Source organism: Dryobates pubescens, chromosome Z (genome assembly GCF_014839835.1).
Source record: "Dryobates pubescens isolate bDryPub1 chromosome Z, bDryPub1.pri, whole genome shotgun sequence".
NCBI classification, from domain to species: domain Eukaryota; kingdom Metazoa; phylum Chordata; class Aves; order Piciformes; family Picidae; genus Dryobates; species Dryobates pubescens.
Genome location: NC_071657.1, coordinates 65,226,117 through 65,466,980, shown reverse-complemented (window position 1 = coordinate 65,466,980; position 240,864 = coordinate 65,226,117). Strand labels below are relative to the sequence as shown.

General features: G+C 45.6%; 1 protein-coding gene across 1 annotated transcript; it reads left to right on the top strand.

Annotated features, from left to right (window-relative positions):
* The first annotated feature begins 37,998 nt into the window (after positions 1-37,998).
* Positions 37,999-234,359, top strand: LOXHD1 (lipoxygenase homology PLAT domains 1). Its single transcript, XM_054177788.1, has 40 exons — positions 37,999-38,020; positions 38,468-38,582; positions 50,127-50,207; positions 51,285-51,469; positions 77,806-77,904; positions 79,777-79,925; positions 85,208-85,331; positions 88,767-89,017; positions 96,351-96,486; positions 100,906-101,066; positions 101,523-101,609; positions 104,774-104,909; positions 107,888-108,042; positions 112,278-112,438; positions 120,516-120,592; positions 121,419-121,615; positions 121,960-122,152; positions 123,993-124,153; positions 127,491-127,782; positions 128,306-128,460; positions 129,604-129,737; positions 130,645-130,793; positions 133,371-133,475; positions 134,192-134,320; positions 138,529-138,710; positions 143,062-143,178; positions 148,870-149,032; positions 152,435-152,589; positions 153,446-153,655; positions 155,616-155,739; positions 162,139-162,347; positions 168,717-168,902; positions 172,942-173,069; positions 179,488-179,605; positions 194,014-194,191; positions 204,359-204,544; positions 223,787-223,957; positions 225,913-226,051; positions 227,472-227,633; positions 233,859-234,359. Exons 1-40 carry the CDS (start codon positions 37,999-38,001, stop codon positions 234,337-234,339), a joined length of 6,363 nt encoding a protein of 2,120 aa, XP_054033763.1. The 3' UTR covers positions 234,340-234,359.
* Positions 234,360-240,864: the final 6,505 nt, after the last annotated feature.

The window sequence follows — 240,864 nt, the reverse complement described above, 5'->3', positions numbered from 1 at the left end:
GGTAAGGGTTGAGAGGGAGCTCCAGAGAGCATCCAGCCCAGCCTCCCCGGCCAGAGCAGGCTCAGCCACGGCAGGGCACACAGGAACACATCCAGGCGGGGCCGGAAGCTCTCCGCAGAAGGAGCCTGCACAACCTCCCTGGGCAGCCGGCCCCAGGCCTCCAGCCCCCTCACCGCAAAGAAGTTTCTCCTCATGTCCCCATGGAACCAGCTCTGCTGCAGCTGGCACCGTTGCCCCTTGTCCTGTTCCCTGCACATCCCTGAGCAGAGCCTGACTCCATCCCTGCACATCTTTATCACCAGGCCTGAGGCCACTCCTCAGGCTCATCTCCAGCTGCTGTCGCTCAGCACCCCCTGGGCCTTTCCTGCTGGGCACTTCCCAGCCTCTCTGCCCACAGCCTGCAGCCTTCAGGGGGTGGCTGTGAGCCAAAGGCAGAAGCCAGCCCTTGGCCTTGTTCAACCTCATCCCACTGACCTCTTCCCAGGGATAAAGCCTGGCTAGGTGCCTCTGGTAAAAGGAGGGGCAAGGACAACCTCCACTCCTCACTGGACATGGGAGGGACTAGAACACGGAAGAGGAGGAAAATGCCTCCTTTGCCTCAATCTTCTGTAACAGTAGCACAGGTTGTCTTCAGGACGGTTGGCCTCCAGAGCTGGCAGGTGGAGTCAGGGAGCAGTGTAGTAACACTGTCAGGCAGGAGGAAGCAGGTAGAGACCTGCTGAGCCACCTGGATCCCCGCTAGCCTATGGGATTGGATGGGCCAGACCTTGAGGCCTGTGTCCAGTTCTGGGGCCCCTCAATTCCAGAAAGATGTTGAGTTGCTGGAACATGCCCAGAGAAGGGCAACAAAGCTGGGGAGGGGTTGTTGTTGTGGTTGTTGTGGCATTCACAGAACCATGGAGATGCTCTGTTTGGAAGAAGCCTTTAAAATCATTCAGTCCAATCACTGACCCAGCACAGCAGGGACTTTGTCTTAGCTGGCAACTGTGATGTCACCACACAGCACTCATGAAATGACAACTAAAAGCAGCTTTCCCCTCTCTTATCTGGGAACAGAGTATGCAGAGGGTCTGTGTGAAGTCTGTAGCACTGCTGACATTAAATAGCTGGAAGGAGTGTTTGAAGAGTTGAGACCCGTAACTGATGAGTTCTCATAGCGTTCATACTCCTAGCATTAAATATTAGATGTACTCAGAGTAGCCTGTGCAGAGGTTTAAGTAAAAAATGAAAATTTTCTTCTTTAATTGTACAGCTTTTAAGTAAACAGAGCTGTACAAACATGTTAGTTTTGATTTTGATTTACTGTATAATAGCTTACATCATAATAAATGATGTTGTGTGATTTGTGTGTAATTTTGAATTTGTTAGGAAGCTTGAAGCCCAATCACTGAAGTTAATGGTAGTTCTGCAATCAGCTTCACCATGCCAAATCAGAGGAACCGTTACTGAATTTTAACAGCTGATCTACTGCATTGCTTATATTCAATTGTAATGCTGTTTGGTTAACAGTAATGTTTTCCCATGGAGGTATGTACTGGATAGGGTATCAGTGAAATTGCTTGAATTCCAGTTTTAGAAGGGCTCGGTATATCCAAAAGTAATTTCAAACATCTCCTAAATTAATGTATTTCCCTGCTTAGATGTAATGTTATAGTGCAGTCCTTTCTATGGATTAGTGTAACTTAATGGCACACTACAGTGACATTAATTACAAAAAGTAATGTAATGGCATGGCTGACCTTTGTGGGAGAAAGGTAGTGGTGGGAAAGTGTTTACGTTTCTCTAGGGATGGAAGAGGAATGGGAACTGCCCTGTACTTGCTTGTTCTGAGAGAGTCTCTCCTCCACTGACCAGTACAAGATGTGTTGCAAGAACCATGACAGCATCATTCTGGACTCCTCAGGATAAGCTGTGAACTAGTAGACAGATACATGTACACCTTTAGTAGGCCTTCTGAAATGGAGAGGTGTGTGGGGGTTCTGTTCTTCTCCTCCAGAGCCCCAAGTCTTTTTAAAGAATTGGGTTATCTTAGACTGGCTGTGCTGGCAGCCTTCAGGATTTCTCTTTTAATAGAGTCATAAAATGAATTGACTTGGAAGGGATCTTAAAAATCATCTAGTTTCAACTCTCCTGCCAGTGCCAGGAACACCTTCCACTAGACCAGGTTACTCAAAGGCCCATCCAACTTGGCCTTGAACATTTCCAGAGAGAGAGCAACCAGAGTTCTCTGGGTAATACATGCCAGTGTCTCACCAGCCTCACACTAATGCATTTGTTCCTAATGTGCAATCTAAATATGCCCTCTTTCAGTTTAAAACTGTTACTCTTCATTCTATCACTACAGCCTCTCAAGAAGAGTCCCTCCTTATCTTTCCTGTAGGCTATCTTTAAATACTGAAAAGCTGCAATAAGGTCTTCCTGGAGCCTTCTCTAGGCTGAACAACCCCAACTCTCTCAGCCTGTCATCACAGGATAGATGTTCCAGCTTCTTGATCATTTTTGTAGCCTCTTCTGGACCTGCTCCGACAGGTCCATTGCCTTCCATGACAGAATTGCCTCCCTCAGTCTGCTGGCCATGCTACTTGTGATACAGCACAGGATATGACTGGCCTTCTGGGCTGCCAGCACACATTGTTGGCTCGTGTTTATTTCTTGTTATGTAACACCCTCAAGTCCTTTTCCATGGGGCTACCTTCAGTCACTCATTGCCCAGCCTGTATTTATGCTTTATTTTAAAATAAATACAATCTTCTTAAAAAGCACTTTTGGAACTGAGACAATACCTTGCTAAGTTGAAACAAGTCTCACAGCTCTGGCCAGGTGCCTCCCTATGTTAACTCTGGTGCTTTGATGTTAGCTGCCTGGTCTGTGTAAACGAAAGGCAGAAAGTCAGCCTAAGGTGTAAATGCTTAGCTCTTGCAAAGTAAGGGAGTGAGATAAGAGTCCTTTGCTCATGTTTCTGTGGGTTTTGTCAAATCATCTCTGGAAAGTGCTGCAGCAAATCCATTATCTCCCAAAGACTTATCTAACTGTTCAGATAGAGTCAAAGATACTTGGTTTGACTGCTGTAAGGATTGACTTGTGTTCAAGCTCTATTCTGTATTTGGAAGAAAACCAGAGATGCACAGCAAAACGATTAAACTTGATTGTTTCTATCGCTCTTTATGTAGATGATGGCAAGAAAGTAAACTGGCCTGGTTTGTACACTGTTTCCCCAAACATCATCCAGATCAGGCATCTCATGGCAGGGACAACCAGCATAGCTTCCATGTCCATTTAATGTTGCAAACCAGTCTGGGGATCTAAAATGTTCATAGCTTTTTGGTTAAATCAGCATTTCATGAGCATCAACATATTTTAAAGGTATGTTATTTGAATATTTATTTGTTCACAGTTTCCCATGGCAAATTGCTGGCTGGTTTTCCATTCTCTCTAGAATGATTGACTTGCTCTGTGTGGTGTCTAAGCCAGCAAAGCCTGTCACCTGCAGGAGACCACTGGCCTGTGGCATCACTGGCAAGCTAGGAGAGCGTTCCTGTCTCTCCTGGGTAGCACATGACAGCAATAGATATAATGGACTAATTTAGATAATTTATTACTTGCTCAGTGTATCTAGTTTCTTTAGAGATGCTCTGACGTTCTTGCTTGACTTCCCTCCCTCTCGAATAATAAATGAAAGAGGTTTCACCTTGTTGGCAGCACTGGCTATTGGCCCATTGTCTTTCCGGACATTTTATACTTGGTAAATTAAATTACCTACTTTCCTGGCTTGCTCTCTAATGAATGCCGTTAATTAATATGTTTTTCAAAGGAGGAGGTGTTTTTAATTCACAAGAGATTCTCTTTCCTTGGGCACCTGTGAGCAGGGCATTTGCACACATGGGAGCAGGTGGGTCCCTATGCAGCTGACTCTGTTCCATGATGTCCTGTAGTCTTGTGCACGTGGCTCTGCCTCTCAGGGAAATGCTAACTTGTGTATGTGAAAGTGAGACATACTCAGAGAAGTATGGGTGGAAAGCTGCAGCTGATTCACCATCTCTTCCTCCTCTTCTGCCTCTGTCTCTAGTCCACTATGAGAAACTTCTACCCTAGCAGGGACAGCTAAGAGTTAATGTTTCTGCCCTCTTGACCTTATTGTTTCTTATAACTAACTTAAAATCCTCTTTTTGTGCATCTTAGGCTAATGCTAATACACAGTACAGTCACTCTTTGCTCTTAATTCTTTCTCAAGCCTCTAAAACAATACGCAGGTTCAGATGAAACCATTTTCAGAAGACACATCCACCTCAGTGCTCCTTATATATACCCTTTGGCTTGCAATTTGCTATATATCTCTTTTCAGGGGAAGATCTGGTCTCAGGAGCAGCCAGGTTAATGAAAAAGATTATCATCTCTCCAGGTGATGGAATAATGTAACACAGACATGCTGCTCACAGTGTAGCTGGAAGACAGGTGAAAATGCACCCTGGTTCCTGGGTACGAATTGGCAGGAGAGTGTGGATCTAATTCCCTCCCGCTATGTTTTTCTTTTTCCCTTTAAATCTCCTCACCCCAGTGGAAGTTGCAGCCCTGTGTACAGAAGGATATAGGGTTGTAAACCCAAGCTGGGGAGAAATATGAAATGTATACTATCAAATGGTTTTGATAGTTCTTCCAGATGGAGAAAAAGGCACTCAATTAGAATCATAAAATCACAGAATGGTCCAGACTGGAAGGGACCTCCAAAGGTCATCTAGTCCTCATCAAGCTTCACCTTGAATATCTCCAGGGAAGGAGCCTCTACCACCTCCCTGAGCAACCGCTTTTAGTGTTTCACCATGCTCATAGTGATGAACTTCTTCCTGATATCCAACCTAAATCTGCCCTTCTCTAGTTTGAAGCCTTTGCCCCTCATCCTGTCACCACAGGCCCTTGTAAACAGTCTCTCTCCATCCTTCCTGTAGGCCTCTTTCAGGTACTGGAAAGCTGCTCTCTGGTATCCCGGGAGCCTTCTCTTCTCCAGACTGAACACCCCCAGCCCCCTCAGCCTGTCCTCCCAGCAGAGGTATCCCAAACCCCTTATCATCTTTGTGGCCCTCCTCTGGACCTGCTCCATCAGGTCTATGTCCTTCCTGTACTGAGGGCTCTAGAGCTGGACACAGTAGCCCAAGTGAGGTCTCACCAGAGCAAAGTGGCAGAATCATCTCATAAACCTTTTCATAGAATCATAGAATCAATAAGGTTGGAAAAGACCACAAAGATCATCAAGTCCAACCTGTCACCCAACACCTCATGACCACTAAACCATGGCTCCAAGTGTCACATCCAATCCCCTCTTGAACACCTCCAGGGACAGTGACTCCACCACCTCCCTGGGCAGCACAATCCAATGGCAAATTACTCTTTATGGGAAGAACTTTCTCCTCACCTCCAGCCTAAACTTCCCCTGGCACAGCTTGAGACTGTGTCCTCTTGTTCTGGTGCTGGTTGCCTGCGAGAAGAGACAACCCCCACCTGCCTACAACCTCCCTTCAGGTAGTTGTAGACAGCAATGAGGTCTCCCCTGAGCCTCCTCTTCTCCAGGCTAAGCAACCCCAGCTCCCTCAGCCTCTCCTCACAGGGCTCTGCTTGATGCCTCTCCCCAGCCTCGTTGCCCTTCTCTGGACACATTCAAGAGTCTCGATGTCCTTCTTAAATTGAGAAGCCCAGAACTGGACACAGGACTCAAGGTGTGGCCTAACCAGTGCTGAGCACAGGGCACAATGACTTCCTTACTTCTGCTGGCCACACTATTCCTGATCCAGGACAGGATGGCACTGGCATTCTTAGAGACCTGGACACACTGCTGGCTCATGTTCAGCCTACTCTCAACCAGTACCCCCAGGTCCCTTTCTGCCTGGCTGCTCTCCAGCCACTCTGACCCAGCCTGTAGCTCTGCATGGGGTTGTTGTGGCCAAAGTGCAGCACCTGGCACTTGGACTTGTTGAATGCCATCCTGTTGGACTCTGCCCATCTGTCCAGCCTGTCAAGGTCCCTCTGCAGAGCTCTCCTACCCTCTAACAGAACAACTCCTGCCCCCAGCTTGCTGTCATCTGCAAATTTACTGATGATGGACTCAATCCCCTCATCCAGATCATCAATAAAGATATTGAGCTGCCCGCAGTAAAACCATGCTTGCTATAGGAGGGTCTGTTCCATGATCTTCCCAGGTACAGAGGGGAGGCTGACCGTTCAGTAGGTCCCAGGGTGCTCCTTTCTACCCTTTTTAAAAATGGATGTGATGTTTCCTTTCTTCCAGTCCCCAGGGACCTCACCTGACTGCCAAGACTTCTCAAATATAATGGATAGTGGCTTGGCAACTACAGCGACTAATTTCCTCGGGACTCTGGGGTGGATTTCATCAGGTGCCATGGACTTGTATATCTTCAGGTTCCTTAGATGATGATGCACCCTGTCTTCACTCACAGTGGGAGGAACCATGTCACCCTGGTCTCCAAATGGTGGTCCAACAACCTGAGAGCAATGAGGAGAGGGATTGCCTGTGAAGACTGAGGCAAAAAAGTTGCTGAGAATCTCAGCCTTCTCCTTGTCCATTGATACAAGTTCCCCACCATTGCTCATCAGGGGAGAAGCTTTCTTTAACCCTGCTTTTCTGGTTAATGTACCTGTAGAAGCTTTTCTTGTTTTTCTTTACACCCCCTGCCAAGTTCAATTCCATCTGTGCCTTGGCCTTCCTGACCTTGTCCCTACACAAATGAGCAACCTCCCTATACTCTTCCCAGTACACCTGTCCCTTCTTTCATTTCCTGTGTTGTTAGCCTCAACTTGCCCTTTAGTTTGACCAGCAGGTCACAGTTCAACCATGATGGTCTCTTGCCCTCCTTGCCCAATTTCTTACATGTGGGGATTGATATCTTTTGTGGTCTAGAGAGAGCATCCTTAAAGATCCAGCTCTGTTCTGCTCCCTTGCCCTGAGGGCCATTTCCCATGGAGTCCTATTTACTAACTCCTTGAACAGCTTGGAGTTTGCTTTCCTAAAATTTAGAGTTCTAACTATGCTGCTTCATACTCCTCAGGACAGTGAACTGCATTAGTGCATGATCACTGCAGCCCAGGCTGCCTCTGACTTTGATGTCCCTGATGATTTTGCTTGCATTTGTGACCAACAGGTCCAACAACACATCTCTTTGAGCAGGGCTGTTCACTTCTTGTCTTAAGAAATTATCATCTAGGCACTCTAGGAGCCTCACAGATTGCCTACAGCCAGCCATGCTGCTTTTCCAACACGTTGGAGTGGTTAAAATTCCCCAGCAGCAGGATGAGAGCCTGTGATCATGATGTCTCCTTGAGCTGGAGTAACAAAGCTTCATCAAGTGGCTCTGCTTGGTTGGGCAGCTTGTAGTAGACTCCTACCACAAGGCTCCCTTTGATGTCCCAATCCCTAATACCTACCCATAAGCTTTCAACCTGCTCATGCCTATTCTGTAGTGACAACTCTTTGCACTCTATCCATGGCTTTATATAGAGGGCAACACCTCCACTCCTTCTTCCTCTCCTGTTCTGTCTGAACAGCTAGTAGCCATTGATAGCTACACTCCAGGTATGAAGATGATCAAGACTGGGGCAGTGGGCACTAGGGTAGTTGCAGTGTCTATATGTCCTTGATAAAGATGGTATTGGAGTCAGAAAAGGGAAGCTTGGGATGTTAGGGAAGTTAGGCTGGGATGGTTCCTAGCCTCCTCCTCCTTCAACAGCAAGGTATAGAATGACTTGACTCAGATTCTCCCTGAACTGAACACTTTTGGTTCTTTACACCTGCTATAGTGCCTGAAGATAAATGTTTTTCTCCTTGTATCCCTTCCACTTAGTAATTTCTGCTGCTGCCTTTCATTGTGATCTGTGGTGTTCATGGGAGGAAAGAACAGTGTCCTTTGAAATGCTTAAAGCTGATGTGAGTCAGTCTCTTGAAATGTTGGATTTTATAGCCTCTGGCAGAAAAGAGATGTCAGAAAGTTTTAGCATGCAAGGAGGTAGGTTGATCCCTCCTGGGGTAAACTTAAAATAACTCTTGCACAAGATGATGAAGGAGCTTCCCCATCTGTGGGGATACTCAGTGCTGGGTACAGAAGAGACCGGTGCTCCGAATCCATCCTCCTGCTTTTGCTGTTTGGTCTAATACATACAATGATCAAAAGGAATATAAGAATTACAGTCTCGTGGCTGAATCTCCCATTCTCTTAGAATCAGCAGGACTTGAACTGTTAGTCTTTAAGGAAAAAGCTTCTTCAGTAGGTAGTGCCTTAGTTAGGGCTGGCTGCAGACCTAGTTTAAATAGAAATAATGTCCTTTTAAGTTGTACAGATGATAGTCTAGTCCCTTAAGTGTTGGAATGTGTATATGTACCCTTGAAATTCCTTGTGTCAGTTTGTCTTATTTTGTTACCACTTTGCTAAAAGGCAGTTAGAGAAGCAGGTGAAAATGGTCCTGTCCTGTTTTCTCATGTTGCAAAACTCCCTTGAACAAGAAGGCCTGGATGACATCCTTCCAAAACTCATCTTGTGTGTCTCCTTTGGTGACAGTTCTAATTCTCAGCTTTGAGACCCCTGTGTTCACGCAAAAAAAAGCTGCAGAGGTTTCTTTTGAGTTTGTATTTGCTGAGTATGTGTAGGTTCATCTTGACTTTCTAAGGACATAAAATCACAGTTCAATCTATTTTTACTTATCACTAATTAATTCTTAACAGTGCTTAAACCTTGTGAATTAAATTGATAAAAAAGATGAGCACCTCTTTCACCACTTACACATTTGTTCTTTCAAGGGCTGTGTCTTACACCAGCAACATTATTCCCAGGACTATGGCTTTTAAAGTCACTCATGACTGTCAATAAGCCTGAATAGATTACTGCACATAGAACTTATCAGCTGTGGACATTGGAGCAGATCCTGCATAATGATCAGACACCTTCAAATCAGAAGTACCACAGGCTCAGAGAAGAGTAGATGACAACATCACACTCTCCCAGCACCTCCTTATTTAAATCAGAAGTGTCACCCGGGTAAAAAAAGTCTCTGGGAAACTCTAGGGTATTGAACCTTGATTGAGCTTTGTGCTCCTGCAGCTCATCTGGCACCTGAAGCTGGAGAGATGTTTAATGCCTGCTTGGTTGTGTCCAAGGAGGTGCAGGTGATCTCCAAGAAGTTCCAGGCATACTGGTGGGGTCTGTGCTCTGGTGCCTGCTTGTTTTGGAAGTGAGAGAGCCTCTATTCTTGTGGAAGTGTCACACAAATCCCTATCTTGACATGGACTTATGAGCTTCAGCTTGAACCATCTGTTCTTGAAAGAGCTGGTATGTACAACCTTGAGCAAAGCAGATTCTATTCTATTCTATTCTATTCTATTCTATTCTATTCTATTCTATTCTATTCTATTCTATTCTATGCTATTCTATTCTATCCTATTCTATTCTATTCTATTCTATTCTATTCTATTCTATTCTATCCTATCCTATCCTATCCTATCCTATCCTATCCTATCCTATCCTATCCTATCCTATCCTATCCTATTTCTATTCTCCAGTCCTGAGTCTGAGGTGGCTGCATGAGCTGCTAGTTTGTGGGCTTTTGAGGACTCAGGCTCTATAACATGCCCCTGCTGATGCATGCTTGCAGTTCCCAGGGACAGTGGACTGCTGCCCTTGTCTTTGCAGGACACTCCACATCTCTCACTGTATTTTGCTAGGGGGATGTTTCTCTTGACTGAACTCCATTTTACCAGCAGAGGCCGTTATGCTCATACTCTTGAAGGCAGATAGCTCCCACTGAAGCCTACAGACAAGTTAAAACCTTCCCAGTCTTTCTGATACGGTTTGGACTCTTGTACCCCAGTATCCCAAACCACCTCTTACTGAGATGTTATGCTGAGGGGATTGCAATGCACATATGAATTTTATTTGAGTTAAAGAAAGAAAATAAAAGTAGTGAGTAGCCAGCTGGGGCTGGTAGAAAGAGCAAAGCTCTTAGGCACCATGAGGTCTGATTGAATCTGTAATGACTGGTGCTGCATGCTGACTAGTGGCTCCCCAGCACCTCCTCAGCTCAGCCTGGTGTACCCCTGTGCATTATTCATGTATATGGAAGAGAAATGAAATGGTCCTTTGGTATTTACTTATTTTGTGACATTAAGCACATATATCTTCTGAAGGTTGTGGACTGTGTATATATACTTTAGATATATGATGTGCTGGGCTGCAGGGAGTGTTTTCAAGAAGCCATCCAGCAACTGCCTTGCATCTTAATATACAAACATGAAAACCTGCAGCACAGCTGAGGCTGTGCTCCTCTCATTGTCAGCTTCCTTAGGGAAAGCATCAGATGCTTCAGTTCCTGAAGGTAACTTCACTGGAGTTCAAGGATGCTCTTTTTTTCTGGGTTATACCCCAACCTGAACCCCACAGGAGTGGTAACAGAGGCAAGCTTAGAAACATAGAATCATAGAATCAATAAGGTTGGAAAAGACCTCATAGATCATTAAGTCCAATCTGTCACCCAACACCTCATGACTAACCAAACCATAGCAAAGTGCCACATCCAATCCCCTCTTGAACACCTCTAGGGAAGGTGACTCCACCACCTCCCTGGGCAGCACATTCCAATGGCTAACAACTCTCTCTGGGAAGAACTTTCTCCTCACCTCCAGCCTAAACCTCCCCTGGTGCAGCTTGAGACTGTGTCCTCTTGTTCTGGTGCTGGTTGCCTGGGAGAAGAGACCAACCCCCACCTGGCTACAATCTCCCTTCAGGGAGTTGGAGACAGCAAGAAGGTCTCCCCTGAGCTTCCTCTTCTCCAGGCTAAGCAACCCCAGCTCCCTCAGCCTCTCCTCACAGGGCTGTGCTCCAGACCCCTCCCCAGCTTTGTTGCCCTTCTCTGGACACCTTCCAGCATCTCATCTTTCCTAAATTGAGGGGGCCTGAACTGGACACAGGACTCAGGGTGTGGCCTAACCAGTGCTGAGCACAGGGCAGAATGACCTCCCTGCTCCTGCTGGCCACACTGTTCCTGATGCAGGCCAGGATGCCATTAGCCTGCTTGGCCACCTGGGCACACTGCTGGCTCATGTTCAGCTGCTGACAACCAGTACCCCCAGGTCCCTTTCTGCCTGGCTACTCTCCAGCCACTCTGACCCCAGCCTGTAGCTCTGCATGGGGTTGTTGTGGCCAATGTGTAGAACCTGGCACTTGGATGTGTTCAATCTCATGCCCTTGGACTCTGCCCATCTGTCCAGCCTGGCAAGGTCCCTCTGCAGAGCTCTCCTACCCTCAACTCCTGCCCTCAGCTTGGGGTCATCTGCAAATTTACTGATGACGGACTCAATCCCCTCATCCAGAACATCAATAAAGATATTGAACAGGATGGGGCCCAGCACTGATCCCTGGGGGACACTGCTAGTGCCTGGTTGCCAGCAGGATGTGGCACCATTCACCACCACTCTTTGGGTTCAGCCTCCAGCCACTTCCTAACCCAGCTCAGAGTGCTGCTGGCCAAGCCAGGGGCTGACAGCTTGGTCAGGAGTTTGCTGGGGTGGACAGTGTCAAAGGCCTTGCTGAAGTCCAGGCAGACTACATCCAGCTTGTTCATAAAACACTTGGAGCAAGTTCCTTTACCCTCACCTCCATGGAGTATTTGTCACCTTAAGAGCATCCAAGTAGAGACTATGCATGTGGACATCAACTTTTTCTTTACATTGCCCCCAGACTGTGCAATGAGGATGACAGACTTCTCTAATCATAAGTGCAGAGCATCAAGTATTGAAAAATAACTTCTCCTGAAACAAGAGTGTCACAGAGGACTGATACAGGCTTCCCAGAGAGGTTGGAGAGTCTCCTTCTCTGGGGACTTTCAAGACCCATATGGATGCATTCCTCTGTGACCTGTGCTAGCTTCTATGGTCCTGCTCTGGCAGGGGACTTGGACTTGATGGTCTTTGGAGCTCCCTTCCAACCTCTACCATCCTATGATCCTGTGAAGAGACTGGAATGCATTTGCATTGGGAAAGAGACTACAGCAAACACCAGCTCTGGTGCATGGTGCTTGGGTACAGGACATCTGGATTTTATGGTAATAGGTGCAAAACAGGAATCATGTAGAAGATAATGAACTACAAAAGAGGTGTCTTTATGCCTTACCCAGTGTCATAGGATGGCTTAGATTGGAAGGGACCTTAGAGATCATCTACTTCAACCTCCCTGTCATAGACTGGAATGCCTCACAACTAGATTTGGCTGCTCAAGGCCTCATCTAACCTGGCCTTGAGCACCCCCAGGGTGGAGGCATCTACAACCTTCCTGGGTAACCCATTGCAGAGTCTCACCACCCTTGTATTGGAGAACTTCTTCTTAATATCCAGTTCAAATCTACTCTCCCTCAGCTTAAAACCACTCCCTCTTGTCCTGTGATAGACACCTCTCCAGCCTCCCTGCACGTTCCCTGGAGTCTTCTCTGGGCTGATCAACCCCAGCTCCCTCAGCCTCAGCAGAGATGCTCCACCCTTTGTGGCCCTACTCCAGGCTTGCTCCAACTGCTCTGTGCCCTATTTTGTGATGGGGTGCTATAAAATATTCCTGTAGGGAATGAGTGGCAGAGATATTAATAAAATTTTTAAATAATTACAAACTATGCCACAGACATTATTCACAGTCAGTATTGACCAGCATTCAGCTGGAAGAACACTCTCTACAGCATGTGTATATATATACACCTGGGGTTGCTTAGCCTGGAGAAGGCTCAAAGGAGACCTTCTTGCTGTCTACAACTCCCTGAAAGGAGGTTGTAGCCAGGTGGGGGTCGGTCTCTTCTCCCAGGCAACCGCACCAGAACAAGAGGACAGAGTCTCAAGCTGTGCCAGGGGAGGTTTAGGATGGATGTTAGGAAGAAATTCTTCATAGACAGAGTGATTGCCCATTGGAATGGGCTGCCCGGGGAGGTGGTGGAGTCACCATCACTGGAGGTGTTTAGGAGGTGACTTGATGGGGTGCTTGGTGCCATGGTTTAGTTGATTAGATGGTGTTGGGTGATGGGTTGGATGCAATGATCTTGAAGGTCTTTTCCAGCCTGTCTATTCTATTCTATTCTATTCTGGCACTCTGAACAATTCAAATGGATTAGAGAATTTAGAAATCTAGAAACGAAACTTAATTGGAATAAGACCTGGGGCGCGGGGGGAGATTGGGGGGGGGGGGGGGAAGTTGCTGGGGGGGAATGGGTGGTGGTGTCGGGTCCGGCATAGAACAGAACGGTTTGGCACAAAGCTCAATAGAAACCTTATAACGAAGCACTTGGCTTACTCACGGGCGGAGGCTTGCGGAACCCTTCCCTGCCGCCGCGTTGACAGAGCAGCGACTGCGGCACGGGTGTGCCGTTGCAAGGAAATCCGAAACGGCGCCGACCGCGTGGCTGCCGGTGCCCCGCGGCTCAGGCTCTTCCGGGAGCTCTTCCGGCAGCCCTCCGGGGAACTTGGGAGGCGCGGCCCGGGGAGCGCCGTGCGTGAGCAGGGCTTTGCGCTCCGGGCCGTGTCGCCGGGGTTGGCAGGGCAGGGCCGGGCCAAGCGGCTTCTCTGCGAGGGAAGACGGCTGGCGGGGCTCGGCCGGCGCCGCTGCGGGTCCGGACGGGTGGTGCACACAGGGCCGCCTCGGTGCCCTCGCTCGGCGGAGGGTAAGGAAACGGCCGGCTCCGTGCGCGGGACCGGCTGGCGGTGCGGTGCTGCCCGTAGCCAGGCAACGGTGGCGGTCCGCCACAAAGGCTTGGAATCATAGAGTCATAGAATCATAGAATCAGTCAGGGTTGGAAGGGACCACAAGGATCATCTAGTTCCAAACCCCTGCCACAGGCAGGGACACCCCACACTACATCAGGCTGGCCAGAGCCTCATCCAGCCTGGGCTTAAACACCTCCAGGGACGGGGCCCCAACCACCTCCCTGGACAACCCATTCCAGGGCTTCACCACTCTCATGGGGAAGAACTTCCTCCTCACCTCCAGTCTCAAATCTCCCCACCTCCAGCTTCATTCCCCCTAGTTCTAGAGCCTGAGAAGTCCCTCCCCAGCCTTCTTGTAGCCCCCTTCAGATACTGGAAGGCCACAATGAGGTCACCTGGGAGCCTTCTCCAGACTGAACAGCCCCAACTCCTTCAGTCTGTCCTCACAGGAGAGGTGCTCCAGCCCTCTGATCATCCTTGTGCCCCTTCTCTGGACACCTTCCAGCACCTCCAGATCCCTCTTGTAATAGGGGCTCCAGAACTGGAGGCAGTACTCCAGGTGGGGTCTCAGCAGAGCTGAGTAGAGGGGGAGAATCCCCTCCCTTGCCCTGCTGGCCACACTTCTCTTGCTGCAGCCCAGGATCTGATTGGCTTTCCAGGCTGCAAGTGCACACTGAGAGCTCCTGTTGAGCTTCTCCTCCACCAGCACCCCCAAGTCTCTCTCCTCAGGGCTGCTTTCCAGCCAGTCACTGCCCAGCCTGGATTTGTGCCTGGCATTGCCTCGACCCAGCTGCAGGACCCTGCACTTGGTCTTGTTGAACCTCATGAGGTCGGCTTGTGCCCACCACTCCAGCCTGTCGAGGTCCCTCTGGATGGATCCCTTCCCTCCAGCCTGTCTGCTGCACCACACAGCTTGGTGTCATCAGCAAACTTGCTGAGGGTGCACTCAATGCCACTGTCCATGGCACTGACATGGGGGCTTGGGGTCCCCGGTCTGAGTTGCGGGTGAAGCAGACCCTGTGGCAATGCAGGGCGTGAGGCAAACATGGGCATGGGGCACTTGTTTACCAAAGCAACCCCTGTTTAACATTTCCCCAATGAATACTAGTCCAGTGAACATCCTTTGCAAACACAGCACATTTACAGGATGGCCAAGGGATCAGGCCCAGCCAGCATGGTTTCAGGAAGGGCAGGTCCTGCCTGACCAACCTGATCTCCTTCTATGATCAGGTGACTGCCTGGTGGATGTGGGGCAGGCTGTGGATGTAGTCTGCCTGGAGTTCAGCAAGGCCTTTGACACCATCCCCCACAGCAAACTCCTGGCCAAGCTGTCAGCCCCTGGCTTGGCCAGCAGCACTCTGAGCTGGATTAGGAAGTGGCTGGAGGCTGAGCCCAGAGAGTGGTGGTGAATGGTGCCACAGCCAGCTGGCAACCAGTCACCAGTGCTGTCCCCCAGGGATCAGTGCTGGACCCCATCCTGTTCAATATCTTTATTGATCTGCATGAGGGGATTGAGTCCGTCACCAGTAAATTTTCAGACAACACCAAGCTGGGGGCAGAAATTGATCTGTTAGAGGGTAGGAGAGCTCTGCAGAGGGACCTCAACAGACTGGACAGATAGGCAGAATGCAAGGGCATGAGATTTAACACATCCAAGTGCCGGGTTCTGCACATTGGCCACAGCAACCCCATGCAGTGCTACAGGCTGGGGTCGGAGTGACTGGAGAGCCTCATCCAGCCTGGTCTTAAACACCTCCAGGGACGGGGCCCCAACCACTGTCTAAACTTTGTTTACCACAGAGGTGGAAAACACGCCCAGGCAGGTTGTTTATCATGTCCTGGCAATATTTGGGACATAATTTTGGACATAAGCATCATTCACCACATGGGGACACCAGAACTGGACACAGTATTTGACATGGGGTCTCACAGTAGCAGTGTGAAGTGGAAGAATTACCTCTCTTGACCTGCTGGCTACATTCCTCTGGATGTAGCCAGGGATATGACTTGCCTTTTAATTGTTCTTGTTAATAGTAATCTCATTACCTAATAATGGAACAAGTCTAGGTTAAGCACTGTAGAAGTTTTAACATCTCCAGGGGTAAAAAAGGGTTACAAGCAAGTTAGGATCTTGAAGAGACAAATTCTGACCTCTTTTACTCCTCCAAATCTGTTATAATCAGGAAGTCACCCTGGGCTCCGGGCACTCTGGTGGGTGCTGGCCTGAGTCTTTTTGGGAGGGAGCATTTTCAGGAATCTCTTGCTGAATGAAAGGTAAGAATGTAAAGCCATATAAATACTGTTGACAGTTTTAACTAATGGTTCTCACCAATAGCTTGGTTGCCTTCCCAGTACTTCTTTATGCACCAATAAGCCTCATTGTTCTTCTCCCAGCTGTTATTCACCAGTAGAACAAAAGCAAGCTGGAAGGTTCTCATTTAATTAGAACAAGAGATGAAGGAAGGGTATGGAGCAAAGTTTGAATGAGACATAGCCAGTATCTCTTCTTTCCCCTTATTTTTGACCACTTGGTTGCTAGAAGTGGTTTGTTTCTGGCTTAGATTTGAGGTCCTGCTCTGCTGCACCAGAAGCAAAAAGAAAAGAAAAAAAGCCAAGGCTAGAAGCAGCTCAGAAAGATCTCACTGGGGCAACTACTGTGGTGTCCCACTGGTGTTTTTAAGTGTCTCAGATCTTTCTTCCTGACATATAAGTCATTAACTGCAAATGGAGCATGGCCTCAGCCCTTGCTGGGACTGCCTCAGCCTGAGGCTTATGCCAGAGGTGCCCTGAGCATCCTAAAACTGAATCTTCCAGTACAGGAGGGGAAAAAAACCCCAACATATTTTCAACAGCTCTGCTGTCAAAGGCAGGTAAATTACTCTGGGAATGGGGCTAAGAAGATATTAAGCAAGGTATTTCAGGGCTAGAAGGGACCAGTCTTCTGGTCCCTGGATGACTTGTCCTGAGTATTCTTAGTGCTACCTTTTGGCCTTACACATAGATGTGTCAGCATTTTGCTGCATAGAGCTGGAGCTGTTGGGAGCAGCAGCACTCAAGGAATCTTTGTGATCAAGTGTTGACCTTGTGAAACCATAACAAAGGCAGGAGCTTTGCTTTTCTGAGAGATCCTATGGTTTTTATGTTTCTGAAGGTGTGTTTCTGTGGCTGTGTTGTTTTGTGGGACACTTTTGGTGTAAAGGGGCTGGGTTTCCTGCAGCTTGCAATATCTGCTGTGGGGAGGTGGCTGTGGGGAGGTGACTGTTGTAGAGAAGGGAAAGGTAGCACTTATGAATGTAGTGCAGTGCAAAGAAGTGTCTAGGAAAATGTGCTGCATCATCAAATATCTCTGCAGGATCCCTGAGCTCCTCAGGGCTGGCAGCAGCCACATACCTTCAGAGCAGCATGCCCTTGGTGCCTGCTGAGCCAACCATCCTGCACTCTCTCTCAGAAGCGCTGTGCAGAGATGCATTATGTACGTCGTTGCTGCTGCTTTCCAGAAAATAAAGACCTGAAAGTAAATAGGGGATGTCAGGCACAGTGCAGGTTCTGCCATGATGTCTCAGAAGCTTAACAAGTGAGAGCTATACTGTGAGGAAGGGCAATGATTTATCTTTTCTCTATGATTTTAAGACCTTGGAAGAGTCATTCTTATGTTTCATTCCAAACCTGTGCTTTAACCTGCTTGGAAACCATTCCTGAATAATTTACTTTATGATGTTTAATTCAGCAACAGGGACCAGGAAAAATACAGTGCTTTTTAAAAATTATTATTCTTATGAATTGGTGGAGACTGGTGCCAACACCTGCTAAGAAGAGTGGGACAGACTCCCCCCAGGCTTGGATCCTCTGATCCTGATTCTCCCCATGCACTCTTGCCTGGGACAATGCCTCTGCTATCCTACTCGGGGTGCATATTTTGCTATCAAAACATCTGTTCCTCATGTACCTGCTAACCCAGCCCAATGCTGCCCCTCCCTCCCAGACTGGCTCCTGCAAACACCCAGATTTATCTAGGCTGAGATTTAAACCATGGGCATTAAAGACTTAGAATGACTTACTGCTCTTATTTACCAATATATGTGGCATTGTTAACTTGAGCAGCATACCATCAAGCAAATCACAAATTACCATTCAAGGGAGCAGTGGCCTGAGTTATCCCAAAGGCAGGATGGGTGGTAACAGGAGGCTCTGCATCATCATCCTACCGCCCTGGCATAAATTCATCTCTCTCTTGTTCCATAAGTGTGATTTAGTGCCAGGCTGTCTGCCCTGCTTGGTATGTACACTTGGGCTACACCAGGGAAATTCAGCATGGTTTTCTTTATCACAGCTTTTAATTAAAAACCATTTTCTAAGACAAAACCTGTCACAGCACCTTTAAGAAGAAGAATTTGTTTTCTTTTATCTTTAACTTCTTAGACTTTAAAACATCTGCTAGTCACTGAAGCTGGGATCAACCTGGTCTCAAGATGTGTGTCCTTTCCTTCCTGCCATGAGCTCCTGCTAGAGCCTCCAACCCAAGCTGAACAGTTAGGCATGTACATTTACACCATTGTGGGGCTTACACCATGGCTGCGCTGGTGGCTCAGGTGGGAAACACAGAGTCCCTTCCGGTGGTCACAGGAATTGCACCTCTGTCACATGTACTAGATGTTAGATGAGCTTCATGTTGACATTCCTGGACACAAGCAAGGTGCTGGGCATGCTTCATGCTGTGGTGCCCTTCCAACCATGAAATTGCAACATTTTTCCTATCCTCACCTATCCTAGTCATCATATAGTATACTTTTGTGTGTGCTTGCTTATTAATCTAAGTTTTACTTCTCTATGGTTGGCCAAGATGGGCTATTTTAAGAGCACCTCATGCAAAGTGTGTTCAGTATCTTCTGATTGTCATATTTATTTATTAAGCATCGATCCATTGGTCTTTCATTTGGTTGGAAATCCAGCACAGTTACTGGAGGATGGAGGATCTGGATACAGGAGTGCATTGCTGATGCTCTGAAGGTTTAGTTGATTAGATGGTGTTGGATGATAGGTTGGACTTGATGATCTCGAAGGTCTTTTCCAACCTGGTTAATTCTATTCTATTCTATCTCCAGACAGAAATTCTGGAGGTGTTTGTTTTTTTCTGGTCACTGACCAGGGGTGGGTTAAAAAAAAAATCCAAGTAAAGTTGAGACCTTGGTTATCAGTAAGATGATCCTGACACCATTAATAATGAAGAGGAAATGTAGACCAGTGTGATATGGTTGCTTGGTGGGTCTCCTTTTTCACCTGCCCATCTGTCTCATAACCATATGACTGTACAGCACTAAGTAATTTTTCATGATGTTTCTGAAGTTGCTACAGGGGAGAAAGGCCCCTGTTTTCTCCCATCCTGAGCTGGCATGTGAAGGACAAGAAGTGACTTGACCATGTGCCCTCATCTGACTGATTTTTCCAGCGAGCTGCAACCTTGATTGGCACATCCTGCTACCATAGACCCAGATTGTCAGCTGACCCTGTGTGGAGCCTGAGGTGACTCAGATAAAAAGGAGCAAGTTCTCAGCACAGATCAATGAATAAATAATAATAACGAAGAGGAGAAAACCCAAAGACCTGGAGATACGAGAGAGAGAGAGGAAGGTCCTTCAGTGAGGTAAACAGGAAGAGTCAGAAGGAGGTGAGCTCTCAGCACCTGTGGGTTGGGAAGGATGAGAAACGCCAGAACACGTCTATGCTGAGTTGGTGGGGAGGAAAGACATTGCAAGACAAGGGCAACTTAGCTCTTTGGCACAGAGAGAGGAGGTCTTCAGCAACTGATAAAGGAGCCAGAGAGTGTTGTTAAAAGTGTAGGGGTGAAAAACAATGACATGAAAGAAAAGACTGAAAAGAACAAAGTAGAAGAGGAGGAGGAGGAGGAAGAAGAAGAAGAGGTAGCAGAAGAGGTAGGCGAGGATGCAGTTGGGGAAGATGGGGAAGAAGAAAGTCAGGAGAAAAGCAAAAAGAAATCCAAGTCTGAGAACTCAGAGATTGATGGGGAGGTGAGGAAAAAGAAAAAGAAGAAAACAAAGCAAAGAGATTACAGCAGCGAGGACGAGGATGACTATGAACACAGGAAGAAAAAGAAGAAGAAGAAAGGGAAAAAAAGCAAAGATAAGAAAAAGAAAGGTGACAAGTCCAAGAAAGGAAAGACAGATGATAACTTTTTGGAGATGTATGAGCAGGAGCTCCGGGACTATCACTCGGATGCCTCTAATGCGACAGAAGATGAGTACAACAAAAAAAAAGGTCAGCCCCATCGTTTCTCATCTCTGCTCATGCCCTGTGCAGACACTTGCACTGTGGCCCTGGTGATTCCTATCTTCAGATCCTCCGTGGGGGTGCAGGGTCTGTCTGTCTGGGGACTATTTCTAACTAAATAAGTATTTTTACTGTGTGAGGTGGCACTGACAGGTTGTGCCTGTATTAGCTTTTCAGTTTTTGAAGTCACGTTGCCCAGTCCTTTGTACTGCTGTAATTTCATTGTTCTAATTAATATTTTCATTGTGGTGCCATTCAGGAGCTGCAGTCATCAGGTGATGACAGGCTGGAGAGGGCCCAGAGAAGGACCATAATGACAATCCAAAAACTGATAAACTGGCATATGAGGAAAGACTGAGAGAGCTGAGTTTGTTCAGTCTTGAAAGACAAATTAGAAACAAAAAGTCTGAGTGGGGATTTTATCATGATGATGAGGTGATTAGTGGCTACTATGAAGATAAAGACTCCCTTTTTACGAGGGAGATCCTTGTGATCTTTTCCAGCCTGGTCTTCTGTGATGACTCTTTTTGTGTAATCAAGATACATAGCAAAGATGCAGTCTTGCTCAAGTGTATGTAGCAGGAATGTGCAATCAAATGAGCATGCAGTAGATTGATTTAGAAGCAGGTGGTCCAGCACACTGTCTCTGACTGTTGTAAGTAATCAAATAGGCTGGAGAAATATTGCTGCTCATCTCTAAACCTTAATACTCTGTCAGTACAGTAAATGGCCCACTCATTTTATGTGCTCAGGGTACTTTGGGTCAGTGCATGATGAGCTGTGCAGTGACTTAAAGTTTAGATGATGTACTTTGTTTCTGTAGAAGAGCATGGGCTGGAGAGAGATTGCAGCCCTTGTCCTGACAACATCCAGACAGCTTGTGGAAAAATGCTACACTCAGCATTTTGGCTACTGGGTAGCAGCTTGTAATTCCCTCCTCCCCAGCAAACCTGCAGTGCTGCAGCAGAGGTGAGGGAACTACAAGGCAAATAGCAAAGACCCATGGTGTAGCTCCATGATCAACAGAAAAAGTCCTTGATAGGTAGGAGGATGCTCCCAAGCACATGGAAGTTATCTCCTTATCAGAGAGGTGGGCAGCAAAGAGGCAATGGGCTGCTGGCGAGTGACACGAGCTGCCAGTTACCTGTGCAATTGGATTGTGGCATGACACTTAACCTATCAGCACTATGGTTTCCCCATCATTAATTACAGTAATAACATATCTCATACGTGGCAGTTTGGAGAACTGAGTGTGCATGAGGAATCTTGTGAAGTATTTCATGCTGGCAGTGTGGTTATAGGTTAACTATAACTGATAACTTCTGTAATACCAATTTATGGCTCTACTGTGAAAAGAAATATGTCTCAGAGGTAGAAGCAAAAGGCCTTCCCATATACACTGTAGACAGTGCATAACCTACTAATTTGTGGTGGCTCTTTTGGGGGGGTGAGGATGTGTCCCCTCATGTCACATCCATTTTATAGTAATGGAATGTGCTGCCCAGGGAGGTGGTGGAGTCACCATCACTGGAGGTGTTTAGGAGGAGACTGGATGAGGCACTTGGTGCCATGCTTTAGTTGATCAGATGGTGTTGGCTGAGAGGCTGGTCTTGATGATCTCAAAGGTCTTTTCCAACCTGGTTAATTCTATATTCTGTGTTCTGAATAATAACTGTTGTACTTCTCAAAGAAAGAAGTTCCATCAGATGTTTGTAGTAATTTCTCTGTGGTCTTCTGCTTTGTTTCTCAACATTTTCTGCTAGGAAGGTAACAGCTTGTGGTTGAAATACTGGGGAATGAATTAAGCAGGTACTTTATAGTTACAGTCCCTATCAGATATTTAAAAACCTTCTTCCCAAACCTGCAACACTTGCTATCATGACAGGCCCAGAACCTCCAAGAAACTTGCCATGTGTCCAAAAGTCCCAGGGGTCCCAAGGGTGAGCCACAGGCTGCTCCCTTGGACCATGGACTCTCCTCCTTGAGCTGTCTGTCAATATTTTGCACCCTAAATTTCCAGGTATGGAAGTGAGGGTAAACCTATCCAAAGGAAGCAATGGAGGGCAAGGGACAGGAGAATAATTTTGGGTAGAGCATACACAAGCAATGAGCCACTGACGTTTTCCACCAGCAAAAACTAGCTACTGGGCCATTTTGCACGAAACAGCAAAAGCTCAGGAGCAAATTCTGTCTGCCCTATTCTCTTGCTTGAGGTTCAGCTACTACTCTCTGCAACTCTCTACAGCAGCTATTACTCTCTACAACTCCCTGAAGGGAGGTTGTAGACAGGCAGAGGTTGGTCTCTTCTCCCAGGCAGCCAGCACCAGAACAAAGATGACACAGTCTCAGGCTGCACCAGGGGAGGTTTAGGTTGGATGTTAGGAAGAAGTTCTACACAGAGAGAGTGATTGCCCATTGGAATGGGCTGCCTGGGGAGGTGGTGGAGTCACCATCACTGGAGGTGTTCAGGAGGAGACTTGATGGCATGCTTGGTGCCATGGGTTAGTTGTTTAGGTGGGTTGGATTGGTTGATAGGTTGGACATGATGATCTTGAAGGTCTCTTCCAACCTGGTTTATTCTATGTATTCTATGTATTCTATTCCCTCTGCCACACACTGTGGTGCTGCTCTTCCTGTATTGACTCAAAACTGGAGATTTTTGGTGTGATTTAGAGCTGCTTGTCTTCCACAGGACCATTGAGTGGATTGGTTGTTGGTCAGGCTTTTCAGAAACAAGTAACCTCTCCAAAAAAATCCTCTCAGAAGCTTTGGGGGTGTTCTCTGCCTCTGGGACTGGTGAATATTCTGTAGAAATACATTTCAGACCACAATCTGTGATTCCTTTTGCTGTAGAAAGAAGAGAGAGATGCTGTAAATGTTTTATAAGCTGGGAGTCAATGGTGCCTGTGTCATCTGATGTTGTCTTTGTCATACTGTATTAGCAAACAGAAGGAGGGATCCCCTCATCACATCCAATCGATGACTGAAGGACAAGGTAAATCCAGCTCCTGGGGACAGGAAAACAAAAGATATCAAGTGACTGGGTGATAGTGTTTCTGAGAAAATTATAACAGAGGGAGCAGGCATTTTTAACTAAATTGCAGCTGTTGTCTGTTCCTGTGATCCTGGTGTTAATGAGATTATTTATTTATTAATAAGTATCTGAAAAGTCCTTTCTACAGTACGGAGGGCTCTGGGGAGAGCTCATTTCAACACTTGCAGGGGACTCCCAAGAGAGACTGACAGATTTCTTACCAAGACTCTCAGTGACATGATAGGGGACAATGGTTTTAAAGAAGGACAGTAGGTTTAGGTTGCACATAAGGAAGAAATTTTTCATGATGAGAGTGGTGAGGCAGTGGAGCTGGTTGCCCAGGGAGGTTGTGAATGTCCCATCACTGGAAGTGCTCAAGGCCAGGCTGGATGAGGCTTTGAGCAGCCTGGCCTGCTGGGGGATGTCTGTGACCACAGTAAGGGTGTTGGAACTTCCAGCCCAAACCTTTCTGTGGTTCTGTGATTCTTGACTTGTCCAAACAGTGCACACTGTTTAGTGTAGACTTAATCAGTAGGTTAAAAGTTCAATAGGTATCCAGATACAGTTCATATAGCACCCTAGCTGCCTTCTCTGTAATAGGGAAGAGTGAGACCTGCTTGGTTATTTATCCTCCTTCTTAGGTTTGGGGTCAGAGAGCTATGAATGAGGGGATCAAGTGTTGCTGTGCTTTCTGAGTCACTTCTGCCAAAGCCATGGATATCTATGGGTTGGCAGGAAGAAAGAAAATGTTTCCTTCTTCAGACTTACTTTTATGGCATTAACTGTGTCTTCTCTCAGGCTGAGCTTGCAGCTTCTCTCTTGGTGACTCCAGCCTTGAGAGATCCATCCATGGGCTGTGGTAGATAGTGGAAAGCTCCCTCCTGTACAGTGTCATAGCAGAGTGCTGCTGACTCAGGATATTCTGGGGCTTTGCTCAGCGAGAGAGGAAAACATTTCAGAGGGAAACAATCTTTTTTGGGGTACTATTGGTGATAAAATTATCTTTTCTTTGCTTTCCTTTTTCCCCTGTCACTTTCTCCTCTCTTTTTTTTTTCTTTTCTTATTTTTTCCTCCTGACAGGTTTCATATCTGAGTATTGAGATGTTGATTTACTTCTCTTTAAAGGAAAGATACCTTTCAGTGGGTTTTCCTTGTCAGGGTAGGGATGCTGAGCACTTTGTGTGAAACACTGCTGGTGTGAAAGGGTGAGGCTGGACTTCAGTGTTCATGGCAGTGCTAATAACTATAAAATTGAGAAAGCTCCTCAAGAAAAGCATGCTTTTGTTCAGACTGAGTCTCCCTTCTGGAGATAATCAAAACCTGCCTGGATGCATTCCTTTGGCCACAACAACCCCATGCAGAGCTACAGTCTGGGGTCAGAGTGGCTGGAGAGCAGCCAGGCAGAAAGGGACCTGGGGGCACTGGTTGAGAGTAGGGTGGACATGAGCCAGCAGTGTGCCCAGGTGGCCAAGAAGGCCAATGGCATCCTGGCCTGCATCAGGAACAGTGTGGCCAGCAGGAGCAGGGAGGTCATTCTGCCCCTGTACACTGCACTGGTTAGGCCACACCTTGAGTCCTGTGTCCAGTTCTGCGCTCCTCAGTTTAGGAAGGATGTTGAGTTGCTGGAAGGTGTCCAGAGAAGGGCAACAAAGCTGGGGAGGGGTCTGGAGCACAGCCCTGTGAGGAGAGGCTGAGGGAGCTGAGATTGCTTAGCCTGGAGGAGGCTCAGAGGAGACCTTCTGGCTCTCTACAACTCCCTGAAGGGAGGTTGTAGGCAGGAGGGGGTTGGTCTCTTCTCCCAGGCAACCAGCACCAGAACAAGAGGACACAGTCTCATGCTGCACCAGGGGAGGTTTAGGCTGGATGTGAGGAGAAAGTTCTTCCCAGCAAGAGAGATTGGCTATTGGAATGTGCTGCCCGGGGAGATGGTCACCATCACTGGAGGTGTCTAAGAAGAGACTGGCTGAGGCACTTGGTGCCATGGTTTAGTTGATTAGAAGGTGTTGGGTGAGAGGCTGGTCTTGATGATCTCAAAGGTCTTTTCCAACATAGTTAATTCTGTATTCTGTATCATCAGCTGCAAAGTCACCTCATGTGTGCCCTGCACCCACTGATCTTCCTGAAGTGGGGCTCAGATTAATGTTCCAGATCAGAAGGTAAAAGGACCTCTCTTTGCAAGAAAGAGTTATTTATTTCTTTATTTCCTTTTCCTTAACACTAAAGTGAGCTTTGTTTTTAGGCATATAATGTTCAGAAAAGAGTTCTACACCAGCAACCTGCTGTAGTGAACATACTTTGGCACCAAGGTTGGACTAGAGGATCCCGAGAGCTGCCTTCCAACTCCTGCTATTCCGTGTTTCTATGATATAAACCTATCAGAGCAAGCCCTTGATGGTATGTAAAGGTTTAGGCCCTTGCAGAAATCTCCTTTCATTTAAGGGTGTGGGCTCAGCAAGTGCAGGCACAAGGCTGGTAGGAGTGAATGCTTGTGCACCCATCACCTCTCCCCTGGCAGGACCCATCAGCCCTAAGCAGAAGCCATTCTTGTTAGACACACATGATGCATTTGGGATGGCTGGGCTCAGCTGGCAGCACCCAAAACAGCATCGAGGAGCAGCTGTAGATGCCAGGCTGCCAAACACATGGCACAGCTGATGTGCCAGCTGATGCCTGTGAAACCCACGCACTCGATGGCTGCAGTTTTCCAGCACTGCTGCTCTTCTCACACCCAAAGTACTCAAATCTGAGCGTAATGGCAAGCTTGGTTTTATAACCCTGATTGTCTGTGGCTACTTTTTTTTTTTTTGTCTAAAATGTTTGGCTTTTGAACTTTACAAGAAAATACCTGAGAGTTTCTCAAGAGAAACTGAACAAGATTTTCCTGAGAAGCAGATGCTCAATGCGAGTTAATGTATTCAGTTCTTGGTGTGTTCCTACCAACCCATGTGTCCAATCAGCCTGGATGTAATGATCTGTAACAGCTCAGGTGTAAGGCAAGGTGACCTCTGAGGAAGGTGACCTCTAGAGGATGTAGGATTGGAATAATGCAATAAAATATGTAAGTCAGTTTCTTTCTTTCTTTCTTTCTTTCTTTCTTTCTCTCTTTCTTTCTCTCTTTATTTTTCTTTCTCTCTTTCTCTCTTTCTTTCTTTCTTTCTTTCTTTCTTTCTTTCTTTCTTTCTTTCTTTCTTTCTCTTTCTTTCTTTCTTTCTTTCTTTCTTTCTTTCTCTCTTTCTTTCTCTCTTTCTTTCTCTCTTTATCTCTTTCTTTCTTTCTTCCTTTCTCTCTTTCTGCATCAGTATTTTAAGGATCATGAGTTTCATCCCCACTTATACTTTGAAAAATATTATCTTCCAGGCTCTCTGTGAAGCTGTTTACCATCACCTTCCTGGCTATTTGGACAAATATCTGAATACTGTTCCATTAAAATCACAGAATTTTCTCCATCCGGATGGAAAGTATAGGCAAAAAATACCAGGCACTAAGCACAGACAGATTGAGTTAACCCTCAGGTGTGGTTTTTGTCCATCTGAGGCCCAGAAAAACAGAGCCTGGAGGGAGCATCTGACTACTGCTGACAAGCTGTGGTTTACTGGAGGTTGCTGTGTCTGCTGTTAAGCATACAGCTGGTATGTAACTTCCAGATTCTCAACATACTGTTTTTTCTGGTTAAGGCCTCCTTTTGGCTGAGTATTGGTAGTCCAACAAATACCTGTTTATTCTCACTATTTTGTGAGCACAGATACTTTCCCAAGCATTGTCAGGAAAGTTTTTCTTCTGCCTTTTTAGTTTATTTGCTTGCTAGCTGCTGCTGTCTAACATGAGGTCACAAATACCTGAATGGCAGCCCTTAAAAATTCTGGCTTTTGTTGATGAATTTATATGACTTGCAAAATCCACTGGGCACAGAGAGTCATAGAATGCATTGGCTTTGAAAGGACCTTTACAGGTCATCTAGCCCAATGGCCCTGCCAATACATCCCCTGATAGATCAGGTTGCTTAGAGTCCCAACAATTCTGACTTTGAATTAAGGGATTGGACTTCCACCGATTCCAGTGTTCCACTGCCCTTATAGTAAAGAACTTCTTCTAATCCACAATCTAAATCTACCCTGTTCTAGCCTAGAAACATTTCCCTTCATCCTAGTGCTACATGCCCTTGCAAACAGTTCCTACCCAGATTTCTCCTAGGCCCTCCTCAGGTACTGGAAGGCCTCTATGAGGTCTCTTCGGAGCCTTCTCTTCTCCAGGCTGACCAACCCCCAGTCTCTCAGCCTGTCTTCGTAGGAGAGGTGCACTTTTGAGGCCCTACTGTGGACACGATGCATCAACTCCATGACACAAAGTAGTTGTTCATTGCTGGTGTTAGGAAACTCTTGGTATTTTTGGCACTTCACCCATGATGTTCAGATCATGTTCAGAGATGATGGTCTCTTCTCCCAGACAACCAGCACCACAACAAGAGGACACAGTCTCAAGCTGTACCAGGGGAAGTTTGGGCTGGAGGTGAGGAGAAAGTTCTTCCCAGAAAGAGTAATTGGCCATTGGAATGTGCTGCCCAGGGAGGTGGTGGAGTTGCCATCCCTGGAGGTGTTAAAAAAAGCATTGGATGTGGCACTTGGTGCCATGGTTTAGTAGTTATGAGGTGTTGGGTGACAGGTTGGACTTGATGATCTCTGAGGTCTTTTCCAACCTTATTGATTCTGTGATTCTATGATCCACTGGATTTGTCCACATCTGTTTGGTGCCCTCCATTTTTTATAGATGTCTGTATCATAGTATTATTTTTGTCAGACTTGCTGTGTGAGCTGTAAGTGTTAATCAGAAGATTAACAAAGAAGATAGAGGTAGGAGATGGGAAGGTCATAGTTTGCTTCCATTCATATTGGTTTGCATTGGTGTTTTGGTTTTGTAAAATATTTTCTAAGGTGTTAGTTCAATAGTAGAAGCTGTCTTTAATAATAAGTCATAGAATTATGATTAGTTTATAATAACATCTAACAATATGCATGTGAATATAGGTAGCACACATAACTTCTATTTGTAGCAAGATTCTGAGAGGTGTTGATCCCTGGTTTTGCTGCCTATCAGCTAGAAATGCAGCTGGAAATTTTGTCTCAGGAGTGAAGGGTGCTGGTTCATCATCTGAGAGCTGAGAGTGGGGCAGTGTCACCCTCTGATGGTGTGTCAAACATCTTTTTAGTGCATAGAATCAACAAGTTTGGGAAAGACCTCAAAGATCATCAAGTCCAACCTTGGCCTTCTTGGCTATCTGGGCACACTGCTGGCTCATGTTCAGCTGCTGTCAACCAGTACCCCCAGGTCCCTTTCTGCCTGGCTGCTCTCCAGCCACTCTGACCTCAGCCTGTATCATTGAATGGGGTTCTTGTGGCCAAAGTGCAGCACCAGGCACTTGGTCTTGTTGAATGCCATCCTGTTGGACTCTGCCCATCTGTCCCACCGGTCAAGATCCCTCTGCAGAGCTCTCCTACCCTCTAACAGATCAACTCCTGCCTCCAGCTTGCTGTCATCCTCAAATTTACTGATGACTGACTCAACCCCCCTCATCTAGATCATCAATGAAGATATTAAATAGGATGGGGCCCAGCACTGATCCCTGGGTCAGTTTTGTTCCTTGCATGTAGGTGAAATTGCCTTTCTTCCTACCTGAGTATTGGTGGCCAGTGCTGGCAGCAAGGAGAGCTTCTCTCTTCAGCCTCAATTGTCCTGATGTCTAGAAATGTGCAAGAAAGTGAAACTGGAATAAAGTGGAACTCCTCTTTGAACCTGGTGATGTGATAAACAGTAGGGAATTACTTCCACTTGTGATCTGCAGGTGCATTGCTCTACCACAGGGTTTGCTCAGTGCTGCAGGTGAAATCAGTATCATATTTTACCCAGGTTGCATTATACGCTTTTCATCGGACAGCAATGTCTAGTGTTCTCATCCACAGTTGTGATTCAGGCACACCCCATGCCATGGAACATCCTTCTTGTCTCTAAAAGATAATGGAAAAATGGAACAAGTTTATCTCAAAAATGCTGCTCTCCCCTGAGGCACAGTGTTTTCCTCCAGTGTAATTTTAACTTGAATAGCAAAATTACATTGATTACTAAGCTCAATCTACTTTGCTCTTCCAGTAAAGAGCTGAGGTGTGATGCTGAGACAGAAGCTCTTTTAAGTGATAGCTGAAGTACCAGATGAATCGAGTTTGGCTTCCTGCTGTGCATGACAATTAAATGTGAATTTTGCAATAGCTGTTGAAATAAAATGAGCTCCAAACCACAAATACTTTTGCCTGTGGGAACAGGCGGGACAGTATTCAGCTTTGGATTGTATTTTCAGAGATAAATGATGTTTCTGAGCTCAAGATAACACAATTTCCCTCTACTAGTGGTAAGTTTGCAGGAAACTTCTCTAATTCATGTCTATGAAATGCCTCAAAATGCAAGATATTATTAATTCTGGAATTCTTTGTATAATCTGTGAACAGCAAAATGTGTAACAGTGCACAACTGGTCCTGATATTCCTGGGAAAAAAATCCCTGTCTTTTGCTTTGAATAATTAATTTGGCACCAAGCTAGCCTCAAAAGCTGCTTTTGCTAAAGCATATTAAAAGCAAGCAATGTCTCATAGTGTGTGAGGCCCAAATCCATCCACAGTTTTGCAGTATGAATCCAAAGTCATTGTGCTCAAGTAAATGGAGTTAGTTGGGATTTTCCCCAGAGTGAAAGAGAGAAGAATTTGACTAATTTTGTGTATAACAAAAGATTGTTGCCCAAACCATGGCCTGATAAAAGCAAACAAGCACTGATTTCAAAAGCTCTTCTTCACAGTAGAGGATGGTCTTGATAAAGCTGTAGCTCTACTAAGTGTTTAACTGGTGTGTTCATATGCACAGGGCACCGTTTTGGCAAACATTATCTGTAAGTCTACAGACACCCTTGAAAACTTACAAGTATTTTGCCTAAGCATCAAGGTGCTCTTCAGGTGCAAGCATCCACTGAAGTGCTTCAGTAGAGGCCAGAGTGATTAGTGCTTTGCATGAATCTACATTAAGTGTATATTGAGAATTATCAGTGAATTTCCAACTGGAAATACATAGAAATGCAAAGCATTACTGCTGCTGAAGGTAAATGCGTTCTACTAAGTGGGTGCATCTGAAGATAGCTCTTCACCTTTGAAAACAGACAAAAAACCCAAAGCAGTTTGTCTTGGTTTGACTTTATGTTCAAGGTGAAGGCAGCATCTTGCTGGTTTCTTCCATTGCTTTGGTGTAGGAGGGCATAGTTCTTGCTCACCTTGTGCATGCAACCTGGAGGTATGAGTTTTCAGATCCTTGAGGAAGAAGATCATGATCAGGATGCTGAGGTTTACTATGAGTGTGCTGTATGACGGTATATAATACACCAGCTCAGAGAGGGCTAAAAGGCTGAGATGCTGGAGGGTGGCAGCCTGCCTCCAGGACATTGGTGTTTTCTGCACACTGGAGTGTTTCGTGTCTGCAGCCACCTTGGATCTTTCACCCTGACCCTTGCTCACTGCATGGGTCATCTCTTGATTCTGCTTTCCCTCTTAACTACCCAAACCTGCTGCTGATTCCACATCAGCTTGGCGGTCTTACTCCACTTGTTCAATCATTTCTGTGGCATAAGCGTTATTTTTTTTCTACCAAGGGCCACTCTTTCTAGATAACAGCACTGTCATCAACTCCAGCTCAGTTCTTCATCTTCATGTGACAATGAGACCTGAAGGGATCTGCAGTCACTGCCCTAATTGGTGCTAAGCAGTTCCACTTTGTTGGAGTTATAAAAACCTGAATTTATCAGCCAAAGCATTCTTCTGCCCTGAAGACATTCTTTCTTTGTGGAGCTATGGGAATTTTCATGCTCTCAGCTAGAGGATCTCAGTCTGCTCTTGTCAGTCTTTACAACTGTACAATAATTTTAGCAACCATTTTCAAACAAGTGCTCCTTCACTCTGACCATTGAATGGATGGGTTTATAGTATCAGCTCTTTCTGCAAGACAGGGAGATGAATGTAGGTTCTTCCAGCAATGCTGCAATGTAACTTGATACTCATTTTATGCTGTTTGTATCTTGTGCTTGAAATGGCAATTTTTGAATGCTTATTTTCTGCAAAGAAGCTAGTGTTGTCTGTTACCTCTTTTATTGAGCTTGTGTATGCCCATGAAAAGCAGTAATAGCTTTGCAGTCCATAGCAAATCAGTTCTGTTTAGCTTACTGAAACTTCCTCCAGTTTCTAGAGTCTTTAGGTTGGATAGCTAAGCAGTGGATTCAGCTGGGGATTCCAGGTCACTGAAATAATATTTGGAAGAAAAGAATCTGTATTAAAAGCTTTGTATTGACTGCCTAGCCCCTCAGGAGAAAAGCAAGATTTGGAGACTACCCTGAAAGCCAAACATTCCTTTGGTAGCACTGTAGATTACTGTAGGTTGCCCATGTTCTGGGCACTTGGCATAGGCTTACCTTCTCCTTGGGAATGAGGTTGTTTGCAAGTGAAAAGCACCTAAATGTAGGTGTCTTGCCTGTAAGCAGTGGCTCCTGAAAGCAGGAGGATGTTCAAACTGGGCTCTAGCACTCTCCCTTTTGTTTTTGCATCCTCTTTTTGGGGTCCTCTACCCAAGTATAGATGTCATGATTTTCACCTTATTGTTTGATCAAGAAGGAAATAGGTGGCTGCAAAGCTATCCATCCATAGATAAGCTAAGAGGTCACTGCTGAAGTCACCTCAGTGTGCAAGGCCAGCAGGAATACATGTAAGGAATTTTTATTATTTTTTTCCCCACATTGTGCAAGCCTAAAGTTGCTGCAAAACTCTGAAGAGAATTCATGTTTGAAGTCCTACTGATACAGGAAAACAAGAAAATCTTCAGGTGTGCAAAAAGTAGAACATTGCAGTGCCTGCTTAGGACAGGTATCTCAGCTGACTCCAGCAGAGATGTCAATTGGGGTGAGCTAAGCCTCCCAAACTCCACTTTGACCATAGGTCACATTAAGGAGCTTAAAAATTCCCCATTTTAACTCTCAGCTAAAAGTGAAGCTGCTACATAAGTTAGCAAGGGAAGGAGGGAGACTTTGTGGATGCACTTGGAAATTTCAAGGATAAGTGTAAAATCCTTGAGGATGCTCTCTCTGTTTGCATTTAGTGATTGCTTCCATTGAGGAGTCTGAAGAGCAGGATACAGACAGATCTGGAGCAATATACCCAAACTTCATTCTATCCTGAAAAGCTTTGCTATAATTTGACTTTTATGAGTTGGACTAAGCAAAAGCCTCAAAGGACATCTTGAATTAACTATCTGCACCACTGTGAAAGGATGGAGAAACATCAGCTTTTGTTTTCCATTGTTTTGCAATGAAATATTGTAGTTTTGCTGTGGGTTGGTTGTTGTTGTGTTTGTTTTTCTCTTCCATTTAACAACAAAAACTGGATTAATTATATTTTACAACCTTTGTCTAGTAATAAATATATGTTCCATGTGAAAATGATGCATGTGGAAAACAAAAAAGTGAAAAAACAGGCAGCAGAACTTACTTACACAGTGCCCCTGTCAAAAACCAATTGGGAGCTTCTGGAGAATTTAGGTAGATATTTTCACAGAATTGTTAGGGTTGGAAGGGACCTCAAGGATCCTCCAGCTCCAACCCCCCTGCCATGGGCAGGGACACCTCACACTACAGCAGGTTGCTCACAGCCACATCCAGCCTGGTCTTAAAAACCTCCAGGCATGAGGCTTCTACCACCTCCCTGGGCAACCTGTGCCAGTCTCTCACCACCCTAACATCTGATCTAAATCTACCCTCCTCTAGCTTGGATCCGCTCCCCCCCAGTCCTATCACTCCCTGACACCCTAAAAAGTCCCTCCCCAGCTCTCTTGTAGCCCCCTTCAGATACTGGAAGGCCACAATTAGGTCTCCTCACAGCCTTCTTTTCTCTAAATGAACAACCCCAACTCCCTCAGCCTGCCCTTATAGCAGAGGAGCTCCAGCCCTCTAATCATCCTCGTGGCCCTTCTCTGGACATGTTCCAGCACATCCATGGCATTCTTATAATAGAGGCTCCAGAACTGGATGCAGTACTCCAGGTGTGGTCTCACCAGATGTAGAGGAGAATCACCTCCCTCAACCTGCTGGCTATGCTTCTCTTGATGCAGCCCAGGATGTGATTTGCTCTCTGGGCTGCAACTACTCACTGCTGGCTCCTGTTGAGCTTCTCCTCCACCAGCACCTGCAGGTCCTTTTCTTCAGGGCTGCTCTCAAGTCAGTTCCTGCCCAGCCTATAGCAGTGCCTGGGATTGCCCCTACCCAGCTGCAGGACCTTGCACTTGGTCTTGTTGAACCTCATGATGTTGTCATGGGCTCACTTTTCCAGCCTGTCAAGGTCCCTCTTGATGGCCTACCTTCTATCATTCAAGGGGTTTTACTGGCTGGTATCTTTGCTCCATAGAAGGACACCCTTGGCGAGCACTAATGGCCATTGTCCTGAGAACATTTACAGCAGTGATGGAGGGGAATCCTCATCAGGAAATTGAGATGCCTTGAATGGTGGAGATGAGTTTGAAAAATCAGAAATCAGAATGGGGGAAATATTGGAAATACCAGGGGACCATCCAAAAGAAAATAAAGAAGTTGGTGGGTAGGAGAGACCTAGCTTGCATGATGAAACAATACCTGAGATATTTAACTTCTGTATTTTTTTGTCTTTCACAGCCGAGGCAGTGAAGTAGCAAAATCAATCTTGCTAGCCTGGATTCCACCACTGATTAGAACTGTGACTTCAACAGAAATCCAATTTCAAGCTTTTCAGCTAATTAGGCTTTATTGTCTCGAATGATAAAGTACAAGATGTTTATGCTTGGGATTTGTTAAGGCTGGGAACATGTTCTCTCTAAGCTAGAATATCCAATTATTCACAAGCAAACTCCTAGAATGGTTGAGAAATGTAGCTACTCAACATTTCTTGTAGTCTTATGTCATGGATGCAGTTCACAGAGTCACAGAATCACAGATAGGCAGGGGATGGAAGAGACCTCTGGATATCATCTAGTCCAACACTCCTGCTAAAGCAGGTTCACCTAGACCAGGTTTCACAGGATTGTGTTCAGGCAGTTTTGAGTCTCTCCAGAGAAGGAGACTCCATAACCACTCTGGGCAGCCTGCTTCAGTGTGCTGTCAACCTGACAGTAAAAACTTTTTCTTCGTGTTCCTGGGTTTGTGCCCATTGCCCCTTGTACTGTTGCTAGGCACCACTGAAAATGGACTGACCCCATCCTCTACACACCTGCCTGTTAGTCATTGATAAGCATTGATAACATTCCCTCTCAGTCTTTTCCAGGCTAAACAGCTCCAGGTCTCAGTTTTTGCTCATCAGAGAAATGCTCCATCTCCCTCATTATCTGTTCCTAACAGAGGGGCTTGGGGTACAAAATGCTGCCTGACCCCTGTCCTGCCACCATCCCAGGACTATAGCCTTTCTTCCTGCTAGGCTCTCAAGCTGCAGAGAGTCTCCCAGCAAAAATGACATCTATCAGCTCTCAGTGACTGACAAAAAGTAGATAAGGGATCTACATCCTGGATGCAGGACTTTTCTTAGAGGCCACAGTCTCAAGCTGTACCAGGGGAGGTTCAGGCTGGATGTTAGGAAGAAATTCTTCCCAGCAAGAGAGATTGGCCATTGGAATGTGCTGCCCAGGGAAGTGGTGGAGTCACTGTCCCTGGAGGTGCTTAGGAAGAGCCTGGATGAGGCACTAGCTGCCATGGTTTAGTTGATCAGATGGTGCTGGGTGATAGGTTGGACTGGATGATCTCCTACAATCTGGTTCTGTTCTATTCTATTCTATTCTATTCTATTCTATTCTATTCTATTCTATTCTTGTGTCTTCAAAGGAAGCAGCTAAGTAAGTTGTGCTTGTCTCCAGGTTTCTTTCACAGAAAGAGGTAGTGTCAATATTAGTATTAAAGTTTTATTTTCCTCCTGCAAAGAATGTCATGGCCCCTGTGTCCATGACACCACCAGAAAGCTGTGACATCGCTTAGTTGTGTAGCTGTACTGCTAGACAAGGGGTGGCAGAGCTCTCTTCCCCTTCCAGGGCTGCACTATGGCACTTGTCAAATGCAGTAACACACTGGTGTCACTAACCCAGCCACTCCTTCTGTCCCTCTGTGCAAAATTTATTGAAATGGTGCTAACCACAGCATCTGCTCAGTAATGACAGGTGCTACTTGGGCAAGGCTCAGGACATCTCTCTCAGTTAAATCTGCTCATCTAGTGTGCTGTGTTCTCAATGAAGTGTGTGGAGGCTGAGTTTAGGTTTGTGAATCTAAAGCACAAATTTGTACATACTTGTGGCTTGTGATTTCTTGCAACTGTGAGATTTCCATTGTGGAATTAGAGAAGGGTTTTGATTTTCAAGGGGGTAATATGGTGGCTTGGTAGTGGTGTTGTCTTAAACACTTATATTTTTGTATTCAATCATCTCTATTTTTATTTAGGAATTGAAAAGTGGAAGTGGATCAGTCTGACTTACATCTTATGTTAGGAAATTAAGATTAGAAGTATAGAAGAGGTGACATCAGTACCTGTAATGGTGCAGCAGATCAGTTCAGGAATGGGTTTCACTTGATGTAACATGGGTAGATGTAGCATGGCAGACATTGCCTGCACACAACTCAGCAGTCCTAGCACTTCTCTAGCAGCAGGGAAGGCAGGGGGGGAATAAGAAAAAAAACTACTAGCAAACCTGCCTGAGCTTTTGAAAGGTCTCTGGGAACTTAAAAGGTTATGATGACTTCTTTTCCTCCTTTTTCATAGGAAATTGCCTTCAGCCATGTTCCCACTGTCATGAAAGTGGGCACAACTTGACCTCACTCCCTGGAAACAGGGCTAGATTTTGCTGAGCCTCCATAGAGAGAGAGGGAATGATGTGTCAAAGGCCCTCTTCCCCAGTGAAAACTTGCAAAGGGAAGCTCAGCTGAAACTGCCACTTTGGTGATGCCTACAGGATGCTCTGACAGTGATAAGCACTCTCTTTGTACAGATAAATTGCAATATGCTTTGAGATGGACAAATGTAAAAGGCTGCTATGAAAAAGTGAAGCAGTATTGAAACTGAATGACATAGCATGCTGCTTCCACAGCAGAATTGATACAGCACTGAAAACCATGAAGTGATCAGTGGTGAATCACTGGGGCAGGGCAGATTACGAGTCTTCCTCCTGTTAATGGCTAATACGAGGATATCGTCTGTCTCCCTGCACTATGCCAAGCATCTCCCATTGGCATGTGTGAATGCTAAAAGGAGGAAGGTGAAATGAAAACATGGTTCTTACATATTACTCATATGCAAGCTGTGGATTTCATATTCTTCTTTAAATGATTTTTTCCCAAAGGAATCTTCTCTCCCTTTCAAGTACACCAAGTCAAGGGATTCTTAAATTTTAGCCAGTCACACTTCAGAATTTACTGTATTTGTTATTATAAGATCCCTTTTCTGTCCTATTTACATTCATGTAAAGGTGGGTTAGGAAAGTATGATTTTTCTTTTCAATGTCTCAATGCAAGAGACCTGGTGGAAATGAGGTTATAGCCAGGTGAGGGTGGGTCTGTTCTCCCAGGCAACCAGCACCAGAACAAGAGGACACAGTCTCAAGCTGTGCCAGGGGAGGTTCAGGCTGAATGTTAGGAAGATGTTCTTCCCAGCAAGAGAATGTGCTGCCCAGGGAGGTGGTGGAGTCACCATCCCTGGAGGTGTTTAAGAAGAGCCTGGATGAGGCACTTGGTGCCATGGTGTAGTTGATTAGATGGTGTTGGGTGATAGGATGGACTCAATGATCTGGAAGGTCTTTTCCAACCTGGTTAATTCTATTCTATTCTATTCTATTCTATTCTATTCTATTCTATTCTATTCTATTCTATTCTATTCTGTTCTACTGTATTCTAAACAGTTTTCCATGAGAGCTTTGTGTTTTGCTCTAACACACTGCCTTCATTCTTTTCAGTTAAAATGGTGATTTAATTTCTTCTCCTTGATGCTTTGAGGGGTGACTGTCAGTGGGGAACATGCCTGATGCTCAGAGTAGAGTGCTAGTATTTTTTTTTTGTCTTTTTAAAACATGTGTGTGATGTACTGAGGAAAAAAATGGGCACTGACAAAATACATAACAGTTCTGAGGCACTCATGAAGAAGAACATTTTTACAGCATTAGTTATGAGAAATCACATACTAAGCAGTTAGGATGTGGAAGAAGAAATGGTAAAAGTTCACTCCAGTTTATTGGACTGAGCCTGAAATATCATTATTAGCTAATGACCTGCATGTGGTCTAAAGCCAAAGAGGGCCCTTAGTATGCTTGGTCTGCCCATATGTAGTGGTTTAGACGGTTTAATCCACCTGCACCAACAATAAAGCACAGCTTACCAGCCAGAGAATGGAAAGCTGTATTTTACAAGCAATAATGAAATGCAATGAATAGAATAGAATAGAATAGAATAGAATAGAATAGAATAGAATAGAATAGAATAGAATAGAATAGAATAGGTTGGACGTGATGATCTTGAAGGTCTCTTCCAACCTGGTTTATTCTATTCTATTCTACTCTACTGGTCTTTGCATCTTGTCATGCCTTTCTCCACTTGAGCAAAAGGCTGTTTTTGACTTGTGTTCTTCCCAAGAGGATACCAATGTGTGTTAATAAAGTTGCCACTCAATCTACTGCTGTGAAAGATAAATTGACAGAACTTTGAGACTCTAATTTAAACATCTTCCTACCTTATTCTCATCATGATTTGCTGTTTGGTCTCTGGTAAAGTCTCCACAACAACTGAAATGCAAACTTTCTGGTTTCAGTGATTTCTCAGCTTCATACAAGTATATTATCAGAGCAAACAGGAAAGTAAGCATTGTGTTGATATGCATATCCATGAAAAATGCTTTACCCTAATGCATCACGTAAGTTCAGGTCATATGTAATATGTGCACATGGATTATTGTAGGGGAGGTGCTGTGTTCACAGAGAAGTGTTTTATTTTTGACAGTGCCTCTCTGAACTCAATCCCTCTACCCATACAAATTGTCCACCTTTTTTAATTTGTTGTGATGATTGTCACTAATTGCACTCATCCTCAGCAGAGGCTGTCCTGTCCAAGAGATGAGTTTGTATTACAGAATACAGAATTAACCAGGTTGGAAAAGACCTTTGAGATCATCGAGTCCAACCCATCACCCCACACCATCTAATCAACTAAACCATGGCACCAAGTGCGTCATCCAGGCTCTGATGCAGAGATCTGTCTCTGAGATCTATATTTCAGCTCAGGTTTGGGGATGGCTTGGATCTGTAATATTTAGGCTGAGGGATTTTGCTCTTGTCCTGATCTTACTTCTCTTCTTCCACAGTTTATGAGGTGGTAACAGTGACAGGAGATGTCCGGGGAGCAGGAACTGACGCCAACGTCTTTGTTACTCTCTTTGGAGAGTTTGGGATTACTCCCAAGACTCACCTCACAAGCAAGTGAGTATCTGAAGGAAATTGGTATCTTTGAGTCCTGTTCTTCAGTAACTTTTACTGCATTTTGATAGGACATGATATTGTGCAGGTAGATGTGGAGGGAATAAATCTAAAAGGTGTTTGAAGAACACCAGGGAAATCTGAAGTTTTGCCATTGCATATTTCTTACCAAATCCCTTGCAAATCTGCATTTCTTTCTGTAGGTGGAAATGTGTGTTCAGATTCATATTATATAAGGCTTACACTTGCAAGGTGTGGGGATATTTGCTTTTCTTATAGCTTAAATTAGGAGCTCCCAGTTTAGGAGCTGAGAATATTCATCACTTGTTGAAGTAGGCATGATGGGCTATGTTCACATGCCTGAATCCCACTGAGGTCTCCATGCTAAGCCAGTTACAGAGAGAAGTATCCTTAAATCTTTCTGTAGAGTAGCTTAGTGGGCTTGAAGTAATGTTGATGGGTAGCCACCCACAGCCAGCCACAGGAAATCTGAGGCAAGCAGAAATTGAAGAATTTAAACTGATTCCTTATTTAGACTGTTTCCATCCTATCTGCTGTGTGCCTTACTGCACACCAACGTGGCTGCACATCACTGCGGTGACGCTGTTCTATTTTCCTCCAGCTGATGCCAGTGCCACCCTCTGGATGCAATTTCTCCGTTATCATTCAGTTGAACTATATTTTACAACTTAAAAACCTACTACAAGGCTTTTCACTCTCCCAATAGCATTACTTTTTTGTATAGAAAGCAAGCATCAGGACCAGCAGGTGCTCAGCTCCCTTGAAAGCAAGGTGACTTTTATCAAGTCCCAGCTCTGCACATACTAAAACTTCCCCTTAGCCAGACCACTGCACTGAGATAAGCAGGAATCTCTTCTCTAGGGTCTAGGAGAGGCTGTTAGTCTCTGGTTTTTCAGTGTTATTGTTGCTTTGGTTTTCTGGAAAATGTGCTTCAGAATTATGACTCCTGTGCTAATGTCACACGGTAACTTCACATTTTCTCCGTTTCTACAGCACCGACAAGAGGTACCTGCAGCTATTTTAAATTTTACCCTCAAAAGAGCTTCTCTTCCCAGTGAAGCAACTCAAACATGAGAGTCTGTAAAGAAAATGATATGGGAATGGTAAAGAAAATACATGAAATTTCAGCCCTGTTTGCCATATTTGAAATCCAGAAATCAGAGCTAGGCACGGGAGTTGTATTATCCAGGCAATCCTGGGCATGCTAGGAAGAACTTGCTGTTTGTGTATTTTATATCTATGCAAAATGCTTTGTCTCTGTTCTGTGATTTTCATCCAGACATCACAAAGAACTTAAAAAGTGGAATGCTGTTTCTCTTGATTGAACAGAGAAGGAAAGCAGGATGAGGAGGTGAAGGATGACATGGTCCTGTAGCAGGTGACTGACACAACTGGAAGCAGAGGTAGCTTTGCTGGGGTTGGAGCTTCGAGCACCCAAACCTGCCTCACAGTATTTGGCAAATCCCTTAAAGAAGCAAAAGAAGCATCTGCATTCCAGAGAGTTTTCTTGTGGTCAGAGTTTGCATGGAACTATTTAATTGTGACAGTATTCTGCATGTGGCTATAGAAGGAATCTGAATGCTATCTGAAATAAAAATAGACTACTTTAGTCCCTTAAAAAAAAAGAAGAAGTCAGGAGATCTCCATAATAGATTTCTTAATCAGCTATGGCCTTAGATGAGCTACTTATTGTACAAGTCATCTTTTCTGGCACTTTGGTTAATGCTTGCTCTTTCCACATGGACTCACTATTTCTATGTTGTGAAAGAGGGGACAGACAGAGATTATTTTAGGTTGTAGCAGCAGCGATCTGAGTTTGCTGAGACCTAGATTTGGGCTTGATCCTCGCTGCTGCAGAGAGCAGATGGCTGAGATGTTGGTAAGCAAGAATGAAATGCATGGGAAGCCAACCTTCTGTAGTTCATCTCTCTTAAAGCTGGTCCCATAGGAGGCAACCGCTAGAACTGCAGCTTTTCACTAGAGGTTTCCCAAACGTTAGGGAAATTTTTGCATCTCTAAGCAGTGTCTGGCATGTTACAGTGCTTTATCGAGGAACAGCAAGGAAAAAGCTAGTCTGAGTGTAGGAGTGTCTGCAGATCTAGTTAATTGATGGTCTTGTCTCCTAAAGCAAGCCGTGAAATAGTCAGTTTACCCCAAAATTTATTATGCAGCTTTGTGAATATGGCAAAAGGATGGAATCTCATGCATCTTTCAACTAAATGTTTACAAGAGTTCACTTATGACTGCAAATGCATGACATTTTATAAGTGCTTACATTTCTCTGTACATGACAGAAAGCTAAAATATCATGCATTGCCTAAAGATGGTACTACCATTTCAGCTTCTGGTTAGAATAGGTCTCTCTTATTTCTTTCATGATTGTGTGCTGGTAGTGAAATACATGACATTTCAGATCTTCTTGTTATGTGTGGTAAAGGGAAGACATGGAAAGCTAATGAAATATCCTGTGTTTTTATCGCTGGCCAACAATAAGGTAACTGCAAAAAAAAAAAAAAAAGAAATCTTCATCATGACTTGAGAGGAGGAACATCAGTTCTGCAAGTGGAAGCACTCTTCCAAAAGGTGCATTTATTTAGGCAGGGAGGCTTAGCCAAGTGGTGTTTGGGTCTGGGAGGGACTGGTATGAATCCTCCTTTGCAGTTGCTGCCTGTCAGTCTAGGGGAATGGTAACATCTCACTGGAGTTGTTGGATGGGTGCTGGCAAAGTGCTCCTTGGCTCCAGTTCCTCTTGGCATAATCCCACCTGAAAACCTAGCAACAACTCTCCAGATCCCCACCTGCCATCCTGCCTCAGCTGTAGCTCAGCCAGAAGCTAAAAGCACTAACACAAATAGGTTTGTTTCTGTGGTCTCTGTCATGGTCACATTGGGTGGACATGAAGGAATTGTTTGGTGCACTTTGGCCATTGCTGATACCTACCCTACAGGTATAAGCTGCTTCTTCATGAGTCAGCACTGATCAAGCAGTGCAAAACCTCCACAGTGTTTTGCTTCTCCATGCTCAAGTGTTTTCCATCATGCTAAGGTTGAGGACTGATCACAAAACTCAGCTGGGAACGCCGCTGCTGGCTCATGCATGGTATTTAGTAGCAAATACACTTATTTATTGATCATGTAAATGAATCCACTTTTCAGTGTCAAGGTTACATGGTCCAGCTAGTGACAACTGTAATAAATACTCATAGGCAGATTGTAATGGGTTGGGGCAGATCGCCTCCCCACCACAGGCAGAAATAACGACTCAGACAAATGGATTGCAAAAGTGATGGAAAGTTTAAATAGGAAAACAATAAAAACAACAATGAAAGTTTTACAGAGACCCACAAGCACCATGACAAAGAGAGAGATCCCAGAACATACCCAAGAACATCCCATTCCCACCTGGGGGTACACCCAAATACCCCCCAGGGCTCTTTTCTCCCCCACCCCTCCCCCAACCCAGCCTTGGGCCTGGGCATGCCCAAGGGAGGCAGCTCAGCCATTTTACCTAGGCAGCAGGAGGGGACAAAAGAGGAAGTGAAGACCCCGCATGGACCTTTTATAGGGGAGCAGGGCACTATGGGAATGGAATACCTGGTTCCCATGACCACCCCCTGGGCTGGGCCCACCCCTTGGGACCTCCCAGGTGTGGCCTGCGCAGTGGCATCCGGGCCAGCACCCAGCCTAAACCACCACACAGATTTTACCTTTTTATTTTTTTAATAATAAGGATTTAAAAAAGAAAAATATTGAGCACATACAGCAGTCTGAAAGAAAGATTAAATAATTCCTGAATTTGAGGACTATGCACTGGATTTGAAATTTTATTTTAAATTTCCTATGTGAATACCTCCCACTGGCAGCCCCTTCTCCTTAGTATTGATTCACTACACAGAGATTTTCCTGCTCCTGCATCCTTAGGCTGGATGTTAGGAAGAAGTTCTTCCCAGCAAGAGAGATTGGCCATTGGAATGTGCTGCCCAGGGAGGTGGTGGAGTCACCATCCCTGGAGGTGTTTAGGAAGAGACTGGATGAGGCACTTGGTGCCATGGTTTAGTTGATTAGGTGCTGCTGGGTGATAGGTTGGACTGGATGACCTCAAAGGTCTTTTCCAGCCTGGTTAATTCTATTCTATTCTATTCTATTCTATTCTATTCTATTCTATTCTATTCTATTCTATTCTATTCTATTCTATTCTATTCTATTCTATCATGGAACAGATAATGTCAGCAAATGCATACAAATTGCAGAGTATGTATGTGATGGTCTTTCAAGGGGGTTAATGTTTGAAGCCATACTGAATTACAGGAGATCTGGTATTGCTGATTAACTGCTCTGGAATAAACAAACAAATACAGGAAGGAAAGGTTATTTACTCTGAATAGTTGATACAGTAAAAAGTACTAGGAAGTTGGTCCAGAAGGGGCTGTTCAGGCTAGGAAGCACAGGAACCCAAAGCACAGCACATTGCTGCTGAAGCACTTCTTCAGAGATGGGTTGCAATACCTTTCCTTTAATGACAAAGGATGTTTCCTATTTTAAAGCTGCTTACATGTGTGACTGTACTCTGATTTATGCCTGATTTATGTACTCTGATTTGCAGCACCTACACCATGCTTTGAAAACTTAACAATCTGGAGCAGTGTTAAGTGACAGCACTCTTTGGAGTCTACATTCCCTTCAGAAAGAGAAACAAAGTGTACAGTTTGTCTTGCTCTTCCTCAAGCTTACTGATTGTCCTGTGTCTAGAAATTCAGGAACCAAACCACCTGGAAGGATGCTTAGACAGTGGTACTGAAGAAATAGGAACCAGTAGAATTGACATATGTGTGAGTTACAATCTACCTGCAGCTGTGCACATACAACTACAGTTGGTGGTACAACTACAAGGAAAGCCAAGCCTTAGAGGGAGAAACAGGAATTTACTGAAAACATGCAGGCTTAACAGAATTTAGTTGCTGGACCAGGTCTGTGCTGCTCAGTGCTAGCAGCATTTTTCAGACCGGCCAGTTTTCCCCCCTGGATGAGTAAAAAATACCTTCCTGGAACAAACGCAACCATTCTGCCTTAATCAAAATCCTACCCCTATTCTATATCATTAATCTCAGTCTTTAAAATGTTTGAGTTCATTCTCATTAAAAGTCTCACAAATTTTTCTCCAAGGGAATGGGACAGACATTTGGTTGGGCTCAATGGTCTCAAAGGTCTTTTCCAACCTGGTTAATTCTGTATTCTGTATTTTTTGAAGAGTAAAATTTGCCCCTAAATTGGGCACAATACATGCAATTCAAAATGTAATTTAATATTGGGAAATCACAGAATCATTTGTTGGAAAAGACCCTCAAGAACATAGAGTCCAACTGTTAGCCCAGTGCTACCAAGTCGACTACTAAACCACATCCTTCAGCAATGCAACTGGAGGTCTTTTAAAGACCTCCAGGGATGGTGTCTCCACCACTTCCCTGGGTAGCCTGTTACAGGGCTTGACAATCCTTTTGGTGAAGAGCCTTTTTTGAATGTCCAACCCGAACCTCTCCTGGTGCAACTTGAGGCCGTTTCCTGTTGTCTTATCACTTGCTATTAGAGAGAAGAGACCAACCCCTAATCTCACTACAACCTCTTTACAGGTACTTGTAGGGTGCAAGAAGGCCTACCCTCGGCCTCCTTTCCTCTAGACTGAACAATACGTGTTGCCTCAGCCACTCTTCATAAGATTTGTACTCTAGAACCTTCACCAGCTTCATTGCCCTTCTCTGGGCACACTCCAGAGCCTCAATATCCTTCTTGTAGTGGGGGCCCCAATACTGAACAAGGTGAGGCCAATGTTAAATCTTTACACCATTACTGACAGCACTCTCTGCTTTGTGTTCAGTTTCTCCAGGTAATAATAACCACAGTGCAGATAACAAAGAGTAGTGAAGATTATCTCAATTAAATGCCAGTGGTTTATTTTCTTCATGCAGATCATGCAAGTACAGGTGAAAGGCTGGCATTAAGGCATTGATGCTCCATGCAGTACAAAGTGAAGCAGCACACATCCAGCATATGCCATTAAGACTATCAGAATCTATAACTGAATAGGACTGAGGCTATTTCAAGCTCTTGGATATGACATAGGTTATTTCAGTGTGCCTATGGCACTGTGTAAAATTTCAGGGTAACTTTGGAGATAGGCTTTCATGGTTTTGGGATGGTGTTTGGCTCTTGGGTGTTACCCTTCTGCTACACCCCTGAGCAATTTATCCTTTCCAATTAAATCCTTTCTAGTGGGACCGTTTTCTCACTAGTTCTTCTGTGTTTGTTTAAGTAGGATTCCTTCTGCTGCTGAGGATTTTTGCAGAATAGCAAAACAATGTCCTTGGTATAGAGACATTTGCAGTCACTGTGCTTTTTCAGCTGGTTTCTTTTCCATCTGGAGTGTTTTTAGATGTATGTTGCTTTATGCAGTATTTCCAGCCACCTGCTGACTGATGTTGTCAGCTTCATGACAACAATCCTGGCAAAATATTTGCACACCAAAATCCTTAGAGTATTTGTTGCTCCAAGAAGGTGCATGATGTTGTTATTTGAGCTCTGTGTTAAGAGTAAACGTAGTTTGAACACACTGGGGTTTTTTAGCAGTTAAGCTGTTCATAAGTCCAACCAGGCCAGTGCCCTCTCTCCAGGGGTGACTGATAGTGGATATGTAGGGAAAAACAGGATTGAGGCTGACACATCGTAATGTTTTTATAATACCTTTTGTCATCTGCCTTTACTGGTTGATAGCAGGCTGAACATGAGCCATCAGTGTGCCCAGGTGGCCAAGAAGCCCAATGGCATCCTGGCCTGCATTAGGAATAGTGTGGCCAGCAGGAGCAGGGAGGTCATTCTACCCTGTATTCAGCACTGGTTAGGCCGCATCTTGAGTCCTGTGTCCAGTTCTGGGCCCCTCAGTTTCAGAAAGATATTGAGCTGCTGGAAGGTGTCCAGAGAAGGGCAACAAAGCTGGGGAGGGGTCTGGAGCACAGCCCTGTGAGGAGAGGCTGAGGGAGCTGGGGTTGCTTAGCCTGGAGAAGAGGAGGCTCAGGGGAGACCTTCTTGCTGTCTACAAGTCCCTGAAGGGAGGTTGTAGCCAGGTGGGGGTTGGTCTCTTCTCCCAGGCACCCAGCACCAGAACAAGAGGACACAGTCTGAAGCTGTGCCAGGGGAGGTTCAGGCTGGATGTTAGGAAGTTCTTCACAGAGAGAGAGATTGGCCATTGGAATGTGCTGCCCAGGGAGGTGGTGGAGTCACCATCACTGGAGGTGTTTAGGAAGAGACTGGATGAGGCACTTGGTGCCATGGTTTAGTTGATTAGGTGGTGTTGGGTAGTAGATTGGACTGGATGACCTCAAAGGTCTTTTCCAACCTGGTTAATTCTATTCTATTCTATTCTATTCTATTCTATTCTATTCTATTCTATTCTATTCTATTCTAGTTGCAAGGTGTCATCCAAGCCAGAGGCCTGATAACACAGATTCACCCAGCCTATAATGTATATTAGATAATCTGAGGATGAACAAAGATGTCTGTAGACAGGAAAAACCAACCAACCATTGAGTGCCAATTCCTGTCACTTAGTATGTTCAAACTACATTGCCCACCCGCAGTCCATAAGAAACTCACCTCCTGTGAAACAGCAGATGAACTCCATGGCATTTATTTTTCCCTGGAGAGCCACCGACTATAGGATCCCTTTTGCTGAGCAACCTTCTAGAAATTGGTACCCAGCTCCCTCCTGCTGCTGCTAATAATCAGTGGCAGGAGCAGGTGGACCTGCCAGCAAGGTTGCAGAGCGATGCCACCAAGAGCTGACTCTTTCTGATGATTTAATAGGGCATCTTTTAAATTCTGTTTTAACTGACATGCACAGCAACACTGTGCTTCTGCACAGCCTTTTTCATCCACAGTGTTTTTGTAGGCAGACCTAAGTGTGAGGAGCTTTTGCAAATAAAACACCTAATAGGAAGTCAATTTACAACAATCATTAATGCAGTGATTCAAAGCTAAATTTGTTCAGGTTACTCCATCAGTGCTAAATATTATTTTTATGAGGCTGCTGTGATCAGCACCTAGATTTTGCCTTGTTCCTAGGAGCTCAGCTCTGGAAAGAGTGCCATTAGCTGACAGAAGTGAATCACAGAATCACCAAGGTTGGAAGAGACCTCAAAGATCATCACGTCCAACCTGTCACCACAGACCTCATGACTAAACCATGGCACCAAGTGCCACATCCAATCCCCTCTTGAACACCTCCAGGGACGGTGACTCCACCACCTCCCTGGGCAGTACATTCCAATAGTGAACGACTCGCTCAGTGAAGAACTTTCTCTTCACCTACAGCCTAAACCTCCCCTGGCACAGCTTGAGAATGTGTCCTCTTGTTCTGGTGCTGGTTGTCTGGGAGAAGAGACCAACCCCCACCTGGCTACAACCTGCCTTCAGGCAGTTGTAAAGAGCAAGAAGGTCTGCCCTGAGCCTTCTCTTCTCCAGGCTAAGCACCCCCAACTCCCTCAGCCTCTCCTCTAGTGGTCTGAATCATTGCATGTTTGCAGTACCACGTGCAGTGAAACCTGCAGTCAGTCATTCAAACAAAAGAATCTGAAAACAGCTTCAGATGTGAAAAGTATTTGAGAATTCCACATACCAGTCTTCAGTGAAGTTTTGTAAATGTTTCTTACAAAGCAATTAGACAAAATAATACAACAAAATATAAAAAGTATAACAAAACATAACAAAACACAACAAAATATAACTAAATATGAAAAATAGAGCCACTAAAGCCAATTAAATATGTGAAATAAAATAACCTGAATGAAACATATTATCTGAAGTTCCCTAACCTGATACTGTAGATGAATGATAGGGCTCCAAGTGAAATCCTGTTGATTTTTAAGGGCCTTTAACAGGCCATGCCCAGTCAGTGAGTCTGAATCCAGTCAAGCCTGAACATTAGAAATGTAGTGCTGCAATTTCCAAGTCAGATTTTTTTCCTGCTTTGCGTCACCGGAGCTGTGCAAGGAAGTGTGCTGCGTTGTTTGGTGTAACAAATCCCTCTTGGTAATCAGGCTGTGAATGTTTTTACCCTAGCCTGGATCAGGCTCTGGTACAGCCCAGCTGTAATTTCTCCATCTCTCTTTCTTTTTATTAAAAATTTTTGTTCTTTTTTTTGTTTTTCTGCGGGAGGGAGAAGGTAGAGGGTGGTGGAATAAACTTCAGTATAGCCTTTCAACATAGGATATTCCCTCACTCTTCACACTGAACTTGCAATGCTAGAAGAATGCTGGAAGGAAGGATTGGATTTTCCCTTAAATTTTTCTTTCTTCATTTTCTGTGCTGTTGATGCTGCATATCCATTTCCAGGGAAGAGATGTGTCAAATTCTCCCTACCTTTCAACAGCGAGGCTTCCCAGGAGTTTAACTCATGCATCGCAGTCGTGCTTCTCCAAGCTCTTTCAAGATGAGGCATCTGCTCGATGGGCACTTTCAGATGCTCACCTGCTGCCTCTTCAAACACCGGGTTTCCTCCCCACCACTATCCCACTGTCCCAGCAAGAGAGCGAGACCCACACACTGCTGGGATTGCTGTAAGCCAGCAGCCACTGGGACCAGTGTGCTGAAAGCTTTGGGGCAATTAGTCTCACTTAATACTTCTGTGCCATCTCAGTAGCAGCCTGCAGCACCGCATTGATCTCTTGAAGCCGATGTGGGGAGAAGCTGCTGTCATTATGATGCTCGCTCAAGCCTGACAAACTAATTGCCTCGCACTTGCTGACTGTTTTCTCTCTGACAGCCAGGTTGATGGAGGCTGGGCTGGATTTAATTGTCTCTTGTCTTCGCGGCAAGGTTAACTGTTTTAGCCTTTTCATGAAGTGGTGGTGGTCCTGGTGAGAGATCTGAAACAGCAGAATGGAGGAGGAGGAGAGCTTCCTGTGCACTTGGAGAAAGCACAAATAACCTTTAAAGGAAGGTGCATGCAGATCCTTCAATGATGTGGAGAAGAGAGCTGAGCAAAACCAAACCCCTTTGCTTGGATTATTAATATTCATTAACTTTCTGAGTACAAGCTGCTTTTCACTGAGGCTTTATGCTGCTGAAGTGCTGTGGCTTCATGTTCATCTCAATATGTCTTCTGGGTTTTGTTATGTTTAATCATCTGTAACAATGCTTAGTGGCCCGGGTGAAATGGGGGTCCATCACAGTGAGCAGGTGAGAGAGGCTGTGTCTTCAGAGGAAGGGTGGGTTTTACCTTGATGTTATTCATAACACTTTCATGAAAAAAGAAACACCAGCACAAAGTGAGTTGCTTGCCAAAGATCACACTGCAAGCTAAAGGCAGAAATGGAAATTAAATTCTACATCCCCTGACCTGGGCCAATGTATTTTATATTGCCTTTACTTGCACCTGTGAAATACTAATCACACATTTAACACTTCACCAAAACCAATCAAAATAGTTCCTGTTCCGTGGTCCTTTTGCTCTGAATGAGATACAAATCACAGGAGAAAGCTGCAAAGGAGGTTTTCAGTGGTTGTTACAGAACTGTCAGAAGATGGACATGGAAAGAACTCTTTGGTGCAGCTGGATGCTTTTATTTCTGGCTGAGCTCTGGGCAGATCTGTGGCTCCCTAGGCAACTCAAAAGACACTGTGGAGCCCCCTTGCTCCATTGCAAGAGTGGAGGCTAGGATGGCAGGAGAGGACACCTCTTGGAGTGGGAAATGGAGATGAAAGGCGTATTGACATCCTGTAAAGCAACTGAGGCGGATGTGCAGTTATGTTATGCAGACTCACCAGCATCTTCCATGTTGGTTGACAACCAAAGGCTGTTTGATAAGGGTTGAATGAAGCTCTGGCTTGACCATTCTGAATATTTTCCAGCCACCCTGGAAGGAAGCAGCTGAAAATATCCACTTTTCTTTCTTTCTTTTTTTTTTCCTGTTACCTCTGCTTTAGCAGCCAATAGGTGGGCTAGCAGAGGTGAGAAACCACAGATGAGGTGTTACCAAAGAGTTGGGAGTTTTTACAATGTAATTTTTGCTGCATTGGCACTGCTTTGAAATATTTTCACCCAAGATGATTTTCAGACACCTCTGAAAGCCATTTGCTGATGGAAAGTCTTACAGACCTTCCCAGGCAATTTAGTTGAGGATTTTGAAGACCCTTTGTCATGTTTTATTCTTGGAGGTGATATGGAATGTGATCCAAGGTTTGCATCTGCTTGGGCCAGCATTGCATTCCCCCCCAAAAGATTCCATCTCAGCTCCTGGGAGGATTCTTAGGGCTCAAGAAGGAAGAGAAAGTCTGTTAAATATCTGTACTTAGCAGCATCTGAGACTTGTTGCAGGGAAGAGGACATTGGAAAGTAGATCTTTAGAGTCCTAGGAATGACTTTTCTTCATCCTTAAACACTAGCAGTCTGTCAGGCCACCACATGTGATTGCTGACAAAGTTACTGCTTGTTGGTGGTTTTCATTTTACCATAGCTTTTGATGCATGTATATTACAGGAGCAGCACGGCCTTTGAGAGGAGCAAAACAGATGTGTTCAGAGTGAAAACCAACAACGTTGGACAAATAAAGAAAATAAGGTACCCTCACTCCATGGCTGCCACTGCACCTGCTCTGCTAGGTACTAATTGAATGACAGGGTGCAGAGGTATTAGTGTTGCCATGTTTTATTCATTATTTGTTAATTTGCTCCTATGAAGGTGAAGTTCAGGAATGGTAAAAGCTTGTTTACTGCCTAAGATTTGAACTGAAGCGTGAAATCACCTACAGTATTGCTTATAACTATCCATGCTTCCCACCAAGAATTGTATTTCTGTCACAGGCAATCTGGAGGAAGGTGTTTAGAACTATTTTTATGTTCCAGTGGAAGTAAATGGGGTTTGCTATCCTCTTTAGCTAAATTAGTGTAATGTAAATGATAGTGATTACCTTGAATCACCACCTGACTGTCATTTATAAGAATAAAAACTAGAAAGTAGTATGAAGAAAGCTGGGAAAATGGGAAAGGTGGTGGTGATGGGGAATGAACAAAGTAAGAAGAGAAAAGAGCAGGAGGGATACAGAGTGGGAGGAGACTCACTTATGCTTTAGATATGCAGTGTAAGTTGAATGAAAGCATATGTTGAATGAACATGACAGTGTGTGTGTGTTTGTGTGCATCCCCTTGCAGACAATAGCACATGTATGCCCCTGTGATGTCTTCACAGACACACACACACACACACACACATTTATATATATATATGAATATTATTATTTACCAAATACATTATAAAAGCCCCTAAGTCCCATGAAACACTTTGGATAGCAGGGCATGAGTAGCAATTTTTGTATAGTGGCTCTAGCCTTGCCCCTCAGTTTAGGAAGGATGCTGACTCACTGGGACGTGTCCAGAGAAGGGCAATGAGGCTGGGGAGGGGTTTGGAGCACAGCCTGTGAGAAGAGGCTGAGGGAGCTGGGGTTGCTTAGCCTGAAGAAGAGGAGGCTCAGGGGAGACCTTCTTGCTGTCTCCAACTCCCTGAAGGGAGGTTGTAGCCAGGTGGGGGTTGGTCTCTTCCCATGGGCAACCAGCACCAGAACAGGACACAGTTTCAATTTGCAGTGGAGGTGGCCAGGCTTAATCAAAGTGTCAAACCCAGGGTTGTTCCTTCCGCTAGGATTGAGCATGACAACACTGGACTGAACGCCGGCTGGTTCCTCGACCGTGTGATTGTGACTGACATGAACAGACCTCACCTCCGCTTTTACTTCCCCTGCAACAACTGGCTGAGCAAGGAGGATGGGGATGGACTCTACGTCAGAGACCTCATTGGCAGCCTGAATCCCATGGATGTGCCTAAAAGTAAGGGTTTTCCAAAAAGCTTGGCTTCCTGATGCCTTGTTGGGAAGCACAAGATTGCTTTCAGAGGACTTCAGCCATGTAAAAAGTACTCATGGAATGGTCTGGGTTGGCAGGGACCTCCAAAGGTCATGCAGTCCAACCCCCTCTGCAGTAAGCAGGGGCATCCTCAAGTAGACCAGGCTGCCCAGAGTCCTGTCAAGCCATGCTTTGAATATCTCCAGGGATGGGGCCCTAACCACCTCCCTGGGCAACCTCTTCCAGTGTTACACCACCCTCATGGTAAAGAGCCTGTTCCTAACATCCAGCCCAGTTCATGGGCTGCTCTACAAGACTCCAGGCCTGCTGACTGTAGAAAAAACCTGCTTGTCTCTGAGAGGTAAAGGAGTCCTGGGACAAGAACTGGCAGGGCTGATTGATAGGCCTTTAATTTTGAAGGGGGAAGAGGGAAAAATGAGTCTCACTGAGGATATTCCTGGGACAATTGTGAGGCAGGGTACCAGCTCCACTGCTATCCCAGGGGCTGTAGGGGATGGTGGATTATGCAACACCCACAATGGTAACAGATACTCCTCTGCTAAGTCTCTGAAGTGTCTGCATACCAACACAAGCAGCATGGGAAATAAGCAGGCAACTGCAGACCAGTCAGCCTCGCCTCCATCCCTGGAAAGATGATGGAGCAGCTCATCCTAGAGGTCATCTCTAGCCACATGGAAGACAAGAAGGTTATCAAGAGTAGCCAACATGGATTTATCATGGAGAGATCCTGCCTGACTAACCTGATAGCCTTCTGTGAAACCATGACCAAATGGGTAGAAGAGGGAAGAGTAGTGGATGTCTTCTACCTTGACTTCAGTAAGGCTTTTGATACTGCCTCCCTTAACACCCTCACAGAAAAGCTCAGGAGATATAGCCTAGGCAATTGGTCAGTGAGGTGGATTGCAAACTGGCTCAACAGCTGCGTTCAGAGGGGTGTCAGCAGTGGCACAGAGTCAACCTGGAGGCCTGTGGCCAGTGATGTTCCCCAGGGATCAGTACTGGGTCCAGTTTTGTTCAGTGTCTTCATCAATGATCTGGGTGAGGGGATTGAGAGTACCCTCAGCAAGTTCCCTGATGATACAAAACTGGGGGGTGGCTGACACCCCTCAGGCTGTGCTGATATCCAGTGGGGTCTGGACAGGCTGAGAGGTGGCTGCAAGCAAACCTCATGGAGTTATTAATAAGGACAAGTGCAGGGTCCTGCATCTGGGGAGGTATAACAGCAGGCACCAGGACAGGTTAGAGGCTGCCCTGCTGGAAAGCAGCTCCACAGAGAAAGACCTTGGAGTGCTGGTGGGCAGCAAGTTTTGCATGGGACAGCAATGTGCCCTTGTGGCCAAGAGAGCCAATGGCATCCTGGGGTGCAGCAAGAGAAGTGTCCAGCAGGTCTAGGGAGGTTCTTCTCCCCCTTCACTCTGGCCTGTTGAAACCACACCTGGAATCCTGTGTCCAGTTTTGGGCTCCCCAGTTCCAGAGAGACAGAAATCTGCTGGAACGAGTCCAAGGGAGAGCCATGAGGATAGTTTGGGGACTTGAGCATCTCCCCTGTGAAGAGAGACTGAGAGCCCTGGGGCTGTTTAGTCTGGAGAAGAGAAGGCTGACAGGGGATCTGATCAATGTGTATAAATATCACAGACTCACAGAATCACCAAGGTTGGAAGAGACCTCAAAGATCATCAAGTCCAACCTGTCACCCAGTACCTCATGACTAAACCACGGCACCAAGTGCTACGTCCAATCCCCTCTTGAACCCTTCCAATGATGGTGGCTCCACCACCTCCCTGGGCAGCACATTCCAATGGCCAACAACTCTCTCAGTGAAGAACTTTCTCCTCACCTCGAGCCTAAACTTCCCCTAGCACAGCTTGAGACTGTGTCCTCTTGTTCTGGTGCTGGTTGCTTGAGAGAGGAGACCAACCCCCTGCTGGCTACAACCTCCCTTCAGGTAGTTGTAGACAGCAAGAAGGTCTCCCCTGAGCCTCCTCTTCTGCAGGCTAAACAACCCCAGCTCCCTCAACCTCTCCTCACAGGGCTGTGCTCAAGGCCTCTCCCCTGCCTCGTTGCCCTTCTCTGGACACGTTCAAGTGTCTCAATGTCCTTAAACTGAGGGGCCCAGAACTGGACACAGGACTCAAGGTGTGGCCTAACCAATGCAGTGTACAGGGGCACAATGACCTCCCTGCTCCTGCTGGCCACACTATTCCTAATAGAGGCCAGGATGCCATTGGCCCTCTTGGCCACCTGGGCACACTGCTGGCTCATGTTTAGGCGGGTGTCAATCAGCACCTCCAGGTCTCTCTCTGTTTGGGAGCTCTCCAGCCACTCTGACCCCAGCCTGTAGCTCTGCCTGGGGTTGCCGTGGCCAAAGTGCAACACCTGGCACTTGGACTTGTTGAATGCCATCCTGTTGGACTCTGCCCTTCCGTCCAGTCGGTTGAGGTCCCTCTGCAGAGCTCGCCTATCCTCTAACAGATCAACTCCTGCCCCCAGCTTGGTGTCATCTGCAAACTTGCTGATGACTGACTCAATCCCCTCATCCAGATCATCAATGAAGATGTTAAAGAGGATGGGGCCCAGCACTGATCCCTGGGAGACGCCACTGGTGACTGGCTGCCAGCTGGATGTGGCACCATTCATATCTGAGGGGTGGGTGTCATGTGGAGGGGGCCAAGCTCCTTTCAGTGGTGTGGTCTAGTGAGACAAGGAACAACAGGTTCAAGATTGAACATAGAAGGTTCCAGCTCAACAAAGGAGAAACTTCTTTACAGTGAGGGTGACAGAACACTGCAGCAGGCTGCCCAGAGAGGTTGTGGAGTCTCCTCCTCTGGAGATTTTCAAATCCCACCTGGATGCATTCCTGTGTGGACTACCCTAAGAGATCCTGCTTTGGCAGGGGGGTTGGACTGGATGATCTCTGGAGGTCCCTTCCAACCTCTGATATACCATGATACTGTGATCCTGTGATCTAAGTCTGCTCTTTTCCAGTTTGAAGCCAGTGCCCCTCATCCTATTGCTACAGGTCTTTGTAGCAGTCTCTCCATCCTTATTATAGGCCTCCTTTAGGTACTTGAAGGCTGCTACTAGGTCTCCTCAGAGCCTTCTCTTCTCCAGGCTCACACAGACTAAGCTAATTTGCAAAGATTCAAGATGCTTCCAGAAAGTAACTCCTTCTTCCAGAGTTAGACCTGGCAGCTTAGACTGGGATAAATCACTATTTGCAGAAGCTCCACTCACTTACTGAAGTATGTGTGATGACTGCTTGAACTAAATGGCTACATGTAGATGAGAGGCATCCTACTCCAGAAGATGTAGCCAGTATCACTGTGTGCCGTCAGGAGGCAGTGTGACTGCAGTCCTGTGTGTATATAAAACTAAGTGTTTCCAGGGTCTGGCCATGACCTGCAGGAAATTTCCACCAACAAGCTCAGCCTCTTGCTTAATTCCACACTGCTTTACTGTGTATGTATCATATCCATATTGAACTGGTGACTATTTTTCAGAGTGGTTTTAAGCTAATGATGATGAAACAAAGCCAGAAGAGCTTGTAAACCAGACACATCCTCCCAAGCTGGTGTCAGCCTGTAGGCCACGTGGTGGTGTATAGTGCATGTAATGTGAGCGAGAAGATGATCGAGATGTGAAAGTGGAGCCAGCAGCCAGCCTCAGGTGGTATTCAGCAGTTTAGCTGTGAGTGTTAATGAGGAAACCAAGTTGTCTTTTCCCTGATGACCTCCACAGTGACACTGCTCCTTTCTGTCAGCTTTATTTGGGGCATTGAAAGCCAAGTCTGCCTGACACTAGCCACGAACATGAGGGGAAGGAAAAGTGTAGTTTAATGCCAAAGAGGCAAAATGTGATTTTTGCTAGTAGCACGTCTGCCTGAGAATAAGTAGCAGATTTCTTGCAGTAATATTGTTGACTTGGTTGCTTAGGAGTGACTTTTTGGTAAAAACTGTCTATGGGCAGCCCTTGCACAGCGCTTTGAGCGTAGATAGATGATCTAGAAAGGCAAATTGTTCTTACTCTTCTTGAGATCCTGTTTGAAGTTAACGGTGTAATGAATGCACCATGATACTGTTTGCCCCTGACCCATTAGGTAATTTTGCCCTTTTGAGACACAAGCCCCTAAGCCAGTGTCAGTGTATTGAAGATGACAGATTTTGGGCTTCTCACTACAAGAACAGAACGGAACGGAACGGAATGGAATGGAATGGAATGGAATGGAACGGAATAGAATAGAATAGACCGGGTTGGAAGAGACCTTCAAGATCATTGCGTCCAACCCCTCAACCAATCCAACACCACCTAAACAACTAACCCATGGCACCAAGCACCCCATCAAGTCTCCTCCTGAACACCTCCAATGGTGGTGACTCCACCACCTCTCCAGGCAGCCCATTCCAATGGGCAATCACTCTCTCTGTATAGAACTTCTTCCTCACATCCAACCTAAACCTCCCCTGGCACAGCCTGAGATTGTGTCCTCTTGTTCTGGTACTGGCTGCCTGGGAGAAGAGACCATGGATATTTGGGTCCTGGAACAGGTCTGAGGAAGGGCAATGAAAAGCTGGTGAAGGGTCTAGAGCACAGGTCTTGCAAAGAGTGGCTGAGGGAACTGAGGTTTAGCCTGGAGAAAAGAAGGCTGACAGAAGACTTTACAGCTCTCTACAACTACCTGAAAGAAAGTTGTAGAGGGGTGGAAGTCATAGAATCAGAATTTAGAATCACAGAATTGTTAGGGCTGGAAGGGACCTCAAGGATCCTCCAGTTCCAACCCCCCTGCCATGGGCAGAGACACCTCACGCTAGATCAGGTTTCTCAGAGCCACATCCAGCCTGGCCTTAAAAGCCTCCAGGAATGAGTCTTCTACCACCTCCCTGGGAAACCTGTGCCATTGTCTCACCAGCTTAACATCTTACCTAAATCTACCTCCTCTAGCTTGCATCCACTCCCTCTAGTCCTATCACTCCCTGACACCCTAAAAAGTCCCTCCCCAGCTCTCTTGTAGCCCCCTTCAGATACTGGAAGGTCACAATAAGGTTTCCTCACAGCCTTCTCTTCTCCAAATGAACAGCCCCAACTCCCTCAGCCTGTCCTCATAGCAGAGGAGCTGCAGCCCCCTAATCATCCTCGTGGCCCTTCTCTGGACATGTTCCAGCACATCCATGGCCTTCTTGTAATAGCAGCTCCAGAACTGGATGCCTTCTCTTCTCCAGACTGAACAGCCCCAACTCCCTCAGTTCCCTCAACTTCCCTCAACTTCCAACAGTTTATTCTCCCAAGGGACGAATGATAGGACACGAGAAAATGTCCTCAGATTGCACCAGGGAAGGCTGAGGTTGGACATTCAGAACAGCTTATTCACCAAAAAAGGTTATCAAGCCCTGGAAAAGGCTGCCCAGACAAGTGGTGGAGTTTCCATCTCAGGAGACTTTCAGGTACTGCTTGGATGTGTCCCTGTGAGATCTGCTTTAGGTGATCCTGCTCTGGCAGTGGGGTTGGACTCAATGACCTTCAGAGGTCTCTTCCAACCCCTACCAACTACCTGAAGGGAGGTTGTAGCCAGGTGGGGGTTGGCCTCTTCTCCCAGGCAACCAGCACCAGAACAAGAGGACACAGTCTCAAGCTGTGCCTGGAGAGGTTCAGGCTGGATGTTAGGAAGAACTTCTTCCCAGAAAGAGAGACTGGCCATTGGAATGTCCTGCCCAGGGAGGTGGTGGAGTCACCATCACTGGAGGTGTTTAGGAAGAGCCTGGATGAGGCACTTGGTGCCATGGTTTAGTTGATTAGATGGTGTTGGGTGATAGCTTGGACTGGAAGATCTCAAAGGTCTTTTCCAACCTGTTCTGTTCTATTCTATTCTATTCTATTCTATTCTATTCTATTCTATTCTATTCTATTCTATTCTATTCTATTCTATGTCCTACTGGATTAATGGCAGGACTTGGTGATCTTAAAGTTCTCTTCTAACAAAAACTGTTTTATGTTTCTATGATTAAAGAATCACATGAGTAAATGTGCATGAATAATATCATTGATAAGAAGTGCATGTGGGAGTATTTTGTGAACTCAGACCCTCTCCAGGGTGGCTGCCACAGGGGAATGAGATAATGTCTGGAGATGCTCTGCCAAAACCCCACACAGTTACTGCTACGGCTGTGTGTGTCAGAGCCCTTTGTTGCTCTGTTATCTGTTCTGTTTGTGATCTGAAGGAGCAAGAGGGGTCTGGAGAAGGTAATGGGTGAGTCAAAGCAGTACACAATTAAAAAGAAATTCCCTGCAGGAAGAAGTCAGCCATTCAATCTTACTAGATCTTTAAATGACACAACACTTTATCTCAATTTATTACAGCTCCTGCCTGGGAGAGTTGATTCAGAGGAATACATATGATTGCATCCATCCTGTTCAACACCTGCCTCTCAGCAGGAAAAGATTTGTGGGCTAAGCCCTCAGCTGGTAGAAATCAGTGCATTTCCAGTGGAATTGCTGGAGCAGCTTTGCATTTCACCAGATTAAAATCTAGTCCTGAATATTTGCTTTTCTGGAGAAGTGGTCTTGAGCTACAGATCACCTGCGTAGTCCAGAACAAATAGGAATAAGATCATTGCCTGCCTTAAGAGTATGAAAGAAGAGATCTAACCAGAAAATCATCTGTTCTCATCACTCTTAACAGATAGGAAAGATCACTTCTGAGTGACACAGGCTGAATGCTCCTGTGGCTATCCAAGCTGGGCAGAGGCCAGAGGCACGGGTGAAGGGTTGGATACTTTCCAGGCAGCAAGTCTGAATCTGTAAAAGGAGAGGGTTAGCTTCAGCTGTCTCAGATTGCAGTTCCCCTTGAGCCATGATTAATGAAAGATAAACATTCCCAGGCTGCTGAGGTGAACTGTCAAGTGCAAATGTGAATTTATCTGAATTCATTAGGCACCCTCTGGATCCATAAAAGTCTGAAATGAGATTGTGGTATGATTTTGTTTGTACATACAAGTATTTTGCCCTAAATTGTGTTGGGTTTGCTTTTGTTATTGTTGTTGGTTTTGTTTTGGTTTTGTTTCCTTTGTTGTTTGTTCTTTCAGCTGGATTAAACAGTGATGTTTGCTCTTCTAGCATTAATATTTTCTGGGCTACTGCACAAGTTAATAATTATGTGGTCTGGTGATTTTACATGTAAAGATTAGTTACTCCCTCTTAAGCTTGTGTTTCCATTAACAGTGTTCAGTACCATACTCTTCTTTTTGGTCTTGTCTCTTCAATCACTCTTCTCCTTTTTCCTTTAGTTCTTATTTGTAAAGCAACCTAGGCACTGCTGCAGACCTTAGCCTCATGCTTTGCTTTTATGCCCCATTAACCAAACCAGTTTTCTCCATGCTCCCTCTCTTGCAACATCTTCAGCTTTTGATCTTCCGGAGAACTTTCTTTGTCATGGGGATTTACCTTCCTCTCATGAACTGGAAGTCACTGCTGGGATGTGCAGCAGCTGAACATGAGCCAGCAGTGTGCCCAGGTGGCCAAGAAAGCCAGTGGCATCCTGGCCTGCGTCAGGAACAGTGTGGCCAGCAGGAGCAAGGAAGTCATTGTGCCCTGTACTCAGCACTGGTTAGGCCACACCTTGAGTCTTGTGTCCAGTTCTGGGCTCCTCAGTTTAGGGAAGATGTTGAGTTGCTGGAAGGTGTCCAGAGAAGGGCTGCAAAGCTGGGGAGCACAGCTTTGGAGCACAGGCCTGTGAGGAGAGGCTGAAGGAACTGGGGTTGCTTTGCTGCCCAGGGAGGTGGTGGAGTCACCACCACTGGAGGTGTTTAGGAGGAGACTGCATGAGGCACTTGGTGTCATGGTTTAGTTGATTAGATGGTGTTGGGTGATAGGTTGGACTTGATGATCTCAAAGATCTTTTCCAACCTGGTTAATTCTATTCTATTCTATTCTATCCTATTCTATTCTATTCTATTCTATTCTATTCTATTCGTGGATTGTGAACTGGAGAAAAAGTAATTTTTTGTCACGTTTCTTCTTTGTTAAAGCTCTGTAGAGACATTGGAAGTGTATTGGAAGAAGACTGTTGGTGCTTGGATCAAAACCTGTAAGGCTATAAGGAAATTCAGCCTCACTCTTGCCAAAGAGCACAGAGCAGCAAGAGAATCCCTGCAGGGTTATGAGGTTGTGAGAGGTTAATTTAAAGGAAAAAACAAACAGAGGCATTGATAAAAAGTGCAGGGGGGAAGAATTACATTCCAAAATATAGTCAATATATAATTGAAAATATGGACACACATACAAGTAGGATTCATTTAGTGATCCAGAGTTACTGAGGCTACCAGGAGTATTTTGTGATTGCAGACACCTGAGTAATTGCATTTGCTTATATGAACAAAATGACTCCTGTCAGGCTCCCTGTTGAAATGCCACACATTTCTCAAGGAGAACAGGTTACAATTTAAGTGTTCCTGCCTGAATGATCCTCTGTTCCCCTGTATTTGCATTGATGGCATCATATGCTCATGGCCCTTTGACAGTTGATAGTGCCACAGATTCTTATTTACCCAGCAGCTGCTATTGGCAGCCTGGATTAATTTACATTACAGGTATTAATTACAAGGAAGGGCTATTGTCTGGCCTTATGCTGCTTTGCTTGAATTTATGAAGCCTTAGGATTATATGACTGTGGTTGAGCCTTTGTGTAAGGGACTGTCTCAAAATTGAAGTCACCTGCTGATTTCCCTTTGAGTGTTGCAGGTTTTGGATCATTTTGAGGATATCTGATGTCCTACCAAAACAGTGGGGGAGAAGAGCATTTATAATGGGTTGTGTCTGCACTAATAAAAAATACTAACCCAAAAGAGATGCAAAACCAAATGAAATGTGTGAGCTAGTTCCCAGCCCATTGTTTGATACCCGCAGATTACTCACAAATCACTTGTGACACTCTGTGGACAGACCTTTATGCCTCCCACCCTGTGGGGACTCTCATTTGGGTGGATTTCACTCACCTTTCCTTGGTGCTCTGCAGCCCCAGAGCCAGTCTTGCATCTGCTGCAACTGGGGCACCAGGGTGTGTCTTTCCTCATCCCTAGGGTACAGCTTTTATCACCCAGCTAAAAATCAGAGTCTTTAGATTTGTCTTTAGGAGCATTGAAGAATTTTTCAAGACATAATACTGGAATATTTTTTCAAGTCTACATATTGTCCTAACTGATAAAATAAGCTGAGGTTTGGTTGTGCTAAATGATATGTTAATTGTCCATGAGCCACCTTTGTTTCTTTGGAGTGACAGGAGGGTGTTACTCTTAGCTGGTTTAGGTTAGGTCAGGCTTTCTGCACTGTGACCTGTGCTTTTCCTTAGAATGAAGGAGAAAGCTGCATTTAGGGACCATCCACACATGTTGTCTGTTCACAGAGTAGAGTAGAATAGAATAGAATAGAATAGAATAGAATAGAATAGAATAGAATAGAATAGAATAAACCAGGTTGGGAAAGACCTCCAAGATCATCGAGTCCAACCTATCACCCAGCACCATCTAATCAACTAAACCATGGCACCAAGTGCCTCATCCAGTCTCCTCCTAAACACTTCCAGTGATGGTGACTCCACCACCTCCCCAGGCAGCACATTCCAATGACCAGTCTCTCTTTCTATGAAGAACTTCTTCCTAACATCCAGTCTAAACCTCCCCGGCGCAGCTTGAGATTGTGTCCTCTTGTTCTGGTGGTAGTTGCCTGGGAGAAGAGACCAACCCCCACCTGGCTACAACCTCCCTTCAGGGAGTTGTAGACAGCAATAAGGTCTCCCCTGAGCCTCCTCTTCTCCAGGCTTGAATATCTTTGAAACCTTTCCTTATCAACAGCTCTCTTTGCATGCTCTTTTACTGAGAGAAAGTAATAACATTAATTTGCAAAGTGAGTATTTACTCACTTGGTCCTTGAATCCACATTCAAGAGTATGGATACCTGAAAAATAATTCAGTCTTCTGTGTGACTGCAGCTTATGCTAACCTGTGAAATTTTGCTCAGGTATTGCTGCCTTGCCTGTTGCAAACAAGGTTGAGAGAGGCATTGGACTAGATGACCTTTAAAAGTTGCTTCCAATACAAACCATCTGTTTTGTATGAGGAACAGTGTGGCCAGCAGGAGCAGGGAAGTCATTGTGCCCTGGGCTTAGCACTGGTTAGGCCACACCTTGAGTCCTGTGTCCAGTTCTGGGCTCCTCAGTTTAGGAAAGATGTTGAGTTGCTGGAAGGTGTCCAGAGAAGGGCAACAAAGCTGGGGAGGGGTCTGGAGCACAGCCCTGTGAGGAGAGGCTGAGGGAGCTGGGGTTGCCTAGCCTCCAGGGGAGACCTTCTTGCTGTCTGCAACTCCCTGAAGGGAGATTGTAGCCAGGTAGGGGTTGGTCTCTTCTCCCAGGCAACCAGCACCAGCACAAGAGGACACAGTCTCAAGCTGCTCCAGGGTTCAGGCTGGGTGCTGGCCCCTGATGCCACTGCACAGGCCGCACCTGGGATGTCCCAAGGAGGGGCCCAGCCCAGTGGGTGGGTACAGGAAGACAGGTATTTCATCACATAATGCCCTGTTCCCCTATAAAACATCAGGGGGGGTCCTCTCTGCCTCTTTTCTTCCCTCACCGCTGCCTGAGCAAGGGGCTGAGCTGCCTCTCTTGGGCCTGGCTAGGCCCAAGGCTGGGTTGGGGTGTGGAAAAAGAGCCCTGGGGGCTTTGGGTGAACCCTCAGGTGGGGGTGGGATGCTTTTGTGTATGTTTTGGGATCTCTCTCTTTTGTCACAGTGCTTGTGGTTCTCTGTAGGACTTTCATTGTTTTTTTTCCATTTAAACTTTCCACCATTTTTGCAATTGTTTGTCTGAGGCTTTTTCTTTTGCCCATGGTGGGAGAATTGGCCTCTCACAGTATCACAGTATCACTAAGGTTGGAAGAGACCCCAAGGATCATCGAGTCCAACCTGTCTCCACAGACCTCACAACTAAACCATGGCACCAAGTGCCACATCCAATCCCCTCTTGAACACCTCCAGGGACGGTGACTCCACCACCTCCCTGGGCAGCACATTCCAATGACGAATGACTCGCTCAGTGAAGAACTTTCTCCTCACCTCGAGTCTAAACCTTCCCTGGCGCAGCTTGAGACTGTGTCCCCTTGTTCTGGTGCTGGTTGCCAAGGAGAAGAGACCAACCCCCTCCTGTCTACAATTACCTTTCAGGTAGTTGTAGAGGGCAATGAGGTCACCCCTGAGCCTTCTCTTCTCCAGGCTAAACAACCCCAGCTCCCTCAACCTCTCCTCACAGGGCTGTGCTCAAGGTCTCTCCCCAGCCTTGTTGCCCTTCTCTGGACACGTTCAAGTGTCTCAACCTACCACAGGAGGTTTAGGCTAGATGTTAGGAAGCAGTTCTTCACAGAACGAGAGATTGGCCTTGGTATGTGCTGCTCAGGGAGGTGGTGGAGTCACCATCACTGGAGGAGTTTAAGAAAAGCCTGGATGAGGCACTTGGTGCCATGGTTTAGTTGATCAGATGGTGTTGGGTGATAGGTTGGACTTGATGCTCTCTGAGGTCTTTTCCAACTTGGTTAAATCTAATAACTTTATTACCTTCTAAAAATTCTCTGAGAGTCAAGGACTGATTTCCATCTGGCTCTTAGACTATCGGCACCCTGAAATTATTTAGGATTGGACACAATGGACAATTAATGTGCTCAGGACAGCAGCTTGTGTTAAACTCTTAAAAAGCTGCATATTTACAGCAGGACAGCACTATGTGTGTCACCTCAAACTGCAAAACTCCTCCATTCTCTGCTTTTTGTGGGTGAAGTTCAGTTTATTTAGTCTGTTAATAAAGAATGTGTTTATAATGGGTGCATTACACAGCACAGTAGTAAGGAGCAGGGTAGTCATGTGTGGCACACCAAGCATTGGTACACCCAGCCACTATGTTGCATTTGTTCTTCCTTACATAAACATGCTGGGCATTGGCCATCTGTTGCTTTTTGTTATTAATGTTTTGTTAAAAATGGATCATAAGACCAGAGGAGATGTAGCTGTGCTATATCTACAGGTAAGGCTGCATGCTCTTTTGCAGACAGGCATGAATAATCTGCCTCACTGTGACAAGAACCAGCTTTGACCTGGAAGGCCAGTGGTTTATGTCGATTCTGGCCTGAGTTGATGTATGGTGCATCTGAGGGTTTGCATGGATACATCCTAAGGGGTAAGAGCTGCAGGGTCACACTGAGCAAATGGAAGCTGGATTCCTGTAAATGCAGTTGAGCATGCCCATGTGCTGGTACATGCACTCTTGGCTTTATAAACAAGAACACTGTTTATTATAATGACAAATGAAAGAAACTCAGCTGATCAAGGTGCAGGTCACCCCCTGTCCATCACTCCTTCACAAGTTTCTTTGAATTATTGGCCAGTCCTCATCTGGGCAGAGCTATTAAGATAAGCCAAGGAGGCTTGCAGCTTGTGTTCATGGCGGGTTGGAGAAGACCATGAGCAGAGACAAACATACAACTGTTTCCTTTCATAGAATCATAAAATCAATAAGGTTGGAAAAGACCTCAGAGATCATCAAGTCCATCACCTCCAGTGATAATGACTCTACTACCTCCCTGGGCAGCACATTCCAATGGCCAATCTCTCTTTCTGGGAAGAACTTCTTCCTACCATCCAGCCTGAACTTCCCCTGACACAGTTTGAGACTGTGTCCTCTTGTTCTGCTGCTGGGTGCCTGGGAGAAGAGACCAACCCTCTCCTGGCTACAACTTCCCTTCAGGTAACTGTAGAGAGCAAGGAGGTCTCCCCTGAGCCTCCTCTTCTCCAGGCTAAGCAACCCCAGCTCCCTCAGCCTCTCCTCACAGGGCTGTGCTCAAGGCCTCTCCCAAGCCTCATTGCCCTTCTCTGGACATGTTCAATATCCTGGACACAGTACTCAGTACTTTGAAGTACGCAGTACTTTGAAGGCAGGAAAGACATGCAGGCATTGTGAAAGCGGTCTGAGCATATGAAGAAGCAGCCTGTGTTGGATTTCTCTGCCCAGTGTGCTTTGCAGAGCATCTGTGTGAGCATATATAGTGTTAACATGCTCTAGATACTCTCTGAAGTTTTTAGATCCACTAGGACCTAAAACTTTTGTATGTGAGCTGGATATAAGAACTGTGTTCTTTCTTTCCTTTGTGAAAGGAGGCTTGTGCTATAACTTAACAGTCTGTTGTCCACAGTTTTCATGTTGGCTAGCTTAAGACTTATGAGACACCAGTCTGGTTGTGGCTTGGGAGAATACTTGGGGCAGCAAATATTGATGCACACGTTTGAGTCAGTAGCTAAAAACCTTCCTGTCCCAATGGATTTTGTATGCCCCTCTGGATCCAAACTGAAGCCATGGCAAATATTTCTCAATAACTTGCTGGTGCTAGGAGCTCTGACAGGAAGCAGCATTTTGGATGAGAGGCACTGGTCAATGATGATGCCCTGTAGGCTTTGCAGCCTCATTCTACAAGACACAAGGCTGGAGATTGGGACTGGTCCATCTCTGTCCCCTGGGTCACAGTTCAAGATGTGGTGTTATATTTTGGAAACTTTTGTGATCAGAAAACCTAAATAGATTATATCTGACTGTGTATGGGAGGGAAGGAAATGAAATATTGATAGGTGTTACCTTCTCATCAAAAACTCATCTTTATTTACATTGAGAACTGCAAGTGTATAATCAGCACAGGAAAGTACAGCTTAATATATCTATGAAATAAATATGAGTTGTTTACTTTTGAGTAATGGTGAATAACCCCTGTATTAAAAATGAGGTCATGCTGCATGCTGAGATATTCAATAAACAAGGTTTGTAGAGAAAATAATACCTTCCACTACCCAACTGATACCACTGGAAGGAAACCCTATCTTGCTATTTGGCACAATAAGTATACAAAAATGTCTTTGAATGGTGCCACATCTAGCTGGCAGCCAGTCAGTAGGGGTGTGCCCCAAGGATCAGTGCTGGGCCCCATCCTCTTTAACATCTTTATTGATGATCTGGATGAGGGCATTGAGTCCATCATCAGTAAATTTGCTGATGACACCAAGCTGGGGGCAGGAGTTACAGTATCACAGTATCACACTAAGGTTGGAAGAGACCCCAAGGATCATCAAGTCCAACCTGTCTCAGTAGACCTCATGACTAGACCATGGCACCAAGTGCCACATCCAATCCCCTCTTGAACACCTCCAGGGATGGTGACTCCACCACCTCCCTGGGCAGCACATTCCAATGACGAATGACTCGCTCAGTGAAGAACTTTCTCCTCACTTCGCGTCTAAACCTCCCCTGGCACAACTTGAGACTGTGTCCCCTTGTTCTGGTGCTGGTTGCCAAGGAGAAGAGACCAACCCCTTCCTGACCATAACCACCTTTCAGGTAGTTGTAGAGGGCAATGAGGTCACCCCTGAGCCTTCTCCTCTCCAGGCTAAACAACCCCAGCTCCCTCAGCCTCTCCTCACGGGGCTGTGCTCAAGGCCTCTCCCCAGCCTTGTTGCCCTTCTCTGGACACGTTCAAGTGTCTCGATGTCCTTCCTAAACTGAGGGGCCCAGAACTGGACACAGTACTCAAGGTGTGGCCTAACCAATGCAGAGTACAGGGCCACAATGAGTTCCCTGCTCCTGCTGGCCACACTATTCCTAATACAGGCCAGGATGCCATTGGCCCTCTTGGCCACCTGGGCACACTGCTGGCTCATGTTTAGGTGGCTGTCAATCAGCATCCCCAGGTCCATCTCTGGGAGCTCTGCAGCCACTCTGACCCCAGCCTGTAGCTCTGCCTGGGGTTGCCGTGGCCAAAGTGCAGCACCTGGCACTTGGACTTGTTAAATGCCATCCCATTGGACTCTGCCCATCTGTCCAGTCGGTCGAGGTCCCTCTGCAGCGCCTTTCTACCCTCTAACTGACCAACATCTGTTCCTAACTTGCACATTTGTGGAGATGGGGTTAATTTTGACCAATTCTGCCTAGATAGTGTAATTATAATACAATACCTTATTTATACCAATACCTTAATTTATACTAATACCTTATATACTAATACCTACTATACAAATGCTAATACCTTAATTTATACTAATACCTTATATACTAATACTAATACCTTAAATTAATACCTTATTTTTACAAAGGAAGAGGGAAGTACAGTGGCAATAATATGGCTTTAAACAATAATATAACATTGTCTTACTCTTCATTTAGAGTAGAAATGTTTTACTCAAGAGATTTTTTTCAGTTATTGCCCTGATTTTGAGAACAGATCTGGGGAAAGCAGGAAGCTGGTATTTATTTTGTGAAATGGCTGCATTTGTGTTTTGATTTTTTTTTTCATGAGCCTTCATCCTGGGGTTGAACTAATGAAAAATAATGAGAAATCTTGGAGAATTAGATGAACAAGGATTTCCATGCTGCTGTCACAAGGTGGGCTGCCCTGTGCTAAGCTCCATGCCTCTCCAGCTAAACTGCTATTGTCTGTTGATCAAGGTCATTTAAAGCTCACTTCAAAATGTCATCATCCCTTTGAAGTCACAGTAGGAACATCAGTTTAGCATATCCTACAAGCAGAGACTCCTGCATGTGGTAGATTGCCTCTCATAGGTTTTGTAGAGGGATGATCCATGATGAATCTTAATATATTAACTATTTTGATACACACTGATTTCACGTAAGAGCCACACAAAATGGGTCTGAATCTCATGGTCCCTGGGCTGGAACAGGAGACCAACCAATGTGCTGTGCTCCCATGGGTAGTAACAATAATATCTCTTTCTTAAGAATATGCTTTTAGAAAGATCTTTTGAGATTAATGAAATGCTCATCTGAGGTGTTGGCAGCATTGCCTCCTTGGTGCTGCCTCCTACAACAGGCACCCCAAAGCTGTACAAAGGTATTTCACCATTCCTCCTCCACTAGCTCCTTCTCTTGGCAGAGGTGCTCATGGCCAAAAAACAACGCAAAACTCTTTCTTTATCAGCATCCCTTGTGCTCCAGGTGTTCATTTCCAGTTCAAACCCATGGTTTAAGGAGCTGTTCACCACTTCACAAGGTGCAGCTGATTTAGAGAGCTAGTTGTCAGTTACCCTTGACAGAGATTAATTATTTTCAAGCTCTAAACCAACCCTTTTAATTTGACCTTCTCCTTGATGGGGAAAAAATTTTCTTCCTGAACTATGTACAGTTGCTTTGTGCAAGAACAGGCCATGCTTTTGAGACAGGAGCTCTAGCTCCTGATGGTCTTAGCAGGGTTCCCTTACTTTTACAGGGGCTGCTTTAGATTCTTAATATGTCTTGCTCTCTGTAGCTGCCTCTAGGGTCCCTGCTCCTGCAGTTTAGGTAGGTGTAATGATAAGGGCTGGTCAAGTTTCTTCACTGCAGAGCTTGCAGAGATAGTGCTGTATATGAAAATGCACTAAGTCATCTCCACCAGAAGGTTGGGAGATGATCTGGGAAGAGGTGATGTTGCCTGGTGGGACACTCTCTTTCCCAGGACAGACAAGAACTAAATTCAAATGCTTGCATGTTGGGATGCCAGATTCCAGCTTCCTGCTTTAAGCTTGGGCTTTCTGACTTTTTAAGTGTGCTTTGGCCAAGAAATGTAGTTGTCACTGAGAAACAGTGGGCTGGATCACCTGCCCTGTGAGGTTGGAGCACCTCACAGACAGGCTAAGAGTGGTGGGGTTGTTCAGTTTGAAGAAGGCTCCAAGTAGATTTTACTGCAGCTTTTCAGTACTTAAAGGGGACCTACAAGAAAAATGGAGGCAGATGCTTTGAAGGATGCTTTGTCAGGGAGTGTAGTGACAGGATGAGGGCTAATGGTTTCAAACTGGAAGGGAGTTGGTTTGGATTAGGTATTAGGAAGTTTTTCACCATGAGGACGGTGAAACACGAAGTGGCTCTAGTTGTGGATGCCCTATCTCTGGGAGCATTCAAGGCCAGGTTGGATGGGGCTCTGAGCAACCTGGTCTAGTGAAAGATGTCCAAGCACATGGCACAGGGGAATCTTTCAGTTCCTTTCCAACCCAAACCATTCCATGCTTCTAATATGCTGTCAGAAGGAGCTTCTATTTTGACAAGTCAGTGCTTTCTGTCAAGAAGAGATTTTGTCAGACAGTTCTGTGATTCTGTAATTTCTTGTGGGATGGAATGACTGACTCAAGCTGACAGTGAGGAGCCAAGGCATATGGATGTTACACCACCTTCCTGAGTGTGTGCAAAAAGGCTGTGGCAGGCTCAGGTTGAAACTGTACCTTGCCTGCAGATCCTCTAGCAACAATTCTTTTCTCTCTTCATACTAACCCCAAATGTATTCCTTTGCCAGCAGCAATTCAGAGGCAGTAGCATTGCCCCTCCCTTACCTGTCCCTCCAGCTCTCATCTGAAATCTGCCTGCTCAGTGCTGTGCAGTACAGGATGGATCTTACACATTGCTACCCTTGGGAACACTGTGAAAACAGAAGGATAATTGCTAAATGTTGCCTTATGAGAAGAATCCATCACTGCCTGTGACTTAACTCCCTGCTCTTAACCCAGTGTGTGTTGCTTCTGAAGGCTGTGACATTTCTTAGTTGTTGGATGCTGTACTGCTGCTCTGCTTCATAGCAGGTCATGCTCAATGGAGATAGGAAGACAGGTCTAGCAGGGAATTCAACTGTGCTCTGCTGGAGGTGATAACTCTAGGTAATGAAGCATGGTTGGCTTTGTTTCCCTGTCTAAATCTGCTGCTTCTCCTGCTACAAACTCAGAAGCTTGTGCATAAGCACCCTGTCGAATTTTCCAGTAATACCAGTGACAAGATTTATCTGTGCAGCTCCATCCTATGGCTTTTCAGGTAACCATGATATCATTGCTAGATAAATAGCATTAACAGATGAATATCACACTGGTGAGTACTCACCTGCAGCTTGCAAGTAGAAGGATTTGGATGGGATGTGTCCACACATTTGCCATGGTTGAAGGCAGGAGTGAGGTTGCATGAGACCACCTAGGGTGGCTGGGGATGGGCAAAAAGATTGTGGGCAATGTGCTGGGCTAGTGCTGCATGCTGGCATCTTGGTATGGAGATGGCTGTGGGATCAGACTAGAAGGGGTATACAAGGTAGAAGGAGGGCTGCAGCCCCCAGCCCTTCCTTCCCTAGTACCAGTGTCTGGAGTGCTTGTAACGTCATAGTACTTCACCAAAATAAACCCCTTGTCTCTCAGTGGAAAGAGTCTGACTCCAGTCCACAGTGCAACATTCCTGTTTCCCTTATCTGTTGAAAGCTGTGGCTGAGATGAGTAGTAACAAACAAGCTGCCTGACTGTCACACCTCTGCTAAATTAATGCAGTGGGGTATTATCAGTTAGTGTCACCCCACTGTATCCCAGAGGTGGCATCCATGTAATGTATCTGAATGCCTTCTTGGGACAGCTTTACATGGTGGATCAGAGATGTCAGGGAGAGCTGGATTGTCTCTGGCAAGGCAGACACCCAACTGTAAAGAGCATGAGGGTGCTGTAACCACACAGGACATTTGCACTCACATATTGTAATGGGGCAAGGAAAGACAGCAGGAAATAGTTGCCACCCTTGCTGCTGAATTTCTCTGAAGCAGCTGATTTCCCTTCTAGGAAAGCTCCCCTCCCTGTGCCTGTGCTGCAGTGAGCCTGCACTGCTAGGTGGAGTCACAGCTTTTACCAGCCATACATTAGCATTTTGCCTGATCCCACTACTAGGAGAAGCATTCAGAAGAGAGGGGGGGGAAAAAAGAGAGAAAAAAGAAAATCCAGGCAACATCTTGATCTCTGTTTTGCAGATGAACTCAGAGCCATACATTGAGATTTAAAAAGAGCCAAGTGGGTATTTTTGAAAAGATGATGTTACTGTTTTAAATAATGCATGATTAAGGGCTTACAGAAGAGAGAGTATCCACATGTACTTAAAATGAAGAGTGCTTAACTTCAGCCAGATCTCTGCCTGGCTGCAATGAGAACCATTTCCTGCATGCTTCCAGCAGCTGATTCTCACTGCTTTTTTGAGATGCACCATCCCCTTTCTATTTAAATTTGCACATCCACCATGTAATTCTGTAAGATGTGCCGATATATGCAGCACAGAAGGACTCCTGTGCAGAGTGAAGAGCTGTTCTCTCTGCTGCAGCTGAGTGTTGAATTGCTTAGAGAGAGAGAGGGCTGGCAGAAATTCAGCGTGGTTCAGGACTGATCATCTTTGTTTCCTGAAGGCAAGGGAACTAAAATCGTTCTGCTCAGAGAGCTGAGTGGGGCAGGTATGGGGACTGCCTTAGGTGTACAGTTTCAGAGCTGGGAACAAATGAATAAAGTAAAGGGGAAAAACTGGTGAGCACACACTAAACAAAGTGTGGAAGGGCTTTGGAGCACAGCCCTGTGAGGAGAGGCTGAGGGAGCTGGGGTTGCTTAGCCTGGGGAAGAGGAGCCTCAGGGGAGACCTTCTTGCTCTCTACATCTACCTGAAGGGAGGTTGTAGCCAGGTGGGAGTTGGTCTCTTCTCCCAGGCAAGCAGCAGCAGAACAAGAGGACACAGTCTCAAGCTGTGCCAGGGGAGGTGTAGGCTGGATTTTAGGAAAAAATTCTTCCCAGCAAGAGAGATTGGCCATTGGAATGTGCTGCCCAGGGAGGTGGTGGAAACACCATCACTGGAGGTGTTTAAGAAGAGCGTGGATGAGGCACTTCGTGCCATGGTTTAGTTGATCAGATGGTGTTGGGTGATAGGTTGGACTTGATGATCTCAAAGGTCTTTTCCAGCCTGCTTAATTCTCTTCCTCTCCTCTCCTCTCCTCTCCTCTCCTCTCCTCTCCTCTCCTCTCCTCTCCTCTCCTCTCCTCTCCTCTCCTCTCCTCTCCTCTCCTCTCCTCTCCTCTCCTCTCCTCTCCTCTCCTCGAGTCTCCTCTCCTCTCCTCGAGTCTCCTCTCCTCTCCTCTCCTCGAGTCTCCTCTCCTCGAGTCTCCTCTCCTCTCCTCGAGTCTCCTCTCCTCGAGTCTCCTCTCCTCGAGTCTCCTCTCCTCTCCTCTCCTCTCCTCTCCTCTCCTCTCCTCTCCTCTCCTCTCCTCTCCTCTCCTCTCCTCTCCTCTCCTCTCCTCTCCTCTCCTCTCCTCTCCTCTCCTCTCCTCTCCTCTCCTCGAGTCTCCTCTCCTCTCCTCTCCTCGAGTCTCCTCTCCTCTCCTCGAGTCTCCTCTCCTCTCCTCGAGTCTCCTCTTCTTCATAGAATCCTAGAATGCTCTGGGTTGGAAGGGACCTCTAAAGGGACCTCTAGTCCAACCTCCCCTGCAGTAAGCAGGGCCATCCTCAACTAGATCAGCTGCCCAGAGCTCTATCAACCCTCACCTTGAGTATCTCCAGGGATGGGACCTCAACTACCGGTCTGGGCAACCCACTCCAGTGCTCCACCACCCTCGTGGTAAAGAACCTGTTCCTAACATCCAGTACAAATCTGCTCTTCTCTAACTTCAAACCATTGTCCCTCATCCTATTGCTGCAGGCCTTTCTAAACAGTCTCTCTCCCTTCTTCTTGTAGGCCCCCTCAGGTACTGGAAGTTTGCTGTTAGGTCTCCCTGGAGCCTTCTCTTCTCCAGGCTGAACGACCCCAGCTCCCTCAGCCTGTATTCATACCAGCCCCAGATCGTTTTGTGGCCCTCCTTTGGACCAGCTTCATCAGGTCCATGTTATTCCTATATTGAGGGCTCCAGAGCTGGATGCAGTACTCCAGGTGAAGTCTCACCAGAGCAGAGCAAAGTGGCAGAATCACCTCTCTAGTGATCACGTCATCCCCCACTCTGTATTGATAGTGAGGATTGTTCCAACCCAGGTAAAGGACCCTGCACTTGCTCTTGAGGTTCACCTGGGCTCAGCTCTCCAGTTTGTCCAGGTCCCTCTGGATGACATCTTGTCCCTTTGTTGTATCAACAACACCACTCAGCTTGGTGTCATCTGCAAACTTGCTGATGGTGCACTCAATCCCACTGTCTGTATCATTGCTAAAAATATTAAACAGCACAGCAAGACCCCTGAGGGACACCACTTGTGACTGCTCTCCATCTGGACTTCAAGCCATTGAGCTCTGTATGTGACCATCCAGTCACCCTCTTTACCCACTGAACAGTTCACCCATCAAATCCATATCTCTCCAGCTTGGTGAGCAGGATGTTGTGGGGGACTGTGTCAAAGGCCTTGCAGAGTTCCAGATCACATCCATATTTTGTCCCTTGTCCACTGACCTAGTCACTGTAAGACAGAAAGCCACTAGGTTGGTCAGGCAGGATATGCCCCTAAGTAAATCCATGCTGGCTGTCATGAATCACCTCCCTCTCCTTCATGTGCCTTAGCATGGCATGTAGGAGGATGTTCTCATGGTCTGTCCAGCAGGGATGTTCTATGACCTGGGCCAAGGACCACTAATATGCAGACACAGATCTGTCTCAAGTGAATGAAGGTGCTTGATCCATGCAAATTGATGGGCTCCAATGCCATCCACCTGTGGGTGCTAAGACATTTCAAGGTGTTGGATCTGACAAATAATTTCACCAGCATTTTTCTTGCTGAAGAAACTGTGCAAGGTGCCCTACCTGCCCTGTTTTTGGTCTGTGCTGATGACTGCTCTTCATGGACTTGTTATCTACATGTCCTCCCTGGTGAGTGTCAGGCATCCTTCTGTTCTGTCTTCAGAGGCATAAAGCCTGACTCCACAAGGGTAATCTTAAGTTCAGCCACTAATGCTTGTACTTTTGTGGATCTTTTCATCCCCTGGCCCCTTTTATCTTCTGGCCTCTGAAAAATTGAGTGGAAAATTAATCACTGACATCAGAATAAATATTCTAGAGGAGGTGCATGGAGCAAAGCTTCTTGAAAAATGTGTTCTGTGATTAAAGTTTCCAATGTACAATGGGTCACTTTTAGTCAGAGCAGCTTAGTGGTCAAATGGGAGCTGTAAATTACAACATCTCCTTCCTTGGCTAATGCAAATAATATCCTTCACTGTTGCTATCTCTCTGGCATGTTGTTAGAGCTCTATGAACCAAAGCAAAATAGTTAAACACCAAGGCATTTCCTCCCTTGTTTGAGCCTGTTTTTGTCCTCCCCTTTTTTGCTGTTTAGTATTTATTACACTTTTATCATTATTAGTTTATTTGTTGTGGCATGTTTTGTGGTGGAGCTCCAAGAATGTCAGCTTGATTTTCAGCTTTTTCAGAGCACTCTCATTAAACTGTGACAGGTGATTCTCCCTTCTGTTTAGGCTCTGCCCTTGTACTCCTCACCCCGGGAGCTGAGCATGTCTGTGTAATTCAGGGGAGGGGTCTCCTATGCTTGCTCTCACATCCTCTGCCTCAATGGGAACATAAAATCACGGTGTCACAGAGTTACAGGGTTGCAAGGGACCTCTGGAGATAATCTAGTCCAACTCCTCTAAAGCAGGCAGGTTTCACCTAAAGCAGGCAGGTTTTGAATGACTCCAGGGATGGAAAGTCAACCACCTCCCTGGACAGCCTGTTCCAGTGCTCTCTCACCCTCAGAGTGAAAGTTTTTCCTTATATTCATGTGGAACCTCCTATGCTTCAACTTGCACCCATTGCCCCTTGTCCTATCCTTGGACATCACTGAGAAGAGCCTGGCTCTGTCCTACTGATGCTCATCCTTCACATACTTATAAACATTGCTGACGTCACCTCTCAGTCTCCTCCAAGCTAAAGAGCCCCAGCTCCTTCAGCCCTTCCTCATAAGGGAGATGTTCCACTCCTTTACTCACCTTTGTGGATGGACACTCTCAAGCCATTCCCTGTAATTCCTGAATTGAGGGACCCAGAACCGGGAATTATATTCCAGATGTGGCCTCACCAGGGCAGAGTAAAGAGTGGGAAGAACCTCTCTTGACCTACTACACAGTCTCAAGCTGCGCCAGGGGAGGTTTAGACTCGAGGTGAGGAGAAAGTTCTTCACTGAGCAAGTCGTTCGTCATTGGAATGTGCTGCCCAGGGAGGTGGTGGAGTCACCGTCCCTGGAGGTTGTTCAAGAGGGGATTGGACGTGGCACTTGGTGCCATGGTCTAGTCATGAGGTCTGTGGTGACAGGTTGGACTTGATGATCCTTGGGGTCTCTTCCAACCTTAGTTATACTGTGATACTAACCACACCCCTTCTAATACACTCCAGGATGCCATTTGTGTTGGGCACAAGGGCACATTGCTGGCTCATGGTCATCCTTCTGTCCACAATGACCCCAGGTCCCTTTCCTCCACACTGCTCTCCAATAGTTCAGTCCCCAGCCTATACACTTAGGAAAGAACATGGGGTTGTTCTTTCCTAGGTGCAAGACTCTGCATTTGCTCTTGTTGAATTTCATTAAATTTCTCCCCACCCAACTCTCCATCCTGTCTAGGTCTCAGTGAATGGCAGCACAGGCTTCAGGTGTGTCAGCCACTCCTCCAGTTTAGTTTTGTGTCTTGCTGTCTGTCTCCAGCATTGGTACAGAGGATGTGGCACTAGACACAGGTCATGGCTGAGTTTGCTTGGAGGAATATGGTGATCAGGTGGACTTTGGTGGCAGATTTTGACATCTGCTTTAATTTGCCCCAAATACATATAGAATAGAATAGAATAGAATAGAATAGAATAGAATAGAATAGAATAGAATAGAATAGAATAGAATAGAATAGAATAAACCAGGTTGGAAAAGACCTTTGAGATCATCAAGTCCAACACCATCTAATCAACTATACCATGGCACCAAGTGCCTCATCCAGGCTCTTCCTAAACACCTCCAGGGATAGTGACTCCACCACCTCCCTGGGCAGCACATTCCAGTGGCCAATCTCTCTTTCTGGGAAGAACTTCTTCCTAACATCCAGCCTAAACCTCCCCTGGCACAGCTTGAGACTGTGTCCTCTTGTTCTGGTGCTGGTTGCCTGGGAGAAGAGGCCAACCCCCACCTGGCTACAACCTCCATTCAGGGAGTTGTGGACAGCAAGAAGGTCTCCCCTGAGCCTCCTTCTCCAGGCTAAGCAACCCCAGCTCCCTCAGTCTCTCCTCACAGGGCTGTGCTCCAGACCCCTCCCCATCTTTGTTGCCCTTCTCTGGACACCTTCCAGCAACTCAAAATCTTTCCTGAACTGAGGACGCCAGAACTGGACACAGGACTCAAGGTGTGGCCTAACCAGTGCTGAGCACAGGGCAGAATGATTTCCTTGCTCCTGCTGGCCACACTCTTCCTGATGCAGGCCAGGATACCATTGGCCTTCTTGGCCACCTGGGCACACTGCTGGCTCATGTTCAGCCTACTCTCAACCAGTAAACCCCAGGTCCCTCTGTGCCTGGCTGCTCTCCAGCCACTCTGACCCCAGCATGTAGCACTGCATGGGGTTGTTGTGGCCAATGTGTAGAACCTGGCACTTGGATGTGCTCAGTCTCATGCCCTTGGACTCTGCCCATCTGTGCAGCCTGGCAAGGTCTCTCTGCAGAGCCCATCTACCCTCTAAGAGATCAACTCCTGCCCCCAGCTTGGTGTCATCTGCAAATTTACTGATGATGGACTCAATGCCCTCATCTAGATCATCAGTAAAGATATTGAACAGGATGGGGCCCAGCACTGATCCCTGGGGGACACCACTGGTGCCTGGATGCCAGCTGGATGTGGCACCATTCACCACCACTCTCTGGGTTCAGCCTCCATCCAGGTAGAGAGGGACCTGGGGGTACTGGTCAATGGTAGGCTGAACATGAGCCTGCAGTGTGCCCAGGTAGCCAAGAGGGCCAATGGCATCCTGGCCTGCATCAAGAACAGTGTGGCCAGCAGGAGCAGGGAGGTCATTCTGCCCCTGTACACTGCACTGGTTAGGCCACACCTCAAGTCCTGTGTCCAGTTCTGGGCCCCTCAGTTTAGGAAGGAGGTTGACTTGCTGGAATGAGTCCAGAGAAGGGCAATGAAGTTGGTGAGGGGTTTGGAACACAGCCCTATGAGGAGAGGCTGAGGGAGCTGGGGTTGCTTAGCCTGGAGAAGAGGAGACTCAGAGGTGACCTTCTTGCTCTCTACAGCTACCTGAAGGGAGGTTGTAGACAGGCAGAGGTTGGTCTCTTCTCCTAGGCAGCCAGTACCAGAACAAGAGGACACAGTCTCATGCTGTACCAGGGGAGGTTTAGGTTGGATGTGAGGAAGAAGTTCTATACAGAGAGAGTGATTGCCCATTGGAATGGGCTGCCCAGGGATGTGGTGGAGTCACCGTCATTGGAGGTGTTCAGGAGAAGACTTGATGGGTTGCTTGGTGCCATGGGTTAGTTGTTTAGGTGATGTTGGATTGGTTGATAGGTTGGATGCAATGATCTTGAAGGTCTCTTCCAACCTGGTCTATTCTAGTCTAGTCTAGTCTAGTCTAGTCTATTCCTAACCCAGCTCAGAGTGCTGCTGTCCAAGCCAGGGGCTGACAGCTTGGCCAGGAGTTTGCTGTGGGGGATGGTGTCAAAGGCCTTGCTGAACTCCAGGCAGGCTACATCCACAGCCAGTTACACTGAAGGCCACGAGGCTTTTCTTATGGGTTTCAGAAGCAGCTGAAGTCACTCTTGCTGTCCTTTGGAGCCAAGCTATTCTTAGACTGATCCCTCTGAAAAACTTGCTTCTCAAGCTCACTGATGTGGCACGAGGTGTTTGCAGTAGTGTGGTTCACCCATGTGATTTTTACATTATTTCATGCCACACAGTTTCACAGTGTCACAGCTCCTGGGCTTTACTTCTGTTTCTCCATTAAATGTAAACAACTGTATTAGATTTTTATTTTTTTTCTCTTTTTTAAAGAAGGCAGAGTAGCAGGGTAGTCACCTTCAAATCTCTGTGCTCATGTAGCATGACTGACCTTTTCTCACAATACTTGTCACCAGCCAGGCTTTGTATAAACCAAGCTGCAAAAATAGCTCTAGGACCAGACCGGAGGAGTCAGGTCTGAACTTGGGCAGATGGCCAGCTCTGTAACTCATTGATGTTTTGAAAGGGTAAGGCTGATGTGTAGGCCTGAGCTCATTTAGTGGTCACGTATCAATACAAAAATTTGCATAGCCTTCTCATCTATTGCAGCCTCCAGTGTCAAGGCCAGGAACTGAATGATCTGTTCCTCTTGCCCTGGGCAGTGAATGCAGAGAGCCAGAGAACTGCCAACGGAGGGTCCTTGCACCAGGAGTCATGGCACGGACATGCTTCCAAGACAACATCAGCACAGCCTGGGTTGGTTTGTATCAAACCACTGAGCTATTAATGTATTGGGATTTCTGTCTCTTTCCTTGCAGTCAACAAATACGTGGTGAGAGTTTTCACTGGTGATCTCAGCGGCAGTGGAACTGATGCGGATGTCTTCATTAATATCTTCGGTGAGAGAGGAGACACAGGTATTCAGATGCAAATAATTTCCTAAAATAACTCTTCCTGCACTGCAGGTCTGCCATCTAAACAACACACAGCAGCAATCTGGCAAATGCAGAGCAATTTGGCTGAGTGAAAGGCACAACAAACGATGTTGTTAGCTCTGGGGTTTCTCACGTCCACAGCTTCCGGACGCTGCGCCTGCAGAGCAGCAGTGGCAGCAGGGCTGTGAGCACAACTGAAGCTGCCTGCCACAAAACACCCCAGACCTGGGGAAATGCAGCATAAATCACCAGCATAAGCCAGTGCCAGTCTGCTGAGGGATACAACACCAAAGTGTACTTACAAGGCATGCAATGATAGCAGCTTTCTGTGTCCCTGGATGGATAATGCTGTCCTTTCAGCCCTTGTGGCTGACTCTGTCTGGCCATATAGAAAGATAATCTAACTAAGGTTTATATTAGCTGGCTTTAAATTAATGGTAGTTGCTCTTGTAATTTTTCTTGATATTGTTTTTTTTTCCTTTTTTCCCCCTTTTTCCCCCTGCTTCCCCCCCCTTTTTTCTGTTTTTCCTTTTCCTTCTTATTAATTTTGTTTATTTTCCTTTTATTTTCCCCCTTTTCATCTCATTTTTCTTCTTTTTTTCCCTTTTTTCTGTTTTTCTTTTTCCTTTTTCTTCTTATTACTTTTTGTTTCTTTTCATTTTCTTTCCCTCCCTTTTCTTCTCATTTTTCTTCTCCTTTTCTTTTCTTTTCCTTTTCCTTTTCATTTTTTTAAATTTTCCTTTTCTGCTTTCTTTTAAATTTTCCTTTCCTTTCCTTTAATTTTTTTTTTATTTTCAATTTTATTTTTATTTTTAATTTAGATTGTACTACAGCAGTAGTCCTGGAACTCATATTTAATTTTTCAAAAATATGTTTAACTGAATGATAATAATAAAAGATGTACCACAACCAAACTCAAGGTCATGCCATGAAGAAGAGGGGGTGAAAATTTCCTGAGGCCCAGAGAGCAAGTGTTTTCTCTCTTCTATATTGTACCTATCCTGTCAAATTCAAGAAATAATATGTTGTCTGCCAAGTGCCCTTGAACAGATTGCAAAACCTATTGGATAGGTTTTATCCATGATTAATTCCCCAGACTATTGCAAGGGGATTCATCTGATCTCACTGCAGATGTCTGAAAGTGGGAACCTGAATCTAAGCTAGTTGTGCAGGCACTCTGTTTTATCTATGCAGAGAAATAACAGCCCTAGAAGATAATTCATCCCCTTCTAGAAGTGGGATGAATAGCCCTCTGACAGCTTCCCCTGCACTGGTGCCTTGGGTGGGTTCAATCTCACTTGCAGCATCACTCACACATGAATACTTTGGTTGTAATTGGGGCCAGAGCTTTAATGCTTTTCATAAAGGCAAGCTCCTTCGAGATCAGGAAAAGCCAACAGCCCTAGGTGGGTCGTAACCTGAGAATAAAGCCTTCCTATGTTGTGCAGTAAAGAAACCCGTGTCCAGAAATGTCAACATCTGCAGCTTGTGACCAAAGCCTTTTTCAAACAATTTGGACATTTTAAAAGGCATTAAATATAAAAGGGAAATGTGGTGGTATATATAAAAAAAAGATGCAAGAGCCATCTGGATCTATATTTCTGAAAACCCTGAGAGCTGTTTGTAGCTGTGACACTAGAGTGAAAATCCTGTTTGTGATCAAGAAAATATACCTGTTTATTAGAATACAAAATCCTCTGCCTTTACCTTGAGTCCTGGTTGCAGAGAGATGGTGCTTCAAGAATCTTTGAGTCAGTCAGTGATGACATTAATAAGTGTTTCTTCACTTACAAATACATATGTGCCAGTAACTCTTTCTTTCATGTTTTTTTCTCTGTTTTTTTTTTTCTTCAGGTGTGAGGAAACTGGATAATGACAAAGACAATTTTGAAAAGGGAGCCGAGGACAAGTTCACACTTGATGCTCCAAACTTGGGAAGGTTAAGAAAAATTAATATAGGACATAATAACAAAGGTGGTTCTGCTGGCTGGTTCCTTGAAAAGGTTAGTTACTCTTGAGACATTTAACGTAAGAATGCTATGGGATCTAAATAGCTCACTTACCCTCTCAGCGGTCTGATGCTAAGGAATGCAAGGATGCTGGCTGGAGATAGCAGGTTCATGGTTATTAAGAAACGCACAAATAAACTTTTCATCTTTCTGGAAGTATCCTCTCCAGTGTCTCTTCTGCAAAGCAAAGCTGGCCTGGTGAAGCACTGGCAGCAGCCTAGTGCATGGCAGTGTGGTGTATCTAAATCAGGTGCAGCAGATTCAGATTGCAGAGATAGAAAATGAGGGACACTCTGGATACTATGTTGAGCATCTCAGATGACTTTGTGACAGTGAGAAAATCTAGTTGTTAAGACCTGAATTTGCCTGCTGTCATAAAAATTCCCCTGTCTTAGTCACTGCAGTTTCTGTGACAGATGAGAAGAAATTCTCCCAGCCAAAGGGTTCAAGCCCACTCTGACTCTGTTGGCTTAACCCACTACCATGATGGCAAAGATACCACAGCTTAAGAAATATAAGGAAGATGTTTTTTGACAAGGAGGGTGGTGAAACACTAAACCAGCTTGGCCAGAGAGGTAGTAGATGCCATAGGTCTGGAAACATTAAAGCAATAAAGCTGGGGAGGGGTTTGGAGCACAAGCCATGTGAGGAGAGGCTGAGGGAACTGGGGTTGCTTAGCCTAGAGAGGAGGAGGCTCAGGGGAGACCTTATTGCACTTTACAACTCCCTGAAGGGATGTTGTTGCCAGGTGGGGGTTGGTCTCTTCTCCCAGGCACCCAGCACTAGAACAAGAGGACACAGTCTCAAGCTGTGCCAGGGGAGGTTTAGGCTGGAGGTGAGGAAGAAGTTCTTCACAGCAAGAGAGATTGGCACCTGGAATGTGCTGCCCAGGGAGGTGGTGGAGTCCCCATCACTGGAGATGTTTAGAAAGAGCCTGGGTGAGGCACTTGTTGCCATTGTTTAGTTGATGAGATGGTGTTGGGTGAGAGGTTGGACTTGATGATCTCAAAGGTCTTTTCCAACCTGGTTAATTCTATTCTATCACATTAGAAGGGTCTCTGAGCAACCTCTTCAAGTTCAAGACTACTCACTGCAGTAGGGTTGGGCTAGGTGACCTTTAGAGGTTCCTTCCAATATAAAGCATTCTATGATTGTCTCCTATGATTCTGTGAAATATCTGTCTTTTCACACTAGAAATTTGCAGAGTCTTACAGCTTGGCCAAACTTAAGTAATTTATCATTTTCACAGTAAAAACAAACAACAAACAAACAAACAAACAAATATGTATTTGCCACTTTCCCTCCTCATTTTAATTTCCTACTCTAAAGCATGAGGGTATTGAAGCTTATAGAATAGAGTAGAATAGAGTAGAGTAGAATAGAATAGAATAGAATAGAATAGAACAGAACAGAACAGAACAGGTTGGAAAAGACCATTGAGATCATTGAGTCCAACCTATCACCCAACACCATCTAATCAACTAAACCATGGCACGAAGTGCCTCATCCAGGCTCTTCCTAAACACCTCCAGGGATAGTGACTCCACCACCTCCCTGGGCAGCACATTCCAATGGCCAATCTCTCTTGCTGGGAAGAACTTCTTCCTAACATCCAGCCTAAACCTCGCCTGGCACAGCTTGAGACTGTGTTCTCTTGTTCTGCTGCTGGTTGCCTGGGAGAAGAGACCAACCCCCACCTGGCTACAACCTCCCTTCAGGTAGTTGTAGGCAGCAAGAAGGTCTCCCCTGAGCCTCCTCCTAGTTGAAGGAAAAATTTTAAATGTGAAATCTATGATTCTTTCTTCTAATCTCATTTCATTGCTCTGCTGGTGTAGTTTAACACAACTGACTTTAACTCGCTGAAGACTTGACCCCAGATTTGTAAATCTTAGATAATAGGGTGGTCTGGTATATTAGAAATCCAGATACTAGCACATGCTTTTCCACCATCACCATGCATTACACTAAAAGTTACTGTGTGAAATGCAGAAGGTAGGAAACATCTGTTGTGCTCCCTGTAGTAAATATATGGGGAGAGCCCACAGAAAACAAACCCCATTCTCATGTTACAGATGAAGTCTGCATGACAGATTTTTTGGTGTTGGTTGGGTTGCTTGAGTCCCAAAGCCTGAAGCAATGACTAGTTGCTGCCAACACATGAATCCAGTGTTCTCCTGAAGGAGTTGTCAAGATGTTTGTGATTAAGTAAAAGGCAACTTTTGCCTTGCAAGTTCAACTGGAATCTTGGAGGAGTGAGCTAAACCAACCCAGTTGTCTTGCTGGTAGCTGTCTCTCTGATTTGCTCCAGTACTTGGGGAGTCCAGCACTGTCATTCCTGGATGAATTTGCTAAGCACCGTTGGAAGTTCATCTGATGCTTGTGGTTTCTGCATTTCTTATAGCCACAGCTGGTTTTCTACCTCTAAATATAAGAATAAACAAGGACACAAACACAATTAGAGGGGAATCTGAGTGTTGATATATTTTACCACTGTACTCAGCACTGATCAGGCCACACCTCAAGTACTGTGTTTAGTTTTGGTCACCCTAACCACATTGAGGTGCTGGACCAAAGAAGAGCAAGAAGCTGGTGAAAGGTCTGGAGAACAAGTCTTCTGAGGAATGGCTGAGGGAACTGGAGTTGTTTAGCCTGGAGAAAAGGAGGAAGACCTGAAAGGAGGTTGTAGTGAGGTGAATGTAGAGGACAGCATGCTTGCATCGTTGCTGGCTGCGGTTTGCCAGAAGGGCTGTGAAACAGAACTGTGTTTTGACCCTACTTTCATTGATGAGGTGGTGGTTTCTTTTCCTTGATTTTGCTAAAACCTTTAATGACAGTAAAAATAAAGTACCTAATAAAGCTTTGTGGCGATCCTGCATCTCCTCACCTTTGACACCGTCCCCAGTAGCAAGCTCCTGGCCAAGCTGTCAGCCCATGGCTTGGATGGGAGCACTCTGAGCTGGGCTAGGAACTGGCTGGAGGCTGAGCCCAAAGAGTGGTGGTGAAAGGTGCCACATCCAGCTGGTGGCCAGTCGCTAGTGGTGTGCCCCAAGGATCAGTGCTGGGCCCCATGCTCTTTAACATCTTTATTGATGATCTGGTTGAGGGCATCGAGTTCATCATCAGTAAATTTGCTGACGACACCAAGCTGGGGGCAGGAGTTGATCTGCTGGAGGGTAGAGAGGCTCTGCAGAGGGACCTCAACAGGCTGGACAGATGGGCAGAGTCCAAGGGCAGGAGACTGAACACATCCAAGTACCAGGTTCTGCACATTGGCCACAAGAACCCCATGCAGTGCTACAGGCTGGGGTCAGAGTGGCTGGAGAACAGTCAGGTAGAGAGGGACCTGGGGATACTGGTCGATGGTAGGCTGAACATGAGCCTGCAGTGTGCCCAAGCAGCCAAGAGGGCCAATGGCATCCTGGCCTGCATCAGGAACAGTGTGGCCAGCAGGAGCAGGGAGGTCATTCTGCCCCTGTACATTGCACTGGTTAGGCCGCACCTTGAGTACTGTGTCCAGTTCTGGGCCCCTCAGGTTAGGAAGGAGGTTGACTTGCTGGAACGAGTCCAGAGAAGGGCAACAAAGTTGGTGAGGGGTTTGGAACAGAAGCCCTATGAGGAGAGACTGAGGGAGCTGGGGTTGCTTTGCCGGGAGAAGAGGAGGCTCAGGGGTGAGCTTCTTGCTCTCTACAACTACCTGAAGGGAGGTTGTAGACAGGCAGAGGTTGATCTCTTCTCCCAGGCAGCCAGTACCAGAACAAGAGGACACGGTCTCAGGCTGCACCAGGGGAGGTTCAGGCTGGATGTTAGGAAGGAGTTCTATACAGAGAGAGTGATTGCCCATTGGAATGGGCTGCCCGGGGAGGTGGTGGAGTCACCGTCATTGGAGGTGTTCAGGAGGAGACTTGATGGGGTGCTTGGTGCCATGGGTTAGTTGTTTAGCTGGTGGTGGGTTGGTTGATGGGTTGGACATGATGATCTTGAAGATCTCTTCCAACCTGCTCTATTCTGTTCTATTCTATTTTAGCCATTGGAATGTGCTGCCCAGGGAGGTGGTGGAGTCACCATCACTGGAGGTGTTCAAGAAGGGATTGGGCATGGCGCTTGGAGCCATGGTCTAGTGGTCATGAGGTCTGTGGTGACAGGTTGGACTTGATGATCTTTGAGATCTCTTCCAACCTTATTGATTCCATGATTCTATGTTCGTCTCTTCTCTTTATTAACAAGTGACAGGACAGTGGGAAATGGCCTCAAGGTGCAGAAGGGGAGGTTTGGATTGAACATGTTGTAAAATTTCTTCACTGAAAGGGTTTTCCAGCCCTGAACAGACTCCCCAGGAAATCAGTAGGGTCACCATCACTAGAGATATTTAAAAGATATGTGCTCAATGACATGGTTTAGTAGTGTCTTGTCAGTGTTAGGTTTATGGTTAATTTTTTTTTCCTCTGAGACATAAGCCATACAGGTGAGTAGAGATTTGATTTCTTTTCTGGCAGATACTCTTCACTACTCTTCACTGCTCAATTAAAATACTGTAGTAACTCTATGGCAAGCCCCTGGAACCTATAAAAAGATACAGATAAGAGAGGGATCAGAATGAAGTGCAATAAAGCCTAAGTGGGGAACATTGCCTTAATGTAGTATTAAAGGGGAAGATTGTTCCCTGGCTTGTTTCAGTAAAATATGTGTCTGGGTACTTTCAAGAGCCAAATCCTTCCAAATGAGAAACTATTCCTACCATGGGGTTTCTGTATTTGCAATTGTTCCATCCAGGACTAACTGAGTGGGATAACATGATATTAGTAGGTCACACAAACTCATCCAATGGCTTTGATTTGTCCTGAAATTCTGAGGTATTATTTTATAACAAGGCTCTAAAACTGAGAGAGACAGAAGACAGCCTGTTCCCAAAGCAGAACAAAGAGCTGCCATTCAGCTGATGGAGAAGAGTAGCCAGCAAATGGGCTCTGGAGAGAAAGAAGGCAGGCCAGACAGCTGGTCTTGCTAGCAGAGACATCTGGTCTCATACACTGTGAGAGATGCAGATTAAGTTCACTGGATGAAAAAAGGAAAGAATAAACCCTGGATTTTTACTTGCTTATAGTCTGAAATTCATTCATTACTAATTAGGGAGCAGGGAGGGTTATGCTTGAGTATTGAATATACTAATTATCAGGTGAGAAATTGTTCTTTAAGCTTCTGATCTTGTGTTACCCCCTCGTGCAGCACCTTTGCTTTTCCCCCATTTTGTTTACAAAGTGGTGTTTCTTTTCTCTTAGGTGATTATTGAAGACATTGGCAATAAATGTGTCTACCAGTTCCCAGTTGGACGCTGGTTTGCTTTAGATGAGGATGATGGAAAAATCCAGAGAGACATTCTTGTTGGAGGCACTGAAGCTACAGGTAAAGTTAGGGCTGAATTCATAGTGGGAAATGTGATAATCTAATGGCCTAATTAATGCTACTAGCAATGTTTTCTTTAGAAGATGGAATGTGTTATGTTTAGGGAGACCTGTCTCCAGCAGTGGACTGTCTCACTGCATTTCTCACCTCCATATCTCATTGGTTGTGCTGGGTTGAAGTTTCGCCCCAGCATCAACTTTTAAGCCAGCCCAACTCAGTTAGAAGCAAATGAAGCTGTATTTACAAGCAAAAACTACACCCTGCAATGGAATACAATGAGTTTGTACACAATATACAGGATTTACAGTATTATACAGGAGCTGGGATTGTTTAGCCTGGAGAAGAGGAGGCTCAGGGGAGACCTTATTGCCCTCTACAACTACCTGAAGGCTGGTTGTAGACAGGAGAGGGTTAGTCTCTTCTCCCAGGCACCCAGCACCAGAACAAGAGGACACAGTCTCAAGCTGCACCAGGGGAAGTTTAGGCTGGAGGTGAGGAGAAAGTTCTTCACTGAGCGAGTCATTCGCCATTGGAATGTGCTGCCCAGGGAGGTGGTGGAGTCACTATCCCTGGAGGTGTTCAAGAGGGGATTGGATGTGGCACTTGGTGCCATTGTTTAGTCATGAGGTCTGTGGTGATGAGTTGGATTTGATGATCTTTGAGGTCTCTTCCAACCTTGGTGATTCTGTGATTCTGTGTGATAATTGGCAAAAAAACACAGAAAGCCCTCTAGTCCAAAAGACCAGAGAAACTGCTCCACTGTCCCCCCAAACCTCCCCCACCCTCACTGTACCAGAGAGAGAAAAGAGAGGAGATGAGAGAGAAGCAGGTTAGCTTATCTGGCTTAAGCCAGTCAGAAGCGCAGTTATCTCCTGGGCAAAGCAGAACAGCCAAGATCAGAGGAGAAAAGGAAAGGAAAGGAATGGGAATGGTAGTGAAATGCGAAGAATTGTTATGATACAGCTTCTCTCATCCCAGACTTTCATCCAATGAATTTGTTTAGAACAATCTTTCGTTTTCCTTTTTATACCCAATAGTGATTTATTTATATTTTTCTACTTTTCTGCTCAAAATCTGCAGCTAAATTTTAAAAAGTATAGGCTAAAACTGCCACAATGGTGAAGCTCTGCAAGGCCCTACGGGAATATTGATAACCTGATGCACCTCAATAATGAGATGAAGGGCAGGGGATGAAAGGTCTGCCATGTTCCTCAGGAAGTCACTCACCATATTGCAGAAAGTGGGTTGATGTTTTTGCAGTCACCAACGTGCCACACAGCAATGCATGTTGTACTTCAGCTTCCTCTCCAGGGAAGCACTCATCCTTTTACAGAACAAGAAAGGCAGTGTGCTAAGGCCTAGGTTTTTTATTATCCATCATGGCTAGAGCAGAGACAGCCAAAAGTCATGTCTCTGCTATAAGAAACCAGAACATAAATTCCATTAAAAAACTTACCATGGTACAGGAGGTTATTTGTTCTGCCTGTATTTGTTCATTAGCATAAAAGTAAATACTTCGACTATGCCTGTAACAGCTGTTCTTTACTTCATTATGTGGTCTGCAACATCTGCAGCCCTCATATGTCCTCCTGCGTGAGTATGAGGAAAGTGGTCTGGGTGCAGAGTCCTGACTGCAGGATGCAGGTTAGGAAAATTTAGGGGAAAACTAGAAAGACATCTGAAAAAAAAGGCAATTAATTTAGAAATGAATAGAAATAGAATAGAAATAGGAATAGAATGGAATGGAACGGAATGGAATGGAATGGAATGGAATAGAATAGAATAGAATAGAGCAGTTTGGAAGAGACCTTCAAGATCATCACGTCCAACCTATCAACCAATCCAACACCACCTAAACAACTAACTCATGGCACCAAGCACCCCATCAAGTCTCCTCCTGAACACATCCAGTGATGGTGACTCCACCACCTCCCTGGGCAGCATATTCCAATGGCCAACAATTCTCTCTGTGAAGAACTTTCTCCTGACATCCAGCCTAAACCTCCCGTGGCACAGCTTGAGACTGTGTCCTCTTGTTCTGGTGCTGGGTGCCTGGGAGAAGAGACCAACCCCCACCTGGCTACAACCTCCATTCAGGGAGTTGGAGAGAGCAAGAAGGTCTCCCCTGAGCCTCCTCTTCTCCAAGCTAAGCAACCCCCAGCTCCCTCAGCCTCTCCTCACAGGGCTGTGCTCCAGACTTCCCCCACCTTTGTTGCCCTTCTCTGGACACGTTCAAGTGTCTCGATGTCCTTCTTAAACTGAGGGGCCCAGAACTGGACACAGGACTCAAGTTGTGGCCTAACCATTGCTGAGCACAGGGCACAATGACTTCCCTGCTCCTTTTGGCCACACTATTCCTGATCCAGGGCAGGATGCCATTGGCCCTCTTGGCCCCCTGGGCACACTGCTGGCTCATGTTCAGCTGCTGTCAACCAGCACTCCCAGGTCCCTTTCTGCCTGGCTGCTCTCCAGATCTTGTTAGAGAGGTGTCTCTTTTCTTGATGCCATGACACAGGCCAAAGGTATGTCTGTCAATGAGCCTTTCAAGAAAAAATGATGAATTGGTATCTTAGACCAATATTTAGAGCTAGGAAAAAAAATATTTATGCATGCAGACTTCTTTTCAGAAATAATTTTCTTAATTCCAGGTTGGCTGTTTTGTCTCCCAGGATTTGTTTTGCTGAGATCTTTAGGCTCTGATGGTGGCAATGGAGGTCCTGTTGTCTTCCGCACCACTACAGGCTGCTGACCTCAGGCTTCTAGAGTTTTGTGATTCTACACATCTTGCCACGACTGTTTAAAGCAACGTTTTCCCATCCTGTCAGTGTCCTCTGACATCTTGTGCTTGATACATCTCAAAATCAAGCAGCTTTAGCTGCCAGTTCATTTCTTTTCTTTTTCTTTTTTTCACCAAAAACGTCACCAAATGGTGGTTCAAAAAACCTTAACTTTTTTCTATTGGACCATGTAGCAGGGAGTTTGTCATCACAAACCTGTTTCTATTGGACAGTCTGAAAGTAACTCTGTATTTCTCAAACATACATGTGGGACAAAACCCAATGAGGCATCACATCGAGTGGAGTCAGCATCCCTGGCAGTGTTTAGGAAGAGCTTGGATGAGGCACTTGATGCCATGGTTTAGTTGATTAGATGGTGTTGGGTGAGAGGTTGGACTCGATGATCTCAAAGGTCTCTTCCAACTTGGTTAATTCTATTCTATTCTATTCTATTCTATTCTATTCTATTCTATTCTATTCTATTCTATTCTGTTCTATTCTATTCTATTCTATTCTATTCTATTCTATTCTATTCTATTCTAAGTTGAAAGATAAAAACACCCACAAGGAATCAATGTAAATCCAGTCACAATTATTACTCTCTGCTTTTTTTACCCCTCCCTTTTTTCCTTCCTAACCAATTTTTTGATTCCTTCAGGTATTGTGTACAATGTTGCTGTAGTGACAGGAGATATCAGAGGAGCTGGCACAAACTCCAAGATCCACGTAATCCTCCACGGCTCCAAAGGCTTAAAGAACAGTGGGAAGATTTTCTTGGAAGGAGGAGAATTTGAGCGTGCCAGGACAGATCTCTTCAACGTGGAGATAGCTTCTCTTCTCAGCCCTCTCAGCAGAGTCACTATTGGGCATGATAACTGTGGTGTCAGTTCTGGCTGGTTCTGTGAGAAGGTGAGACTGAATTACTGGGATCATAGAATTGTTTTGGTTGCAAAAGACCTCTAAAATTCACTGAGTCCAACCACCATGGCCATATCCCAAAGTACCATATCTACGTGTTTTTTGAACACCTCCAGGACCAGTGACTTCACCACCTCCCTGAGCAACCTGTTCCAAAGCCTGACCAGTCTTTCAGTCAATAAATTTTTCTTAATATCCAATCTAAACTCCCCTGGAGCAATCTGAGGTAGAATAGAATAGAATAGAATAGAATAGAATAGAATAGAATAGAATAGAATAGAATAGAATAGAATAGAATAGAATAGAATAGAATAGAATAGAATAGAATAGATCAGGTTGGAAGAGACCTTCAAGATCATCGTGTCCAACCTATCAACTAATCCAATAACACCTAATCAACTAAACCATGGCACCAAGCACCCCATCAAGTCTCCTCCTGAACACCTCCAATGATGGTGACTCCACCACCTCCCCGGGCAGCCCATTCCAATGGGCAATCACTCTCTCTGTGTAAAACTTCCTCTTAACCTCCAGCCTAAACCTCCCCTGGTGCAGCCTGAGACTGAGTCCTCTTGTTCTGGTACTGGCTGCCTGGGAGAAGAGACCAACCTCTGCCTGTCTACAACCTCCCTTCAGGTAGTTGTAGAGAGCAAGAATGTCACCCCTGAGTCTCCTCTTCTCCAGGCTAAGCAACCCCAGCTCCCTCAGTTTCTCCTCACAGGGCTGTGTTCCAAGCCCCTCACCAAGTTCATTGCCCTTCTCTGGACTCATTCCAGCAAGTCAACCTCTTTCCTAAACTGAGGAGCCCAGAACTGGACACAGTACTCAAGGTGCAGCCTAACCAGTGCAGTGTACAGGGGCAGAATGACCTCCCTGCTCCTGCTGGCCACGCTGTTCCTGATGCAGGCCAGGATGCCGTTGGCCCTCTTGGCTGCCTGGGCACACTGCAGGCTCATGTTCACCCTACCATCGACCAGCACCCCCAGGTCCCTCTCTACCTGACTGCTCTCCAGCCACTCTGACCCCGGCTTCTAGCACTGCATGGGGTTGATTTACTCTCATTCTGTCACTTGAATACAATAAAAAGAAAGCAACAGCACTCACTTCCCTTCAGGTAGCTGTAGAGAGCAGTAAAGTCTACCCTCACCCTCTTATTCTCCAAATTAAACAACTCCAGTTCGCTCAGCTGCTCCTCATAAATATGTTTAAGGCTCTTCACCAGCTTCATTGCCCTTCTCTGGACATGCACTTTGATGTCTTTGTTGGTGTGAGTTTCTTAGAACTGGACACAGGACTCAAGGTGTGGCCCCATCAGTGCTGAGTACTGCAGAATGACTTCCTTGCTTCTGCTGGCCTCACTATTCCAGGATGTTAGCCTCTTTGGCTGCCTGAGCACACTGTTGGCTGTCAACAAGCAGTCAACAAGGTCCTTTTCTGCCAAGCAGTTGTGCATCCACTCTGTCCCAAGCCTGTAGCATTGCATGGGATTGGCGTGAACCAACTGCAGGACGTGGCACTTGTCCTTATTGTATTTCATACAACTGGCCTCAGCCCATTGATCCAGCCTGTCCAGACCCCTCTGTGGCACCTTCCTACCCCTCAGAATGTCAATACTACCTCCCAGCTTAGTGTCATCTGCAAACTTAGTGAGTGTGGAATCATTCCCCTCATCCAGATAATTGATAAAGATATTAAAGAGAACTGGTCCAAATATGTAGCCCTGGGGACCAACACTTGTGAACAGCCACCAGCTCAATTTAAACCCATTCACCACCACTCTTTGGGCCTGGCCATCCGGATGTTTTTTCACACAGTGAAGTGTTCACTCATCCAGGCCATGAGCAGCCAGTTTCCCCAGGAGGACCTTGTGGGAGACAGTGCCAAGGGCTTTACTGAAGTTGAGATAAACAACACCCACAACCTTTTCCTCATCCACTAAGTGGGTCACCTTGTCATAGAAGGAGATCAGGTTCATCAAGGAAGACCTGCCCTTTGTGAACCCCTGCTGACTGGGCCTGAGCACCTGGTAGTCCTGCACATGCTGCATAATGGTGCCCAAGATGATCTTCTCCATGACATCTCCTGTCACCCAGGTCAGACTGGCAGGTCTGTAGTTCATCCAGCACTCCTTTCAGCCCTCATTGTAGATTGACGTCATGTTTGCCAATCTCCAGTCATCTGGGACTTCCTCTCTTAGCCAGGACTGCTGGTAAATGATGGAAAGGGGCTTGGTGAGCACTTCTGCCATCTCTCTCAGTACCCTTGCATGTATGTCATCCAGCCCCATAAACTTGTGTATGTTTAAGTGGCACATAAAGTCACTAACCATCTCTTACTGGATTAAGGAGGCTTAATTCTGCTCACTACCCCTGTCTTCTAGCTCAGGGGGCTGGGTGTCCAGCAAACAATTGATCCTGCTATTAAACACTGAAGCAAAGAAGGTATTGAGTACCTCAGCCTTTTCTTCATCATTTTCTACTGTGTTCTCCCCTGCATCGAACCAGGGACAGAGTTTCTCCTTTGTCTTCCTTTTTTTGCTAATATGTTTGTAGAAGCATTTCCTGTTCTCTTTAACAGCTGAAGCCAATGTAATTTGTAGTTGTCTTTGGACCTTCTGATTTTTTTCCTGCATAGCCTCATGACAGCCTTGTAGTCCTCTTGCATGGCCCAAGATGGCCTCTAATTATTACATCTCCCACACATCCTTCTCTGTTCACAAACAGGTCCAGCAGGGCTCCTCACCACCTGTGTCAGAAGTTCTTCTCCACTCACTCTAGGAACCCCTGCTCCTTCTCTGCTGTACTGTACTTTAAGCACACACCAGGGAAGTTGACATCTCCTTTGAGAACAAGGGCCAATGAGTGAGACTTCTCCCAGGTGCCTAAGGAATATTTTATCTATCTCTTCATCCTGGTTGGATGGTCTATAACAGAATGCCACTGAGATATTTACCTTCTTGGACTTCCTCCTGATTCTTATCCCTAAATACTCAATCCTATCATCATCACTAACCTAGATACAATCAAACCACTCTCTTCCTTGCCTATCCCTTCTGAAAAGCTTGTAGGCATTGATTATGGGGCTCCAATCACATAAGACTGTGATGAAAAGGTTATTAAATTCATGAATATGGAATATGAATTATGAAATTATTATTTTGTTAATTATCAGTTTATTAATAACCGGGCAGGTCTTACCCTCGGGGGCTGGGCCAGTCCTCCGGTGGCACGGTGGGCTCTCCCGGTCAGTACGGCTGGCTGTGGTGACGCTGGGCTCCTCGGGCTCAGCGAAGGTCCTCCCTCTGGAGATGATCCTCATGATTGCTTCTCATGATGCAGAGGCTTTCAGTATGCATGCAGGTATGACAGAAGCTATCAACAATCAGCTCAATGGCAGAGGCTATGGCTCAAGAGTTGTTCTCTCGAGCAAGCACAGAGACAAAGTGAAAGAGGGGGCAACTTGTTTATCAACTGGGGTGATACTTACAGATTCCTGGAGGCTGGGTTTGACCAGTGGGCACTCTCATAAACAACTGGCTCCAGCCTATAGAAAGCTTGAAGCTAGAATTATGCCATGCTTGGTATTTGCACGAGCACTGCATGCGCTGGGTGCCTGCTGGCCTGACTAATGCCTTGGCTTCTGTCTTCCTCCTGAAGGAGGGAGAACTTGTCCACATGCTGGGACAAGATCCAGTATCTGGGCATAATGTGCCTTCACCACAGAGACATCCCACCATGCTTCTGTGATGGTCAGTATGTCATAGTTTTCCTGACACACAGTGGCTTCTGGCTCTTCCTGTTTGTTTCCCATGCTGTGTGCATTAGTGTAGGTGCATCTGAGATGGTGTAAAGATCTTGCCACATTTTTTATAGTGAGAACTGTCTGGTCTTGGGTTCTGCTGTGCTTCCTACTGAGTCAGTGATCCTAGCATCTTTGCTGCCATGAGGGTCTCCATTCCCTACCTCCATTTATATGGCAAACTAACAGACCTCTCTAACACACCATCCTTCAAACTCAGATGTGCTGTCCTCAGGGCTTATTTCTAGCAAGGCCATTTTTGTGCCCTTCCCCCTTCATATATAATTTAAAGCTCTTTCAGTGACCCCTGCTAGCTCCTGGGCTAGAATTCTTTCCCCACTTTGAGACAGGAGTAGTCCATCTCTTGCCATCTCATGTAAATCAGTCTATGATTAAGGAACCCAAAGTCCTGCTAGAGACATCAGACTTGGGGCCAGGGACTGATTTGCTGGCTGCTCCTGTTTATTCTTTCCTCATTCCCCACAACAGGAGGCATAGAGAAGGCCACTTATGCTCCCAGTTCCTTAACCAGTTGTCTCAAGAGCCTGAGCTCACACTTCATTGCCCTTGGACTTCTTGTCATTACTTATTCACACTGTGCCTGAAAGATCAACAGTGTGTATCAGTATGAGGACCATACTAGCAAAGGAAGCTTTCTCCTCTCATCTGTAACCCAGGTTGCTGAGAGGCAGCAGAGTTCCTGAAGTCACGGGTCTGGTCTGAACATTGGAATTTCCACTCCCTTCTGAAATGAGTCACCAATGACAATGATCTGTCTTTTTTTCTTTACTGAAGTGTTTTTGGTGCAAGGGGTAGACTGACTAAACCTCAGCCACAACTCCAGTCTGGGTGGTCCATCATCCTTACCATCACCTGCTTCCCTTTGCAGAGCAGTCTACCTGTTTTGCAAGGGCACCTAGGAAGGTAGAGTAGTTGCTGGGGGCACACACCTGCAGTTCCCATTGTGTAGGGCAGGAACTTGCTGCCATTGCCCACTGTCTTCTTCTCTTCTCTCAGGCAACCAGCACCAGAACAAGAGGACACAGTCTCGGGCTGTGCCAGGGGAGGTTTAGGCTGGAGGTTAGGAAGAAGTTCTACACAGAGAGAGTGATTGCCCATTGGAATGGGCTGCCCGAGGAGGTGGTGGGGTCGCCATCACTGGAGGTGTTCAGGAGGAGACTTGATAGGGTGCTTGGTGTCATGGTTTAGTTGATTAGGTGGTGTTGGATGATAGGTTGCATGTGATGATCTTGGAGGTCTCTTCCAACCTGGTCTATTCTATTCTATTCTATTCTATTCTATTCTATTCTATTCTATTCTATTCTATTCTATTCTATTCTATTCTATTCTATTCTATTCTATGCCACCACATTTTGTCAGCTGCTTCTGCCTCAGCTGTGTCTCACAGGGGACAGGGTGTGACTTCAAGAGCCTACCTCTCTCTCACATACTCTGATCATTCTCAACCTACTTACCTCCTCTCAGAGCTTCATGACTAAGTGGAGAAGGTCCTCTACCTCAGCACACCTCCAACAGGCATTCTTGGTGCTCCCACAGAGCCGATTGTCTGTAGGCAGCTGTTAGACTGTTTCCTACTCATAACATGACCCCAAGAGCCAAATACAGTTGATAAAAAGAAAAAGCTCCTGGTTTTATTTGGATGACAATATCGCTGGCTTAACAAGCTGGCTTAACAAGTCGATATTATACATAATGCATGGCAGTAGCTGATTGCCTCAAAGGCACGTAGATGCATAAGTCAATCACTTGCTAATTGGGTTGATTGCCCCTCTGCAGTCGCAAAGATAAAGATTATTGTTTGCTCAGCATCAAAAGCACCTTCAGATGTTTGCCCGAGAGGCCAGGCAGAAATGCAGCCTTGGATTTTGCTGAGGCTTTTGGAAGTTATCATCTACACTGGGGCTTTCCACAAGTTTTTAGATGCTGCTTTGGAGCTCAGGAAAAAAAAGTGGCTGACCACAGCTGTTACTGGAAGGTAGTGGAGTGATATGAGACTATGAATAGAATAGAGTAGAATAGAATAGAATGGAATAGAATAGAATGGAATAGAATAAACCAGGTTGGAAGAGACCTTCAAGATCATCGTATCCAACCCATCAATCAATCCAACCCACCTAAACAACTAACCCATGGCACCAAGCACCCCATCAAGTCTCCTCCTGAACACCTCCAATGATGGTGACTCCACCACCTCCCCAGGCAGCCCATTCCAATGGGCAATCACTCTCTCTGTGTAGAACTTCTTCCTAACCTCCAGCCTAAACCTCCCCTGGTAACGCTTGAGACTGTGTCCTCTTGTTCTGGTGCTGGCTGCCTGGGAGAAGAGACCAACATCCGCCTGCCTACAACTTCCCTTCAGGGAGTTGTAGAGAGCAATAAGGTCTCCCCTGAGCCTCCTCTTCTCCAGGCTAAGCAACCCCAGCTCCCTCAGCCTCTCCCCATAGGGCTTGTGTTCCAAACCCCTCACCATATTTGTTGCCCTTCTCTGGACTCGTTCCAGCAAGTCAACCTCTTTCCTAAACTGAGGAGCCCAGAACTGGACACGGGACTCAAGGTGTGGCCTAACCAGTGCAGTGTACAGGGGCAGAATGACCTCCCTGCTCCTGCTGGCCACACTGTTCCTGATGCAGGCTAGGATGCCATTGGCCCTCTTGGCTGCCTGGGCACACTGCAGGCTCATGTTCAGCCTACCATCAACCAGCACCCCCAGGTCCCTCTCAGCCTGACTGCTCTCCAGCCACTCTGACCCCAGCCTGTAGCTCTGCATGGGGTTGCTGTGGCCAATGTGCAGAACCCGGCACTTGGATGTGTTCAATCTTGTGCCCTTGGACTCTGCCCATCTGTCCAGCCTGTGGAGGTCCCTCTGCAGAGCCTCTCTACCCTCCAGCAGATCAACTCCTGCCCCCAGCTTGGTGTCTCCTGCAAATTTACTGATGATGGACTCGATGCCCTCATCTAGATCATCAATAAAGATGTTAAAGAGCATGGGGCCCAGCACTGATACTTGGGGCACACCACTAGTGACTATGTGCAAGATAAGCAGGAGCTAAAGGGAGGGAGTAGTGGGAGACAGCTGCCCTGGAGCTGGGAGGAAATGTACTTTGCCTGAAAAGCAAAAAGGCTTGTTGTATCTTACATTTCCTGCAAAATCTCACTACACACTGCTGTGGTTCAGGGAATGTGCTGCAAAGTGACATGACCCTGACTTCTGCCACCACAGTGCACCACACTGCTCTGTTGGCTTCTCCTTGTGGTGTTTTAGCTCTTCTTGGTTCACTCATTTTTATATACTTCTGGAAGAATTAGAATAACTGAACAGATATCTCCTAGCTGTACTTCAGTCTGGGAGTTGTGCAACCAGTCCAGTTTATCTTGGTCCAGAAAATGTGGCTTTGAGAGCAGGACTATGATCCCCAGTTCTGTCTTTCTTTCAGTTTACTTTTTAGTATCAATGGGCTGCCATCAGCAGAGTATTCAAATTCACCTTTCTAGTCTCTTTTCCTAGGTGGTGGTTTACTGCCCATTCACTGGTATTGAGCAAACCTTCCCGTGTGGGAAGTGGCTGGATGAAGATGAAGGAGATGGCCTCATAGAGCGGGAGCTCTACGAAATGGTCTCCCTGCGCCAGAGACGACTGAAAAGTAGGTGCAAGTGCACAGGAGCCTCCTGTGATACACCTCCATGCAATAGCACCCTGAGTGGGATCCACAAACATGTGTAGTGACACAGGGGGATCAATCAAAACCTAAGAGCCAATAGCTTCTAAGCCAGGTACTGCCTTTAGTAACAACACTGGATGCAAAGTGGTAGCCCTCCCAGTTTGCATGCCCAAAGATAGTCTCCACATACCTTATATACACTTGCAGCAATACATACTGATTAAATTTGTGGGAAATTGTTTACTTGTGCACAGAATCATTTAAATAGATGAACAACTTCTACTTCTTGGTCTGTGCTGTCACTTTCTGACCCTCCCAACATTACAGTCTCTTGTTGATGTTCTGCCCGCTTTAGCCCCTTTGTTCTCTGCAGCTGTGTCTTATCTTCTTCCCTCTAGCCAGCTCACGGCCTCACTGTTACTTATGTCTAGAAGTCTAGAGGCTAATCTCTCTTAACTGCTGGGAAAGTTTCTGACTGTAAGAAAAACAGTCAGTGAGTCTCCCTGCTTCATTCCACCTGTGGTCAAGTGGAGACTCAAGTGAATTGAGTCCTGCATGAATTGAGTCCTGCATGTATTTAATCTTTGAGCAACCCATCTTTGGGAGTTTAAAATGAAGTTTGTAAAATATTTTGAAGAGTTGCATTCATTTTCTTAAGGGAAGAAATTGGGACTGGTAATCTTCACAGGTTCACTGCACTTAGGGCTACCTCCATTACCGTCTCACCTTTGTGGACAAGCCAGGCTGTGTTTCTCGTCACTACAGAAGTGAAGCTTTCATGCTGTTGCTGAAAACAAAACCTAATTATAACAAAAAGACAAACCTGAGGATAAACTAAGAAAAAGCCAAACCCCACTAAATTCAACTGTTTTACTCTTGGCCTTAGAGATGAAGCAGCTTCTAGCCCTGCTCAGCTGCCAAGTGTACCTCCTGAGACACATGAGCATTTGAATTCTGTTCTCTAGAGGGAGGCAGGGGGACATGTTTGCTGGGAGGTGCTGCTTCAGGGCAGTATGCTGGCATGTTCATCCATCCATCCACGACTCCAGCACCCAGCCTCACTAGCTGGTTTTGTACCAAACAAAATGCATCCCTGCTATCCTGCCTGCGCCGGTGCCTGTGTGCAAGCAGAGTGTTTTCGTTAGGATAATAGATACACTTTAATCCGAATGCTTCGGGTGGGCTCCTGCTTTAGGCAGAAGTTCATTTAAATAAGCTTTATCTAAATGTTAGTCAATGTTATAACCACATTACGCCTCTGACTCGGTCCATTTAACTAAAGCATCTGCAACCTTTAACCCTCTATTATCAGCCCTGATTGTTATTGACAGGCTAATTCCCCTGCTGCCGCAGTGCAGGAGATACACAGAGAGCATTAGCCTTGAGAAATCTGTGACCTTTAGCTGCCAGATTGTGGAAGCGTAAGACTTGGAGTTAGAAAAGACCTATTACGTCATCTTGCCTGTGCATACAGGACTGTCCCTTTCTGTAGAGCTGATCAAAGCTTGGTTCAACCTCACTTTGGGTATCCATGGTGAAATGGCTCCCTGAGCAGTGTCTGCAAGCTGTTTCCCCTTCGGATTGCAGCTTGATGTGTAGCTTGTATTTATTCTCAGTCTTCTCAGTCTTTTTTTATCTCCACCCTCCACCCCCCTCTTATTTTGAATGTTATCCTGGAAACTGTTGTGTCAGGTCCAGCCCTCCTGTGGCATATTTACTCTGGCTCTGAGAATTTCTGAACTGCCTGAATCCCTTGATGGGAAGGCATAGGAAACAGGAAAATGTGCCCAGCAAGCCCTGGCAGGATGGTGATGGGTATGTGGGTATGCCTGGTTTCCTCTGGCAGCTGCACCTAGCTCACCCACATTTCTCCCTGTGTGGTTTCTCCCTGACAGCCCTCTATCAGCATTTAATCCCAGTACAAGTTCCTTTTTCTTCCTCCTTGCATGCATCACTCCTCCTTTCCTTCAGCAAGAGGTCAGGGAGGCCAAACCAGACAGATGAGAGAAGTCACTGGTGTCTGAATTGCCCTTGCTCTTTTTCCCCTGGGAGAGCAGGCTGCCCTGTCACATGCCATATACAAACTTGCTTGAGCTTCATTTCTGCTCAGATAAGACTTGCTGGTGCTTTTCAGAAAGGAGTGGTCATGAACATGCTGCATATTATTAAAATAAGGGGAAAACTTAGTCTAAAAAGCAGTTCTTTCTTCCCACTCACTTTTGGGGGAGCCATGTTTTTTACAGTCAAATGCTGAGCAGATCTGTAAAAGTCTAATTTATGTGCATGTCATCATGTTTTTATATTCCATTTGGGGCTCTGAAGGTCAAGCTGTGCACAGGTGGGCTTGGGCATACTGAAAGGGTAAGCAATTAATTTGTTAGGTTCTGTGAGTAATTCAGCTGATGTCTGAGTCAGGAAAGGAGCCCCTCTCCCCCCGCCCCTGCAGGTGCTGCAAGGTCTGCAGGAGTGAAACACATTTTTATCAATAAAAAATGCAGATGAGGGGCTCTTTAGAGAAACACTCTTGCTTTAAGTATGCAACCATCCCCTGGTACGAAACCCGGTGCGAAGCTGCTGCAGGTGGACCGCACTTTCAGTAGCATCTTGTGTGAAGTCTTCAGGGGTAAACATCTCGTAGCTTTGCCATGTTCTTTGGGCTTGTTACTTAGGTGTGTTAACTGAAGTCAGTTGGGATTTAGGCATTTAAATAATGTAAAAAACTTTTAAAAAGCATCTTTATGTTGCTCTGAGCATGTTTGCCCTACATGATGCAGCCTAGGTACAGACACCTAAACAGGCTCTGAGCCAGCCTCTCTGGCAAAAGACCTGTGTGGGGTAAGTGCTTCACAGGGTCACAGGCTCACAGGCTCACAGGATGTCAGGGGTTGGAAGGGACCCAAAGAGATCATTGAGTCCAACCTCCCTGCCAGAGCAGGACCATACAATCTAGCTCAGGTCACACAGGAACACAGACAGGCCTTGAAAGTCTCCAGAGAAGGAGACTCCACAACCTCTCTGGACAGCCTATTCCAATGCTCTGTGAGCCTTACAGGAAAGAAGTTTCCCCTTGTGTTGAGGTGGAACCTCCTGTGCTGCAGCTTACATCCATTCCTCCTTGTCCTATCCCAGGGAGTGAGTGAACAGAGCCTGTCCCCTCCCTCCTGACCCCCAGCCCTCAGATATTTGTAAACACTGATTAAATCCTCTCTAAGTCTTCTCCAGACTAAGCAGCCCCAGGTCCCTCAGCCTCTCCTCACCAGGCAGTGCTTCAGTCCCCTAATCGTCCTCATAGCTGTCTGCTGGACCCACTCCAGCAGATCCCTGTCCCTCTTGAACTGGGGAGCCCAAAACTGAACTCACCCGGGCAGAGTAAGACCTCATCTTGAATTCAGACATTATTATCTCAAGACGAAGAAACACATGAGGATATCCATACATCCATAGACACAGACTATCTGGAGCACGTTTTAGGGGCTACCTGGAGTTGCATTGCATCATACACAGGTGACTGCAGATACCTTCTCATTGATAAAAAGAAGGTAGCAGTATTACCCTGCCTTTAAATTGGTCTTCAAAACTAGAACTGTAGATGTTGAAGAAGTATACAGACAGGGACATCCCTGGATTACCCTGTTAGTAATGTATGAGAGAGAGAAATATGTTTCAGTTGGAAAGTAGTAATTTTTCTCATTTTATATTAAATTATAATACAGAATTACATTTTCAGAAAATCTGACTCCTGTATGTCAAGTAGCAGCTGACTGTGCTTGGGCAGGAAAGGACTTCTGCTGTGTCCAGTTCTGGGCCCATCAATTTAAGAAGGACATTGAGACTCTTGAACATGACCAGAGAAGAGCAATGAGGCTGGGGAGGGGTCTGGAGCACAGCCCTGTGAGGAGAGGCTGAGGGAGCTGGGGTTGTTTAGCCTGGAGAAGAGGAGGCTCAGGGCAGACCTTCTTGCTGTCTACAACTCCCTGAAAGGAGGTTGTAGCCAGGTGGGGGTTGGTCTCTTCTCCCAGGCACCCAGCACCAGAACAAGAGGACACAGTCTCAAGCTGTGCCAGGGGAGGTTTAGGCTGGATGTTAGGAGAAAGTTCTTCCCAGAGATAGTTGTTAGCCATTGGAATGTGCTGCCCAGGGAGGTGGTGGAGTCACCATCCCTGGAGGTGTTCAAGAGGGGATTGGATGTGGCACTTGGTGCCATGGTCTAGTCATGAGGTGTTGGGTGACAGGTTGGACTCGATGATCTGTGAGGTCTCTTCCAACCTTATTGATTCTATGATGCTTTCGTACCATCCTGCTCTCTCTACCACACTGGGGAAAGAATAAGAATTTTTCTTTTTAACAGAACACCTTTACAAATTACATTTTGAGCAAAATGTTTTGAACTTTCCTTTGTAGAAAGTCCCTGGTCGCTGTGGATCTGGACAAGTGACATTAAGAACGCAGGGACGGATGCCACCATCTTCTTCCAGATTTATGGAGACAAGGGGAAGTCAGATGAGATGAAGCTGGACAACAATTCAGATAATTTTGAAACTGGTCAGACTGACAAGTTTATGGTATGGAACTTGTGCAAGTCATAAATTTGGCTGCTAATGTTTTGCAGGTCATAGCAGCCTTCCAGTACCTGAGGAGCACCTACAAGAAGGCTGGAAAGGGACTGTTTGCAAAGGCCTGTGGGATAGGATGAAGGGCAGTGGTTTTAAATTAAAGAAGAGTAGGTTTAGGTTGGATGTTAGGAACAGGTTCTTTACCATGAGGGTAGTGGAACACTGGTACAGGTTGCCCAGGGAGGTAGTTGAGGCCTCATCCTTGGAGCTATTCAAATTGAGGCTCAACAGGGATTTGGGCAACCTGATGCAATGAAGGATGTCCCTGCTCACTGCAAGGGGGTTGGACTAGACGACCTTTGGAGGTCCTTTCCAAACCAAACCATTCTATGATTTGTGTCCTTTGTGTGCATGCTCTGCTGACTTAAAGAAATGGATAACACACTTTTTTTTTGTCCTCTATAGATCGAGCTCCCAGATCTGGGCACATTTTATAAACTTCGGATATGGCATGAGAAAAGAAATCCTTTTGCTGGCTGGCATCTGAATAAGGTGAGAGGACAGCAAATGAAGCTGTCACATCCTGCTTGATCTAAGAGGGAGGAGGGAGATTTGACTCAGATTTTCCGATTCCCTTGAGTAGAATAAAATGCACACAACACCCAAGGTCCTCTTGTCTACCCTCATTTTATTTTTCAATTTTTCAGTGACAGGGGAACAGCCAAGCTCTGGCATTTCCTTGGCTTCCATGGCTTGTCACTGCTTGGACCTCTCCCAGCCTACTGTTAAAAGGCTGCTTCCCAGCTATTCCTTCCTATTCTGTTTGGGTGAAGGGCTGGTTTCCCCAAGGGCTGGATTCCACTCAAAAGGGAATCCTGTCCATGATGCCAGTTGAGAAATGGCACATCCTACTTGATGAGAGAGGGAGAACAGAGTGACTCAAATTTGATGATTTGCATGGGTGGAATTAAGCAGACTTACATCATCACAGGTCCATATAAAAAAAAGAGAGTTTTAATTGTCAACAGCCCAGCTAAAGTTATAGGTATACATATACTATGTGTTTTAAAAAAAGAGGTAGAAGGAGCAGAGAGACAGAAAAGGTAAATATTTGGATTCCCACCCAGAGTGCAAGCAGTATGTTCCCTGTTGCATTCTTTGGGTCTTCAGTGATGGGTGCACTCCTGCCAATGCATCAAGGTGCTTTTTATTCCCTGTCCAAAGGGGTGTTGCTTCTTGACTTTATAGCATATCCCTTACTTTGCATGGGAAGCACTGGAAAATGTTGCCTGCCAATGCATGTATGCATGAAGGGGAAAGAGCAGCGTTAACCCTTTCCACCAACTGAGTCAGGGGTCACAAAGACCCTGTACTTTATTACCCTTTGCACGGTGTGCAGCAGACTTCCTTATCTCAGCGGAACAAATGCAAGCTTGGGAAAGATGTGAGGCCATCCACACTCTGATGTTTTACAAACCCTCCTGAGCTGGCATATTTTGTTCCCTGTTTGTCCTAACTGCAAGATAGACTGGTACATTGCTTCACACAGTATTTGAGACATTAAGTCCTTTGGATCAGAGTCTGACAGAAGGTAGGTCTGAAAAACAACACCGGTCATATAGGTCTGCACTGATAATCTTGGGTCACTGAGTTCCCCAGCTAGCAGATTATTCTGATGTGCAGTGATCAGAGGCACTTCCCTTTACAGATGGCCCTGGCTCAGGGGTTGAAGTGGAAATCTTACCCAAAAAAGGAATGTGAAGAAAGCATATCATAGCTTTTGAAAACTACATGGGAAGAGAAGAATTCATTGTGTGATTTTTGAAGAAAATTTCTTATGCTTCCTGTCTCTCAGTTCAGCCCAGCTATGTAAAGGGAATGAGACCTTACAGCTGCCTTCCAGCACTTAAAGGGAGCCTACAGGACAGGTGGGGAGGGTCTTTTTTTCAGGGACTGGCTTTTTTATCAGGAAGTGTAGTAACAGAATGAGTGATAATGGTTTTAAACTGAAAGAGAGAAATTTAGATTGGGTATTAGGAAGAAATTCTTTACTGTTAGGGTGGTGAAGTGCCACTGGAAGTGTTCACGGTCAGGCTGGATGAAGCTTTGAGCAACCTGGTCTAGTGGAAAGTGTCCCAGCCCTTGCCTGGGTCTGTGGGGTGACAAGTTCTCCTTCTGCAGATCTTGGAAGACATTCTTTGCACTTAACAGAAGTTACACTTTGCTTTGCCATTGTAAACAACTGTGATGATAAACCACAGTTTAATGCTTGGAGATTTTTCATGCGTTCCTCTAACGTGCTTTGACAGATCCTGCTCCCTTGCATTGTCAGGTAGCATACACAGCCAAACACCTCTCTAGTGGGAAGAAAGCATCAAGTACTCTTGTTCACCATGTGGTGGGAGAAAGTGTCTGGCTATGGTCTTTACCAGAAAGAAAGTGTTGGTCAAACTTTGAGCCACTGCAATATCCATTATTAGTTTGTTCAGAGATGATGAGCAAGAATGCTTAGGCCTTTGATAGCTGTGCATTTCTCTGGGATGTGGTCTTTCCCTGGACAGAAACTGTGCTCAAGGAGGTCAAAGAGGATCAGGTAGTGTGTCTAGGGTTCCCTTTGGGCAAAATTGTCTAGGCAAACCTCATGGTGATACATGAAATTAATATACCCATATGCTTCCAGTCTGATGTTCTCTGGATGCTTCAGGCTCATGAAATCCCATCACTTGTTCATCATCAGAAACTTAGATGAAGCCTTAGTGATGCTTTGTTCCTGTCCTCACACATTTCATTGGAAGTTTGCTTCACACTGGGGTAGGCTCCCATTTATTATTACAAAAGTGCAAGAACAGCTGCATTGGTCAAGTCAAAAGTCCATCTAGCCCAGCATCCTCTCTTGCACATAAGAGCATGATTAAGGAAGAGTAAGACAAGGAGGATTATTGATGATACTTTTCCTCAAGTTTCTTCCATTTTTTAACTATTTCCAGCTGGAGACCTACTTCCTGAACAGCTCTACTAAATACAAAGCTTTAGGAGTTTTCCATTTATTTGTTCAAAGGTCCAATCTCTCCTTGAACACGGAAACTTTTAGCAGCTGGAACAGCTTATGGCAAGGACTTCACAGGTCGATTGTATCCTTTCGTTTGCTTTCAGCTTTGCTCTATGTACATTTGGCGCTCTCCTTTTCGTGTAGTAGAAGAGTGAATAGTTGATCCTTCTCAGCTTTCTCCATGACACCTGTGATTTTGTAGATCTTCATCATACCCTCCTTTCACCCCCTTCACCATCCATTTGCAGAGGCCCAACCTGCAGATCTTTGATCATGCTTTCTGCCATTTCCTGAGTGATTTCTCAATGTGCTGCGCACCTATGTTGAGTGCCAGAACCAGCAGTGCAAGTGCTGTCCATGATTTGCTCTACAGATTTATACAGTGCCATATGATGAGCAATTACTGAGAGCCATGGTATCCATCAAAACATTCACAACACAGTGGAATGGCTGGAGAAAGGAGGAACAAAAAGCCATCAGCTATGACAGCCTTCGCTTCATGCATCACTGCGGTGCACGAGACAGAGTGACAGTCTTGTTATTAATGTGTGTTATTTCTCTGCTGCTACTTTACTCTTGCTTCCCAGGCAAAAACCTGTCAAGAGCTTGTTGGGGATTTTTTTGTCTTTAAGCCTCTGAACTCACTCAGTGTTTTATTTTAATGAAGGTAACTCTGCTGAAAACGCTGACAAAAGAAAAATACTCCTTCAACTGCGGCCGCTGGCTAGATATAAATGAAGACGACAATGAGATTGTGCGGGAGCTCCCTGCAGAGGGATCTCTAGTGACTGAAGTCATGCCAGGTGAGAGCCACAGGCTCTTTGCAGGAGCTTGCTTAGGATCTGAATAGAAAGAAACTCTCTTTGTGTAAGGGATGCACAGGCAGACTGAGGTAATTCAATTAGCTTCCCTTTCTGGCACTTTCTGCACCATTTCTGTGTGCTTCCTCAGGTGCTTGAAGCCTCAGACATCCCAGGTTCCTCTGGGCAGATTTCGCTGTGTTGGGAAGTAGCCACAGCACAACATTGGAATGGGCTGCCTGAGGAGGTGTTCAGGAGGAGACTTGATAGGGTGCTTGGTTGCATGGTTTAGTTGGTTGGGTGGTGTTGGATGATAGGTTGGACACGATGATCTTGAAGGTCTCTTCCAACCTGGTATATTCTATTCTATTCTATTCTATTCTATTCTATTCTATTCTATTCTGTTCTGTTTCCAGAGCTATATGCATATTACTTTTTCCCCCAAATATGTCTTTTTTTGCAGTTTCCTTTAAAGTGTGAAATGCCAGGTTTGAAGGGATGCTAATGGAAAGCCAGCTTATCTGAAATGGAATAAAGAAAAAATTACCTATAATTTGGGGGTTTCAAAATTTTATTTATTTACATGCACCTGTATGCAGCTACATCTATAAATATGTATGAAGTACAGAACAGTACAGAACAGTACAGAGCAGTACAGAACAGCTGTACAAGAGGGGAATGGAATGGAATGGAGTGGAATGGAATGGAATGGAATGGAATGGAATGGAATAGAATAGAATAGAATAGAATAGAATAGAATAGAATAGAATAGAATAGAATAGAATAGAATAGAATAGAATAGAATAGAATAGAATAAACCAGGTTGGAAAAGACCTTTGAGATCATCAAGTCCAACCTATCACCCAACACCATCTAATCAACTGAACCATGGCACCAAGTGCCCTATACAGTCTCTTCCTAAACACCTCCAGTGATGGTGACTCCACCACCTTCCTGGGCAGCACATTCCAATGGGCAATCGCTCTCTTTATGAAGAATTTATTCCTCACCTCCGGCCTAAACCTCCCCTGGCGCAGCTTGAGACTGTGTCCTCTTGTTCTGGTGCTGCTTGCCTGGGAGAAGAAAGTATGGGCACCTTTCATCATGTATGAGCAAATAAAATCATTTATCAGGTGAAATATGCTTGGTATGGACACTTACTGAAGGAAAGCTGCAGAACTTTGCATTGCTACTTCTTGTCTTGTCACAAGAACTATAGGTACTTGGAGGGAGAATTGTGGAAAGCAGAATATCTCAAGGTGGCCACTGGGATTTCTCTTACCTCCACCAAAGCACTCAATGTGGCTCCATACTCTGTAGACCACAAGTCCCCTGTTTTCTGAAATTTCCAGTGAAGTCAGTGATCTGCATGCAGCTGAGCAGTTCCTCAGAAGAGGAAGAATAATTGTAATTGCAGATGTTATTAAAATGTAAATAAATCTGGGTTTCAAATGTATTTTTAATCAAGCGTGGAGAGAGCTTCTTGAGGTCAAAGGAAGGCACTTTCCCATGAGGAGCAGTTCTGTTGAGCAGAGGCAAGACACAGCACCTGCATGCTGGGCTTGCAAGGTGGTCTTTGAGGGAGTGCAGGACCATTGATTTGTGTCTGTGCTATATGCTGTAGAAAAGGATTTCTCTCTCTCAGAGGTTGGTTCCTGGCTGGTTCTTCAGTGTGAAACTGCTTCTAGAAACTCACCACTCAGTGGGAGGGGAGGGCAGAGATAAAGGCAGGGTAAGGGGAAGAAGATGGCAGCTCAAAATCTATCCATCAAAATTCTAAATCGAGTTCTCAGATGTGATGAGAGGAAAAGACACAGTCCAACCTCCTGCACTGACATCCCAAGGAGACAGGGCCAGCTGGGCTTGTCCTGCCCCAGAACACCAACATGAAGAGCCTTTCCCTGAGGTCCCCAAGTGCTTGGCCCCTCCTAGCTCTTTTTGTCTGCATGTGATGCCCCTGGATGCCGAAAGCTATGTTTTCCATAAATGTGTTGTTACAGGGTCCCCTGTCACCAGGACTCTCCTGGGAAGGCAGGAGGAGAGGCAGGAGGGCTGGGGGTCTCAGGAGGCTATGCACTCCGATTCAGGTACTATCTGAAAAGAATATGATTTTTGTGTCCTTCTCTGGAGAGTTTTTTGGGGTGTTCTTATTGTTTCAGGTCTTCCTATGTTATCTCTTTTTTATTCATTTTTTTTCTTTCTTCTTTTTCTGGTGATAACATGGAAGTGTAAAAGTCAATACATCAGCAAAAGTACCACCTGAAAGTATCAGCCCTCAGGACTAACTGCAAGTCAGTGGGAAATGCAGCAAGTTTAAATGACAATTAATTGTGTTACTGAAATCCTGGCCTGGATCAGGAACAGTGTGGCCAGCAGGAGCAGAGAAGTCATTCTGCCCTGTGCTCAGCACTGGTTAGGCCACACCTTGACTCCTTGAGTCCTGTGTCCAGTTCTGCGCCCCTCGGTTTAGGAAAGATGTTGAGCTGCTGGAAGGTGTCCAGAGAAGGGCAACAAAGCTGGGGAGGGGTCTGGAGCACAGCCCTGTGAGGAGAGGCTGAGGGAGCTGGGGTTGCTTAGCCTGCAGAAGAGGAGGCTCAGGGGAGACCTTCTTGCTGTCTGCAACTACCTGAAGGAAGGTTGTAGCCAGGTGGGGGTTGGTCTCTTCTCCCAGGCACCCAGTACCAGAACAAGAGGACACAGTCTCAAGCTGCACCAGGCAAGGTTTAGGCTGGATGTTAGGAAGAAATTCTTCCCAGGAAGAGAGATTGGCCATTGGAATGTGCTGCCCAGGGAGGTGGTGGAGTCACCATCACTGGAAGTGTTTAGGAAGAGCCTGGATGAGGCACTTGGTGCCATGGTTTTATTGATTAGATGGTGCTGGGTGATAGGTTGGACTGGATGATCTCTGAGGTCTTTTCCATCCTGGTCCATTCTGTATATTCTGTATCCTGAAATGGTTTTGCTAACTTGTGTCTCTACAGTGATAAAATACCGAGTGACAGTTTGCACAGGGACGGTAAGTGGGAGTGGCACCGATGCCAACGTCTTTGTCTGCCTCATTGGTGACCAGGGAGACACTGGGGAGCGAGTTCTGTACAACTGCATCAACACTGTCAATAAATTTGAAAAAGGCAATGTAAGTTCACACGGCAGCACTTGAAGCCAGGTTTTAAAGTGTGTGACAGTTTGTAGATATTTTCAGGCATATGCATTTGCAAACTCATGATTTATTTTTTTTTCCCAGTTTGGGCTACAGCATTAAGGAGGAAGTATCCACAGGAGCCTTGTATCAGGTTGCTGTTGGTGGGAGGTTTAGGTCAAGGATAGTGTGCCCTTACTTGACATTAGTCTGTTCTTTAAAGAGTGCCTTGGTTTGCTCCCCAGCTAAGTCCTGACTACTGAAAAGGCATCATTGGATTAGGGAAGTTGTCCAGGCAATCTGTCCATCTTGCAAGAGCACGAAGGAGCCTCTCCCCCTCCATCTAATAAGACAGAAATTTGTCCTCCAGGTCAAAGGAAGAGAAAACATCTTAGTTAATGAGAAAATCAGAACAGAAATCCTAGCATGTTTTGTTTACATTTCCTCCAGCCTCCCCTCCATTGCAATAAATTTTTGTGTCTTGCTTTCAGTCTGGTTTTCAGCATGTTTTTGCATGCCCATATCCTGAATGGAGGGAAGTGGAAATTGCCTGAACTGAAAACAGAGCTTGTTCCCTGGAAAGATGGAGATAATAAAGAACTCAAGCTGCAGTTGAAGTCCTTGCAGCATTAACAAGAGAACAGCTTGCAGATCTGATCTATGGCATCAATGACATTAATGTATATTCAATTATGAGGCACATTTTGGATCTTTAAGGTCCAACTTAGGCTGGTAAAATATAGTTATTGTCTTCTGGAGGAGACCTTGAGAATCTGATCACAGAAGGCTGCAGACTTCACATCTTGGTTTAAAATTTGGAATGGAAAGAGCATGATGATAAAAGGCAGTTGTGTTTTCTTAATCAAACATTTAATTTAGGCTTCTGAAATATGCATTAAGATGTTTGATTTGCCTTTGAGTGTCCAGAGTTTCCAGATCTTCACTGAAACCACTAAGATTTTTAGACTCAAATAGAACTTTCATCAAGGTTTCCATGTGCCTGTAAGACCTGTCTGTGGGAACAGGTGGCATTTACATAGTGCTAAAATTCTTTCTCTTTCTAAATCTTATACAAGTTTGCAGACATGGACATTGAAGACAGTGCACTTTGACTATGCACTTACACTATATATATAGATATGTGTGTGTATATATATATATGTGTGTGTGTGTGTGTGTGTATGTATATGTATATTTATTTTTTCTTTAGAGGATAGGCCCAAGCTGTAGAGCACAGGATTTTGTCATTTGGTAAAGCCCAGTTTTGTCAAAATGATAGCAAAATAAGTCATATTTTGGTGGTGGTTTGAAGGCTATTTCGATGGACTAAGAAAGAAAGATTCTTGGCTCACCCAAACAAAACAAACAAAAAAATTAAACACAGATGATGATTATCTTAATTTTTAGTCTCAAACCAGATTTATAGGGTAACTTTATATGGTAACTTGTGTCCAGTTCTGGGCCTCTCAATTTAAGAAGGATATTGAGACACTTGAATGTGTCCAGAGAAGGGCAGCGAGGCTGGGGAGGGGTCTGGAGCACACCTGTGAGGAGAGGCTGAGGGAGCTGGGGTTGCTTAGCCTGGAAAGGAGGAGGCTCAGGGGAGACCTTCTTGCTCTCTACAACTCCCTGAAGGGAGGTTGTAGCCAGGTGGGGGTTGGTCTCTTCTCCCAGGCACCCAGCACCAGAACAAGAGAATACATAGAATACATAGAATGAACCAGGTTGGAAGAGACCTTCAAGATCATTGCGTCCAACCCATCAGCCAATCCATCACCACCTAAACAACTAACCCATGGCACCAAGCACCCCATCAAGTCTCCTCCTGAACACCTCCAATGATGGCAACTCCATCACCTCCCCAGGCAGCCCATTCCAATGGGCAATCACTCTCTCTGTGTAGAACTTCTTCCTAACATCCAACCTAAACCTCCCCTGGTGCATCATGAGACACAGAGGACACAGTCTCAAGCTGTGCCAGGGGAGATTTAGGCTGGAAGTGAGGTGGAAGTTCTTCCCAGAGAGAGTAATTGGCCACTGGAATGTGCTGCCCAGGGAGGTCGTGGAGTCACCATCACTGGAGGTGTTTAGGAAGAAAGGAAGAAAGTAAAGGAAGAAAGTAAATATGACCAGAAAAAGACAAAGGTCTTAAGTTTAGCTTTAAAGCCAGGGGAAGTTTAGGCTGGAGGTGAGGAGAAAGTTCTTCACAGAAAGAGTTGTTAGCCATTGGAATGTGCTGCCCAGGGAGGTGGTGGAGTCACCATCCCTGGAGGTGTTCAAGAGGAGATTGGATGTGGCACTTGGTGCCGTGGCTTAGTTAGTCATGAGGTCTGTGGTGACAGGTTGTACTTGATGATCTCTGAGGTCTTTTCCAACCTTATTGCTTCTATGATTCTCTGATTCCATGAAGTGATAGAAACAAAACCAGGGAAATTATTTTGGAAAACAATTAATGGGATTAATAGTAACCAGATGATATAAATTAAATTGGAACCTGTTAGTGATGAATTGCTGCATTGCCATGAGGAGCTGAAAGCTGCTGAATGAATTGGAAACTGTTTAAGGATTGATCCTGACAAACTTAGAGCTTGTATATTCAAGAGGCTCAGTGAGTATATCTACACTAATTAACTCAGATGCTCCGTTAAAAAGAAATGTAGCTATGTCAGTGCAGTCTCTAATCTACAGCCACTTAAACCAATAGTACCTTGATTAACAATTTAACTTGAAAGGTCTGCTTGCAGATGCAAACACCCTGTATAGAAGGTAAAATTTAAAGATGCCTCTAAATTAGGCACTTGCTCTGCTGTGGTTCCAGTTAGTTACTTACGCATTAATTTATATCAGCCATTAATAAGTAAGATAAACATTAGGACTAATGGATTAGGCTTTATTGACTTAGGCTGGCTCTGAGATTTTGATACCTTAAATCCCCAATTCAGCAGCTTTTGAGTATGTAAGGAACACGTGGTTATGTAAGTAAACCCATCATTAACACTTAAAGCACTGGTAATAGGTTTAGTTGTCTTTAGTTAAAAGGTCATTTTTGAGCCTGAATGATGGGGAAATTATGATTTTTTTAACTAATACTTGATTAACTGTTGTCACCACCCTTTCTGGGAGCAAGTTGGATATATGCTGCCAGCATACATCCTTCACAGGATTTTGGGAGATGAGGAACAAATGAATTGTAGGATTTGGGGTAGCTTTCTCTTACCTAGCAAGGTATCTCAGCTGGATGGCTATCACAGCAGTCATCCTGGGGTATGTGCTTTAGGCTTGCTGTGTGTTTACACACAGTATTTAAGATACATGTACCATAGATACTTGTCTGACCTGGTTCCCAGTGGAGTAACTCACTCTTTAAATGTGTGTGTGTATATATATATGTATATCTTCCTTCAACCAGCAGGAACTACTGCTCCTTGTATGCTATTGAGTACCAAACTTCTAGTCTTCAGGGACCATCACTTGGGATAATATGTAGGTTGGTGGTTGAGTCCCTTTCCAGGAAACAAGCAAGCAAGCAAAACAGTACAAATGAAAGTAAAAACTAAAAATTGCAGAAAAGAGACAAAACTCCAAACGAACAACATAACAACAAAACCAAACAAAGGGGGACAAAATGGCAAGTTCACATCTCTTGTGGAGTATTAAGGGTATTTAGCTACTGGGGTAAGTTCACATCAACCTTACAACACAACTCATGAAGCAGCTTGAAATAACCCTGTGCAGGCACATCCAATGCTTTCACGCCATGGCTGGGGTTAAATAGTGCTCACTAGTCTGTCACCTGAATTTAACATGAGGTAATGTCTTTGACCTGTACCTCTAAATACCTCTGTGCATTTGGTTTGAAATGGCCTGCCTTGGATTTCCCAGAAAGCAAGGGTTTGAACTTGCTTTTTCTGCCTCTCTGTATAAATTTCTAAGTAATCAAATTACTTTTCTTTTATTTTTTTTTTACAGTTGTTGAAGGCATGCAAAGATATTGGAGAATTAAAATGCTGGCAGACCATATGTCTATAAATCTAATGTTAAGCAGTTAGCTAGCACAAATATTCAAGCTTTCATTATTTGGTAAATTGATGAATACTTTCTCCTCCGTCTTGTGAAGAATTATCTTGCAGCGTGTTGATGATGTTGGTTTGATTGCAAAGTAAATATTTTCCTGTTGGTTTGGGGTTTTTTTGAGGAGAAATATTGCTTTACCTTTTTTCTTCTTCTCAAAGGCTGATGAATTCTTCGTTGAAGCAGTAACTCTGAAGCAGGTGAGGAGGGTGAGGATAGGGCATGATGGCAAAGGAGGAAGCAGTGGCTGGTACCTTGCCAAAGTGATAGTGAGGGAAGAAGGACAGCCAGAAAGCGAGGCTGTGGAATTCCCCTGCTACAGGTACTGGAAACAATGCTTGCAAATTATGCATTCATCTATTCATTTGCCAGAGTTTGAAAAGCCTAGCTGTTGTTCCAAGCCTGGAATTTTCTGAACACAACTTAATCCTTTTTATTCATTCATTCGTTTTTGCTAAGCCTGAAAGCAAAAAGTATGGATTGGGAGGTTTAAGATACAGTTAACTGCCCTTAACAAATGAGCAGCAATCTGAACTGTGAACTTCTCAGCAATTAGCTTAGTAATACAGAGAACTTCCAAAAGGTGAAACACAACCTTCCAGTACCACATCTACTGTCCCTGCAATTGCCTGGTGCAGAAGCATACTCTGCAATCTGCTGCAATCTGCTGCAATCTGCTAGTTTTACTGCATGTGTGGGACAGGGTTCTGGCTGCTCACATGCACATCCCATCTTTCCAGGAGAAATGGGATGCTATCTTTATGGTGGGGTAATGCAAGATCCTTATGTTCCTTTCATGCAAGGAAATTTATGTCATGCAGACAGATAACAGTGGAGAGGAGAGCTGTAACTTACCCCTACAGATGAGCACTCTTCTCTTTCCTAGACAATTAAGTGGCCAAAAGGAATGTGCTGTACTGAGGTTACTCACAGGGAATGATACATCTATTCAGGCACTAAGTAGGGGCCTGCCTCAACAATGCAGCACCAAGTAGAGGGAATGGGGTGAAAAGAGACAAATACCAGTGTAAAGTCCCAATTGCCCCTGCAGGATATCCACACTGCAGCATGAAAGTCCATTGAGCTCCACTTAACAGCATCAAGTACCTGTTCTAAAAAGCAGTCTTTGGGGGGACAAGTGGAATTGTAAAATGCAAACACAATTATTTTAAAATCTGAAACAAAGGTATAACCACTAAGCTGGTTACTTGTCTCTTGTCACTGTAAATCAGGAAATGCTCCACTATAGTGAGGAGAGTCAGTCAAATACAGAACAGGAGCCATCCCCAGTCTCTCTGCATTGCTAAATCCATGTCACATCAGAGAGCAGACTCACCAGAGAGACAGTATGGGGCAGCAGATGCAATGTCATCTTAGCTGTGGAAAGCAAGCCACACTCCCTTTTCAAAGAACAAACCACTGTGCTATCATTGCTGCCTTTTTCACATATTTAAAAGCCATGTATTTTACTGAGTTAAACGAGAAAACTAGACAGGTTTTTACTCCGTCATGAAGTGTTCACATGAAGAGTTGCTTCACCCTTAGCTTGAAATGGTGACCCCCCTTCCACTTAGCTTTGCAGCTGTGAATTAGAATCATCAGAATCCACAGGACGTTACCCTAAGGCCAGGGACTGAAAAAGGAGGGAAGAAAAAAACCACCCAAATACAACACATTGTCCCCCAAATACTAATGGGGTGCATTCAGGCTTCAAGTCACACATGATGGAATTCCACTCTTCTTGTCTTTCTTAATGTCTCTTTTCCCAAGCGATCTGAGTGTTGCTTGTGCAGCTTTTTTTGCTGTCCTTGTGCCAGCATTATCTATTCCTCTCAGATTGAGTAGGTAACATGACTGATCGCCACCAAACACAGGGACAGCTGATCCCTCTCACTCACTTTGGTGCGTGTGTCTCTGGGGAGACTAAGGCACCATCGCAGTATACGGGTGTCGTCATGGAGTCTGGGGATATCTGAGAGTGAAGGTGCTCACCCACTGCATCCTCCACATGAGGGACAGACACCTCCCTGACCTGCAGCAAGTGGATGTTCCCCTCCAGTCCTGTAGGCCAAGGACAGCTTATGTCCTCGCTGCTTTGGTAGGTGCTCAGAGAAGCCTGCTTCCCTCGCTGCTTCAAGATGCTGAAGAAGACTTGGCCAGGAGGAGTGGCCTGTGCAAGCAAGGTCAGTTAGAGAGCCCATCCAGGGGACACTTCAGGGAAGCTTCTGGTTTCGCTTTTCCAGTTTGTGGCCAGCCAGTAGACATGCTGACTCGACTCAACTGCCTTGACTCAATGACTTGATTAACTTAAGTTCTTCTGCACGGCATAATTGCATGGTCTGGAGAAAATAATTTCTACTGCTGTGTCCTTACTGAGGATTACTCTTGAGCTACTTTCTGACACTTAGCTGCTACAGTGAGGCAAAATACCTTTGAGTAGAAACACATCTCACGGTGCAGAAAGTTTCACAGACTCCTTCCCTCTGTAAAAAAGCTACACTGTGCCAGCATGTGGAGAACAGATACTGCAACAAAGAGCTGTCTGACCAGCTTCAGCTATGACTAACGTCTGTAGGATTCTTTGCAGATCTTCATTACATATAATTCATTGAGGTCTCTGTTCATTTAGATATACCTACATCCAGCTGTGTTGTGTCTTTTAATTTGAAAGGTGGTTTATTTCTCTTTTGGAACATCTATTACCTAAGAGCCACAAGAGCTCTCTGGGAACTGTCTTTGTTGTACAAGGGAGCCAGCAGAGATAAAGAGAAGCTAAGTGGATTGTGAGTTTGTGTCAGATTCAGGAATAACATTGAGAAATAATGACTCTTTGGCCTCTGCTTTCAACTTCTAAAACAGCTGACTGTAAAGGGAAAGGCTTGCAGCTCTTCTTACAGTCAGTGATCTTTAAAGCAGTCATTTGATCTGTGTTTGCAAGAAATAAATGCAAGTAACTTCTGCAAGCATTATTTGCAGAATTACCAGTACATCACTTGGATGCACTGCAGTATTATTCCTTCCTTATGATACTGTAATATCCATGGGCTTACTGACTGAACACTGGATCATTCAGTACCACAACTCAACATTTAGACGTTGCAATACTTGCTGTGTTTCAGGTATTGTGATTATGAATACCACTAAAAAGTTCAACATGAAGGGGTTCACCTTTCACCCCTGAACTCTGTCCAAACCTTTTTGAAACTCAGAACTGAGCTCTTCAGATTTAATTGCTCTCCCCCCTCATCCCCCAACATTCAGTGGAAGTCCAGGACAGGACTAGATGACATTCTCTTAAAGAGCATATTTTGTATAATATTTCTGTCTCAGACAGAAGTGAATTTTCAATCTAAGTCACGAGTTTGTGGTAGGATAAAATTTTATAGGCTATAAATCATTACAGCTCCTCTGAAATCCTCAATGATACTTCATTACCTCTTTTTCTAAGCATAAGGACTACATCATCCTAATTTTTCTCTAGCACAAGCATATGGGAACATCGTTGATTATCTGAAGAACAACAGACAGACCATGAATGGGATGATGGACTAGGAGACTCCTGTGAAAGAACATTTGTTCAATCAAATGCCAAAAGTGGTCATCATACAAAGGATCCAGAGGAACCTTCCCTTGTTGCCAAAAAAGAGACTGAAATATCTATCTTTTACACATAATTTTATATATAGGTTATATTTAAACACACACATAAATGCATATGTGCCTATGAGTCTAATGGATGTACTTACAATTCTGATTGCATACAGGCTATTATCTGCTGGATTCCAATGCTGTATATTGATGTCATATCATTTCCCCCCTGTCCCCCAAGTGCTTCCCTGACACTAGCAATTCTTTTCAAAGTGTCTTTCAGGTCATGTTAGGTGTTGATCTGTTAGAGGGTAGGAGAGATATGCAGAGGGAGCTTGACAGACTGGACAGAAGGGCAGAGTCCAACAGGATGGCATTCAACAAGTCCAAGTGCCTGGTGCTGCACTTTGGCCACAACAACCCCATGCAGTGCTACAGGCTGGGGTCAGAGTGGCTGAGAGCAGCCAGGCAGAAAGGGATCTGGGGGTACTGGTTGATAGTAGCTGAACATGAGCCAGCAGTGTGCCCAAGTGGCCAAGAAGGCCAATGGCATCCTGGCCTGGATCAGGAATAGTGTGGCCAAAAGGAGCAGGGAAGTCATTGTGCCCCTGTGTGCTGCACTGGTTAGGCCACACCTTGAGTCTTGTGTCCAGTTCTGGGCTCCTCAATTTAAGAAAGACATTGAGACTCTTGAATGTGTCCAGAGAAGGGCAGCAAAGCTGGGGAGGGGTCTGGAGCACAGCCCTGTGAGGAGAGGCTGAGGGAGCTGGGGTTGCTTAGCCTGGAGAAGAGGAGGCTCAGGGGAGACCTTCTTGCTGTGTACAACTCCCTGAATGGAGGTTGTAGCCAGGTGGGGGTTGGTCTCTTCTCCCAGGCACCCAGCACCAGAACAAGAGGACACAGTCTCAAGCTGTGCCAGGGGAGGTTTAGGCTGGAGGTTAGGAAGAAATTCTTCTCAGAAAAAGAGATTGGCCACTGGGATGTGCTGGCCAGGGAGGTGGTGGAGTCACCATCACTGGAGGTGTTTCAGAAGAGCCTGGATGAGGCACTTGGTGCCATGGTTTAGTTGATTAGATGGTGCTGGGTGATAGGTTGGACTGCATGATCTCTGAGGTCTTTTCCTCCCTGGTTAATTCTATGATTCTATTTGTGTCTGCTCTGAGTTACTGGACATAAAATACCTCTTTAGGACCAGCTATGAGATACAGGACATGACTACACTCTTGCAAAACCTACAGTAGGATGGCAATTACGTGCGCTGACAGCCTGTGGAAGCTCTCATAAAATAAAAGGCTTTGACAGGTCTTTTGTGCTAGGAATAAGATGGCACTATACAGAAAAAAAGTATCTAGTTTCTGCAGCTTAATATGTTTATATGTGTCAGTCCATTTGTGTTCAGTGTAAGACTCTAAACCTCTGCTTGCAATCTGCAGCTCCGTGATAGCCGGAGTTAAAATACACTGCGGCAAAATTAGGATGTTGTAGCAGATGTTCTGAAGGGAAGGAACACAGTGGCATTGCTTGTCCAAACAATTCCTTTGTCACTAAAGTCACCTTCTTCAGAAAACAGAGTTCCTGCCAATTTTGGCTATTCTCTGAGCTGGAAAAAAAGTAAGTAGCCTTAATGCACTTCTGATAAACCTTATCATTCTCTTCCCGTTGCAGACACAGGCCTGCTTTTGCCATCAGTAGCTATCAATATTAGTATAGGAAATGTCATTATCTAAAGGTGTGTCCTCCTTTTTGTGATTAATTTTTCTCATGTTGAGGTGGGCAAGAAGGCCAATAGCATCCTGACCTGTATCACAAATAGCATAGCCAGCAGGAATAGGCACTGGTGAGGCTCTGCAGCTTGAGTACTGTGTTCAGTTTTGGGCCCCTCATTACAAGGAAGACATTGAAGTGCTGGAGTGTGTCCATAGAAGGGTAATGAAGCTGGTGAAGGGCCTTGAACATACATGACATGAGGAGCAGCTGAGGGAGCTGGAATTGTTTAGTCTGGAAAAGAAGAAGCTGGGGGTAGACCTTACTGTTCTCCACAACTACCTGAAAGAAGGTTGTAGTGAGGTCACGTTGGCCCCTTTTTTTCAAGTAACTAGTGATAGGACAAGAGGAAATGGCCTCAAGTAATGCCAAAGGAGGATCATATTGGATATTGGGAGAAGTTTCTTGAGAAAGAGTGGTCAGGCATTGTAACAGGCTGGCCAGGGAGCTGGTGGAGTCACCATCCTTGGAGGTGTTAAAAAAATTTGCAGGCATGGCACTTTGGGACATGGTTTAATGGCCACTGTAGTGTTAGGTTGTTGTTGGATTTGATGACTTGAGGTCTTTTTCAGCCTTCATAATTCTGTGGTTCTATGAACTCAGCCTCCACTGCTGAAGCAGTTAGAATCCCTCATGCTGCACTCAGAGATGTTTCTTGTGGGATGCATTTTCATCCTGCCCCCTTGGCACAGAAATGATTCACTCTGATTCATCCCACATTTCCCTTAAACTTCAGCAATGGCAAAGGTGACAGAAAACAACAGCATGACACTGACAACAGAGATAGCAGCTTGCAGGACACAAAGCAACAGCAGCAGGAGAGCAGAAGTGTGTCTACCTTTGCGAGCTTCTACCTTCCTGAAACCCATGCTGAATTCAGTTGTCTGGCAAGGGATGGAGTTCAGGTTTGACTTTTGTGGATCTTCCCAGTTAACACCGGTGTACAAAGAGGCATCCTGCCTTTTGGCATGATACATGATACAAAGGTATTGAGGACCACTTTGAACAGGTTAAAAAAGAATTTTAAAAAAATCCCCCAACCCCAAAACATCAGTAAAGGTTTCATTCCTTCATATAACATGATGTCTTAGGATTCTCCCCTTCTGCTCTCCTTGCACTCGACCCATGCTCTGCTCTTGCCATCAATTTTGCAGTCTGTCCCATAGATTTTTCTGCTCCTCTGTCCCCACCATTCCTGTCAGCATCCACTGTGGCACAATACACCACCTGATGCCCTCACACAGTGTTCCTGTGATCATCACATGTTCACTTTATCCTCATCTTCATGCTGAACTCCGTAGCTTTTAGCCCGCACATGGCTGCCTTACTTTATATAGTGAAAGGGAAGAATATGGGGTAGGCTGCATCCCCAACAACCCACCAAAGTCTGCAAGGGAGTAGGGAGTGGAGATGTGTGTCTGTTTGGTGAAGCTGTATGCATCTCTTTTGCATGGGAACTTTGCTGCCCGTGCTTCAGGGACTGACAAGTTCTAGCTCATGTATGCATTTCTTTCCTGGTGCTGTTTTTCTGTGTGGTTTATTTGTACTCATTGTCTTCTTGTGTGTGTGAAGGAAGAGAAGATAGAAAAGGTGCTCTTCCTTCAGATGGATGAAATATAGACCTGTTGAGTCCAGTTGATCATGAAAGTAAGCTGTGCTGGCTTATCACCAGTGAGGTATTATGGGTTTGATTGGTCTCTCAGTGGGTATTTGTTTATGTCCTGAGGTCCCTGTTATGAGGGTTGTTTTCTGGTTTGCATATGTGGCTCACCAGTACAACCAAAGACTGAAAGTTAAATGGCAAGTGATCTTCTCTTGCTTTTGGTGTGAGAGTCAGCCAAGGAGAACATGTGTGGCACAGAGACATTGCAGAAAGCTTGCAGAACATCTGTACTGCATGTGCTTGTGCAGAAGCAGACCTGTGGCCTGGTGTTACTCACACAGTTGTGTGCCCACCTTTAAAAATAAACCATTTCTGGGGATTTGCTTTTCTCTTTCTAATTCTAGGGAATATTAAAGCAATTTAAATATCCTGCATGGCCCTGTCAGAACTTGTTCACTTGCCTTTGTTCACCTCCACTGTGTTTTGTTGCTGCAGAAAGCTGTGTACCTAGGAACAACTGGCTCTCTGGGAACTGCATCTAGCTCTCACAACATGATGTGACTGAAATGGCCCCAGTGCACTGCTGTGGGAAAGCTGACCCTAAGCAGATGCTCACAAGAGCATCCTGAGTGCTGCACAGTATAGGTTTGAAGTGGAAAGTGAGAAACCTCTGCCAGGGCCCTTGCTGCTCTCACACAACCGTTGCTGTATGGCATATGATGGGGTTGGGGCTGTAATTCCCTCTTCCCTTCACAGCAGCAGCTGTGAAGGTTAGCAGATTAGCAAGCAGTTCCGCTCAGATTGTGTTCCCTTCAGATTGTGGTACATTGTGTTTTGTTTCTAGCTCTTCTTCTTAATTTGCCTGTTTGTATCACTGGATTAGTGCTGGGAAAAAAGGGAAATCCTTCCTTTTGCTAGTGCAAACTACCTCCACATGCCCAGCCCTCAAAATAGGAACAACATAATTTCTTCCTTTCTGAGTGGATTATGAAGTGCTATATACCTGTTTGAAAGTACAAGAAAAGCAATGGTAAACCAGATTTAAGCAAATACTTCTTAAGGAGGTTTTAGTAACTGAGGTGCTATAAAGGTTGTTACCAAGGCAGATAGTAATAAAGTATGAAGGTCAATGAAGGTCAGTGCTTTCCAGAGAGTGAGACTGACCATTGACAGGAATAATTATGGCAGTGGAGTTTGTACTTTCCAGACACATGGACGTCACAGCAGATGCTTATCAATGGCGAGCAGGACAAATGGAGGTTAAAAACAGTGACTGCCATAGGGCCTGGCCAATCTCCTGCACATGTCACAGAGATACAGACCCTGTAAAAATATCCTTTTTGCTGTGGTGGGGACTTTTACTATGTATGGAGCCAGTCTAGATTGTGAAAGATCTAACAGGTCCTAATTATTCAAAGATAACTTACTTCTGTTTGTAAACCAGATGGCTTGACAAAAATGAGGATGATGGTCAGATTGTCCGAGAATTAGTGCCTGCTGGGGAGTCACCAATGCTAAAAAGTGAGTTTAGCTTACAAAAAACCAAAGTCTGGCTTTCAGCTGTCTACACACTTGCTTTATTCTTACTTAATAACTCATGTCAGTTCATAATAAATCTGCTGGGCTGTTTTTTTGCCACTCTTAGGCAAAAAGCCACAGCAGGTCAGTCAGAGGGAAATGATTCTAACCCTTAAAGCCTTATTTATGAATAGGATTAATATGCACAAATGATAATATGGCAGCATTATATGTGTAGAAAGAAGCTTTGATGCTTAATGACATGAACTGCTTTCCTATGTAGCTTTGTCTAAAGGATCTCATATTGCCACTGCTTTGGTAAATTCCCTGACATAAGATTGTGCTCCCAGAAGAAAATCACCGGAAAGATCACATTGTTTGTTCTTTCTTTGGAGAGCCAAGGCTGCAGCTCCAGGACTTGTTTTAGATAACAGTGGTTACAGAACTCAGGCTGAGATGCTTTTTGTTTGTTTGCTTTAGAGAAAAGGCAAAGCTATTGAATTAAACTGTAAATATAAAAATCAGCTCACTTGCCTAAGTGCATTTTTATGTCTTGGTAATCATGCAGTGGTGAAAGCCAGGAGCAGATGATATTTTCTGCTGATTAGTGTATGTGCTGCATCTCTTATGTTTTGGTGAGTAACTCCAAGGTGTTACAGCTTATTCCAGTGTGGTCCTAATGTGCTTGTTTCATGAATGGAAGAGCAAAATCTATTCTGTGTCCACAGCTGAAGTCCTTCTTCCTTATATCTGTGTGAAGCCAAGTGCCTGTGTGAGCACTGCAGACGCCACTCACCTGTCTGTATTTTGTGCATTGATATCACTTTAGATGTCAGTTATCATATCAGCGTGAAGACAGGAGATATACCTGGTGCCAGCTCAGACTCCAGAGTCTTCATCAAACTCTATGGTGATAAAGCAGTCACCAGCAAAGAGCCTCTCTTAGTCTCTGATAATGATCTAGGCAATTACTTTGAACGCAGTCGAGTGGACGAGTTTACTCTAGACACAATGGATATTGGGAAGGTAAGGATTAATTGCAGGTAAGGCAAGAATTAATTTGTACAAGTGCATGAATTCAGAATCAATATAGCACTCAATATAGCACTTGCATGATGTAAGAATCTCTAAGCTTTAGCCTGGATGTCAGGAAATATGTTTTGTATAGGCTGTTTCATTGTCAGCCTAGCATACATTCTGACACACAAAGAATGTTTTAGGTTTGTGGTTAAATACATGTATGCATTATCTGCATGAACACAGTGGAAGAACAGGGGGCCAGGAGGAGGAGGTTTTTATGTATTTAGTAAATTCTGTTGTATTGGTGTGGTTTTTTTCTGCTCTCTCGATTTTTCTGTGCTTTTTTAAAGATCAACCGGATACTTATTGGACATGATAACGTGGGTCTCCGGGCTGGCTGGTTCCTGGCCAGTGTCCAGATCACAGTTCCAGTCCAGGGAAGGCAGTACATGTTCCCCTGCAACCGATGGCTTGACAAGGATGAGGCTGATGGCAGAGTGGAGGTGGAGGTCTACCCAAGCGAGATAATGCCTATTGAGAAATGTGAGATAAAACACATCCAGAAATATGTGATTTTTCTTTTCCTTTTTTAAAAGTAGCTAAGGCTAAATTTGTATCACTAGCGTTTTTAAAAACTAGGTCAGATAGCAAAACCAGAAAGTCCCTCTCCAAAAGAGATGACATTGATGAGGAAAGTAAATTATTCTGCTCCTCTTCTGTTTTCAAAAAAAAAAAGGAAAAAACTACAGCTTTCCATCTGCATTTCCTGGGATCTAGTCATGAGGAGTTGGGGGACAGGTTGGACTTGATGATCTTTGAGCTCTTTTCCAACCTTTCCTATGATTCTATCCTGAGCAGCAGGCTCTGTGCTTGTTCATCACAGTGTTCTGCAGTACATAAAGTTCTCCTTTTTTCACATTTACCTTCGTCATTGCCCCAGACCTGCACCAACACATGTCCCATCCTGCCTTTATTACCCCACTGTCAGGAAGAAAGAGACTAAGATAACTAAGCACCATATTCTTACTGCCTGTTTGACTTCTGTCAGTAGATCTGGGGGAGTTTTGAGTCTGTGGTTTAAACTTGCTTTGCCATCCTGAGAAAAAACATGTTTGTCCTCTGCTCTGTGTAACTCCCTACTTTGCATTATACTGAGATAGAATAGCATAGCATAGCATAGCATAGCATAGCATAGCATGGAATAGAACAGAATAGAATAGAATAGGAGTAGAGTAGAATAGAATAGCATAGAATAGAGTACAATAGCTAGAATAGGATAGAATAGAATAGAATAGAATAGAATAGAATAGAATAGAATAGAATAGAATAGAATAGAATAAACCAGGTTGGGAAAGACCTTTGAGATCATCGAGTCCAACCTATCACCCAACACCATCTGATCAACTAAACCATGGCACCAAGTGCCTCATCCAGGCTCTTCCTAAACATCTCCAGGGACAGTGACTCCACCACCTCCCTGGGCAGCACATTCCATCCTGGCCTGCATCAAGAACAGTGTGGCCAGCAGGAGCAGGGAGGTCATTCTGCCCCTGTACACTGCACTGGTTAGGCGACACCTCAAGTCCTGTGTCCAGTTCTGGGCCCCTCAGTTTAGGAAGGAGGTTGACTTGCTGGAACGAGTCCAGAGAAGGGCAATGAAGTTGGTGAGGGGTTTGGAACACAAGCCCTGTGAGGAAAGACTGAGGGAGCTGGGGTTGCTTAGCCTGGAGAGGACGAGACTCAGGGGTGACCTTATCACTCTCTACAACTCCTTGAAGGGAGGTTGTAGACAGGCAGATGTTGGTCTCTTCTCCCACGCAGCCAGTACCAGAACAAGAGGACACAGTCTCAAGCTGCGCCAGGGGAGGTTTAGGTTGGATGTGAGGAAGCAGTTCTACACAGAGAGAGTGATTGCCCATTGGAATGGGCTGCCTGGGGAGGTGGTGGAGTCGCTGTCATTGGAGGTGTTCAGGAGGAGACTTGATGGGGTGCTTGGTGCCATGGGTTAGTTGTTTAGGTGGTGTTGGATTGGTTGATAGGTTGGACGTGATGATCTTGAAGGTCTCTTCCAACCCAGTCTATTCTATTCTATTCTATTCTATTCTAATGGCCAAACTCAACTGCTTTATAGTCAATACTGAAATTCTTATTTAAGGCTGTGTTTTGCACCTCTTTAACACTGGCTTAAGACTTGTAAAATGGAAAAATACTAGTTTAGTCCTCAGTGAAGAGTTGTGTTATCTCACATCTGGTTTAGATAAGAGCAAATGGTTGGCTACAAAGTCATTTGCTGAGACAAGGTAATTTAATTTTGGACCTGCACCCTTGGGAGTGTTACTGTCCGAGGTTCTCTGCTGATCTAACTGCTCTAATTTTGGACCAGTGATAAACTACGAGGTGTCTGTGGTTACCGGAGACGTGCGGGCTGCCGGCACCAACGCCAAAGTCTTCATGCAGATTTATGGCGAGACTGGCAAAACCGAACTGATCATCTTAGAAAACAGATCAAACAACTTTGAACGGGGAGCCACAGACGTCTTCAAGGTACGATGAAGGCAGTTCTTGCCACTTCTATGAGGGGAGATAAATGACCAGCCACAGCTGGGACATCCACAGAATCACTGGCCCAGCCGCACAGAGCTACTGGCATTTTAACAACATTGCCAGGTCTATTGCTATTTGCTGTCCTCTATCTATATTTTTGAGTGGGGGTTGTATTCCTTTCAGAATGTTCTGTGTTTCTTTGGGGAAGTTTTGTGTTTTATGGAGTGACTTAAGTCTTCTCACAGTATCACAGTATCACAGTAACTAAGGTTGGAAGAGACCCCAAGGATCATCAAGTCCAACCTGTTCCTTCTGAGGAAGGATATGGTCTAATAACAGTATTTCACAGAATTGTAGAATCAATAAGGTTGGAAAAGACCTCAGAGATCATCAAGTCCAACACCTCATGACTAACTAAACCATGGCTCCAAGTGCTACATCCAGTCCTTCTATGAACACCTCCAGTGATGGTGACTCCACCACCTCCCTGGGCAGCACATTCCAATGGCCAATTACTCTTTCTGGGAAGAACTTTCTCCTCACCTGCAGCCTAAACCTCCCGTGGCACAGCTTGAGACTGTGTCCTCTGGTTCTGGTGCTGGTTGTCTGGGAGAAGAGACCAACCCCAGCTGGCTACAACCTCCCTTCAGGGAGTTGGAGAGAGCAAGAAGGTCTCCCCTGAGCCTCCTCTTCTCCAGGCTAAACAGCCCCAGCTCCCTCAGCCTCTCCACACAGGGTTGTGCTCCAGACCCCTCCCCAGCCTCGTTGCCCTTCTCTGGACACATTCAAGTGTCTCAATATCCTTAAATTTTAAACGAGGTACTCATGTTATTTTTGGCTTTGTCTGTGGTAATACACTTCAAAAACTACAGGTAACTGTTGCCAGCCCAACTCTGCTGAGGTTTGCTGCGTAATTTCTCATCTTCTGAGTGGGCCTTGGCTGCATTAAACATTCATTCCTTTTTGGATGCTTACTTGGGTTTTCTGTCCAGGGAGGCTAAGGTCTAGAGGGAAAGAATGGTCTCAGTTGTTGCCCTGATGTGGGGTTAGAGCAGACAGAATGTGTGGTTAGGGCATGTCAGGGCCACATGCTTCTGTGTGTAAGGAACATCAAGAGACATCAACAACTGGACACTAAAACACAGACTCCAGATGGAAGTAGGATTTAAGGCACATCTGTTGTGTGTGCTCACAACACAAGGCTCAGCATGGGAGTGCTTAGGTCTCCTTGTGTATTTGCCGTCCCACATAGGTGGGATCCATCCATCACATTTAAGCTCCTAAATGGAGCTAGTTGTGGAAGCTCCTCTGAGTTGTCTAAACTGAGATATCCTTCCTTTGTCACTGGTCAAATCCAGTGCCTTTATCCACACCTTTGTGCATTTTTCAGACCAGTTCACGTTCTCCTGCCTCAGTCTCATGCTTTCTGTAATAGAGCTAGTGATGTTTATCCATTTTTAATGAGTTCTTTGGGATTTAAAACGACTAACACCTTACAAATTCTTGCTTTTTAAAGACACTTTATAACAATTTTAACATTACATGTCTCTGATTTCAAAAGAAATGTTTCTTGAAATTTATAATTAAAAGCTGCTAGCCTATATCACATTTATAACAAAGCCTTATGTGTGTTACTCTGTTTACATAGCCCTACTTATATCCTCTCTCAGGTGTTTATTTATGGACTTTAAAGCTCTGTCCATTTTCTGTGATTTTTTTAAATGAAGAACACAAAGTGTAAGTTCTGAAACATTAACAGATCTTCTATCTCTTTCATAATACAAATACTCACAGAAAGACCACAGGGTCACAGGACGATCATCAAGTCCAACTTCCCTGCCAGAGCAGGACCATAGGATCTAGCACAGGTCACACCTGAGTGCACCTTGAAAGTCTCCAGAGAAGACAACTTCACAACCTCTCTGGGCGGCCTGTTCTGGTGCTCTGTGATTCTTACAGTAAAGAAGTTTCTCTTCATGCTGAGGTGGAACCTCCTCTGCTGTAGTTTATATCCACTACCCCTTGTCCTATCCCAGGGTGCAACTGAGCAGAGCCTGTCCCCTTCCTCTTGACACCCAGCCCTCAGATATTTAGAAACATCTATTAAATCCCCTATCAGTGTTCCCCAGACTAAACAGCCCCTGGGCTCTCATAGGGCACATGCTTTGGTCCCTTGATCATCCTGGTAGCCCTCTGTTGGTCTCTCTCAAGTAGAAACCTGTTCCTCTTGAACTGGGGATCCCAAACTGGACACAATATTCCAGGTGTGGCCTCACCAGGGCAGAATAGAGAGGAAGGAGAGCCTCCCTCAATCTCCCTTGATATGGGCAAGAGTAAGATTCTGTGAGCTACATGCTGAATAGAAAATGCCATCAATTGTGGACCTGACATGCAGGACGATTACAGGAAATCTATGGGTAAAAAAATGTGAGGAAAGACACATTCTTTAGTCCAGGACAGCTGGATCAATTTTAGTTTTCTGATAAGCATTTTGTATGCAATTGACTTTGGTTTAATCTGCCATAGAAGAAAATGCTACTAGACTGAAACTTTATAAGCAAAGTTGCCAGATTTCAGCCTGAAGCAAATGTTTGCAAGTTTCATAACATAAACACTGCCTAACAACAGAAGAAATCATCAGGAAGAAGTCACTGGGTGCTGAAGGATTGCCTGGAGTAAAACCTATCCAGCTTTGTTAAGATAGCAATCTGGACAAATAATCTGAACCAAGGTCTTGTATCTGCTGTATTGAGTAGATGGAAATCTTCCTACTGATACAGCCTTATGCTACTGTTGCATTGTAATCACTAATGATTGGATCCTCTTTTCACACTAGTGAAGTGAGAAAATACTTGAGCACAAGCCCTATGAGGAGAGGCTGAGGGAGCCGGGATTGTTTATCCTGGAGAAGAGGAGGCTCAGCGGTGACCTCATTGCCCTCTACAACTACCTGGTTGTAGCCAGGAAGGGGTTGGTCTCTTCTCCCAGGCAACCAGCAACAGAACAAGGGGACACAGTCTCAAGCTGCGCCAGGGGAGGTTTAGACTTGAGGTGAGGAGAAAGTTCTTCACTGAGCGAGTCATTCGCCATTGGAATGTGCTGCCCAGGGAGGTGGTGGAGTCACCGTCCCTGGAGGTGTTTAGGACAAGACTGGATGTGGCACTTGGTGCCATGGTTTAGTTGATCAAATGGTGCTGGGTGAGAGGTTGGACTCAGTGATCTTGAAGGTCTTTTCTAACCTGGTTAATTCTATTCTATTTTTAAGAATACACTTTACAAAATTACAAAATTAAGATGTCTTATATTCTCCTGAGTGCTGACTTTCCCTGGGTGACAGAGAGAGGCTGCAGATGTTGGCAAGATTTACAAGATTCGGATCGGCCACGATGGGACAGGCATCGGGGATGGCTGGTTTCTGGAAAGTGTCACCCTGAAGCGTCTTGCCATGAGGAAAAAGGAGTCTGATAAAAAGAAGAAGAAGAAGTCTGAGGAGGAGGAAGAAGAGGAGACGGAGATGGAAGAAGTGACGGAGGACTATACCTTTGTGGCACACCGCTGGCTGGCTAGAGATGAAGGAGATAAAGAGCTTGTGGTGGAGCTAGTGCCTGATGGGGAATCTGACCTGGAGGGTAAATATCAGAGAAGTTTGCTTGTGTGTGTGTGTGTGTACACAGCAGTTATATGAAGGACAATAACCACACTGTGGTGCTTTGCAGGATCATTTATGCCCCACCTTCCTCCCCATCCTATTGCCCCAGGCCTACATGTGCATGTTTGGGTTTCTCAGCTCTGGGGAGGAAAAGAACAGTGGTTAAATTAAGGCAGAATGTAGATGAGGAAGCCTGAGATTGAAGTGTCCTAGAGGACTCCTGTAAGATTTCCAAGGCTTGTCTGGGGCATTCGGGTTATGAGTATTAGAAGTTACTACTGTGAATGGAAGTTTATTAGGCTATAACTGTTTATATAGTTAATGACTAGGGGTGGAGAAAGATGGAGCTCCTCATGTTTTAAGACAGATGCAAACAAGTTCCAGACAATGTTTCTTGAAGCTGACAGGGGCTACATGCTTTCATAGTAAGCCACGGATCCAATAAAATGTGGCTATTTCTGGGTTCCTCCTGATCTGCCTTTATAATTTATTTTTCCTTGCAGAGAACACCTATGAAGTCCGTGTTCTCACTGGGAATGTGTCAGGGGCTGGGACAGATGCTAATGTCTTCTTGAATATCTATGGCATAGGAAGAGGAGACACGGGTGAGCGCCAGCTGAAAAGGTCGAACAACCTCAACAAGTTTGAAAAGGGCCAGGTAATGCATGAGGCCAGCTCAAGCACACAGAAGGGTGGCAGGCATCTCTGACTTGTCATGCTGGCCATTCATTACAGTTTCCTCTCCGCAAGCCCTGGCTGCTTCTTTCAGCTTAAAGCTCAAGTATGTTCTATTACTTAAATGTATTGTCTAAAGGAAAATGACTCAAAACATTTTCCAGGGAAAATTCATTTGAATAGTAAGATAAACAACAATTCTCCATCAGAACCACCTTTGCCATCTGCTTCCTGTAAGCACTCTGGTAATAATGTTTCCTGCCAGGAATACTTGAAAACCACAAACTTTAAATCAGTATTGGAGAGTATTTGTGGGCAGGTCAGGGATGTCAGTATTTAGATTTCTAATACAATTCTAAACATTCAGCTCAACCAGGCAGGAAATGTTGCACAGTGTGCTATAATTACACCATGATCCAATGCAATTAAACAACATCTTGTAGACTGAACATTTGCCATAAAAATGTTTATGAGCAATTAACATGCTACCATTATAATCAGGAATATTTCAAGTGAAATTTTTGAGTAATGAAAAAATTGCAGAAACAATAAGGAGCTGTGGAGAACTTGGAATCACAAGGAATAGAAAAGGTGCAAGGTTGCTAAATAAGCTGTTAGCTGTGATTTATGAGCTTGGCACCTGTGAAACTGCAACAGGCACATGGTTCTTTGTTCAGAAGGGAAAGCTCTGAGCAGCCAATATAATGCACTCTGTTCTTGGTAGCATCAATCCAAAATCTACCACTGAGTTGCTCACATTAAGATGTTTAAATTGTTGTGATAACAGAGACCATCCTGTCACACTAATACAGGTCATGATGAACCCCTTTGTTGTCATAAATGACAAAAGGAAGAAATCCTGTCATTTGAAGTAAAGCACACAGAGATGTACAGGAAATCTTCTGTGGACTCAATACATTTGTGTCCACTTACAAATTCGATCTGGGGGAAAATATTAAGCATGAACAGAAAGACATTTAGGAGAGATGAGTTAAACCAAAAGGAAGAAGACATGGGGATGAGTTAGAGAAAGAAGAGACAGGTTGTGCAGCTCCATGGCTGTTACTACCCCTTTCTTTCCCCCTTCCTGGGAAGCACAGTCATTTGCCTCTTGCCTCCTGTGCAGGTGGATGTGTTCACCATCAAAGCCATTGACCTGGGTGAGCTGAAGAAGCTGAGGATTGGCCATGATAACACTGGTTCTAGCCCAAGCTGGTTCCTGGAGAGGGTAGAGATTATTGACCTCAAGGAGAGCACCACGTGAGCAGCCTGTCACACTCTTTTCATGCTGTCAGAAAAGGGGATTTGTTCTCAGGAACCTGGAGAACTATGGAAAGCTGGAGGAGATGCAGAAGGGCATCACCATAGCTTCTCACCAACTCCCAGGGAACAGGCATCCTTCAGGAACCTCGTGTTGACTGTGCTGTTGTACTGTGTGTGGGATCATTCTGGGGTACCTCTGTGTGGGGTTTTGCTGTCCCAGCACACCTACAGTTTGAGAACTGACAGTGTTTGGGAAGAAACCTCAACTTTCCTCCTGGGTGGGACACTCTCTCCTGAAAGACCCCTTGCAGAGCCTGCACTCATGTGTTCCTTTTATTATTGCCCTTCCAGAGCTCCACTCTGGAAGTATCTGACCTCACATTGAATTTGTCTTTTGTGCCTGCTGTAAAGATGATGGCCAAAAGCAAGTCCTGATCTGAGCAAATTCTCATGCTGTTCAAGGACAGCCAGATGAGCAAAGCCTAGGCTGTAAAAACCTGAAATACAGGCCTGTCCTTGAGCTGGAATGTGCTTGAAGTCACATGTACAGAAGTTGCATAATGCTCTGGACTGCTTATAAGGACCTCAGCATGAATCCACTTGCAATAAAAATAAAAGGCCTGGGAAACAGGAGGTTCCCTCAAGTTAGTTAAATTTTACAGGAATTAAATGTGAAAAAGGAATTAGTCATATAAAAAAAATCACTCAGCAACAGTGCTTTTCAGTAAGTAGTCACTAACCTATTTATGGGTTTAGATCCTATAACAATACCAGAGCTCAGGGATGGAAGTCTGTTGTTCATCTTTTGAGTGATCTTGGTTTTTTTGAGTAGTCTGTGATCCATGCTTGCTTATGTTATTAAAGCCTGTGGATTACTCTGTAAGAGCTGCTGTTGTTCTTGCAGGTATTATTTTCCATGCCAGCGGTGGTTAGCAGTTGAGGAAGATGATGGTCAGATTGTCAGGGAGCTGGTCCCAGTGGATGAAGCATTTGTGAAGAAAGATACAGAAAATGATGGCCAGTCTCTTGCAACACTGGGCCTGGAACAGAAAGGTTCATGTTAGCCTTCTATTTCTTCCAGTGTGGGGTTGACAAAGAACCAAGTTATTACTACTGCTGAGAGCATTAACAGGGCTGCAAGTAATTGTATCCCAATCACAAAGTTTTTAGGTGAGAATGAAGTGTGTGTCAGCCAGGGAGGAGTAGACCATTTTTAGATAATTTAATAATCATGAAAGATTGGACCCAAAATGAGAAAGCTAGGATCATAAAGAACATGTTCAGTTATCATCTCTTAACTGAAATGCACATTGGTGGTAATACTTAGTCATAAATTTCAGCAATTTCACATGAAGGACTGGAATGGCTTAGAGTAGACTAGACTGGAATGGACTGGACTGGACTAGAATAGAATAGAATAGAATAGAATAGAATAGAATAGAATAGAATAGAATAGAATAGAATAGAATAGAATAGAATAGAATAGAATAGAATAGAATTAACCAGGTTGGTTAACACTTCAACCAAGAAATCAAGGAAAAAGTAAATATGACCAGAAAAATACAAAGGTCTTAAGTTTAGCTCTAAAGCCAGGGGAAGTTTAGGCTTGAGGTGAGGACAAAGTTCTTCACAAAAAGAGTTGTTAGCCATTGGGAGGTGGTGGAGTCACCATCCCTGGAGGTGTTCAAGAGGGGATTGGACGTGGCACTTGGTGCCATGGTTTAGTCATGAGGTCTGTGGTGACAGGTTGGACTTGATGATCTCTGAGGTCTCTTCCAACCTTATTGATTCTATGATTCTGTGATTCTATGATTTCCATCTTGCTACCGAGTTCTGTGTCCTCCAAAAAAGCTTTGTCTTGTACGCAATTTTGCATGGTAGCCACAGAGCAACAATATACACAAGGGTCTGGTGCTGAAAGGTGGTGAGTGCTCAGCGTTTCTATTTGCCTCACTTCCAGTGCAAGTTCTTGAAGTTCCCCCTCAGGTGCTTTTGAATATGTTAATAATTTACAGAAATTGCATTCCAAACAAAGTTCCACAAACTGGGTAGCTGCTTGCTTCAGGAGGACATTTTGTCTAAGCAGCATCTTGGAAAGATTTGTCCAACTATGAAAGAAAGCTGCCAGTTTGGAAACCTCAAGTAGTCTTTTGCAGCTGAGACTTTTCCACAATTTCCATGACTTTACTATGCTTGCTAGGTGATGGTGGGTAGAAACCTCCCTAATAATGCGGTTGTGAAGCATTGTGTTCATTAATATGAATCATATATGTCAACATGACAACACCAAGCTGGGGGCAGGAGTTGATCTGCTGGAGGGTAGAGAGGCTCTATAGAGGGACCTTGCCAGGCTGGACAGATGTGCAGAGTTCAAGGGCAGGAGATTGAACACATCCAAGTGCCAGGTTCTGCACATTGGCCACAGCAACCCCATGCAGAGCTACAGGCTGGGGTCAGAGTGACTGGAGAGCAGCCAGGCAGAGAGGGACCTGGGGGTGCTGGTTGATGGTAGGCTGAACATGAGCCTGCAGCATGCCCAAGCAGCCAAGAGGGCCAATGGCATCCTGGCCTGCATCAAGAACAGTGTGGCCAGCAGGAGCAGGGAGGTCATTCTGCCCCTGTACACTGCACTGGTTAGGCCGCACCTCGAGTCCTGTGTCAGGTTCTGGGCCGTTCAGTTTAGGAAGGAGGTTGACTTGCTGGAACGAGTCCAGAGAAGGGCAACAAAGTTGGTGAGGGGTTTGGAACAGAAGCCCTATGAGGAGAGGCTGAGGGAGCTAGGGTTGCTTAGCCTGGAGAAGAGGAGGCTCAGGGGAGACCTTCTTGCTCTCTACAACTACCTGAAGGGAAGTTGTAGACAGGTGGATGTTGGTCTCTTTTCCCAGGCAGCCAGTACCAGAACAAGAGGACACAGTCTCAGGCTGCACCAGGGGAGGTTTAGGTTGGATGTTAGGAAGAAGTTCTACACAGAGAGAGTGATTGCCCGTTGGAATGGGCTGTCTAGGGAGGTGGTGGAGTCATCATCATTGGAGGTGTTCAGGAGGAGACTTGATGGGGTGCTTGGTGCCATGGGTTAGTTGTTCAGGTGGTGTTGGATTGGTTGATGGGTTGGACGCGATGATCTTGAAGGTCTCTTCCAACCTGTTTTTATTATTATTATTATTATTATTATTATTATTATTATTATTATTATTATTATTATTATTATTATTATTATTATTAATTCCTGGTGTGTGTTATATATACATACATTATTTGGTACTAATAGGAAAAAGAGGAGGATTTATTTTTGGTTGGGTTGGTGTTGGGTTGTTTTTAATGAAATACTGTAGGCAGAGGCAGCTTTGAAAAGCCTTAGAGATTCCCAGGAAGAGAAATGGAAGGATTGAGCACATTTATTAGCTGTACATATGCAGACAATGTAGGGATTGACAGGACCAGTAGAATACTGCACCCAGATAGCCCTAGTTCACCCCAGAAGCCACCACAACATATAATAGGAATTAGAGATTATGATATGGCTGTAGTTGGTCACAATAAAACCTAAACCAAGCATTCAGATGCAACGAAAAGTAAAGCTGTTTCCTACTCAGGCTTCACATGCTTAAGTTAAGATGTTTTATCTGACAGCTAAATCAACAACATACACTGTGAAAGTGAAAACTGGGGACAAGAAGAATGCTGGGACAGATGCCAATGTCTTCATCACTCTCTATGGAAGCAAAGACGATACAGGTATGGTTTCACATGATGGAACAGCACAGCATCTCATTGCTGGATACCTGAAAAGACAAGTCATACTTGCCTTTTGTTTCCTCAGTACCTACTCCTCACTCCTTTTTAGTACAACTTCATGTTCTTGCTGTGTCCATGTACATTTTGATAAGTGGGAGCATACCACCAGCTGCTGTAAATCACTGTCAGTGGTGATTCGCACCAGCTGCTCATCTAAAGGCTTTCATTTCAGTTATAGAAACAGCACAGTTGACTGGGACTACATTACTGAGTAGTGACTGTGGTGAACGATTTGCTTTCCTCAGCAATGAATCAGCAAACTCCTGAAATCCAGCTCTCCTCTTCCTCTTTGAGTGGCCCAGAAATATTTAATCAGCACATGAGCAAATTCTCTTGGAAGCAGGCAAGCTGTGTGTGCAGTGACTGGGATGCCTGTGAGAATGACAGGGAACTGATGGGTAGGACCAATTTCTTTAGCTGTGAACACAGCACATCAGGATTGAGACTGTGGCACTGCCAGAGGATCACTCAAGAAAGGAATTCTGTGTATTTTGGGTGTTGATGCAGATTTGGGTTAGGAGGGAAGGACAAAGCTCATATCTTGGGATGAAAGCCACTTTTTTTTACATTTTAGCCACTTCCCTCATTCCACTGTTGACGTTCCCAGAGGATTTATTTCACATGCTGAACAATGTCTCTTTGCATCGCCACAACAGGGATAGTCAGACTAAAGGCCTCAAAGATTAACAAGAACAAATTTGAGCGTGGGAAGGTAGATGAGTTTACAGTGGAGTCTGTGGACATTGGAGACCTGAAAAAAATCAAGATAGGCCATGACAATAAAGGTAAGATAATCTACTTTGTAATGCAGTATTTCTAGTGCATTAGGCACATCACTGTATAAAATAACCCGTCTCAAAGACCTCAAAACTAATTTACCTTCTGGTAAGAGATCTTTGCTATCACTTTGGCTGTTGCTGCTACAGCCTTTTCTGCTAATATCATTCTCATGCATCACCCAAACATATTTGGCTTTTTATGTTTTGGTTTGGTTTGTTTGTTTGGGTTTTGTTTGTTTTTTCTTGTTGTGCATGGGACCTATAGGTTTGTCTCATTTCTTTATCAATTTTTTTGTTGTTTTCATCATCAAGTCTTACCTGGTGTTAGACATGGATGTAGCTCTGCTACAAAAAAAGGAAGGACATGTAGATTGCTTCCCTAAGGGGCATCAGGGAGGTGTTTGTTGATAACTCATTTGTCTCATTACAGCAGCATATTAATCCAAGTGATGGAGTAATTAGCACTTTTGTATCTTAAACCTGATGCATATAGAAATGCAAACCACATTAACTCAAACATGGACAATCACTTGCAATGATCTTTGTGGCATCAGTTTTATTTTGCCGTTTTCAAAAGGGAAGAAAACTTATTTTTCTGAGTTCTAGAATGCCGTTTTCTATAAGGGGTATGTGAGTTATTCAGTGTTATCTCTTCAACCACAGGTAATTCAACAGGCTGGTTTCTGGAATGGGTAGAGATTGATGCCCCATCACTGGGGCAGTGCCTCAAGTTCCCTTGTGGCAGATGGCTAGATAAATCGGAGGATGATGGAGCCATTGAGAGAATTATCTTCCCTGCAGAACTGCAGACAACAGAGTATATCCCATGTGAGCAGAATGTCTCTGGATAACCCATCACTACTGAGGATAAGATCTCTCTAGCTCATGCAGTTTTATAAGCTTAGCCTCTCCATTGAATTGGCTTTGAAAAATGTGTAAATATGTCACATGCCAACTATTCCAATTGCTACAAGAGGATTCCTCTGGGTGCTCTGACTAGTACTTCCTTCATTTTCCAGATCAGAGAATCATTAGAAGTCATGTGGCTGTGTATGATTGTCTTTTTCCTTCCCCCCTGCCCTCTCATCTCCAAGTCTTCAGCCCATTCCAACCTGTCTTCCTTGTCTCCAGTTTCCCTTTGATCTTGCTCCATTCTAATATTGCTCTTTCTGTTGTCAGAGCAGACTCTTTGATCTTGCTTCCAAGCCTTGGTTCATCCAGTGCCTTTGGCACTGCTTTCCCTGCTCTTACTGAAGGACCCTCTTCCAGAGTTTCTTTGTTGTGGTGATTTTCTCATTGTGTTACACCAGTCTGCCTCTTCTAGTATTAGAATCATAGAATCATAGAATTGTCAGGGTTGGAAGGGACCTCAAGGATCATCCAGTTCCAACCCCCCTGCCGTGGGCAGGGACACCTCACACTACAGCAGGTTGCTCAGAACCACATCCAGCCTGGCCTTCAAAACCTCCAGGCAGGAGGCTTCCACCACCTCCCTGGGCAGCCTGTGCCAGGCTCTCACCACCCTCATGGAGAACAACTTCTTCCTAAGATCCAGTCTAGGTTTTTTTCCATCCCCCCCCTAGTCCTATCACTCCCTGACACCCTAAAAAGTCCCTCCCCAGCCTTCTTGTAGGCTCCCTTCAGATACTGGAAGGCCACAATAAGGTCTCCTTGGAGCCTTCTCTTCTCCAAATGAACAGCCCCAACTCCCTCAGACTGTCCTCACAGGAGAGGTGTTCCAGCCCCCTGATCATCCTTGTGGCCCTTCTCTGGACACACTCCAGCATGTCCAGTTTTTGGTCACTCTTCTCTCCTCTCTAAGTTTGAACTAAATCTAGTTATCTTTTGGGATCTCCTTCTAGGTACTAGGATTATAATGTTCAAATCAGCTATGGCACTTCAAACTTTTCTATTCAAGCAACTTCTTTTCCAGTCTCCACAATAACAAGATTCAGATAACATGGTTTTCTTGAAATAATTGGAAACATAATTTTTTAAAGTTATTATTTTTATTATTTTGTAGCCTTTTATTTCCCTTTTCCTATGTGCATGTTTGACTCTGTGGAGGGAGCTCATAGACTTGGGAATACATTTCATTTGTCTCTCTCTCTGATCTGCTTCAAGTTGTCAATGACTATTTCCTGGCCCAGCTTCAGTGGACTAACAAAATTACCTTTTCATAGAAGAGCCTGGATGAGGCACTTGGTGCCATGGTTTAGTTGATCAGATGGTGCTGGGTGATAGGTTGGACTCCATGATCTCAAAGGTCTTTTCCAACCTGGTTAATTCTATTCTATCAGTGTTTTTTTCATGTTATCACAGTCAATACCTATTTTGATGTAGGTCATAACTACATAATTTATTAATGTCTCAGTATATTACAATGATGTGTTTTTGGCATACCATACCTTTGAGTATGTAGTTTGTGTAAACCTGACTTTGTCAGGCCTCTCTGGCAATGGGGTTGCACCAGCGTCAGTGTCAGCTTTGACTGTTTACCATTTAAACCATCCCCACTGTGCTACTTAACTGCATTCTGGCTACCTAAATATTAACCTGAGTGCCTCAGTTTGCCAGGGGTAACTAAAATGGTTTGATTTGTTTTATGATGATTCATGTCAGAATTGTTTCATGCTGAACAAATGATGAAACATGTCATCAGCAGTCCAATTAAAACCATCCCAGTGGGGACAGAACTTTAAAAGTGCCATGCAAATGAAATTGGTGTCTGGCAGCTGAAAGTTGTGCTGCTAGTGACCTTGTTACGGTGCTGCTTTGCTGAATCAGTTCTAAGCTGACTTTAATATTCAAGCCAGAAGAGCAAGCACCACGAACTTCAGCACAGAAGATAATTTTTAATTCATAAAGCATAGCATGTGATTTTTGGTCTCCAGGTTATTTTTTTCCCCTCTCTTAACATACTGCAGAAATGATTCTGGTTTACTTGCAGCACAGCAGAACAGCTCTCATTGGGCTGAGCAGAGAGAATATTAAGTACCTCCAGGCTAAGGTACTCAGTTTTCTTCCACTCTGTGTAGAAGGAAACTTCTTCATTTCTCTCTCCTGAGAGAAGCATTTAGAAAGACTGAGTTTTTAATGAATGATTAGTCTCTGATAAGCATAATCAGAGTAACTCCAAGAGGATCAGATATGGTGCCAGAATGTGAAACACAGCAGCACCTGCTGTTGTGTAAACAGCAAAGATGACTGAGGTTGTTGCAGCATGGGAGGATGCAGATGAGACAGTTGTGGTGAGAGATGTGAAGCAGTGAAAGTGGTGGTGTGTGGAAGAGGGGTGGTCAGGAGCAGATCCTAGGTGTCAAAGGCTGTGCTTATGGTAGTGGTGTGGACTACAGGGATTGGATCTGCTGGTGGCAGGAGAACTCCCTGCAGCTATTCAGTGGTGCCCAAGCCTTACTTGGTAATTTTTATGTACAAGTTCAAGGCAGGACATAAAGGAGAAAGGAAAGACAAGATCCATGTTGGCATTGGATCCCCTGTTTAATAATGAAAATAATAGCAGATCTTTTTGTCAATAAAGCTATCTTGAATATCTATATACTGCCTCTTTTTGGCTTGAGTTCATCCATTTGATTAGTCCTCAAAAATTTGTGAACTCTTGTTTTGTTTCAGGATTAGAGCTACTGAAGTAAATTCTGTTTCAGGAGCTTTAGATGGCAGGTATAAGCATACTGAGTGCATTCTGATTGTGTGATATCCTCAAATCTCAGTAAATGGTCACCTATCAAGTTCTGTTGGAGCTATAAAGTTAATGAAAATTCCTCTACATTCTTATAGTACTGACCACTGACACCTAAACTCAAGGGTGTAACTCCTACCCTGTCATCTAGCTGTTGAGCTTTCCAGTCCAGGTGTTGCGCCAGGGGAGGTTCAGGCTGGATGTTAGGAAGAAGTTCTATACAGAAAGAGTGATTGCCCATTGGAATGGGCTGCCTGGGGAGGTGGTGGAGTCGCCATCACTGGAGGTTTTCAGGAGAAGACTTGATGGGGTGCTTGGTGCCGTGGGTTAGTTGCTTGGGTGGTGTTGGATGGGTTGATGGGTTGGACGCGATGATCTTGAAGGTCTCTTCCAACCTGGTTTATTCTATGTATTCTATGTATTCATTAACACTTAAGAGCATTGGTATGCTGCTTACTAACCTCTGTTGTTTGTTTGTTTGTTTCCTTACATTTTCTGGCATTTCCTGAACCAGTTGTTCCTTACGAGATCACTGTCTACACCAGTGATATCTTTGGAGCTGGCACAGATGCAGATGTCTTCATTGTTCTCTATGGAAGTGATGGGATCTGCACTCAGCAGAAATCCCTGTGCCTCAATAAGAGAGAGCAAAGGATGTATTTTGAAAGGAACTCAGTGAATCAGTTCATTGTGGAGGTAAGACAAAAATTGCTCACTCTAATCTTAGGTTGCCATAAGGGGATTAAAAGGAGAAAGTGAAGAAAAGTGGGAACTTTTACTCTTTTAGGGAAAGCTATCCAGGTCATTTACTTGAAGACTGTGAAATCAAAACTCTATAGACTGTAACAGAAAATTTCACACTCCACCTGAAGTTCTTTGTCCAGCTCTGCAGTCCCCACCACAAGGAAGATAATGGACCTGTTGGAGAAGATCCTGAGGAGGCTACAAAAATTATCACAGAGTTGCAACACAGTTCCTGTAAGGACAGGCTTAGACAGTTGGGATTGTTTAGGATGAAGAAGAGAAGGCTTCAAGGAGAGTTTATTGCAGCCTCCCGGTACTCAAAGGGAGTATAAGAAAGATGGGGACATGCTTTCTAGGAGCACCTGTTGTGAAAGGACAAGAGGTAGTGATTTTAAACTAAAAGAGGAAAAATTTAGACTAGATATAAGGAAGAGTATTTCTACAATGAGAGTAGTAGACACTGGTTGTTCAGGGAGGTGGTAAAAGCCCCTTCCCTGGTGACATTCCAGGTCATATTGGATGGCATGCAGCCCAGCATGATCTAGTCCCCACTGAGTACAGGGCTAAATGATCTTTAATAGTCCCTTCCAGTGCAAAGTGTTCTGTGATTCTGTGGTTCTAATTCTTTTCTCCAGTTAATAGTAAATCAAAGGTATCAACATACAATGTCCCCTTGGCCTGATGCCATTTTAAGCCTTATGAAGGCTGGTACAGTTTATCATGGAGCTTGCCCTTTCAGGGACTAGACTAGACTAGACTAGATTAGACTAGATTAGAATCAACCAGGTAGGAAAAGACCTTTGAGATCATTGAGTCCAACCTCCTCACAGGGCTGTGCTCCAAACCCCTCCCCAGCCTTGCCTCCTTTCTCTGGACATGTTCAAGTGTCTCAATGTTCTTCTTAAATTGAGGGCCCCAGAACTGGACACAGGACTCAAAGTGTGGCCTAACCAGTGCTGAGCACAGGGCAGAATGACTTCCCTGCTCCTGTTGGCCATGCTATTCCTGATACAGGCCAGGATGCCATTGCCTTCTTGGCCACCTGGGCACACTGCTGGCTCATGTTCAGCTGCTGTCAATCAGTACCCCCAGGTCATTTTCTGCCTGGCTGCTCTCCAGCCACTCTGACCCCAGCCTGTGGCACTGCATGGGGTTGTTGTGGCCGAAGTGCAGCACCTGGCACTTGGACTTGTTGAATGCCATCCTGTTAAATGCCATCTGAATATCCTAATATACAGAGCATTCCTTTGCTGCAGATCTCCATGATTTTTGAATACATGAGGCTAGTTTTTGGAAAGGTCTTACCAAGTGTTTCCTGAAAGTGTTTGCATAACTCTATGCAAACAGCACAGCAATGCACATCAGTGAGTGAGCTCATTAACATCTACAGCATTCAACAATTCCTATTCATAATGTATTCTGATTGCCAGCGCTTTGTGAGAGGCAGAAATAAAGGCAGTCCTGCTCTGGCCTGGCCTTCCAGTATTGCTTTATGCCCTTACTTTCTCCCCTTGGCTGCATTGCTAACACTGACTTCATGGAGGGCCTTACAGCCTCCCTGGTTTTTTGAGTTTGGTTTGGTTTTGTAATTGAAGGCAAATCTTATACTTAGATTTTTTTAACAAGTTAAAATGCTTCCAAAATGCTCACATTGTTGTTACATGTCATGAATCATAAAATAAACCCCCCAGTGTGATTTCTGAAAACCAAAGAATAACCTTTATTTTGGTAGAATACCCACACAGTTTGTCACAACAGAGGCTACATTAACCCGTAGATATAAATCTTAAACCGTGTGCTATTGTTATTTCTTTACTCCATAAGATTCATTTCAGGTTTGCTGCAACCTGAAACATCAGTGCTTTTCCAGGATGAAAAGAGTGAAGATGCAGTTTGTCCTCCAGATCTACAATAACATATTAACCTCTCCCCAAACTTCATTCTCCCTCCACCAGTTCCTCTTGCTGCAGGAGATGGGGGATGAAGCAAAACATATTATTCTTTCACCTACTTGTGTAGAGCCATAATTTAGAGTTCAGTAGACCTTAAAAACAATTTGGGAATCTCAGGAAACACAAACTGAGATCTGTCTGTTTGCTTTAGTGATTTTTACTGCCTTTACCATCTTCTGTTTTGCAAAAGAGGCAAAAAAGATTAGAGACTTGTCTCAGCTAGTCTCCCATGTGATGATTTGCTGAGATGCCTACAGCAGGATAAAGAACATGAATCTTTATAGGTCAAGCATCACTTTATGGCTATGTATTGATTAAAAGCCTCAACAGAAGATGAATAAATGGAGAGAAAATAATTTCCCCCCAGTGTCCATTTGTGTGCATACACGAGTTTTAGAGATGAGTTTAGATCATTTAATTATTTTGCAATGATGCTTGTGTTTAAAATCAGGACAGGGCTGATGAAGTTAAACCCAGTTTGTTCAGAGTGTGGACTCCCAGAGTACTGCAGTGAGGCTTGGTGAGTTGAGGAGTCTTCTGAAAGTACTGGTGTCTTTGCTTCAGTATGGGGCAGTTCTGTCAGCTGGGAAGAGAAAATGGGGGTAGTCTCCAGTCTTGCAAATAGAGATGATCAGTATTGCCATGCTTCTGGGAGAAACAAAAGTCTCAAAGTCCCTATGGACTGAAAGACAGCTCAGTGTGCTTCTCTTACAAAGAAGGTCTGCAGCCAGCCTTGATCTTTTCAAAGGCAAAAAAAATTACAAAATCTCCTACTGAAATAACCAAGAGCTATTATTTAGGAGCAAATACAGTTTTTCCTGTTCAAGTATCTGGAAGGGAGATGACTATAAAGTAATGAACTAGTGATAAATTACCCGGGTGTAAGGTGAGGAACAAAAGAACAGTAACCACTTCATAAGACAATGATCTTGTTGACTTGCTCAGAGTGACATTAGGATTCTCTGGTGGAACAGGAGAGACATCATATAAAATGGTAGACTGTTCATAGTGGACTTTGACAGAAATACAGAATTGCCTGGATTGGAAAAGGTGCTCAAGATCATTGAGTCCAATTATTAGAATAGAATAGAATAGAATAACCAGGTTGGAAAAGACCTTTGAGATCATCAAGTCCAACCTATCACCCAGCACCATCTAAATCATGGCACCAAGTGCCTCATCCAGGCTCTTCCTAAACACCTCCAGTGATGGTGACTCCACCACTTTCCTGGGCAGCACATTCCAATGGCCAATCTCTCTCTCTGGGAAGAACTTCTTCCTAACATACAGCCTGAACCTCCCCTGGTGCAGCTTGAGACTGTGTCCTCTTGTTCTGCTGCTGGTTGCCTGGGAGAAGAGACCAAGTCCCATCTGGCTACAACCTCCCTTCAGGGAGTTGTAGAGAGCAAGAAGGTCTCCCCTGAGCCTCCTCTTCTCCAGGCTAAGCAACCCCAGCTCCCTCAGCCTGTGCTCCAGACCCCTCACCAACTTTGTTTAGTGTTGCCCTTCTCTGGACACATTCAGGTGTTTCAAGATCCTTAAATTGACATCCCAGAACTGGACACAGGACTCAAGGTGTGGCCTAACCAGTGCTGAGCACAGGGCAGAATGACTTCCCTTCTCCTGCTGGCCACACTGTTCCTGATACAGGCCAGGATGCTAAAATTAAGTTGTAAACATTTGTAACAGTCCCTAACCTATGGGGCTACCCCACCACCTGTCCTTCCTTGCCTGTCCCTTGTGAAGAGCTTGTAGCCACTGATTGTGCCAGTAGAGTCAAGCAAGACATCCCACCACATTTCTGTGAGGGGTGCTGTATCACAGACTTCCTGATGCACCATGTCTTCCAGCTCCTACAGTTTGTTGCCCATGCTATGTGTGTTAGTGTGGATGCCCTTCAGCTGGGTTAATGTTCCCAATGCTTTTTTTGTGGGGCTGTGACCTCCAAGCTATTCTGTCAGGGTTGTATGAGTGCACTTCAGGAAGGGGATATAAAAAGAACTATTTGAGATGCAGCAGCACTGCAATTTCTAAAAGATTACCTTCATTCCCACTCATACAGAGAAGCTTGAGATGCCAGACTACTGCTGCACAACCAAACCCATCTGGTACAGTGAGTAATTTCTACAGAACAAGATTCTCACGTTTTTTGGTTGTTGTTTTTTTTAACAGAAGTTCAGGGAAACACTTTACTTAAAATGCACATTAGGACATAGCTGGCATCAAAAATAGTATTTGCTGCCCTGGGACTTCATACAGAACAGTGAAACAGGAAATGAGCTCAGGAGCTGATGCCTCAAAACTCTCTTGTTGTTCATGCCATAATATTGCTTTTATTTTGTCCCCTGTAGCTGGAGGATGTTGGTGACATTATTGAGAAGATTCGCATAGGGCACAACAGCGCAGGACTGAACTCAGGATGGCATTTGGACCGCGTGGCCATCCGCAGGCTGTTGCCAAATGGAAAGGTAGGCTGTGAATCCCAGCCCCCTGCAATATGGTTCCATCAGTAGCTGCTTCCAATTCCCAGCGCACGTCCTCTGTATGCAAAGCACCAATTAACAGTGAAAAATGGCTCCCTAAAGAGAGATGCACACTAATGAATCATAGAATCATAGAATCAGTATGGTTGGAAAAGAACTCAGAGATCATCAAGTCCAACCTGTCACCAACACCTCATGACTAACTAAACCATGGCTTCAAGTGCCTCATCCAATCCTTTTTTGAATATCTCCAGTGATGGTGACTCCACCACCTCCCTGGGCAACATACTCCAATGGCCAACCTCTCTGGGAAGAACTTTCTCCTCACCTCAAGCCTAAACTTCCCCTGGCACAGCTTGAGACTATGTCCTCTTGTTCTGGAGCTGGATGCCTGGGAGAAGAGACCAACCCCCACCTGGCTACAACCTCCCTTCAGGGAGTTGTAGAGAGCAAGAAGGTCTCTCCTGAGCCTCCTCTTCTCCAGGCTAAGCAACCCCAGCTTCCTCAGCCTCTCCTCATAGGGCTGGAACAGGTTGCCCAGGGAGGTGGTGGAAGCCATCCCTGGAGGTTTTGAAGGCCAGGCTGGATGTGGCTATGGGCAGCCTGATACAGTGTGAGGTGTCCCTGCCCATGCAGAGGGGTTGGAACTAGATGATCCTTGAGGTCCCTTCCAGTCCTAACTATTGTATGATTCTATGATATCCAGTCGGTCCTGCTACTAGAGACTGATGCAAAGATTGACTTCTTTCTTGTATTTAATCTTGCTCTTGGTTTTGCTGCACTTTCTGAGGTTAGCAGAGGCCCAGCTCTCATGGTGAACCTACTTCAAATCCTGCTTCCTCCTCCAAAGTTTTCTGGGTATGTTTTACATTCTTTGCCTTACAATCAACTAAGTGGTTGGCTTTGACACTCCTCATCATGCACAACCCTCCAACCTCCTCTACAAGCTTCTTCACAAGCCAGTACCCTTTGACTGCTTGTTAAAATAATCTCTTTGACAGTCTGTTGTTATCAGACCTTCTATCTATGTATTGACTAACTCTTGCTTTGAATAGCTTCATTAGACTAATGAACAAGATGGCATTGGGTTTGGAGATTCTGCTGTAGTCATAGGCTAGGGAAGATGAATCACAGAATCAGAGAATGGCAGGGCTTGGAAGGGGCCTCTGGAGATCATCAAGTCCAACCCCCCTCCCAGAGCACAATCACCTAAAGCAGATCACACATGAACACATCCAGGCTGTCCTTGAAAGTCTCCAGAGACAGAGACTCCACCACCTCCCCAGGCAGCCTGTTCCAGTGGTCGTGCTACCCTTAAAGTAAAGAAGTTCCTCATCATATTTAGGTGGAACTTCTATGTGCAAGTTGATCCCCATATGTCTTGTCCTGTCACTGGGCACTACTGAGAAGAGTCTGAAGAGGGGAATGTGCAAAAACAAGGAATTCAAGCAGGAACGGATTCCTGCCCTGCCTCTCTCTACATTTACTGTTAACTGACCACTTTGGGAAGCTCCTGAGAACTCTGCGTTGGCTGCTCATCCCTTAGCCCAGGAAGGGTCTCAGGGCTGTGTGGCTCTGCAGTCATTGCAGCAGCACTGAAGGACAAATGGTGAGAAACCTGGAAAGGTGAAGGAAAGGAGGAAAACCATGAACAAGTTAAAAATTGGGAGATTTACAGTTCTGCTGATCTTTTGATTATGGCATGGAAAAAAAAGGAGGAAGCAGAGCACTGCATGATGCCACTGATCAGCTGCAGGATATTATGCCCTGCCACAGGATACCAATATGCTGCCAACGTCTCTAAAAGCTGTGCTACCTGATTAGACTGCTAACTTGCCTAGTTGTATCTGTAATGCTGCAGAAGAAAAATGAGGTCACTGACTTTTCAGATTAAATTGAAAGCACTTGGGTGGGAAACTAGAGTTGTTGCATGCCAATAAAGATCTGCCTTGGCATGCTGATTATGTCTGATAATTACATTTCATTTGTTACAACTTGGAGAATGGCAAAACACAGACTTTTAGCACATTATCCTGTCCTGCTTGTAGTCTAGAGCCACACTTCACCAGCTCTGGAGCTGCAGGAGGATCTTATTGTGGGTGACAAAGCAGTGCACTTTACATCACTGAAACATTAGTGCAATCCCTAGCAAGGAAACTTCAGTAAACACTGTGGCAATCATATGGTGATTAACAATAATGACGCAATTAACTCTTGCAGTGACTGCACATTTTGGCCCACTGTGCAGGCACTCGTGTCCCTAGATATCCTATTACCAGATAAACAACGTTCATATCAATGACATGTGCAGCCAACACTGGGAATGCTTAGGAGCTGTTAAAAGCTGCACAGCAAGAGACATGACTGAAATGGGATCTCTACTGGGAGGAGAGAGTTTCAGCACTGAAGCATCATTCTGAAAAGCCCTCTCTTCCCAGGCTGTAGGTGGGGAGGTCAGGATTGTTCATTGGCTTAGCTTACAGCAAGATAATGCTGTTATGTGGTCAGAGCACAGAAATGAGGAAGCAGAGATAGTGGTGTGGCCAGTCATTGGTGCTGTATCTTTCTTGTACAGCACAAATAACACTTGAAACTAAAATGGCTTGATGGCTGCACCCAAAGAGTGGCTGTCCATGGGTCCATGTCCTAGGGGAGGCCAGGGACAAGCGCAGTCCCTCAGGGATCAGTCCTGGGACCAGGCTTGTTCCACATCTTTGTGGGTGCCATGGACAGTGGCATTGAGTGCACCCTCAGCAAGTTTGCTGATGACATCAAGCTGTGTGGTGCAGCAGACACGCTGGAGGGAAGGGATCCATCCAGAGGGACCTCGACAGGCTGGAGAGGTGGGCACAAGCCAACCTCATGAGGTTCAACAAGACCAAGGGCAGGGTCCTGCATCTGGGTCAGAGCAATCCCAGGCACAAATGCAGGCTGGGCAGTGACTGGCTGGAAAGCAGCCCTGAGGAGAGAGACTTGGGGGTGCTGGTGGAGGAGAAGCTCAACAGGAGCTCTCAGTGTGCACTTTGCAGCCCAGAAAGCCGATCAGATCCTGGGCTGCAGCAAGAGAAGTGTGGCCAGCAGGGCAAGGGAGGGGATTCTCCCCCTCTACTCAGCTCTGGGGAGACCCCACCTGGAGTAATGCCTCCAGTTCTGGAGCCCCTATTACAAGAGGGATCTGGAGGTGCTGGAAGGTGTCCAGAGAAGGGGCACGAGGATCAGCAGAGGGCTGAAGCACCTCTGCTATGAGGACAGACTGAAGGAGTTGGGGCTCTTCAGTCTGGAGAAGAGAAGGCTCCAAGGTGACCTCATTGTGGCCTTCCAGTATCTGAAGGGGGCTACAAGAAGGCTGGGGAGGGACTGCTCAGGATCTCAGGTAGTGCTAGGACTAGGGGGAATGGAATGAAGCTGGAGGTGGGGAGATTCAGGCTGGAGGTGAGGAGGAAGTTCATCACCATGGGAGTGGTGAAGCTCTGGAATGGGTTGTCCAGGGAGGTGGTTGAGGCCCTGTCCCTGGAGGTGTTTAAGCCCAGGTTGGATGAGGCTCTGGCCAGCCTGATCTAGTGTGAGGTGTCCCTGCCCATGGCAGGGGGGTTGGAACTAGATGATCCTTGTGCTCCCTTCCAGCCCTGACTGATTCTATGATACTATAATATTCAAAGCCATCTAAAGTGCTGCTCGTTTTGTTTGACACCATTTTGTGCAAGTCATGCTCCAAGCCACCTTGTAGAGTCAAATGTGTTTATTGACAGCAGAAGATTTGATCTCTGTGGGTTGAAATGACAGTTCTGCTGCTGACCCAAGTCACTTAATCACAGAAGCCCCTTCAGAAGGGTTCACCTCCTGCAGATCATCCTGTCTGTGCATGGTGATCCAATGACCTGTTCATTCGCAGTCTGCAGTGGCTGGAATGTGCCTCTGATCTTGGCACACAACCTGTCCCATCTCAGTGACAGTGCCAGTGAGGGCAGAATCTGACAACTCAAGGCAGTACAGCGTAGCTGTACACAGTAATGGCAATATTCAATATTGTTACAGCAAGAGCTATTCCCTTCTTTTTCTATATTAATATTTTAGTACTGTAGTGGTTTAAGCTTTCCTAGAGCCCAAAAGCCCAATGAAACAGATATAGGTTGCCTCCCCTCTCCCCTTTTCCCGGTAGGGAAAGCAAATTAGGCAGGAGAAGAGAGAGGTAGAACTACAAAAGAACAGTCTTGCATGGACTTGGAAGGAGCAATGTAAGTTTAACAAGAAATAAAAGGCATTTGAGTAAAAGGAAGGTCACAAAGGTGTAAAGAAAAGGGATAAATAAAAATATATGCAAAACCAGATGCAGCTGGCAAAGGATCCTCTGAATGTAAAATTAATTTTCTTTAGATGCAGTTCCCTTAGGTGTCTGGGACAGTGTGGAACAGGCACGACCACACAGTCAGCTGCTCCCAGCAACAGCAGCAGGGTGTTGGAGAGCTGAGGGCAGGAGAGAGAAAGCTAGACAGGAAATCTTCCCCTCTTAAATAGGCTTGTGGACAGCAAGTGGGAATGGAATAAATTTTGACCCAGGGGAGCCCTTCCCCTGGGAAGGGGCCAGATTTCTTTGCCCACCTGGGGCTAGGGATTTTTTTTCAGCCCATCCCTCCCGGGCTAGTCTTAGCCTAGCACACGTACTTACATACTAACACCGGTGAAGATGGGACCCTGTCTTGGCTTGATGAACAACTGCATGACAGAAATTAAGGTTGCCGGTATTCATATGTATGTTACACGTGAAAGTGAAGGCACACAGAGTACTGGAAGCAGCATGAAGTCCCTGTGCTTCTTAGGATCTAAATGATGAAGCTGCCAGTAGGAAAAGGGACATTTTTTTTTTTCTTCCTTTATTTATTTGCTTTGAGATTAAAACCAACTTTTCTGTTCAGACTTGTGGTCTCTGCAACTTGCATGATGGCCCATGGCCCATTCTTTACGGAGACATAGCCTGGGGTGCACAGCACACAGAAAGCTGCCTGCGTCTTGCCATCTTGGAGGCCTTTCAGGAGTCTGTTCTTAATGAGTGGTCTGGGATTGATTTTGTTTACCAAGTGGAAAACACATGTTCTATTGTTTTTGTTTACTTGATGATAGAATTCATATTTGTTTCCATCAAAGTGAAGTCAAAACAAAGGACTGAAAATTAAATTACTATTTTTCTCCTCTTAATGCATGTATGAGAAATGCCTCTAAACCAGCTTGAGTCACAGATTTATAGGGCAAAATCCTGAAGAATTGACTAAGGAAAAAAATAATACCCTGCTGACTTCAAAGAGAATGCTGCCTGAACAAGGATTGCAGAAGGATTGCAGTCTCAGTAAAACACAGCTTCAGCAGGAATGATGCAGTCCTCATTAGGACTTTGCAAGATCAAAAACTGGGAAGGGCAAATATCTGCTGGACATGAGAGCCAGTCTCACCCATTGGGAATACTCTCTGCCACATTTTTGGTGCTTCTTGTGAGAGTCCTCAGGTGTCCTTTTGCTGAAAGAAATATATTCCCATATATTATTTCAGGCCTGCTTCTACGTACACATGCATACATACATGAGCTGAAAATCCTTGCTGCACATCAAGAGTATTCTGAAAAGGGAAGTGCTAAGATGCATTCATGTTGTTTTGAAGAGATTGTCTCTGTCATGTTTACTTCAGGGCTCAGAAACTGTCACATTTCCATGTGAAAGATGGCTTGCAAAGTCTGAAGATGATGGCGAGACTATCAGAGAACTGGTACCATCTGACATTTTTACTGAGAAACTCATGAAGGATGGGACACTCAAGCAGATAGAGGAAGAAGTTGAAGACCCCTTAGAAGGTAATAAAATATGAGGAGCACTTAGAGACCTGCTCATATGATTTTTTTTTGGAACAAAATCTGTGGATGTGTGGTTCAAGCAAATGCAACACTGCTGCAATTGTTCACTTTACTTTCCTGCTTGCAGGCATCCCTTACACTAGAAGCACTTCTGTGCAATATTACTCCTGTTTACCAATAGGGCATTTATAAAGTGGTCATAGGCACCTTTTCACACAGGCATAGTTTGCATGTCTCCTCTGATGCCTAACAAAATTATTTCATCTTGTCTTCCAGCCTCTGAAAACATCCCTACTTGTTTTCTCAACTTCCCCTGTACTATGTACTCCACCCACTTCCTTCCTGTCCTATCAGTTTGATTCATGATCCTCTTTCATCCCAATTCTCCTACAACTCTTCAGGTACATATGAACTTCATCTAAAAATTTAGCTCTAGGGAGCCACCTTCCCCTCATTGAATAGTTTCTGTGGGTGAGAATAAGGTAGTTACACATTTAGTGTTTGGTCCTCCTGGTAGCCCAGGCAACTGAACAAGAGCTGAAGTTTCACCCTAAAATCATTTATTACCTGTGTGTGCAGTTGTTCCCAACCATTTCTTCTTCTATAATAGTTTTCCCACCCTGTGCTCCTTCTGCTCTTGAGAGAAGTCATGAACCTTCCTACATCCTCAGCAGAGCAGAATGCCATCTTCATTCTTGATTCTTGCATCTAGCAAGAAGATGATTCAACAGTGGAAAAATCATAAAATGGTTTGTTTTTGAAGGGACCTTAAAGATCATCTTGTTCCAACCTCCCTGCCATGGTCAGGGACACCTTCCACTAGACCAGCATGCTCAAGGCTTCAGATGACCTGGCCTTCAACATCTCCAAGGAAGGGGCCATCCATGACCATCCTCAACATATTCCATTGCCTCACCACGCTTACTGCAAAGAATTTTTTTCTCATATCCAGTCTAAATATTCCCTCCTCAAGCTTAATTCTATTCCCTCTTGTCCTATCACTACCAGGCCTTGTAAAAAGTCCCTTCCCAGCTTGCTTCTAGGCCCCCTTCAGGTACTGGAAGGCTGCTATGCGGTCTTCTAGGAGCCTTCTTTTCCCCAGGCTGAACAGCCCCAGCTCTCGGAGCCTGGCCCCATGGGGGAGGTGCTCCTTGTTTCTTTTCCCTCACAGGGTGATTTGCATTGACAGTACACCATGTTGGTGTGGCATATGTATGGATTGTAAGTGTTTTCCATTGTCAAGGGAAGAGGTGCCTTGCTGGAGCCTTTGTACTGTGCCTGCAGAAGAAACAGGTGTACTTTCTCCCCTGTCAGGAATTACATGATAGCTCATGGGAGATGCTTTTCCTGAAGTGGCAAAGGCAGTTTTAATATCATTTAGTAAGTGACATGACTGCTAAATGACTGCATGGCATTTTCTTTAACTTCTGCTTCTTTACCCTGCATTAGTTACCATGTGTTAACTAACCTAAGTGACTCATTTTTTTCCCTCTAAAAGCAAGGACTTAAAAGAAGTTTTACAAGCTATGGAATAGAGCTTTTTTCAGTAGTTGAAGTTTTCTTTTGCCTGGAAGCTTGGGCTACGTTTGGGAACTTATGTTTTAGATATAAAATATTTGGGAAGAGTTTAGATGTAAAATATTTCAGACAGGATTTTTATCTTCTGTATCTCAGAATCCCTGTGCATCTTGTGCAAATGACAGCAGTCGCAGGTCATCTTGTAGTGTTCTGAGGATCATCTTTTCTATACTAAACTGCATTTCAGTCCTGAAGGTCTCCAGAGCTGACAAGCCAAAACCAAAGAAGGATGAATTGACTAATTAGACCTTACACCTTACTCCTTTGTTATCAATGTAGCAATTGTCTCACAAATACAAAGCTGCAATTTTGTAGGAGATAGTTTTGGGCTGCATTAAAAGAAGTGTAGGTTCAAAGAGGTGATTCTGCAGCTCCAGTCTGCCCTGGTGAGCCCTCACCTACAGGACTGTGTCCATCTCAACATAGCAAAGACATGGATCTGATGGAGCAGGTGCAGAGGAGGGCCACAAAAATATTCAGAGAGCTGCAGCACATCTCCTGTGCAGCTGTTCAGTATGGAGAAGATCCAGGGAGATGTTACAGCAGCTGGGGGGGGGACTGTTTGCAAGGGCTTGTAGTATAGTTCGAGGGCGATAGTTTCAAACCAGAAAAGGGTGTATGGACATTAGGAGAAAGTTCTTTACAATAGTGGTAGAGAAATACTGGAAAAGGTTGCCCAGTGAGGTGGTGGAGACCCCATACCTGGAGACATTCAAGGTCAAACTTGATGGGGCCCTGAGCAACCTGATCTAGTTAAAGATGTCCCTGCTCACTGCAGGGGGGTGGACGAGATGGTCTTCAAGGGTCCCTTCCAACACAATGCATTCTGTGACTGTGAATGCAAAAGGGCAAACTGAAAACTCTGGCATTGCAGTCAGACTAATAAGTGGTCATGACCCATTTCTCAGAGAAAACAATTGAAGTCTTTCATGGACTAGGAAACAGAATAGGCCCTGTACTACTGGGAAAGCTAGGTACAGAAGGAGAAGACAATACAGATGTTTTCTTTGATGATGTTAATGCACAAAGAAGAATCCTAACTGACACACTGTGCCCCTTCCTCATTTGCATTGCTCAGGGATTTGCAAGGAAGCGTTCTCTAGGGCTTGTGTGTCACCAGGATAGTCAGAGACTCTACAGTTCATTTTTCTGGAGAGGATGCCTCTGGCAACTTTGTTTTCCTTGTGTAATTGGGGGAAGAGTATCAAGATAAAAATAGGAGTGTATAACAGATTCAGTAAAGCACATTGCTAAAGATTTGTTGAGATTTTATCTGATCATCCTTAAGCAAACTAAAGAGAAAGAGAATTCCAACTGTCTCAGTAAAGGACCCAGAAACCTCTCTTTTTCTCTCTTTGGGGAATTCATAGAGATGTGTGCCATTAACTCAGGTAGTAACTGCTCATTGGAGTTCCTGGAGTTTGTTTATGGAAGACAGAGTGTTAAGAATTTGCCACACAGGATCCCTTGCTCTCAGTTTTGTGTCCCTTGAGCCTCAATATGAAAAGGTGTGAATTCCCTGAGCTCTACCAACATCACACCCAGTAATAACCATAAGGATTCTTTGTATTTTTAAGGGTGTGATCAAAGCAATACAGAAGCATTGATTAGATGAGGAGAGCCAGAAAACTTCAGCCCAGCAGTTTCTCAACCTCTGCATCATTACCAGAAGCTCGGAAAAATAAAGCATGGGGGATTTCAAACCTCCAAGAGCTAAGGGATGGACAGAACATTTGAGTGCCGTATTCTTACGTGAATTCGGTACCTAAACCAGACCTTAATAACTCACCTGGCCAGGAATCACATCCCAGTTTCTTTCTGCAGTTCACACGTACAAGATCAGTGTGTTCACTGGAGACATCTATGGTGCCGGGACAGATGCCAATGTTTTCCTGAATATCTATGGAGATCTGGGGGACACAGGAGAGAGGAAACTCAGCAAATCTGAGACAAACTTCAACAAGTTTGAAAGAGGACAGGTATGAATACAAGGGGTTAATAACACTTTCCATTTCACAGTCTTTAACCTAACAAGTCTGGGACTGTCTTTATAGGCTGAGTTTTCCTGTGAGGGATGAATTGATTGATTCCATTTACGATGTTCATTACCTCTTAAAATGCTTTGTATGGATTGTCAGCTGGGTATTACAACTGACAGGCACTGTAGAAAATGGGTAGATGTTTCTGTGAAGTCACTGATAGACAAATTATGTGCTTGGTCCATATAAATAGGCTTGAATTGTTAGCTGTGGCTTTGAGAGCAGAGAAAACCAGAGGTTTCTCATTGACATAGCCTCCATACAACTGATTTGCACATAGATAGTATATATTGTTGTTCACTGCAGAGCACGAGGAATGGATGGGACCTAAACTGCAGCTGTATTTCATCAAAAAAAAAAATCCAAAAGAGGTAATCTGTGGTCAGTTCATGAGCCATATTCACAGCCTCGTAGGGATATACTAGGGATAATGATTGCAAACATTGGCCTGTTTGGATTGTCAGCACAAATCTAACTGGATTGTAAAGGGGAGCATATTTAAATTTAAAAACCAGGAGGTAAAATTCCAGGAATTCAGTATTCTAATTGGGTGTAAAAGTGACATGTTTTTTTCAGCACTCCTCATAGCAGAAGCAGGCTTCAAAATGCTTCTCCGTAGAACACTTTTTGGTACAGATATGCCTCTACAGGCTGCTGCAAAGCTTTTAGCCACACATTGTCATGTGAGATGGAATTTAAACACATATTGTGCTCTGTAGTCTCCATTTGCTTTTGTCTACTAGATGATCTGTTGAGAGCTCATTAACAGAAGCCACTGCTATTGAACACCTTGCAGGAGGATACGTTTACGATAGAGGCTGTGGACCTCGGCATTGTGTATAAGATCAAGATTCGTCATGACAACAGCATGTTCAGTCCTGACTGGTTCCTGGAAAAAGTAGAGATCCTGGATGAGACCACAGAGGAAACTTTCATTTTCCTGTGTGAGCGCTGGCTCTCTAAAAAAAAAGAGGACAAAAGGATAGAGCGCACTCTTTACGAACAGGTACAGCTACAGCTCAAACCTGTGCCCCCAGTCCACTGCTAATGAAATGACTGAAGATCCAAGAAAGCTCATTAGGGACTCAGGGGTTTTTTTTTGGCTTCTCCAAAATGAACTTGTGATTTTCAGATGAGTATTTTGCTGAAAGTATGGCTGCTCTCAGCCCAGGATCACTGGTTCTGAAACGTGTGATTTCAAAACCCACGTCACAAAGTCTTAAGTGAGAGCCAAAGTGCTCTGCTGATGCACAGCAGAGTGTATTTTGCTGCTCCCTATGCCCACAAAGTTAGTTATGGGTCCCACTATTCAGAGCCCTCAAGCCAAATTATTCTGTCCTTTGACATCACCCTCCCTGGGCTGGATGGGCTTATCTTTTCAGTATCTTCTTCCACCACTGCCAAACATAAAAGGTCTGGTCTGTTTGCAATAGAATAGAATAGAATAGACATAGGATAGGATAGGATAGAACAGAATAGAATAGAATAGACATAGGATAGGATAGAATAGAATAGAATAGAACAGAATAGAATGGGATAGACCAGGTTGGAAAAGACCTTTGAGATCATCGTGTCCAACCTATCATCCAACACCATCTAATCAGCTAAACCATGGCACCAAGCATCCCATCCAGTCTCCTCCTAAACACCTCCAGTGATGCAACTCCACCACCTCCCTGGGCAGCTCCAAAGCACCAAATACTTGTTTCATTAAATGCCCTTTATCTTTGCACATTCTCTATTGCTTTATAACACTAATGTAGCTAATTGGAATTCAAGGTACTTGCAGTAATTAGAATTAGCAAACAAGGTTAACAGACCTCTCTTGGTTCCATACAGTGAGACATAATAAAGCAATTGATGATAAGTCCATTGTATTTTTAGAGCCCACTTTGCAAGACCTAGCAATGACAGTCATCACTAAAATTGTCATCAGTGAAACCAGGCCAAACTCTTCCTGATTACCACAGAATGGTCTAAGAGTTACGCCACAGATGAGTATTTATCTCCCTCGTAACACTGCAGAAGACAATGCCATGAATGCTTGTGGTCTCAGTTACCCCACAACTCATATTCATTCATGATGAGGAAAAGCTGATCATCTTTAATTGTCATTATTACATGAATGTGTATTTAGAGCCTCAAATTTATTGTACAATTTCACAGAACACATCTGTAGCTAACTCTTCCAATACAATAGATGTCCCATACCATTCAGCTTTGCAGTACTCTCCCTCTTAGCCTCTTCGGCCTGCACCAGGTGCATTGCTCTGACTCCACGATTTATGCACTCCTAGGCAAACCTGGCCTGAATTTTCTCTGGTGGTGACTAACACAGAGAAGGGATAAAGTCACAATGCACCATTAGAGCCTGTTCCACCAATTGCATTTTCTTTTACTGTGACCTGCCAAAGTTACTAATGAATCATAGAATCAATAAGGTTGAAAAAGACCTCAAAGATCCTCAAGTCCAACCTGTCACCCAACACCTCAGGACTGACTAAACCATGGCACCAAGTGCCACATCCAGTCCCCTCTTGAACACCTCCAGGGATGGTGACTCCACCACCTCCCTGGGCAGCACATTCCAATGGAAAATCACTCTTTCTGGGAAGAACTTTCTCCTCACCTCCAGCCTAAACTTCCCCTGGCACAGCTTGAGACTATGACCTCTTATTCTGGTGCTGGTTGCCTGGGAGAAGAGACCAACCCCCACCTGGCTACAACCTCCCTTCAGGTAGTTGTAGACAGCAAGAAGGTCTCCCCTGAGCCTCCTCTTCTCCAGGCTGTAACTGAATGACCTGCAGTAAATTACAAGTCACTTTTATCTGAGCTACACTGAGAAAAAAGGCTGCCTGGGGCAGTACAAGGATTTCTTCTCATGTTGTTCTTGGATGCACATGGGAACAGCTGACAACTCTTGAGCTCTCAACCTCATTCCCCTCCTGTATGTGCCTTCCAACTAGAGCTATGATGGTGACCGAAATAGCCTGGATGGCTCATCTCTCAGCATGTCCAGTCAGGATAGCAATACAGACCTGAAGGAGATGAAAAAATCCAGTTTGGTCAAGGCAGCAGAAGAAGGATCACGTGAGCAAGCGCCGTGTTTGATTGCATGCATGCATGTGTTCTTGGCTTTCAGTGCTTGAGAGGTTGCAGTTGTCCTGGTCAAAAGCAGGGAGACATGGAACAGCAGATTGCTTCTCTTCACCTTGTGTTGTGACCACTTTGGAAAGGCCAGATGAGTGCTTGTGTTTCTGTGTTGATTTTCCCATGGCTTTCTGGCCCTAACAATGGAATGAGATGTGATGTTCACAGCAACCTCAGTGTTCCCAGCCTTCATCTTTCTGCCCTGTGGAAATCTATGGTGTTGCAACTTGTCAATTATCCATTGCCAGAAGATATAAGTTCTCCTTGTAGTGTGATGCCTTGAACAGTGTGACAATATCTTTAGGGAGGTGGTTATTCAAGAGTGGAATGGAATGGAATGGAATGGAATGGAATGGAATAGAATAGAATAGAATAGAATAGAATAGAATAGAATAGAATAGAATAGAATAGAATAGAATAGAATAGAATAGAATAGAATAGAATAGAATAGAATAGAATTAACCAGGTTGGAAGAGACCTTTGAGATCATCAAGTCCAACCTATCACCCAACACCATCTAATTGACTAAACCATGGCACCAAGTGCCTCATCCAGGCTCTTCTTAAACACCTTCAGTGATGGTGACTCCACCACCTTCCTGGGCAGCACATTCCAATGGAAAATCACTCTTTCTGGGAAGAACTTTCTCCTCACCTCCAGCCTAAACTTCCCCTGGCACAGCTTAAGACTATGACCTCTTATTCTGGTGCTTCTTGCCTGGGAGAAGAGACCAAGTCCCATCTGGCTACCACTTCCCTTCAGGTGGTTGTAGACAGCAAGAAGGTCTCCCCTGAGCCTCCTCTTCTCCAGGCTAAGCAACCCCAGCTCCCTCAGTCTGTCCTCACAGGGCTGTGCTCCAAACCCCTCCCCAGCTTTGCTGCCTTTCTCTGGTCTCTTTTCTGTCATGATGAGGTAAAATACACAAGGGAGTTCTACACGAAACTGCAATAACAGATCGTGTCCTTTATATGCCTAAGGTAAGGTGAGTCCATTCACACCATCAAATGTGGAAAACAGGGTAGTCAACAACATCTTCAGAAAGAAAGAAACTGAGCTGAATCATATAATCACCACAGAATTTGAATAAGAGGGGACCTTTAATATCATCCAGTCTAACCCACCCCACAGTCAGAAGGGATATCTTTAACTGGATCAGGTTGCTCACACCCAACCTGACCTGGAAAGTTTCCATGGATGGGTCTTCCACCACCTTTCTGGGCAACTGTTCCTGTGCTTCACCACCCTCATTGTAAAACATTTCTTTCATGTATCTAGTCTCAATCTCATATCTTGTAGTTTAAAACCATTACCTCTTGCTCTATTCCTGAAGAATCATACTCCCTCTTCCTTTTCTTCCACCACCAACTTCATTGCAACCAACACTTCTGAGGTAGGGAGAACTGACTCTAACCTTTGAATGGTGGGGCCTGATAAAGCTGAGGGACAAATTTATGCAGGTTTTGTAGTTTAGTCTGAAGTGTCCTTCAAAGGATCCAAAGCTCTTTGCAGTGAGAGGGGTGGTAGGTAAGTCACACATGTTATCACCAAAAGAGCCTTCCTTGGACTATCAGAGGCTCATTTCCACATGATTCCTTAAAGTAGCTCTTGCTGCTGATATCAGCTGGTTTTATCCTCCTATGTCTCTTTGATCTACTCAAGATATTTCATGTAGCATACTAGAGCTGAATTACCAAAGGCAGCTTTGAATTTCTTGAGACCTTACTGGCCACACTTAAGCCATCTGTCCTTTTCATGACCAGGCTAGTAGTGCCTCACCACCAAGGGTCTTCCTTCAATATGAATTCAGAACCCTTCAGGTTTATTCCTTACAACATGTAGCTGCATCACAGCAGCTGTTGTGTTGGGAGGGGCATGGGATTTGTACAGCTGAGTAAGAGAACAAATAAGTGTCTCAGCTCGTGGAAAGCAAGCTTTGACTGAGTGCTCAGGTTTGTTCTTTTTCTAGAAGGTGATCTGTCTTATAACTGGACAGAGAAGGAGGCTTTGCAGCCAATGCTGCAGAAAGACAAGGAGACCATGAACTCTGGACCATGAACTCAAATGACTGATGGAAACAGTGGGTGGCTCTAGTGTAGAGAGTGATCTTTGGGCTCAGGATCCTGAAATGAGGCAAAAATGAGAATGAAAGACAAAATACGTTTCTGTATTGCATGTCACAAGAAGTGGAACACACTGGGCTGTCTACAAAAGCCAGCTTTCATGCAGGGAAGCTGGTCTTGCTTGGCTGCTCTAGTAAGAAGAGGTAAATTTAGTAGAATAGAATAGAAAAATAGAATAGAATAAACCAGGTTGGAAGAGACCTTCAAGATCATTGAGTCCAACCTATCATCCAACACCACCCAACCAACTAAACCATGCAACCAAGCACCCTATTTAAGTCTCCTCCTGAACACCTCCAATGACTCCACCACCTCCCTGGGCAGCCCATTCCAATGGCCAATCTCTCTGTGTACAATTTCTTCCTAACTTCCAGCCTAAACCTCCCCTGGCACAGCTTGAGACTGTGTCCTCTTGTTCTGGTGTTGGCCGCCTCAGAATAGAATAGAATAGCATAAACCAGGTTGGAAGAGACCTTCAAGATCATCACGCCCAAACAATGGAACTGGCCTTGACCACAAGAGTACATTGCTGGCTCATGGTTAACCTTCCCATGGTCAACCAATGCACTAGGACCCCCAGATGCATCGTGACATAAGATACTGTCTTTGAGACCACTGAGAGATTTTTAGCTGATGGCTTCTTAAGAGTAACTAACAAATCAAAGTCCTTCAGGACTCACCCATAGATTTGTGAACACTGAATATTCTAGGTACAAATATGTCTCATATTAGTCAACATGCCCTTGGGAATACAAGGAGACATCACGTGTGACTCACCTTTCACAGTACTGTCCTCCATACCCTGGGAGACAAGCATCACGGTGGTAATCTTCAGCACCTTCCAGGACACAAGTGGGGCTAAAACTGACAGGGTTCTTTGAGTTCTGAAGCAGATACAATGCTGCATATTTCTTAACCTGATCTGCAAACCATGTGTCTTGGGACAACACTTCTTTTGTAATCCCACATTGTACTCAAATGAAAAATAAGGGATTCCTATGTTCCTTCTGATACTACTTCTGTGGTGAGAAAATGGATAACATCTGCCATGTTGGCATTCTGTGTAGTTTCACAAATAATGGGTGAAACCTCATCATCTCCCATGAGAGCTCCTCTCCAGCAGAGTTAGGATAGTTTCCATCATCCCCATTGTGCCAGGGTGGTCTTCACTGAATCCTGGAGTTTGTCATCACCACTATCTCTGTTGCAGTGATATGCCCTCATTAAGGAAGCTGCATCCTGAAGGAATGTCAGATAAGATGGACTTCTCAGCCAGACAGCCAACCTCTTGGTCTGGTTAAAAAGCCAACTGTTAATTAGTTGATTAGGGAAAGTGATACTGGGAGTTGTCTGGGAAAGGAAGTGTCATTTTGAGCAGCCCAGTTCTGACTCTGTCATGCTTGAGATGATAAACACCATTGAGGGGCAGGAGGTGATGTGAAAATGGAGAGCAGGGAAAGATTCTCTTGACTGGGAACTTGCTTGGGTCTAAACTGGGAAGCCTGCTCCTTGCTGAAAGGCAGCAATGGAGATGGTGTGGTCTAGAGACTGGATGAGAGTGCGGTTTAGAGACAGTGCCATGGTTTAGTAGATTAGATGGTGTTGGGTGATAGGTGGGACTGGAAGATCTCAAAGGTCTTTTCCAACCTTGTTCATTCTGTATTCTGTATTCTACATCCTTAAAGAAACCCAACCTACTTTGAGAGGGACATAAGCCCTCAGACAGCTTGAAGTCTGCACAGAGAGTCAAGGAATCAGGGAGCAAAAGGAGATGGGCTGGAACAACTGTGGTGTCTTGCTGTGGCCATATACCTCATATTCTGTGCTTTCCCACATTTGAAGAATTAGACCTATGGAGTTCTAATGAGAGAGGGAGGCAATGGAGAAGGGAGATGAGTAAATTAAAGGACCGCTTTCCTAGTTTTTAAAGAAAAGAACAGCAGTGTTTCCTGCTGTCTCTCTGTCTCTGTATCCATTATTTAAAGTGAGAAATTACAACCATTGCTCACAGATCTTGTGTTTTTATGTTTTTCAAGGACTTTGGCTTGAAGTGTTGGAAATGCCAGTCATTCTGTGAACTTAGTTTGTCACAAGGAAATGGGGCAAAAACTGTATAAAATAAATTTGTGTCCCTATTCAAAATATCTTTCATTTAAAACATGAGTCTGGAGCTGTTCTAAACATGATTCCTCAATATATGCCAGGAAAATCTGTCTTGCCTACAGATAAATAAATCCTTTCTCCCCCTAATGCCTGCAGCTCCAGTGGCTATTTTGTGAAGAATGTATTGCATATAATTCATAGAATCATAGAATCAACAAGGTTGGAAAACACATCAGAGATCAAGTCTAACCTGTCACCCAAGACCTCATGACTACTAAACCATGGCACCAAGTGCCACGTCCAATCCTTTTATGAACACCTCCAGGGATGGTGAATCCACCAGCTCCCTAGGCAGCACATTCCATTGGGCAATTCCTCTTTCTGTGAAGAACTTTCTCCTCACCTGCAGCCTAAACCTCCCGTGGCACAGCTTGAGACTGTGTCCTCTTGTTCTGATGCTGATTGCCTGGGAGAAGAGACCAACTCCCACCTGGCTACAGCCTCCCTTCAGGTAGTTGTAGAGAACAAGAAGGTCTCCCCTGAGCCTCCTCTTCTCCAGGCCAAGCGACCCCAGCTCCCTCAGCCTTATGTGCATACTGAAATGTAAATGGTACTGTAAATGGGAGAATAAGTTCTTGCTAATCATCAGTTTGTTTTGTGCTGGTATAAAAAAATCCTCAAGCTGGGCTTGAATGAACCTCTCCAGGTTCTGCTCTGACCAGAGGTAAGTACAGATCTGGTCAGCATGAATTTGTGTCCTCTCTGGTATTACACATATATGGGGTGCTTGGTGCCATTGTTTAGTTGATTAGGTGGTGTTGGATGATGGGTTGGACTCAATGACCTTGAAGGTCTGTTCCAGCCTGGTCTATTCTATTCTATTCTATTCTATTCTATTCTATTCTATTCTATTCTATTCTATTCTATTCTATTCTATTCTATTCTATTCTATCCTATCCTATCCTGTCCTATCCTGTCCTGTCCTATCCTGTCCTATCCTATCCTGTCCTATCCTATCCTGTCCTATCCTATCCTATTCGGAGCTGATGTGAGAATCTAGAGCAGCCCCCACCCCAAAAATTTTGTTAGTCATCACAAAGCCAACCTGAATGTCAGTCTCAGGTGATCTGAAAGCTAACCAAGTTTTTTGTAAAGGTTTATAAACCTTCCTTTATTTTTCATTTTAAATTGGAAAAAAAGGGGGAAAAAAGTGATGATGAAGCCAGGCTGAGTTTTGAGTCTGTGGAAAGGCAAGATTCAGAGCTCCAAGTATTGTCAGAGTTGTTTAAACAGCCCTGCACAAATGTTCTGAGAAATCAAATGAGTGTTCAAGGTCTAATTCTGCACCACCTGCCCATTTTACCCAAACAGAGCTGTTGGAAAGCACTTTAAAAGCAGTCTGGCACGTCCTTTTAGCAGCTGAACTGAGATTGCTGGGAACCACAGGAAAACCTGCTAAGGCTCAAGGCTTGGCCTGAAGGATTTTCCCTTGAACAACATTATTGCCCAATGTAAAAAAAAAATATATTATTGATCAACCTACCTTTAGTACAAGGATTATTTGTAGTTTGCCTGGGTTTGCAAAGGGATGCTGGAACCCTCAGCTGCCCTGCAGGTCACACAGACCCTTGAATGAAGCACAAAAGAAAACATTTGCAGTTGTAGTGGGACATTCAGTCCCTGATGGATTCAGCATAGATTTATTTGTCTTTATTGCACAGCCAGTATGAGATTGCTTTGGTCTAATAGCCTGCTCATGATTTAGGTGCTCAGTCTCATCCTCTGGAAGCTCTCTTGGTATGAAAAAAAAGCTCTCTGCTGCTCTGTTGTCTGTTAGGGAGGAACCTGAACTTATAACCTCCTTCCAGCCAGCATGGCTGTCTGGGGAAATGAACCCTTGTATAATTCAGTCCCAAGTGTGTATGGGAAAGTAGTCTCTGACACACATTTTTAGCCAAATGCACCCTGATGTTATCCCTTCTCTGAAGTATTCAATGAGATGTGAATGTGTTTGGCATGCACAACTGCTCCCTCCATCTGATGGGGTGAGTCCCTGGTTTTCTGAAGTCTCATGTAGCTGTGTATGAGTGTGGGTTTTCTGATGACTCTTTTGCAGTGATCCCATACCACATCACCCTCACGACGGGCACAGAGTACGACTCCAGCACGGACAGCCGCGTGTACATCATCATCATGGGTCCCCAGAAGCTGCAGACGGAGCGCCTGTGGCTGGACCTCCCAGAAGAAAAGGATGAGTTTGCAGATGGCTCCGTAGAGAAATTCTCTGTTTGGGGCCTAGATGTTGGGGAGATCAAAAAAGTGGAGGTACTTTGTGAATGCAACACGAGAACAGACTAGACTGGACTAGACTAGACTAGACTGGTGTATTCTAGAATAGAATAGAATAGAATAGAATAGAATAGAATAGAAAAAATTGGAATTAACCAGGTTGGAATAGACCTCAGAGATCATTGAGTCCAACCTATCACCCAACACCACCCAATAAACTAAACCATGGCACCAAGTGCCTCATCCAGGCTCTTCCTAAACACCTCCAGGGATGGTGACTCCACCACCTCCCTGGGCAGCACATTCCAATGGCCGATGGAACTTCTTCCTAACATCCAGCCTAAACCTCCCCTGGCACAGCTTGAGACTGTGTCCTCTTGTTCTGGTGCTGGTTGCCTGCGAGAAGAGACCAGCCCCCTCCTGGCTACAACCTCCCTTCAGGGAGTTGTAGACAGCAAGAAGGTCTCCCCTGAGCCTCCTCTTCTCCAGGCTAAGCAACCCCAGCTCCCTCAGCCTCTCCTCACAGGGCTGTGCTCCAGACCCCTCCCCAGCTTTGTTGCCCTTCTCTGGACACCTTCCAGCAGCTCAACATCTTTCCTAAACTGAGGGGCCCAGAACTGGACACAGGACTCAAGATGTGGCCTAACCAGTGCTGAGCACAGGGCAGAATGACCTCCCTGCTCCTACTGGCCACACCATTCCTGATGCCATTGGCCTTCTTGGCCACCTGGGCACACTGCAGGCTCATGTTCAGCCTACTCTCAACCAGTACTAGAGTCCTGTGAGATGTGTGGTGAAAAAAAGCACATGTTCCTGCTGCTTTTAACAGTAAAGGAACTTGGTTCTAAAAAGAATGCAAACAGGGATGTTCCAATGAGATTTCACATGTGTTTGAACCTGAAAATTAGTATGGTTCACATCTCACAAAACCAAGATCCTTGGGAGGCAGAATTACAAAGATGTTTTAACATGGAGGTTTTGAAGGCCAGGCTGGATGTGGCTCTGGGCAACCTGATCTGGTGTGTGGAGTCCCTGCCCATGGCAGCGGGGTTGGAACTAGATGATCCTTGAGGTCCCTTCCAACCCTAACAATTCTGATTCTATGATTCTGTGTCTCAGTTTTGTCCCCTCTCTGTCACTGTTTTTGCTTAGTCAAGCCCTGTTAATGATAGATGCAGCAATGTTTACCAGTCCTCTCTCTTTTTCCCAGTCCTTTTCCTAGTTGAGCTTTACAACTATTCCAGCCTAGTTTCACCATGGTGCCTTCATTGAGAAACACATCTTGTATAATTTTCTAGCTAAACATGAAAATTATTTTTTACAGTTCGGAGGACCCAGGCTTAGAGAAGAAAATTGATCATGATTCACAGGTGACACAGACAAATATGTTTCAGTGCAGGAGCTTTAGTTTGTTTGTTTGTTTGTTTTCTGATGTGTCTCAAGGAGACAGGATTTGCATAGACTTTCCATCATTGAGCTTAAACTTCACATGAATCTTCAGTGAGTTTGTGCACATCATTCTTGTTTCACGTGGCAGTTCTGTCTCCTGGAAGCCTACTCCAGCCCTCAAGAGTTGAAACCATGACATCTGAAGAATTCAAGAGCCTACTGAATTTTGGTTTTGCCCCATGCTCTGCATTGCAGTAAACCTACCTGCTGGTGTGCAGGCTTGTGTATTCAGAAAGAGATGAGTTAAAGAAATATGAAGAGAGAAATCCTAATTAATTTTAAAAGTCTTTGCAGTTGTTTGTCCTGCTGTAGCAGCTGATAAACTGAAGCATTCCCATTATCCTTCATTCAGACAATGGATTCCGGCACCTTGAGAAGTCCCCCTGCTAGATCTGAGTTTATTATCAAGCCATTTACTTAATGCACTCCAAGTGGCTGGTTATTTTTAGTGGCACTCCTTATCTAGCACATCTCTAGGTCAAAATTTAAAAGTGAAGGAAGTGCATAAATCCTTTTCTTCCAGACTGTGTGCACAGGGAAACAGCCATGGGCTAGGATATAGAAGGAGGAAAACACCCCTCCATATCAAAGAGGCAGAAAGAGCAGGCTGAAGAAAAGCAAAAAGGGTCACTGCAAAAGAAACAGTGAGAAGGGTAAGGAATGGGAAGAGAACAGGAGAAAAGAGAAGAAAACACTTGGAAATGGACTAAGGAAAAGAAATAATTTGAAAAGGATTGCAAATGGGGAAGGTTGCAAATTATATGCAGAGTTAGAAAAAGAAACAATATACAACTTTCAAGCTGGGTGATGTTCTTCTGCAGTCTGTCACCCCATCACCAGTGATATCACCAGACTGCTTCCTCACCTCTTGCTCATTTTCCCCTTTTAGTTTGTAGCCCCTGAGCTCGTGGCTGGGGGAGCCAACTGCTCCTAGCCTTCTGTCTTCTTTCATGTAGTGCCCTTAGCCTGGAAGGCCTCTCGTTGATCCATGTCCCAGCAATGACATTGATGTGCCAGTCTGCCACAGTTTCCATGGAATCAGTCCATATTTTCCTTGTTGAAAATTGCAGTGTTCAGGGACAGTGCATAAAATTGCTAGTTATCTGCTTGGGGAAAATATGGAACAGTTTGTTCCCAGATTTGGCATTTGGCTGCTTCAGGAAGAAGGCAAGAAGGGCTGAATATGAGTTACCATGTGAATATAGCACAGCATGGGGATTAAGTTTTCAGAAACCCTCTGCATAACCCAGGAAGCACGCTGCAGGATCTAGTAAGATGGTAAGATTTGCAGGGTGATGCCACTTCTAGCTTGGTATTACTCTCCTGCTGCAAATATACTCTAGTGAAGGCAGAAACTGTGAAACATGAAGTAATTTGAAAGGAGAGCATTTATACCTGTCTTGTAAGCCTGCAGGTATCATATTTATCACTGGTGCACTTTAACAGACACATTGGCATGACAATAAATAACATTAATTATTTGGTATAGGCACTTTATACTGTGTTCCTAAAAAACAGTTTTAATGTCCCTTCTCCTAATGAGTGAAAGTATCTCTGTTTCTAGACTGTGCTTGCTGCTGAGCCACAAAAGTCCTACACTTGCTTACATTTCTAAACCACTTCTGGTTTGGAGCCTTTCTTCATCATGAGAACATGAGTAAAGGCAAGGACATACAGTGTTCCAAGTTCTTAGGTCTCTGCAGTGTTCTCTGCACCTTCCAGAATAAGCCAAAAATTCCATCTTTTCCTTTTATCTACCACTCAGATTCTCTCCCATTTTCATCTTGTTGTTGCCTTTAGCTTCTATGTGACTGTCAGCTGCTCAGTGCAAATCATCCGTCTTAGTCTTGGTGATGTGAAGTACTCAACAGTCCCTGAAGGACAGGCTGAATGAGTTACAGAGGTTTTCAAACAGCCCAAAGATCTACCTGCCTTTAAAATTCTATCATTCTAATTTAGTTCAAACATCTCAGCCCCCAAAACTTGTGATCCTGCTGTACATGTCTGGGCTACACTGCTGGCATGGCCATGGCTTTGGATCATTCACTGTATCGATGTGGACTAAAGATCTGCTTGGAACTGGAAGAGAGATCCTGGTGCTTTGCTCTAAAAAACCAACCATAGGGAAGACTCAACACTGGATGAATTTATCCCAGATTTTACAGCATTGCTTTTGAGGCCCTTAGAAACCTTCTTGTGTGCAGGTTCTCCAAGGTAGCTGAATATGCAGGGTGCTTTCTTCCTGCCCATGACAGTTAAAGTTTGCTGTGAAAATCTGGTACATTGCTAGCAATGTCTTGGAATGAAGCTTTAGGAGGAGGCTGTAATGATCCCAAAAGACCAGGAGACTTTAATGGTATTGCTAGAATTTTCCCTCTGGCTACTTCTGCCTGCTTCAGAGCCCTTGCCCTGAACTTTTCCCACCTCCTCATCCATGCTATTCTGCAACAGGTCTCAAGGGGCTCTGTGCAGACTCTCAGAGGGACTTTGGGTTTGGAGAAGGGCAGCCAAGATGGCAGAGAGAGAATGGGAAGGCAAGTGTTACATTCTCATTCACCTCACACCCCAGGAATCTGAGAATTAGTGCATCCATTGCAGACAAATTTCCCTAGTGGTTAACTGTAATTTTGTGCAGCTGCACAGACATTATTATAGGAATAATACTCTTAATAGCAGCAATGGCTTAGACACAGAAAAAAAGATCACTTGGTTGTTTTGGGTTTTTTTCGGTGGGGAGGAAAGACACCACAGATAAATCACTCTAGATGAATCCATTATTAAAAAATATTTTCTGAGCAACTCTAAATATTCTTAATAAGTTTTAAAAAAATTAAAAATAACTTTGAAAAAAGGGAGAGAGCTGAGGACCTAATTTTCCTAGTAAAGACACAAACAACGCTTGCTCTGAAAATAATGAACTGTAGGTAGCTCTTTTATTCAGCCTTTTATGAACAGATAGCTCATTGGAATGACTTGCTGACTGGGTTTTGCAAGCAGCTGCAGTACAGAATTTTGCTTGTAAGCCTGCCCCAGGATGAATTGCTCACGTTCCATGAGAGGGATACGTGCAGTGTCTTGGAGGAGTCTGCACCGTCAGCATCTTCTTGCTGTTGATATACCTGTAGGAGCATTGACTGTTGCTCTTTGTGACCCTCACCAGACAGATTCAGTTGGACTTTGGTTTTCCTAACTTACTCCCTGCACACTCTGGACAGCATCTCTATATTTCTCCAGGTCCTCTGTCTCTACTACCACTTCTAGTGTTCTTCCTTTTCCCATTTAAGTCTTGTCAGGAGTCCCTTGTTGATCCATGAAGAGAAGAGAAGAGAAGAGAAGAGAAGAGAAGAGAAGAGAAGAGAAGAGAAGAGAAGAGAAGAGAAGAGAAGAGAAGAGAAGAGAAGAGAAGAGAAGAGAAGAGAAGAGAAGAGAAGAGAAGAGAAGAGAAGAGAAGAGAGAAGAGAAGAGAAGAGAAGAGAAGAGAAGAGAAGAGAAGAGAAGAGAAGAGAAGAGAAGAGAAGAGAAGAGAAGAGAAGAGAAGAGAAGAGAAGAGAAGAGAAGAGAAGAGAAGAGAAGAGAAGAGAAGAGAAGAGTAGGGAGGACAATAGTGCCCACTGCAGGCTTGAACTCACAAGCTTCCCATTAAGGGTCTTATGTGCTACCAACTGAGCCACACCACAGACCCAAAAAAGATGGTGTCGACCACGTGGAAGCTACAGGAGCACCCATACAGTATTCAGTATCACCAAGGTTGGAAGAGACCTCAAAGATCATCAAGTCCAACCTGTCACCACAGGATAGGATAGGATAGGATAGGATAGGATAGGATAGGATAGGATAGGATAGGATAGGATAGGATAGGATAGGATAGGATAGAATAAACCAGGTTGGAAGAGACCTTTGAGATCAGTGAGTCCAACCAATCACCCAGCACCATCTAAGCAACTAAACTATGGCACCAAGTGCCTCATCCAGGCTCTTCCTAAACACCTCCAGTGGTGACTCCACCACCTCCCTGGGCAGCACATTCCAATGGCCAATCTCTCTCTCTATGAAGAATTTCCTCCTAGCATCCAGCCTGAACCTCCCCTGGCACAGCTTGAGACTGTGTCCTCTTGTTCTGGTGCTGGGTGCCTGGGAGAAGAGACCAACCCACAGCTGGCTACAACCTCCCTTCAGGGAGTTGGAGATAGCAAGAAGGTCTCCCCTGAGCCTCCTCTTCTCCAGGCTAGAAGCATGTACACTTCCTGCCATTTTTTGTGACTCCCTGCTCTGGACCATTCTTCAGCTTGGAGGAGGGGGTCCATGACAATCAAACAGCTACAGATGTAAGCTCTATCTCTTGGCTCCTATAGAAATATGCAGGTTTTGCAATTTAAGGATATGGGAAGCAGAGAGACAGCCTGATATATATGTATTTGACTTAGATGTGGTTTTGTGAGGGAGCAAGTACTTGAATAATGCATGTGGGTGTTCGCCTAGTTGTGTCTTTCATCTTGACTATGAAGCTTTGAACAGTCACTTCCAAGCATTGCTATAGCACTGGAAAAAGCTGAAAAGGTGGTGAAACGTGTCTGCAAAGATCAACAAACTAGCATGTAGAGGTCATTGGGGCAGAGGTATGGTAGCAAGAGGGGATGTATTTTCATGTAGGTCAGTGTACTTTGCCTATGTTATGCTCCTTTTTGCTTACTTGAAGATGGGGACTGTCTTCCTTCATGCTCTGTAGCAGATGGCCTGATCTTACTTGCCCACATGAGTTACCATGTTCTTTAATGTCATGTCTGTTGGGCAGCAGCAATACAAATTGCTTCACAGCTTCTTCCATTCCACTGTGGAAGTGGGTTTGCTTTGACTGTGTGTAGTCAACACTCTTAGTCCTTCAACACTGGTTAAAACACCCAGTGATGGCCTCTTCGCCAGAGAAACCCCCCTTAACTAGCAGCTGTGTTTTCACAGGTGGGGCATGATGGTGCTACCCCTGAGAGCTGCTGGATGCTGGAAGAGCTCAACATCATCGTGCCAACAAAAGGTGTCATGTATAACTTTGTCTGTAAGTGCTGGCTGGCCAGAGACAAAGGTGATGGTCTCACGTCACGAATCCTCAACATCCTGGATGCAGACTGCGTTAATGTTGGTCTCAAGGTAGGCTCTAGGCTCATCTTGTATCTTTAGCTGTTGCATAGGCCTGTGCTGATACTGGTTGTCCATCAGCTTTTCTCACGCTCCAACTTCTGTATGTGGTTTATTCACAGAGGGTTTCTTTGTTGTTGCTTCAGCGAAGTCATTAGTGAGGCCTTAGCCTCACTAGCACTGAGAGCACTGTGTAATAATGCTGGCTGGATGCAGCCACGGTGCAGGCAGAAGGACAGAGCAGGTAGGACAGTTCAGCAGCACGTCTTCATTTTGTCACCACACCTGGTACCTGTGGAGTGGGGTAGCTGCAATATTGACATCTTGGTGTAATCTATCATGCTATCTTTGAGGAGATAGTTCTAAGCAAATCAGAGTAGTGGAGGCATTTTAACCTCTGTATAGAGTGACTATACATCAGGGTTCCTAGTACAGTATAGAGACACTGAATTCATTTGAAAAGTAGGAATAATTGCAAGTTGTTGACACATGTAGCTATTTATCTGCTTGATCTTTGAAATGAATCATAGAATCATAGAATCAATAAGATTGGAAAAGACCTCAAAGATCATCAACTCCAACCTGTCACCCAACACCTACTGACTACTAAACCATGGCACCAAGTGCCACGTCCAATCCCCTCTTGAACACCTCCAGGGATGGTGACTCCACCACCTCCCTGGGCAGCACATTCCAATGGCTAACAACTCTCTCTGGGAAGAACTTTCTCCTCACCTCCAGCCTAAACTTCCCCTGGCACAGCTTGAGACTGTGTCCTCTTGTTCTGGTGCTGATTGCCTGGGAGAAGAGACCAACCCCCTCCTGGCTACAACCTCCCTTCAGGTAGCTGTAGACAGCAAGAAGGTCTCCCCTGAGCCTCCTCTTCTCCAGGCTAAGCAACCCCAGCTCCCTCAGCCTCTCCTCACAGGGCTGTGCTCCAGACCCCTCCCCAGCTTTGTTGCCCTTCTCTGGACACCTTCCAGCCACTCAACATCTTCCCTAACCTGAGGGGCCCAGAACTGGACACAGGACTCGAGGTGTGGCCTAACCAGTGCTGAGTATAAGGCAGAATTACCTCCCTGCTCCTGCTGGCCACACTATTCCTGATGCAGGCCAGGATGCCATTGGCCTTCTTGGCCACCTGGGCACACTGCAGGCTCATGTTCAGCCTACTCTCAACCAGTACCCCCAGGGGCTGACAGTTTGGCCAGGAGTTTGCTGTGGGGGACGGTGTCAAAGGCCTTGCTGCAGTCCAGGCAGACTGCATCCACAGCCTGTCCCACATCCACCAGGCAGTCACCTGGGCATAGAAAGAGATCCATGCTGGCTGGGCCTGCTCCCTTGGCCATCCTTCACGTATGCAGTGAATGAATGAGCAAAGTTGCATTGAGGAATGAAAATAAATCCTATGTAGTCTTTTCATCCATAAAGATGAAACTTGTAGTAATCTGTGTGCCACATTTCAACCAGCCACAAATGGGAAGTAGCAGTCTGGGTGAGTGGGACAGTAGCACTGTGTTTAATACCTGTATGGCTATTTAAAATGTGTACAAATGTGTTTCTATTTACAATGAGGCTACATTTTCATAGTACATTACTTTTGCTTTATGCAGCTCTTTATTCCCAAGATAAAGACATTCCCATGAAATATTTCTTGCTCCCCAAACACATGAAAACATAATAACATTGTCAGCATCGGAAATCCTTCAGAATGTGAAGGATTGAAAACACTCAGCACGGGTTTCAGTGGTAGAATGGACCTAAGAAGGAAAGAAAACTTCTCTCAGACTGAGCAGCAATGTTAAAACCTCTCTTAAACATTTCCCATCACTTGTATAACCCCCTGGATGAGGCTCCAAAACTCCAATCTGTGAGCTGATGGCTTGCCTGTAGATTGAAGCAGATGTTAATGAAAACTTATGTTCAGCCTTCTTTTAAAAGCCCAATCCTGAATATTTAATTTCATAAGTATGCCAAATATAGACACATCTAACTACTTTTTTTCTTTTTCCCCCTATGATGTTGTCCAGAAACCTGCTGAAAGGTTTGAGAGAAATCAGGAGAGATGCTTGAGACATGAAATCAGAAGTGTGCATTTGACTTTCTAATCAGTTTCCTGGTTGAGGGAATTTGGGACTGTTCACTTATAAATAGCTGCAGTTAGAACCTGAGTTTAATTTATTTTTTTTTTATAGCTCAAAGAAGACTAATATGTTTAATATCTCTGGCAAGGTCAATTCTTTTTTGTTGTGCTTCTGCTTGGTTCTTGCAAAGCCACACACACCTACTGCAATTTAATTTTCCTCTTGGCTTGATATTCCCTGCTTGTGCTGTAAGTTGAATATTTGCATTCCCATACAGAGCAAAATGCTCACCATAGTCAGTATCCACCAAAGTCATTATAATGCACTGGGGAAGGAGCTTTCCTTCTTTTGTCTGTAGCAAATGTGATGCTCTGCTGTGAATGTGTGTGGAGGAATATGTGACAGACCAATTGCTCAGGACTGAACAAACATAGAGGACACAGTCTCAAGCTGCGCCAGGGGAGGTTTAGGCTGGGTGTTAGGAAGAAGTTCTTCCCAGAAAGGGAGATTGGCCATTGGGATGTGCTGCCCAGGGAGGTGGTGGAGGTGTCTAGAAAGAGACTGGGTGGGTGCTTGGTGCCATGATTTAGTTGATCAGATGGTGTTGAGTGATAGGTTGGACTTGATGATCTGAATGGTCTCTTCCAACCTGGTTAATCCTATTCTATTCTATTCTAGTCTATTCTAGTCTATTCTAGTCTATTCTATTCTATTCTATTCTATAAAGCAACTCTTCTACAGTGTGATTCCTTTGCAATTGTGGCAATTGTAATTCAGGCCAACAAAACTTTCTTAGAAATACACTGTATGTATTATATCTTGTTGGGACTGTTTACTTACGTTCTTCCACCTCTTAAATCCTGAGGTCTTCTTAGTATAGGTATGATGGTGGTGAATGGTACCACATCCAGCTGGAGGCCAGTTACTAGCAGTGTCCACCAAGGATCAGTGCTGGCCCCCATCCCATTCAATATCTTTATTGATGATCTGGATGAGGGGATTGAGTCCATCTTCAGCAAATTTGTGGATGACAGCAAGCTGGGAGCAGGTGTTGATCAATTAGAGGGTAGGAGAGCTCTGCAGAGGCACCTTGCCAGGATGGACAGATGGGCAGAATCCAAAAGGATGGCATTCAACAAGTCCAAGTGCCAGGTGCTGCACTTTGGTCACAACAACCCCATGCAGAGCTACAGGCTGGGGTCAGAGTGGCTGAGAGCAGCCAGGCAGAAAGGGACCTGGGGGTACTGGTTGAGAGTAGGCTGAACATGAGCCTGCAGTGTGCCCAGGTGGCCAAGAAGGCCAATGGCATCCTGGCCTGCATCAGGAACAGTGTGGCCAGCAGCAGCAGGAAAGTCATTCTGCCCTGTGCTCAGCACTGGTTAGGCCACACCTCGAGTCCTGTGTCCAGTTCTGGGCCCCTCAGTTTAGGAAAGATGTTGAGTGGCTGGAAGGTGTCCAGAGAAGGACAACAAAGCTGGGGAGGGGTCTGGAGCACAGCCCTGTGAGGAGAGGCTGAGGGAGCTGGGGTTGCTTAGCCTGGAGAAGAGGAGGCTCAGGGGAGACCTTCTTGCTGTCTACAGCTACCTGAAGGGAGGTTGTAGCCAGGAGGGGGTTGGTCTCTTCTCCCAGGCAATCAGCACCAGAACAAGAGGACACAGTCTCAAGCTGTGCCAGGGGAAGTTTAGGCTGGAGGTGAGGAAGAAGTGCTTCCTGGAAAAAGAAAGTTCTTCCCAGAGATAGTTTTTAGCCATTGGAATGTGCTGCCCAGGGAGGTGGTGGAGTCACCATCCCTGGAGGTGTTCAAGAGGGGATTGGATGTGGCACTTGGTGCCATGGTCTAGTCATGAGGTCTGTGGAGACAGGTTGGAGTTGATGATCTTTGAGGTCTCTTCCAACCTTAGTGATTATGTGATTCTGTGAAGGGCAGCTGCTCAAATAAGAACCTTCTTGTTTCAAATCCTCTCCAGGTCCTCTATGAAGTCACAGTTGTGACTGGAGACATCGAAAGTGGTGGTACCGATGCCAGTATTTTCATGACAGTCTTTGGATCCAATGGGAACACTGAGGAGATGCTGCTGGAAAAGAATGGAGACAGGTACTCTGTAACTTTTGTTGCTTAGAAGTGGAGTGATAACAGTTCCAAGCATGAAGTAGCACTTGGGCCTTCGAGCATGCTCCCACTGAGCAGTCCCACTGACTTTATATATAGACTCAGAAGTGGGCCCCTTGGAAGTGTTACTGGAAAGTATTTAGCAAAACATAAGAAAGGAGAGCACCATGTAGCCAGGGAATCCATTCTTTGCCATTTGTGGAATTTTCATTTAACCTGTTCCTCACTGGCTTTAGAGATAAGCATTGTACACCCAAGTATGGATGGTGAATTACTGCACTGGCTCCAAGGGGAACTGTGGACATTGCCTGAAACTACAGGTACAAAACCTTTTGTGGGAAAATGGTAAATTTACTTTAAACATTTTTCAGTGGGAATAAATGAATAACTGCATAATGAAAGACAAACCAACACACATACACCTGCCTTGGGAATTGCCTGTGATGGGAAGATGGAAAAGAGGAGGCTCAGGGGAAGCCTTCTTGCTGTCTACAACTCCCCGAAGGGAGGTTGTAGCCAGGTGGAGCTTGGTCTCTTCTCCCAGGCAACCATTACCAGAACAAGAAGACACAGTCTCAAGCTGTGTCAGGGGATGTTTAGGCTGGAGGTGAGGAGAAAGTTCTTCACAGAGAGAGTTGTTGGCCATTGGAATGTGCTGTCCAGGGAGGTGGTGGAGTCACCATCCCTGGAGGTGTTCAAGAGGGGACTGGATGTGGCACTTGGTGCCATGGTTTTCATGAGGTGTTGGGTGACTGGTTGGACTTGATCATCTTTTCCAACCTTATCAATTCTATGATTCTATGATGTGATTTGGAGTATGAAGATGGATTGCTTCATGAAAAGCTGAGCATGAGTCAGCAATGTGTGCTCACAGCCCAGAAGGCCAATTGCATCCTGGGCTTCATCTAAAGCAGCGTGGCCAGCAAATCAAGGGACATGGTTCTTCACCTCTACTCAGCTCTAGTGAGACCTCAGCTGCAGTATTGTGTTCAGCTCTGGCTCCCTCAGCTGCAGTATTGTGTTCAGCTCTGGCTCTCTCAACATAAGAAAGACATGAATCTTTTGGTTGTGAGGAGGGCCACACAAAAATCACCAAAAGCCTGTCACATCTTCCCTGTGAAGAGAGGCTGAGAGAGCTGGAATTGTTCAGCCTGCCAAAGATGAGGCTTCTAGACACCTTTATATTGGCCTTTCGATACTTAAAGGAGGCCTATAGGAAAGGTGGGAACAGTCTTTTTAACACAGCCTGTTGTGATAGCAAAATAAATGTTTTTAACTGAAAGAGGGGAGGTTGAGATTAAATATAAGGCAGAAAAATTTGATTATGAGCATGGTGGGACGTCATAACAGGCACTATCCTTGGATGTATCCAAGGCCAAACTGTCTGGGGCTTTGGGCAGCCTGGCCTGGTGAAAGTTTTCCCTGATACCAGCAGAGGGGTTCAAACCACATGATCTCTAAGATCCCTTCCAACCCAACCCATTTCTTGAATCAGTTCTATGATTCTATGAAGATGCTGACTCTTTTCTGTCTGCTCTTCCATTTGCTGAGCTGGCCAGATATAATAATAATAATAATAATAATAATAATAATAATAATAATAATAATAATAATAATAATAATAATAATAATAACAACAACAACAACAACAATAACAACAATAATAACAATAGCAATAACAATAATAATAATAACAACCAGGTTGGAAGAGACCTTCAAGATCATCGTGTCCAACCCCTCAACCAATCCAACACCACCTAAACAACTAACCCATGGCACCAAGCACCCCATCAAGTCTCCTCCTGAACACCTCTAATGATGGTGACTCCACCACCTCCCCAGGCAGCCCATTCCAATGGGCAATCACTCTCTGTAAATATGAGACAGCTTGGTCCAGAAGCCTACATGGAGTGTGATTCCAGGGCCTGAGCTAGTAAGCTGAGGGTCCTGATGAGAAATGGGCTTCTGAGCTCAGGCTCTGTGCCATGCCAATGTAACAATGAGGTTTTGGAGCCAAAGATGGCTTGTCTGCAGCTGGCACAAAAGGGGCACATGATGGTGTCTGTCTGCCCAGATGTGACATTGCAGTGCAGAGAGATGGAAATGGGCTGTGGGCTGTACAGAGTGCTGCACTGCTTGCTTTGATAGTGCTAAAAGGTGAAATCTCATGTTTTCTTCAACAGAAGCAGCTAACACTGTAACCCTAGTCTGACACCAGTGTTTCTGTAAGACAAAAAAACCACACAGACAACCAATCCATTTCCTAAGACTTTTCTTTCTAGCAGCTCCCTCAGTACAGAGTGTTGTGGCATGCTCAAGAAAGAACAAGGCACCAACCATCTTTTCGAGATAGGCTTCAATCAGGCTTAAGTTTAAGTAGCTGACTACCTCTGATTTTATTCAGCAAAGCATTTGTGAGGTGTCAGGAGGGTTGAAACTCAGCTTGCTGAGGTAATGCTGGACTCTTTCCCCAGGCTCCTGGTGATGCAGTTGCTCTGTCACAGCTTTGAGTATCATATGTGGGCTGGATAATTGAAGATAAGACTCCCTGCATAGAGGTGTTTGCTCAGGGGATGTTTTACTTGAAGCTGTCATAGCAGAGTGGGTGTCTAGGCAAGTGTGTTCAGCTAGGCTTGAAACCGTTGTGTGTTTAGTTAGTAACAAGCATGAGCCTTGTTTGCTCTGAAAAAAAATGCAGCAGAGGTGCTGCTGACTAAAATCTCTGTGAGAAACACAGCTGAGTCATGCAGAAAACCATAGCTCTTGGCCTTGCTCCCCATCCCAGAGAGACATTCAAAGTGTGGGGCAATGCACCTGGCTTAGCAGCATGTCTAGCTATTGATGATATCTCCCTTCACAGCACTTAGACAATCTCAAACTGCTCTGTCTTCCATTATTTTAAGTGCAAGTCAGTTCTTGTAGGTAGGAAAATGGACCATGACTGTACTTAAAAGTAAAGAAGACTTCACCAATGAGTAACAAAAAAATCTCTGAAAGGGACCAGGATATGTCCAGCCTCTCAAGAAAGGGAATGTAGTTTTGCTCCATGTAGCCAGGAAAGTGATATCCCTAATCTGTGTGGCCCACAAAACCCCATCACTCTTCTCCACATGGGTGGGATGGATATGAAAATGCAATAAAGGAGAGAGACACAGTTTGTATGCCATTAATTGCTTGGGTTGTCGTCTGCCAGTAGGAGACCTTCACAAGGTGTTGAACATTTGCTGAAGCTCTACAAAGAAGAATGACAAGTAAAATACAGATATTAATATCACTGGGACACTGTGCTATTCTCTGAGAATGTACTGGAACATCTCTGCTAGCTGGAGGTGCTCTGTATCACACCTCCAATTGTACAGAGCCCTTGTTATCTCATTAGCACCATCTGCAAAGGATATACATATCCCCAAATACACAAACAGCCTGTTTCCACACCACTCCCAGCTGTTAATGCAGGCATCCCAGGCTCCCATTTCATGTGGAAATCATAGAATAGTTTAGGTTGGAAAGCATCTAGTTCCAACACCTCTGGCATGGGCAGGGACACCTTCCACTAGACCAGGATGCTCAGAGCCTCCAACCTGGCTTTGAACACTTACAGAGATCATAGAGTTACAGAATTGCTAGGGTTGGAAGGGACCTCAAGGATTTTCCAGTCCCAACCCCCCTGCCAGGGGCAGGGACGCCTCACACTACAGCAGGCTGCTCACAGCCACAGCCAGCCTGGCCTTCAAACCCTCCAGGCATGAGGCTTCCACCACCTCCCTGGGCAACCTGTGCCAGGCTCTCACCACCCTCATGGGGAACAACTTCTTCCTGACATCCAATCTGAATCTACCCATTTCTAGTTTTTTCCATCCCCTCCAGTGCTATCACTCCCTGACACCCTCAAAAGTCCCTCCCCAGCTTTCTTGTAGCCCCCTGCAGATACTGGAAGGCCACAGTTAGGTGTCTTTGGATCCACAGTGTCTCTGGGCAATCTATTCCAGTGTCACCACCCTCACAGTAAAGAATTTCTTTTGTATATCTAATCCAAATCTCCACTCTCACACTTTAAAACCGTTAACTAATGTTACTACACTCCCTGATAAAATCCCTCCCCATCTTTCTTATGTGCCCCTTTTAAGTATTGAAAGGCCACAATAAGGTCACCCTAGAGCTTTCTCTTCTCCAGGATGAACATCCCCCATCACTCTCAGCCTGCTCTCATAGGGGAAGTGCTCCAACCTACTGACCACCTTTGTGGCCTCCTCTGTATCCACTCAGACCTTTGCACCAGCAGGAATGGATGGCTGAGAGCCGCTGCAATACTCCATCTGTACTGGGACCATCCAGCACCAACTGACTCACAGCAGCCTAGTGCATTACGAACTGTCTGTCTAACCTACTGCAGGTTTAAGGCAATTCTAGTTACATTACTGTTATTGCCAAAGCCTCTGGGCAATAGAAATAAATATAAGTGCAGACATGGGTAGGAAAGCTTAATGAAATCCCTTAGATAAATGCTTCAGTGTCCTGGAAAAAGAATAGCAGCAGTCAGCTTGTTTCAGTGCTTCTTCCCTTCTCAATTTTTTTCAGGCTTATGTTCATGTTCTTATAAATTAGGGATAGAAAAGACCTCTTGACTCAACCAGTTTGTCACTTTAGCATTTGCTTCCCTCTAGTATGACTTTTTGGAAGTAGCAGGTGAGAATCCACCGTATAAACTGTAAACAGGGCAGTTATTAAAGGTAAATATGATGGTTCATTTTGCTAACAAACTGCCTATCTTAATGTTGTTCAGCCTGGAAAGGGTCAGAGTGAGAAGCTTCTTTGAGGCTTTGTAGGCTGTAGTGAATATAATGACAACTTATCATAGAATCACGGGACAATTCAGGCTGGAAGAGTCACACCTTTTCCTTAAATAGAAGTGGAAGTCAATCCACCCCAGGCACAGAAGCACATTCTCATAGTGAGACAGGCTGTCTTGGTATCTGATACCACAGAAAGACAAATAACAAGAGGGAGTTTTTTAAAAGGGAAAACATAACCCTTAATAACTAGGAATGGAGTGGGACCAAAAGATCCTGTCCAGATCTCTCTGGGAGTGCAGGGAAAGCAATGCCTCGATGAAAACAGAGAGCTTGGAGCCAATCCCTGTCGCTAACATTTGCAGCTGTGCAGGCTCAGATAATGGTGTGAGGGCAACGACATCCGTGCTGCAGGGTGCAATCTGAGCAGAGGCTGGTAAAGAAATGGGTTTTCACAGCTGTAGGAGCCTGCATTGTCTATACTGTGGTAGTGCCTACAGTTTTCAGAGTTCTCCCCAAAACTCTCAGCAGATGCAGGTAACTCACTCACAAGTATAAATGAAGGAGGGACCTCAACAGTGGTCGTGGTGGTGCTTGGTAGACCCCCCCCTGGATTTTGCTGCCTGTCTATTTTGCAGGGGTTGGATTTCCATCTCCAAGCCCACAGCAGGTCTACCAGAGTATTTTGGGAGCAAAACTAGAAAATACACCTGCTCAAAAAGAGTAATATTGAGCCTGGGGCAGCACTTCCACTGGAGCAAGGCTTTCTTCCCAGCATCATTGACACTAAGAGGGAGGGCAGGTAGCTGTGGTCCTCGCTGGTGTAATATCTTCTTCAAGAAGCATATGTTAGTTACTTTCCCCTTTTTCCTGCTTTCTGTCAATTGCTATGGATGGGCAGTTCCTACACATCTTTGTGCCTATGTGCAGCAGCCAAGCACAGGATAAGACCTTTCCATATGATGTTATGCAAGTACACCCTGGTTCCTACCGAAGCCAGAGATGGTTTGCAAATACAGGTTCCTCAGATCTGGGAGAAGAGTGTGGGACAGTCAGTTTTGGCTCCTTCCTAACACAATTTGTCTGCATTTACTAAACTTAGGCATTGGGCTCTGCCTTGCAATCAGGTTGCTGTATTTAGCTGAGCTGCAGCAAATGTCTATCACTACAGCACATGCAAAGTTGTGTGCTGTGTCTTGGCAAAAGACAATTAAGCAAAATTGCTTTGCCTTCTAGCTGGGAAGGGATAAAGGGCAGGCACGTGGGCAGATGCCAGGAGGAAGGTGATGTGCAGAAACCTGACTGTGAGTCTCTATTGTTCTGGTTACAAGTGGAGCGATAATGTATGCTACAGCCTGCCTGGAACGACTCCAGGTGTCTCATATGGGCTTGGTTTTCCAGGGGAGGAGGAATCCCTCTCAGATCTGCACTGAGGTGTCCTGCCAAAAACACAGTAGCTGTTGACTGCAGGACAGGAAAGCTCAAGCCCAATAAAGTATACTCATGAACTTTGAGTCTGAGGCTGTTGTCAGGGTGCAAGTTGCAGCACGGATCAAGAGGCAAATGCACTTGAAAGCAGCAGTGACACCTCCATGGTCTTTCAATCCCTCCAGGTTTGAGAGAGGCCAAGAAGACAGTTTCATTATGGAGATAGCTGATATTGCACCCCTCAGGAAGATGAGGATCCGGACAGATGGGAAGGGGGCCCGCCCTCACTGGTTCCTGGAAAGGGTAATGCTCTTACCTCGTGTGTCTTTTGCAAGCTGCTTGTGCCAGAGTCTCCCAGCCTTTAAGAAAGAGATTTTAATAATTTTCTACATTTCCCCATTTGGTTTCTTGTGGATTTATTTGCTGGTTGATTCATGTGTGGGGTTTTTTGGTGGTGTTTTTACGTTGTTGTTTTGTGGTTTGGGGTTGTTACGGTTTTGGGGGAGGAGGGGGTGCTTGTTTTGGGTTTTGTGTAGTTTGGGTATTTCTGGGGGTTTTGGGTTTTGCAGAGGGTTTGTGTGTTTGCAGGGGGGGGGATTTGTTTTGGTTTGTTTGTTGGTATGGTTTTTTTCAGCAGAAACTGAGTAAAAAACAAGACAGTAAGGGCAAAATCTATGCTGTAAAGTTTCACCACACTCTCAGCTGTTAGATTTCACTCTCCCTCCCTGCAAAAGACCCTTGGATTGCTACCCAGGGCACTTGCAGTATTTTCTGGCCCCTGGGATACCACCTCAGCTCCTGCAGATGCCTGTTCTGCTCTGAGAGTAGAGCTTCCACTGCCAGGCAGGGATAGCCAGTGTGAGCCTGGGCTGGGTAGGGCATTCCCAAATAATCCATACTTGCAGGTAAAGCATCCTGTTTCTTCCCTTCCCTTCTACTTCCAGCACACAAGTAGATTTATTTCTTTTCTTGATCACTGAAATGAGGTATTCTTTTCTTCTTGTGTTTTGAACACAACATGCAAAATGGCTCCCACTGCTTCTTTCAGCTGTATTTTTATCTTGTGTCCTGCCTTGAACAAATGCACAGAGCTTTCCTTAATGTGCTCTACCAAACCATCAGTTTGAAAAGATCTTGTAAAGATCAGTTAAATTTGGGCAGCTCAATGTAGTTTGCTTGTATGGGTCTCTGTAACTGTATTTCTAGGACATAGATGGAATGATGTGCTGATTCCACATCATCAGTTGTCGTCCTCCTCTTTAAAGGAGGAAGACATAACTGACATGTTTATCCAGCATGTTTTTTTCTGGAGTAGACATCCCTGTATCTTAGGGTTTTTATCAAGAATAGTTTAAGATTCAGTAGCTTAACCAATGGTCAGGAAGAACAACACACTATTTTTTTAACTGGGTCCTTAAACCATTACAAATACTCTGAAGCTCTTAATATCACAGTATCACAGTATGACCAAGGTTGGAAGAGACCCCAAGGATCATCAAGTCCAACCTGTCCCAACAGACCTCACAACTAGACCATGGCACCAAGTGCCACGTCCAGTCTCCCCTTGAACACCTCCAGGGACGGTGACTCCACCACCTCCCTGGGCAGCACATCCCAATGGCGAACGACTCGCTCAGTGAAGAACTTTCTCCTCACTTTGAGTCTAAACCTCCACTGGCACAGCTTGAGACTGTGTCCCCTTGTTCTGGTGCTGGTTGCCTGGGAGAAGAGACCAACCCCTTCCTGTCTACAACCACCTTTCAGGTAGTTGTAGAGGGCAATGAGGTCACCTCTGATCCTTCTCTTCTCCAGGCTAAACAACCCCAGCTCCCTCAGCCCCTCCTCACAGGGCTGTGCTCAAGGCCTCTCCCCAGCCTTGTTGCTCTTCTCTGGACACGTTCAAGTGTCTTGAGGTCCTTCTTAAACTGAGGGGCCCAGAGCTGGACACAGTACTCAAGGTGTGGCCTAACCAATGCAGAGTCCAGGGGCACAACGACCTCCCTGCTCCTGCTGGCCACACTATTCCTAATACAGGCCAGGATGCCATTGATAGAATAGAATAGAATAGAATAGAATAGAATAGAATAGAATAGAATAGAATAGAATAGAATAGAATAGAATAGAATTAACCAGGTTGGAAAAGACCTCAGAGATCATCCAGTCCAACCTATCACCCAACACCACCCAATCAACTAAACCATGGCACCAAGTGCCTCATCCAGGCTCTTCCTGAACACTTCCAGTGATGGTGACTCCACCATCTCCCTGGGCAGCGCATTCCAAAGGCCAATCTCTCTTGCTGGGAAGAATTTCTTCCTAACATCCAACCTGAACCTTCCCTGGCACAGCTTGAGACTGTGTCCTCTTGTTCTGGTGCTGGTTGCCTGGGAGAAAAGACCAACCCCCACCTGGCTACAACCTCCCTTCAGGGAGCTGTAGAGAACAAGAAGGTCTCCCCTGAGCCTCCTCTTCTGCAGGCTAAGCAACCCCAGCTCCCTCAGCCTCTCCCCGCAGGGCTGTGCTCCAGACCCCTCCCCAACTTTGTTGCCCTTCTCTGGACATGTTCAGGAGTCTCAATGTCCTTCTTAAACTGAGGGCCCAGAACTGGACACAGGACTCAAGGTGTGGCCTAATCAGTGCTGAGTACAGAGCAGAATGACTTCCCTGCTCCTGCTGGCCACCTTTTCTTCCTTTTCCCACAAACAATGTGTTTATGTACAGTAGTCCCAGCTGGCCACCAGTTTCCAGTGAAGATCTACACCTCTATTAGCATGGGCTCAAAAGTATTTCTATTGTGCAGTAACATTTCTACTTGAGCACTGCTGCCTCTTTTTTCTCAGCAACTCTTGTTCAGCCTTCCAATGCATTAGACCTCCAGCATATATCTTCTGGATAGATGCCACAGACACATATTTTTTCTCTCTGTGCCTAAGGAACAGCTCAATATGATCTCTGATTTGGATCAGTCCTCTTGGTCAAATTCTCTTTGCCAGCTGCACAATACGTTTCCCTGAGTTTTATAAATCATAGTCATGGAAAATGAAATCAAATAAACCTTACTCACTAAGAGACATTCCAGATCCTGCAGTCATGAATTAGCACTAGCTCAAAGGCAAGGGACAGTGGCACCTTTAGTGGCAGGCAGCATCTCCCCACCCTCGTACTGCCAGCTCTGTACAGCTGTTCTGACACCTGAGCATGCTGGAGTGCCCCACCCAAAGCCAGGCTTTCTCAGGTAATCTGGTAAGACAGACTCTCATCTAGACCTATCCAGTGGGCCTGCAGCACTTTTATAGCTCTGCAGAAGCAACAGGTAGACTGTGCACACAACTCTCTGAGACCAGGATAACCCACAGTTTCTGTTACCCTTGGAGAAGCAGAGCGTGGAGGATGTTCCATCTCCAGGGATACATGGAGAATGTTATTTATTAGTCTTATTTCCCATATTCACTGCAAAGGTAAACATAGCATTTGCATTCCCAGGCAGAGTGTGAGGAGAGGAGTGCTCTGGAAGGAGAGGAAGAATTTGTGTTCTCTGATTTGTATTCCAGCCTTGAAAACTTATGTATCCTGGTGTGACATGAAAAGTGATCTAAGCCCATTTCCATTTCTGTCAAAAGTGCATATGAAAGCTGCATAATGAAATACTTGTGGGGGTAGTGCTAAACTCTCAGACAGATGGTTCACAGTTAGTGCTAACTAGCACAGTGAAATGAGAAGCTACATTAAGCCATCAACCCCATAATTAACCATTTGTTGCTCCATTTATCGACAGGATATTCTCAGTTTTCTTGTTCTGTTAAAACAACAGCAAGTGATCTTCTTAATTCTCTCTGGTCTTTTTGTAAACTGTGTCTGGTCGTAATTTGTACTGCTTTTAATTGGTAGGAAATTGAAATGAATAAATACCAATTAAAGTGCAAGAATTATCAGTGATGTTGTACACAGCTAAAAACTGCAATTTATAAGCAAGGGAGCAGTCTTTTTGTTTTTCCTCTCTATATAAAAACACACTGAAATTCCATTCATAATCTCAGCAAAGTAATGAATTTGCTGCTGAAGATTCAAATTGCAACAAAAGTGTCTGTAAGTTTTGAATGCTGACATGTAATTTGCATGGTTTAGTTGATCAGGTTGGATGATAGGTTGGGCATGATGATCTTGGAGGTCTCTTCCAACCTGGTTTATTCTATTCTATTCTAATCCTCTATAGGGAAATATTACTGGTAGTTGCTATGCACATAAAGACATAATGAAAACTCTCCACAGCTGATATCATCACTGCTGGGAGAGACACAGAGTTTGGCTATTTTCTTCTGACCTGATGCTGAATCTCATGTTCTTCCAAATCAAGATAGAATAGAATACGATAGGATAGGATAGGATAGGATAGGATAGGATAGGATAGGATAGGATAGGATAGGATAGGATAGGATAGAACAGAACAGGATAGGATAGGATAGGATAGGATAGGATAGGATAGGATAGGATAGGATAGGATAGGATAGGATAGGATAGGATAGAACAGAACAGGACAGGATAGGATAGGATAGGATAGGATAGGATAGGATAGGATAGGATAGGATAGGATAGGATAGAACAGAACAGGACAGGATAGGATAGGATAGGATAGGATAGGATAGGATAGGATAGGATAGGATAGGATAGGATAGAATAGAATTGACCAGGTTGGAAAAGACCTTTGAGATCATCCAGTCCAACCTATCACCCAACACCATCTAATCAACTAAACCATGGCATCAAGTGCCTCAGCCAGACTCTTCCTAAACACCTCCAGTGATGGTGACTCCACCACCTCCCCGGGCAGCACATTCCAATGGCCAATCTCTCTTTCTGTGAAGAACTTCTTCCTAACATTCAGCCTAAACCTCTTGTCCTTACCCTCTTGTTCTACTATGGCATTGTTTTGTGTTTGTGAAAATCAGATCATAAAAATCACAGAGTGGTTTGGATTAGAAAAGGCCTTGAAGAGCCACGTAGTCCAACCCCACTGCAGTGAGTAAATACATCTTCAAATAGGTGGGATTGCTCAGAGCCCCTTCCAACCTAATCTGAGGATCTCCAGGAATGAGGCACCTCACAAACCTGGGCTCCTGCACCAGTGCCTCACCATCCCGTTGTATAAAAATTGTAACTTCTAATTAGGACATTTATCTAATGCAGGTTTGAAGACAGTCTCCTGGGATGTAGCTGTTTCCATAGTCCACAGGCTGATTTCACCTGCCCAGTGTCCTAGATGTGAGATAGTCATTAGTGGTGTGCCCCAGGGATCAGTACTGGGCCCCATGCTCTTTAACATCTTTATTGATGATCTGGATGAGGGCATTGAGTCCATCATCAGTAAATTTGCAGATGACACCAAGCTGGGGGCAGGAGTTGATCTGCTGGAGAGTAGAGAGGCTCTGCAGAGGGACCTTGCCAGGCTGGACAGATGGGCAGAGTCCAAGGGCAGGAGATTGAACACATCCAAGTGCCAGGTTCTGCACATTGGCCACAACAACCCCAGGCAGTGCTACAGGCTGGGGTCAGAGTGGCTGGAGAACAGCCAGGCAGAGAAGGACCTGGGGGTGCTGGTCGATGCTAGACTGAACATGATCCTGCAGTGTGCCCAGGCAGCCAAGAGGGCCAATGGCATCCTGGCCTGCATCAAGAACAGTGTGGCCAGCAGGAGCAGGGAGGTCATTCTGCCCCTGTACACTGCACTGGTTAGGCCGCACCTCGAGTACTGTGTCCAGTTCTGGGCCCCTCAGTTTAGGAAGGATGTTGAGTTGCTGGAATGAGTCCAGAGAAGGGCAACGAAGTTGGTGAGGGTTTTGGAGCACAGCCCTGTGAGGAGAGGCTGAGGGAGCTGGGGTTGCTTAGCCTGGAGAAGAGGAGGCTCAGGGGTGACCTTGCTCTCTACAACTACCTGAAGGGAGGTTGTAGACAGACGGATGTTGGTCTCTTCTCCCAGGCAGCCAGTACCAGAACAAGAGGACACAGTCTCAGGCTGCACCAGGGGAGGTTCAGGCTGGATGTTAGGAAGAAGTTCTATACAGAGAGAGTGATTGCCCATTGGAATGGGCTGCCTGGGGAGGTGGTGGAGTCGCCGTCATTGGAGGTGTTCAGGAGGAGACTTGATGGGGTGCTTGGTGCCATGGGTTAGTTGTTTGGGCGGTGTTGGATTGGTTGATGGGTTGGACGTGATGATCTTGAAGGTCTCTTCCAACCTGGTTTATTCTATGTATTCTATCTATGTATAGAAAAGCTGGAAACAAGAAAGAATGAAAGCTGTTAGAGTGAAGAAGCTGAAATTGTGGGACTGTTGCATTCTGCAGAGTTGCTTCCCTCAGAATTTTAATGTTACTTTGTGCAGTCAAAGCTAGGCAGATAAGAAGCTGCCTTAATGAAGCACTAATTGCAATGCATTCAGACATCACAAATAATCTTGAATGTGGGACTCTGTCTTTATTCAGTTCTCTTTGCTTCATACAAAGGGCATGAAGGGAAGTTGAGACAATTCATTATATCGATGAACCTGACTGATATTCTTTTGCAGCAGAGCACAACCTTTTTGTTTTATAGCCAAAGAACCTTTTTTTTTTTTTAAGTAAAGACTAATGATATGCAACAGAGCTGTGGAAACCTGCATTTGAGTCTTTAAAGATTAATTCCAAAGACTATCTATTTTGGTGTTAGTGGAGTATGAGCCCCTGTGAAGTATATTTTACACTGCAACTGCCACAAGTCTGGGTGGAAGTAAATCAAGTGGTAGAACAGAATAGAATAGAATAGAATAGAATAGAATGGAATAGAATGGAATAGAATGGAATAGAATGGAATAGAATAGAATAGAATGGAATAGAATTAACCAGGTTGGAAAAGACCTTTGAGATCATCAAGTCCAACCTACCACCCAACACCATCTAATCAACTAAACCATGGCACCAAGGGCCTCATCCAGGCTCTTCCTAAACACCTCCAATGATGGTGACTCAACCACCCCCCTGGGCAGCACATTCCAATGGCCAATCTCTCTTTCTATGAAGAATTTCTTCCTAACATCCAGCCTGAACCTCCCCTGGCACAGCTTGAGACTGTGTCCTCTTGTTCTGGTGCTGGTTGCCTGGGAGAAGAGAACAACGCCCACCTGGCTACAACCTCCCTTCAGGGAGTTGGAGAGAGCAAGAAGGTCTCCCCTGAGCCTCCTCTTCTCCAGGCTAAGCAACCCCAGCTCCCTCAGCCTCTCCTCACAGGGCTGTGCTCCAAAACCCTCACCAACTTTGTTGCCTTTCTCTGGACACCTTCCAGCATCCCAAAATCTTTCCTAAACTGAGGGGCCCAGAACTGGACACAGGACTCAAGGTGTGGCCTAACCAGTGCAGTGTACAGGGGCAGAATGACCTCCCTGCTCCTGCTGGCCACACTGTTCCTGATGCAGGCCAGGATGCCGTTGGCCTTCTTGGCCACCTGGGCACACTGCAGGCTCATGTTCAGCCTACTCTCAACCAGTACCCCCAGGTCCCTTTCTGCCTGGCTGCTCTCCAGCCACTCTGACCCTGTAGCTCTGCATGGGGGTGTTGTGGCCAATGTGTAGAACCTGGCACTTGGATGTGTTCAATCTCATGCCAAACCTTTCTGTTACAGCGTACAGCAGACATTTAATTTCAAGTTGCTGGTTTAGAGTTCCTGTCAGCTATGATATTTGCTCATATACAAAACAGATTGTCTAGCATTTTATCCACAGACACTGCTGCTGCTTTCTCATTGTGGTTTATAGGTGATCTACAGCTCAAGTAAAAGCCATGCATCATTAGTGATAAAGTTTGAACTTGAGGGCATGCAGGGTGTCCACAGTGAGGCCTCAAGAAACCTGGGCTAGTGGAAGGTGTCCCTGCCAGTGCCAGGGGAGCTGGAATTAAATAATCTTTAAGTTCTCTTCCTGTGGTGGTTTGGCCCTGGCCTGGAGGCCAGATGCCCACCAAAGCTGCTCTATCACTCCCCCTCTTAAGTGGACAGTGGGAGAGGGTAAAAAATATAAGAGAAGCCAGTAATAGGCTAGGAGCAATTTTAACAACAGTAAAAAGCAAACAGCAATTGACAGCGTGGAAGCAAAAAGCAGAGAGCTGCTGGTCTCTGCTTCCCATCAGCAGGGCAGTGGTTGGTCTCAGGCAGCAGGGCTCTCTAAGCTTGGTAGTTCCATAGGAAGAGAGATGCCATGCACAAATCCCCCACTTGCTTCTTTCACTTCATTCTTATACCCGAGCTGACCTCATATGGTATGGAAGACCTCTTTGGCCAGTCTGGGTCAGCTGGCTCAGCTGTGTCCCCTCCCAGGATCTTGCCCACCCCTCAATGTACTCTTGGGGCAGGGAAATGTTGGAAGCGCACAGCCTGGATACATATTCAACACTAGCCAAAACACTGCTGTGTTATCAACAGCACTGCAAAACACAGCACTGGGAAGATGCTCTGAGGAGATTTACCTCCAGCTCAGTCCAACCCAATACGCTTCCAATGCAAACCATTCTATGAATCTATGAATGCAGACTGAAGGGCCCTTTTTTCTGGGTTGAGAGCCCACACGAGATGCAGCCCCTCAGCTCAGTGTCAGAGACCACTGTTCCATTCATTCTCATTAGTTCCAGGGATTCTAAAAGCAATAATGTGGTAGTCAGACAAGTCAACACTAAAAAAGCTTTGAGCAAGTCAGCAGTCAAGCTTAGAAGAGCAGAGACTGGCAGCTAGGCACTAGTGGTGTTCCCCAGGGATCAGTGCTGGGCCCCATCCTGTTCAATATCTTTACTGATGATCTGAATGAGGGGTCTGAGTCCATCATCAGTTAATTTGTGCATGACAGCAAGGTGGGAGCGGGTGTTGATCTGTTAGAGGGTAGGAGAGCTCTGCAGAGGGACCTCAACAGGCTGGACAGATGGGCAGAGTCCAAGGGCAGGAGATTGAACACATCCAAGTGCCAGGCTCTGCACATTGGCCACAACAACCCCATGAAATGCTACAGGCTGGGGTCAGAGTGGCTGGAGAGCAGCCAGGCAGAGAGGGACCTGGGGTAGTGGCCAAGAAGGCCAATGGCATCCTGGCCTGGATCAGGAACAGTGTGGCCAGCAGGAGCAGGGAAGCCATTCTGCCCTGTGCTCAGCACTGATTAGGCACCCACAAACATCTCCTTGCAGGGTAATATTTTTGTGCTATTTTAGTAATTGAAAAGTCTATGCTGAGCTTTCACATCTTCTACCAAACTCTTTGGACCTCAAGCCATCTGTTTACCTGCTCCTAGCTTGGGTGGGACATGGTCCTTCCCTGGTGATCCCCATCTCCAAGCACTGACTATAGGGAGGGCAGACATGAATTGTTTTGTCTGGATGCCTGATGTTCAGGAGGTTCACACTTGGTGTCCTGGTTTGAGGTGGAACAGAAACAATTCCCTGTTCAGTGATCTTACTTTTCAGCTCAGTCTCCTAAGCAACTGAACTTCCTGAAGTTAATGGCATATATTTGCAGACCCTGCAGTGCTAACACCCAGTGTCTGTAGTTACTACCAAGTGTTGGTGTGCAGAAAGGCTCTTGCTTACACTTGTTCCTATGGAGACCAAGGTCACTCCTAAACCTTGTGTACCACACTGGAGGGTTGTAAGTGAAAGGGTTGTAGGTAAGTGAAAAGGTTGCACTTGCAGCTAGGAGCAGACAGGACAGGTGACCTGAAACTGACCAACAAGATATTCCATTCCATGTACATTATGCTCAGTATAAAGCTGAGGGATTACAAGGGCCAAGCTCACTTCTGTAGCTGACTGCTCTTCTATGATCTCAATCCATGTTTTCCTGAATCCAGTTTCTGCATCCAGCTTCTGAATCCAGTTCTTCACCACCTCTGTGACCCGTCTGGACTCTCAACTTTAGTTTTTCATATATTTGTATATATTTCATTATTTTCCTATCAATCCATTTTATTTTTATTATTACTGTTTTGTTAAAGATGTTTTGTATTGTTTTTCCAACTAATAAACCACTCTCCCTTATTCCCTTCTCTTCCCCTGTGGAAAGGGAGAGGGAATAATAGAGAGCATGTGTCTACAACTACCTGAAGGGAGCTTGTAGCCAGGTGGGGGTTGGTCTCATCTCCCAGGCACCCAGCACCAGAACAAGAGGACACAGTCTCATGCTGTGCCAGGGGAGGTTTAGGCTGGATGTTAGGAAGAAGTTCTTCATAGAGAGAGTTGTTAGCCATTGGAATGTGCTGCCCAAGGAGGTGGTGGAGTCACCATCTCTGGAGGTGTTTAGGAGGAGACTTGATGGGGTGCGTGGTTTAGTTGATTAGATGGTGTTGGGTGATAGGTTGGACTTGATGATCTCAAAAGTCTTTTCCAACCTGGTCTATTCTATTCTATTCTATTCTATTCTATTCTATTCTATTCACACTTGTGCCTGAATCTGTCCCTTCCAAAACAAAGGTGTGGCATGGGGCAGATGACACAAAGCTCCATGAGCTGTATGCCCAGCAAATCTTTCCTGGTGTCTGTAGCTTGGAGGCAGCACAGGGAGGAAATCCAAGCTGTTCACTTCATTTGTTTAGTGGTCAGTCCAACCCTAACCCTTGAAACTAGGTAGACGGCCTACTCACATTGTGACTGAACAATTACCCTGCCACGGGTTTCCTGATGCTTCCACAACCCTTGCCGTGATCTTCCCAAAGCAAACAAAGCTTGTAAAAATAATCTCTTTCTACTGTCTGCTACTCTCTAGGGCAGCAATCCAGAACAAGATAGCAGAGGCTGCTTTCTCTGTATGTGCTAATTGCTTACATGAAGCTGCATGTGGATGAAATAACTTCTCCTTCATGAAGGGCTGGGGGTGGAAAGAGAGGGTCTTTTGCTCTGGCAACATCAGCAGCCAGACCGTTTCTCCCAGACAGCATCTGGAGTGTTGGGCATGGCCTGGATATTTGTGAAAGGTCTGATCCCTGTCTGTGAGCACTCTCCAGCTGGCAACTCTAATCTCCTTCTACTTCCCACTGCTTTAATGACATTTCCTTGAGAGCTTTGCTCAGGACATTTTGCTACTAACAGTCTTGCTGTCATTCCGAGCAGGGCAGACATACAGCTGACCAAACGTTCTCCACCAACAGTTCATTCACCAAGGGAAATAAAAAAAAAAAAGGCTTTTTCAGTCAATATCAGATTATTTACAATTCAGATTTTCATGTTAGCCAAAGCCAGGTGGGGGCTGGTCTCTTCTCCCAGGCAACCAGCACCAGAGCAAGAGGACACAGTCTCAAGCTGTGCCAGGAGAGGCTTAGCCAGGAGGTTAGGAAGAAGTTCTTCCCAGAAAGAGAGATTGGCCATTGGAATGTGCTGCCCAGGGAGGTGGTGGAGTCACCATCACTGGAGGTGTTTAGGAAGAGCCTGGATGAGGCACTTGGTGCCGTGGTTTAGTTGATGAGATGGTGTTGGGTGATAGGTTGGACTTGATCATCTCAAGGTCTTTTCCAACCTGGTCTATTCTATTCTATTCTATTCTATTCTATTCTATTCTAAAGTTTCTAGATTTGATTCCTAAGAGGATGTAGGTGTTGTTCACAGATCTGTGAGAGTGGAGATTTCAATAGAATAGAATAGAATAGAATAGAATAGAATAGAATAGAATAGAATAGAACAGAACAGAATAGAATAGAACAGAACAGAACAGAACCTCCCTTCAGGGAGTTGCAGAGAGCAAGAAGGTCTCCTCTGAGCCTCCTCTTCTCCAGGCTAAGCAACCCCAGCTCCCTCAGCCTCTCCTCACATACTGTTCTCCAGACCCCTCCCCAACTTTGTTGCCCTTCTCTGGACATGTTCAAGTGTCTCAATGTCCTTCCTAAACTGAGGGGTCCAGAACTGGACACAGGAGTCAAGGTGTGGACCAACCAGTGCTAAGTACAAGGCAGAATGACTTCCCTGCTCCTGCTGGCCACACTATTCCTGATGCAGACCAATCTTCTGGTGCTTAAAGCAAGGTTACAGAGACTGTAGATCCAGTCACTTGTCATAGATGAACATTGAAAGGGCACGAGGCACTGAACTCAAGTTTCAACCAGGAGAATCCTGACTGCATATGAGGAAAAAAAAAGAATAGAATAGAATAGAATAGAATAGAATAGAATAGAATAGAATAGACCAGGTTGGAAGAGACCTTCAAGATCATCGTGTCCAACCCATCAACCAATCCAACACCACCTAAACAACTAACCCATGGCACCAAGCACCCCATCAAGTCTCCTCCTGAACACCTCCAGTGATGGTGACTCCACCACCTCCCCAGGCAGCCCATTCCAATGGGCAATCACGCTCTCTGTATAGAACTTCTTCCTCACCGCCAGCCTAAACCTCCCCTGGTGCAGCCTGAGACTGTGTCCTCTTGTTCTGGTGCTGGCTGCCTGGGGGAAGAGACCAACCTCTGCCTGTCTACAACCTCCCTTCAGGTAGTTGTAGAGAGCAATAAGGTCACCCCTGAGCCTCCTCTTCTCCAGGCTAAATAATCTTCCCAGTGAGAGTGGTACAGCTCTCTGATAGGGAATTGGAGTTGGACATGGCCTGGAAGTTAGCCATCTTTGGAGCAGGAGATGGGATTAGACACCTCCAGGTGCCCCTTTTCACTTAACATTTTCCATGACTCCATGTTTCACTTCTTCCTGATGTGATGCCACGCTTCTCTGACATGTCTGGGCTGATGTTTCTATGGCCTTTGCAGAGATGTGCCTTGCAAGACACTGTTTGCTGATGCACTGCTGCACTCAGGTATGGTCTCTCTGTCAAATGGTAATAAACGTGGTAATTTACAGCCCTTCCCTCCTCCTTTCACTCCAGCTCCCTGCAGTTTAGTGAGAATTTACTGCTATTTTTTGATAAAGCCCCTTTCTCCCAGTGGACTGATGCTCCATTGAGCCCACATTGAACAGGACACATAAAAGTGGGTATTTTATTAGATGTTAGTTGGAGCAGCTCACTGGCTTGTTCTAAATAGGTTTGTATTCTGTTCCTACCACCACAACATCTCAGCTTCTTCCCGTGACACATTAGACAGTGTGACTAATATCTGTTGCATACTGTTTGTTCTGTCACCTTTTCATAGAGGGAGAAGCGTGTGAAACATTAAGTTGTGCTTGCCTAATTTTATCCTGTGCATTGCTTTGACTTGTTTGGGGTTGGTTTGCATATCTCTGCAATGATTGCTGTGTTTTTGCACAGGGGCAGGAGAAAAAAAGATAATGTGTACTTGAAGAAGAGGTAGTGAGGTTTTCCATAACTCTCAGTTACTACTTTAGAGTGAATTCACAGTATCACAGTATCACAGTAACTAAGGTTGGAAGAGACCCCAAGGATCATCAAGTCCAACCTGTTCCAACAGACCTCACAACTAGACCATGGCACCAAGTGCCACGTCCAATCTCCCCTTGAACACCTCCAGGGACGGCGACTCCACCACCTCCCTGGGCAGCCATTCCAATGACGAATGACTCGCTCAGTGAAGAACTTTTTCCTCACCTCGAGTCTAAACCTCCCCTGGCACAGCTTGAGACTGTGTCCCCTTGTTCTGGTGCTGGTTGCCTGGGAGAAGAGACCAACCCCTTCCTGTCTACAACCACCTTTCAGGTAGTTGTAGAGGGCAATGAGGTCACCTCTGATCCTTCTCTTCTCCAGGCTAAACAATCCCAGCTCCCTCAGCCTCTCCTCATAGGGCTTGTGCTCAAGGCCTCTACCCAGCCTTGTTGCCCTTCTCTGGACACGTTCAAGTGTCTCAATGTCCTTCCTAAACTGAGGGACCCAGAACTGGACACAGGACTCAAGGTGTGGCCTAACCAATGCAGAGTACAGGGGCACAATGACCTCCCTGCTCCTGCTGGCCACACTATTCCTAATACAGGCCAGGATGCCATTGGCCCTCTTGGCCACCTGGGCACACTGCTGGCTCATGTTTAGGCGGGTGTCAATCAGCACCCCCAGGTCCCTCTCTGTTTGGGAGCTCTGCAGCCACTCTGACCCCAGCCTGTAGCTCTGCATGGGGTTGCCGTGGCCAAAGTGCAGCACCCGGCACTTGGACTTATTAAATGCCATCCCATTGGACATCTGCCCATCTGTCCAGTCGGTCAATTCCATTCTGGCTTCCAGGAAAGACCTGACTTAGAGATGAGTTTTGTCCAGAGCTTAACTCAGATGAGCAAGTTTCTTCCTGTGCTTTACCTCGTGCATGAGAAAGTCCAATATTATGAAGAGCATTTCTCAGGACAAGACACCACAGCAAATACTGTCCTTAGGAGAGAGCTCCAGTTATCCAGGAAGAGCTCAGTGTGGGCTTTGAAGCTATGACCAAGCTCTACCCATATCCTACCACATGCTTTTGTTAAGTCTGATCATTGCCCTCATTCAAACTGTAACAGAAGCTATGACCAAGCTCTACCCATATCCTACCACATGCTTTTGTTAAGTCTGATCATTGCCCTCATTCAAACTGTAACAGAAGCTATGACCAAGCTCTACCCATATCCTACCACATGCTTTTGTTAAGTCTGATCATTGCCCTCATTCAAACTGTAACAGAAGCTATGACCAAGCTCTACCCATATCCTACCACATGCTTTTGTTAAGTCTGATCATTGCCCTCATTCAAACTGTAACAGAAGTCTAGCTGAAGTTTTTCTTTATTGTGACTCTCTACAGATCACCCTGAAGAACTTGACTAATCAAGAAGTGGCCACTTTTACCTATGGGGAATGGCTGTCAAAGCTGAAGAATGACAAAGGAAGTCTTGAGTGTGAGATGCCAGCTTTCATAAATGACAACCAGATGATGGAGGACACAACATACACTCTTCAGGTTAAAACCAGTGACGTTGGAGGTATGTCCATGGTGTCCATGGTGACTTTTCCTGGCACAAAGTTTGCTTTTTTAGCAGTGGAAGACATCTCCTGCTTAACTTAAAATTATGTGTAAAAAATCATTTACTTCCACTGTGCTGGAACACCACCATTTTGGTGGGTTGCTCACCATAACAGTGTTATTCTGTCAGATTCATCCTCACCTGAGTTCTGAGCATAAAATACTTAGATAGAAGGCCTAGATTTGCCTGCTCTGCTTGCTCTGAAGATGCCTTAACTGAAGCTATTTCCAAACCATGTTGCAATGGCCAGGAGCCCCTGCTTTCACTCTGGCTATGGTCAAAGCTGTTTTCTCTTCAGGTCTTTGGTCAGCACTATATGCTTTGCCCAAGGGAGACAGCAGTATTTCACTCTCCTTTTTCAAGTGTTTTGAGACCATTTATCTCCAGGCCCTGAAAAACCATCCCTAAATGCACACCAGACTGAAGAGGTGGAACAGAGTATAAAGGAAGCTGCAGAGTTTCAAGAGCAAAAAAACCCACAACAGACAGATTTCTATGTGTGACTTCCTGAGTTCACTGCCTCTTTTAATGAGAACTTCTGGCAGGCTGTTGAATGAAAGCTGCAACAACACACAAGCTGCCTCATGCCAAAGCAGGGCAAGTTATTTAGACATTATCTTGCAGACACCTTGTTCAAAAGGTTGACCCTCAAAGGGGATTCTGCCACACCAATGCACATAATCACCTCCTGATCTCTACCTCTTTTTTTTTTTTTTCATTTACAGTTGGTAATTTATGCAGCTTGTGAGGTTTGATCTGAGAATATCAAAACTCCCCTGGCAGAGTGACTTTGTGTCACCTCACTACTTTTCAATCTATCTGCTCTTCATGCTGCCTCACTGAAAAACATGTAGTGAAATATGAACAAGAAAAGAAAACAGAAGAGAAAGGAGGTTTGTTTATGTATCTGGCAATCCATCTAGTAAAATGGTAGATCTTTCTGTGACCTTTTTGTGAAACCCAACTCTAACTCACAAAGAGGATAGAAATGAGAGGAGAATAGAAGATGACAGCAACAGCAGACAGATCTGCCCTTCCTATTGAATAAAGGATGATGGGTCTTAATGATGAAACATTTTATTTCATTATGAGCAGTGACAGCCAGTAAGAAAGAGCAGATTACAGAGAGGTTTCAGAGAGTCTGTTCATTATTAAATCACACAACACACTGACATAATGCTGAACTTTATCTTGGTTATCTGAAGAGGGTACAAGTCATGAACTATCTTCCCTTTTTGGTCATCACGCATTCCATGATTACTCCTGGTTGGACCATTTCAAGGAAAATGATGTTTCATCCTTGATAGCTGGTTCAAACATGTTACATTGCATCTTGCCACACTGACATTGTCTAGGGACACCAATTCTCCCCAGTGACAGAATGAGACGTGTTTATTTCTAGGTGCAGTTTTTTTGCTCTGAAATAGCTTTCAGCTTTCCAGTGCACCACAGGCATTGAAACAAGCATGAAGAGAAAATGTAGGGTAGGATTCATCTCACCTAGTTGTCATTCTCAAGAGAAAAATTGTGCTTGTGGTCTTAACACATTCTAGTCTAGACTATCTCTGGTCAACTCAGCTGGAAGAGGAGTCTTAATCAATGGTCTGGATCATACTCTGGAGAGGCTCTGTCACTCTGTCTTCATCGGATTCAGGCAGAGCCAACACAGTTCAGTTTGGATAAATGGCTAAAGTTAGGGAAAATGAATCCTACCAAAAGTGTCCTACAGTTAACTAGAAAGCAGCAGTCATTTCCTCCCTGCCATGCACACATAATTAACAACAGTCCTGTTTCACTTCTTCCTCAAAGAAACCTTTGAGTTACATTTTGGCTTTACAGAGGTCATTCAACTAGGATGATCATGTAACTTACAGAGGCTGCATCATGGGAGGGAAAGGCTCCTCTCTTGCAAAGGTAAAATCTCCTCTCTTTCAAAGGCCATATCCAGAGGCTACCAAAAGTACCTCAGATGGCAGCTCTCAGAGTAAACACAGATAATGGGGAGGACGTTGTTACAGCAGACACATCCCAAGTCAGATGGGTAATTCTTTGGTTAAAACCAGTAGCTTTATTTACTATTGATCTTAAAAGAGAAGTAACTCATATTGTCATTTTCTTCAAGGTAGGACCCACAGATGCAGCTGTAATAGAGTCAAATCACTTGATGGCTCATTCTGTGGCACAAGAATGTCCTTGCTTGTTAATTCTTATGTACCCAGACTTCTTCTATTCTATATGTAGGCTGACAAGCAGCCATCTGGAAAGGAGCCTAAGGCCAAGCGGTCCCCACCAGCTATAACGACCAGCTCCACAAAGAAAAGGAGAAGGGTTATAGTTGTTGGGGTCTCTCTCCTGGGGGGTACTGAGGGACCCATATGTCATCCCGACCCATCCCACAGGGAGGTCTGCTCCCTACCCGGGGCATGGGTAAGGGACATCGCAAGGAGACTCCCAAAGCTGATCCATCCCTCTGACTATTGCCCTCTGCTGGTGATACAGGCTGGGAGTGATGAGATCGACAAGAAGGGCACCAGGGTGATTAAGAAGGAGTTCAGGGCCCTTGGACAATTGACTGATGGGGCAGGAGCTCAAATGGTGTTCTGCTCAGTTCCCTCAGTGGCAGGGGAGTACACTGAGAGGAACAGAACCCACACTATCAACAAGTGGCTCAGGGGATAGTGCCAGCAGCGGAACTTTGGCTTCTTTGATCGTGGGACAACTTTTACTGCACCTGACCTGCTGGGTCCTGATGGGGTGCATTTATCTAGAAGGGGCAAGAGAGTCCTAGCACTAGAGTTGGCAGGGCTCATTAGGAGGGCTTTAAACTAGGTCTGAAGGGGGTGGGTGAGGATATTGGTCCCTCTGCAGAGGAAAGAGTAGGGCACAAGGTAGGGTCAATTGAGAGGTCGGGAGCCCAGCTGCAGTGCAGGTACACCAATGCACACAGCTGGGCAATAAGCAAGAGGAGCTGGAGGTCCTGGTCCACCAGGGCAACTATGATATAGTTGCCATCTCAGAAACTTGGTGGGACAACACGCACGATTGGAGTGCTGCACTGGGGGGTTACAGGCTCTTTAGGAGGGATAGGCAAGGGAGAAGAGGCGGAGGGGTGGCTTTGTATTCTACACAAAGCCTCTGGAGCATGTCCAGAGAAGGGCAACAAAGTTGGTGAGGGGCTTGGAACACAAGCCCTATGAGGAGAGACTGAGGGAGCTGGGGTTGCTTAGCCTGGAGAAGAGGAGACTCAGGGGTGACCTTATTGCTCTCGACAACTACCTGAAGGGGGGTTGTAGTCAGGCAGAGGTTAGGCTCTTCTCCCAGGCAACCAGTACCAGAACAAGAGGACACAGTCTCAGGCTGCAACAAGGGAGGTTTAGGCTGGAGGTTAGGAGGAAGTTTTACACAGAGAGAGTGATTACCCACTGGAATGGGCTGCCCGAGGAGGTGGTGGGGTTGCCATCGCTGGGGGTGTTCAGGACGAGGCTTGACAGGATGCTTGGTTGCATGGTTTAGTTGATTAGGTGGTGTTGGATAATAGGTTGGACATGATGATCTTGAAGGTCTCTTCCAACCTGGTCTATTCTATTCTATTCTATTCTATTCTATTCTATTCTATTCTATTCTATTCTATTCTATTCTATTCTATTCTATTCTACTCTACTCTACTCTACTCTACTCTATTCTATTCTATTCTATTCTATTCTATTCTATTCTATTCTATATTAGGGAGTCGCTCTCTGCCACAGAACTTGAGGTGGAAGATGAGGGGATTGAGAGCCTGTGGGTTAAAATCAGAGGGTAGCCTAACAAATCTGACATCCTGGTTGGAGTCTGTTATAGACCACCCAACCAGGATGAGGAGGCTGATGAATTGTTCTACAAACAACTGGAGGCTGTCTCAAGATCATCAGATCTTGTCCTCGTGGGGGACTTCAACCTGGCAGATATCTGCTGGGAACTTAAATTCAGCAGAGAGGAGGCAGTCCTGAAGATTCCTGGAGCGAATGGAGGACTGCTTCCTGATGCAGCTGTTTAGTGAGCCTACCAGGGGACAGGCCCTGCTTGACCTGCTGCTCTCCAATAGGGAAGGGTTGGTGGGAGATGTGACCGTGGGAGGCTGCCTAGGGTGCAGTGACCACGAGATAGTGAAGTTTTCAATATGCAGGGAGATAGGGAGGAGCACCAACAGAACCTTCACCTTGGACTTCCGGAGGGCAAACTTCAGCCTCTTTAAGAAACTTATTTGCAAAGTTCCCTGGGTACCAACCCTCAAGAACCAAGGGGTCCAGGAGGGTTGGACCTACTTCAAACAGGAGCTCTTGAAGGCACAGGAACTGGCGGTCCCCATGTGCCGAAAGATGAGCCGGCAGGGAAGGTGACCGGCCTGGATGGGCAAGCAGCTCCTGAAGGATCTGAGGGAAAAAAAGAGGCTGTATCACCTTTGGAAGGAGGGGAAGGCTTCTCGAGGTATGTTCAAGGAAGTGGTTAGATTATGTAGGAATAAAATTAGAGAGGCAAAGGCCCAGCTGGAACTGAAGCTGGCCACCTCTGTGAAAGACAATAAAAAGCATTTTTACAAATATATCAACACTAAAAAGAAGGGCAAGAAGAACCTCCACTCCTTACTGGACCTGGAGGGGAATACAGTGACTGAAGACGAGGAAAAGGCTGAGGTCCTGAACACCTTCTTTGCCTCAATGTTTAACAGCAAGGAAGGAGTCCAGGATGAGTGGCCTCCTGAGCTGGGTAATAGGGTCGGGGAGCAGTGTGATGCCCCAGAAATCCATGAGGAATTAGTTGGGGACCTGCTGAGCCACTTGGACACCCACAAGTCCATGGGACCGGATGGGATCCATCCTAGGGTGCTGAGAGAGCTGGCAGATGAGCTGCCAAGCCGCTCTCCATCATTTTCCTCCAGTCCTGGCTCACTGGAGAGGTCCCAGATGACTGGAAACTGGCCAATGTGGTCCCCATCCACAAGAAGGGACGGATGGAGGAACCTGGAAACTACAGACCAGTCAGCCTGACCTCAGTGCCAGGGAAAGTGATGGAGCAGATTATCCCGGCGGCAATAACTGCACACCTGAAGGATGGCCAAGGGCTCAGGTCCAGCCAACATGGATTTAGGAAGGGCAGGTCCTGTCTCTCCAACCTGATCTCCTTCTATGATCAGGTGACCCGTCTGGTGGATGTGGGGAGGCCTGTGGATGTAGTCTACATGGACTTCAGCAAGGCCTTTGACACCGTCCCCCAGAGTAAACTGCTGTCTAAGCTGTCAGCTCGTGGTTTGGACCACAACATTCTGTGCTGGGTTAGGAACTGGCTGGAGGGCCGAGCCCAGAGAGTGGTGGTGAATGGTGCCACATCCGGCTGGCGGCCAGTCACCAGTGGCATCCCCCAGGGATCAGTGCTGGGCCCCATCCTCTTTAACATCTTCATTGATGATATGGATGAGGAGGTTGAGTCAGTCATCAGCAAGTTTGCAGATGACACCAAGTTAGGAACAGATGTTAGTCAGTTAGAGGATGGAAAGGCTCTGCAGAGGGACCTTGACTGACTGGACAGATGGGCAGAGTCCAATGGGATGGCATTTAACAAGTCCAAGTGCCGGGTGCTGCACTTTGGCCACGGCAACCCCATGCAGAGCTACAGGCTGGGGTCAGAGTGCCTGGAGAGCTCCCAAACAGAGAGGGACCTGGGGGTGCTGATTGACAGCTGCCTAAACATGAGCCAGCAGTGTGCCCAGGTGGCCAAGAGGGCCAATGGCATCCTGGCCTGCATTAGGAATAGTGTGGCCAGCAGGAGCAGGGAGGTCATTGTGCCCCTGGACTCTACATTGGTTAGGCCACACCTTGAGTCCTGTGTCCAGTTCTGGGCCCCTCAGTTTAAGAAGGACATTGAGACACTTGAAGGTGTCCAGAGAAGGGCAACAAGGCTGGGGAGAAGCCTTGAGCACAGCCCTGTGAGGAGAGGCTGAGGGAGCTGGCATTGTTTAGCCTGGAGAAGAGGAGGCTCAAGGGTGACCTCGTTGCCCTCTATAACTACCTGAAAGGTGGTTGTAGCCAGGTGGGGGTTAGTCTCTTCTCCCAGGCAACCAGCACCAGAACAAGGGGACACAGTCTCAAGCTGCTGCAGGGGAGGTTTAGACTCAAGGTGAGGAGAAAGTTCTTCACTGAGCGAGTCATTCGTCATTGGAATGTGCTGCCCAGGGAGGTGGTGGAGTCGCCGTCCCTGGAGGTGTTCAAGAGGAGATTGGACGTGGCACTTGATGCTGTGGTCTAGTCATGAGGTCTGTGGAGACAGGTTGGACTTGATGATCCTCGAGGTCTTTTCCAACCTAGTTAATTCTCTTCCCTTCCCTTCCCTTCCCTTCCCTTCCCTTCCCTTCCCTTCCCTTCCCTTCCCTTCCCTTCCCTTCCCTTCCCTTCCCTTCCCTTCCCTTCCCTTCCCTTCCCTTCCCTTCCCTTCCCTTCCCTTCCCTTCCCTTCCCTTCCCTTCCCTTCCCTTCCCTTCCCTTCCCTTCCCTTCCCGCAGAGTTTGTTCCACCCCAGAGGCAAATTTGTGCATGTCTCCTAGCTGAACTTCATGGGTTTTCTGCTTACGCAGTCCTCAAGTCACTCAGTGTCCATTTGAGTTGGAATTCTGCCATTCAGCATGTCAGTCCCACCCCCAAAAGTAATGTGTTCTGGAAATCTGCTGATGACACACTCTGTTTAGCATGTTGGTGATGAAGTTCAGTGCCTCAGACCCACGAGCTATTGCACTCACTGCCAGTTTGGGCTTGTGCAGCCACAGTACCTTCATCCCTTCATTTGTCAGATTTGCTGCAGTTCCTAAGTGTGCCTGACAGCTTCCTGGAATTAACAACAACAACAAAATAAGAGACCCAAGTAGGCAAAATGCACATTGATGCAGCAATTTCTGTTCTTTTTTTTCCCCTGTCCTGCTAATTGCTTGTGAGGGAAATGTCACAATGTGAGGCCATCATAGGCTTCTTCCTGCCAGGAAGGTTTTGCTAAGGACTGGTTGGTTCTCTGCCTTTTTGAGACTTGGTATTACTTGGGAGCCTGTTCCTTGAAAGGAAATGGACTTCAGCTTGCTTTGTTCCTCACCTCAGCAAGCTTTAGGATTATAAAATGTATTGCCAGATGAACTGCCTGAGTCCCTGAAGCTTTTTTCTTCCTTCTTAAATAATTCCTACACAACTACTGAAAACCAGCCCAAATTGAACACAGGCAATTTTCACCTGAACACCAAATGTTGATTTGTCTTTACGGGACTCTTTTTTCTCCCTTTTTTTTAATGTATTTGTTTGTTTTCTGTTAGTTTTTTGTTTGCTTTGGGGTTTTTGATTGTTTGTTTGTTTTCTTTGGAGTTTTTTGCAGCCCTTTTATATCAAATTCTTCCCAGAAAGAGAGATTGAAAACTATCTGAGAAAGCTACCAGTCCTTTGGCATAATTATATGAATACAGAAAATAGGAAGAAATCACAAGTCTTAGAATGGAATGGAATGGAATGGAATGGAATGGAATGGAATGGAATGGAATAGAATAGAATAGAATTAGAATAGAATAGAATAGAATAGAATAGAATAGACCAGGTTGGAAAAGACCTTTGAGATCATCGAGTCCAACCTATCACTCAACACCATCTAACCAACTAAACCATGGCACCACGCACCCCATCAAGTCTGCTCCTAAACACCTCCAGAGATGGTGACTCTACCACCTCCCTGGGCAGCACATCCCAATGGCCAATCTATCTCTCTGTGAAGAACTTCTTCCTAACATGCAGCCTAAACCTCCCCTGGCACAGCAACTTGAGACTGTGTCCTCTTGTTCTGGTGCTGGGTGCCTGGGAGAAGAGACCAACCCCCACCTGGCTTTTCCAACCTGGTTAATTCTATTCTATTCTATTCTATTCTATTCTATTCTATTCTATTCCGTTCCATTCCGTTCCATTCCATTCCATTCCATTCCATTCCATTCCATTCTAAGACTTGTGATTTCTTCCTATTGTCTGTATTCATATAATTATGCCAAAGGACTGGTAGCTTTCTCAAGTAGTTTTCACCTTTGTCTGTGCATTGTGCTTTGAACGGAGCTGTGGCAGGTGGTTAGATCATTCAAAGCAGGGCTATCTAATTGAGAGCTGCAGACATTTAAGCTGGGTGTTAGGAAGAAGTTCTTCCCAGAAAGAGTAATTGCCTATTGGAATGTGCTGCCCAGGGAGGTGGTGGAGTCACAATCACTGGAGGTGTTCAAGAGGGGATTGGATGTGGCACTTGAAGCCACTGTTTAGTTAGTCATGAGGTGTTGGGTGACAGGTTGGACTTAAAGATCTCTGAAGTCTTTTCCAACATTATTAATTCTCTGATTCTCTCTGATTCTCTGATTCTGTGCTGAGTTGCTTTGTAAGAGAGATTTGGGGTTGAAAGTCTCATTCTCATTTTGGAAAATTTAAGGTCTTTGGTTTCTGTCACAGTATGTGGAATTAAATTCCCTTCAAACAATCTGCATTATTATTATTATTATTATTATTATTATCATTAGCATTAGCATTATCATTATTATCACATTAAAAATAAAAGCAATCCTTTTGGTCAAATTAATAATAGTAAAAATTGTACAAAGAAAATAGGTAGGAACAAAATAGGTAAAAATTTTAACACTTTCAGCTAACATGTTCATAAGGTCAATGAAAATGATGGTTTGGCCTTGAACTCTCCAAAAGTCAGGAAAATCAACAGCATGGCCATTTTCTGTGGCAAAATATGGACTGTAATGAGCACATGAAGTTCAAAATCAGCTAATAAAGTTCATCTTAGCAACTATTTTCCATTTAGAATAGACTAGACTAGACTAGACTAGACTAGACCAGGTGGGAAGAGACCTTCAGGATCATCATGTCCAACCTGTCATCCAACACCATCTAATCAACTAACCCATGGCACCAAGCACCCCATCAAGTCTCTTCCTGAACACCTCCAATGATGGTGACTCCACCACCTCCTCGGGCAGCCCATTCCAATGGGCAATCACTCTCTCTGTGTAAAACTTCCTCCTAACCTCCAGCCTAAACCTCCCCTGTTGCAGCCTGAGACTGTGTCCTCTTGTTCTGGTGCTGGTTGCCTGGGAGAAGAGACCAACCTCTGCCTGTCTACGACCTTCCTTCAGGTAGTTGTAGAGAGCAATAAGGTCACCCCTGAGCCTCCTCTTCTGCAGGCTAAGCAACCCCAGCTCCCTCAGCCTCTCCTCACAGGGCTTATGTTCCAAACCCCTCACCAACTTTGTTGCCCTTAATTTTCCTAAGCCGGTGGGTTTTGGTTTGGTAAACTGTTGTATGAGAAACTAACTTTTTTCCCCAATTAAACTCAGCATGTACAATATTTTGAGAAACAGGAGTACAGAGGAAGGCCTATGGAAGGGGGAAAAGGGCTACAAGATACTGTAGAGTTTTCGTTGATGATTTGCATTTGGCTTTCAAATCCCTCTGCCACAGACTGAAATTAATTGTTTGTGCCCAAGGAAACCTGGACGTCATTGCAGTCTCTTCCAGCCTGACTGTGCTACTCCACTCTCATTCTCATCTCACCCCCTTGCAGTACTGTGTCAAAATGTGGAGTCCTCAGCACAGAAAAGACATGGACCTGGTGGCATGGGTCTAGAGGAGGCCACAAAAATGATCAGAGGGCTGGAACACTTCCCCTGTGAGGACAAGTTGTGTTGTTCTGACTGGAGAAGAGAAGGCTCTGGGGAGATGTTGTTGTGGCCTTTTAATAGTTAAATCAGGCTTGTAAGAAGGTTGAGGACAGACATTTTAGCAGGGCCTATTGTGACAGGACAAGGGGTGATGGGTTTAAACTAAAAGAGGGGAGATTTAGACTGGATAGAAGCAATGGATTGTTTATGATGGGGGTGGTCAAACACTGGCACATTCCAGGTCATGTTGGAATGGGCACTGAGTAACCTGATCTAGTTGAAGAGAGCCCTGTCCATGGCAGCAGGGTTGCACTAGCCAAGGTCCTTTCCAACCCAAATCATTCTATGATTCAGCTGGAGGCAGGGTGTCAGCCCTACGTGGCAGGCCAATTCATGACAATGCTCCTTGCCCTTTCCTTCCAGGAGCAGGCACTGATGCCAATGTGTTCTTGATCCTGTTTGGGGAGAACGGAGACAGTGGGACCCTGGCTCTGAAGGAGTCCAACAAGTCGAACAAGTTTGAGAGGAACCAGATGGATGAGTTCAACTTCTCGGACATGTTGAGCCTGGGAGATCTCTGCAAAGTGAGGATCTGGCACGACAACAAAGGTCAGAGCAGTGACTTGGGAGGGTGGGATAGTTTGGGACAATATTTTCACTCAAAGAAACACATCCTCCTTAATGGACACGGTGCAGGCTGAGTGCTGTTCCCAGCTCTGCTGCAGGCTGAGTAATCTCAAGGATTTTACCTGGATCCTGTGTCCCATCTTGCCTGTCTCAACATACCCCCTTCATGCTGGACACTGTACCACTGCCTGCTGTGGTGCTGTCTGCTCTAATGGGTCCCTGGCTTCCATAGGTGCTTATAATCAGTGCTGCAGCAGAGAGTTCCTCCAAAGCAAAACTACCCAGGCTGGAGGTACTGAAAGGTTGAAAGGTTGCTATAAGGTCTCCCTGAGGCCTTCTCTTCTCCAGGCTGAAAAACACCAACTGTCTCAGCCTGTGTTTGTTGGAGTGGTGCTCCAAGCCTTTGTTCACTTTGGTGGTTCTCCCCTGCTCCAGCAGGTCCATGTCTTTCTTGTGTTGAGGGCCACAGGGCTGGACACAGTACTCCAGATGGAGCACCTGGACCTTGTTCGACTTCATGGAGTTGGCTTGGGCCCACCTCTGAGTCCTGTCCAAGTCTCTATGTACGGCATCCCTTCCCTCCCATCATGCCAATTGGACCATGCACAGTTTGGTGTCATTCACAAACTTGCTGAGGGTGCACTCGGTCTCACTGACCATATTGATGACTCCGAGCCATTGTCAGCTACTCTCTGGCTGCTACCATCCAGTCAATTTCTTACCCACCAAACAGTCCACCCATCAAATCCATACCTCTCCAACTTAGAAGGATGTTTTGAGAAACCATGTCAAAGGCCTTGCATAAGTCCAGATAGATGACAACCATTGGTCTTCTCTTCCCCACTGATAGAGTCACTCCATTGTAGAAAGCCACTATGTTGGTCAGACAGGACCTGCCCTTAGTAAAGGCATGCTGGCTGTCTTGAATCACCTCCTGGTCCTCTATGTTCTTCAGCAACCTTCCAGGAGGATCTGTAGAATAGAATAAAATTAACCAGGTTGGAAAAGACATTTGAGATCATTGAGTCCAGCCCATCATCCAGCACCATCTGATCAACTAAACCATGGCACCCAGTGCCTCATCCAGGATTTTCCTAAACACCTCCAGGGATGGTGACTCCACCACCTCCCTGGGCAGCACATTCCAATGGCCAATCTCTCTTGCTGGGAAGAACTTCTTCCTGACCTCCAGCCTAAACCTCCCCTGGCACAGCTTGAGACTGTGTCCTCTTGTTCTGGTGCTGGTTGCCCATGATCTTCCCAGGCACAGATGTGAGGCTGACAGGTTGGTAGTTCCTGGGGTCATCCTTTCCACCCTTTATAAAATGGGAGTAATGTTTCCCTTCTTCCAGTTGCCAAGGGCTTCACTTGACTGCCAGGACTTTTCAAATATCATGGGGAGTGGTCTGGCAACTCTATCAGCCAGTTCCCTCAGGATCCTGGGATGCATCTCATCAGGGTCCAGCACCTGTGTATGTTTGGGTTCCTCAGGTGGTCAGAAACCTTTTTTTTAATTTTGCTTACAGTGGGAGGGATTTTGTCCTCCTGGTCTCCTTCTTGTGGTCCTTCAACTCAGGTGGTGTAAGGAGTGAGGTTGCCAATGAAGACCAAGGCAGAAATGTTGAGAACCTCAGCCTTCTCCTCTTCTATTCTTGCAGCTGCCTTGGTATCGAAGTTGGGAGGGAGACACAGCTCTTTTTAACATTCCCAGGAGTGAAATTCAGGTCATATATCAAGACAAGACTGTTTATTAAAGAGAAGGAGATGGAGCAAACAAAACAGAGAAAGAAAGAAAAGGGAGAGAGAAGGAGAAAGAGAATGGGAAAAGAAAGATCAGGAGTGATAATTACCACCCCATGTTCCTTCTCTGCTGGTGTGGGAGAGATGTCCTGAGCTGCTGCCTCCAGCCTGAGAGGTCCCTGGTGATGTTTGTTCCTCACTCCCAGCCCTGTAAGTTGGCATGGCCCAGGGCTTTTATTATGTTCCCAGTTCATTCATTGTAGCTCCTCCTAGCCACCACCCTTGTCACAGTCCAGGGGGTCTTGCCTGCAAGGATCAGTGCTGAGCAGCCTGTGCCCTTCTTCACAGTCCACTGCCCACCATATCCCCTGGGCACTTGCTGTCTCTGTGGGCAGAGATGACACACCAGACAGGCTGTTCAGCATGACCTTATCTTTGTTGAGACACTTCTCAGTGCTTAATCTAATGGTGACCAAGCTGTGTGATACAGCAGACAGCTGGAGGGAAAGGATCCATCCAGAGGGTCCTGGACAGGCTGGAGAGGACAGTCCAGGACAACCTCATGAAGTTCAGCAAGACCAAGTGCAAGGTCCTGCAGCTGGGTAAGGGCAATCCCAAGCACCAATATAGACTAGGCAGGGAGTGGCTTGAGAGCGGCCCTGAAGAAAAGGACCTGGGGGTGGATGAGAAGCTCAGCATGAGCCAGCAGTGAGCACTTGCAGCCCAGAGAGCCAAGCAGAGCCTGGGCTGCATCAAGAGCAGAGCCAGCAGGTCGAGGGAGGTGATTCTGCCCCTCTACTCCACTCTGCTGAGACCACACCTGGAGTACTGTGTCCAGTTCTGGAGCCTTTATTACAAGAAGGATCTGGAGGTGCTGGAAGGTGTCCAGAGAAGGGCCACAAGGATAAGCAGAGGGCTGGAGCTGCTCTGCTATGAGGACGAGAGAGTTGTGGCTGTTCAGTCTGGAGAAGAGAAGGCTCCCAGGAGACCTAATTGTGGCCTTCCAGGATCTGAAGGGGGCTACAAGAAAGCTGGGGAGGGACTTTTGAGGGTGTCAGGGAGTGATTGGACTGGGGGGAATGGGTAGATTGAGATTGGCTGTTAGGAAGAAGTTCTTCCCCATGAGGGTGGTGAGAGCCTGGCACAGGTTGCCCAGGGAGGTGGTGGAAGCCTCATTCCTGGAGGGTTTGAAGGCCAGGCTGGATGTGGCTGTGAGCAACCTGCTGTAGTGTGAGGTGTCGCTGTCCATGGCAGGGAGGTTGGGACTGGGTGATCCTTGAGGCCCCTTCCAACAATTCTCTGATTCTATGATTCCCTTACCAGCTCATCATTCTCACTCATCAGGCAGGGTATGTTTTCTTAAGTTTCTGGTTGACACACCTGTAGAAGCCCTTGTTGCTGTTCTTCATATTCCTTGCCATGGTCAGGTCCAGTTTTGCCATGGCCTTCCTGACCACATCCCTACACAACTGGGCAGCATCCCTATACTCTTCCCAGGTTAGTTGTCCCTGCTTGAACTGCCCGTGCAGCTCCTTCTTGCTTTTCAGTCTGACCAGCAGATGTTGGTTCAGCCAGGTCGGTCTCCTCCGATCCTTCCCTGATTTCTTATACCTGGGGATCAAGAGCTCTGTGGCTTTATGGAAAAATGTCCAGCTCCACTCTGCTCCACTGTCCCTGGGGTCCTGTTGACTAACTCTTTGAAGAGATGAAAGTTTGATTTCCTAAAATTCAGAGTTCTGATTATACTCCTTGTCTGACAAACTATATGAGGTAATGCAGCCTGGCATAACATAGTGACCTTTAGAAGATAGCAGTGAAGATCTGTGTCTGGTTTTATTAGAATCATTGCATCAGCTGGTGAGTGTACAGTGCCCTGCTGCAAGGGATTCTGACATTTCCTTGCTGCTGGACACCCTAACTTGCCTCACACACAGCAGAGCAACACTGAGTGCCACTCTCACAGCCATCTGTGTTGTTATTCAGGCACCAAGCAGCCTCTTGTAACACGTGTGTCACTTGGTCTGCTGTGATGATCTCTCACTCCATCTCATTTTCATCTAAGAGATGGTCTTGCACTAACAATGACCTGCTCACTAATTGCAGTCCCTTGCCACTGCCACAAAGTTGATGCTTGATGGATCCCATAGGCTCATCTGGGTTACTATTAGCAAGATGGTTTGGTTTGAGGGACAAAAGGCAGCTGCACTACGCAGTATGGCTGTACAGGGGCAGCTGGTTTGTGTCTGGTCTTCTGTGATACATCAGTATGGAAATATCCTGGCCATCACTTCCATGACTTCTCCAAGTTGTGGCTGACAACAAGGGAAAGGTACATCTCATGCAACATTAATATAAGAACGGAACGGAACGGAACGGAATAGAATAGAATAGAATAGAATAGAATAGAATAGAATAGAATAGAATAGAATAGAATAGAATAGAATAGAATAGAATAGAATAGAATAGAATAGACCAGGTTGGAAAAGACCTTTGAGATCATTGAGTCCATCCTATCACCCAACACCATCTGATCAACTAAACCACGGCACCAAGTGCCTCATCCTGGCTCTTCTGGATGCTACCCCTGGATCAGACTCTTCCACTGGAAGTTTTCCTCCTTATTTTAATTAAAAGGAACAAAAGAAAAAAGTAAAATATGTGAAATACAACCTTCCACCTAACATGGCTGTTACACCTTGAGTCCTGTGTCCTGTTCTGGGCTCCTCAGTTTAGCAAGGATGTTGACTTGCTGGAAGGTGTCCAGAGAAGGGCAACGAATCTGGGGAGGGGCTTGGAACACAGCCCTGTGAGGAGAGGCTGAGGGAGCTGGGGTTGCTTAGCCTGGGGAAGAGGAGGCTCAGGGGAGACCTTCTTGCTCTCTACAACTCCCTGAAGGGAGGTTGTAGACAGGTGGGGGTTGGTTTCTTCTCCCAGGCAACCAACACCAGAACAAGAGGACACAGTCTCAGGCTGCACCAGGGGAGGTTTAGGCTGGAGGTTAGGAAGAAGTTCTACACAGAGAGAGTGATTGCCCATTGGAATGGGCTGCCTGGGGAAGTGGTGGAGTCACCATCATTGGAGGTGTTCAGGAGGAGATTTGATGGATCTTCTCTGTGCCAGTGATGATGCTGTTGATACAGGTTGAAGAGCTGTTGATACACATTGGAGCTGAGCTGAGCTATGGTAATTGCTACCTGCATGCTCCTGATTGATGGCAAAGGCAAGTAACAGTGCTCAGCCTTAGGCTAAGCAGTAAATGGGCTCTGTTAGCTTACATTTGCTGTGGGCTAGGCATGTACCCAGGTAGCCACCACAAGCCAGCTAAAAAGTAAACCATGTGTGCAGAGCCTGAGAAATACTTTACATTTATGAATAAAAATACATATCCTTATTCCCTTCATATCAGTGTTTTCCATTTATGAGTAATAGAATCTAGCTAGCTGCAGGGTTAAAAGCCTTGTACAAACAACATGCTCAGGTTTTGTTCAGCAAAAATGACCTTGGTTTTCCCCCAAGAAAGGACAACTGTAGCTTAAATCATAACATATGTTGTATTCATTGTTCTTGCATTAGTCATGTAAAAGGCATATCCTATCTAAAACTTCACACAATGCAGCATGACAGTTTGTTGGGTGGGTAGAGTATTTATTACTGCTGAGATCCCAGGCTAGAGCTATCCTTTGCATATATGCCTGCCCTCTCTATATAATTTATATAAATTGGCTGTGCAGTTGGTTAGAAATCCCTGGCTCTATCCTTTTGTAAAGGAGTAGTGAGGTCAGGGGTTGGAGGGCTGTATGGGTTTTGTCAGATGCTTGGGGGCCTATGGGTATTAAATAAATATGTGCTTGTATTTACCATTACCTTGAGGCATCAGATGTGGATCATTCTTTCCTTAGGGTTTTGTTTTGGTTTGTTTTCTCGTTTTGGACGAAAGAGTTTCCCTGCAAACAGTCTGTGGAAGACTCAGCCTCACACTGGCTTAACCCATTGCTCCTCACACTCTGAATACTTGAACACAGTTGATGGAGATGGGGTTGCTTAGCCTGGAGAAGAGGAGGCTGAGGGGAGACCTTCTTGCTGTCTACAACTACCTGAAGGGAGGTTGTAGCCAGGTGGGGGTTGGTCTCTTCTCCCAGGCAACCAGCACCAGAACAAGAGGACACAGTCTCAAGCTGTGCCAGGGGAGGTTTAGGCTGGAGGTTAGGAAGTTGTTCTTCCCAGAAAGAGAGATTGGCCATTGGAATGTGCTGCCCAGGAGGTGGTAGAGTCACCATCACTAGAGGTGTTTAGGAAGAGCCTGGATGAGGCACTTGGTGCCATGGTTTAGTTGCTTAGATGGTGCTGGGTGATAGGTTGGACTGGATGATCTCAAAGGTCTCTTCCAACCTGGTTTATCTTATCCTATCCTATCCTATCCTATCCTATCCTATCCTATCCTATCCTATCCTATCCTATCCTATCCTATCCTATCCTTCTCCTAATTTTCTTAATAAACAGCCTTAATGGCAACATCAGCCCTTTTAGATGCACATTAAGTGTCTGTCACCTATGGGCTAGTTAAGGGAGCTACTAACCATCACAGAGCTGCTTTTTCTTTCAGGCTTCACCTGGTCCCACCATTCCAGGTAAAACATATTTAAACAGGTTGGCCAAGGTGGCTACTTTGACATGATGTGCAGTTCAACATCCATCCCCATCAGTGAAATTTTGCTGTAGTGGCTTCACTCTCAGCTCACATCCCACTTCTGTTTATCCTTTCACTGAAACGTGACTGCAGCAGGGTGTTCAGAGTTAAGGAGAGAGTAATTGCAACAGAAAAGACTGTCAGAAGGCCTTTAAACTGCAAGCACTGTGTTTGCCTCCTCTGGAAAAGCATGTCAGTTTTATGGTTCCTCTTTAATGCTTTTTAAATGCCATTTTCCCTACAAAAACTGCTGAGTGGCATCTATGTATGAGATAGAAAGGAGGAGCTACGTTCCCACCTAATTTGTTTGACTTCACTAAAATTGATTACTGATGAAGCCAGTGCTCATTGGAAAAGGGGCAATTTGGAGACTTCACAACTGCAATTTCAAGGAACTTGTTCCTGATGTTTGTTAGATGTTTAGAGCTCACCAGTGAGAGCCTGGTAACAATGAATTGCTGCAAATGTAATTTAGTTTAAAGTTTTGCTGCATGTCTTATTGCCTTGCCCCTGTTTACTTTGAGATACTGATGTTCAGCCTAATATATTTGGACTCCCTGAGCAAATTTAATCATTTCCAGACTCCTCATCTCCTGATCTCAGATAGGCACTGTGTATTTTCTCATATCTCAGTTCATTTACTTCTACATTTATGCAAGATCAGTATCTGCAGGTCTTTAGAAATGTTGGCTTTCTAAATATAGGCTTCAATTTTTTCTCTGGTTTAAGGCCTAAATCACCATTCTGGAAGAATGACTTGAAGTTTCTCAGTATCTCAGTAATGGAATTTTTTTCCCTAGGAAAAGCTTTACTTTCCTTTTTTGCTTTTTCCTCCTTAGAACAAGGAGATATGGGAAATCTGGATTTAGCTCCCTCATCTGCCTGAGTAGATTTGAACTCAGATGATAAGAGGTCTTTGTAAAGTCATTAATTTCAGATTCTTGATTATCTCAGTTGCCATCAGCTAAGGGGAGCCAGGAAGAGTCTAATTATGGACAGAGCAGACTATGTTATTATAGCAGCAAAGACAGAAGTAAGTAACAAGGTTATGCAGCCCAACTTCTCTGCCTCAACAGGGCCCTCCATTCAGTTACACCAGCTGCCATGAGGCCAGCTGCCTGCATCAGGAACAGTGTGGCCAGCAGGAGCAGGGAGGTCATTCTGCCCTGTCCTCAGCATTGGTTAGGCCACACCTTGAGTCCTGTGTCCAGTTCTGGGCCCCTCAGTTTAGTAAAGATGTTGAGTTGCTGGAAGGTGTCCAGAGAAGGGCAACAAAGCTGGGGAGGGGTCTGGAGCACAGCCCTGTGAGGAGAGGCTGAGGGAGCTGGGGTTGCTTAGCCTGGAGAAGAGGAGGCTCAGGAGAGACCTTCTTGCTGCCTACAGCTACCTGAAGGGAGGTCGAAGCCAGGTGGGGGTTGGTCTCTTCTCCGAGGCAACCAGCACCACAAGAGGACACAGTCTCAAGCTGTGCTAGGGGAGGTTTAGGCTGGATGTTAGGAAGAAGTTCATCACAGAAAGAGAGATTGGCCATTGGAACATGCTGCCCAGGGATGTGGTGGAGTCACCATCACTGGAGGTGTTTAGGAGGAGCCTGGATGAGGCACTTGGTGCCATGGTTGAGTTGATTAGATGGTGTTGGGTGATAGGTTGGACTCAATGATCTCAAAGGTCTCTTCCAACCTGGTTAATTCTATTCTATTCTATTCTATTCTATTCTATTCTATTCTATTCTATTCTATTCCATTCCATTCCATTCCATTCCATTCCATTCCATTCCATTCCATTCCATTCCATTCTATCCTATTCTCGAATAATTGAGTTTTAAACAGCCTAAATGCCCAGCAACTCCTTTTGGTGGCTCTTCCAAATGAAGAAATACACCCATTTCTTGCTCAGGACCCACCTCAAAAATGTTAGTATACCCTTGTTTTTCCTTTTCCTTCTCTGAAGGAACTACAACATCTTAGATCAGATCTTAAATTGTGTAGCTCTTAAACTCAGAGCTCATGGCCTTCCAGAGATGTGTTGCTGCAATTCACAGATGTGACTCCAAGCCTTTGGGCACTTGTAGGATGTAACTTACTAAAAGAAACCTAAAGGCCTGCTTTTTTTAGCCCTTTGTAAGGATTTGTTTGGCTACCAGACTTGAGAAGGGCTTTTCTAAGATCTCATCTCATTGCTTAGCTGTTGCCTCACAAACTCTGTTGATCTGTTAATATGATTTAAATGAAAAGAGAAAGAGAAATAAATTTATAAAAGTGCTCACATAGAAAAGAATCCATCACCACCCCTCTTTTGCTGATGGCTCTGTATAGAGGAAAACAGTGTGAACTCCTGTATCTTTCTGGATGGACCAGAACAAGAGGACACAGTCTCAAGCTGTGCCAGCAGACGTTTAGGCTGGGTGTTAGGAAGAAGCTCTTCCCAGCAAGAGAGATTGTCCATTGGGATGTGCTGCCCAGGGAGGTGGTGGAGTCACCATCACTGGAGGTGTTCAGGAGGAGACTGGATGGGGTGCTTGGTGCCATGGTTTAGTTGATTAGATGGTGTTGGGTGATACGTTGGACTTGATGATCTCAAAGGTCTTTTCCTAACCTATTCTATTCTATTCTATTCTATTCTATTCTATTCAAGTCAAAGGCGTAGACAAGGTACAAACAGGCATGCAAGCTGGCAGACCTGTGTGGCATGCTGGCAAGTGCCACAGCTGCTTAGTCTTTCACATTGCCCAAACCTGGCCCCTTGGAAGACCTCAACAGCAACACACAGACCCCTCCTCACATGCCATACCACTGTTCTCTTCAGTGGTAATTTTTTCCTTGCAGTCAGTTGTTCTGTCACAAAGATGTGCTACATCATGGCACAAGCAGAAGATGCAGCCAAGATCTCACAGTCCAGATTTGCCATAAAGTAGAAAAAAAGAAAACCAAAAACAAAGCAAAAGAGTAACCCAAAACAGAGACAGAGGCCAATGAAATGGTAGATTTGGAGCGAAGATGAAGACTTCAGTGTTAAACCTGCAGAGTCATTCATTTCTTCTCAATCTCCTGTACTGCAGAGCTCTTCACTTCAGAGTGGAAAGAGCCCAAAAGGTCAAATATAGCTGTGGAATTATTAGTTCTGCTAAAGATTCTCTTCTCTGCAAGCCTTCTTTGCTCCTCTTGGGACAAATTATCCTTCACCTTTGCTAAAGGGTTTTTTTTTTGTATCAAGTATTCCTCAATAAAACACAAAATGTACTTAAGTCATAAGGATCTAATCTGAGAAGCTGCTGTATCTTCTTGCTGAGTTGTTAATTCATTTTTGGGGGGAGGAGTTGGGGGGGGGGTTTGGTATGTGTTTTTTTTTCCATCAAAATAGTTTATCTGTAGGATGGGGGTGGATTTTTCTCTGAGAGTAATTTATGAGCAGTTTTGATGTGAGTCAAATCCTGGACTGAACAAGTCAAATAGACTACAGAGGAGGGGGAGCAGGGGACCTGTTTTCTAAAACTGTCCCAAGTGCTAATCTCTTGCTTTGTCAGAGGCTGTGAGAGGTTTTGCATTGCCTGTCTTCTTTGATGAGAAATGTGGTGGTGTGAACTAACATGATCCTGAAGGAGAGATATACAAAAATGAATCTATTTTTATGCTGCCACTGGCTTGCTGAATGACCTTGTGTAAATCACATCCCTGTACTTCATTTTCAATTATGTAAATTAGGGATAAAAATTATTCACCTTCTTAAAGTGTTTTGAGATGTACTGATGCAAAGCTAGATGCCATGATTTTAATGCCTCACAATTAACACTCCATTCCTAGCAACCTGACAGTGCTATCAAAACTCCCACCATGTTCATAGAATCACAGAATGTATTAGCTTGGAAGTCAAAAGCCATCTTGGCCAACACCACTGCAGTGAGCAGGTACATGTTTAAGTAGATCAGGTTGCTCAGGGTCCCATCAAGTTTGACCTTGAATACCTCCAGGGATGGGGCCTCCACCACTTCTCTAGGCAGCCTGTTCCAGTAGGTCATTACACTCATTGTAAAGAACTTCCTCCTGCTGTCTAGCTTAAATCTACTCTGCTTCAGTTTAAGCCATTGCCCCTCATCCTATCACTACAAGCTCTTCTTAGTTGTCCTTCCCCAGCCTTCCTGCAGGCCCCCCATCAGATACTGAAATGCAGTTTTGAGGTGTTCCTGGGAGCCTTCCCTTCTCCAGGTTGAACAGTCCCAGCTCTCTCAGCCTGCCCTCGTAGGAGAGGTGCTCCAGCCCTCTGATCACTTCTGTGGCCCTCTTCTGAACCTACCCCCTATCTTCCTTGTGTTGAGGGCCCAAGTGCTTGACACAGGTAGAATTTCACCAGTGCAGAATAGAATGGGCAGAATCACCTCTCTCAACCTACTGTCCACGCATCTTTTGATGCAGCCCAGGATGTGACTGGCCTTCTAGATGCAGCTGCACATTGCTGGCTTATGTCCAGCTTCTCATCCACCAGTTCCCCCAAGTCCTTTTAAACTGCAGGACTATTCTTGATCTCATCATCCCCTAGCCTACAATGCTAGAGAAGATTGCTGCAACCTAGGTGCAGGATCTTACACTTTGCCTTATTGAGCCTCATGAGGTTCACCTGAGCCCACTTTGCCAGCCTGTCTAGGTCTCTCTGGATGACATCCCATCCCTCTGGCATATCAGCTGCAGCAGTCAGCTCAGTGAAATCTGCAGTCTTGCTGAGAGCCCACCCAGTCTTGCTGTCTGTATCACTGATGAAGCTATCAAACAGCACTGGCCCTAATACATACCCCTGAGGGACAGTGCTTGTCACCAATCTCCATCTGGACATCAAGCCATTGACCACTACCGCTTTGGATGTGACCATCCAACCAATTTCTTGTCTACCAAACAGTCCACCTATTGAATCCATGTGTCCAGTTTAGAGAGATGGATGTTGTGTGGGTCTGTGTCAAAGGCTTTACAGAAGTCCAGATAGGTCACACTTGTTGGTCTTCCCTTGCCCGCTGATCAGTCAGGAGGGAGCTGCCCTTGGTGAAGCCATGCTGGCTGTCTCAAATCCCTTCTCCGTCCTCTTTGTGCTTCAGCATACCTTCTAGGAGTATCTGTTCCATGATTTGCCAAGCACAAGTCAGTAACCTGCAGAGTCCTCTTTTTCACTTTTTTTCAAAATGGACACAACCTTTCCCTTCCTCCAGTCCCCAGGGACCTCACCTGACCCCCATGGCATGAGTGGCTTGACAACTACATCAGCCAATTCCCTCCATGCTCTTTAGATTTATGTATTTATGTATCTTCAGGTTCTTCGGGTGGTCCCAAACCTGATCTTCCCTTCCAGTGGGAAGGGACCCTTGTGGTCCTCACCTATTGATCTGTCAACTCAGGAGGTGTGAGGAGTAAGGTTGCCAGTGAAGACCAAGACAAAAAGGTTATTAACCCAGCCTTCTTCTAGTCTGTTGACATCAGCTTTCCATTTCTGCTCATTAGAGGGTGTTTGCTTTCTCTCACCTTCCTTTGCTGGTAGAAGCCCTTATTTTTCTTTACATCCCTTACCAAGTTCAGCTCCAGTTCTGCCTTGGCCTTCATGACCTTATCCCTAGACAATAAGGCAGTGTACTTCCCAGGTTACCTGTCCCTGCTCAGACTACCTGTACAGTCCCTTCATGTCTTTTAGTTTGACCAGCAAGTCTCAACTCAGCCACGATGGTCTCCTCTCTTCCTTGCCTAATTTCTTAGACCTGGGGATGGAGAGCTCTTCTGCTCTATGGAAGACTGTCCTTGAAAATCTGTTCTGCTCCCTTATCACTGAGGACCATTTCCCAGAGGCTCCTATTGATTAACACCTTGAAGAGCTGGAAGTTTGCTCTCCTAATATTCAGAGCAGCTTGGCTATCTCACATCCCTTAGGACTGCAAATTCCACCAGTGCCTGATGACTGCAGCCCAGGCTGCCACCAATCTTGACATCTCTGATAAGCTTACCTGCATTGCTCACCATCAGATCAAGCATTGAATCCCAGAATAAAATAGAATAGAATAGAATAGAATAGAATAGAATAGAATAGAATAGAATAGAATAGAATAGAATAGAATAGAATAGAATAGAATAGACCAGGTTGGAGGAGACCTTCAAGATCATCGCGTCCAACCCATCAACCAACACCATCTAATCAACTGCACCATGGCACCAATAGGGCTGTCTATTCCCTGGCTTAAGAAATCATCATCAGGGCACTCCAGGGGTCTCCTGGATTGCCTACAGCTTCCAATGCTATTTTTCCAGCACATGTCAGAGTAGCTGAAGTCCCCAGTAGAAGAGCCTGCAAGTGTGATACCTGCTGTATCTGGAGCAAGAAGGCTTCATCAGTGGCTCCTTGATCAGGTGGCCAGTAGTAGATGATGACCACAAGGTTCCCTTTGCTGCCTTTTTCTCTAATTCTTACTCATAGACTTTCTACCTGCTCATGGCAGTTCTTCAGGGGCATCTTTTCACACTCTATCCATTTCTTGACACAGAGGGTAACACCTACTCCCCTCCTTCCTCACCTTGTCTCTTCTGAGCAGCCTGTTACCATTGATAGTCACACTCTAGTCGTGGGATTCATCCTACCATGTTTCAGTGATGGCAGTTGGGTCATAGTTTTCTAGCAGCACAGTACCTTCTAACTCCTGTTTATTGCCTGTGCTGCCTGTGTTCTTGTGGAGGCACTTCAGCTGCACTGTTTGCTGCATCACTTTCTTAGTAGAATGCTCTTTGATTCCCTTTAGGTATTTCATGGGAGTTTCCTCTTTAACTTCTACTGTCTCAAGAGCCCCCAGCTCACCTCCACTGGATTTTGACTGTGTTTCAGTGTCCCCAGCACATCTTGGCATGGGGTCCATACTAGCACCATCTCCCTCTAACCACTGTGAATCAACCCACTGCTTGTCACAGGCAAGACTGATTTCTTCACCCTCCCCTTCACATATAGTTTAGAACAGAATAGAATTAACCAGGTTGGAAAATACCTTTGAGATCATCAAGTCCAACCTATCACCCAACACCATCTGATCAACTAAACCATGGCACCAAGTACCTCATCCAGGCTCTTCCTAAACACCTCCAGTGATGGTGACTCCACCACCTCCCTGGGCAGCACATTCCAATGGCCAATCTCTCTTGCTGGGAAGAACTTCTTCCTAACCTCCAACCTGAACCTCCCCTGGCGCAGCTTGAGACGGTGTCCTCTTGTTCTGGTGCTGGGTGCCTGGGAGAAGAGACCAACCCCCTCCTGTCTACAACCTCCCTTCAGGTAGTTGCAGAGAGCAAGAAGGTCTCCCCTGAGCCTCCTCTTCTCCAGGCTAAGCAACCGCAGCTCCCTCAGCCTCTCCTCACAGGGCTGTGCTCCAGACCCCTCCCCAGCTTTGTTTAAGGCCCTGTGAATGACTTAGGCAAGTTCCTGGACAAAGACCTTACTTCTCCTTTGAGAAAGGTGACTCCCATCTGACACCAAAAGGCCTGGTGCCCTGTAGGCTAACCCATTGTCTAAGGATCCAAAATGGACACCAGGCATGTAGGCAAGTGTTAATGGATTGGATTTGCCTGTGAAGAGACTAAAACCAAGAATTCATTTAGGGAGCTGAGCAGTGCTGGTCTACTGTTGTAAATGGCTGGGCAGCAGCAATTCTTTACTGGCCCCTCAGCAGCCAATGTCTCAAGCAGGACTTTTCTTTTCCTCCTGTGGGAACAAAAGCACCCTTAATGACTATTATCCTTGACCAAGCATCAACTGCTTTCAAAACCAAACTAAAGAAGATCTGCTACAGAGAGAGAGAGAAGGGGAAATCAACAAATATGGCTGCAAACAGTGGAGAAAGTTTAACTTTCATGGAGGTGTCTGCATCCAAGCATGGACGTGGTTTTTCCAGCAATGACTGGATCCCACCAGCTGTCCCTTCAAAACTTACGCTTAATATTCACTAAAGCAAGGTCAGGAACCAGGTGCCTGGTGAATGGTGAACTCAGCAGACATAGAATAGAATAGAATAGAATAGAATAGAATAGAATAGAATAGAATAGAATAGAATAGACCAGGTTGGAAGAGACCTTCAAGATCATTGCATCCAACTTATCACCCAACACCATCTGATCAACTAAACCATGGCACCAAGTGCCCTGTCAAGTCTCCTCCTAAACACCTCCAGTGATGGTGACTCCACCACCTCTCCAGGCAGCTCATTCCAATGGGCAATCACTCCCTCTGTGTAAAACTTCCTCCTCACCTCCAGCCTAAACCTCCCCTGGAGCAGCTTGAGATTGTGTCCTCTTGTTCTGGTACTGGTTGCCTGGGAGAAGAGACCAACCCCCACCTGGCTACAACCTCCCTTCAGGTAGTTGTAGACAGCAAGGTCACCCCTGAGTCTCCTCTTCTCCAGACTAAGCAACCGCAGCTCCCTCAGCCTCTCCTCACAGGGCTGTGCTCCAAACCCCTCCCCAGCCTTGTTGCCCTTCTCTGGACTCGTTCCAGCAAGTCAACCTCCTTCCTAAACTGAGGAGCCCAGAACTGGACACAGGACTCAAGGTGTGGCCTAACCAGTGCAGTGTACAGGGGCAGAATGACCTCCCTGCTCCTGCTGGCCACACTGTTCCTGATGCAGGCCAGGGTGCCATTGGCCCTCTTGGCTGCCTGGGCACACTGCAGGCTCATGAGTTCTTTCTCTTTTTCCCCACCCCTCCCATGTTTCTGCATGTGTCAGAAAAGCTTCATATTTTATGAGTGAACACATGCTGGGGAGAGTGGTGGCTGCTTCCAGGAGGTGCAAAGGAAACTTCTTGTACTGCAAGCTGAAGTTTTGGTGAAATGAAGAGGTGATGTCCTTGTCTGTGTTACATCTACTGCTTCTAAAATCAGACTCAATTGCATTAATCACTGCAGAAATGCATGACAAGGAGCCTGCAGTCCAACCTGTCTGTCCAAATCGGGAAAGCATCACCTGGGAAAAAGGCAAGATGGTCCTGTGAAGACTTTAAACATGCACACAAAGGGTCCTTGCAGGGCATCCCCTGTTTGTCAGCTTGGACTCTTTTAGAAAGGAGGATAAATGGTACAAATAACAGCCCTCCTGGATAAGGCTGCTTGGGGAAGAGAATGCATTTCCCTGCGTGACACTAAATTATGCAACTGCCAGCATCAAGCAGGCAAAGTGATTCCATTTGCCCCAGAGCTCTTCTCCTCCTCTAATTACATTTGAAATGTTTTGCATGCTACTGAAAATGTCACTTCCAGCTGCAGACCATTAAGGGGCCTGCATGGCACAGACATGTGTTTTCTTAGGGCAGGTTTGCTGTTGGGGATTTTGGTGGCAGCTGAGCAGATCTGGAGTGAAGTACCTTTTGTTACAGGCGTTGAAGACTCATTATGGTTACAGAAGACCTTCTACAAAGGCACAGTGGTGGCCAAACTATTCTAAATACCAAAACCTGCATAATCAAGCACGAATGGCTCAGACATGTGCTCTTTCTTTCTTTCTGCCCCAGAGGAGGGTCACTGCAGAAAATGACACAACGCTCTCGGAGGCGTTTGTGCGGTTGTTTTTTACCTGAGCCCTCGTTCTTCTCATACTGTTGGTTGAGGTGCCAACAGGATTACAAACAGGTCTGCTCTGGCTCTTCTGCAAGCATCAGAAGTTGAGTGGGAGAGCAGCTGTGGCTTTCACAGTGGGTCAGGATCCACCATTGAACAGTATTTAAGGAGCAGAATAGAACAGAATTAACCACCTTGGAAAAGACCTTTGACATCATCAAGTACAACCCATCACCCGATAAAGCCTGATGAGCCACTGCTGCAGAGATCCTCCAGTTTCTCCTGCACAGCCAGACTGTGTGACCAGTGTACAGGAGCTAGAAAAGTTCTTCCACACTGCTACATCCACACCACTTTCCTGGCTCCTCTTCCTCATTATTTTATTGATGCCTACTCCACAAACCAGCTTACCCTGAGGATTTGGTGCCTTTGGTGTTACCTCCACATGGGATGTAGTTCCCTTCCATTTTGTTTGTGGTTTGTGTTTTTAGGTACTGTAATATCCCTGAGCCCATTGCTCTGCCAACACCACACAGGAACAAGAGTTTCACCACCTGAAAACTGGTTCTGCACACACAGTTTCTCTGCTTCCAGTGATGTTTTGCCCGACACGCAGATTCAGTTCAGTGGAGGGGAAATCTTGCATTTAGACTCTGGGCATTACTAAACTTTGCATTTTTTACAGATCAATGCAGAAATAAATTAAATGTGTATTACCCTGGTCTGCAACAAGAGAAAAACAATACCTTGTGTACTTAAACAAAATTATTTCCTTCAGCCCTGAACCAATCCTTCCATTTCCATACCAGCTTTTAAATGGGGTTTAATGCTGTGGCAATGAAGCCTTTGATGTGGCATCTTTTCTGGCACCAGGGGACATGGATGGGGTAAGAAGATGTGTGGTTCTAGACACAACCAGGAAAACATTTCCCTGGGGTGAATTATTTCTCTTGAGAAATGAAAGGCAGTATAGGACACTTCTACAGCTTCCAGGTCTCTTAATGTAAGCTCCATCAGGAAGGAAAATGGAGAAAACAAAAGGATAGTTCTGGTGAGAGGGAGGAGAAGTATGTTTTTTTTCTTCAAAGCAGGCAGGAGGATGCTTTGAGGCAGCAGCACCAGTTTTCTACCAGCAACTAGCCAGCTCCTTGATTTCACGCAGCATCACAGTATCACAGTATCACCAAGGCTGGAAGAGACCTCAAAGATCATCGAGTCCAACCTGTCACCACAGACCTCATGACTAGACCATGGCACCAAGTGCCACATCCCGTCCCCTCTTGAACACCTCCAGGGACAGTGACTCCACCACCTCCCTGGGCAGCACATCCCAATGGTGAACGACTCTCTCAGTGAAGAACTTTCTCCTCATATCGAGCCTACACCTCCCCTGGCACAACTTGAGACTGTGTCCTCTTGTTATGGTGCTGGGTGCTAGAGAGAAGAGACCAACCCCTTCCTGGCTACAACCTTCCTTCAGGTAGTTGTAGAGAGCAATGAGGTCTCCCCTAAGCCTCCTCTTCTCCAGGCTAAGCAACCCCAACTCCCTCAGCCTCTCCTCACAGGGCTGTGCTCAAGGCCTCTCCCCAGCCTTGTTGCCCTTCTCTGGACACCTTCAAGTGTCTCAATGTCCTTCTTAAACTGAGGGGCCCAGAACTGGACACAGGACTCGAGGTGCGGCCTAACCAGTGCAGTGTACAGGGGCACAATGACTTCCCTGCTCCTGCTGGCCACACTGTTCCTGATGCAGGCCAGGATGCCATTGGCCTTCTTGGCTAGCTGGGCACACTTCTGGCTCATGTTTAGGTGGTTGTCAATCAGCACCCCGAGGTCCCTCTCTGTTTGGCAGCTCTCCAGCCACTCTGACCCCAGCCTGTAGTTCTGCATGGGGTTGTTGTGGCCAAAGTGCAGCACCTGGCACTTGGACTTGTTGAATGCTTGGATTTGTTGAATGCTGAGGTACCCTTGTGTCACAGGTACCCTGCTGGTATTCGTGTTTCAGTGTCAATCTCCTGACAGAGCCCAGAGCTTGCTCTTTAAATATCCCAGAGTTAATAAATACATCTTTTGTGGGGAACACCAGGAAAAGCTGCACGTTGTGCTTGCATTGCCCTCAACTCCATGTGTTAGAAAGTCAGCTTTGGTCCACCTCCCCCTGCAATATAAAAGTAGTTTTCTTTGTTGCATCTCTCCTGGTGAGCAGCTGCTGGGACCAGGCTGGAGAAGGAGGATGGTATGTGCATGTCATTCACTTTTCTGATATAGCTTCTTAGCACTGATCCTGTCTTGATCTCATTGCTCACTGCTTTGTCCTACTACTGGAGCCTGGAAGAACTCCTGCATGTTCGGTTGGTGCATCCAACTCCCCTGCCTGGGTGTTGCACCTGTGGTGTTTGCACGGGTCTTGTCACTGGCACATGGCACTGTCCTCTTAATTCAAGAGAGACAAGGATAGAGTCTAGTGAAACACCACAAGGATGACTGAGGAACTGGGACATCTGGCATGCATCAAGAACAGTGTGGCCAGCAGGAGCAGGGAGGTCATTGTGCCCCTGTACTCAGCACTGGTTAGACCACACCTTCAGTCCTGTGTCCAGTTCTGGGCCCCTCAGTTTAAGAAGGACATTGAGACACTTGAATGTGTCCAGAGAAAGGCAACAAGGCTGGGGAGAGGCCTTGAGCACAGCCCTGTAAGGAGAGGCTGAGGGGGCTGGGGTTGTTTAGCCTAGAGAAGAGGAGGCTCAGGGGAGACCTTCTTGCTGTCTACAACTACCTGAAGGGAGGTTGTAGCCAGGAAGGGGTTGGTCTCTTCTCTCTAGCACCCAGCACCATAACAAGAGGACACAGTCTCAAGTTGTGCCACTTGGTGCCATGGTTTAGTTGATTAGATGGTTTTGGGTGATAGGTTGGACTCAATGATCTCTGAGGTCTTTTCCAACCTGGTCAATTCAATTCAATTCCATTCCATTCCATTCTATTCTATTCTATTCTATTCTATTCTATTCTATTCTATTCTACAGACTTCCTCAAAAGCATGGGCTGACTCTAGAAGGGGGGTCAGATTATGGTCTTCAATACGTTGGCATCGCTTTTGGTATCAGGCCAACATTGTGCTCACTGGTGACATTGTCTGAAGCAAAATACCAGCAATTTCTAGCACCAACAGGGTGCTACCAAGGAAAGGTATCACACCCAAGCTCTATGAAAGTATCAAACCCTTTTTTATTTCATTGTTTTGCAAGGTATTGCTCCAGGGTGGCACTTGGAGTATATTGACGTGACGGATTCTGCCATGGACAAGACTTTTCGCTTCCAGTGTGATCGCTGGCTGGCTAAAAGTGAAGATGATGGGCAGCTCATAAGGGAACTGGCTTGTGCCAATAATGACATCCTGGAACTGAAGGAACGCACTTGTAAGTGTAGAGCTGTGTGGTATTTGCTTTTGCAGCTTTTCAGGCTGCAGGACCACGTTTCCTGCAAGCTGCTCCACCAAGGGCTCCCATGCAATAACCATTTGTATTTGCAGGCTGTAAGGGTTGGATTATTTAAGGTACTCTTTAGTTCAAAAGTGCAATGCTGTGATAAGAAAACAACAAATCAGGATTTATGAGGAAGAAGATCTCATTCTGGGTTGAAACCTGAGAGAGGCCCATCTGCAGTGGTTCAATTCAACTGTAAGCCATAAGGGCTCATTAGAAATAATGGGCTCAAGTCTTTGAGGTGGAAAATAACTTCACTCCTTAAAGCTTTGTGAGTAATGTTGCTCCAGCTTCCTTCTTAACATGTTCTGAAGAGCTAGCTCAACTATCCCAGCTGAATGTGATGGCTGAGCTTAACACTCCATAGTCCTGGGTCTGCTCCAGGTAATTCCCCTGAGCCTAAGGTAACTACAGTGGTATTTAATGTGGTGAGCAAGCAGCAAGAGCTATTTGACTGCACCAATGATATGCAAAGTGCATCTCAAAAAATACTGCCCCATAGTGCTCTTCTTCAGAAGAGTCCTGGGGAGTCAATAATCACATTACTTCAGAGGGATTTCAATCTGCCTTTGCAACAAATAAATCAATAAATCAGCCTTGAGATTGCTACTTTGGGTACTTACATGCCACCACAGCATCTGAGCACATCGTGTGATGCACATGGATACTCTCACTGTCTCTGTTAGGAGTGGTGGTGTAAAAACTGCAGGATCTAGGCTGCATTATAAAGAGAGTGCTTAGGACAGCAGGCAGCTGGACACAGCTTGTTCAAGAGGGACCTTGCCAGGCTGGACAGATGGGCAGAGTCCAAGGGCAGGAGATTGAACACATCCAAGTGCAGGGTTCTGCACATTGGCCACAGCAACCCCATGCAGTGCTACAGGCTGGGGTCAGAGTGGCTGGAGAGCAGCCAGGTAGTGAGGGACCTGGGGGTACTGGTTGGTGGTAGGCTGAACGTGAGCCTGCAGTGTGCCCAGGCAGCCAAGAGGGCCAATGGCATCCTGGCCTGCATCAGGAACAGTGTGGCCAGCAGGAGCCGGGAGGTCATTGTGCCCTGCAATCAGCACTGGTTAGGCCACACCTTGAGTCCCGTGTCCAGTTCTGGGCCCCTCAGTTTAGGAAGGATGTTGAGTTGCTGGAAGGTGTCCAGAGAAGGGCAACAAAGCTGGGGAGGGGTCTGGAGCACAGCCCTGTGAGGAGAGGCTGAGGGAGCTGGGGTTGCTTAGCCTGGAGAGGAGGAGGCTCAGGGGAGACCTTCTTGCTGTCTACAACTCCCTGAAGGGAGGCTGTAGACAGGCGGAGGTTGGTCTCTTCTCAGAGGCATCCAGCACCACAAGAGGACACAGTCTCAAGCTGCACCAGGGGAGGTTTAGGCTGGAGGTTAGGAAGAAGTTCTACACAGAGAGAGTGATTGCCCATTGGAATGGGCTGCCTGGAGAGGTGGTAGAGTCACTATCACTGGAATTGTTCAGGAGGAGACTTGATGGGGTGCTTGGTGCCATGGGTTAGTTGATTTGGTGGTGTTGGATGATATCTTGTACATGATGATCTTGAAGGTCTCTTCCAACCTGTTTTTTTCTTTTCTATTCTATTCTATTCTATTCTATTCTATTCTATTCTATTCTATTCTATTCTGTGAGCAACTCCATCCACTCTTGCTGGCTGACTGAGCAGTACTCATATTTTCATGTATTGCATCCCTGTATGGAATTCAAAGCACGTAGAAGTCAAGAGTCCCACAGATTCCTTATTTTGCAAATGCTTTCTTGTGTGCTTTGACAAATATTAGGAAGACAGTTTTTAAGCACAGTGACAGCCAAATGAAGAGATCTTTCTGGCCATCTGCTCTTCCTTTCCTGGTTAACATGTGTGTTATTGATGCTTTGAAGCCTATGAGATTGTCACAGTAACAAGCGACAGAGAGGATGCAGAAACAAAGGAAAGCATCTGGATTATCTTAGAAGGAAAGCTGGGACGCTCGAAAGAATTCCTTATGGAAAACTCCTCCAAGAAAAGGAGATTTGAAAGGTATGGGACAGGAGGGTGGGCTAGAGGAACTCCCCATCTGCTGCGTCTTCCACCAACACCACCTCTTCTCCCGGATGGTCTACAGAGTTGCATTTGTGCCATGCTGTTTCTCATCCACCTTCCAAAAAGCCTAATGCCTTCTCACCTGGAGTCAGAGCAAGGTGTGAATTTAGTGTCTGTCAAACAAAGACAGAGCAGGTTTTAAAATGCTGAGAAAAGAAGTTTGGAAATGTAGATGATGTATGTGTGTGCATGTGTCCTGTAGTATTAGTGCACACAATCAGGCTTCTGGCGAGCCCCTGGGCAGGCTATGTATTTTTTGAGCCAGGATGAGCAGAAGGAAGCTGGAGGTGTTTTTTAGTTCCTTTTACAGCTCTCTCACTGGCACTGGGAATCAGGGAGAAATGTAAAAATAGTCAGAGGTTTATGTTGTCAGAACTGCTCAAAATTGGCTTTCCAGACAAATCTGTGGGGCGATGCTGAGAGATCTCTGTCGTGTGAGGAAACCCTTGTGCGCAGGTGAGCTGGAGACGCATCTGTGCAACACGGGGCAGGTTCCTTTTCCCATCTGGGACCAAAGTGTTCCCAAAGTGTGGTGGGTTTTTACTCTGTGCTGAAGGACACAGCACACCCTTAGGAGACAGGAACCTCTTCAGTGTCACAGACACTGATGCTGTTGTGTTGGTTTGCAGGGAGGGAAGGTTTTTCTTGTGGCTCTCTATGAGAAGGTTACGTTACAGCTGAGGTGGATTCTAGTATGAATGACTGAGAATTCATGAGAAACATGAAAGACTGGGAGGAACTTCCTCCTGACCTTAAGCTGATAGTGGCTACAGTAGAGTTGAAGATGTCACTCTCCAAAGCAGTCCATCCTTGCAGGAAGGTTGGAATAAAGACCAGCCCAAGGAGATAAACCTAACAGATACACAACAGACATGACAGGAATCCAGCCAAGGGATTGACAGAGACCTATTGTTTTTCTACACTGTTTTCAAGCTGAGATTCAGGAAGGGTGGCTGAACTAGCAAATTTAAAACAGCTATGGTGGGTAGATGTGTAGCAGATACAGTATCTGTCAGGGATGAATGAATAAGTGCTGGAGGGGAAATTAGTCATTCTTTAGCTTTATCTGTAATGAGGTAAATTGATTTTGTATGTGGAACAGCTTAGGTTTATCCTAGAAAGTCCTAGTGGCAACAATTTAATGTGTCACCCCTAATCAGAGAAAATACTAAATTCAAGCATGGAAATTATACTTTGTGTTGAATGATTGTAGGTTGAATCAAATGATTTTAAATGGAGGCTTATGTTCTGTCTCCCCTAGTCATGTGTAAATTACTTAATGTCCATATGAGCTGAGTGAGATGAGCCACTGCCAGCCTCCAAGACACTAACTGAAACTCCTCCCTGTCTCCTGCAGGGGAGCAACAGACACCTTCCAGTTTTCTTCAAAAAACGTTGGTGATATTGCAGCCATCTGTGTTGGTCACTGCCCAAAAGATGGGAAGAAGTCTTCTGCAAAAGCTGATGTCTTCTGGCACGTCCAAGAGATCATCGTAACGGAGATGGAGCTTTGCAACAAGTAAGTGTCTTCTAATCCACAAGGAGCTGCTCTGGGAGAGCATGGGGAAGCTGAGCAGCTCTGCATGTGTCCTCTGGAAGCATTTCAGATGTAAGCAATAGCAGAAAGTCTTACCAAATCTTCATCCCTTTCTGAAAGCTAAGATTGCTGCTTAGAATAGAATAGAATTAACCAGGTTGGAAAAGACCTCTGAGACCATCAAGTCCAACCTATCACACAACACCATCTGATCAACTAAACCATGGCACCAAGTGCCTCATCCAGGCTCTTCTGAAACACCTCCAGGGATGGTGACTCCACCACCTCCCTGGGCAGCACATTCCAACGGCCAATCTCTCTTTCTATGAAGAATGTCTTCCTAACCTCCAGCCTGAACCTCCCCTGGCAAAGCTTGAGACTGTGTCCTCTTGTTCTGGTGCTGGGTGCCTGGGAGAAGAGACCAACCCCCACCTGGCTACAACCTCCCTTCAGGAAGGTGTAGACAGCAAGAAGGTCTCCCCTGAGCCTCCTCTTCTGCAGGCTAAGCAACCCCAGCTCCCTCAGCCTCTCCTTACAGGGCTGTGCCCCCAGACCCCTCCCCAGCCTTGTTGCCCTTCTCTGGACACCTTCCAGAATCTCAACATCTTTTCCTAAACTGAGGAGCCCAGAACTGGACACAGGACTCAAGGTGTGGCCTAACCAGTGCTGAGCACAGGGCAGAATGACCTCCCTGCTCCTGCTGGCCACGCTATTCCTGATCCAGTCCAGGATGCCATTGGCCTTCTTGGCCACCTGGGCACACTGCCTACTCTCAACCAGTACCCCCAGGTCCCTCTCTGCCTGACTGCTCTCCAGCCACTCTGACCCCAGCCTGTAGCTCTGCATGGGGTTGCTGTGGCCAATGTGCAGAACCTGGCACTTGGATGTGTTCAGTCTCCTGCCCTTGGACTCTGCCCATCTGTCCAGCCTGTCGAGGTCCCTCTGCAGAGCCTCTCTACCCTCCAGCAGATCAACTCCTGCCCCCAGCTTGGTGTCATCTGCAAATTTACTGATGATGGACTCAATGCCCTCATCCAGATCATCAATAGAGATACTGTGTGTCAGGTACAGAATGTCCCTGCCTGACTTGCCCGTGCAATTTCTGAGTTGTTAGAGAGGGCATTTTCATGTGCAGATAGGTTTATAAACAATGTGGCCTGAGTGCTCCTTGCAGCAGTGCCAAACTAACATCTCAGCTTGTGGGAAGTACTTTGGCTGAAATTTAAGGGGTTTGTAGGATATTCTGTGTAAACTGGCCTTTAGTAAGCCCTGTAAAAAGAGCTCCTAGGGAAAAAAAAGCATGATAAAACCCCAATCTCTGATTCAGACCAGCTTTGGTGAGAGTTCCTTCTGGTACTTTCTGATGGACCCACCAGAAATGTTGCAGTTGCCCAGCTACTCTGGCTGGAATATGACTGAAACCTTCCCATGGCCAAGCAATGAACATCTGAATAGCCTTGAGCACATCAGATCTCGCATGCTTTGGCCAGAGCCCCATCTTTGGAAGGGGTGATGTTCACCACTCAGTGAGCAGACAGCATGAGGGAGTGTGCAGGAAGTGGAGAGCATGCATTTGCAAAAGGAGCTGCTCTCCAGAGAAAATGCCCAAAGTGTTAACTGTGGATTTCTTTTCTTCTCCAAGATATTTCCGTCGCTGCTAAATACAAGAAGTTGGTTCCAAATGAGACAATTGAGTGTATAAGAGGAAATCCTTGAAGGGCTGTGTTGTTTTTTTTTCCAAAGCTAAGAGTCTCTTCTAGCAAATTAATCAGCCAGTAGAAGAGCCACAATAATATTTGCTGAATGAAAACTCAGGCAATTACATACCAAAACATGTTCTTTTCTCCTGGTGGGTAAAAACCTGGGACTCTTGAAGTCCAGCTGTGCAATCAGATCTGTGCACTAAACTCACTGAGAGTGTGCTGAAACTGTGTGTGTGTGTTTTAAGGGCCCAAAGATCTTCTCATAAAGCCTCATTTTATAAGAAGTTGTTTTAAATTCAAGAGGGCAGCCAGGAGGTACTGGTGAAGCCTGCATTGGCAGAGCATTGAAGCAGAGCTCCAGCCCTGCAGGCTTAACACTTAACAGTGGGGTTTGTTCTGCAAATGATAAACTGGACAAGATTGCACCATGAAAATAAGGTGTCACTTCAGGTATTCCTAGTCCTAAACATAAAAAAACAAATGCATTTTAAAAGCCTGTAACATCCATCCAATCAAGCAAAAAAGGCAAACCAAGAGGCATGAGATTGCTGCAGCAATAATTTGAATTATAGTGGGTTTGTTTTTCCATTTACCTCTAGATCTTTGTATGTGAAAGGACTATATCTAGGTGCTTTTCCTGGAAACTCTCAGGGCTAGGTCATCCTTTTTCTTCTGGCTCCTCACAAAGACTGCCATGCTCCATAATTCCAGACCATGCTCCATAATTCCAGACCATCAGACACTACATAGTTCAAGAAGCAAAACTCCATCATCAGGCAACCCCTCTGCCCACCCCCACTCACTTTTTCTGTCCCCGAGCCTAAAATCTCACTCCCAACAGAATTTCTCATTTACAAAGCTTCTTTCCAGAGAAAGGAATGCTTTACTTTGGCTGCAGAAAATGTCACAAGTGTTGGAAGTGCTTAAGAAGCACGGTACTGCTGGAACCCCAGGAACTCTTCCTCCAGGTGTTTGTTTTGCACACATGCACTGAAACCCAGCTACATGCTTTCCAGGAAAACCTACTGCAGTTTGGCAAAGGGGGAGGAGGGGGAAAAAACTCAGTTGGAAGTGATCTGCATCATTGGAAATGAAATACATCATTAAAAGTGGAGTGCTCTAGCCCCTGGCTGGGTGCCAGGTACACTGCAATTTATGGACCTGCTTTGTGCGCCCTGCACATTATCAGAGACAGCACTGTAGAGCCAGGGGCTTTCAGCATCTGGTACCCATCTTTTCTGTGCTCAGTGATTTTTCTTCCTGTTAAAGGATGGGATAGAATAGAATAGAATAGAATAGAATAGAATAGAATAGAATAGAATAGAATAGAATAGAATAGAATAGAATAGAATAGGCCAGGTTGGAAGAGACCTTCGAGATCATCGTGTCCAACCTATCACCCAACACCATCTAATCAACTAAACCATGGCACCAAGTGCCTCATCCAGTCTCCTCCTAAATACCTCCAGGGATGGCAAGGTGTTTAAGAGGAGACTTGATGGGGTGCACAGTGCCATGGTAATCTAGGTAGGTAGGTAATCTAGATGAGGAAAGGAGGCCTTTAAAGCTTCTACTCCTCCCTATCTTTCCCATTTCCTTTTCCTAGTTCCTAACCCAACCCCAACCATACCATTAGTGAGGATAACTGCTGATGTCCCTGCTCTCAGACCAATTACACCCAGCTGCAGCAGGGTGGATGCACTAGCTGTGGATCTGACTGCTTGTCTTGTTATAGTGGGTCTGTAAACAGACATGCCATTGCAGGGGCAAAAGAGGTAACAAATACCCCACACCAATCCTGCCACATGCAGGGTGTCTGTGGCTTTCTGGAGAGATGATGGATTTGCCAGCTGCATGGCAAGTTTAGCCATGGCTTTCTTTCTAAGAAGGAGCTTTGGTGCTAAGATAGATATGAAAAAATACTGAAACAGAATTAATATTGGGCAATTTAATAGCGTGGTACTGCTTGACTAATCAGATCTCTTTCTATGACAAGGTCACTTGCTTAGTGGATGGGGGAAAAGCTGTGGATGTTGTCTTCCCAGACATTAGTAAAGCTTAGAATCATACAATCATAGAATTGTTAGGTTTGGAAGGGACCTCAAGGATCATCTAGTCCAACCCCCTGCCATGAGAAGGGACACTGTTTCCCACAGCATTCCCTGGAGAAACTTGGCATCTCATGGCTTGAGTGAGCATAGGCTTTACAAGGTAAAACACTTCTTGGACAGCTGGGCCCAGGGAGTGGTGGTAAACAGAGTTAAGTCTCTTCAAATGGCCAGACACAGGTGGTGTTCCCCATGGCTCAGCAGCAGGGCCAGCCCTCTTTAATGTCTTTATCAGTGACCTTTTTGAGGGTATTCATGATGGCATTCAACAAGTCCAAGAGCCAGATTCTGCACATCAGCCACAAACCCCATGCAGTGCCACAGGCTGGGGTCAGAGTGGCTGGAGAGCAGCCAGGCAGAAAGGGACCTGGGGGTTCTGGTTGACAGCAGCTGAACATGAGCCTGCAGTGTGCCCAGGTGGCCAAGAAGGCATCCTGGCCTGCATCAGGAACAGTGTGGCCAGCAGGAGCAGGGAGGTCATTCTGCCCTGTGCTCAGCACTGGTTAGGCCACACCTTGAGTCCTGTGTCCAGTTCTGGGCTCCTCAGTTTAGGAAAGATGTTGAGTTGCTGGAAGGTGTCCAGAGAAGGGCAACAAAGCTGGGGAGGGGTCTGGGGCACAGCCCTGTGAGGAGAGGCTGAGGGAGCTGGGGTTGCTTAGCCTGGAGAAGAGGAGGCTCAGGGGAGACCTTCTTGCTGTCTACAACTCCCTGAAGGGAGGTTGTAGCCAGGTGGGGGTTAGTCTCTTCTCCCAGGCACCCAGCACCAGAACACAGTCTCAAGCTGTGCCAGGGGAGGTTCAGGCTGGAGGTGCAGAGAAAGTTCTTCCCAGTAAGAGAGATTGGCCATTGGGATGTGCTGCCCAGGGATGTGGTGGAGTCACCATCCCTGGAGGTGTTCAAGAGGGGTTTGGATGTGGCACTTGAAGCCATGATTTCTTTAGTCATGAGGTGTTGGGTGACAGGTTGGACTTGATGATCTCTGAGGTCTTTTCCAACCTTACTGATTCTATGATTCTATGTCTAGAGGGCAGCCTCAATGAGTTTGCAGATGACACCAAGTTCAGTGGCTGTGTCAAGCTGCTTAAATCTAGGGAGGGTATAGAGGAATCTGGGCAGGTTGGATTGATGGTCTGAGGACAATGGTAAGAGGTTCAACAAAGCCAAGGGCTGGGTCCCTCCCTTGAGTCACGACAACCACATGCTTGGAGAAGAGTGGCTGGAAAGCTGCCCAGATGAAGGGAAGCTGAGAGTGTTGGTCAGCAGGCAGCTGAACATGAGCCAGCAGTGTGCCCAGGTAGCCAAAAAGGCTAAGAGCATGGTGGCATGCATGAGGAATCATATGACAAGCAAGATCGGGGACATGAATAATCCTCTGTACCCTGCACTGGTGTGGCCACACTGCAAATACTTTGTTCAGATTTGGGTTCCTCTCTATTGGAGAGATATTGAAGCTCTGCATCAAATCTAGTGAGGGATCCAGTGCACAATGCTGTGAGGAGCAGCTGAGGGAACTGAAGCTGTTTAACCTGGAGATAAGGGGCAGACCTTATCACTCTCTACAACTACCTGAAGGGTTGGCCTCCTCTTCCAAGTAAGAAGCAACAGTACAAGCTGAAGAGGCCTCAAGCTGACCAGGGGAAGTTTAGTTAAGAACAATGTCTACACTGGAATGGTTGTCAAGTACTGGAAGAGGCCGCCCAGGGAAGTGGTGGAGTCACCATCCCTGCAGGTATTTAGGGGATGTGTGGGTATGGTGCTGAGGGACATAGTTTAGTGGTAACCTGGTAGTACTGAGCTAATGGAATGGGCTGCCTCGGGAGGTGGTGGAGTTGCCATCACTGGAGGTGCTTAGAAGGAGACTTGATAGGGTGCTTGGTGCCATGGTTTAGTGGATTAGATGGTGTTGGATGATGGATTGGAGACGATGATCTTGCAGGTCTCTTCCAACCTGGTCTATTCTATTCTGTTCTGTTCTATTCTATTCTATTCTATTCCATTCCATTCCATTCCATTCTATTCTATTGCATTCCATTCCATTCTATTTTATGCTATGCTATGCTATTCTATTCTATTCTATTCTATTCTATTCTATGCTATTCTATTCTATGCTATTCTATGCTATGCTATGCTATTCCATTCCATTCCATTCCATTCTATTCTATTCTATTCTATTCTATTCTATTCTATTCTATTCTATTCTATTCTATTCTATTCCGTTCCATTCCATTCCATTCCATTCCATTCCATTCCATTCCAATCATTGGATCTGATGATTTTAAAGGTCTCTTCCAACCAAGATGTTTCTATACCTTCCTGACTCTATGCCCAGGCCATAACATTTGGCCAGTGTAGTGGCCATTCATACCATTAACATGCTGCTGATTTTCCTGTGGCAGATACTTCTTCCGATGCAATGTGAAGATCCCCCTGCGTTACAAGAGACGGGACTACAAAGTCTTCGAGTGTGCCAAGGTCATCGAGAGCTTTGCCAGCAGAGCCCGGAGCTTGGTGCCAGTCAAATATGAGACCATAGTGGTCACAGGCTTTGAAAAGGGTGCAGGCACCGATGCCAATGTGTTCATCACCATCTTCGGGTTGAACGGGGATTCGGGGAAGCGGGCGCTGAAGCAGAAGTTCAGGAACCTCTTTGAGCGAGGCAAAACCAACAGGTTTTACCTGGAGACACTGGACATGGGGGAGCTGAAAAAGGTCCGGATCGAGCACGACAACACCGGCCTGGCACCAGGCTGGCTGGTGGAACGGGTGGAGATCACCAACTCTGCGACTGGTGTGACCACCATATTTCCCTGTGGGAAGTGGCTAGATGAAAACAGGGGCGATGGGTTAATCTGGAGGGAGCTCTTCCCTAGGTACTGAGGAGGGCTTCAGGCACTTCTGCAAGCACATGTGCCTCCCTGCACTATTTTGCATGCTGTTTCACTTTTTCAAGTGCTGCCTTTTATATTGACAGATTTTCATTAGCAAAGTGGTACTTCCTGCAGTAACATTGGGGAAAATTACACTGCCTTTTTTTTTCCCTTAAGTGCACATTGTGAATTAAATAAATGCATTTCTCACTGGTTTATTATTAGAATACAGCTACCTGAAGGGAGGTTGTAGCCAGATGGGGGTTGGTCTCTTCTCCCAGGCAACCAGCACCAGAACAAGAGGACACAGTCTCAAGCTGTGCCAGGGGAGGTTTAGGCTGGAGGTGAGGAGAAAGTTCTTCCCAGTAAGAGAGATTGGCCATTGGGATGTGCTGCCCAGGCAGGTGGTGGAGTCACCATTGCTGGAGGTGTTTTAAAAAAGGATTGGATGAGGCACTTGGTGCCATGGTCTAGTTAGTAATGAGGTGTTGGGTGACAGGTTGGACTTGATCTCTGAGGTCTTTTCCAACCTGACTGATGCTATGACTCTATGAAAATCCATGACTAGCAAAGCCATAAACTGTTCTTAAATGGCTCAGATGCCATTTCCTGTTTGCAGTGTATTGCCCTTCCACAGCTGCTGCCTTCTACCCCTCATGGGCTTCTGTCTTAGATGAGTAAAGAGGATAAGATATAACTAAGAAAACTGAGCTTAGAGATCCCAGTTTTTCCCACTTCTGGCAACAGTACACTCTGTCTGTCCACACACATGCATGCACACCACCAGAAGGCCAGGGGAGGTTTAGGCTCGAGGTGAGGAGAAGGTTCTTCACAGAGAGAGTAATTGGCCGTTGGAATGTGCTGCCAGGAAGGAGGTGGAGTCACCATCCCTGGAGGTGTTCGAGAGGGAATTGGATGTGGCACTTGGTGCCATGGTTTAGTAGTCATGAGGTGTTGGGTGACAGGTTGGACTTGATAATCTCTCAGGTCTTTTCCAACCTTATTGATTCTATGATATCACAGACAAAGCAGTGGGCACAGCAGGGCTTTCTTCAGGAAGATTGGAAAGGACTCAAGATGTGGTATCTGGGTGGTATTTTCCACACATGGACATTCCTCCTCTCAAGCCAGATCCAGCCTGAAGTCTTCTGGGTCCAGTCAGTGGGATCTACAGTGATGGAAACCAGAGCAAAAGACCTAAGAGGTAATCAATTCCACTTCAAGGAAGCTGTGAATAGCTTATTCAAAGCTGTCTCAGGATAATCGTACCATATATGGCCTGAATATCAAGTCTGTTTCAGAGCAGCTGCCATTCATTTTAATTTTTGTCTTTTAATACAAACTGCTGCTCTGATTTTTAATTTGATGGAGGAGGGGGTTCCTGGCTGCAGTAAGGGCCAGCACTTCTTTAGACGAGGTCTTCCCAGCTGCCCACATTTTTACAGATACCAGCAAGGAATGCTTCTGGAGCCCCATTTCCCTCCCCAGGAAGCAAAGCAGTGACACATCTTTTGGAGGAGAAAGGATCATATTTGAGCTGTTGTGAGAAGACCTTCCTCCTAGCCCACCCGTGTCCTAGAAGAGATCATTCCCCATCCCAGAAGCTGATATGTATAGAACCATAGAGTGGTTCAGGTTGGAAGGGACCAACCCTCTATTTCCACCTCCCCTGCCATGGGCAGGGACATCTTTAAATAGATCAGGTTGCTCAAAGCTCCACCTAACTTGGGCTTGAACACATCCAGGGATGGGGCATCTACCACTTCTGGGCCACCTGTTCCAGTGACTCACCACCCTCACTGTAAATAATGTTGTCTGAATATTTCATTTAAATCTACCTTCTTTCAGTCTAAAGCCATTGCTCCTTGTTCTGTTACTACACTCCCTTATGAAGAGTCCCTCCCCGTCTCTTCTGTAGGGCCCTTTTAATACTGAAAGGCCTTCTGGGTTGCAAGTGCACATTGCCAGCTCATGCCCAGGTTTTCATCCACCTCTGTCTCCAAGTCCTTCTCCACTGGGCTGCTCTCAATCCTCTGATGGCCTGGCCTGTGTTTGTAGTTGGGATTTCCCTGACCCAGCTGCAGTACCTTGGGGGATATCTGCCCATCTTCCTGCGTGGCAGGAATGCAGGTTAATTTGATGTGCTGCTGGAGGAGGGACAAGATGACTACAGCCAAGAGATGTGCGTGTTAGCCCTGGAAACGAATATCCATGAAGCTGGCCTGCCAAGCAGCTGAAGGTGGGAGACTTGTGAGCTAATAAGCAAGGCTGAAACAACAAAGCATGCAGCTTCAAAACAGATTTCAAAGGCAAAGACCTTTGCCTAATTAGCTGCAGTTCTAACATTGAAGTTGACACCAGCAGGTCAAGGGAGGTGATTCTCCCCCTCTGCTCAGCTCTGCTGAGACCCCACCTGGAGTACTGCCTCCAGTTCTGGAGCCCCTATTACCAGAGGGATCTGGAGGTGCTGGAAGGTGCCCAGAGAAGGGCCACGAGGATGAGCAGAGGGCTGGAGCACCTCTCCTGTGAGGACAGACTGAGGGAGTTGGGGCTGTTCAGTCTGGAGAAGAGAAGGCTCCCAGGTGACCTCATTGTGGCCTTCCAGTATCTGAAGGGGGCTCCAAGAAGGCTGGGGAGGGACTGCTCAGGATCTCAGGTAGTGCTAGGACTAGGGGGAATGGAATGAAGCTGGAGGTGGGGCGATTGAGGCTGGAGGTGAGGAGGAAGTTCTTCCCCAGGAGAGTGGTGGAAGCCCTGGAATGGGTTGTCCAGGGAGGTGGTCGAGGCACCGTCCCTGGAGGTGTTTAAGGCCAGGCTGGATGAGGCTCTGGCCAGCCTGATCTAGTGTGGGGTGTCCCTGCCCATGGCAGGGGGGTTGGAACTAGATGATCCTTGTGGTCCCTTCCAACCCTGACTCATTCTATGATACTATGACACCCCTCAGTATGACAATGAGTCAAACAGAGTACATGCCTAACATATATTGTTGTGTTACTTTGTTTTCCACCCAAATCATGCTAAGCACCACCTAAAAGGCAGGGAAAGCAAGTGCTGGGGTCTAAAAAAGCACAAGAGGAACTCCTGTCTCTGGCTGAAAAGCTGGATTTAGCAGAAACAAGAATAGTCAACAGGCTGTGCTCCCCTTCTTCCACCCAAGACAGTGATGGCTTTTCAGTAAGAACTGCACATCCAACACTCAGCTTAACTTTTACTGCATTACTGTTACACTCCAGCACTGTTTCATAGATTTGTATCTCTGACTTTGTTGGATGCTACCCAGGATTCATTAGTAACCTGAGCTCTCCACCACTTGCAGTCAGTGCTTCCCATATCTGTTGTATCTGTTGTTTAATGAATTAAATATATTTATCATTTTAGCTTTCTGAATCTGTTCCAGTGCAAGTCCTCACTGGGGCACTGGAAAAGAAATGCAAATGTAATTTTGCCTAAGTTTCAGTGAGAGTCCTGGTGCTCCCAGACAGGCAGATGCTGGGGTCTGACCCGTAATGTGACCATCCTTGGCACCTGGCCTTGTTCTAAACAAGCACTTTGTGCAAATGGAAATCAAATGGGTCAAGGGTGGGTCAAACCCACCAAAACCTTCCACTGTGACATGACAGTCCCAGGATGTGCCTGTTTGCTGCTGCATCCTTGCCTGGTCATGGGCGATGGAGTTCCCAGCAAGTGCCCGGCAGGTGCTGCCAATTGCTTCTGGATGTTTGGAGGCTGCAGCATCCCACCAGGGAAGTACTGCATCCTCATTTTCTGCATCAGGCACCACCAAAGAGATGTGAGCTTATTCAGGGCAGCTTGTGCCAGCTTGCAAATAATAATAGCTCAGACTAATTCATTTTAGAAGCCTTTATTGTAACTGATGGTTTTGGAGAAGAGCAGTAATCAACCTCATCAATGATCAACTACTCGCTGATGGGATTCATAATAGAAGCCTTTACTGGGTATATTCTTCCTCCTCACTGCACAGTGAACCAGGGACTAGGAGCTCATAGGAGGAGCAGAGCTAACCTCTGGAGGACTGAAGGTCCATGCTGTCATCAGCAGGCATCTTGAACCCATGGCACTCTGCTGGGATGGACCTTGGGCTCCTTAGACAGCGACAAGGTCCCACAAGAAGAGTTTGGGGAATCTGCTTTTGTTGTGCTTATGCAGTGTCATTGCAAAGCAGCAGCTCCCCATTTAGTGTTTTGAAACAAACAAACAAACAAAAAGCTCAGGCTTTTGATCTCTTTGCTTTCCCTCCCACCCAAGCCTGCCAGAGCTTGTCAATAGATTCATCCGGTTTTAGATGAAAGTGTGCTGCAGTAAAATAGGAGGTTTTCCCATTAAAATACGTGGTCCCAGTGTTTCCAGTCAGCTCCAGTCAGCAGTTGGTGTGAAGATACCAGAGACACAGGTTTCACAGCATCACTGTATTGCAGCATTTTAACCCCTGCCAGCTCCTGAGCATATTCAGTGTGGCAGGCATGGGGCCTGCATTGTGCCATGCTTCCAGTCCTTGAGTGCAGTGAGACAGCTCTTGATCCACACACTCTGGGGCAGAGAGGAGAAACAAATCCTTATCTTTGGGGGATGGCAAAACTGAGAGCAACCCTGCAGAAAAAACATGTGGGTAGTGGTTGATGAGAAATTGGGCAAAGCACACTGGCAGCCCAGAAGGCAAGTTGCATCCTGGGCTGCATCAAACAAAGTGTGGCCAACAGATTGAAACAGCTGCCACGCTGCTCTGGTGAGACCTCTTCTGCAGTATTGTGTCCAGTCCTGGGGCACCGAATCCAAGAGGGACATAGAACTGATGGAGTGGGTCCAGAAGAGGGCCACAAGCATGATCAGAGGCTGGGGTACCTCTCCTATGAAGAGAGGCTGAAAGAATTGGGATTGTTTAGCCTGGAGAAGAGAAGGCTCCAGGGAGACCTTACAGTATCAGATGGGGATCTACAGGAGGGCAGGGGAGGGTCTGTTTAGAAGGGCTTGTAGAAACAGAACAAGGGGCAATGGTTTCAAATTAGAGCAGGGTAGATTTTGGTTGGGCATAAGGATGTAAAAGTACCTCTTCCCACATAAGGAGGAAGTTCTTTACAGTGGCAGCAATAAAGTACTGGAACACATTGCCCAGGGATGTGGTAGAGGCCCCCTAGAACAGAATAAACCAGGTTGGAAGAGACCTTCAAGATCATCACGTCTAACCCATCAACCAATCCAACACCACCTAAACAACTAACCCATGGCACTAAGCACCCCATCAAGTCTCCTCCTGAACACATCCAGTGATGGTGACTCCACCACCTCCCCGGGCAGCACATTCTGTATAGAACTTCATCCTAACCTCCAGCCTAAACCTCCCCTGGTGCAGCCTGAGACTGTGTCCTCTTGTTCTGGTACTGGCTGCCTGGGAGAAGAGACCAGCCTCTGCCTGTCTACAACCTCCCTTCAGGTAGTTGTAGAGAGCAGTAAGGTCACCCCTGAGTCTCCTCTTCTCCAGGCTAAGCAGCCCTAGCTCCCTCAGCCTCTCCTCACAGGGCTTGTGTTCCAAACCCCTCCCCAGCTTTGTTGCCCTTCTATGGACACCTTCCAGCAACTCAACATCCTTCCTAAACTGAGGAGCCCAGAACTGAACAAGAGGACACAGTCTCAAGCTGTGCCAGGGGAGGTTCAGGCTCGATGTTACGAAGAAGTTCTTCATAGAAAGAGTTACTGGCCATTAGAATGTGCTGCCCAGGGAGGTGGTGGAGTTACCATCACTGGAGGTGTTTAGGAGGAGACTTGATGGGGTGCTTGGTGCCATGGTTTAGAAATGGGTCTTTTACCACCTCCTGGGCAACCTGTGCCACTGTTTCACCACCCTCAGTGTAAACAATTTCTTCTTTATATCTAGTCTGATTCTCCCCTCTTTTAGTTTGGAACCATCACCCCTTGTCCTGTCACAACAGGCTCCCTATCAAGATATCCCCGTCTTACTTATAGGCTCCCTTGAAGTACTGAAAGGCCACAATCATATCTCCCCTGAGGCCTTCTCTTTTCCCAGCTGAAAAAGCCAAATTCTCTGTGTGTTTTTGGTTTGGTTTGGTGTGTTTTGTTTTGTTTTGTTTCTGTAGAAGAGGTGTTCCAGCCCTCAGATCATGTTCGTGGTCTCCTGAGGACTCCACATCTGGATAGAGCACTACAGGTGGAGTAAATCTCCCCTGCTCCATTTTTATGTGTAAAGGCCAATTTTAACACAGGGGAAAAAAAAAAAAAAAGCTTAATTTAAAAAAAAAAAAAAACAATTAAAAATTTTATGTCCTGATGGGACTGTTCAGCTCTGAGCTGCAACCTGTGGTACTACAAAACATAAATAAGGGCTGAGCTTCTCAAACCTGGGCAGCTCACAGATGCTCACAGCGAATAAAGACTTTGCATCTCGGCTTGTGCTGTTACAGCTGAAGGGGGGCACCCTCTCCCCACGCCCAGCACAGCTACCAGTTGCTGCTGGCCACCCTGGGCAGAGCTGTTATCGGATCGTGGAGGAGTGTTTGCTGCA

Coding starts and splice junctions, on each gene's coding strand:
- LOXHD1 (XM_054177788.1), top strand. CDS start 37,999: ATGCTTTACCCTAATGCATCAC. Junction 155,740..162,138: donor GGCAGCAGAAGAAGGATCAC/GTGAGCAAGCGC, acceptor ACTCTTTTGCAG/TGATCCCATACCACATCACC. Junction 173,070..179,487: donor CTGGAAAAGAATGGAGACAG/GTACTCTGTAAC, acceptor CAATCCCTCCAG/GTTTGAGAGAGGCCAAGAAG.